The 288358-nt window shown below is 42.6% G+C and overlaps 2 long non-coding RNA genes across 3 annotated transcripts; both read left to right on the top strand.

The window, feature by feature from the left end:
- Nucleotides 1-11648: 11648 nt before the first annotated feature.
- On the top strand, nucleotides 11649-175796 carry LOC110205679 (uncharacterized). 2 transcript variants are annotated; one of them, XR_013483043.1, is made up of 4 exons: nucleotides 11649-11854; nucleotides 25532-25585; nucleotides 170986-171075; nucleotides 175092-175796. It is a non-coding gene; the product is annotated as an uncharacterized LOC110205679 (long non-coding RNA). The 2 variants fall into 2 exon arrangements; XR_002323647.2 differs by lacking the exons at nucleotides 170986-171075; nucleotides 175092-175796 and adding an exon at nucleotides 37747-41863.
- Nucleotides 46040-71466, top strand: LOC110205682 (uncharacterized). Its single transcript, XR_002323650.2, has 2 exons — nucleotides 46040-46914; nucleotides 70945-71466. It is a non-coding gene; the product is annotated as an uncharacterized LOC110205682 (long non-coding RNA).
- Nucleotides 175797-288358: the final 112562 nt, after the last annotated feature.

Here is a 288358-nt window from a genome sequence, read left to right on the forward strand (position 1 = left end):
GAGAAATTAGTCTGGGATGTGATGGGGGTGAGTGGGTATGGTTATACAACTGGGGTAGGGAGGATGAAAGCAGTTTGTCCCAAGTCTGACCCAGTGCCCTTGGCAGGGGTAGGAATTTGAATTACCTCTTTTCCTGTGGAGAGAATGGGATGGTCAGAGATGATGTGGCAGGGCAGAACATTAGTCAGGATAGGTTTCTTGGATGGTATGAGGTTTTAGTGAAATAGGAAACTGGAAAAAGACTGGGAAAGGGAAGGAAAGGAGAGTTCAAGAGAGGCCCAAAGACCTCAGATAAAGGCACCACTCATTAGCAAGATTAGACCTCACCAAGTCATTTCACTTCATTTTATCTCCCAAAGTCCTATAGCTCTGAGAACATGAGGATGCCCTTCCTCACCCTCCACCCCCCCCATGGCCATTTTCCAGTTTTTCAGCTTTTAATCATTTCCAGAAATTCTTCTTGCATTGACCTGGAGAGTGAATGTTTCTTAATCCAATTGTGACATCTGAACCATTTCAATTTCTGTAAATAATCCTATTTTTTTTTTCTCTTTTTCAAATCCAAGAGTTTCTTCTTCCCCTCTTGGATTCCATCCTGTACTATGTGTTTAAAGGAAGTTTCAAGTGGCATTGGGAATATTCTCTCAGAATCTAAACTCATACTGGCTGAGCTCCCAAGGGCTATGTGGGACAGTGTGAGGTCCCGGGGGATTTCCAAATTGATTAAGTATGGTTCTTGCCTTCAAGGAGCTGAAAATAAAAAATGGGGAAAAAAAAGATGATTCCTAAGCTGCTGTTGGTGATCTTTGAAAAATCATGGAGAACCAAAACAGTGCCACAGGACTGGAGATGGGGCAAATGTTGCCTTGATTTCTGTAAAGAGGTAAAGGGTAGACTCTTCAGACTGGGGAGCTTGACTTTGATTCTTGGCAAAAATATACCAAAGACCTAAAAATGTGGCCTAGAGGCTGCCCTCTGAGACAGGATGACCTTCATTTAAGCCCCACCTCTACCTTCTGCTGGCCATGCGACTCTGGGCAAGTCCTTGAACCTTCCAGGACATCAGGAAACTCTCAAGACTCTTAAACTGAAGAACAGTAGCTGATCACAAATTCTAATCTCTCCAATTCCTGCCATCCCCCCAAAATGACTAAAGCCATACTTTTTGAGCGTGTAGAAAGATGAGTGCATGGCTGAATCAAGAATGGATTAGATCCAAGGAACCCTATATTCTATTCTGATAGAACCAGGGGAAATGCCCCCAAATGTGCCTGGATTCTAGCAAAGCATTTGACAAAGTCTCCTTTGTGGACAAGGAGAAACATGAGCTGGAGCTTAGATGTCGCATGTGATTGAATTAGGAACTAGTTAAATGTCTAGACTGAAACACAGGGCATAACATGTAGTTGATGCTTAATAAATGCTCGGTCAATTTAATTTAATTTAATTAATTTATGAATTATGCTTCTGACACAAACTGGCTTTGTGACCCTGGGGAAATTGCCTGACCTCTCAGTGCTCATTGGTGTCAAACTCAACTAGAAACAATCCCTGTGAGTTGCATATTGACTTAGAAAACCACAAATTAACATTATCTGTGTTGTGCTGTATTTTTATTTATTTTGCCAAACACTTCCCAGTTATGATTCCTATGGCATTTGATCTGGGAGTTTTGTGGGCTCCGTGCAGCCCATGGGCTGTGAGTTTGACACTTCTTAATTAGTCAACTCTCTAAGATTATAAGTTGTCCATTGGTGGAGGGAGTTTCCTGACCTAGGAATTCCTCATGACAAATCACAGGCCTAGCCCCTACCCCTAATTTGTGCCAACATGAAGGGAAACTTCTATAGGAGTGCCCCAGGGGTCTCTCCTCAGCCCTGTGTCATTCAACATTTTTATCAGTGGCTTTGTTGAGTCATTTTTCAGTTGTATCAGACTCTTTAAGACCCCATTTGGGGTTTTCTTGGCAGAGATACCAAGGCGGTTTGCTATTTCCTTCTCCAGCTCATTTTACAGATGAAGACATTGAGGCAAACAGGGTTAAGTGACTTGCCTAGGGTCACACAGCTAGTGAGTTTCTGAGGCCATATTTGAACTCAGGAAGATGAATCTTCTATCCACTGTGCCACTATGAAAGAATAGATATCATGCCTTTTAAATTTACAACTAAAATAAAACTGGGATGGATAGCTGACAATTTGGTCAACAGAAGTTGCATGTCCAAAGCTCTTAATAGGTCTCAGGTGAAAGGGACAGATGAAATTTAAAGGGGATTCAATGGAATCCTATATTTGGTTTTTTAAAAAGGCTGCAAAAAGTAGAGGCTAGACTGAATAATTAATTTGAAAAAGATCTTGAGTTCTTAGTGGATCGCAAGATTAATGTGAGTCAATGTTTGTGGCATTGCCGGAAAGAAGAGCTAGGTCTACCTTAATAAAGTGTAGAATATAGGATGAATAGACATCCAACGGTAATCAGCTGAGATGCAAGCACATGAAGAATATCACATTCAGGAAGAGGCATCCCGTACTGGGAAGGACGTTGATACATAGAATGGATTCTGATGAGGGCAACCAGAAGGGTGACTGGATTTGGACACCATGTCATTTGAGGATACCTGAGGGAACTGGAGATGGTTAGCCCGCAGAAGAGAATATTGAAGGAGCACATGCTAGCTATTTTCAAGTATCTGAGGAGCTTCCATGTGATGGAGGGATGAGATTTGTTCTGTTTGACTTCAGATGGAAGAACTAGGGACCTTCCTAAGAGACACAACAGAGATGACCAACCATTTTTGTGTCCTGGACTCCTTTGATAGTCTGGTGAAGCCTACGGCCCTTAAATAATTGAAGGAATTCTAAATTTCAGTTAGAGGTTAGTGAAAATTAAGATGTAACTTTCCCCCATCTAAGTTTACAGACCAACTCTCTGAAAGCTATGTAAGGATTGCTTGGGGGTTTGTGAAACGCAGCTTAAAAACCCTTGAATTAGAGCACTCCACTGGTCAAGTATGAGCTATTTGGGGAGGGGGAGGGGGCTACTCTAGGGGGAGATTTTCAAATGTAGTGATAGGGCTGGACTTACTAGCCTCTAAAGTCCCTTCCAGATCTAAATCTATGATCCTATAAGAGTACGACTTTGTTTGCTAGATATCTTCTGAGGTCTTTTCCAACCCTGAGATCCCGTGATTCTGCAACAGAATTTCCAAGAGAGGTATAAGTAATGTGCCATGGAGGAAGGTATTGCAGAGGAGGAAGAAATAATGGGCTAGAATTGTACAGGAAGGTTTCATCAAACAAGTGACTTTGAAGAATGAGTAAGATTTGGACAGGCAGAGATAAGAAATGAAGGTGTTTCATTCACCATTTACTTGTCCATCCATCTCCCATCTGTCCATCCACCCATTTATACATCTATCTGTCCATCCATCCATCTAACCATTTACTTACTCACCCAGATCTTTTGATTCCAAAGCCCATGTTCTTTCCAGTATCCTTCTTGCTCTTCAGAAGCTTTTACTCTACTCATACTCACTAATCAATCCATTCATTTACCCATCCACCCACTTATCATCTCTCTATCCATCCATCTATCTATCCACCCAGCCAGCCACCCAGAATTTCTTTTGCTCCTATTATGAACAAAGCACTATGTTAAAAACTTCTTGGAACTTTAAAAAGATGTTTAATGGGATAAGCAAAAGCATAGAGTTGGAAATGTGCAAGAGGACAGTGAGGAGACCTGTCTGGGTTGATAGAGAGACAAGGAATGTGTGATAATCACATTATGAAAATAGTATGGGAAAAGACTAGATAGTTTAGGATATATTGAGCAAGCCCTAAATGCTAGACTATGGAATTTACATTTTAATTCGTGGGCAATAGGAGCCATTGAATTGATTTGACCTGATAAAAGTGGAGGTCAGAAAGATATGTTAGCTCCCATTCACACTTTGGTTTCCATATACCATAAAATCCAGAATATAAGCTGCCCTTTCCCTTCCAGAGAAGCTTGTATCAAATGTGAAGGGAGCAGAACAATTGTCTAAATATGACAGATGCGACGAAGAGAATCCTTCCCTGGGCTCTCCCACTGCCTCAGATACAGTAGCTGCAGCTTCCCTGAATGGTCACACAGAGAGAAGGGCGGCTGGGCCAGATTTCCTTGCTGCTGCTGCTACCAGGCAAGAGAGCCTGGCTACAAAGCCCACAGCTCTGTCCACTTAGGTGCTTAATAAGTGTTTGCAGAATGACTGGTTGATCTGAGTGTAGAAGGTTTGGTCAGCAGACAATAACTAGATCAATGATTAGATGAGCTGGACATTGAGGATGTGAATAATAATAATATTAAGTAGCATTTCTGTAGCTTTTTAAGATTTGTAAAGCACTTTACAATATTAATTCATTTGGTCCTCAACCACCCTGGAAAGTAGGTGGTGTTATTCCCATTTACAGTTGAAGAAACTGAGGCAGACAGAACTTAAGTGACTACCACATAAGTATCTGAGGCTGGATTTGAACTCAAGTTTTCCTGACTTGAGGTTCAGCATTCTGTGCATTGCACCACCTAGCTACCTCTGTGAAGATAGAAATGAAATAGTTCCTGCCCTCTGGGAGCTTACATTCTAGATAAGGGGTGGGGGGAACCACATGCAGACACACAGTGTGGCATGTAAATAGATATCCAATAAATACAAAGTGGTTGCAAGGCACGCCCTGGGAGCTGGGGGATCCTCAAGGACTTCACTTGGGAGGTAAGGTTTGAACTGAGCATTGAAAGAAACAGGAGGAGATGAGGAGGGAGGGCATTCCAAGCATGGGGGAAATGTGTACAAAGGCATGGAGGTGGGAGATTGTAAACTATAAGTGAGGGACAGCAAGGACAGTTTGGCTGGACTGCAGAACATATCAAAGAGAAGAATGTGTAAAAAGCCCAGAAAGTGAGGCTGCAGTCAATTGTGGAGGCTTTAAAATGCCAAAAAGGGTCTGCATTTGATGCTCCGGGTCATGGGTAGCCAGCCCCTGGGGCTTATTGAGCAGGGGGTGGTGACATAGTCAGAACTGACCATCATGATATTACCCTGACAGCTTGTTGGATGGGATTGGGTCCCTCTGATCTGACAGGGATAATGGATCTATTCTTTCTCTCAAAAATTAATACAGCAAAGAGCATTAAAAATCCGCAGCCACTTAGAGTAAGGGATTTGAGCCAATGGAGTACATCCTTCATGATTCTTTGGGAGACATTTCACTGAGATTAAGGATATTAGTACAATTGCCTTCTTTCCAGCAGACGAGGTCATTGGAGCTTTCACAGCTTCCTGGAGGATATAAGATACAGGGGGAAAAACCCACACATTTCCTCAGATAGCCATTTAATCATTGAAATTGGCCTCCATTATGTTATCTTTTGGATGATTCAAAATCCATGTGATGGCTTGTATTTCTGACTAGTGAGCTCTCTTGGCGTGTCTCAGGCTCCGAATCTGTTTTGGAACGCCAGATTTTCAACATGTCACCATTCTGCTATAAGATATCCTCATTTTGTCAGAGCCATTATAACCTTTTACAAAGACCATGCCTGATTAGGAATCTCAGTTGCTACAGAAATCTGAGTGTGGCCCCTCTCTTCATTTGACTAATCGTCTTTTTTGTTTTGGAGATGTCAGGATAGAGGGGAAAACACCCGTGGAGACAGCAGATTCTTTCTCGTATGACTGACTTTAAGACCAGAGCAAAGCGAGGGAGGAAGAGGGGGAGGATAATTTGCAGAAGGTGATGAGAAAGCACCCTTCTAATCTGTTTCTGAAGAATATCTATTCCCAAAGGGAATGAAAGAAATGGAGCCCTTAATAGCGGGGATTTATATAGCTTTCCTCCCAAGGAGCTCAAAGCATTCTTGGGGTCCTCCAGGAGGGAACTCCCCGTTCCCCCCACTATTCAATGCCTGTGAGTCATTTCGATGGACAACATGGTTGGGAGACTAGAAGTGCCTCTCTGAGGTAAAAGCATACAGGCTTCTTAAATCAATCCATCAACAGAAAAGTTATGGAGGACTGGTTTCACAAGGCACTGTGCTAAGGACCAGGGATGATGAGAGAGATGAAAGATAAATAAGGCAGGAAGAAAGGGCAGTTTGGGGCATGAAACAAAGAGGCCAAGAGTCAATGACAAAGGTCATTTTAAGAGTCTCTTCAAAATAACTTATCTCAGAACCACACTCAAGAATGTTACCAACCTGATATTAAGGTGACGTGGAATGCTACAATTCAAACCAATAACAATAAGCAATGATAATGATGATAACTAGAGTCGTATCAAGAGTGTTCTCTTGGAACCTACAGAAGATGAGTTTACATTCCAATTTTTTTGTTGTTGTTTAGTTATTTTTCAGTCAGATCCAACCCCAATGGGGGTTTTCCTGGCAGAGATACAGGAGTGGTTTGCCTTTTCCAACTCATTTTACAGATGAGGAAACTGAGGCAAATAGAGTTAAGTGACTTGCCCAGGGTCATATAGCTAGTAAGTGTCTGAAAATGGATTTGAACTCATGAAGATGAGTCTTCTTGACTCCAGGCCCGGCACTCTATCCACTGTGTCACCCACCTGCCCCAATGGACACATATCTGGTGCTTAATAAATGTTTGCTGATGGATTGATCTGAATGTCAAAGGCTTGTTCAGAAGACAATGACTAGATCAGTGATTAGACAAGCTGAAAGCTGAAGAAGATAATAAAAATAATATTAATAATAGCATTTATATAGTGCTTTTAAGGTTTGCAGAGTACCTTACAAATATTTCATTTGATCCCTATGGCAATCATGGGTTGATGGGGAATGGGTGCTATTGTTATTCCCACTTTGTGGATGAGGAAACTGAAGCAAACAGAGTTTAAGTGACTTACCCAGCTAGCAGTAGTACATCCATGTAGACAATCTACCTGACATTCCTAAAGACTCTGCTGAGGTCAGGGCCACCTCCATCACAGCCACTGCTACTACTGAGAGGCGCAGCATCCACGGCAGCCGAGGAAGAGGAAGAAGACCAGTTGTTGTAACAAAGGCAAAGCCTTCAACTATTGCAGCATCTATTCTCCATCCACAGGGTGCCATCTTTTGGGAGAAACCAACATTTGGGGAAACCGAGGCTCATACCACAACAAATCTTTACTATTTGGAGATTTTCTTGGAGTAACTCCAGGTGGGCACACGAAGCCAAAAGGGTGAGGGGTGAGGGAAGGGGAATGATCTTTTAGAATCACAGAATTACAGAATATCAGGCTGGCCATGGGTTATATACCTAGATTTTCTTATGTGGGCCTCACAACAGCTCTATGAGGCTGATGCTGCAGATATGGGTAAAGCCCTGGACTTGGGAGTCAGGAAGAGCTGGATTCAAACTCCACCTAAGCCACTTACTAAATGCATGACCCTGGGCAAGTCACTAAAAATCTGCCTGCCATAGTTTCTTCATTTGTAAAATGAGGAGGTTGGACTTCTGGGTCTTTCTTACTTTAAGTACAAGGCTCTATCTACTAGGCCTTACTGCCTCTCTAATAACAATAATAATAATAACAATAATTCACACTTCTAGCATGCTTAAAGGGTTACATCACACTTTGAGGGGCTGTAGTTAAGCAGACATTCTAAGCAATATCCAAGAAAAATGAAAGTTCATCTTGGCCAATGACTCATCTTTGTAAAAGGGCAGCGAGGGAGGTGGCCTCCAAGCCAGGGAGTCCAAGGTTCAAGTCTTACCTTCATTGTGTGTTGGCTAGATGATCTTGGGAAATCCATTTATTTCTCAGTGTCCTTGTCAACTCTCTAAGACTATAAGCAGACGAGCAAACGTGCATTGGGAGAAAGAGATTCCTTACTTGAGACTTCTTGATATCAATGAATTCCCAGGTGCAGTCTCCCTTCCCATCTTCATAGAAGGGCACCAGTAAGAGGCAGCCTCATGTTGAATTGACCATCGACAAAATAGACATTGTATGCTTTGGTATAGGAGGGTCAGCTTACTATGGGCTAGAGGAGTCAGGGAAGACTTTGTGAAGGAGATAAGTCTTGAAGGGGGCATTGAAAGATGGAGGAGACATGACTATTTGATCACTGATAAGCCTATCAGAAACACCATAGAAACTTCCGTGGAGCCAGGGATCCTTAGAGCTGAATACACTTTAGAAACCATATTAGATCCCTCACTCAGAGATCGAGACCTGGAAGGATCCACAGATGCCATGGGGTTTAGCCCCTTCATTTTACAGATGAAGAAACTGAGGCCCATAACAGTTAAGGGACTTGCTTAAAGGTCACACAGACTAGAATCCAGATTGCTTTATTCTGCATCCTGTGTACTTTTTCCTGCCCCTTTACCCCCTCAAGGACCGCACACTGTTAAAAACACAACATCGCCATCCCTGAGGAAAAGACCCAAAACACAATGTCTCTCATTCACAGAGAGGGAATGAGCAAACTGAAGTGTGTGCTCTGCAAAAATAACCAGACAGAAGACATGCCTTTCGCAAATAGTTCCTGGAAATTTCTCGTTTTATCAAGGAATTTGGTCTCTCCAGTTCAGTGCCTAGCAAAAATAGCTGCGGCTTAATCAGGCCCAGATGCGGACATATTCCCTCACCTTCCTTGACTGCATGGATGCATTTCATACTGAATTTCACCTAAGGAATTTTAGACTTTAAAGATAATAATCAAAAACACTTTAAGCTTCCCTTTGAGATCATGGCTGATTTGGGAGATCAAAGATGTCCCATCACTGTGATGAGTTTTGATGGAAAGCTGTGATTTTTTTTAAAACATCCTAACGAAAAGATGAAGCTGGTGCAGGGGGAGCTGCTGCAGCACCCCTTGATCCCCTGCCCTGTTTCTCTCAGGACTTCATCTTCACATATTTTTGCAATTTTTTTTCCCCTCCATCTTCCTTCTTGGTCCCATATTTTCAGCAGCCAGGGCCTTATCCTAACAAAGTTAGGATTCTATTTCAAATACAAGGAAATGGGTGTCCTTGCTGGGTAATTCTTAGCATACCTTGTACATACTTCCTTCGCATATATGGAAAGTATGCAATGTTTCAGTTTTAAACAATGAAGAGTTCCCATAGACGGACTGGTGGCCATTTCATGGGATGGGATGGGCGTCTAGCCCAGTGGAAATTTGTCATCTGTGGTGGCCCCTTTTATTTTTCTGGAGCAGCCAGATTTGGCCTCACTCTGAGGGGCTGAGAAATACCATCACTCTTGACCTTGCTAAGAGTCATGTCTCCCAGGGACTCCATGCTCTTTGGACCCAGGAATAGAGACCAGGCTTCCGGCTTGGGGTCCTGGGCTCTTGTCAAAGGATGGCCTGTTTTTACTCCATGGAATGCTTGGGATCGTCGGCAGGTCACTAGGGATTCTGAAAACCAAAAGAATCCGGAATGGCAGAAATTAGGCCATTGGAATCTCCGCCATTCTTCAGCCTGTCTTTATGTCGTCATTTTTTTTTTTAAAGAAACTAGTCCCTGGAGGAATCTTGAACTCGGAGCCACCACTTTACTGGGAAAAGAGCTAGAGCTCTGCCGTCTGAGGCTGAGGGGTCCAATTCTGACCCCGCCACTTGTTACCTGTGGGACCTTGAGCCCCTCTGGGCCCCTCACCTTCTTCATCAGTAAAATGAGGGCAGTTAGACCCGACAGGGTTTTTTTTAATCTGTAGTCCATGAAAAATTTTAAATATATTTTGATAATTATGTCAGTGTAATTGGTTTCCCTTTGTAAGTCTATGTATTTAATTTCATGCATTTGAGAACTCTGATCCCAGGAGGAGTTCATAGGCTTCACCAGATTGCCAGAGGGAGCCATGATACAAAAAAGGGGAAGAACCCTTGGACCAGACAATTTCTAAGGCTCTTTCCAGCTCCAGATCCCAAGTGATAGAAACATCCCTCAGAGTAGCAACGGGGCATTGGATTTAGAGTGGTGGACACGGAGTCAGCAAGACCTGGGCTCAAATTCCTCCTCAGACCATTACTACGTGACCCTGGGCAAGTTCCTTAAGTTCTCTCAGGCTCAGTTTCGTCATCTGTAAAATGGGGATAGTAAAAGTACCTACCTCCTGGGATTGTTCATCAGATAATTTACATAATTATTTAATAATATAATCATTTATATAATTTAAATAATCATTGATATGATAATATAATCATTTATATAAAGCAGTTTGTAAACCTCGAAGTGGTATATATATATAGGTCAGCTATTATTATTATCATTATTATTCATTATTATTATCTATCTCAGGGAGGTATGTTTGTTGCCATTCAGTCGTATGTGACTCTTTGAGACCCAATTTGGGCTTTTCTTGGCAAAGATACTGGAATGGTTCACATTTCCTTCTCCAGCTCATTCACTGAGGCAAACCGGGTGAAGTGACTTACCCAGGGTCACACAGCTAGTAAGTGTCAGAGGCCAGATTTGAACTCATGAAGTTGAGTCTTCTAGACTCCAGTCCCAGTGCTCTATGGCGCCACCTAGCTGCCTGTCATTGAGATATGAGAACTATTATTTCTCTAGGTAACTAAGAAGTCATTACCCATTTGCTTCAAGACAGCCACTTTTCCCATTACGAAACTATGGTGTTTAAATTATTTTGCTTACATAATCAGAAAGCCTCGAAAGCTTGACCTAGTTAATAATAGTCAACATTTAGAGAGGTTCATAGATTTAGGGGGCAGAATGGATAAAGCTCCAGGCCTGGAGTCAGGAACACCTGAGTTCAAATCTGGCCCTAGACACTTACTAGCTTTGTGACCCTGGGCAAGTCACTTGACCCTGTTTGCCTCAGTTTCCTCATCTGTAAAATGGAATAATAATAATAGCGCCTACCTCTCAAGTGCGATGATCAAATGGGATAATAATTGTAAAGCACTTAGCACAGGTCCTGGCACGTGGTAAGCATTACATAAATGTTAGCTATTACTATTTTTTAAAGCTGAAAGGGATTGTAGAGGTCAGTGAGTCCAACCCTCTCATCTTACAGGTGGAGAAACTGAGGCCCAGAGAGGTTATATGGGTTGCCTGGGAAAGCACAGCCAGGATTAAAATTCAGGTCTTCCTGACTCCATGCTTAGCGGTTTGGCCTTACTTTGGACAAACCTCTTAACTTTGGGTCTCACAGAAGTCCTTTTTTTCTCCTCTCACCACTTCCTCGAAGTCTTTTGCATTTATTTCATATATATGTTGTCCTTACTCCTCTCTGTCCATGTCTCCCTTCCTCCCCTGTTAGAATGGAAGCTTCGTAAGGACAAGGATTGTTTCACTTTTTGTCTCTGTGCCTAATAACATCTGTTGAGTTTTTCTGGTTGAACTGAATTGGATTAAGCCTTCTGTGTAAAAAGGGCTTAGGGTTCATGACCCATTAGGTCCCTTCCCATTAAAAATAATGTAAAGTTTCAATGTCTGTGTACACATTTAGAACAGATGCCCAAAGCCAGCCTGAGTTACTTCAGCTGGTGGGGCAGCTGCAGGCTCGTAAAGATCAGAAGGCCTTAAAAGGCTGAAAAATGCTGCCTGGCTCTGGGCTCTCCAGATAAGGGGCTAAAGGCCAGGCTCTTGTCTTCCCTAAGCAGCCCGCACTTAGCTGATTACAGTGGAAACCGTGCTGTGTTGGGAAATACGGGACCAGGTCTGGGCTCCCTGTAATGGTCCTTAGTCACTGAATCGATGAAAATTACTACATGCTAGACCATGGTGGAACTTGAGTCTCAAAGAATTAGGACAAAGATGAAACAGTTCCTGCCCTCAAGGGGTTTCCATTCTATCAGGGAAAACAACACATACACATATTAAGGATATAAAAAGGTATTGTTTTTGGTTTTGTGGGGAAGGGGATTGGTGGGGAAGAGGAGCGCTGGCCACTGTGGAATTCAAGAAAGGTTGCAAATAGATGGTGGAACTTCAGGGAAGTCTTCAGGAGTCAAGATTCTCAGGTAGAGGTGTGGAGTGAGAACGTTCTAGGTATAGGGGACAGAGAGATGGACAGAGACACAGAGATAGAGTTAGATAGAGACAGACAGACAGACAGAAGAGAGGAGAGATAGGCAGAGGCAGAGAGACCGAGAAGGACAGAGAGGGACAAAGGCAGAGACAGAGGGAAAACAGAGGAGACAGAGACAGAGACAGAGAGAGAGGAAGTGGAGAAGAGAGAGAGAGAGAGGAGAGACAGGGACAGATAGATAGATATAGATAGATAGATAGATAGATAGATAGATAGATAGATAGATAGATATAGATATGGATAGAGAGAGGGAGAAGAGACAAAGAGAAAGGAAGTGGAGAAGAGAGAGAGACAGAGAGGAGAGAGAGAGAGAGAGAGAGAGAGAGAGAGAGAGAGAGAGAGAGAGAGAGAGACAGAGACAGAGACAGAGAGACAGAGGTATTGTGTTTGAGAAACTGCAGAATGGGCAATTTGACTGGACCCTAGAGGGTGGGAGGGAGTGGGATATATAAAAATGCTGGAAAGGTAAGCTTCGGCTGGGTTATAAAGGAATTTAAAGATGAGAAAAGAGTTTAAATTCAATCCTAGAGGCAACAGGAACCAGTGAAGTTGACTGAGTAGAGAAGCAATATAGTCATACCTACTTAATGCCTTTATGACTCCCTCCTAGGAACTGCTATGAGGTGGGGGACAGACACTGCACAGGCATTTATTAAGTACCTACTGTGTACCAGACACTTTGCTAAGCGCTTTACAAATTTTATCTCACATCATCCTTGCAACAAGCTTGTGAGGTTGGTACTATTATTATCCCCATTTTACAGTTAAGGCAAATGGAGGTTAAGTAATGCCTAGGGTCACACAGCTAGTAAGGGTCTGAGTCTGGATTGGAACTCAGTTCTTCCTGACTCCAGGCCCAGCATTCTGTCCACTGTGATGCCACCTCATTTCCTCCAGTTAAATGAGATTGCTCCCTCGGGGAGGGAGTTAAAAGCCAAATCTTTTCGGAGGTTTGGGGAAGAGAAAATCTGAAATCTTGCAGCTGTGTGCAATTCCGAGGTGCTGAGAGATTTTAAGACCTGGGCTCCTGCCCTGCCACGGCCACGTATTGGCTGTGGGATCCTGTGACTGTTATTTATCCTCTACTGAGCATCAGATGATTCTCTGAGACTGTAAATGACAGGAAAGGTGCCAATCTGTATTGGTAGAAGATGTTTCCTCATGTGGAAGTTCTTTATACCACTAGAATCACAGATTGAATCCCTAATCCCATCCCAAATCCAGTATTTGCTTATCAGATCTTTGGATCAGAAGTCAGGAGACCTGGGTTCAAATCCTGAATCAGAGACTTGTTAGCTATGTGACACTGGGCAAGTCACTTACCCTCTCAGTGCCTCAGTTTCCTCACCTGTACAAAGAAGGTGTTGACTTGATGACCTCTGAGTTTCCTTCTTATCCTTAAATCAATGATCCTGTATCTACCCAGAGGCCAGGGAGGGTTTCACTTTTGACTTGGTATCCTTAGAACCCAACACAATGCCTGGCACATCGTAGGCACTTAACTAACATTAATCACAGTTAGCATCTTTAAGGTTTGCAAAGGGCTTTATCTAACCCATATTATCTCATTTCATCCTCTCAAGGAAAAGTTAAGTGACTTGTCTAGGGTCACACAGCTGGTAAATGTCAGACGTGGGATTTGAACTCCCATCATGCTACCAAGTACTAAGTAGTTTAACTATTCACTGATTGATTTCGATGGCTGATTCTCCCTTTCCTCATTCATTAGACTGGCAACTTCACACACTGAGGGCTGACTTCCTTAGGGCTGCTCAATCCTATCAGGAGAGTGCTTTGATATTTCTAATACTCCAGAAGAATTAATTAACAGCTGGGAGGAGCTGTGTAGTACTTGGCTTCCCAGCTGTTCCTGGACACCCCCCTCCAACCTTGTCAACATCAGGGTCTAATAACTGGGTGGTTGTAGGGAGGAAAGGGAATTAATCACTTCTCCATTCAGAGGGATTAAGATGTTTAACCCCCTTTTACATTAATCCCTGAAAATCCCTGCAAATAGAGAATTAGAAATTCCCCATATGGGAGGGAAGAATAGGAGCTGGTTATCTCATGCCTTCATAATTTTAAAAAGCCCAATACTACAGTAGCCATTATGATAGGAAGAAGAGGGGTAGACACCACACATACTGTCTCCTCATTCTATTTGCAGTTCTTTCTTTAAAAAAGTTTGCAATCTTTGGAGGAATCTTTGAGTATATATGAAATTAACACGTAACTTCATATTCATACTTTTAAAGAATTAAAGTGATAATTAACATAATTTCTTAGGGAAATGCATACACTTTTTTTTTTTTGGTGGGAGGAAACCCTCTTCTGTGTAGGGAACTATCAGTGTAAAAATTCTTCCCTTGGTGCAGATGGACAACTGGTCTGTAATTTATATCTTAAAAGCAGCAATTCTTAACTTTTTTTCTTCTTTTTTTAATCCTGCCCCGTTGGCAGTTTGGTGGGATTTATGGACATCTTCTCACAATCATATTTATTGCCATGTTGTTACTTTTCTCCATCCAAGTTCACAGATTCCTTGAAATTTCTCTATAGTTGAGTGCAGGTTAAGAATCCATGCTTTAGAGCATTATCTGGGGCATCGTGAAGTCAAATCAGCTAGTCGGTCAGTAAACATTTATTAAATGCCTACTATGTGCCAGGAACTGTGCTAAGCACTGGAGATAGAAAGAAAGGTAGAGGACAGTCCCTGCCCTCAAGGAGCTTACAGTCTAAAGTGGGAGACAACATGCAGACAACTATGTAGAAATAAGTTGTATAAAGGATACGTCAGAGATAATGAACAGACGGAAGGGGCTAGAGCTGAGAAGGATTGGGAAAGGTTTCCTGTAGAAGGTGAGATCTTAGCTGGACTTGAAGGAAGTCAGGGAAGCCAGGAGGCACTGATGAGGAGGGGGAACACCCTTTTCACATGATCTACTCCATATCAGTATCAGTAGGACTTGTGGGGCAACCAGGTGGCACAGTGGATAGACCACCAGCCCTAAAGTCAGGAGGACTTGAGTTCAAAATCCAGTCTCAGACCAAACACTTGACACTTACTAGCTGTGTGACCCTGGACAAGTCACTTAACCCCAATTGCCTAAAAAAAAAGAGTTCAAATCCAGCATCAGACACTTACTAGCTGTGTGACCCTGAGTAAGTCATTTCACCTTGTTTGCCTCAGTTTCCTCATCTGTAAAATGGGCTGGAGAAGGAAATAGCAAACCCCTCCAGTATCTTTGCCAAGAAAACCCCAAATGAGGTCACAAAGAGTCTGAAACAACTTAACAACTATCTATCATTTTTATCATCTATCTATAGCGGTGTCATCTATAGATACACACACATGCATTTATGTACAGGTGTGTATATTCATATTTATACTACATAACCCTGAGACCAAGACAGCTGATTTCCATGGGCTGGGCCAGCTGACTCATGTGGGACCAGAATGAAAGCTAGGCATGCTGCAAGCAGAAGTGTGAATGATGGAGGGAAGGAGGAGAGAGGGAGAAGGCTAGGGAAGAGAAAAGAAGGGAAGAGAAGAGAAGAGAAGAGAAGAGAAGAGAAGAGAAGAGAAGAGAAGAGAAGAGAAGAGAAGAGAAGAGAAGAGAAGAGAAGAGAGGAGGAGGAGAGGAGAGAGAAAGAGAGTGAGAGAGAGAGAGAGAGAGAGAGAGAGAGAGAGAGGGAGAGACAGAGAGACGGAGAGACAGAGAGACAGAGAGACAGAGAAAGACACGGGGGGGGGGGTTTCCTGTAATCCAGACAACTTCCTATTAAAAAGTAGCCTTGGCTCCAAAGAATAACTGGTCCTAAGCCAACTCAAGGTGCCCTTTTGGTCTCTGGCATCTATGCGGAATCCTGATTTTAGCATCAATCCTCACTGGCAAAGAAAGCATTTTCCTAAGAGATGGCTTCTGCATTCTGTTCATTGCATTGGCATTCTCCACCCCCGAGGCGCTAGGCGGTGGAGTGAAAAGAGTGTTGGACCTGGAGTCTAGAGAGACTTGACCTTAAATCCTTCCCCAAATACTAGCTCTGTAATTATGGAAAAGTTGTTTGATTTCTCTAAATCTCAGTTTGCTTATCTGTAAAATGGGGATAATAAAACCTGTGGAAGGTATTTCTAGGAGTTAGGGAGGATCCAATGAGATGGTTCAATTCAATTAAATAAACATTCATTAAACACTTATGTGCTAGAAGTACAAAGAAGAAAAAAAGTGAGCATTTATTCTACCGGGACAGCTACAACTTGTCCTTAGGTAAATAAATACCAGGCAATTTTGAGAGAGAGCATTAATCTCTAGGGAGATCTGGGAATGGTTCATAGAGCTCCCAAGCCCTGAGCAGAGCCTTGAAGGAGTCAGACTCTGAGGGGCTGAGATGGGCAGAGAGAGCATTCCAGGACTGGGTGAGGGCGGCAGCTCATCCAGATGGCCAGAGGGTAGGCAGCGACCCACGCGTCAGGGGAGATGAGTCCACTCTGGCCCGAAGATACAACGTGTGAAGGGATTAATGAAAAGCTCTGTACAGATGTTCACTGTTATTGTTGTTTCTAAGTAGTACAATTCAGTGGAAATGATAATAATTCCATCGTAAATGAATGGATCATATTTTTATAGTGCTGGAAAGGTTTACAAACTGTTTTCCTCACTATGGCCCTTTGAGGTAGGGAGTACAAGTTTTATCATTGTCATCATCATCATCACCATCATCCTCATCCTCATCCTCATCCTCCTCATCCTCCTCATCACCATCACCATCATCATCATCACAAGATTATTGCAAGTAAAGCACTTTATAAGCAGTAAAAGTGCCCTCCTTCTAGTTCTATATCTATGACTGATTTGGTGGTTTTAAGCCTCACGTACATATGAGCTGCCTACACACATGCGCGCGCACACACACACACACGAATATATGTGTGCACATATACACACGTATGTTTATATACATCTATACACACAATGCATACGTATGTATGTGTGTTTGTGTGTACATGTACATATGTGTATAAACACATATATGTACATACCTACACACATATACACACACTTATACAATAGTATCTCTTCCAAATGAGTGTGAACTCCTTGAAGGCAGAAAACGATTTCATTTTTGTCTGTGACTCCCCAGTGCCTGGCAACAGAGCAGGCATTTAATGAAGGTTTGTTAATTGATCGATTGGACCCATTACTTAGTGAGTGAAAGCTAACAGGCAGCCTGATGCTGTACCACATTCACAACATATTAACCCAAGTGATAGTGTCTTCTCCTGTCAGGTGACTACCTATCGAGTCCGCATATATCTTATTTGTGCTTAGATTGTCTCCATCGTTAGAATCTAAGCTTCTTGAGGACAGGCGCTGTATTTTTGTCTTTGTGTGGGGCACATATTAAGCATTTTAAAAAATGCCTGTTGGGGCAGCTAGGTGGCACAGTGGGTTACAGCACTGGTCCTGGAGTCAGGAGGACCTGAGTTCAAATCCAGCCTCAGACACATAACGCTCACTAGCTGTGTGACTCTGGGCAAGTCACTTAATCGATTGCCTCACAAAAAAGCAATAAATAAATAGATAGATAAAAAATAAAATAAAAATGCCTGTTGACTACCCTGATTGTTCCATTCCTTAAAGCCCAACTCAAACCTCTCTGAGACTCGGTTTACTCATCTGTATGATGAGGGCATTGGCTGACATGCTTTCTAGGGTCTCTTTTAGGTGGAGATGTCCTGAGAGGTCTTGAGAGGCAGCTTGACATGGTGGGTAGAACCTTGAATCCAAGAGTCAGCAAGGACCGGATGCCAGATACTTACTGGGATAAATCACTTAACTTCTCTGTGGGCCTTAGTTTCCTCACCTGTAAAATGAAAGGCTTAGACTAAATGGCCTTTAAGATCCCTTCCATCTCTAAATAGATTGTCCTATGAGCCATAAAATAGAAGTCTGGGTTTGATCTGAAAAGGACGGTTAAGTAGTTTGTGGTCTGACTGTCCAGTGATTGTTTTCGTGCATGTATAAATCCAGCCCCTGAGATATGTGAGATTCCTTTTATTTTTCTTTTAAAAGAAACACATCTTTTATCCCGGAGCAGCAAAGGATAAACACATCTGTATGGCATTGATTTTCTCTTCTCCTTTTCTTTCTGGGTTGGGTGGGGAGTAGTGGAAATGTGGGTAGGAGGGGAAAGTAGTGGAATATTTGAAACACTTTACATTGAGTTTGAGTGACTGGAGGGGAGAGGGGAAATGAAAGGTGAAATGCCAAATTTAGTTTGGCCCTCTGTCCTCTCTGGAGCTGTTTTCCCTTCTGTCAGACACGCACGGCTGTGTTCTTCCCATCCAGGGCGAGGTGGGGGGTGGATAATATAACATTCCTACTTAGCACTTACATAGTACTGCTTGTCTTGAGAGCAGTGTCAACATTGACAAAGGAATCCTCACAACACCCCTGGGTAGGAGGTTGGTCTGGAGTGTTGATTTTGGGTATGGCTTAATGGATGGAACCTCAACCAGGCTCCTTGACCCACAATGGAACATTGAATTGGAGGCTTTGTCCGGTGGGCTAATGGTCTGTACTGGAAACCCAAAGGCCTCCCTAGATAAGGGCAGGGATGAGGACTGGACCTGTGAATGAATTCATTGGTGTAGGGAGCTTCCAGGTAAGGAAATTCCTTCTCTCAATGCAGGTTGGTATCCTCTCTGCAACTTACAGTGTTAGAAGGTTGCTTAGAACACTGAAGCAATCATTATAAAATAAATAATCATATATAATATTATATTAATATAATATTAATGATTACATCCATTAATCATCACAGCAGCTAGGCAACCTGGTGGCTCCTTACTCCCAGGAGGGCTCGCCATAGTAATGCTGAGTCTAGCACAGACACTTAATTGACTTAGCCCACTGGAGCTTAGAATTCCAGGGCTGAAGCAATCCTCCTTCATCAATTTCCCCATAATAGGATTACAGGCATGCACTACCATGCCTTGTTAGAGGTGAGGCTTGAACGTAAGGCTCCTTGACCCTAAGGCCCAGCTCTCTAACCATAATGCCATGCTTCCTTTGAAATAAGTATACAATTAAAAAAATAAGAACCATTTAGAAGGAAAATCTGCCCATCAAAAGGAATATGTATATGTGCCTACTATGTGCCATGCACTTTGCTAGGAGCTGGGGCTGCAGAGACAAAGAGAAACGCTACAGACCAGTGTTGGACTGTGAATGTCTTCTCTGATGACCAGCTTAGCTAGGCTGGCAGAAGCTCAACACAAGGCTTGCCACAGAGCAATTAATTCTTCACCCCCAGGGGACTTTGTAAGATCATCTGCCAAAGTGTCGAGAGGCTGTGGTCAGGGTCCAGTGAAAGGAAAACAGATACTGATGAAACTAGCAAGTTCTGAATAGGCTTTCTTTTTCTTTTTATAGTTCTTCCTTTCCCTCCTTCTTTCCCTCCTTTCCTTCCTCTCTTTTCTTTCTTTCTTTCTTTCTTTCTTTCTTTCTTTCTTTCTTTCTTTCTTTCTTTCTTTCTTTCTTTCTTTCTTTCTTTCTCTCTCTCTCTCTCTCTCTCTCTCTCTCTCTCTCTCTCTCTCTCTCTCTCTCTCTCCCTCTTCCTTCCTTTCTCTCTCTCTCTCTCTCTCTCTCTCTCTCTCTCTCTCTCTCTCTCTCTCTCCCTCTTTCATTCTTTCCTCCCCTATCTCACTCAGGGACAAAAATTGCAGTGGTCACACATGGACTTGACCTCACTTCCAATCAGTCTAAGAACTTTGACCTACTCTGTCTGTGCTCTGTGTCTGCTCACCCCTCCTTAGGCAGCCTGGTGGTCTCCTGCTCCCAGGGCTTACCACATTGGCGCCAGACAGCACTTGTCCAATTGGCTTTAATCTATTGTAGCTCAGAATTCCCAAGAAATTCTGCAGCCTCAGCCTCCTCCTTAGCAGGGATTACAGGTGTGCATCACCATGCTGGGCTCAAGGATTGAACATCAAAATATTATAGCATTAGGGGAAAATCTGTTTGTCCATCTGGGAGTAGATTTCATCATCTCAGATTGCCCCAGTCCACACTGGTCTCCCCTTACCACAAATCACCATAACATTGAATGTCCATCTGCAGGGAGGTTTCATCTACTCAACTGCTGAATAGTTTTATTGGATCTAGTTAGCCAACTGTATCCTGTCAACTTTGATTCTGGTGAAAGCCAGGGCCGCTCAAGCTCCTCTGATGGTCTACCAGCCTTGGGCACCTAAAGTCTCCAATAATTGTTAAATGATCATTGTGTCAATGAGAAATCAAAAGTTGTCCATTGTATGAAAACATGGTATTGACCCACGGCCTATGAAACATGTATTCTGAAGGCATTTTTCTAGCACTGGGTATGGCCTTGCATTGAACCATCTATACTCTCCAGCCCTTTCTGCAAATGGCACACATTTACAAGGTGATTGGCCAGGGCCAATGATCATAGCTAATACCTTGCCCTCTGAAGCTTCCTTCCATTTACTCTGTATGCTTCATGTGCACACTGAAATACATCTATATCTATATCTATATCTATATCTATATCTATATCTATATCTATATCTATATCTATATCTATATCTATATCTATATCTATATCTATATCTATATCTATATCTATATCTATACCTATACCTATACCTATACCTATACCTATATCTATACCTATATCTATATCTATATCTATATCTATATCTATATCTATATCTATATCTATATCTATATCTATATCTATATCTATATCTATATCTATACCTATACCTGTATCTATATCTATATCTATATCTATATCTATATCTATATCTATATCTATATCTATACCTATACCTATATCTATATCTATATCTATATCTATATCTATATCTATATCTATATCTATATCTATACCTATACCTATACCTATACCTATACCTATACCTGTATCTATATCTATATCATCTATATCTATATCTATATCTATATCTATATCTATATCTATATCTATATCTATATCTATATCTATATCTATATCTATCTATATATCTATATCTATACCTATACCTATACCTATACCTATACCTATACCTATACCTATACCTATATCTATATCTATATCTATATCTATATCTATATCTATATCTATATCTATATCTATATCTATATCTATATCTATATCTATATCTATATCTATACCTATATCTATATCTATACCTATACCTATACCTATACCTATACCTATACCTATACCTATACCTATATCTATATCTATATCTATATCTATATCTATATCTATATCTATATCTATATCTATATCTATATCTATATCTATATCTATATCTATATATATATCTATATCTATATATATATCTATATCTATATCTATATCTATACCTATACCTGTATCTATATCTATATCATCTATATCTATATCTATATCTATATCTATATCTATATCTATATCTATATCTATATCTATATCTATATCTATATCTATATCTATATCTATATCTATATCTATACCTATACCTATACCTATACCTATACCTATACCTATACCTATACCTATACCTATACCTATATCTATACCTATACCTATATCTATATCTATATCTATATCTATATCTATATCTATATCTATATCTATATCTATATCTATATCTATATCTATATCTATATCTATATCTATATCTATATCTATATCTATATCTATATCTATAGCTATATCTATATCTATAGCTATATCTATAGCTATAGCTATAGCTATATCTATATCTATATCTATATCTATATCTATATCTATATCTATATCTATATCTATATCTATACCTATACCTATACCTATACCTCTATCTCTATCTCTATCTCTATCTCTATCTCTATCTCTATCTCTATCTCTATCTCTATCTCTAAAATATTTGATAGAATATGTACTAAGACATGTAATATATGATATGATATGATATAATGTTACATTATGTTATGTTATGTTATGTTATGTTATGTTATGTTATGTTATGTTATGTTATGTTATGTTGTTATGCTATGTTATGTTATTGTCTCTTCCATTAAAATTTATGATCCTTGAAGGTAGGGGTTGTTTCTGCCTCTTTGAATTCACAGAGCATAGCACAGCACATACTAAATACTTAATAGATGGCTTCTAAGGTCTCAAGATCTAAGTCTATCATTCTGTGATTCTGTTTCCCAATCACAAAACTTAATACAGATAAACTTAGTGTTCTCCATTTGGGTTTTACAAAATTAATGTAAGTGTAAGAGTGGGAAGGCATGGTTCAGATCAGTTTGTGTGAACAAAGAACATCTAGGCGTTTTAAGGGGACCACCAGCTCAATATGATGTAGCAGTTCAATATGGAGACCAAAAACTAATATGATACTGGGTTACAGATGAAGAAACTGAGGCCAAGAGTGGTTAAGTGAGTCACCTGGGGGTCACATAGCTAGTAAGTGTGAAATGTGGGATTTGAATTCAGGTCTTCTTGACTTACACTCAAATGCAAGGACAATCTTGGCATTCCATCTGGATAAATGGTAGCCAGGGATGTGGGCTAAACATTGAAGGAGATAGGTTGAAGGGAGATGGAGACCCCACTTTGTTGTAAGTTCTGCCCCACTTCAATGAAGGAAGGACAGTCATCCTTTTGACATATTTGCTTGGAAATCCAGAATTTAAACACGGGCCCTTGTCGACAAATGGAGAGACTCACTGTGCTGTTCTCTTAGGCTTTGAGTGAGGACAGTAACCAGAGAGGGAAGGGCCTGGGGTAGAGACAAGAAAGACTAATGGGTAGGGACATTCATGTACCAACCCCTCTTGCTGTCTGTCTCTCTGAAGGGAGCTTAGCCCTGACAGGAATGGAGCGTCAAGAGAGGAAGCATGAATGAACCAGTTTGTGACCTGGCAGCAAGAGAGGTATCTCAGAAAAGGTCACTAGACTTAGACAGAGGACACATGACATGCCTCTTTGTAGCTAGAAGCAGGAAATAAAGTTCTCAAGGTCAGATTTGTGAGGATGGGATGGGGAAGAGGTAAGCTGGCCATCAGAATAAGGGAGAGGTTCTTTCCATGTCTGGCCCACCTTTGCCGTGTACCCCTCAACATGACAAGCAATGAAGTACTCTTAGGAGAAGTGTTCCAAGGACCCTGAAAGAAAAAAAAAAACATTAACAACACTCAAAAGAGTTTCTGTTTCTTTCAACTCCACCACAAATATTGATATTATTATTATTGTTGTTGTTATTGGACTTCTTTCAAGTCCAAAATAAATGTTTGATGAATGAATGAATGAAACCTAAACTCCTTAGCACATCATTCAAGGCTCTCTACAATTTGATTTAAAACCTAATGTCTGTCCCCAAATTTCCCCATCAAAAATGTTCCACTCCCCTGTGTACATTCTCTCCACTAGACCTTTGCTCATACCACTTCTGTCATCTCCGATGCCCTCCTGTGCATTCTCTGACTATTTGAATCCTTCCTGTCCTTTAAGGCCTAGCTTCAGCCCCATCTCTTTCCTCCGTGATACTAGACCACTCCAGTCCACACCAGCCTCCCCTTGCCATAAATCACCATAACACTTAATGTCTATCTCATCCCCTTAGCACTTTTCATGGGATCAGACAATTTAGAGCTGAAATAGACCCTGGTGACCATCTGGTTCTCATTTTACACATAAGGAAACTGAGGCCCAGGGAGATGTGTTTAGTGGCTCTCTACTCTTCCCTGTTCATACTGTATTTGGAGGACTGTGTTCCAATCTGGGTGCTATGGTTTAGAAAGTGCAATGATAACTGAAGTATGACCCAAGGAGGACAACAAGAACAGTGAAGAGCATTGAGTCTATGACAAACGAAGATGAATTGAAAGAACTGTCGTTGTTTAAGCTGGAAAAGACTAAAGGAGGTGGGGGGAAGGAAATAATGACTTTTGTTGTTTATTTTTTGGAGGCAGTTGGGGTGAAGTGACTTGTCCAGGGTCACACAGCTAGTAAGCGTCTGAGGTTTGATTTGAACTCAGGTCCCTGTGACACCAGGACCAGTGCTCTGTGCACCATGACGCCACTTAGCTGCCACGAATGACAACTTTTTTGCAGGCTGTTTCCCTTTGTAAAACGGCGGCTCCTGAAGAAAAGGACCAAGTTTCTGCCTTTGTTAGTATCCTAGTGCTTAGCACATTATGCAGCAAGCATACAGTAAGTGCTCAATAAATGTTTGTTACTGACTGACTGTCGTATAGAAAAAAGGATTAGATTTGCTCTGCTAGGTCCCAGAGGGCAAAACCAGAAGCAATAGGGGAAATTGTAAAGAGGGAAATTTAGACACACTGTCTGGAAATATTTCCTAACGATGACTTTTCCAAAAGTTTAATAGGCTACCTCCTCCTAAGTGGAGGCTGGCAGACAGAGTCCAGTTGTCCACTTGTTGGATTTTTTTTTCTGGTATGTGTTGAACCAGATGGCCATTGAAGACCCTTCCAATTCTAAAACTTCCATCCTTTTGTGAAGTGACCGCCCCGACATCTTTCCATGCCCTAAAAAGGTCTGAATTGTCTTCCTGGTGCTTTTAATTACTTTCTTATTTTAAATGTTTTTTCTTATTCTCACTCCTCAGAGCATTATGTTCCAATGGTTCCCATTTCTGGGGTCTTTTCTGGTGACAAAGCTCTATGCTCTTTATCTGATTGGATCATCCCTATGACTTTACAAGTCCAGTTGTGAAAGCAAGACTGGTATCACTTCTCTATTGCAGATGAGGAAACTGAGCCTGAGATAGATTAAAAGGATTGTCCAAGGTCAGTCACACAGCCAGGTTCCATCTGTGTTAAGACTCTGCCTTTACCACTTACTAGCTATGTGACCTTGGGGGAATGACTTTATTTCCCCAAGCTTGGACTCTGTAAAATGAGGGGGTGGACTTGGGGTCACAGTAACTAACATTTATCTTGTACTTCAAAGGCTTTACCCACAATTACCTCATTTGATTCTCTTCCCTTCAGTCATTTTTAGTCAAGACCAACTCTTCATACGACCCCATTTGGGGTTTTCTTGGCAAAAATACTGGAGGGATTTCCTATTTCCTTCTCCAGCTTATTTTACATCAGAGGAAACTGAGACAAACAGGGTTAAGTGACTTACCCAGGATCATACAGCTAGTAAGTGTCTGAGGCAGGATTTGAACTCACAAAGATGGGTCTTCCTGATTTTAAGTCCAACACTTGATCCACTTTACCACCTAGAATTTACTCTCACAACAACGCTATTGGTGAGTACTATTGGTAGGTGGGGGATATTATTATCCCCATCTTACTGATAAAGAAACTAAGACTGAGAGAGGTTAAAGGTCACACAGTTAATTAAGTATCTGAAGTAGGATTTGAACTCAGGTATTTCTTACTCCAAGTCCAGAGTTGGAAGGGATCTCAGAAGCCGTTTTGTCCATTTCATTTATTTTACAGATGAGGAAACAGAGACCCAAGGAAGTTCAGTGATAGCACAGTACGTGGCACAAAGTAAGTAAGTGCTTAATAAATATTTGTTGACTGACTTACACTGGCAGGATTTGACCCCAGGAACTTGATGACTGCCATCTTTTCTTCTAACTCCAGGAATGATGATGATAATGATGATGATGATGATGATGATGATGGTGATAATGACAGGGAAGGCAAATACCACTAACTTATTGACTTTGGGCTGACCCAGTGCTGGTGACTTGAACTGGAGAGGTTGTTTGGTGAAGACTGTAACTAGCTGTCTGGTGAATGGCAACTCTTTGGAGAGGAATAAAGGAGAGAGAGCAGAACTAATATTGGTCCAGCTCGAGTAAAATGGAATACCATTCAGCTCACTCTTAATTCAAAACAGCTGTCGACTGGCCTCGGCTTCTGATATAGCAGGCGGAATTCTTGGACACTGAGTTATTCTTAGAAGTATGTGCACAGACACTGGCAAGGTCTGCGGTAGACTGGTTCTTGCCAATCCCCTGTCAGGCCCCTGGGCCAGCAGATCCAAGAGCTATTGTTCTAACTTATGAAAAATAACTCAGAGTTTTTATTTTCAAATTACCAGCATGGCAGGGAAAGGGGGCGGCTGGGGGGGGGGCGGGGGAAGGATGTAGAAATTAAGCCTGTTTGCCTCCTTTTCCAGTTAACATAAGATCAGTGCTAGAAGGGGTCTTAGCAAGCATTGAGTTTAATTGGTTTAGTTTATTTGTGAATAGCTGTTTGCTTCTTATCTCCCCAGTTAGACTGTAAGTGTCTTGAGAATAGGAAGTACCTTTTGCCTTTTTTTTTTAAATCTCCAGCACTTGGTGCACTTTCTGGCGCTTAATAAATGGTTATTGACTGATTGACTCATTTTACAGAGAAGGAAACTAAGAGGGGATGTGATAGAATGTAAACTCTTTGAGGACAGGGACTATTTTGTTTTTGACTGTTTCTCCAACACCCAGCACTACCTGGTACAGAGTAAATCCTTAACAAAAACCTTGTTAGAATAGAAGCTCCATGAGGGCAGGCAGTATTTCATTTTTGTTTTTATCTAACCAGTGTTTAGCACATAGCAGGTGCTTAATAAATGTTTGTTGGAGGAAGGAAGAAGGGAGAGAATAAGGAAAGAAAGAGGGAGGGAAGGAGGAAGGAAGAAGGAAGTAAGAAAGGAGGAAAGAAGGAAGGACAGAAGGAAGGAAGGAGGGAGGAAGGAAGGAAGAAGGGAGGAAGAAAGAAAGGAGGAAAGAAGGAAGGAAAGAAGGAAGGAAGGAGGGAGGAAGGAAGGAAGAAGGGAGGAAGAAAGAAAGGAGGAAAGAAGGAAGGACAGAAGGAAAGAAGGAAAGAAGGAAGGAAGGAAGGGAGGAAGGAAGAAAGGAAAGAAGGAAGGAAGGAGGAATGGAGGGAGGAAGGAAGAAAGAAAGGAGGAAAGAAGGAAGGACAGAAGGAAGGAAGGAAGGATAATTTCAATAGAATGTAAACTTCTTGAGGGCAGGCACTATTTCATTTTTGTCTTTGTCCACTCAGTGCCTATCACAGTGCCTGGCATGTAGTAGGTGCTTCATAAATGCTTGCTGAATAAACGAAGGAAAGAAGGAAAGAAAGAATGGTAACCTAAATGGAACATAAGCTTCTTGAGGGCAGACACTATTTGCTTTTTATCTTTGTCTTTGTTGTTCAGTCATTTTTCAGTCGCAGCTGACTCTTTGTGACCCCATCTGGGGTTTTCTTGGCAAAGACACTTGGAGTGGTTTGCCATTTCCTTCTCCATCTCATTTCACAGATGAAGAGACTGAGGCAGCCTTTGTCTACCCAGTACCTGTCACAGTGTTTGGCACACAGCAGGCACTCAGTAAATGCTTATTGATTGGTTGATGTCCAAAGTCAGGCAGAATCTTGATCCCAACCCACATCCTGTCTCCAAATCCAATGCTCTTGCATGAGAACATGGCGCCTCTGAATTAGAGTGGTTGATAGAAGAGTGTCTGTTCTAGCTACTAAACGAGGGAGTCAGAGAACCTCAGAGTTGGAAGGAACCATGCTAGCGAGTAGCCAGCCAGTCCGATTTATCAGGAATCTCCGCTGCAACACATGTGATGAGTGGGTGTCAAGCCAATGCTTGAATTCATTCACTGACCGGAAGAAAGAGGCAGCCCATTATACGTGTGGGCTGCTCTTATCATCTGGGAATTTTCATCATCCATTGACCCTAAATCTGTCTTTGAAGCACACTGAGGTGGGTTCTGCCTCCTGGGACCAAGCAGAATAAGTCACATCCCCCTTTCACATCACAGACACTGAGCATGTTTCTCCCTGAAGCCTTCTGGGTTTGCTGGAGAACTGTCCTTGTTTGGGGCAGCTCCTCATGACCAGACCAAAAGAAATGATAGATGTGAGACAATTTATTAGCGATGAAGAGAGTTGTGACGTCCCTCATTTTACAAATGGAGAAAATAAGGCTGAGGGAGGTGGAAGGTCACAAAGCTGATCTGTGATGGCGCCAGGTTTTCTGATCCTTAGTTCAAGCTTCTTTCCTCTCCTCTATCCTGCATACCGCCCAAAGTCCCAGTTGCCGTGTTGTTATAAAATTCTATATTCAACTGAAGAGGTCTTCTCTCTCTCTTCTTCCCTTCAAAGATCTACTCGATCATTGTTGCCAGTAAACATATAAGTAAGTGGAAGGCACATTTTGAATAGGATTTGGTAGAAGGCTCAAGCATCGCAAAAACTTCAGGGGCTGCCAACTGATGAAAATCCAAACTCCTTAACTCGCCATTTGAGGCCCTCTGAGATTTGGCTCCAACCTGTCTTTCTGGACTTATCTCCTCATGTGTTCCATATTCCAAATCCTTGCCCCTCAAATATGCCTCGCCTTGGTATCCTTACTCAAGCTATTGCCTCAGCCTGGATTGTCTTCTCATCTACCTTTAACTGTTAACCTCCCACCCTTTCTGTAGTAGTCTGATTCACATGCTACCTCCTCATTCATTTCAGAATCAATTTAATTCAATTTGATCCAACCCAATTCCGTTTGACTAAATCCAAGAAGCATTTATTAAGCACCTGTTGTATACAAGGCAATGGGGATACAATGACATCACCTTCCCTTGTCTCTGCCCCTTAAGCTAGAAATGATCCTGGGATCATATCTGTAGAGCTAGAGGGAATCATTCATTTTGTAGCTGAATGAATTAGACCTACAACATTGTAGATTTAGGGGTGAAAGGCATCTAATTGACGATTTGGTCACAGGAGGATTGATTTAAAGACAGAACAGATCCTAGAGATCACCTCATCCAACCCCCTCACTTACAAAGGAAGAAACTGAGGTCCACAGAAGTTCATACAGTCAATCAATCCAAAAGCATTTATTAAGCTCCTACTGTGTGCCAGGTACCATGCTGGCATCTCAGAGTTAGAGCTGAAAGGGGTTTTGAAGGTCATCTAGGCCAACCCCTTCATTATTTCACTCGTTCTTGCCCTGGACTGCTAATAAGCCCTTGTCTGTGGTGTCTGGGGCTGCATGTGCTGGTGCACTGACGTCATGAGACGTGCTGAGGCCCAGGCTTCATGCTGACGGTCTGACACTGCCGCGCTCAAGCAACCACACATTCTTAGACGGTTTATGTCATGGAAACAAAAGGGGGAGTGGACCAGTTGACTTTTCCTGAACACACAGCAAAGAAAGCAGCAAAGAGAACGTGCAGTTAGGAGGGAATTGGGAGGTTGGGAAGAAGGCTTATTTATCTATCCATCCATTCATCTGTTCATTCTTTCATTTGTTTATTTTTCTATCTCTCCATTTGTTTATTCATTCATTCATTCACTCACTTATTCATCCATTTATCTATTCACTTATTCATTTGTTTATTTGTTTGTTAATTTGGAGTCCCTTCAAGTTCCAAGTTCCTTAGTGATTCTAGAATTGAGGAATTTTGCAAATCCCTACCATCCTCAAGCATCCATTAAATGACACTGTGCAAAGCTTTCCCATGTTGACAGGTACACAGGATAATAACTGACCTCACTCTCTCTCTCCCTCCCTCTCCCTCTCCCTCCCTTTCCCTCTCCCTCTGTCTCTCCCTCTCTGTCTCTCTGTCCCTCCCTCTCTCTCTCTTTCTCCCTCTCTCCCTCTCCTTCTCCCTCTCCCTCTCCGTCTCCCTTCCCCCCTCCTCCTTTCTTCCCCTTGTTCTGCTCTCCTTCATTTTTTTCTCTCTCTCTCTCCCTTCTATTCTTCCTTCCTTTGATTCTTTCATCTTTACCTCCTTCACCTCCCCCTTTCTTTCTTGGTCAGGGTGATGGCGTGGGATGGGGAGGGGTTGAAGGGTTGGGACTAATCCTAAGCCACAGAGCTGCCAGTTCAGGAGAAGTTGCTACAGCTCTTTGTCCCTCTTATCTCTTCTTTCCGTTTTCCTTGGCTATAAAGACACATACACTGACATCTCTCTCCCACATTCTTCAACATTGGACTATTTCCAACCAGAAATGCTGGGGGAAATTCCCATCATGCCAAGGCACTAGGTGGTCTGCATTGGGTAGAATGAGCTGGGCTGGCAGAATTTTTAAGAAATCAGCTCAGAAAGTCAAGATTCAATTCAAGGACCTTTTTAGTCACATAAGAGTCAATTGAACTGAACATCTAATGTGTTCCAGTCACTGTACCAGGTGCTCCATAGAAACTGACAAAAATGACAAAAATGACCCATTCCCTGCCCTCCAGGAATGTACATCCTACCATAGGAAAGTCAAGCATTGATAAAGAAGTCAATGGAAGATGTGCTCAGATGGAGCCAAGATTTCATAGAGTTCCATGTTCCTTGCAGTGATAGAGGTAGCAATGTATCTAAGTCTGTTTATCCTGTGTGACTCTTGAACATACTTTAATAAGTTTACCATAAGGGATATGCTAAAGCTAAATGTTCTTACTCTCTCTCCCTCTCCCTCCCTCCCTCCCTCCCTCTCTTCTCTCTCTCTCTCTCTCTCTCTCTCTCTCTCTCTCTCTCTCTCTCTCTCTTTCTCTCTCTCTCCCCCTCCCTCCCTCCCTCCCTCTCTTCTCTCTCTCTCTCTCTCTCTCTCTCTCTCTCTCTCTCTCTCTCTCTCTCTCTCTCTCTCTCATCCCTTTCTTCTTCTCTGTCTTCTCTGTCTCTGTCTGTCTGTTTCTTTCTGTCTCTGTCTCTCTGTCTCTATGTTTGTGTCTGTCTGTCTCTCTCTTTCTCAGTAAAATATGGGGACAGGGTATATTTATGATTTAATTTGTATAGACAACTTTCAGATGCAGACCGATGCATTCTCTTAAACTCATAGTCTTAGACAGTGGCTTAAAGCACTGGGAGTTTAAATGACTTGTCCAGGGTCAAACAACCCACAGGTATCTGAGGTAGGACTTGAACCCAGGTCTTTCTGTCTCCAAGACTGGCTTCCCATCCACTTTGGCCCCCTGCCTCTGCATCATCACAACTTGTGTTCTTGGCTAAGTCTCATGTGTCGAATGAAGGGCTTAGACAAGATGGCACCGGAGGTCCCCTCCCCCTCTGACATACTGTGAGCTAGAAAGGTGTGTTAAAAGAAGGACAGCAGCCACTTAGACTTAGCTCTGAAGGCCCCTTGAAGGGCTCCAAGGGGCAGAGCTGAGGAGGGAGAGCGCTCCAGGTGCAGGAGACCAGGGCAAGAACAAAGACAGGAGACAGAATGTCACTTGTGGGGAATATTGAGCAAGCTGGTTTGGCCTGACCTTAGCCAGTGGTGTCCCGGTGAATGTTTAGCAACTGGCTGCCCAGAAAGAAAAATGTGTGTGTGTGTGTGTGTGTGTGTGTGTGTGTGTGTGTGTATGTAAAACACTTTCAAGTTTAATACACATTGTTAACATTTTTAGTCTAGAAAGAATCAAGAAAACAGTAAGTCACACTCTGATTTGTAGCATTCCCCAATTTCCAAGGTGCAAATGTTCACACTGAAAGTTCACAGCTGGCTCTGGAGAGGCCAGTTTGATCTCTGGCACACCCCACTTACAGTTGGAGTCGATCACCATAAGCCTGGAAAGCTTGGCTGGGCCCCAGTGGGGAAGGGCTTTCAGAGTTCAGCAGAGGATTGTGTATTTTATCTTAGAGGCATAGGGAGCCACCCAACCTTCTCAAGCAAGGGAGTGACCATCACTAGTCCTATGCTTTGTGAATATTAACTGATAATTGTGTGGAAGATTGAGCGGAGATGAGACAGGAAGACCAATTAGTAGAGACTGGACTAGGTGGTCTCTGAGGTTCCCCGTCTATACCCAGCAAGTCCCTACTTGCACAAGTTGATTCTTTAGTCAGTGACGGACACCGTGAACATTCTCAGCTTAGAGAAACAGAAATGCTCCAACTCCTTTAGTCAGCTGTGTCACTGGGGACCAAGGTACTGACCAGGTAGCCCCAGGGCCAGGAGGTGGTGGGTGGGTATTCTTCTCTCTTCAGTCATACATGATATTCTTTTGCTGCCATATCCATCCCCAGGGATCCCCCTGACCCACATCCCTCAGGAGACCATCTCGTGACATCATCTCCCAGTAACCCCTCTAGCAAATGACACATCTTCCATTATACCCCTTTGATGAATGCCTTTGAAACCTCATCAGTTTTGTGAAGGAAGAACTATTGCGATGACATTTAAAGCATTTTGTGAACCATTCTATAAGGAGGGAAAACCCCACGGACAGCTGTACCACTGATACTCATTTTTCTAACACAACTTTCCCTAAAATAAAAGGGCAGGGCTGGGGGATGGCTATTCCCCTATAATTCTCCTGCAGCTGCAAGGAGAGTAGATCTGCCAAGATCCTGGGGTTTAGAAGGGGGAGGAACCTCAGAAGTTATCTAGGTCAACCTCAGGATCCAGAAGAGGAAACTGAGACAAGAGAAGTTAAATGACCTGCTCATGGTTACACAGCCATTAAATGTTTAAGGTGGGATTTGAATCCTAGTTTTTCCTGACTCCAAGTCCTGTGACCTACCCACTACAGTATGATGTTCTCTGATTCTCATAATAACTGACACATATATAATGCTTTAAAGCTCACAGAACACTTTACATACATTATCTCACAACTCTGCGAGTTCAAGTTGTATGCGTGTGTGTTTGCGTGTGTGGTGTATGTTTGCGTGCGCTTGTGTTTGCGTGTTTTAAACCAGCCCCATGATTTCACTGATCTTCAATTAAATAAATAGATAAATATGGTGGCCACTAAAACCATACACAAGGATCCCTGTGGGCTGCATAGTAACTATTTTAAAATGTAATATTATCTAGTTTTATTGTATTTTACTTTTTTGTGTTTTTGTATATTTTATATTTTTATTTATTATATTTGTATTTTTGCTTATTTTGTTCATATTTCCCAGTTACATTTTAATCTGTCTCAAGCAGCCCTTGAGAATGTGGGTGTTATGGGTAACTGGGGCTCATGCTTAATACCTCAGGGTGGACACTCTCTGAACCAGTGAAGACTAGAATTTTATTTGCCGCTTGGAGTCCGGGAGAGCTGAAATCTTCTCCATGGAGATCATAGAATCATGAGATTTTACAGCTGGAGGGGGTTTTGGAGATGAGGATGACTTCTCTCTGTGTATTCAGCTGGACCCTTTTGCGAGGGGAATGCTGGGGTGGGACAGGGAGAATCACCCAACACCTGCTTTGTAGATGAACCTTGTGGTGTTGAGCTGTTCTGGTGTGGAGTTGTGACATTCTGGGGAATTTGGTTTCCGCCCAGCTCTCTCTGACTGTGGTTCACACCAAGCTGGGTTAGAACAGGGTTCTCTCGTGCCTGATTTCTCACCTGTGATTTCCCTGTCAGAGTGAATGCTGACTCCCTTGAAGGCTTCTGAATGCTTGGTGAAAATGGATGTAGAATGGTTCTTGGGTGAAGTCATCAGCCCCTAACCACAGCTGTGAACTTCTCACTGATGGACCAGGTCCTATCCTTGCCTTTCCAGGGGAAAGGCACAGAGCTGCAGCCTCGGTTACTCATTAATCAACTCATACTTCAGTGTTCCTAGGAGCACCCTACTGGCTTGGAAAAATTAAAGATGTTCTTAGACAAAACAATCAGGGAAAATATCCATGGTTCCAAGGAACAGGGCAGAAATTTCTGCCAGCAGTGGGGTAATTGCTTCTCCTTCCTCATGGAAAGATGTAGATTACTATCCAAGCCACTGAGAAAATGCTCAATTTCCCTCTTGCAGTTCTATAATTCAACAAATATTTCTTTTTTTTAAATTTTTAAATAATGTTTTGTTTTAATTTTTGTTTTTATATCACCTATATTTTCCATTTTTGTTGTTCAGTCATGTCCAACTCATCATGACCCCACTTGGGGTTTTCTTGGCAGAGATACTGGAGTTGTTTGCCATTCCCTTCTCCAGCTCATTTGACAGAGGAGGAAACTGAGGCAAATAGGGTTAGGTGACTTGCCCAGGGTCACACAGCTAGTAAGTGTCTGAGGCCAGATTTGAACTTAGGAAGATTTGGCACTCTATGCACCATGGTGCCACCTAGCTGCCCTTATCCTTCCCCCTGTTACCTCCTAACAAGCCTTCTCTTATAGTAAAGAATTTTTTTACAAGTGGAAGAAAAAAAAGCCAACATGTTGAAAAGAGTTTAATGTTGCATGCAGAGTTCCACACCCACACCTTTACAAAGAAGTAGAGGGAGGAGCCTTCTCCCATCTCTTCTCCAGGCAAGGCTTGGCCTAATAATTTCACAGCAATTAGTTTCATTTGTTTGATGGTGATTCTTTCCAGTTACTCTGTCCTAGTCACTGTGTGTATTATCTTCTTGGCTCTGCTTGAGTTGCTGTGCATCAGTTCATAGAAATCTTCCTGTGCTTCTCTGAGTCATCATGCTCATCCTTTCTTAAAGCCCAGTAACATTTCATTGTGTTCATGTCCCACAACTTTCCTAGCTTTTTCTCATCTGCTGATCAAGAAGCATTTATTGAGCACCAACTGTATATCAAGTCTTGCTCTAGGTATTACAAAGACAAAAATGAAAATGGCCCCTACATTTTAGGAGTGTTTGAGGGTGGGGATAACATGTGAACAGAGAAGTAAATACGCAGTAGATGATGGGGATTGGACTTGTGATTTCACCAGTGTAGGGAACTCCCAGGTGAAGGATGTCCCTCTTCCAGTGCAGATTGGAAACTTCTTTGTACTTTACAATCTTAGAGAACTGCTTAGGGTATTTTGAGGTGACTTGCCCAGGGACACCCAGACAGCATGTGTCAGATCTTCTTGATCCTGTGGCCAGTTCTCGGTCCAATACTATATTTAAACAATCGCAGTAAAGTAAACGCAGAGTGATTCAGGGGTGGGAAAGCACTCATGACTGCAGGGGAGGATGGGAAAAGACCCTCTGCGGGAGGTGACCTTGAAGACCAAATAGAATGTCAGTGGGCGTCTGCCATTGTATTGGGATCGTGCACTCCAAGTACCAGAAATTGTACCATGCAAAGACATGGTGGCTGGAAAATGGGCAATGTGTTCAGGGGGTGGCAAGTACACCAGTTTCAGGCAAAAGTGTTTTTTTGATTGATTGCTTCCAGTCTCTTTGTGGATATAGACCAGCCTTAGCTTGAGGGGGCAGGGCACAGAAATGGGGCTGGCTAAAGTCAAAGGCAAATTTGCCCATGACTAAATGAGTGTTTGGAAGCTTAGTTATCTTGGAAAACTAACTTTTAAAATAAGTTTTTATTGACATTTTTTGGTTTGGTTTCATGGGTGTTGCCCACTTACCGTGGCCTGGTGGGTCTTCCCACTCTATCCCAATTACCATGTCCCAGTGGGTCTTCCTGTGTAATTTTGAAAACTACTTAATGATTGAATGCTCTTAAGTGTAACTATCCCAGAGCTGTGCAGCCTCGGGGGCCTGAAATTAAAATCTGAGCACAGTTGGAGCTCAGATGTCTGCCCGGAGATGAAAGTCCAAGACACACATTCTTAGAAGTCCAGAGTAGCCAGCTTCCTGGCTAGCTGACCTGGCTTCCTTGCAAATGGGACAGATATTGCAGGCCAACGAAGGACCTTTCAAAAGGCCCTTCCAATAAAGGGGATAGAGAAGAAGGGATCAGAAGCACTCCCCTGAGGACAAGCCCCCTGCCCCCCCCATCTCTGGGAGAATTACCTTGACCTAGAGGTGACCTGATGAATGGAATGATGAATCATTGCCCAATCTCTTGCCATCTTAGCATCTCTCTGTTCCTTGTCATTATTCTCCAGGCTCTCACCCTCTTCCCCTGACCACCAAAGCAGCCCAGGGTTGTCTGAACTCAGCAAAGGTGGACTGGCCCCCAAAGCTCACACAAAAAGCCACATGAAGGGATTCCTGTGCTGTGACAGGAGATGGATAAGGCTCTGGGGCCTAGCAGGGAAGAACTATGTGAATCATGAAAGTTGTTAACCAGGGTTTGTGAAAAAAGGTGGGGGGAGTGAATGGGCAATGATCCCTAATTCTGTGGTTAATGTAAGGAAGGTGGGACTTTCTGGCAGAGATCAGCGGAGCTCCATTCCCTAGGACCCAGAGACTGGAAGGCTAGGTTTCTACCCCGAGGAGGTCAATTGCCAAAAGAAAGGATCCAGAGACGTAAGAATATTTATGGCAGCCTTTTTAGTAGGAACAAAGAGCTGGAAACAAAGCGGATGTCCACTGGCTGAGGAATGGTTAAGCAGACCGTGCTACCTAAATGCACTGGAATATTGTAGTTTCAGGAACAAAGGGTATGATACATGTGGAGGAGCTTGGGAAAACTTATATGAACCGATTCGTTCACCTTCTTCACTGTCTTCCTGGCTCAAACCTCTGCTCAAATCCCACCTTCTGCAGAAAGCCTTTCTTAGTCCCTCAACCTGCTAGTGCCTCCCCCACCACCCAGATCACCTCTCATTTACACTAAATATAACTTCTGTATAGATGTCGACTCTCACCTTAGAATGTAAGCTCCTAGAGGGCAGGGAACTTTTTTTGGGTTTTGTTTTTCACCTTTGTATTTTCAGCATTTGTACAGTACCTGGTACCTAGTAGGAGCTTAATAAATGTTTGTTGACCAGCTAGCTAAGTAGAACGAGGGATATGATATTTATAACAGTTCTGTAAATGGAGTGAACAACAACCCCAAACTCAAAACCAAATGCCATGAAATTATAACAGAGATAATGAGAAAGTACCTCCCCCTGCTTCTTTGCAGAGATAGGGTGCTATGGATGTGGAACACTGCACACCGCCAGAGGTTTTTGATGTGTGGATTGGTTTCAATTAGCCGCTTTATTTTCCTCTTTTATGATTCTTTTTGCTATAAGGGATTGCCCTCTGGGTAGAGAGAGGGGAAGGATAGCTAGAGAAATGTAGGCATTTTCAAAAAATATCCACAAAATAGATTTTTAATAAAAAGGAAAAAAAAAGGGAGTGTTCCAGTGTCTTGTGCAATGATAGGTCATAAAATTGTAGATTTAGAGCTGAAAGGAATCTCAGAAGCCAGCCTCAGACTATGTGATCTTGGGCAAGTCATTTAACTTCTGTTTGCCTCAGTTTCTTCAAATGTAAAATGGGATAATGATAGCATATACCACCCAGGGCTGTTGTGAAGATCAAATGAGGTATTTGTGAATTGCTTAGCACAATACCTAGTACACAGGAGGCACTTAATAAATATGTGTTCTCTCATTTGGGTTTCTGCTCTCTCTCTCTCTCTCTCTCTCTCTGTGTGTGTGTGTATGTGTGTTTCTGTCTCTCTGTCTCTCTCTCTGTCTCTGTCTCTCTCTCTCACCAAAACATTTTCAGAAATTCCTCTCACCTCTACATGCTTCAGTTCTTATCAGATGGATCTATAATCTCATCAAGGGGAGGATGCCATTCCCTCCAACAGTGTAGATTGCGATCCTTCCTGCCCTCTGCTCTTGTGGGAGTTTCCCTGTGCTGCACTCTTGATGCACATGGGCTCTTTATTGGTCAGACCTTATTCTCACTCCATGATGGTACCATCACCATTTTTGATCCTACATCTTTTAGATAAAATCCTACACCCTGTTTTCCTCAAGAAATTATTTTTTTAAAAGATGTTGCAGCCTATTCACAATCTACAGATGTCTCTCTGCAAAATTGTAAAAAGAAAAAATAAGAGAAATGCTTCTGATCCCTGGCTTTCTTCTTACCTGTAGGTAGAAGCTGTGCTCTTAATGGAAGACCACTTAGATATGGAGTCAGACAGTCTTGCTCGAAATCTCACCTCAGCCCTTATGAGCTATGTGACCTTGGACAGGTCAACTTACTTCTCTGAGAAGATTTCCTCACCTGCAAAATGGGGACAATGCTACCTGTTGTACCAACCTCACGGGGTTGGTGCGAGGACAAAATGAGATAGTGTGGAAAATGCATTGTAAACTAAAAAGCCGCATATAAATGTTAACTATTATTATTAACACCTTGTAATTTATTCCTTCATCAACTGTGTGACTATGGTTCCTTTGATCACCATTTTCCTCTCCTCAGATGACTTTTCTCTTTCCCTCCTGTTGGATTTCATTTTATCTCCATCAGCCCTGTTGTCTCTGAGATACTTCATTAACTCTTCCTTCCCTGGACTCTTTCTTTGACTTCTGATGTCTCAGATTCTTCCTCAGGCAGTGTAGTTAGTAAGAACTGGACTGGAATCTTACGTCCATCACTTACTGGCAGTCTGACCCTGGGCAAGTCACTTAATGTCCCCAGGCCTCAGTTTCCTTATCTGTAAAATGCTGAGCTAATTCTCAGGTCCCTTTCATCTCTAAATCTATGATTCCCTTGGCCAATTCCATTGCTTCCACTTTTTCTAGTTTATCTGGGCTCCTTCTTCATTAAAACTTTCCATTCAAAGATGTTGCATTTTCTGCTTCCTCATTTAGCCAGGTGTTTCCTAGTTATTAAAAGGGTAGCGAGGAGCCAGTCATTTCAAAGTCCACTTCTGACACATATTGGCTGTGTTACCTTGGATAAGTAACTTGATCTCTCCAAGTTAATCCTCTAAGACAATAAATGACCGAGAAAGTGAAGACCTGCATTGGTAGTAATAATGAAAATGCTGATAGCTAGCATTTATATAGTACTTTAAGGTTTGTGAAACTCTCTACATGTTTGATCTTCATAATAACCTTGTGAGATAGATGCTTTTATTAGCACCATTTTATAGTTGAAGAAACTGGGACTGAAAAGACAACATGACTTGCCCAGGGTCACACAGCTTAGTAAACATCTACAGCAGGATTTGAACTCAGGTTTTTCTGACTCCCAATTCAGTATCCACTCTACCACCCAGCTGACTCTTGTAGGGGGGATTTCTCATCTGAAAGTTCCCTATTTCTATGAAAGCACAAGGTCCAATCCCTACTGCCATGTCTATAATATCATAGTGTATACCAGCTTGCTATATTTCCTAATCAATTTCACAAATATTTGTTAGGCACTTACAAGTTAGGTACTGTGCTGATGGTTAGGGATTAAAAATTAACACCACTCCCCCTCCAACATTCCTCATCTTCAGGAAGCTTGTATTCTATTAGGTAGGAAGCTACCACAGAAGTAAAGACTACGTAATCTCAGTAGGGAGGGAATGCTAATTACTGGGTAGATCAGGGAGTGGTACCTGAGCTGTGCTTAGAGGGAAGTCAAGGAGTCTACAAGATGGAGGTGAGGAGAGACGAAGGATGCTTTGAGATGTAGGTGATTCCAGACGTGGTGCCAGCCTGCACGAAGGAAGGCAGATGGGGCATGGGATGTCATGTGTGGAGAATAGAAAGGAGGCCAGATGGCTTGGAACATAGAGTGTGTGCCTGGTACAAAGTGGTGCAGACTAAATGCTTCTTGAATGAATGCATGCATGCATGATCTAATGGCTGATTGAGCTGGGGCACAAACTTTGGGTTTATAGTCAAAAAATTACAAGCCCTGAAAGTTATCATGCCATTTCTTAAGGAGAGTCTCTCTCTGTCTCTCTTTCTCTCTCTCTCTCTCTCTCTCTCTCTCTCTCTCTCTCTCTCTCTTTCTCTCTCTCTCTCTCCTCTCTAACTCTCTCTCTCTGTCTCTCTCTTTCTCTGTCTCACTCTCTCTCTCTTCTCTTTGTCTCTGTCTGACTCTCAGTCTCTCTGCCTCCCTTTCCCCCTCTCTCTTTCCCTTTCTCTTTTGTTTTTTTTCTTCTGTATCACCAACAGTAGCATGAGACATCAAGTTCAGTTGCTGGTGAACATACTCCACCCTCTGTTCTTTTTGTCATTCCCTAAATTGGACTCTGTCGGATTACCTGGATAAGGAATACAAAAATGGATCGGGGAGGCAAAAGTAATTTGTCCCAAGTCTGACCCAATGTCCTTGGCAGAGCTAGGAATTCAAGTCACCTGACTCTTTCCTATGCTCCTAATAGAAAGACCATGTGGGTGGGAGCAGATCACTTGGACCTATCCTTTTTCAGGCGTCTTCTTCAGTGGACACATTTCACTCATGCTCAGCTGTCTACAGAGGTTACACAGTTGCTTCTGAAGACATTTCAAAGCCATCTTTGGTTTGGATTCTAGCTATCTGGTTATAGATATCCTTGAGATGATTTCTCTTCCAGTTCAGTCAGTGGAATTTGACATCTGCCAGAGAGAAACTATGTGCCCTTGCCATGTGGGTTTCTGTGGATACCTTTCACAATGTATGTTTTCCATGTGTATTTCCCAGTCATGTATGTTCTTTACATGTGTGCCCTTTCCTACTTGTATTGTGGAAAGAGTATGCCCCATTTGTGAATCTTTTCTGTCACTCAGTTTGCTATGTTGTTTGACTAGCTGTCTTTCTCATTGAACTAATGTGTCTTTTGGACTAATGAGGCTGAACGCATTGGTCGGGGCTTATGAGCTATGCTTTTAAGAGGACGCTGAGCAAAGAATCTTGAACCTGGGCATCTTCCTGGGGACCTACTTATGAGGGCAGCCTCAGGTGCTGTCTTACCCTGAACAATGTATATTCCCTATCCACTTGGTTATCAATGTATGCATTGTTATGATTATGGATCTCACTGAGGAAGCCCTGGAGGAGGAGGAGCTCAGTGCAATACATATAATCCATAACTAGGAGCTTCTGGAGATCCTCATGGTGTGCAGACAGTCCTTCTTCCATCTGGATTGTCTGCAGAACCTTCTTCATGACTGGTCAGTACAGCCCGGTGTAGTGGATAAGAATGCTGGACTTGGAATTAGGAAGACCTGGGTTCAAATCCTGCCTCAGACATTTATTTACTAATTGCTTAAGTCATTTAACGTCTTTGAGCCTCAGTTTCTTCATCTGTAAATTGAAGGGGTTGGGCTCAATGACTTGTAAAGTTTCTTCTGGTTCTAAACGGATCATTTAGAGACCATAGGTCTCACCTCTTCATGCCCCTCATCACAAATTGCCTGAACTACTGGGATCTTCTCCTAATTGTTCTCCCCTCTCCAGTCCCCCCTCCACGCAGCTGCCAGTAATACTGGTTAAGCACAGCTCTGACCACATTACTCTCCTGCTCAAATTCTGTAATGGCTCCCTCATGCTTTTTGGATAAAGGAAGGAAAGAAAAACACATTTATTAAGCGCCCGCTACGTGCCAGCCACCATAGTAAGCGCTTTATTGTCTCATTTGATCCTCACAACAATCCTGCCAGGTAGGTGCTATTATTATCCCCATTTTATGGATGAGGAAACTGAGGCAAACAGTAACGTGCTTAGAGTCACACCTCCATGAAGTGTCTGAAGGTGGATTTGAATTCAAGTTTTCCTGACTCTAGGTTCAGCTCTCTGTCCGTTGTGCCATCTAGTTGTCTATAAATGCCTTTGCTTGGCATTTAAAATCCTTTTCAGTGGGGCTCCCCCTTTCCTTTCCAGGCTTAGCATGAATTATTCCCATTCATGTACTCTATGAACCAGCCAGAATGGCCTACGACCTGTTCCTTGGACGCGGCATTCCATCTCCTACCTATGCGGGACATGGCTGTTTCCTGGGCCTGGAATATGCTCCCTTCTCAGTTCCATCTTGCAGAGTCCCTATATTCCCTGTCTAAACTAGTTCAAACATCACTTTTCCTGACCCCCCCCCCCTCCAGGCTTCCAACATTTCCTTGGAAATTATTTTATTTTTCTTTATATGTATATATCTTGTTTTCCTTGACAGAATGTAAGCCCCTTGAGGACAGGAACTGTTTTGTCTGTGTTTTTTGGTATCCCCAGCACCTGACATAGAGCCTGGCACATTAATAAATGTGGCTCTTAATAAACACTTATTGAATGCTGGGTATTGATACTCAGAATATATTTTTTTTTCAGCCAAAGACAAGGTTTATTAGAACATCCATCATATTGGGCAGACTCTTAAGGAGTCTGAACATTAGTAAGCTATTGGGTAGATTTTAAGAATCTGAGCAGTGGCTAGGTTCTAAGACTCTGAGCAGTGGCTAGGTTCTAAGACTCTGAGCAGTGGCTAGGTTCTAAGACTCTGAGCAGTGGCTAGGTTCTAAGACTCTGAGCAATGGCTAGGTTCTAAGAATCTGAGCAGTGGCTAGATTATAAGAATCCCAGCATCTTAATGGAGACAAAATGGACCTTATATACAGAAAGGCTGTGGGAGGGATCTAGGAGTAGATCTGATACTCAGAATATAATTGAACAGAATAATCTCTATGACAAGAAGCACATCAATTTATCTCTCTAGTTTCTCTCAAATGCCGTGAAGTAAAATCATCTCTTTGATTTCTATAAGTAGGATCCAAACCAAAGATGGTTTTGAAATCAAGGACTCTTGTATGGAGATGTATGTGTGTGTGTGTGTTTATGGAGAGAGAGAGAGAGAGAGAGAGAGAGAGAGAGAGAGAGAGAGAGAGAGAGAGAGAGAGAGAGAGAGAATGAGTGAGCTGGAAAAGACGTTAGAGGCCACCTAATCTAATGCCTTCATTTAAAGTCGGATTAGGAAACTAAGACCCAGCAAGGTTACATTATTTGCCCAAGGTCACGAAGGTGGTTTGAGGCACTTTGCTAAGGCTTTTTAACCCCGACTTTTGCTGGACCACATCAAACACTTTCTTGTGAACAGTCAAGGGAACAGGGCAGATCTCAGATCCCTGAGGCCTCTCAGGCCCTTGCGTGACCAAACACGAGGTCTGCTACAAGGGATGTTCTCGACAGCTTGCCTTTCCATTCTCATGTCTTCATCATGAACACCTTTGATGCATACATGTTTCTCTCAGGAAAGATTTCATAGAGATGAGAGAGCTGGCATATAATGTCTTCCTAGTCCCCCTCATTGGGGTAGCCTCTCCATTCTCTTGGAATTTCCCCTTTTTGGGCTACCCTGCTAATCGCTCCCCCTTGTGCCTTTAATGTTGTGCTTCTTCTGAAAGGACCTATTTGTACAAAAATATTTCTAGCAGTTCTTTTTGTGGTGGCTAGGAATTGGACATCAAAGGGATGCCCATCAATTGGGGAATGGCTAAACGAGCTATGGTATATGATTTAATGGAATATTATTGTGCTATAAGAAATGACAAGCAGGATGATTTCAGAAACACCTGGAAAGACTTACATGAATTGATGCAAAGTGAAGCAAGCAGAACCAGGAGAACATTGCACATGGTAATAGCAACATTGTCTGATGAAGAATTGTGAATGACTTCCCTATTCTCAGAAATACAATCATCCCAGAAAATCCCAAAGGACTCATGATAAAGCATGCTATCCGCCTCCAGAGAAAGAACTGATATTGTCTGAATACAGACTGAAGCATGCTATTTTTCACTTTCTCTCTTTCACTCTTTTTCTTTTATTTGAGTCTTCTTGTACAAAATGACTAACATGGAAATGTTTTACATGATTGTACATGTCTAACCTATATCTGATTGCTTACTGTCTCAGGGAGGAGGAGGGAGGGATAGAATTTGGAACTCAAAACTTTAAAAAAAAAACATCAAATGTTAAAAAAAATTGTTTTAACATGTAATTGGGAGAAAAAATAAAATATGTTTTAAAAAATCATTGTGCCCTTTCTATTCTAGGCAAACCAGCCCTTTCGTTACCAGCCAAAATTAGGTCATTGTTCCAAGACTGGATCCTGTCCACCAGCTATATTATTGTAAAACCATGAGCTCATCGCCGGGCCAGCCTACCCATGACAATGGAAGGCCAGGCTCTGAATGTTCATTGTGTTCTGGCTGATGGAACCTTGAATGGCACATTCACTAACTCAGCGGAACCGAGGTGGCCTGGCACACTTTGCCCATAACCAAAGAGGCTGTTTTTCTTTCCTTCCTGCTGAGAATGCTGTATGTGGCTGACACTCCAGTAGCCCAGATGAGTCACAGCTGTAAAATCTGCCAAGCCCCGGCAGACAGGAAGGTGTTACAGAAATATAAATTATTGTTATTGTCTCCCAGCCAGCGTCGCTCCTGCTACTTATGCCACTTTCGCCGGCTCATTTGTGCCTTTATCAACACTCAACCCGAAGGGATGGTTTTATCATCCCCAGTCAGAGACAAGCTGTGACCACATTCTCGGGTCTTAGCAGGAAAAGCTGAGTGTGGGTGCCACAGAGGGAGCTAAGAGCAGGTTTGGGAAGTGTAAAGTCCGGAGGCTGTTTAACCTGGACTACAAAACCCAGGATGGGTGGATGGTGCAGCACTCGGTTTCTCCGTTCATTTGCATTTGTAGCTGCTGTCATCCTGTTGACCCATCAAACTTAAAGTCAACAGAAACACACCAGTCATAAGTGCTTAATAAATGAAATAAAATTAATTGAAAAATGAATGTGAAGAATGTGGCAAAAAAGGGGAAATTACTAGTTATTTTTTTTTCCATGACCTGCTCTCTAGCTATGTCTCCTCCATTTTGTGCTTGGCCGTTTTGTTTTTCAATGGTATGCTTCTGTTGGCTAAATTTCCTCTTGCTCATGTTGTCTCAGTCTTCATCTCTGTATCCTTTTGGACGCTGGCTCTGTCATACGATGCATTAGCTATCCTTGACCACTTTGTGTCAATAAGAGGTGGGCATGCACGCAGTCTCTGACTTCATCAAAGTCATTGATAAAAATATTGGATGGAGACCTCCTCTCATAGCATCATAGACCCTAGAAGGGACCTTAGATACCATCTAGTTCAACTCTCTTGTTTTATAGATGAGGAGACTGAGGCACAGACAGGTGAGGTGACTTGGCTTAGGTCATACGAGATAGTAAGACAGTGTGAGGGTGTCTAGTTCAGTAATTTCAGTGTGTCTGACTCTTCCTGACAAAAATATTGAAGTGGTTTGTTGTTCCCGTCTCCAGTTCATTTTGCAGATGAGGAAATTGATGCAAACACGGTTGAATGACATACCCAGGGACACACAGCTGTTACATGTCTGAGGCTGGATTTGAACTTAGGACTTTCTGACTCTAGACCCAGCGCTCTATCCACTGAGCCACCTAGCTGCCCTGTGGCTTATAGGATCATAGATTTAGAACAAGAAAGCACCTTAAGAGTCAACTGCTTCAGTTTACAAATGAGGAAATCAAAGCCTAGTTAAGTGACTTGCCCAAGGTCATATAGTTTGTCAGTGGTAGAGCTCAGATTTAATCCCATCCAGTGTATCACATCATGTCTTGAGGAGTAATGTTTCAGGGCCTCAAGATCTGGATAATTGCTTGGCTCCATTTCACTGGTGGGAATGGTCCCCAACCTGAACCCTGGTCCTATTTCCTGCCCGACTTGTCAGATTCTGAGAAAGGATAGAGAAGTCTCCTACTGCCCTGGTAGGTCACTCTATTTCTACCTTGACTTGTTGAAAAAAGAAAGGAAAGAGCTCAGGTATGGTGGTCCTCTATCACTTATTGGCTGTATGGTCATGGCCAAGTCATATAGACTCTCTAAGCCTGAGTTTCCTCATTCATAAAATGGGTCACTTATCCTTTAACTGCCTATCTCATGGGAAAGTTCTCCATAAATCTATATCCCCCAAATGTTCATGAATTGGAAGCTGTGACTGTTCTACTCTTGTACAGTGCCCAGCACAGAGTAGGCCTCTTATTTATTTCCTTGTCTTCTACCTTCCACCTGACATAGGACCATGGATTTAAAGCTGGAAGGGACCTTAGAGGCCACTGGATCAGACCCCCCCCATTTTACAGGGGAGGAGTGTAAATGACTTGTCCAGGGCTGCATGTCTTGTAAATGTCTGAGGTAGGATTTGAATCCAGGCCTTCCCACGTGGCTCTGTTTTCACAGGATAGTCACAGCTTCTAAGAGTGACTCCTAAAGACTCTTGTCTCCCTCTCTCCCTTGCTGCCTGCTCCATTTCCTGAGTTTGCTGGACACAGGAGCTCTGTAGGATCACATGGGCAAGGGCTGACCTAACCCAGTGGAAGCTGGGCTCCCTTGGAAGGCTCTGGAGGAAGCCTGACCTTGAGAGATTTCCAGTCCAATTTCTGTAGACTCTGAAGGATCAGATAACCCCAGGTTAAGCAATTAGAGGCTTACCCAGATGGAGACTCTGAACTGTGCAACTCTTCATTCATCTGCATTTTCCTCTCCTTGGCATTATGTCTCAGTTGGGTGGATTAACTGAATTCATTAAAAAAAAATGTAGCTATAATAATGGAGAGAATAACGTTCTTCATACTAATTCCCGAACTGCAAATTCAGACTCAAAATATTTCTGAGAATTCCACAAATTAACCGTATTGGAGCTGGATTACCCTCACGGACTAAGCTATTGGCCACCACTGCCTGGACATGACCTTGATCCATAAAGCTTCGAGAATGGCATTTTCACTAGGTGTTGCCATGCCAGAGACTCATAAACTCCAAACGGTATGGAATGAGAAACATTCAAAACATAGAGACCCAGCCGAGGAAATCAAATACATGTGGCAGCAGGCATCTCATCCGAAGGCATCCCCTCCCTCTAGTCGCCTACTGAACTCATCCCGAAGGTGGCTTCAGTGAGTCTGCGGAAGAGGGGCTGACATCCCAGTGCTCTTATTCAGGTCCCAAAAGAAGACATTTTATCCGTCAACTACAAAAGGATAGCACACTCATGATAACTAGCATTTATATAGGGCTTTAAGGTTAGTAACTCATTTGAGCCTCACAGCAATCCTGGGAGACAGATGCGATTATTATCCCCCTTTTGCAGATGAGGAAATGGAAGAAAGAGGAAGTGACTTGCCCAAAGTTACCTCACAAAGGACAAAGAGAAGAGTTAAGCTGGGTAAGACTGGTTGTATCCGAGAAGCACAGCTGAGATGTTCTTGGTTTTCAAAGGGTCTTCCCTTGTCTTTGTGTTTGGGTACTCTGCAAGTGCAGCCAGATGCACACACGGTACGTATCTATTCCTTCCCTCCTCCCAAAGTTGGTTCTTGCATCTATAGCCACACTAACATGGGGGCTAGAAAGGGGACTGTTAGAACCAGTGTGGTACAGTGAAAAGAACAAGGACTTTGGGGCTGGAGATCCTGGATTCAGATCCCACTTCTGATATTGCTACTTGTGTAACCTTCGGTTAAGTCATTTCATCTCTCTGTGCCTCAGTTTCCCCATCTGTAAAATGAGGGACTGAGATTAGATGGCTTTTAAGATCCCTTTCAGCTTTAGTTCTATGATCCTTCGAACCATCTATGACTTCTCCCTCTTTTAGGGTGTGCTCAGGGAACACGGTAAAGGGAAATTAGGGAGGTCCCTTCTTCCTGCTCTGCCCTTTTCCCATTTGTGTCTGCCATGCTAGGATGCTGCCTTCAGTGGGCCATTCTCCTCAATTTCTGTGGGGAACCATCTTGACTGGTGAGCAAGTGAGTGAAAACTAACCTAACCCTCTATAACAACAACCCCAGACTTGGCTTCCATCCATCTGTCCCAGCTATCTTGCCATATGCCCCATTGCCCCACATACTCTTCTTCCCACCCCTCCCCACCTTGCTCTGGGAACAATAATCTAATTAATACCGCCATCACTACTAGAAAAGGTTGTGGGGCTCATCTCGCCACTCCTACGACTCCCCTCCCAGTCTATCCCAGCTCTATGTGAATCATCCTCCTGTATTAGAATTAGAATTAGAAGCTTCCTGAAGGCAGAGGCTTTCTCACTTCTGTCTGTGTCCAGTTGCCAAGCACAGCACCTGGAATTTAATAGGCACTGTAGAAATGCTTTTACATTCATTCATTTATCCATCCATCCATCCCTCCATCCCTCCACCCCTCCATCTGTCCATCCATCCATCCATCCATCCATTCATCTACCCATCCATTCATGGTCCAGCCTATAACAGGGGAAAAGGCTAGATAGGAAGCTGTGAGTTGTCATTTGCCTGTTCTAATAGAATTTCCACTGCTTTGTTTCAGATTTTGGTGTAGGAGGCCTAGAGTCTAGGAATGCCAAGATACATTTCTCCCCCTCCCATCCACCCTAAAGACACTGTCCAGTTGGTGAATCATCTTAGTGCTCATCTCAGAGAGGCAACAGAGATAGAGAGCTGTCCTCAGAGTCAGGAAGACCTGGGTCCAAGTCCCAAACTCTGACACATACTGGTTGTGTGGCCCTGGATAAGTCACTCAAGCCCTTGGAGCCCCAGATAATTCTGTAAGAGCATGCAGATCAATCTGCATTGGCAGATGGAGCTTCCTCACCCAGTCCAGACCGAAAAACAAAAACTCAGACCTAATCAATTCTGGTCAACAAACATTAACTGCCTACTGTGTGCAATGCTTCACAGCCTGCGTGCTTAATCCAGCCTGCCATCTACCTTTGTATGAGTCCTTATTTTAAAATGTAAGACTTATTCTCCTTTGCTGTCAGGCTGAAAAGAAGTGGTGGGTTAGAGATAGCTGACCCCTGGAAGAGATGATTTTGAAGGAAATTTTCCAGGGCAGAATTCCTCTCTGTCTATTTTGAACTGGGCCTAGCACCTAGTGAGATCATAACTCTGGAGGTGGAAGGGCCCTTGAAGTTCATCTGGTCCAACCTCCTCATTTCACAGATGAGGAAACTGAGGCACAGAGAGCTCATAGGATCTCAGATTTAGAGACCATTTGCTCCAACCCTGCACATATCAGAGTGCCCATTACTGAGCAAACCTGGCAAGCAGAGACCTTATTATATCTGTACAGATCACCCAATCAGTCAATCGATAAACATTTATTAAGCACCTACTATGTGCCAGGCACTCATGCCTTAGATGGTGCCAGTGGTATTTATATTGGGTCTACACTGCTCTACTCGGAAGCAGCAATTTGAAGCAATTATCTGGATAAATCCTCTCTTCTGCTCTGAGTGTTTCAGATAAAAGTTTGGTTCGACAGACAGAATGTTCCAGTTCCTGGAAATACACTTTTCTCTGTGTCTATAGAAACATATGCAGGTGTAAGACAGGACTCTGTGGGCCACTCAGAGAGGGGGATGGTGGTAATAGACATGAAAAAGTTATCATAATCTTAATCATTGAACTTAAGTGATCGAACTGTACATTGTAACTGATAATAATAATGATAATAGCTAACCCTTATATGCCACTTGCTAAGTGCTAACACTATTCTAAGAGCTTTATAATTATTATCTCATTGGATTCTCACAACAATTTTGGGAGCTAGGTGCTGTTATTGTCTCCATTTTACAGATGAGGAAACTGAGGCAGACTGAGGTTAAATGAGTTGCCCACACCACTAGTAAATGTATGAGGCCAGATTTGAATTTAGGTCTTCCTGACTCTAGAACCAGTGCTTTGTCCACTGCTCCACCCAATTAAATAAATTGAAGTATGATACTATTTTCAATAAAACATTTTAGGTTGTTTTTTTAAATTGGGTTGGGTGGATCATAGGATTATAAAGCTAACCCTCCCAGCCCTGACATCCCCTGTTCTCAGGCCCCTCCCAACTCTGACATTAACATTCCAAATTCTAAGGATCCTTCCAGCCAGAGGTGTGTTGGGAAATGTTTAACAACCAGCTTTCTGAAAAGCAGGACATGCTGTTACATTTAATCTGCATTATTATTACAACATTTTCCTTATCACTTTCTAGACAACTGGCAACATTTAATCTGCATTATTATTACAACATTTTCCTTATCACTTTCTAGACAACTGGCAAAACAGTAATCACAGTAATCAAGCCCTTTTGAGTAGCATTTGCAGATTTTTGTGGTATAAATGCTCACAAGGGAAATTTTAAAAATTCCCCAAAGCCTGTAGAAGCTTCCTCCAGCACACCTTGACAGTCCCTGTTTGTTCTAAAGTCTCCCCCTGCTATTTCATGTTCTAAGAACCCTTCCAGATTCCAACAAAAGAAAGCCATTTGGAACAGCGGGATGGCACCAGTGTTCTAAGTCTGAGGAGCTGGGTTCGAGTCTCAGCTCTGTCATTTCCTGTTTGTGTGACCTTGGGTGAGTCTTTTAACCTCTCCACATCTGTTTCCTCATATATAAAATGAGGTGATTGGACCCTTTCCAGTTCTATATGTAAGAACTCATGAAAAGACTCCTGAATCCTTTTCTCCAGTCTCCATTTCCTTTGTGAACTTGACCTGAAACGGAAATCCCCGAGTAGGGGGGCCAGCTGCTTTCAGCCCCTTCCCCTAGGGGCCGGCCACCTTGTCAATGCTCTGGCCCAGCCTGCTGGCGCCACCAGGTCCCTCCATAAAAACAGCTGGGGAAGAATTAACATGATAAACCAAAGGGGCAGGGAAAGTCAGCCCGGCGTTATCTCCCTCCTGCTCCCTCTCTCCCAGGGAGCCTCTCCCTCGGCCCCTGCCCCCTCCCCAGCTCCCCCAGACTGGCTCTCCCTCTCTTTCATGGCTCAGAGGCTTGTTCCCAATGGCCCCTTTTGTTTCCCCCCATCGTGGCCTTTTTAATGGCCTGGAGAGCCATGGCAGCCAGCGGCAGTGGAGAGGCCGGCCCAGGACTGCAGGCTTTCTCATTAAAAAGCCCTGGTGGTAAGAGGCCTGCAGGCCGAGGCATGGGGGCCCTGTGTTCAGTTCATTAGAGTGAGGGGAGACGGCCAAGTTCATGGCTGACCCAGGCTTTAGGACCAGCTCTTCCCCAGCAGCCTGGACCTCTCCCCTGCTACGGGAGCCAGCGGCCAAGTCCCTCATTAGACTCTTAAGGGGAATGCTGACAGTAATACCATCTCTTAGGCTTTTGCTTATGAAGCAACCTTGTGAAGTAGATGCCATTTTAATTAGCTCATTTACAATTACAATCTGTTCATAATTAATTTTAATTAATTGCTTGATTGATTAATTGATTTGGCTTGGTGTCTGCCCCTGTGATCTCATCCGGGTGGAGAACTCCTGTTGGGGGAATTCCTTCCACTCAAGGAGACCATCAACTCATCTGTAACTTAGGGTCATGGGATCAGAGATCTAGAACAGGAAGGGACCCCAGAGGTCATTGGGACCAACCTCCTCATTTTACAGATGAGGAAACTGTGGCACGTAGAGAGAATGTGACTTAGAATCATCATTCTAGAGCTGGAAGGGACCTCAGAGGGCACTTAACCCAATCCTCCTAATTTTACAGATGAGAAAACTGAGGCCCACACAGGGGAAGGGATTTCTTTAGGTTTGTGGTCATAGATAATTGGGGAGGGGTGGGAGGAGAAGCAGCTCTGAGAAATTAGCTAAGTCACCCGTGGTCGCACAGCTAGTGTTTTTAGAGGCAGGGATTAAACTCGGGTGTTCTTAGATCTGAGGCCAGCCCTCTATGCCATGCTGCCTCCCAAGACAGTTACTAGAGGTATTACTATCCCCATTTGACAGATAAGAAAACTGAGGGTTATGGAGGTAAATCGACTACTTGCTCATGTCACACAATTGGGCTAGCTCATGATCCCCGACCTTTCCTTTCTATATGATCAGATACAAACTCTTCTGTTTGGCATTTAAAGTTCTTCACAACCTACTCTTCTCCTCTTTCTCGTGTTCCTACTCTTGACTCTCTCCCACACTCTCTCTGATCTAGCCACACTGGCTTTACTTGCCAGTCCATGGACACAGCACTTCATCTCCAGCCTCCTTGGCACAGAGTCAGCTCTTCACTCGCCCCACCTGCCTACCCAATCCATTGCCAAGTCTCATCCTGCCTTCCCAAGGTCTCCTTCTATCCAGTCTCACAGACTCCACCCTAATTCATGCCCTCATCACCTCTCACCTACACTATTGTGATAACTTTCTGATGGGTCTCCCGCCTCACGTCCAACCTCTATTCATCTGCCAAGGTGACTATGTCACCCTCTGCTCAATGCACTCAATGACTCCTTTCCATCTTCCTCTTCTCCCTCTCCCCTCTCTCAATCTCTCCTCCTCTCTCTCCCTTTCTCTGTCTCTCTCTCTCTCTCTCTCTCTTTATCTCTCTCCCTCTCTCTGTCTGTCTCTCTTTGTCTCTGTCTCTCTGTCTGACAGCTCCAACCATTACAACAGATTCCACAACACCTGCCCATTACCCTTACCTCTGCCCTCCAAGCCTCTTCCCCTTTAGAACCCTCCACGTACAGGAAGGCAGACTCATGTTCCCTGTGTCTTCTCTGGGCGAAATATCCTCAGCTTCTTTTCCATCAGTGAAGCTCTTTGAGGGCCAGAACAATTTCACAGTATTTGTGTCTTCCATGTGTGGCACGATGCCCAGCCTATTGTGGGTGCTTCCCACCTGCTGGATGATTGACATGCTCATTGAATCCATTCTTGCACTGCTTAGGAGCAGAGCCCTAAGCTCTGCTGTGAGAAGGTGTGAAGGGCGACTATCTGTACCAATGAAGGGAGTGCCCAGATAGCAAAGGGAGAGGGTGATCTCCAAAGTCTTTTCCAGCTCTTAATTCTAGGATTCTGAATAAATGGGACTGAAATTTCAGGGCAATTCAACTCAACAAACACTTATGAAATGCTATTATTGTTCAGTCATGCTTGACTCTTAGTGACCCCATTTAGGGTTTTCTTGGCAAAGATACTGAAAGGGTTGGTCATTTTCCTTCTCCAACTCCTTTTACAGATGGGGAAACTGAGGCAGACAGTGTGAAGTGACTTGCCCAGGGTCACACAGCTAGTGTTTGAGGCCAGATTTGAACTCAGGAAGAGGAGTCCTCCCGATTCCAAGCCCAGTGCTCCATCAAACAAAACAAACAGAACAGTCCCTGCCCTCAAGGAGCTTCCATTTGACTTGCTGTCTAGCTGTCTTGTGAATGGCTGTGGGAAGAATTCCCTGGCCCTCCAGTAAAAGGCCCTTGGTGGGATGAGTTCTCTCTCACATTGTAAGATTTTTCTCTCCAGGAGTTCTTAACTTGGGGTCATGAAGTTGTTTTTTCTAACATTTCAATAACTATTTCAACATAATTGGTTTCCATTGTAATCCTATGTATTTATTTTATGCACTGAAAGATGGTGATCATAAGAAGGGGTCCCTAGATTTCAGAAGATTGTCAAAAGAGCACAGGACACAGAAAAAGTAGAAAACTCCCATTTTATACTGAAACAAAGTTTAAAATGGTTGATTTCTGGCTTCTTGGAGTTAAGGTCAGGGAATGTCCAGATTCTACTCTCAGAAGTCTGGGGGCCCTGAAGCCACCAAAGTAACTGGTCGTCATGCCCAGCCCCAGCCGCCCCAGCTCCATAACACACGCTAGACCACCAGTGTGCTATCCCTGGAGTGTTTATTTGCAGGAGAAAAGAGGACTTCCAGAAATGCCAGTGTTAAAAGCCTCAGGCAGTGAAAAGTATGTCTAAGAGACTTGTACCCAGCTGAGGCTGGAGAGCTGCCAAGCTTCTGAAACCCTCCCAACTAGCTCAGAGTTCTCCAGGGGGATTGTCCGGCCAAAACTGCCAGGGTTCTGGAGTGCAACAAAGAAGTCTGACATTATCCTCAAGGGAAATGCTTCTTTCATTCAGGCTACCAACCTGAGATCAATCATAGACGTTAAGGTTGGAGAGGATCTTAGAAACAATTTCATTCAGCCCTTTTTATTTTACAGATGAGGAAACTGAGGCCCAGAAAAAAGTGATACGCCCAAGCTCACACGGAGTAGGAAGGGGGAGAGTCAGGTTTTCAATACAGGACTCCCAACAGATAGGCAGTTTGGGACAATGTTGGACTGCTGAATTTAAAATTCTGGATCGAATTTACGATTAAATACTTGTGTGACTTTTGACAAATATTTAACCTTTGTGGGATTCAGTGTCTTCATTTGTAAAATGAGGGGTTGGACCAAATCACATCTAAGATGCCTAGTTCTAAATGCATGATTCTATGAATCACAAATCTATGATTCTATGAATCCAAATTCAATTTTTTTCTTCTACTATTTTGCAGTTTTATCCAAAGGGCAGCTAACTGGTGTACTGGATATTGGGTCTGGAATCAGAAAGACCCAAGTTCAAACCTGGCCTCAGACATCTACTAGCTGTAGAAACCCGGGAAAGTCACATAACAGCTGCCTACCTCAGTTTTCTCAGTGATAAAATGGGGATCATAACAGCGCTCACCTCCCAGGGTTGTTATGAGAATCAAATGAAACGGTATTTATAAAGTGCTTAGCACAGTTCCTGACACATAGTAGACCCTTAACAGATGTTTATTTCCTTCCTTCTCATAGTATGTGTAGGGGTAGACAGAGGGGTCTTTGCTTCCCTTCTCTTTTTCCTAACTTTAAGATGGGAAGCCAGGTTGGACTCTGTCTCTGAGGCCCCTTCCAGCTATAACATCATAGGATTCTTGGTCCAAAGTTGTAAAGAAATGCTCTTTCTCTGACCCTTCTCCCTTCCCCCCTTCCCTTTCTCCTCTGGCTGCAATTCTGTGGATGATAAGGGTGAGAGACATTCGCCTTGTCTCCTCCAGCTACCAGCAGAGCCGACTGAATGTTATCACCATCAATCAGCCTCAGCTAAGAGGACAGGAAGAAACCATTGTTAAACAGAGGTCTGACAGCTTCTTAGATTCCCATCCCAGTGGGAGCTGGTGTTGAAAAAGGGGAGGGAGGACGTTTGTTAATTTTGTTTTGGAAAGCGGGCAGGGTCTCTCCATCTTTGGGATTATACACTGTCTACTCCTGTCATGCTCTGTCCTTGGGTGATGTGATGGGAAGAGCGCTGGCCCTGGAGGGAAGAGACCCAACTGCAGGAAATCAGGACTTTATATTTGTAGGGCAGGTGGGGGGTAAGTTTGAGCCTCAGTTTCCACATCTGTCAAAAGAGGGGCTTAGATTTAATGCCCTCTAAGATCCCTTTCAGCTCTAGATCTCATTCTATCAAAATCACCCAATCTCTCTGAGCCTCAGTTTTCTCATCAGTAAATTAGGGCTGATCAGTGCTGTGTGCTTGGCATAACCACAGACCAAGAAGCTTTCTAATTGGCTGAAGGGATTCTGGGGTTGTATCATGGTTATTTGTCCTCGTGCTCCTTGCTGGATTGTAAACTCCATGTGAGTAGCGACCACACAGGCAAACGCAGTGTCGTGGAAAGCATATTGGTTTGGAGTTGGAAGACTGGGGTCTGAGCAGGTCTTTAAAGATGTTTATTAACTTCCTGAGCCACAGATGGGGTGCAGGCTTGTTGTCCGTACCCCATCTTCACTTGCAGGGATATTTAGCAATAAGATGTCATCACATACTGAAAGTGGACAGGAACAGAGGGATTGATTCATTGATTGCTCCGCTTCCAATTTTACAGATAAGAAAACTGAGGCCATAGAGGTGGAGTGACTTGTCCACTGACACACACGTGGTGTGGGTCAAACCCAAATCTTCCTGCATTTTGCACCATATCTTTCTTCTTCTCCTGGGAATGAATGAGATTATGAGTAAGACACTTCAGCCAGCAAAAGCTTTGGCAGCCTTTTCAAAAACCGACCCAAGCAAGCCCTGGCTCGAGACAGTTGAACAATGAGGAGTCATGAGTGATTTATGATGGGTTCTGCAAATCCTGTAAATGACCATAACACCGTATTCCCAAAAGGAGAAGTTGAGGGTTAGGCTGAGTGTGGGGGAGTGAAGCGGAGGAGTGGGTCACGGCAGGAAGACAAGGGTTGGAAGACAGACAAGAAGGCATTCGGAGGACATTTCCTTGTGGTCTGAAGATCCTGCTCTGACTGAGCAATTAGGAATGGGAATTACAAGCTTCTTCCATATTTGTAAATTTGCCTTAGACCCATCAGGACGTGGAAAACCAGCATCTCTCATTCTGTCTGCAATAGGGACATGAGATAGAACATTAGAAAATATGATTCTTTCTGAAAGACCACTGTCCACCAACTTAAGATTAGGAGGTTATTAGAGTACTGTGATATGAGTTAGGAAGCCAGAGTTGCCCACTGGCCATCTGTATGACCAAAGCCAGGGATTTTCCTTCTCTGGTGCTCCAAGGTGCCACATTCGTAAAAGGAAGGGAAGAGAAAGATGATGTATGACTTCCCATACTTCTTGCTTTGATTCATTTTCATCATTTTCCCTTTGTCTTTATCACTTTCACTCTATTCTCTTTTTCCTTATTTTTTTCTTTCTTTAAATTATTTTTTATTAATTTATTTTTAGTTTTCAACAATCACTTCCATAAGCTTTTGAGTTTTAAATTTTCTCCTTTCCCTCCCCGCCTCCCTCCCCAAGATGGCCATGTAATCTGATATGGGCTGTAGATATACATTCCTATTAAGCATATTTTCACATTAGCCATGTTGTAAAGAAGAATTAGAACCAATAGGAGGAACCACAGGAAAGAAGAAAGAAAACAAAACAGAAGAAAAAAAAGAGCAAATAGAATGCTTCAATCTGCATTCAGACTCCATATTCTTTCTGCAGATGTGGATACCATTTTTTATTATGAGACTTTCGGAGTTGTCTTAGATCCTTGCATTGCTGAGAAGAGCTAAGTCTATCAAAGTTAGTTATCATAAAATGTGGCTGTTACTATGTACAACGCTCTCCTGGTTCTGCTTACTTCACTCAGCATCAGTTCATATTTCCTCACTTTTCTATCAGCTTCTTAACCACCATCATCCATGGAAAGCACAAATATAAACTTTACTCTGAATTTATAACAGGTAATTGTTGAGGGGGAGGGAGAGAAAGGGGAGGTAGAGCCTATATTTGACCAGTATGACAATGCTATTCCCTAGAATCATAAGTAGGAGCCTACTTGAAGTGTGTGTGTGTGTGTGTGTGTGTGTGTGTGTGTGTGTGTGTGTGTGTGTGTGTGTGTGTGTGTGTGTGTGTGTGAGGGTGGAAGGTGAGACTGTGCCCAGAGGACAGTCTGTTCTAGCCAGGTGCAGTAGCAATGGTACCCTTAGAGAGTCTGGCCCAACCTCGGGGAGGGCTCTGAGGAGAAGCTAATGGTACCATGATGGACCTAGGGAGAGGGACGATGGCAAGGGATTTGTGAGGTTGCAGCCTGACCTGGGGAGAAGGAAAGGGAATGCCTGTGAAGATGGCTCACCCTAGTCATTCTTCTATAGCTCTTAACTTTAAAGACTTTTCACAGGTGTTATCTCCTTTTGGCCTCACGGCAGGGAGATAAAATAGAAAGTCAGTAAGACCTGGGTTTAAGTCCTTTCTCTGACCCTTACTGGCTCTGCGACCTCAAGGAAGTCTTTTTCATCTGGCCCCTGGGCATTCTGTAAGACTAGAAGTTAATGCTTTGATTTGCTTTGATGGAGGGAATTTTCATACTAGGACCCAAAGGTATTATAGGTCTGGATAAAAAAAAAAAAATGAAGACCCAAGCATCTTCAGCATAATCTTTTGGAGGCTCAGAGAATGGCTTTCCTGAGGTCACCCAGAGAGTTAGTGGCAGAGGAGAGATGAGAACCCAGGTCTTGCTGAAATACAATCAAACTATCCATTCCTGGGCTCCTTTCTGCATTTCAGGCCCCTATGCTGTTTAGGCGCAGGAAGCAACCACCCGCTTCTGAGGCCAGTGAGGTTGCCCCGTGAGCCTCTTGGGGACCCCTGAGAAAAATAACCAAGGAGGAAAAAACCCCACCTAGCCAGCAACTGCCCCGTGACACCTCTGAGTGGGACTCTGTTCAGCCCGGTCTTTGTCTCGCTCATTAGCTGCCCCACCCTCTCCTCTGGCCTTTTCCAGGGGGCTTCCTGCCCAAGGCCATTGTCCCAAGCTCTCCACTCCCCATGGATTAGACAAGGAGATAAACTGTTGGCACCTTTAGAAAAATATTCTCTTAGGAAATCATTAGTGTGATTTTGGTTTCCTACTCTTTGGAGGGAACTCATCCAAGGCATAATGATCAGATTAGTTGTATGATGGTTTTCTGGGGCTGTGCTCTTAGTGGGTTACTTTTCCCCCAGTGCCTGGGGGCTCTGAGAGGCTGTGAGGCATACATAGTAAGAGCCTGCCTCCAAGTCAGGAAGCCCTGGGTTGAAGTCCTGCTTCAGACACATACTGGGTGTGTGTGACCCTAGGCAAGTCACTTAACCTCCCAAAGCACGTCCTGTGGTTCTAGTAGCCCTATAATTTCTGTGTTATAAAGAACTTCTCCCATAAGCAGGCTTCCCTCGTTCTGTCAGGTCAGCATCTTCTCAGCAATTTACTGTTCTAAAGAATTGACCAGCACTGACTGGTCCACTGCCTTGGCCAGAGTATTGTAGCCATTTTGTGCTAGAGGTGAGACTTGAATCCCAATCTTCCTGGCTTGGATGCCAGTTCTCACTAGGCCTCACTGCTTCTCAGAGAACCTGGGTTCAAATCCTGACATTGACGTCCAACGTGCAAAACACAAATTCCCTAGACCTCAGTTTCCTCAAGTGGTTGAACTGGGTGCCCTCTGAGATCCCTGGGTGCTCCTGCTTCTGGTACACACTCGCTGTGTGACCTTGGGCAAGTCACTGAGTCTCCCTGGGCCTCAGTTTCCTCATCTGTAAAATTAGGGGATTAGATTCCTCCAAGCTCTATCTGGGGTCCTAGGACTTGGGGAAATACTCCAGACAAGATACTAAGCTGCATTGATGGAGAAAATCACTTAGACCCACATAGAGAAAATATCAGGTCTGGACAAAATCAAAACACACCAAGAAAGCTGAAGTCACACTAATCCCGACTCCTCCCGGGAGCCTCCCAAAGCGATTCTCTGTCATCCCTCGCAAACATAGTCATAATCATAATTAGAATTCATTTTTGGGTTGCTAGCTCCCTTCTCTTGTCCCAAGCTTGCCCCCATTTCATCCACAGCACTGACTGCTCATTCATGGCCTCTTGCAAAGCATGGGTAATGGGATGCTGGTCCAGTATCCTCTCATAATTCTGCTTGATTTTTCTTTAAATGGACTGCTTGCTGGGCATGCCTTAGCATGTACAATATTGGAAGAAGTCAGGGAAACCCTGGAGGGCTTCTGACCTTGTGCTCAGGCCATGGCCTTGAGGAATGGGAAGATGGCTGTCTCTGGAGCTGGTGGACCTGGAATTGTGTGTGTGTGTGTGTGTGTGTGTGTGTGTGTGTGTGTGTTTGGGGTGGGGTGGGGGGGAGACAATCCCAACATTTCCCAACTGCTGGCTGAGCAATACATTCCAGTCCACAGATATTTTCCCAGTGGCCTGCCATCTACCATGAAGGGCACTCAAATAATTCAGTGGAGGAAATGAGTATTACAATTTTATTTTCTATTGAACTATATTCAATTGTTTAAATGTCGGGTTGTACAAGGGACAGAGAATAGGATGGTAGATCCTGGCAGCCATGAGATCTTTGGGGAGAATCAACCAATCAAGCAACACTTACTAAGTGCATACTATGAGGGACATTGTGCTACGTGCTGGGAGTACAAAAATCAGCCCCCAAAAAGTACCTTCCTTCCAGGGGCTTACAATCGAATAGGAAGATCCGGGCTTTGCATAAGCTAATTGACTCTTCCTATTGTCAAGTCTAGAATCACAGATCACAGATCTTACTCCAAGGGAGCACTGAGGCCAACCCTTTCATTTTATAGGTGAGTTAACTGAGGCACAGAGAGCTAGCTTTCTTGAAGGTTGAGCAAAGACGTTCCATTTTACTCTAAGCCTTAGTGCACCTCTCCTTTCTCAAATCATCCTGCATTGATGTAACCCTGTGGCTCGGCATACCAGCTATTGGCTCAGCCTTAGGAGCTGGCTCTTGTCTCGGACACTCGATAGCTGAGTGACCCCACTCATGTCCCTTAACTCCTTAGGTGTCCCCGCCCCAGGCACCTAAGGCTATCAGCTGTTGAACACTAGGGATCTGAGTTGTAGAGAGAGTCCCTATGGGAGTTCCTCATGCTACTAAGTTCACAAGTGACTGGACCAATTCATATTTAGTCACTTACACGATGTATAGCTACTACAGAATATAAACCTCTTGAAGGCAAGGACCATTTATTCTTTCTTGTCTTTGTAGCAGGATCATAGAATCATAGATTTAGAGCTGGAAGAGACCTTGGAAGCCATCTAGTCCAATTCCCCCCTGATTTTACAGATGAGGAAACTGAGGCCCAGGGAGATTAAGTGATTTAGGATCATCAGTCTGGGACTGAAAGGGATCTTAGAGGCCATCGTCCAACTCCCCTCATTTTACAGATGGGTAAACTAGCCCAGGGAGAAGTGCTTTGTAAACCCTAGTCCTCAGATTCCAAATCCACCTTTCTTTTCATTTTACCTCAAAATAAACTCTTATTGAGTGGGATTGGCTCACGGGACTTGCCCAAGGTCACACATAAGTGATAGAGGCAAGAGACATTCCAAAGGGTTTTGAACTTCCAATGGAAAGGCAAAAACCTTTATGCCTAAGAAGAATGTTCTCTTCCCTCTCTCATCCTTAAAGCAGACACCGAGATGGTATCTGTTCCGTCTTCTTCCCTGGGGTTTTTGTGGTGACCAAATATGGTAATCTATGTGAAAATCCATTGGTAAACTTTAAGCACCATGTCAGCTATTCCATGAAATCCTAGAGCTGGAAAGGACCTCAGACGGCATCTAATCCAAACTCCTCATTTTACAAATGAGGAAACTGAGGCTGAGAAAGGTGAAGTAACAGAAAGTAATTAGGAGAGCTGGGATGTGAACCCAGGTCAAATCTAGTGCTCTATCCTCTACCTGCTATAGCATTGTATCACTCTACTTTTTAATTTTCCTCTCTCTAATTCTGGGGACTCCTATTCCTTAAAATAAGGCATGAGAGTTGAGGAAAAGCCCTGAAGCAGATGTTTCTGGGAGGTTTCCTTTATCCTTAACCAAGAAGCAGAAGTTTATTCTGTATATGTGTGTATATATTAAAGAGAGAGAGAAAGAGAGAGAGAGAGAGAGAGAGAGAGAGAGAGAGAGAGAGAATCTCGCAATTGTGAGATTCCTTTGCATATGTGCATTTGCATATTGTTTTCCTCCATTAGATTGTAAGCTCCTTGAGGGCAAGGATTTAGCATAGTGTCTGGCACATAGATTAATAAACATTAGTTGAATTGAAAATTATTGAACTGGTGTCATGCATAAAGAATCAGACTTAGAGTTAAAAAGACCTCAGTTCAAATTCTGCCTAAGTAGAGATTTTCCAGCTATCTGACCCTGGGCAAGTCACTTAGCATCTATCAGCTTTGGTTTCCTCATCTGTAAAATGGGGATAATAAGAACACCCGTCTCACAGCATTATTGAGTGGGTCAAATAAAATAACATCAAGATGAACACACAAAAAAGAGAATGCATATAAAGTGATTTGCACACCTTAAAACACAATCTAAATGTTCAGCTCTCTGGTCCTCAGTTGCCTCATCTGTAAGACAAAGAAAGGGTCGGATTAAATAACTTTCTTGTTCCCTTTCAACTCCCTGAAGAGGTTTGAATTTTACCAGTTAGAAGCAGCCCTGCTCACAATTGGTGATTTAGGTGTTGACCTGTCTTGGATTTTAGCTGAAGTCTCTCAGCAAAGATTTTGGGATTCTTTTTATGGATTCCTAGTTGCCCCCCATCTAAGGACCCTCCCCCTCCTCCCTCTCCCTCACCCCACCAATGCACCCAAAATAAAAGATTACCTGGCACCAAATGCCAACAGAGCCATTAGTCATAATGCTCACAATAACGTATCGGGGCCATGGCACACTGGGAGGAAGTCTGATAAAGAAAACACTACCTAAGATGACTTTTAATTGGCAGCCAAAGCAACAGCGTGACGGTGCCAATTCCCTGCACACTTCTCCATAATTCAAAACCTCCTCCCCATCCGGAGTGGAGAGCGGACCCCTCCCCTCCAGAATCCCAGGCATCTTGCTTCCTTCATGATTCCATTCAAATGTCACCTCCTCCAAGCTTATCAGACCATCACAGTATCTCAGGGTTGGGAGGGATCTCTGAGGTCAACTAGTCTAATCTTTCCTGGAAAAAGAATTCCCCAGAGACTATTCCTTTCCTTCCCCCTCTCCCACCCCTCCCCAAGATCATCTAGCCAACACGAAAAGACTTCTGCTGCCTGAGGCAGCTCATTCCACTTTGGGCTGGCTCTAATTGTTAGAATGCTTTTCTTTACTATAAATCTGTCTTTCTGCACTTAATAACTATGTGATTTTGGGTGAGTCATTTAATAAAAAAGACTGCATTTAATTTCTCTGGGTCTCACTTTCCTTATCTGTCTACAATAGGTGTTTCCACTTTCTCTCTTCTCACTTTTTTCTTTACCTCTTAAAATCTGGCTTCTGACCTCATCATTCCATCTACACTACCCTCCTCAAAATTACTGATGACCTTTGGGACCAAATCCAATAACCTTTTCTCAGTCTTCATTCTCCTTGACCTCTCGCTGCCTTTGACACTTATAAAAGGGAGAGAATAATAAGAACTGGGAGGTGGAGAGTAGGGGTGGAGTAGAGAGCCTGTGTTCTCTGTGATACTTTCTTCTCTCTAGGTTCTTGGGACATTTCTTTCTCCTGGTTCTCATCCTACCACTCTGACTGCTCCTCTGTCTCCTTTGCTGTATCCTCCTCCAGATCACACCCTTTAACCCCAGGAATCTCTCAGGATTCTGCCGTTGAACTTTACTCGGTGATCTCATTAGCACCCATAGATTTAATTACCATCTCTACGCTGATGATTCTCTACCTATCTACCTGTCCTGCCCCAATCTCTCTTCTGACCTCCAACTGCCTTTCAGATATCTCAAACTGGATGTCTTGTAAACATCTTAAACTCAGTATTTCTAAAATAGAACTTATTATGTTTAGTTGTTTTAGTAGTGTCTGGCTCTTGGTGACCCCACTTGGGTTTTCTTGGCAAAGATTCTGGAGTGGTTTGCCATCTCCTTCTCTAATTCATTTTATGGATGAGGAAACTGAGGCAAGTAGCATTAAAGTGACTTGCTCAGAGTCATACAGCTAGTAAGGGTCTGAGGCTGAATTTGAACTCAGGTCTTCCTGACTCTAGGCTCAGTGCTCTATCTACTTTACCACTAGTTGTCCCCCTGTAGAGGACACTGTCCTCCCAATCCTTCAGGCTCACAACCTAGGAGTCATCCTGAACTTCTCACTATCTCTCATTCTCCATACCCAAGCTATTGCCGAGGCTTGTGATTTCACCTTTGTAACATCTCTGGAATATGCCCCCTTCTTTCCTCGGACACTGTCACCATCATGGCGTAGACCCTGATCACCTCCCACCTGGACTATCTCAATAACTCCTGACTGCCTCAAGTCTCTCCCTGATCCAATCTATTCTCCATCCAGTCACTAAAGTGGTTTACTCTTAAGTGAAGGTCTAATCATGCTACCCACTAACCAATCAATGCCAGTGGTTTCTTATCGCATCAAGATGAAATGCAAAATGCTCCATATGGCATTCAAAGCCCTTCATCACCTAGCCTCCTACCCCTCCTGTCTTCTTATACTTATTTCTTGGCATGTACTCTTCAATCCGGTGACATTGGCCTCCTGGCTGTTCTGTAATCAAGACATTCCATCTCTCAGCTGGAGGCTTTTTCTTTGGTCACCTCCCATGGCTGGGATGCTCTTTCTCCTCCCCTCCAACTACTGACGTCCCTGGCTTCCTTTAAGTCCCATCTAAAATCCCACCTTCTACGAAAAGCCTTCCCTACCCTAGCCCCTCCTAATTTTAGTGCCCTTTCTCTGTTAAATACACACACACACACACACACACACACACACACACACACACACTGATTGTAAAATAAGGAGGTTGCACTAGATCAGGGATTCTTAACCTGGAATCCATACATTTTCTAAAAAAATTCTAGATAATTATATTTTAATGTAATTGATTTCCTTTGCAATCCAATGAAGTTTATTTTTGCTGAAAAACAATAGGTATTCATAGGTTTCACTAGACTGTAGAAGGGTCCATAACACAAAAAACCCTGGACTAGGTGAAGGATACTGCTGTTACCAAGATGGATTTTTGTTTCAGGGAGAAGTTTGAGGCCATTTAAAGTCAGTCAGTCAATAAGTATTTATTAAACACCTACTATGTGTCCTGCATAACGTTAAGCACTGGAAATGCAGAGAAAGGTAAAAACAATCCCTGCCCACAAAGGAGCTCACTTTCTAATGACAGAGATAACACAGAAATAACCAGGTATGCTTACGTGTTGTTGAGCCATTTTTCAGTCGTATCCAACTCTTCATGACTCCATTTGGGGTTTTCTTGGTGAAGATAATGGAGCTGTTTGCTACACTCCATAGCAAATGGAAGGGAACCCTAGAGGAGAAGGCACTAGCAGTCAGGGGAAGTGGGTGCTGGGAAATTCCTCCTGCAGAAGGTGGGCTTTGAGCTGAATCTGGGGAAGCTGGAAGTCAGAGGCGAGAGAGAGCATTGCAGGCATGGAGGTGGGACTGGGGAATGGGGACAGCCAGTAAAAAGGAGTGGCGCCTGGAGATGGAGGCCTAACCAATTTCTCAAATGCTATCCTTCCTAATTCTCTTCCTCTTATTTAGTCCTCAACCACTATAATGTTTAAATTAGACTTACGTGTGAATGATTGCTTTCCTAGACACTTAGGTAGGGATACACTAGCTGAGATTGACTCTTACTTGCTTAATCCTTAGTGCTCCCATCTTTAAAACAGATATCATCAAATCTGTTTTCCCTTCCTCCTGGATCTGTCACAAGGATCGAACACAATGATCTTTCTGAAAATGCTTTTGTAACCTCTCAATGACATGTCAATGTAAGAAATTACATGGGATACCACTCATAGAGACACATCTTCCCAGGCACACTTAACAGGATCCCCTTTGCAGGAGCCAGGACCTCCTCATCCTCCACAGCCCGTTTGTAAGGAATCAGAAGGTGAGGGAACATGCCTCTGGAAGGGATCAAGGCTTCTCTGGGTAAAGGAGCCAATTCCATTGTCATGGGATGGAGACGTTTCTCCTCCCTCCCGGCCCGTGGCCTATGACTGACAAGTAACAGCAGGCCATCAGACACAGAGCCTGTTTCCCATTTGCCTGTCACTGCCTCTCCTGTTCACCTCGGTCACAGGAAGAACACCAGATGCCTGAGAAGAGGCAGGGGGAGTCCTCCCCCCACCCCCTGCCCCACCATTGCTGATGAATCCATGGGATTTGGAAATAGTTGATGAAGGCAACAGATGCAAGCGGAGAAAAAAAAGAAAGGAAGGAGAGGGCATGGTGGGGTCAGAAATAGGAACTCAAATTATAGGCTCCCCCAAAGAATGGCTACTTGGGCCAACCCCCTTTAGAGAAGTTGTAGCTGCAAAGGACCATGGTGATCTCTGAGGAAGAATAACTTTGTAAGATCAACCAGCCCACAGGAAGTCAAGGGGCACCCCACTTTATAGGACAGCAAGGCTCCTGGAAAATCGCGTTAGTTGAATTTTTATGAATCACATCGTAGCATTCTTTAGAACAATAGTTCATGTTTACAAGAGCTCTTTGCAGTTTATAAAGCACATTCCTCATGGAAATCCTTCAGGCATTATTATTCCCATCTTACAGATAATAATGTCATGTTTACATAGCATGCACTGATTTTCCCATAACTTTTCTGTAAGGTAGGAAGGGCAAGAATTTTTTTCTGAGTGTCCGGATCTATAATTGCACAGGTGCAGACTCCCTCCCCAATGCTGATTGGTGATTCATCTGTAACTTACAGTCTCAGAGCAAAGGTTCTTAACCTGGGATCTGTGAATTTTATAAAGAAAAATATTTGGATAGTCATATTTCAATATAATTGGTTTGTAATCCCATGTATTTTGGTTTATGAATTAAAAATATGATTCTGAGAAGGGGTCCCTAAACTTTACCAGACTGCCCAAGGGTCTAGATTAAGAATCTCTGGCAGAGAGAGTTGCCTTGGGGCACAGAGAGTGCTAAGTGGTTTTGTATGTGTCAGAGGAATTACTTGAACTCAGGTCCTTCTGATTGAAAGTCCAGTTCTCTCTCCAAAACGTCACAGTGATCCTAGGATTTAGAGCTGGAAGGGACCTTAGAGGTCATCAAACACAACCCCCATCTGCATTGTGCAGATGAAGAAACTGAGGCACAGAAAAGTTGTGACTCACTCAGGGCCACATGGTAAGGGCCATAGGCAAGATTTGAATCTAGATCTTTCCAACTCCACATCCAGCTCTCTATCCACTTCCACACACAGACTCAGGGAAAGGATTATTACCACGTACAATATTCCATTTCTTATCTCTGCCTTTACCTAGAATACAGCCTTGTATACAAGTCCTCTGCCTCTTAGAATTTCTAGTCTCCTTCAAAACTCAGTTCAATGGCTTCCTCTTACAAGAGGCCTTTCCTAATTGCTAGTGTCTCTCTTTCTCCCAGATTAACTTGCATTTGCAAGACAGAAACATAGATAGAGAGATAGATCTATGAGAGAGAGAGAGAGAAAGAGGAAACAGACAGAAACAGAGACAGAGAGAGACAGAAAGGCAGAAGGATAGAGAGGAAGAAAGAGAGGCAAGGAGGGAGGGAGAGAAGGAGGAGGAGGACAGAGATGAGGATGAGGACGAGGATGAGGATGAGGAGGATGAAGAAGAGGAGGAGGAAGAGGAGGAGGAAAAGAAGAAAAATAAGAGGGAGGAGGAGGAGGAGGAAGAGAAGGAGAAGGAGAAGAAGGAGAAGAAGAAGAAAGAAGAGGAGGAGGAAAAGAAGAAAAAGAAGAGGGAGGAGGAGGAGGAGGAAGAGGAGAAGAAGAAGAAGAAGAAGAAGAAGAAGAAGAAGAAGAAGGAGAAGAAGAAGAAGAAGAAGAAGGAGAAGAAGAAGAAGGAGAAGGAGAAGAAGAAGGAGAAGGAGAAGAAGAAGAAGGAGAAGAAGAAGAAGGAGAAGGAGAAGAAGAAGAAGGAGAAGAAGAAGGAGAAGGAGAAGAAGAAGAAGAAGAAGAAGAAGAAGAAGAAGAAGAAGAAGGAGAAGAAGAAGAAGAAGAAGGAGAAGAAGAAGAAGAAGGAGAAGAAGAAGAAGAAGAAGGAGAAGAAGAAGAAGAAGAAGAAGAAGAAGAAGAAGAAGAAGAAGAAGAAGAAGAAGGAGAAGGAGAAGAAGAAGAAGGAGAAGAAGAAGAAGGAGAAGGAGAAGAAGAAGAAGGAGAAGAAGAAGAAGGAGAAGGAGAAGAAGAAGAAGAAGAAGAAGAAGAAGAAGAAGAAGGAGAAGAAGAAGAAGAAGAAGGAGAAGAAGAAGAAGAAGGAGAAGAAGAAGGAGAAGAAGAAGAAGAAGAAGAAGGAGAAGAAGAAGAAGAAGAAGGAGAAGAAGAAGAAGGAGAAGAAGGAGAAGAAGAAGAAGAAGAAGGAGAAGAACAAGGAGGAGGGGGAGGAGGGGGAAGAGGGAGATCTGATTCTGCTGTTGTGTCCCCAGTGCCTACTACACAGTAAATGCTTAATAAATGATCGGTTGCTATTGTTGAGGAAACCGAACCTCTGAGAGCTAGTAACCATGTCAGGATTTGAACCCAGGTCTCCTCCCTGCAAGTTCAATGTTCTTTTTCTTGCTGAATGGTACCAGAGGTTCCTGTGAGGTAGGTAATGCCTATACCATCACCCCATTTTACAGATGAAAAAGTGGAGGCTCGGATAGCTCAAAGATTTGTCCGCATTTACACAGCAGATGAACATTTGAGTGGACATCTGTCTCAGTTTTGTTTTCCGTGCCTTTCCTCCTCTGCTAACTTTTTCCTCCTGGTCATCAGAGCCCTCTTCCTTCAGGAGACAAATTCTCAGCCAGGCATCTCTCCTTTCCTAGCGTTCCTTAATCCTCATCAAAGTCTTCTGCTATTATCACAAGAGAACAATAGCTGACATTCTTACAGCACTTTAGTGACGACTTTACGGCAGCTAGGTGGCGCCATAGTGCGCAGAGCTCCCTGCCTGGAGTCAGGGAGAGTCATCTTCCTGAGTTCAAATCCAGCCTCAGACAATTATTAGTTGTGTGACCCTGTGACACAATCCTGTTTACCTCAGTTTCCTCATTTATAAAATAACCTGGAGAAGGAGATGGCAAACCACCCCAGTATCTTTGCAAAGAAAACCCCAAATGGGGTCATGAAGAGTCAGACACAGCAGAAGAGCCTCAACAATGATTCATAAGACAAATAACAGCTCACCTTATGCCAATCATAGTTTAGATTTTAAGGTTCTCTAAGATCCTTGATAAAATCTGGAAGACTCACTGTCTCATTGATCGTATTCACAAGTCATTCCATGGGTCATCATTATTCCCATTTTACAGACAATAAAGTCACACATACACATACACACACACACACATATCATACAGTGAATTTCACATAAGGACATTTATAAATCATCCTCAGGGGAAAATTATTTCTTGATTTTTCACTCCTTCCGGAAGCCCGCATTTTGCTTCCAGTATCATCACAGTATCTAAAGGATCTCTTTTGTGGTGAATGCTTGGGTAAAGTGAAAAATATTCTATCAAGTTGTAATATTTAGGCACTATCTTTGACATCCAGATCTTTCCATTTTCATCACACTTTGTGCCTGACCCTCAGAATACTTACTTCATGGCTTTACCAGCTCTCATTTCACCCAGAAGAATCTTCCTCTCCTGGTATAACTGCCAAATAGTGTAACCATTATTTTCTTTTAAAAATTTATTGTTTTAAGTGAGTAGAACCAGGAGGACATTGTACACAGTAACAGCCACATCATGTGATGACTAACATTGATAGACTTAACCCTTCTCAGCAATGCAAGGGTCTAAGACATCTCCAAAGGCCTCATGATGGAAAATGATATCCACATACAAAGAAAGAACTATGGAGTTTGAATGCAGATCGAAGCATACTATTTGCTACTTTTTTTCTTCTGTTGTGTTTTGTATCCTCTTTCTAGTGGTTCCTCCTATCAGTTCTAATTCTTGCTTACAACATCACCAATGTGAAAATATGTTTAATAGGAATGTATATGTATACCGTCTTGGGGAGGAAGGGAGAGAAAAATTTAAAACTCAAAAGCTTATGGAAATGATTGTTGATAGTTCAAAATAAATTAATAAAAAAAGAAAAAATATTCAAAAAATATTTCCCAATTACATGTAAAAAAATTTAACATTCATTTTTTTAAATTCTGAGTTCCAAATTTTCTTCCTCTCTCCCACCTTTCACAATCCATTAGAAGGTAAGCAATATACTGATTATGTATGTGGAAGTCATGCAAAACATATTTTCATATTAGCCATGGTACAAAAGAAAAAAAACCATACAAAAAAGCAAGGAAAAATTTTTTTTTAAGTATTCCTCAATTTACATTCATTCATCAGTTCTCTCTCTGGAGGCGGATAGCATTTTTCGTCATGGGTCCTTTGGAATTTTCTTGGATCATTTTCTTGATCAGAGTAGCTAAGTCTTTCACAGCTGATCATTCTTACAATATTGCTGTTACTATGTACAATATTCTCCTGGTTCTGCTCACTTCACTTTGTATCAGTTCATATAAGTCTTTCCAGGTTATTCTGAAACCATCCTGCTTTATAAGGTCTTATATCGCAAGTGTGACCATTATTTCAAAAAAAGTTCTAGACATGCTTCTTTTTACTTTCATCTCTCTGGCCATCTCTATAGTTCCTCCTAGTTTGTCTTCTTCCTCCTGTCTTCTCCTCTACTCTTCCAGTCCTCTCCCCCAGTTTTGGAACCATGAACCATGATCAAATCAATACTGTCATTGTTCCTGGATGGGGAGTACCAATCCACTCAACCATCCCTGTACTTTTCTAGACCTGGCTATTACTCCCCTTTGTGCCTCATTTCCTCCATTAGAATGTAAGCCCTTGAAGGGAGCAGCTGTCTTTGTTTTCTGTACAGGTACAGTATACTCAGTGCTTGGATTATTATAAGTGATTGATAGATGCTTTCCCATCCATCCATCCATCCATCCATCCATCCATCCATCCATCCATCCATTGTTCACTGACATTAAGGAACATCTAGTTTAGCCTTTTACTCAAAAGGAACAATGAATAGAAGGGGTAGATACTCAGATGTAGACTCGATATAAAGGGGAAACTTCCTAGTATTTCAAGCATTCACCAAGGGGTCTATATGTCTCTTTCATTCTCTCTGTAGTTCTCATTTTCACATACTCTTTTGCATTCCCCTTCACTGGAATCTTTGAGTGAGGGCTAAATGACTTCTCAAGGATTTTGCAGAAGATCCCGCAGAGGGTGCGTTCATAGGGTCACAGTTTGAAAGCTGGAGCAGACCTTGATCTTGGGGGCTACCTAGTCCAATCCCCTCATTTTACAGATAAGGACACACAAGTCCCATGAGTTGTCCAAGGTCACACAGGTAATTAGCATAAGAGTTGGGTTGTAAACCTAGTATTCTTGCTCCCAAAGGCTCTCTGAGGTCCCTTCCACCTCTGAAATTCTATCTATTTCCCATAATCCTGGATGAAATCTCAAGGCAGCCTGACACAGCAGAGAGAACAGTAGACTAAAAAGTCAAAAGACATGAGTTCAAGTCCTGACTGATGCTGAGTAACTGGAATGACCTTAAGACTCCTCTGAACCTCACTGAGTCTCAGTTTCCTTCCCTATAAGATGGGGCAGTGGTAGAAACCTGGGACAGTGGAAAAAATCCTGAACCTTCAGGCCAAGAACCTAAATTCTAATCCTGTTTCTGTCACTTGTCACCCACGTGGTTTTAGGCAGGTCACTTAACTGCCCTAGGCCTCAGTTTCCCCATCTGTAAAATGAGGGAGTTGTACTATATGGCCTCCGGAATCCCATCTCTAGAGCTATAATCCCATGATATCATGCCCAAGAATCCTTTCAGCCCTGAAAAGCTCTGAATCCAACTCAGAAGCTCCTTTCTTCCCACTGGCTGCCCTTCTCTCCATGGCATGCTATTCACCATCTGCCATTTTCCCCTAGAAGGTGGGCCACTCTCCAGCTCTGGCCTTTCTAGGGCGGCCAGGGTGTTCACAGTGTTTCTCTTCCATCAACAGTTTCGTGCTATCAGCTCCAGATGTCGATGGAGAATCCATCAAGTTAAGCCCAACGAAGTCCCACCTGTCAAGCCAGGAGCTGGTTAGCAGCAGCATTCTTCCTCGAGGAGCGCAAACCAGGGAATATCCATTTTCCTTGCTGACACCCTGAGGTTGTAAGGCAGCCCGAGTGCTCGGGCCGTTTACATGAAGCCCATCCTAATTGCATAGCACTGCTCCGTAAAAAGAAGATTAGGCCTCATTATCCAGGAACGCATTTGGCATTTTTCTCCTCTGACTGAAACTGTTTAAAGTGCTGGACACTATCTCTCTCCCTGTCTATACATCAATTCCTCTGCTGTCAAAATGCCCCAGCCACATCCTGCCTTTTCTCAGGGTTGAAAATGTTCAAATTGGGTCAACTAAGAGGGGAAAAAATGTTATCATTTCACCAGTTCCCCCCCCCACCTTAGGAAAGGTTCCCCAGCTTTTCTGTCTTTGCTTTTCTTATTCTGAGTTATAGTAAAACCTCTGCTAACGAGATGGTATGGTTCTGGGTAATTTGATTTCTTGTCTTTTGTCTACCTCAAGGCCAAGAGGAAAAATCCTTTTAGCCCTACTTCAAAATCTTTCTAAAATATGTTTGGCTACTTTTCTGCCTTAATAATAAAAGCTAATATGATATATATGTATGTATGTATGCATGTATGTGTATGTGTATGTGTGTATATATGTATAAACACATACACATGTGTTTATATATGTATTTGTACTCACACCATACATATATGTAAAATGTACATATTCACCTATATTAACACATATATATGTATGGACTTTAATATATACACATACAATGTATACATATACACTGCACATATAAAGACACACATGTAGATCTGCACATAAATGTATACATAAGCATACATTCACGTGTGTTAACACACAATGTTTAGAAAACACATGTTTGATTAATATATGTGTTTACATACACATGTGTATATGTATGGAGAGAGAGAGAGAGAGAGAGAGAGAGAGAGAGAGAGAGAGAGAGAGAGAGAGAGAGAGAACAAGCATTTATTAATTAGTTTCTATGTGCAACTAAGTAGCTCAGTGGATAGAGCACCAGACCTGGAGTCAGGAAGACCTGAGGTCAAATCTGGCCTCAGATACTTACTAGCTATATGACCCTAGGCAAGTCATTTAACCCTGTTTGCTTCAGTGTCCTCATCTGTTAAGTGATCTGGAGAAGGCAATGGCAAACCACTCCAGTATCTCTGCCAAGAAAACCCCAAATGGGGTCATGGAGAGTCATACATGACTGAAAGTACTCTACAACAACAGCTTTGGGGCCACAAAGGCAAAAGATAATCCCTGTGGGCAGCTAGGTGGCACAGTGGATAGAGCTCCTGCCTTGGAGTTGAGAGGATCTGAGTTCAAATGCAGCCTCAGATACTTGACACTTACTAGCCATGTGACCCTGGGCAAATCACTTAATCCCAATCACCTCACCAAAAAGAAAAAAAAAAGATAATCCCTGCTCTCCAGCTGCTTATTGTCTAATGAGAGTGACAGCATACAGCAACCAAATACTAACAAAATATAGACAGGATAATTGGAGAAAATCAACAGAGGGAATACACCAGCATTAAGGGACATTGGGAAAGGCTTCCCATGGAAGGCGGGACCTTAGCTGACACTTGAATGAAGCCAGGAGGTGGAGAAATGGGGGAGAGAATCAGGAGAGGGAGTGTCTTGTTCGGGTAACAGCCCCAGGCCAGCTTCACTGATCTGTAAAGTCCATGGAGGGGGAATAAGGTATAGGAAGACTGGAAAGACAGGAAGGGGACAGGTTGTGGAGGACTTTACAAGCCAAACAGGATTTTCTATTAGATCCTGGAGGTGATGCAAAGCCACTGGAGTTGAGGACAAGGATGACATAGTTAGACTTATGATTTAGGAAGATCACTGGGGGGTGGACTGAATGGGGACCAAGAGCAGTCTATTGCAATGGTCCAGGCATGAGGAGATGAGGGCTTATATCAGGGTGGTGGAAGTGCCAGAAGAAAAAAAAGGGAGATGTGATACATTCAGCAGAAGATTAAATGGAGCAGCGAGGTTGTACAGTAGATAGAGCGTTGGACCTGCAGCCAGAAAAACCCGAGTCCAAATCCAGTCTCAGATGCTTCCTAACTGTGTGACCGTGGACAAGTCACTCCATTTGCCTCAGTTTCCTTATCTGTAAAATGGAGCTAAGAATAGCACCTTCCTCCCAGGGTTACTGTAAGGGTCAAATGAGATAAATATTTGTAAATCACTTAGCACACAGTAGGTACTATATAAATGTTAGTTATTATTCTTATATGGTGGGATGAGGAAAAAGGAGAAGTCAATGACATTTAGGATTTGAGCCTGGGGGACTAGGAGGATGGTGGTACCCTTGACAGTAATATGGAAGTTTGGAAGGAGAGATGCTTGGAGGGAAAGACATTGGATGAAGGGAATACTGAAGGTGATACTTGTCACAGTAAAGAGCCATCTAAGTTTGAGTCTTGTAAGAAGGTAGAAGTTCAAAACAGATTAAAAAAATAAAAAATTTTTAAAAATTTAAAAAAGAAGGTTGAAGTTCTAAGAGATGGGGGTAATGGGAGAATACCTTCCAGACGTGGGGCACAGTTAGTGCATCTGTGAAAATGAAATGCCAAGTGTGGGAAATGTGGGTTGTATAGAAAGGCATAGGGTGACATAACATCGAAGAAGTGGGTGCTCTCCATGAAAGGTTGGATTTGGTAATGGAAATAAAGCTAATAGTGATAACGGACAGTTCCATACATTACATTGTTATTGTTCAGTCATTTCAGACTCATCACGACCCCATTTGGAGTTTTCTTGGCAAAGCTACTGGAGTGGTTTGCCATTTCCTTCTCCAGTTCATTTTACTGAGGCAAACAAGGTTAAGTGACTTGCCCAGAGTAACAGGTAATAAGTGTCTGAGGCCAGATTCGAACTCAGAAAGATGAGTATTACTGACTCCAAGCCCGTCACTCTGTGCACTATGGCGCCACCTAGAGGCACCATCAAGAGGCACTCACTAAAGGGCTGAGTTGGAAAGTCACTTAATCATTTCTGTGCCTTAGGAAGATAACTTTGGCAGCTGATCTGAGGGTGGATCTGAGAAAGGGGAGACTGCGCAGGAGAAGAAGCAGCCTGCATAGTAATGGAAAATGTCTGCAGGAGAGGTGGTAATGAGACCTTCAACTAGATTGTGGCTGTAAGAGCAGAGAGAAGGGGACATGGACAAGCTATATTGAGGAGAGGTACTGTCTGGTTCTGTTTGTCTCAAGGCCAAGGTGAAGAAGTCCTGGCATAGTGGCTAGAGAGCCTGCCGGAAACAGTGGAAGTCCTGGGTTCAGGTCCTGCCTGTTACATTGCATATACTTGCCCAGAGCTGCTGTCAATTTGCATTAACAGGAGTTCACTGATTCAAGAATTCCTGATACCAATTATCACTAATTATCTCTTAATAAATATTTAGGTGCTTAATAAATGTTTATTGATTATTGGTGGGGTAGAACTGATGAGAAATACATTATTTGTAGTATTCAGTCTTAAAATAATCTAAATTCCTTTAACTTTTCCCCAGGAGACCTAAGTAAATTAGATTTGAATTTTATCTCCACCATTAGAAGGTGAGCTCCTTGAGGGCAGACTGGCTTGTTTTTGCTTTTCTTTGTATCTTCAGGCTTAACACCATTCCTGGCACACAATAAATACTAAATAAATGCTTATTTATTGATTGGCTCAAGAAAACCAGGCTGGCGTGATTTGGAGATGACCTTATAGCTGACCCTTTACTGAGTAATAGAGTCTGTGGTCTCTACTGTGGCAAGCCAAGAATATCCCTGGGATTAGGTAAACCCATTACATATCCCTTTCCCAAAACTGGCTCTGGTGAATCTACGGAAGCCCTTGAAATAAAACCATGTGAGCCTGGGGCTTTTGAGAGGTCAAGGACTGCATACATCACTTGTTCTGGTACATTCTTTTGGCTGCGTCTGGGCTGCTGAGATGGTGGGAAGCAGCCAGGAGGAAAGATAGGGGGCTACATCTGCTGGACACGCAACATTATCTCAAGCTCAACTTGCCTTCTATCGGCACTTCAAAGATCTATGACATCCATCTGTGTGGGGGCTCCCTCCACTGTAGACTCCCCCCCTCCCCATAGTAGATAGTCAGTCTTAGTTTCTACAGATGAAAAATTCACCACCAGCTGCCAGTCTGAGCGAGCCAGACTGGACCTTTGATAACACACAGACAGCCTATTCCTCGGGGACTTAGAAGCCCTTAATGCAGGTTCATCTGCTTGGGAAGCCTTCCAGAATGCCGAATCAGATGCACACCACAATGTGCATCAGACTGGGACTTGAGTGGACAGAAATGAGGAAGAGCTTGTCTAGAAAGATCAATGAGCATGTGCCATATTTTTAATAAAATCAGCCAAGTTAATGGCCATCAGTGATTTTTGTTAAATGAGCAGGCTGTGTGTGTGTGTGTGTGTGTGTGTGTGTGTGTGTGTGTGTGTTTGATAATTTAGTTGCTAAGTCAACAATTTGTTTACTGAACTGAACTGTCTCCATTAGAAGCACTGCTAGAACTGATGCATGGGGTGAAGGGGAAGATTGTGTTTTTGTCTGCTCTTAAGTTCCCAAGGCTGTTTTATTTTTAAATTATATTTTCTGCATGTGGTATTACCTTCTAAAGAGAATATTTACACATATAAGCCATCAGACTGAGAATACATGATTGAATAATAGATTGATTATTAATGGATATGACAGTTCAGGAGTGCTCTTTCCAAAGTTACCAATGGCCTCTTAAAGGACTTTTCTTAATCTTCATCCCACTTAACTTCCCTGAAGCCTTTGATACTGTCAATCATCCTCTTCTTGGGGCAGTTAGGTGGTGAAGTGAATAGAGCTCTGGCCTTGGAGTCAAGAGGACCTGAGTTCAAATCTAGCCTCAGACACTTAACATTTACTAGCTGTGTGACCCTGGGCAAGTCACTTAACTCCGATGGCCTCACCAAAAAGCAAAAAAAAAAATCATCTCTTCTCTTTGATACTCTTCTTTCTCTAGGTTTTTGTGACTTTACTGTCTTCTGATTCTCCTCTACCTGTCTGCCCACTCCTCAGCTCCGTCTCCTTTACTGGATGGTTAGGGTTAGGGTTCCAACTCGGACTCTAACACTAACCCTCCAACCCTAACCCTAAATGCCTCTGACTCTAACTCTACATGCTGCTGACTCTATCATGTCCAGCTCTTGCCTGCTAACCATTGGTGTCCTCCAAAGCTTTGTGCCCTCTTCTCTTGTCTTCTGTGCCATTTTATTTGTGATCTCATCAGCCCCCATGGATGCAATTATCATCTATGCAGACAATTCTTAGATTTATTTGACCAGCCCTAACCTCTCACCTCTCCTCCAGTCACATCTCTAGCTGTCTATTGGACATCTCAAACTGGATGTCTCATACATCTTAACCCAGTATGTCAAAAACTAAGTTCCATCTCTTCCCCATCTCCAAACTTATCTATTAGTCTTTAGGGAGCCACCATCTTTCCAGTCCCCCAAGGATTGCAACCTAAGTGTCATCCTTGACTCCTTACTCTCTCACCATCCCCCCTATACCCAATCAATTGCCTGTTATTTCTCCCTTTGCAAAACTCTTAAATATGACCCCTTCAATCAACCAATAAACATGTATTAAACACCTACTATGTGCCAGGCACTGTACTTCTCTCCTCTGGCACTGACATCACCCTGGTGCAGACCCTCATCACCTCATATGTAGATATTGCAATAGCCTACTGGTGGGTCTCTTTACTCTCCACTCCAAGCTATCCTCCACTCACCTGTCAAATGAATCTTATTAAATGTTGTGTTTAACCATGTCATCTCCCCCCAGTTCAATAATAAAATCTCCTATTTGTCTTTTAAAACTCTTCATAGCTTGGCCTCTTCCTCCTTTTGTGTGTGTGTGTGTGGGGGGGTGAGGGATGAGGACCAGCTGTTGGTAATAGCTGCATGGTAATTGGTGATAGCATCAGCACAGCCAATCACCAAGTTTCCTCAGAGAGCTCCAGAGTGCAGGTAAATCTGGCTCCTTGGGGTAACGTTGGTGGCAGCTTAGACCCCTAGCCTCTGAACTACAGGGGGATGTTTGGGAATCAGAGTCAGGTATAATGAAATGCATCCAGTGCTTTGTCAGGAGGCTGAAATGCAAGGGGGTGGGGAGTCAGTAATTATTCATGAAAAACCCCAAGATGAAGGCAGGTTATTTGGATTTTAAACTTGAAAAGGCCTCTCCAGGTTAGTTGACTGGGAGCCCAGACATAAAGCTGGTTCTTGTAGAAGCTGATTGGGAAAATATGCCTGGCCTCTGTCTCTACTCTCCCCTCCAGGTCCAGCCAGGAGGGGGCTTTATCAAAATGGTGCTCCTTTCCAAAAGGCATTTATCATCATCTTTGAGGCTTCATCCTGGTACTCTGAAATGAAGTCTGGCTTCAGGCAGATTAAGTGAGTGGCATTCCAAAAGGGGAAAAGAAATCAAAAAATCTCCTTCTGATGGCCAAGGATCTGTCACCATGATTGATTAGCTCCAGGCAGACCCAAGTGGGTGATAAGAAATTAAAGCCTTCTCACCTACTGTTTTTAGTTAGCATGGAGAGGCAGAGCTGTCACTGGCCAGAACTCTGTGCACCTGGAGCAAATTCCATTCAGGGAAGGAGGCTGGAGGCTGAGTGGACAGTCCTACTGGGGGAGTGGGGTGTGGTGGCCCAGAGAGTATCTATGATGCTTTGTGCTAGGGGGCAGCAGACCATTCCCAGAGGTGAGGCACTCTCTGATTGTGGGTGGAAGCAGGTAGATGCCTTCCTGGGCAGGATGCAGGCTCAGTCTGCCCTTGCCACATGTCAGCACCTGGGGCAAAGGCCCAGTCTCACACCACTTATGGTCCAGCTTAGTGGTTGCCATTGACTGTGAGGAGGAAGGACTGAAGACACGGAGTGGTGTAGTGGAGAGAGCCCAGGCTTGGATACTGTTCTCCTCACACCAAGGCCAGGGTTTTTCATTTTACACACAATGCTACCTCTTCTATCCTGGCAACTAGCTGCTGCTACCTTGGACAGGTCACAAACCTCCCAATGCCTCGGTTTCTCTATCTTTCAAATGAAGGGAATGGACTGAATGACTTCTAAAGTTCTCTTCTGGCTCTAACATTCTATGATCTAAATTCTCTCCCAGTTCTGACATTCCCTGTTCAAGGTCCCTCCCACTTCTGACATTCCCTGTTCTAAGGCCCCTCACAGCTCTGACATTCCCTGTTCTAAGGTCCCTCCTAGCTCTGACATTCTCAGTTCTAAGGCCCCTCCCAGTTCTGACATTCTCTGTTCTAAGGTCCATCCCAGTTCTGACATTCCCTGTTCTAAGGGCCCTCCCAGCTCTGATATTCTCTGTTCTGAGTTCCCTCTCAACTCTGACATTCCCTGTTCTAAAATTCTACTTGCTTTTTGACCTTAGTAACCCTTGCAGAACAGGAGGTGGGCTCTCTGGCTTGGACTTTGGGAAACAGGAATTTTAGAGGACCATCCTTGCACAGGCTGATGGGTTTTCCCTTTTCAATAACATCACGTGATTTTCTACACTTGTCTTGGAGGGAAGAGAACGCCCTCCCCTGCTCTGTGTTAGCAATGTGCCTATGGTACCTTTGGCCTTGAAAGGACTCTGGGTATTTTCATTGGAATAGCAGGAGAAGGGCAGCTTAAAACATGTAGCAGGGCCTTTCACTGTCAGCCCCCCATTTGCTGTGATTCCTATGGGAGGGCTGTTCATGTCACAGGCAAATCTTGGCTTGTCCAAGATTCTGAACTAGGTGTTAGCTCTTCTAATGACACCTCATGCCTCCTGGGGTGACTGGAAGCCAAGCTGCCCCACTTAGGGTCTCTGCAGGCACAGGCTGGCCTCTATTTCTCTCCAGAAGGAAACATTCTGAGCCAGCCCATTGAGACATTTTGGGTCAGGGGTAAGGGACAGAGGGCAGGGACTGCAGGTGAGAATCCTGGGCCTGCAGTAGTCACCAGCTGTGCCTGAGGTTCAAGGAGCCAGGTCTCTGATGGAATGTTGCAGTCTCTGCTGGCTTTGCCCATGGCCTCTGACCCCAGGCATGGCCTTCTGTTTCCTTCTTCAGACTTCCCAGGGGAGCTGTGTGTCTGGCAGCCCAGGCAACGAGAAGCAAGAGGTCAAGCCGCATTTCCCCAATGATTGCAAAAGCTTAAAGCAAAAGTAGAAAATGGAATTCTTCCTCCTCTCTTGAAAGCAATGTTCTAAGGGTTTTCTTTCGAATTCTCTAGACACAGAAACACTTCACCTTCTATCTTCCTGGCACATAATGAGTGCTTGATAAATGCTTACTGATTGATCTCAGCTGCCTGGAATATATCAAACAGTTCATTATTTATTTACTTTTATTATTATTATTGCTAATAATAATAATAATAACAGTTAATACAAGTGCTTTACATATATCATCTCACTTGGTCACAAAAACCTGGTGAAGTTGGTGCTAGCATCACCCTCTTTTTATAGAGAGGGCAAGTGACTTACTTAGGGTCACTAGCGACTTCCTCACTCTAAGGCCAGCTCTCTATGACTCTCAAATATTATTTCCCCCATTTTAAAAACAATGCAACCAAGGCACCAAAGAATAGCCCATAGTCAGTTACTTCTGTGCCTCAAGAACCCATGACTTTAAAAAAATAGCCATATTTCTTTCTCTTAAGCCTCCCTATCATACAGATTAGGAAAACAGAGGTTTAAATAGGTTAATTGATGTGCCCAGACTTACACAGTGAATCAAGCCTTGAACCCAGGGTCATAGATCTAGAGCTGAAGGAGGTCTCCAAGACCGCCTTGTCCTGCACTTAGGAACTTGGGATCCCATGAACACTCAGTGGAGGCAGCATGTGGCCTTCCTAGTGCATGCCTACATCACCTCCAAGAATGGCACCACAGCCTTCATACCACACCTATGTTTGGTCTGGAGCCACAGCTGTCTCCTGCCTATACTTTGGAGTGTCTGAAGATGGGGGGTGGGGGGGATATGACTCATGAAGAAGCTGGTCACTTACCTGAGAGAGCAGTTGAAGTAGGTCAATTATCCCAGCTATGGCCTCTGCTTAGCTGGTCACACAGAAGGGCATAATGGTCAGGAACTCTAACCAGTGAGCAAAGTTCTGCTACCAAGTCTTAGTATCCCCAGAAAATTCTTTTTTTTTTTAAATTTTTATTTTTTTCCCTAGAAAATTCTTGATGGAAGACTGTTGGCTAGCCATCTCTTACCAACAAGACATGGTAATCTGTTGGTTTATAAGTTAGTTCCAAAGAATAGCTGAGATCTTGCAGAGACCATGCATCCTGACCACCTTTTGCACATAGGAGATGTAGGTGGACTCCCCAGTGTACAGCCCTAAGCAGGAGCTGTCCAACACTTTCAGATAAATGGTAGGGTTCTTAATCTTGTTTGTGTCCCAGACTTCTTTGTCAGTCTGACACTTTTCTCAGAATGTTGTTTTTAAATGCATAAAATAAAACACGCAGGATTACAATTGAAACTAATTCTACTGAAATATAATTTCCAAAAAAATGTTTTTGAGATCATGGATGCTAAGAATCCCTCCTCCAGAGAACAGCCCATATGGGGAAGACCCGTATCAAGAATAGGCAAAATTTGAGGCAGTTCAGTGGTGCATTGGATAGAGGCCCCACCCTGGAATCAGGAGGACCTGAGTTCAAATATGGCCTCAGACACTTGACACTTACTAGCTGTGTGACTCACAGAGGTAAACGTGATGATTATCCCCATTGTACAGATATTAAAACTAAGGCTGAAAGGACTGAAGTGGTTTATTTAGAGTCACACAGGATGCAGACTCAAGACTTCCTGATTTCAAATCAAGTCACCCCCGTGACTTTTTTATAGAATGCCGTCCTGTTGTTGTTGTTGAATCATTCAGTTGTGTCTGACTCTTCATGACCCCATGGACCATGGTACACCAGGCCTTTCTATCCTCTACTATCTCCCAAAGTCTGTTCACGCTTCCATGATATTATCTGTCCATCTCATCCTCTGCTGTCCCCTTCTGCTTTTGCCATGCCTTCTTGAGAAGCTACAAAGGAAGATCAAAAGGAAAGGCAAACCCAATCATCTTTTCCTCCGCATCCCTGACCCCTGAGATGACTATTTCTGGTGGGCAGAAATGGTCTTCGTCTCCTTGACAGAGAAGGTCAATTTTTCCTTCAAGGTCCTGCAAATGATTAAATGATTACATTCAGCCTTTCTCTGTCTCTCTCTCTCTGTCTCTCTCTGTCTCTCTCTCTGTCTCTGTCTCTCTGTCTCTCTTTGTCTCTGTCTCTGTCTTTCTCTCTGTCTCTCTGTCTCTCTGTCTCTGTCTCTCTCTCTCTCATGCCTCCAGCCCCTGAATATCTGATCCAGAAATTGGGTTCCATTAAACAGTGGAAGATGTCAATCTGATAAGAGGAAAAGAATTAAAACCTAGAAAGAGCAGTGCCCGGCTAATTGGCATTTCCAACGGATTTTCTATTTGTAACTAGCCCAAGGAAATTTCATACAAGAGAGCCAGGGTTTGTATTCCCCATTCTCTCCTAAGTGTGTCTGTAGGCAGGCCTCTCCAAACACCATTTTGGGGCTGACTTCACCGGTTCTTAGTTCTGAACACATCTACGTATTTAATGCAACCTGGGTGTCTGGTCCTGGAGTAGCCCATATTCTTCATTATATTTCACTTGGACTTAAGCCGATACAGGCTGAGCTCCAGTATTCATGGATTAAAAAAAAGGTCATTTCCAGAAGGGGAATTTAATAAAGTTGAGCGTGAAAGTGGATTTTTCATAAAACACTTTTGACGAATTCTCCTCAGGGGCCACATACCACAGCACTGGGGTGCAGGTGCATCGGTCTCAGAACCCAATTTGTCTTTTCACCTCCAGTCCTTCCTTGTGAATTATTGGGGAATTCACCAGCGTTTTCTAAAGAAGGATTAATTTAGCAGCTGGGTGAGGTGGTTGATAGAGCTTTGGGCCCTTGAGTTCAAATGTGGTCTCAGACCCTGACTAGCTGTGTGACCCTGGGCAAATCATTTACCTTCTGTTTGCCTCAATTTCCCCCACTGTCCAATAGTGTTAATAATAGTTGCTACCTCCCATTGGTTGTTGGAAGGATCAAATGACGTAATATTCATCTATTTATATATTTATATAAGTCATATTTTCATCTATATTAATATCTAGTATGTCTGGCACATCCTAGATACTTAATATATGCTTTTTTCCCTTCCTCTATGGTATGGCTTAATGGGGATGAGGAGAGAAATACTAAACTAGATCTTTGGTTTTGGTGATACTCCCTATAAGGTTCTGTGATAGGTAATAATTAGGCAGGATTTGGTGGCAGTTAATTAAGGTCTTTGAATCAATTGTATTCCATTTCTGAGCTTAGTCTGGATTGGGGAGTAGAACAAGGAGAGGAGGAGAAGAAAATGAGGGGAAAAACACGAGCTCCTCATCATTCATTCAGTCAACAAACCTTTATCAAGGATCTGGTGCTGGGGAAATAAATACCAAATGTGACCGTGTAATCCAGTGGGACGAATGGTGCATTTGGAGTCAGGCGACTTGATCTCACATCCTTCTGCTGTGTACTCCCTGTGTGGCCTTGGGGAAGTTCCTGTACATTTCTGGGCCTCGATTTCTTCATGTGTAAAATGGGACATTTGGACTAGCATGTGTCTGATGTTCCTTCCGGCTCTAGATCTATGATTCTACAACCTTCAAGGATGCCTGTGAGCTAATGTGCTGTCAGAAAAGCTGCAGGGTGGGTGACCACTTAGTTGAACTCAGTGATTTCAAGTCACCATGCCTAGAGGTGCTACTATGCAGGTTGCTGAAAGAATGGACAGATGGGATTGTTAAATTAGAGAATAGGAATGGTACCACAGGATTGGAAATGAACAATGGTACAGTGGAAACACCACTGGCTTTGGACTCAGAAAAGCTGGGTTCATTTCTGATACTACCTATGTGAACTTGGGCAAGTCATTTGCCCTTGGGGCCTCAGTTCTTTCATCTGTAAACTGAAGGGGTTGTACTTGTGACCTATAAGGACCCCTCCAGTTTTAGATCTATGATCCTCCAGTAGATGGCATTTGAGTATCAACTAATTAATTAATTAATTAATTAATTAATTATTTTTTGGTGAGGCAATCAGGGTTAAGTGACTTGCCCAGAGTCACACAACTAGTAAGTGTCAAGTGTCTGAGGCTGAATTTGAACTCAGGTCCTCCTGACTCCAGGGCTGGAGCTCTATCCACTGTGCCACCTAGCTGCCCCATGAGTACTGTCTTAAAGGATACTAAAGATTCTCTGAGATAGAGGTGAGAAAGGAGCATGTCCCAAGCATGGGGCCAGGCAGATGGGCCATGGAATATTGTGTTTAGAGAATAGCAAGGCCAGTTTGCCTAGAATGTAGAATGTCTACCTGGTACAAAATGGTGCATGTTCAATGTTTCTCTAATGAATGGGTTGGGACAACCTCATGTCTTTGGGTTTGTAAACAATCCGAAGACCACCAATCCTGGAAGCCATCATATCATTCCTTAAGGAGCTGACAATCCAGATGGAGAAGACTTGTAGACCACATAGTAAGAGCCATTGGTTGAAGGATATTGAGGGAATTAAATAAGAAAAAAAACAAAGTCCTAGGTATGGATTGTTTCTGTTTCGAGAGATAGATAAGGAGGAAGAGAAGGAAGAGCGAGAGGAATATGATAACGTAGACAGGAGGAAGGGGGCTGGACTTGCATTTCTCATAATTGAGCTGTGAGCCAAGAATATCCAAATGCAGAGGAAAGGACATTAGGAGAGGCTCCTTCTTCTCTGACATGGATAAAAGAGGATTGAAAGCACACACAAACATGCATTAACATCAAACTCTACAGAGAAACAAATGGTCATAGCAGCAGAGTGGTAAGAGAGAGGATAATACCTAAGAGGACAAAACACATTTCCTAATCTGTAGGGAGGGTTAAAATGGCGGTGGGAGTGGGGAAGTGACTGGCTTCCTTTGATTACGTCCTTAAAAACCAGGAAAATCACTGAGCACATTGTGGCCTGTGAATGTAATAGAATATTATTGCTCTATAAGCAATGACAAAAGAACAATTCCAGAGAATCCTGGGTAGTTTGAACAGAGGTAGAGTGAAGTAAGTCAAACTAGGAGAAAAATTCATACAAGGACAGTAACATCAAGAAAGAAAACAAGTTAAGAAAAGCAACTTTGTGGAGCAGCTAGGTGGCAAAGTGAATAGAACTCTGGGTGTGGAGTCAGGAGGAGCTGAGTTCAAATCCAGCCTCAGACACTTAACACTTACTACTGTGTTAACCTTGGACATCTCAGTTAACCTTGATTGCCTCAGCAAAAAAAAAAAAAAAAGGAAAAAAAAAGAGCAACTTTGAAAGACTTCAGAATTCTGATCAGTGCAGTCAAATGACCAGCTGTGTCTGTGGAGGACCTGTGATCTTGTTCCCTTCTAGAGAGAGAAGTGATAGGCACCGGGTGCAGAAAGAGACAGATGTTTTTAAACATGGACACTGGATGGATTCATTTTGCTTCTCCGTGTTTATTTGTTACAAGAGTTTTTTCCCCCTTTCTTTACCTGAATTTTTAATTGGAGGAAAATGGAAGGAAGTTAGCAATCATGATACCAAAAGAAAAGTGCCATTGAAACATTTTTTTAAACGCACAGGAAAGGAGAGAAGGGAGTTCAGAAGGAAACACAGAGAAGCAAGATAGTTCTGAAAGTAACATATAGAATATCTTCCTTTCTGGCTTCTACTCTATATTCTCTGGACTTTCTCCACCATACTACAGCAGCCTTTTCATCCTACACACTTCACTCTGCCCCTGTGGACTCCTCCTCACCCTAGAAATACACTTTGTTCCTAGACTTCTCACACTGGAAATTCATTCTACCCCTTTTTTCCCCCATCCCATCCTGAGCTTCCTTTTAAGTGCTGTCTTCCTCAGTCATTTTCAGTAGTATCTGACCCTATTTGGGGTTTTCTTGGCAGAGATACTGGAATGGTTTTCCATTTCCTTCTCCAGCTCATTTGACAGATGAGGAAACTGAGGCAAAAAGGATTAAGTAACTTGCCCAGGCTCACATAGCTAGTAAGTTTGAATTCAGATCCTCCTAACTCCAGGCCTGGAGCTCTATCCACTGCACTGCATAGCTGTCTGCTCTCTTCCTACATTAGAATTTAAGCTTCTTGAGGGCAGGATCTGTCTTTCTTTGTGCTTGTATTTTTGTTCCCAAGGTTAGCACATTGCCTGGCATATTAAACACTTACTAAATGCTCATGGACTTGATATAAATGTTTTTAAAAACAGCAATACAAAATGTAGATTCATGAGAATCTTCTTGTGTTCTGCTGTGTTATGGAAATGTTCTTTTCTGATGTTTAAGTTCAGAATAAAGAATATTCAAAAAAAGAATGGTTGAAAAGCCATAAAATTATTCCAACTTTTGCATTTCCTTCAGTGTGAGGGAGAACTGAGGCCATCTGACATAGGGGTTGGGGGACAATCTGTTCGGAATAACTGTACCTCAAGGGACTGCACATTCCTATTGAAATTAAATTGAGACCTGTGGGGAAAGCAGTCTTATTTTAGTTTAAAAGATAAAAATCAGCTCCCTCTGGGGCAAAGCTGACCTGGACTGACTCACCTGGGAGAATAACCTCCAAGAGACCTTCATTCTAAACAGATGTTCTCATTAATGCAGCTGCCTTTTTCTGTTTTAATATGAACCTTCCCTGCTGCTGAATAACAATTAATAATAACAATAATGTCATCTCTACAGCACACACACTCTTTTGAGCCTCCCAATAACCCTGTGAGATGGATACTAGTGTTACTCCAATTTTTACAGATGAAGAAATTGAGGCTGAGAGGTTATTAAGTGACTTGTCCAGGGTCACACAACTAGTGTTGGGTGCAGGATTTGATCACAAGTCTTCCTGGCTTTACATCTATCTCTTTATCTAGTATGCCATTCTGCAACACAGGAAACATTCTAGTGTTTGGGATTTTACTCATTCATTCAACAAATGTATAGTAAAATGCCTACTATGTGCAAAGTGCTGGGCTGTATAACAAGGTCACAGAGATGGAAAACAATGTAGCTTCTGCCGTCAAAGTGCAGTTGAAGAAGAACTGACTCTATAATCAGAGGCGCTGGATTAAAATCTTACTTTTGCAACCTTAGGCGGAATATTAACTTTGGTGGACTCAGTTTTCTCAGCCATAATTTGATTATAGATTATAGATGGATATAGATTCTTTCTCATTTTATACCTATGATTTGATGATCCTAAGTCACTAACTTCTGGGCCTCAGTTTCCCCATCTGTAAAATGAAGAGGTTGTACAAGATGGCCACTGGGGTCCCTTCCAGCCCTAGTTCTATGATTCTACCTTGGGCAAATTACTTAATTTTACTGAGCCTCAGTTTCTTCATGCATACAATGATGGCATGGGGCTACGTGGCTTCAGAGGTCCCTTCTACATCTAAGATCTCTGATCTCTCCACAGCCTTGTTTTCAGGGCTATAAAGAAGAAGGCGGACCATTCTTGATCCTTTTCCCCAAGAGAGATCAGTTTACATCTGAGCAAACAAGATATAATGTGCTAGGGACAAAAGAGAGAAGAGATCCAGACTAAGGAAGTGTTCTCAAAAAAAGTGTGGAAGGAGTGATAATTTGGAGGATGGAGTAGTGGTAAATGAGATCAGGGCAGACTTCACACAGGAGGTGGGCCCTGAGCTGGACCTTGAAAGACAAGAGAGATTTTATTCAGGGTCATACGCTATTTGTCTTATCGAGCAGATTGCAAATCCTTGGGGAAAGTGACCACATTATATTTTGTTTGAATACTCCCCATAGTGCCTCGCATATCCTGCTTCTGACACTCACCAGGTAGGTGACTACAAGCAAGACATTTCCATTTTTTGAGCCTAGAATTTCTCCTCCACAAAATGGGGAGAATGATAGCAATAATACCAACTTTACAGGGTTGTAATGATGATCACATGAAATAATTCTTTTTGGATTGGATTGGATTGAAATAGATAAGGTTTTGCTTTAAAAATTATTAAAATTGTTTTTTAACATGCAATTGAAAAAAATTATTTAAAAAAAACCTGGGAATACTTATATGAACTGATGCAAAACACTTAAAGTGCTATGCTGCCTCAGACTTGGCATATTATTGGCATGAGAATTCCAGGCATGTAAACTCTCTTCACAAATGTAGATTGGCAGCCCGTCTGTAACTTATACTTGGGTGCTCAGGGGACTGAGAGGCAGTTATTTGCCTAAGGTCACTTTTCATGTGTGTGGAATACAACTGTCTCACTTTTGTATTTGAATCCCTAGATCCCATTACAGTGCCTGCCCTTGCCCACCCCACTCCCATCTTTTTTTGATCTAGACCCATGATTTCAGAATTGCTTTTCTTTTTTTCACTTACACATGTGAAGTCATGCAAAACATATTTCCCTGTTAACCACATTGCAAAAAAAAAGCGAGAAAAATGAAGAAAGTTTTAAAAACTATGCTTCAATCTGTACTCAGAGTTCATCAGTTCTCTCTCTGAAGGTGGATAGCATTTTTCTTCATGAATCCTTCTGAATTGTCTTGAATCATTGTCTTGACCAGAGTAGCTGAGTCTTTCACAGTTGATCATTGTTACAATGTTGCTGTTACTCTGTACAATGTTCTCCTGGTTCTGCTCACTTGACTCCGCATCAGTTCATGTAAGTCTTTCCAGGTTTTTCTGAGAGCATCCTGCTCATCATTTCTTACAGAATAATAGGATTCTATCACAATCATATATCACAACTTGTTCAGTCATTCCCCAATGATGGGCATCCCTTTCATTTCCAGTTCTTTGTCACCCATTGCAAAAAGAACCAGCGCTGCCTTTCAATGTGCTCTATTAATATCTCATCCTCTTCCTCATGTTTCTCTGCATTTTTCATATTCATCCACATGAGAAACATGTAAAGACCTTCCTTTTCCTTCTTTTCCTTTTCCTCTTTTTCCTTATTTTCTTCCTTCTCCTCTCCCTTTCCTTTCTCTTCTTCTCCCCCCCCCTTCTGCTCCTTCTTTTTCTCTCCATCTTATCATCAACCTTGTTTTCTTTGTCCTCCTTGCCCTCTTCCTGCTTCTTCTTTGGTGATTGCTTTGGGAAGATGGAATCAGGGTGCCCCATAGAGGCCCTGATTAAAAATAAAGTGACTGAATGAAGTATTTAAAAGCAATCCACAGGAGAGATCAGGAGGTTCAGGAAAGCAAGGCAGCTTTGAAACTTAGGCATGGACTTGAAATCTACTTCAAAAATTATACAAAATAGAAACATGTAGTTTTACACACAATTCTTTTCTCTTCTCTTTGTATATGGAAATGTTAGTGTTTGTTGGTGCTTGTAGAGTTCAGAATGTATATGTATATGTATGTGTGTATGCACGTGTATACACACATGCACACACTTGCACACACACATCCATACATATCAAGGAAACCCAGCCCAGATTCTATAAAAGAAAATAATGTTTCTTGAAACTCTCTTTACCCTTTGTTCCCTTCATCCTCAGCACATGTACGTATCTCCTTAATTTCAGTGTGAAAACTGAGGCAAAACTGGAGTTGCTACTGGGGGGAGTAAGAATCAGAGAGAGGGAAGAAAGGAAATACAAACTGCTTTTAAAGGACACTAGACCAGGCCAGGAGACCCCAGCTCCAAAATCACAGTTCTGCAAACATAAGAGAGTTTATTGGTCTGGGCAGGATTTCAAAAATCCCTCAATTTCCCTGTAGAGATTTTAAAGTCTCCTACCTCAGAGCCTGGGAGTCTGGAGGTTTTAAGCGGAAAGACTGTCACTGTGAAGGCTGGAAGGGGGAATCAAATTTAGTCTTACAAGATGTAGATAATGGTTTTTAAGATGTTATTTTTATGCTGGGCATGTCCCGGGAATGTCATTACCTCAAAATGTCATCCCCACCCCCAACTTCTTCAACTCCCTCACTGCTACTGGAGAAAAATGTGTATGTATTTGTGTATGCGTGTGCATGTGCATGTGCGTGTGTGTGTGTGTGTGTGCATGTATAATTTCTACACATTTACAAATGTGCATATATATAAACCTACACACATCTATTCATACATATATTACACATATATATCGTACAACAATGCACATCTCTCTACATCTATATATACATATATAATATACACATATCTATTAATGCGTGATATATAGGCACATATACACATCTACACATCTGTCTATTAGTGTTGATACACATGCATTCACATGGATTATATGCATGCATAAAACATCTATGTGCAATCTACATCTATATGTGTATATGTACATTTATGTATATTTATATAAATCTGCAAGGCACTGGCACCTGCCAGTTATTCAATGGGACTGGCAAACATGCTGTGTTACAAAGGAAAAGTCAATAGGACAGATATAAACATCTGAAGCTCAGAACCTGCGATGGAAGGATTGATGCCATCAGACTTGATCAAAGATGACAGCACATTCTTTTTCCATTAGGCAGGCAGCTGCTTTCTCCCTGACAGAGCAAGACTTTCTGGACTGGTTACATACCCTACCACCCCTCCACTCTGCAGGCCAAAATATACTATTTCATTCGAGGCCCTCGGGCCGGCTTGGGAGGCAAGGTTCTGATTAGGAGGGGGCAGCCCATCTTGTGTTTTTGTTCCTCTGCTCATTCTCAGTTTGGTGCCAGGCCATGGGATGAAGGCCAAAGTCAAATGGAGTCACACTGATTGTTTCCTAGAACACAGAACAAATCTGACTCCCTTCCTTTGCCATGGCGGAAGGACCATCTGGTTCAGATGGTGCAGGAGTCTGTCTGTGCTTATAGGAAGAGGGAGTGGGTAGTGGCTGGCTTTGGGAATTTAGTGGGAGAGGAATAGGAGTAGGGAAACAAAGAGAAGGAATCTTAGGAAGATAGAAACAAGAAGACAGGACAATAGCTTGAATATGTGGGGTGAGCGGGAAGGAGGAGTTGAGGTTGACACTGAGATTGATCTATCCTCATCGCTTTGTGAAAGCACACTGGTGAGACTAGCTATAGACTTGATGCTACTGACCATCTCATTCTCTCTAACACATCATCCTGACTCAATTTCTGTAATACTGCTTCTTCCTGGTAATGGTCCCATAGTATACACCTTAATGTGTGTGTCCTTCAAGGCTCTGCTTTCCCTTCCCTTCCCTTCCCTTCCTTTCCCTTCCCTTGTTGTCTCTCGAAGTAACTGACTAAACAATGGATATATGGAAGTTTCATACACAAATTTTACCTAAATTCTTATTCTATTAAAGCCATGGTTTGTTGTTAAATTGTATGTACCACTGTTTGGATGCAGTATTAACAGAGGTGATTGGGGAAATCAACAAGGGAAGGAGATTTAAACGACTTTTGTTTTTTGTTTGTTTGCTTTTTTGTCTTTTTTTTTGACAGCATCTTCTGGCTGGGGCCTCATATCTAAGAGAGGAGAGAATTTATTGATGTTATTGTAACCCTAGGGGTTGCTACATTATACTCACGGTCTGATGAAGCAAATTTTAAAGGCTCCAAATTGGTAATAATTCTGCTCTTGGAGGTGTAGTTATAAAATATATGAATGGCTCATGATTATGCCCCCAGTTACAAAGAGAAAATTCTAACATTAGAAGCACAGCTCGGAATGCCCCACTTTGTGGTCCCGAAGCTGTCCCATAACGTCAGGCCATGAGCAAAGGGAAGCAAGAAAACGCAACAACAGCATCAACTGAGTGTGTTAATGAGTGATAATATTAGGTCAGGTATGATCTTTGAAAAAACGATGTTCTGATTGATTATTTATTTATTTTTAACATTCTTTTCTTTTTAAACTGACTTCCAAATTCTCTTCCTCCCTTCCATTCCTCCCCCACTCACTGCGAATGCAAGCAAAATGGTATCTATTATACATGTGAAATCATGCAAAAACATATTTCCATTTTAGCCATATTGTAAAAATACAAAATAAAAGAAGAAAAGAAGGAAGGAAGGAAAGAAGAAAGGAAAGAAGAAAGAAAGAAAGAAAGAAAGAAAGAAAGAAAGAAAGAAAAGAAAGAAAGAAAGAAAGAAAGAAAGAAAAAGGAAGGAAGGAAGGAAGGAAGGAAGGAAGGAAGGAAGGAAGGAAGGAAGGAAGGAAGGAAGGAAAATTTTACTTCATTTTGCATCAAGAGTTTATCAGTTCTCTCTTGGGAGGTGGATAACATTTTTTCATCATGAATCCTTTGGAGTTGTCTTGGATCATTGTCTTTCACCATTGATCATCATTACTGTGCACAATGATCTCCTGGCTCATCTCACTTCACTTTCTATCCATTCATGTAAGTCTTTCCAGGTTTCTCTGAAAGCATCCTGCTTTTCACTTCTTAGCACAAAAGTTTTCCATCACAATCATATACCATAACTTGTTCATCCAGTCCCCAATTTATGGGTATCCCCTCAATTTCTAATTTTTTGTCATCACAAAAAGAGCTGATACACACACACACACACACACACACACACGTATATATATATGGGTCCTTTTCCTTATTCTTTGATGTCTTTGTAGTGCAGACCTAGTGGTGGTCAAAGGATATTCACAGTTTTATAGCCCTTTGAGCATAGTTCCAAATTGTTCTCCAGAATGGTAGGACCAGTTCATTACTCCACCAATTCATTAGTGTACCTGTTTTTCACTCATCCCCTCCAGCATCTGTCCTTTTTGATAGATGTGAAGTGGTAGCTCAGAGCTGTTTTAATTTTTTGCTGCTATTCTGAAGGGTCTGTAAGTTTTGGGTGCTTTTAAGATGCTATGGTTGGATGAAAGATGTGGTCATTTCTCTACTGGGCTGCATTCTGTCTTTCCCCAGGAAGTCATGGGTATATAAGCACAGAAATGGGAAATGGGACAACTAAGGGTAGCAGCAATTAGAAGGGCATTTATAGAATGTGTTAAAATTTGTGAAGTGCTTTATATACATTATTTCAAGAGAAGAGAAGCCTGGGGTAGTTCTGTCCTCAGGGCATGAGTTTCTGTCCAACCTCTCCGTCACCTTCTCCCTTCTGGGGACATGGTTCCCATACCACCCTGGTCATGGGGCAAAGAGATAATGATGTCGCCTATTTCACTCACCCAGCCATGGCAGTGACTTCTGGCTTGCTCTAATCCCAGAGGCATTTCCCCACTGGGGAATATAGTCCCTCTGTTCTGGGAAGTTGTTGTGTAACTCTCTCTCTGGCAGTGCTTGGACTAGCTGTTTTGTGAGGGACCCTAAGTCTTCCCAAATCCTGGGAGCCATATTTCATCCCAGTGTGGGCAGAGAGGAAGCTAAATGAAAATCGGGACTGGAGGGCGGAGCCACTGCTCTCCTACAGGTGCAAGTGATGGTGCTTCTCTTGGCCCTGAAACTGTAACCTAGAACTGTGCATGAGCCACAGAGCTGCCAATCTGCACCAGCTTTACCCAGTGCTAGCAGACAGTCCTCTGTGATCTCTTTCTCACAGGTTGTCTGACCCCCTTACCATCTCTGGGCTGAGAGTTCTCCAAGCTGCTGCTGCTCCTGCCAGGCTCCGATTCTGTGCTTACCCTGATGTCACAGACCTGTCAATCTTCTAAGTTGTTTTAGGCTAGAAGAATGTGTCCCTCTGACCTTCTGTTGGCTCTGCCGTGCCACGATTTGATTTGAGGCATTATATTAAAATTATTTAGAGGGGAATCCAGATGTGATCCTTAAAAGAGTAAAAAGACACATTCAGAAAGGATACTAGTTGTACCCAAATGAAGCAAAGGCAAGGGGAGGTGGTCAGGACTGCCCACTCTCCCAAGTCTGGCTATTTTTTTTAAGTACTCTGGCCACCTGAGTGGAATGCCCATGATTTACAACACACTGTTATACTTCCCTGTCTACTTTATTGCCTTTGCCTCTCTGAGGCACCATTGGAGCCCTGAGTTTGAGGAGGGAAACTAGAGAGAATTGATGTCCCCATCCACCATTTCAGTGCTACTTCATGTCCTTACAGTCTTCTTTCTTCCTCAGTCTTTCCTCCTGGCTCTGTTCTGGGCTCTAAGGAAGAAACTCTACCTTCCAGTCTTGATTTTCATTTAGCCTCCTCTCTACCCACACAGGGATGAAATATGGCTCCCAGGGTCTCGGGTGATTTAGGGTCCCTAGCAAAACAGCCAGTCCAAGAACCACCAGAAAGAAAGTTACACAACAACTTCCCAGAACAGAAGGACTGTATTCCTCAGTGTGAAAATGCCTCTGGGATTAAAGTAAGTCAGGAGTCATTGCCATAGCTGGGTGAGTGAAATAGGTGACATTATTATCCCTTTTCCCCATGACCAGGATGGAATGGAAACCGTGCCCCCAGAAGGGAGGGGGTGATGGAGAGGTTGGAGAGAAATTCATGCCCCAAAGATAGAACTCTTTTCCCTTGAAATACATACATACATACATACATACATACATACACACATACATATATACTTTATATAAGTACTTTGCAAATTTTAACACATTCTATAAATGCCCTCCCAATTGCTGCTACCCGTAGTTGTCCTATTTTCCATTTCTGTGCTTATAATCAGGTTGTCTTAAATACCTAGAATGCTGAGGCTCATCACCTCCACCTGTTAGAATCCATAATTCCCCTAAAGGCTCAGTTCAAGGATCAGCTCCTACCCAAGACCTTTCTAATCCTTGTTAATGTTCTCCACCCCACCCCGAAATTACTTTACATTTTTTGAAGGTAATTGGGGTTAAGTGAATTGCCCAGGTCACACAGGTAATAAGTGTCTGAGGCTGAATTTGAACTCAGGTCTTACTGACTCCAGAGTTGGTGCTCTATCCACTGCTCCACACATTTATTTTTTAAATATTCTATATTGACTTGTCTGGGCACGTGTTATTCTCCCTAACAAAATATAACCTGCCTGAGGGCAGGGACTGTTTCATTTTTGTCTTCATAGCCCCAGCCCCTAGTGCAGAAAACTGGAATATAATAGAGACTTAATAAATGCTCATCAAATCTAATGTCAGTGATGAAGATGACATAATAGAAGCTACTATACCTATATGTCTATATCTATATATACTGATATAATTCACCGGGCCAACAAGTATTTTCCTTCCCCGCCAACGCTTCTGAGTCAATGCCTGCTGTTAATGGAACTAAAAGTGGATTACACTCAGGGGTGTGCTAGTAAATGTTTAACAATCAACTTTCTGGTAAAAAAAATTATTTTAAGCTTTCAAATTTAAAAATTTAATCTGTATTATTAACATTTTCCCCTTCATTTTCTTAAATAACAAAACAATAAATTAAGCCCTGATTTAAAATGTTTACTAGTTTCCCAGGTGTAAATGCACACACTGAAAATTCGGCTCTTGTGAGCTGGCATTAGCACAGTCCTAATTACCATTGAAAAAGAACAGAGGAGTAGTTTACAGAAGACCAGAGTTCTAGTCCCGCTTCTGCCAATAACTAGCTGAATGGTTTGAGGCAGATCAGGTAACCTAGCCTCTCTGGAACCCAATTTCCTCATGGGTAAATTGAGGACACTGGACTGAGTAATCTCTAAAGCCCCTTCAACTATAAACTTTGATGAGTTGAAATGTTTTTGTTTGTTTTTTCGATATGAAACAGTACAACAAATTTCCATTTCACACAGAGGTCAGGATCATAAAACTGAAAGGGATTAGTTAGCATAAGTCCCTCATTTTAGAAATGAATAAATTGAGGACAGGAGCGGGCCCAATGCCCTGAGCAATGTCATACAGCTAAGTCAGACTGACCCAGAAAGTGAAGATGAGCGTTTGTATTTCCTGGCTGGTACTCATGTAATAAATAATATGTAACCAGTTCATTAAATGCATTTTCATCCAGCTCTCTGATTGCATTGGCGCAGTCAGTCAAAAAGCCAGCAAGCATTTATTAAGCTCCTACTGTGTGTCAAGCACTGTGCTAGGCACTAGGAATACAAATAAAGACCCAGAAAATACAGTCCCTGCTTTTTAGGCACTCACTGCCTAGTGAGGTAAGGGGACATTGGTGTGTTGGGGCTACCTCATACCGCTCACGAGAGTCGCTGGTTAAATTTTCAGTGTGAACATTTACACCTTGGAAATCAGCCAATACTGCAGTTCAGGGTTTGATTTATTATCCTGTTGTCTAGACTTAAGAAAGTGATGGAGAAAACATTATACATGCAGATTAAACTTTAAAATGTGTCATGTAGACTTTTTTTCTGAGCTGTTTTAATCAAACATTTTCCAGCATACCCCATATGACATTGTCAGCATCATAGTAGTTGTATAATGCCTTAAGGTTTGAAAAACACTTTACCAATGTTATTTCACATTATCCTCACAGAAACCCTAGGAGGTAGGTGCTAGCATTAAGTGACTAGCCCAGGGTCACACAGCCTTGAGTCTCAGAGAAGGATTTTTTTTTTTGAGTGAGGCAATTGGGATTAAGTGACTTGCCCAGGGTTACATAACTAGTGAGTATCATGTGTCTGAGGCCAGATTTGAACTCAGGTCCTCCTGACCTCAGGGCCAGTGCTCTATCCACTGTGCCACCTAGCTGCCCCATCAGAGGTGGATCTTGAACCCAGATGGACTTGACTTAGGGGTCAGCTCTCTATGATGACTCCATACCACTTCTCAGATCCTGACTTTGACACTCACTACCTGTGCAACCCTGGCCAAATCTCTTCTCTCTGAGACACAGTTTCCTCATCTGTAAAATAAAAAGAGTCAAACAAGATGACCTCTTAGGCACTTTCTAGCTCTAAATATGGGCTTCAAGAAGTCATGCCCTCAAAGTATTAGTCTTACAGGGAAATCAATAATCATGTACAAATATTATAAGAAAAAAGAAAACTGGAAAGAAATGAGTACAGTTTGTAAAAAGGTAAATTTAGGCTTGGTGTAAGACAAAAGAATTCCTAATGATTATAGTTATCTAAGAGGAGAGTGGGCATCTTGGGAAAGTAGTGACTGCCCCTCCCTGGATGTCTTCAGGCAGAGGTTGGGTGATTCATTGGAGGGGAGGAGGGGGTGTTGGAGATGGGGTGTCTTAGTCAGGTATGAGCTGGATTAGACAGATGCTAAGGTCTTTTCCAAGCATGAGATTCTGTAATTCTGCTAAATGTGAGCAAGGTACTCCAATCAGTGCAATAAGCAGTCTACTGAGCAAAGCACTTTCAGGCTTACATTCCTCCCTGCCCCCTTTCCCCCCTTAATAGTATTTTATTTTTTCCAATTACATGTAAAGATAGTTTTCGACATTCACTTTTATAAGATTCTGAGTTTCAAATATTTCTCCTTCCCTCCCCCCTGCCCTTCACCCTCTCCATCCCCTCCCCCCTCCCCAAGCCAGCATTCAATCTGATATAGGCTATACATGTATAATCATATTAAACGTATTTCTACCTTAGTCATGTTGTGAAAGAAGAATCAGAACAAAAGGGAAAAACACAAGAAAAACGAAGAGAGAAAACAGTGTGCTTCAATCTGCATTCAGACTCCATAGTTCTTTCTCTGGATGTGGATAGCATTTTCCATCAGGAGTCTTTTGGAATTGTCTTAGCTTCTTGCATTGCTGAGAAGAGCTAAGTCTATCAAAGTCAGTTATCGCACAACGTGGCTGTTATTGTGTACAACATTCTCCCAGTTCTGCTCACTTCACTCAGCATCAGTCCATACAAGTCTCTCCAGGTTTTTCTGAAGTCTGCCTGCTCATCATTTCTTATAGCACAATAATATGCCATTACATTCATATACCACAACTTGTTCAGCCATTTCCCAATTGATGGGCATCCCCTCAATTTCCAATTTTTTCAGGCTTGAACTCCTAAAGTAGAACTAAATTCAGCCCTAGAAACAAAGCGTATTAGGATTTGGTAAGTCGATTGCAGATGGGGGAAATCCACTCCCTTCCGCATGTTTTTTATGGAAATAAAAAGTATAATATGGACATAAAGGTATAATAAAAATTAAGATAGGGATCAATAAAAATCGAGATCATATGAAAGAGTGGAGGGCATGTAGAGCCCCTCTAGTGTAGGACTTCTTAGCTTTTTGTGTCCTGGACCTCTTAGTCAGTCTAGGGAAACCTATGGACCCCTTGTCTCAGAATAATGCTTTTACATGCATAAAAGAAAACACATAGGATCACAAAGGAAACCAATGCTATCGCAATACTAGTATCAAAATATTAAATAAAAACAAGTTCCTAGATTCCAGGTTAAGAAGCCCTCCTCTAGCCAATCCCCACCATGCTACAGAGGGGGTTAAGTTATCCCCACAGTCAAACATGTACCAAGTGTCAGAGGCAGGATTCGAACCCCAAGTCTTCCCAGCTCCACGCCCAGTATTCTAGCCACTGTACCATATTGTCTCCCTAGTACTTCAAAGTCTTTAGTGTTTTCCTCATAACATCTATGAAACAGAGAGGATTAACTCGTTATCTTTTATTTTTGACATTTCAGAGTGACTACCCATGGTTATACAATAAGTGAGAGTCAGGATGAGAAACTGTATGGCCTTATGTCCTTAGTCATTCTGTGTCTTAGTTTTCTCATCTGGAAAATAGGGGAATGGATGGAGGGGTCTCAATTTCCCTAACTGTAAAAACAAGATTTTCTCTGAATTCCCTTCCAGCTCTATGTTCATTCTATTTTCTTGAGGATGCCAGTTAATTACTGGAAGCACCAGATGCTGAAGAAAACCTCAACTATGGGCTGGTCTATGGGTAATGAGTTCCCCTAGACCAGCCTATTCTCCTAATTTGGGCAAATAGATGAGGTACGTGCAATTAAAACAGCAAAAATAACAAGCCCTGAGCCAAGTTCTACCCTGATCTAACCAAGCGTGACTCCCTGGGTTGATTTCAAGGGGGGGAGTGGCGGATGTGTCTAACCCAGGGTGGAATTTGGCGTGATGTGTGAAATGTTTCTGGTTTCCTAATGATGTCAGTGTACTTTTTTGGGAAGACTGTGAAAGTGCTGAGCTTCGGGTATTCACCTTCCTGGCAAAACTGCTGGGGCAGAGCCCATGTTAACCAAAGCTATAAAGCTGAGAATATTCCAGGCAGGCCGAGCAGTTTAGGGAAAGATTCTACTCAATTAGTCTCCGGGGAATGGCCGTGACCTTACTGTCTACCTGATAGCTCTGTCTAGAATGGAAGACGCCAGCATCCTCATCACCTAGCCCTGAGATGATAAACCCGCTCAGAGGTTTCCTTGCCAAATTCGTGGATCCCAGAACTTACTGATGTAAAAGAAATCAACATGGCGGCTATAGGAGAGTCAAAGATCTAGGGGCCCTTGATGAGGCCTGCGCCTCTCAGTAATCAAAGTGATACAAGCATTGAATTTAAGTAAAATGAACACTGGGGTCCAGGTTTCCAGATAATTGTTGGCATTTAATTGTGGCTTTGGAGACCTGGCCTTTCATTCACTTTTAAAGCTAAATGTGGCAGGGAGGGGGAAGGGAATGGAGGAAGGGATAGAATTTGAAACTCAAAACTTAAAAAAAAAATCAACAAATTTTAAAAATTGTTTTTACATGTAATTGGGAAATTTTTTTTTTAAAGCTAAAAGTGAACGGTTAAGTGATGTTTGGGGCAGCTACGTGGCACAGCAGATAGAGCCCTGGGCCTGGTGTCAGGGAGACATCTTCTTGAGTTCAAATCTGGACTCAGACACTTACTAGCTGCATGACCCTAGGCAAGTCACTTAACCTCATTTGCCTCAGTTTCCTCATCTGTCAAAGGAGCTGGAGAAGGAAATGGCAAACCACTCCAGTGTCTTTGCCAAGAAAACCCTAAATGAGGTCATGAAGGGTCAGACACCACTACTGTAAGGGCTGAGCAACAAAAAGTGATGCTTATCATTATTTTAAGTGGCCAGCTTCCATTTCCTTCTGCTTAGTTCCACTCAAGTTACCTAATTTTAATTCAATTCAACTCAAGTCCACAAACTCAGCTCATTTCAACTCAATTCACTTCACTTCATCTCAATTCAATTTAACTCAACTCAATTAATTAAATTCAACTCAACCTAATTTAATTTAGTTCAACTCAATTAAATTCAGTTTGATTCAATTCACAGAATGTCACAGTTGGAAGAAACCTCAGAGACCATCCAGTCAAACTCCTTCCTGACCAAAAAATGTTCCCTACAATATCCCCCAGGTAAACACCCAGTTTCAGCTTGAAAACCTCTAATGAGGGACAACATAGTGCCTCACAGGGGTGACCATTTTACTTTTGGACAGCTCTGATTGTTAGGAATTTGGGGGGCACACCATTCCTAAAACTATCTCTCTGTGATGTCCACTGGTGCCTCTAGTTCTCTCTGAGGGCACACAGAACAGGCTTCATCCCTCTTTCATGAGATAGATGTAGAAAAAGCTGAAGGCAACTCTCACGGTTTCCCAACTCTTTTCTTCTCAAGGATAAGCACAGCTTGTTTTTTGACCTGGTCCTCATAGGCTGTGCTTCAGGTGGTACCATCCTTGACAAATTCTTTGGATGCTCTCCAGCTTTTCGTGATCCTTCCTAAAATGTGTCCCCCCTCTCTGCCCATGTTAAACAGAAGATTCAAGACTCTAACCAAAGCAGAGTCAAATGGGACCGTCACTCTCTGAATGGAGGCTCTGATTGTGTTCACTGTTCTGGCTGCCATCTTGCATCATGGACCTTTATTTTATAGTTTCTTCCATAGATATTGTTCAGGTTATTCATGGCCTTTCTCAAATGTAGCACATTTGCTGACACCGAACATGATATTCCGCAAACAGTCCGACTAGGGAAGAATACAAATGAATTCTCACTAGGCACCATTCCTTTCTTAATGTGATCTAAGGGTACATTAGCTTTTTTAAAAAATATATCATACCCCACTGTTGACTCATATTAAACTTATAGTTCACTAAAATCACTAGATATTAAAAAAGAAATTTCTATCCAACCACATCTTCATCTTGTGAAGTTGACTTTCTGACCATAAGTTAAGACTTTGCATTTATTCCAATTAAATTTCATTGTATTAAGTCCAACCCAACATTCTAGCTTGTTGTCACCTTTTTGTCTTCATTGACATAGCAGCTATTTCTCCTAGCTTTTTGCCACCAGCAGACCTGAGACAACTGCCATCTGTGTAAATAAATGAGCCTCTACTAAGTACCAGTTAGGGTCAGGGAACCCTACTTGAGACAGAGACATTTTTTTGGTTTTTTATTTTTGTTTTTAGAAACCCAAAGAGAACTTTAAAGTAAATGGTGTAGTGGAATGGGCACTGAATTGACAGTCAAGAGCCCTGGTTTTAAATCCCAGTTCTGCTCTTAACTTTCCATGTGACAATGGGCAATTCAGGTTTCTTCTACGGATCTCTATTTCCACACTTGTAAAAATTATAGTAATATGTAAACTTCTTGGGGACAGGGATTGATTTAGTTTGTATCTCAAGAGCCTAGCACACAGCCTAGTGTATGGTAGGTACTTAAAAAAAATCTTTGTTGAAGGAACCAAGGAGCAAATGAATGAACAAATGAATGAATGAATAAAATCAGGGCCTGAATAGAATGTAACTCCTTGAGGGCAAGGACTCTTTCATTTTTGTCTTTGTGTCTCCAGAGCCTAGCACAGTGCTCTGAGTTTAGGGAGGGCTCAATAATTTTTTTGTTGAATGTAAAGGAGTTAGAATTGATGACCAGTAAGATTTCTGGAGTGGTAAAATTAAAATTCTACCACTCTGTGAATCCAATCCCATCGCCAGCCTTTATTAAATACCTGCTCTTCGCCTCCGAATGTCCTCATGCATTTTCCCCACCTGGAAAGGGAGGAAGTTGAGTTTGATGGTCTCTGAGGTTCCTTTCAGTGATCCCCATCCTATTGTCCTATAATTCTATAACTCATAACGCTCTGAGGGCAACAAAACACTTTCTCCAAAACAACCCCATGACTATGAAACACAATTAACCCCATTTTCCAGACAAGGAAATTAGGGTTCTATTTGTTGATCCAGAACAAGCTGGAGACGTTAATGATTTAGTGGAGAAAATGTTGGTCTTTAGAGTACCGGGGTCTAGACTTGGTTCTGTCAACTAAATTAGTTGAATGTGGGAATCCCTGCCTTTCACTGTCTCCTTATAGTTTCTATGCACTTAAAGAATCATTGTGTAAATCAAGAGTTCACAAGGGTCAAAGTGCTGAAATCGATATCAATGCAAGGGATACTACTGGAACACAGGCAAAAATTAAATAAATAAATACAAATAAAAACCTACCTACAATCAGCCCTGCTCTTAAGGGGAATGCAGAAACCTTTTCCCTCAATATAGATAAAAATCTCAAAAATGACTGTAGGAATCCATTTCATCTAACTCATGGAGACAGCCTCAGGGTGAGTGAGTCCCCACACTAATGGCCACTTAACTGAGCTATTTTGGACAAGAGCTTTTTAAAGAAATGTGCTTTTTTTTTAATCTCTTCTGAAGAAAGACCACACACCTCCACTGCCCTCTGAGTACAAACGATAACATTAGCCCCCAGCCTTTATGGCTTGCAAAGTGCTCTCTGGACTACAGCCATGTGAAGAAGGGAGTGCAAATGTCATTATATCTTTTTTGCAGATGAGCAAGCAAGCTTGAGAGAGAAGGGAGTTCAGTTCAATTAAAAAAAAATTATTAGAGGCCTACTATGTGTTAGGTAGTAGGATAGGTTCCTGGGGATTTAAAAAAAAGAGTCCCTGTCCTCAGGGAATTTATATTCTACTGGTCAGATTAGAGCAGGTACAGGTAAATGTAAGGGAATTTGAGGTGGGTCACATCAGAGCTGAGCATGGAACGAGACAAAGAATTTGAAAGGTGGATGAGATAAGGAAGGTATCTTCTATATACTGGGCAGCTCGGTGGCACCATAATACATAGAGTGCCAGGCCTGGAGTCAGGAAGACTCATCTTCATGAGTTCAAATCTGGCCTCACACACTTACTAGCTGGATGACCTTGGGCAAGTCATTTAACACTGTTTGCCTCAGTTTCTTCACCTGTAAAATGAGCTAGAAAAGGACATGACAAACCACTCCAGTATCTTTGCCAAGAAAACCACAAATGGAGTCATGAAGAGCTGAACATGACTGAACAACAACCTTCTATAGGCATGAAGAAACAGATACATAGAATAAACGAATATATAAATGAATGAAAAGTGTTTATTAAGCACTTACACATAAAAAAGTGAACACATACACTGTTGGTGGAGTTGAGCATTAGTTCAACCATTCTGGAAAGCAATATGGAATTATGTTAAGAAAGTGACTAAAATGTCCAAATCCTTTGACTTAGAGACCGCATTTCTAGGTCAAAGATAGAAAGGAAGGTCCCATGTACACCAAAGTATTTACAATAGCGATTTTTGTGGTAGTAAATAACTGGAAATAAAGCAGATGACCATCAAATGACCAATGACCAGACAAACTGGTTCATGAATGTGATAGAGTGTTACTATGCTGTAAGAAATGGCGAATGTGTGGAATAGAGAGAATCAGGGGAAGACTTTTGAACTAATGCAGGATGAACCAAGTAGAACTAGGAAAACAATATACCCAGTGATTACAACAAATGTAAATAGAAAGAACAAAAATCGATGAAATTCAATGGTGCATAATCACAATTTTAAAAAAATCTTTTTCAGTCATGTCCAATTCTTCATGACCTTATTTGGGGTTTTCTTGGCAGAGATACTGGAATAGTTTGCCATTTCCTTCTCCAGCTCATTTTACAGATGAGGAAACTGAGGCAAATGGTGTGAAGTGACTTGTCTGGGGTCACATAGCTAGTAAGTGTCTGAGGCCAGATTTGGACTCAGGAAGATGAGTGTTCCTGACTTCAGGCCCAGCGCTCTATCCACCATGTTGCCTACCTACTCACCATCTTAGTAAATGCCTTTGCTAAAAGCTAACAAAGTTTACTGATTGATTGTGAAAGGGAAGGACAGCAGTGGGGGCTTGCTACTACAGTGGTGGGAGTAAACACCTTCAAGATTACCCTTAGAATTCTGGGAATGGTTGCTCCTTATGGACCTAAGTCATGACTTCAAGAGCAGTTTTGAGGAGGAGCCCATGAAAGGTGCTCTGAACAAAATGTGGTGCATTCCTGTGATGTAACCAGTGTGTTAGAGCCAGCTCCTACAGGCTTGCAAGCAGATTATTAAATTTTCAGTGCAACCATTTACATTTCAGTAATCAGCAAATGCTTCAAATCAAGGCTTCATTTATTGTTTTATTGATTGTAAAGACTTAAGAAAGTGACAGAGAAAATGTTAATAATGAAGATTAAACTTTAAAATGTGTCATGCATATACGTTATATTTCTGGAGCAGCAGCTGAACATTTACCAGCACACCCATTATACCGTAATGCAATTAAGATGGACAAGTCTAAAGATTAAAGAGAAATGCAGAAAGGTCTTTGGGAAATAATGCCATGGGAAAAGGCATAACCAGGAGAAGGGCGCACACGCTAATTATAACAATAAAAAGCAAAGTAAGAGATGAAATGAACAAAGAATCCTGATGGAGTCTCAGAGGTAGAGAATGAAATAATGTCATGATACTTTATACTTTGGAATGAACATAAATGTAAATAGTCACTAAGAAAGACTTACTCATTGTTGCTTAGTATTAAATTTTTAATAAAATATTTTTTCATGGGTCAGAAAAAAAATATAGGATACCTTTCCTGATATCCACATAGTACCCAGAAGCCTCAAACTTGATGAAATCCTTATTAAGAATTATACATTTCTCATCAGTAACTTTCATTTGTTGTTTTTTCCCCCTAATATTCAGTGTTTGGTCTGAGGCCGAATTTGAACTCAAGTCCTCCTGACTTCAGGGCCAGTGCTCTATCTACTGTGCCACCTAGCTGCCCCTGGAATTTTCTAAAAATTAGAGATGCCCCAAAATGGAATGAGCTTCCTCACAAGGTATGAGCTCTCCATCACTGGTGGTCTTTCAATGCAGGCTAGATAATCACTTCACACAGATATTGTAGTAGACAGGATTCTAGTATCTTAATCCCTCTCCTTCAAAAAAAATTAACTTGTATTTGTTTTGTATCCATCTATCCATCTATCCATCCATCCATCCATCCATCCATCCATCCATCCATCCATCCATCCACCCATACACATATCTATCCATCTATCCATCTATCTATCCATCCATCTATCTATCTATCTATCTATCTATCTATCTATCTATCTATCTATCTATCTATCCATCTGTCATCTCCGATATAATCTTCTTTAGGGCAGGAAAACTGCTTCACTTTTGTCTTTTTATCCAAACACCAACCATCATGTTTGCCACATAGTAGGTGCCTAATATTCGTTGATCAAACGATCAATTATATGAATGAAATATATAGACTGTACTGAGATCCTATGATTCTGTGGTGATCAAATCAGAATAGGTTTGACTATAGGTTTTGAGGAAAGACCAGTGTGTGTGTGTGTGTGTGTGTGTGTGTGTGTGTGTGTTGCTGGCAGGGGCTATTGCAGTTTCTAGAAGGGGAATGGGAGGGGCAGCTAGGTAGTACAGTGGATAGAGGAGGACCTAGGTTCAAATCCAGCCTCAGACACATTACACTCACTAGCTGTGTGACTCTGGGCAAGTCACTTAGCCCCAATTGCCTCACATAGTAAAAATAAAAATATTAATAATAATAATAGAAGGGGAATGGGAGAGGCTAATTTTCCCTAATTATTTTCCCACTGGATCTTCCCTACTACCTCTTCATTGATAAGCAGTGAGATCATTGCATCATAGGTATACAGAAAAAGGAACCTCAAAGACCCCCTCACTTTCACCCCCGCAATTTATAAGTGAGGAAATTGAGACCCAGAGTTAGGTGAAGTGAAGTTAGGTCAAGTCCAAGTTCACACAAGTGGGAAGAGTCAGAGGCAGAATTTGAACCCCGATACAAACTGACTCCAGCATCAGCCTTTTATACACTGGTCCATACTTCTGGTAAGTTAGCAAGATGCAAGCCTTCTCCCTCCCCTCCCCCCACGCCAAAGGTGAGTCACTTTTTCAGTAAGATTAAAGTCACTTCAGGAAATTTTAAGTCTTTGGGGGACAGGGGGGCAGGGGAAGGAAACAGTTTCTTTTTCTTCTTTCTCTGAAGTATTGTGGTGTTTTGTTGTTGTCATGGGGGGGCTGTAAGCAAAGTGTTCCAGAAAGGAAGAGGAAATGCGCTTCCTGTACAAATAAGATGGGGGGGGGAGAGAAGGGGACATGGGAGAGACAGGAAGGAAGTCATGAGGATGTTGTGGGGACTACTTGGATGTATGTACATCTCCTCCGGGACAAACTGCTTTAAAAACAATAACACAAAAATGTGATCGAGTAATGTAGGTGAGATGTTTGGTAGGTCCCTTAGGGGAACCTCTAGGCTTTTCTCAGGCTTCAACATGGACTCGTAGACTGCTCGGGATAGAAAGGCTAGAGATGGCCTTGTCCAATCCATTTTACAGAGGACAAAACTGAGACTCAGAGAGGCCAAGCCTGGGCAGCCAACAGTGGCTGTATCAGCCTCAGGAAGGCTTTCCTGTGGGTCCTCTCCATTCTGGAACAGACAGAATGGTGGGAAAGGGTATCCTTCCACCTAGTCAATGTTCAAATCTCACTTCTGGTATTTATTAGCTGTGCGATTCCGGACAAGTCTTTTTTTTTTTAAGTCATTTCTGAGCCTCAGTTTCCAAACCTTTAAAATGGAGCTAATGATGCTTGCATTTATCTACATAATGGAATTATTGTGAGGAGATTCTTTGGTCAGCCTTGAAGTGCTCCATTCTTCAATGGGCCTGGAAGCTCACTGATGTGGGTATTTCCTCCACCAGTTCAGGTCTCCACTCATCTCAGCCTTCCCCCTCATGGGATTGTCCTCCATGTCCTTCTTTATAGAGATTTCATCCCAATGTATTGGAGGCCTTTGTCTTTGCCTTTTTAACATCCTGTGCGCCTCGGGTCTGCACTTGGGCTCTCCTTTCTCTTTGGTTAGGTTTTCAAAATCTTTGCTTTGTTTTTGTTTTTTGGTCTAGACCCATGATTTTTTTTTTTTAGTACAGTGGACATCCAGGGTGGAAATTCTTTCCCGTGATGCCCATCTCATCAGTAACTGACTCATCTGTAACTTAGAATCTTGGAGAAGGGTTTGGGGGACCTGCAGATTAAGTGACTCACTCAGCATCACTCAGCTAATAAGTGTCAGAGGCAGGATTTGAACTCATATTTTCCTGATGTCAAGGCTAACCCTCTGTCCAATGCCCTGTATTGTCTCTCACGGGATCACAGGAGCAAAAATGTAGAGCCACACAAGGGGCTTCAAGAGGTCTTCTACTCCAACCCTCTCATTTTACAGATGAGGAAACTGAGGCCCAGAGAAGTCATAAGATCCTTGAGCTACAACTGGAAGGGGCCTCAGAAGCCATCTAGTCCAATCCTCTTGTTTTACAGGTGGAGAAACTGAGTCACAGAGAAGGGACATGATCTGATGTGAAGTCACAGAGCCTAGCAAGAGTAAGATTTGAACTTGGATCTTCCAACTTCAGATCTACAATTCTCTTCATTCTGTAATCATGCCTCACTTTAACCTCACATTACCCCTTGTCTTGCTTTCTGGGGCTAGGTAGAAGAAGGGATCCCAAGGGTGTTGTGGAAAATAAACTGACTCTGAAAGCAGAGGACTTGTCTGTGATGCTTACTGTGCCAGCCTTGGCCAAGTCACTCAACCTCTCTTGGTCTCAGTCTCCCCTTCTGTAAAATGGGAGGGGTGGGCTGCATGACCTCTGAGGGCCCCCTCCAGCTCCATGACCAAGGTCCTCCATATCTGGCGATCTGTTATTGTTCTCATAGACTCTTTTCAAGTTTCTTGAGGGCAGAGACCAAGTTTTCCTTTTCTTTTCTATTCCATAGACTTTTCCTTGCATGACTAGAAGGAACAGCTGAGAGGTAGCATGATACAGAGGGGAAAGAATGAGTGTTGAAGTCAGGACATGTGGATTCAGGAGGCTGCATCACTTGCCCAAGGTCACATGGGTAGGATTGTAGCTTGGAGGATAGTTCAGCTCCAAAGATCCAGCCTTTCACAGAGACTTCCAGGCCACGTGAGCTCTTCCAGGAGATCCATTCAGCATCCAAGCTTTCCCTCCTACCACGTGCCTGCTCGTGACCCCCCACCCCCACCCCATTCATTCCCTGGCCACACGGTAGCTCACACCTGACTTTCCATTTCTCCATGGCCCAAACCACAGATCCAGGTGTACAATCTGGATGAGTCATATTTGGCTCTGCTTCTGAATATGAGGGGAGAAACAAAGCCCCCACCTCCCACCCCTTGGGATGCTGCTCAATCCACTGAACGTCCCATCAGGGACCAATTCCAAGGTCAACTTGTCTGGTCTATGAAGTTCCTGCATGTAGAAGGCACTTCAGAGAGTACATTATCTGTTCTCTCCAACCCCGGCCCCCTCCAAGCTGCTGTTAGCTTGTCACTATCTGGATGCTTTATTATTTCATGCCTAAAAATATAAGACGAGTTCCTAGAATTTCCCTGAGAGATGAATTATTCTATTTAGGAGATGCTGAATAGATTTATTTTTCTATAGCATGTTTCCTTCTAGGTTTTCATTACTAGCCAAGTTCTTGTCAGAGATAGAGAGCTGGAAAGGAGCTCAGAGGGGGACCTCTTCTTTTATAGATGAGGAAACTGAGGCCCAAGGAAGGAAAGTGACTTGCCTAAGGTCACACAGGTGGAAAGGACAGAGGCAGGGTTCAAACCCAGGACTTCTGACTCCAGAGCCTCAGCTCTATCCATTGTCCCACCCTACTTCCTGAGGACCAGTGGAGGTGGCTGCTCCCTGGCTGGACACTGAGGACCCAATGGAGGAAGATGAGAATGACCTCACCGTTCTAGTGTGTGTTTTTGACGGCTTTCTTTGACGATGCTTTACCTCATACTTAGTCTGGTTGGAGTCATTTCCTGACAGCCCTGGGCCCTGGGCATTCATGCCAGGGCAGCTTCAGTCCCTCTGAAGAAGCTGAGCTCATAACTTCTCCTGATACCCAAGGATTTGCATCAGGTGAAGGCAGTGAGAAAGCTTCGTGCATCCCAGCTGGGGGCCCCAGGATGGAATCCTGAGTTTGGGGGCTTATCCTTTTGTATTTGCTGGTAGAAGAAACTGAGATCATATATATTTAAGCCGAGACAACTTACCTGACCCCTAGGTGTGTCTGTTTAAAAGTAAACCTTTAATTCCTTCTACTTTAGAAACAGAAATCTAACCCCTGGGCCTCCTCGTCCACCGCAATATCTTGTAGTCATTTTTAAATATACCTGTCTAGGTACCTGTTATCTCTTCCTATAGAAAGTAATCTGCTCGGGGCAGATTGTTTTATTTTTATCTCCAGGATCTGTAACCATGCCAGAAACTTAAAAAAAGAAAAAGGACTTCATCCACATAGGGAATTTGGAGGTAAGGAAACTCCCCTCTACTAATAACAGGTCCAGGAAAGGAGAGATCAAGTGATTTGCCCAGGGTCACACAACTGATATGTGTATAGATAAGACTTGAAGGGGGCAGCTAGGAGTCAGGAAGACCTGAGTTCAAATTTGACCTCAGACACTTACTAGATGTGTGACCCTGGACAAGTCACTTAACCCTGCTTGCCTCAGCTTCCTCATCTATAAAAGGAGCTGGAGGAGGGAATGGTAAACTACTATCTCTGCGAAGAAAACCCCAAAATGGGATTCCAGAGAGTCAGACATGACTGAAACGACTGAATAATAAGACTTGAACTCAGGTCCTTCTTATTTTGTGGTTAGCTCTCTATCTTTGCTATACTGCCTCTTAGGGGGTGACAGGATAAATACAAAGGCAAGATAATCTCTTTAACTGGATTTGACGCTCAAGTGGTATACGGTCCCTGCCACTCTACCATTAGGGCTCCATGACTTTGTGGTATACGTTGCCTTCTTCCAGTGGGTGGTGTCCTTAGAAAAGGTATATGCCCTGGGAGACAAAGAAGGGGGAATAACCATTCAATAAGTTTTATTAAGTGTGATAGGTACATTGTGCTAAGTGCTAGGGATACAGAACGAGGCAAAAGGCAGTCCTTGCCCTCAAGGAGCTTATGACATGCAAACAAATATATGCAAAGTGTAACTATGTGCCAGATAAACAGAGAATAATTAACAGGGGGAAGGTGCTGGAATTAAGAGGGGCTAGGGAAGGCTTCCTGTAGAAAGCGGCATTTTAGTTGGGACCTAAAGGAAGCCAGGGAGGTCAGTGGTCAGAACAGAGGAGGGAGAAGGGTGGACAGTCTGCATTAAGTAGAACCACTGTGGTGTCCTGGCTAGAGAGGAAGCCAGGAAGACCTTGGCTCGAATCTGACGCATACGTGTGATCCCACGAGCAAGTCTCTAAGTCTGTAAATTGGTAAAGGTTGGCTTTAACTGACAAGAGAATTCTCTGTATCAGTGAAATAGGGACAGCTCCAGTCCTTATCACTTTAGTGTGAATGAGTCAGGGCCATTTTCTTCTCTACCTCAAAGACTAAATTTTTTCTCTCACTCTTATCAACAGCAGTTATAGAGGGAGGGCTGTGGGAATTTTTTCATCCCTTCCTCTCATGACTTAAAAAAAAAAACCTATCGGATCCATAATTTTATTGCTAGACAGTATTCCCAGTGAGGGGATATCTTCTACCAAAGCACATAAACACTGTCTCAGCAATCCTCCTCTCAGAGACTCTCCAAGGGCTCTGACAGATTAAGTTATTTGTCCAGAATCTCCCAGCCTGGAAGTAGAAAACTTACCTTGTATGTAGCCTATTTGTATGTATTCATTTGCTTTTCAGATTGCCTGTTAGATTGTAAGCTCCTTGAGGGCAGGGACTGTCTTTTGTCTTTTTTTTTTGTATTCCCAGGGCTGAGCCAGGCACATCGTAGGAGTTTAATAAAAGGTGAAGGATTAATAGACTTGAACCCTGTTCTTCCTGCCTCTGTTAGCAGCAAACCCTTCACAATGCCTGTTAAATATTTATTGATTGTTCCATGAGGCAAATAGTGCAGCCACAGGAATTTCTACCACATAGCTGCAAGACAACAGACAGCTCGGTCACAGAACAAAGAATATTAAAAACCACAGAGAATGTTAGGCTTGAAATAGATGGCAGAGACAGAGTCCAAACTTTTCATTCTGCTAGTAAGGACCTACAGGGGCTAAAGGAAAAGTAAGTGGAAAAGGACAGGATGGCATAGGAGACAGAGTAGGGGACCTGGAGCCCGAGGATCTGGATTCAAATCCTGTCTGTTACTTCTTCTGTGACCTTTGACTCCAAAGCCAGTGACCTTTCTATTGTACCAAACAAACTTAGAAGTGATTTCAGATGCCAGCTAGTTTAACCTCTTCATTTTAAAGATGAGGAAACCGAGGCTCAGGAAGATTAAGTGACTTTCCCAAGGTCACACGGTAGTAAACATCAGCGGTAGGGTTTGAACCCAGCTCTACGGACCTCCATGCCAAGTCTCCTTTCCACTGTATTTGAAGGCAAGAAAACCTAAGTTCAAATTCTGTCTCAGATACTAGCTGTGTGACCTTGGGCCAGTCAAGCTGAACCTCCGGGTCTTTGCCTGGAAACTAGACTCTCTATAATAGTGCCCCCTTCTTGGGGTTGTGTGAGGCTCAAATGGGACCATGGATGTAAACTGCACACATGAAATCACATGTATAAACACACATGAAACATGAGTCACAAGCACAAGATCACGCCTGTAAGTGATGTGTGTAAAGTGTGAGTTGCATGGTGACATCATGCCTGCCAACTGCGTGCATGTGGACCTCAAAGTTCCATACCTGTGTGCTATAAGGTGGTAAGGGGCCCCTCTGCCAAATTTATGAGCCGATGCTTTTTCCACTTTCCCCCTGTAATAGAGTATTCTCCACGATTATTTCTTGCTCTTTTCTCCTTAACTAAAATTTAACGCTGATTGGGGAAGGTGTTACCCCTATTTATGCCCAGTCATTTCCTCTCCACGCCTCACTTTCACTTGCTTCAGAAGTTCTCAGCATGTTCTGGTCTGTTTTGTGTCCAAAATCACGAGATTCAACCATCCCCATTTCTCAGCATCCTTCTGATCCCCCATCCCCCGCCCCCTTGTTCGAAGTCCTTTCTCCTGGCCAGGACCCAGACACATTATCTCGATTCCCGATTCCCGGCATGCTTTTGAATGCAATCATATATTAAGTTACCATACATTACCCAGGAACCCCAGGGCTCTCATACTTACTGTGGATTTACAGTACTTCAGACTTTTTCCAAAACCCAGCCTCTCTTTTGATGTTTTTTTTTTAATGAAAATATCACATATCTAATATAAAGCACAGACATATCCACTGCCCACGTTCTTTTAATTAAAAAGGCCTCTGCAGACAGTTAACACCAAGGCTTTTAGGCTGTGCTTTATTATTGATTTATGCGGTGCCTACTTATGGAAAATTAGGGAATAAATCATTGCTGACGTTGATTTGCTTACCAGCTATCCAATAAATGAGGATAATTAATTGCCAGCCTGCTACCTGTCTCTGTAATTGCCATACATTTGCAGGGTTCGTGGGCCTCTTCTTGCTGGTATCATTTTACAAGCCTGTACTTCATTGAAAAGGATTAGAGGCATAAAGTAACAGCAGTGTCTTAGGGGTACACGCGGGAGCTGAAGTGATCAATACATTTGATACTAGGTCTGTGAGTTGGGAAAGAGGAATTTTAAATACTGCACCATGGTTGAAGGCTCTCTAGGGGTAGAAATTTCTGCATGATTAATGCAGTTAATGAACTTTGGAACAAAGCACCCAAAATGGAGAAGACACTTAAGGGCACTTACATGTCTTTCAGCAGTCTAGAAACAATTTCAGTTTAGACAGGGCTGGATCAGTCGGGGGAGGTGCGCTGGTGGGCTGGTGGGCAGTGATCAACATGGAAAAATGCATCAATAAAATATATACATACATACATACATATATACATACGTACATACATATACATACATATATACATATATATATTTTTTTTCTAAGCTAGGCAATGGGGTTAATGACTTGCCCACGATCACACAGCTAGTATCAAGTGTCTGAGGCTGGATTTGAACTCAGGTCCTCCTGACTCCAAGGCTGGAGCTTTACCCATTACACCATCGAGCTGTCCCCAATAAAATATTTTTAAAAGGTGCACAGAGAAAAGGGTAGGAAGGTGAAGAAAGGGATACAAATAGAGCTAATTGTCATTACATTGTTAAGTTTATGTTCATATAAATTTATATATATAGTGATACATATATGCATATGTGTGTATATATGTATATATATATATTATATCACTATATGTGCAAGTTCATAGTTTCTTATAAGGCCTTTCTTGTTAATCTTTTGTGTCTTGAAATGTTTATAATGTTTATGATTTTTCATGATTGTAGAATTCACTGCTTTTAAAAAGGGCATTGAATTTGGAGTCAGGGGACCTGACTTTGAAACCTAGCATTGCTACCTCCTGACTGTTTAACCTTGGCCAGGACATTTCCCCTCTCTGAGCCTTAGCTTCCTCATCTATAAAATGAGGGCTTGGGACTAGATGCCTCTGAGGTCCCTTCCACTTCTAGGTCTATGATCCTTTCATCCTCCATGACCTCAGTTTCCCCATCTGTAAAATGGGAGGGTTGCACTAGACGCCTCTGAGGTCCCTTCCAACTTTAGATCTAAGATCTGATGGTTCTATGACTTGTCCAAGGTCACTCAGGCTGTGGAGCCAGAATCAGAACCTGGATCCTCAGACTCCAGCACTCTAACATGGTTCCAAAGCATGTGTGGCACTGCCTATCCAGGAACTATTTTGTCAAGCTTCTCCTGAGCTGCCAAGATGGCTAGTTATGGCTTCAAATGTCTGTTACTTCTATGAAAAGGATGAAAAGAGCCTTCGTCTATGGTCTAGCCATAGGTGGTTAGCCCAGTTTCCCCTTTCTCAGCCACCTAGAAGCCTTTGAATTTACAATTCAAGTCACAGCCTTGCCTGATTGAGAGCTGAAAGACCCCTTATCTTCAGAATGCAATTATAAATCGCGCAAAGGCAATCGCTTTCCCATACATCTTGTCTGTTTCGAGAGTGCTGGGCACTAAGTTAGCACAGACCTCAGTTTCAGAGACAGGTCGGAGGAAGTCCTGGGTTTTAATTCCACTCTGGTGCACCAGCCAGGAGACAAATCAGGGAAGGCATACTGCTTCTGGATCACACTTTCCTCACCTGTAAAATGAGGGGGTCCGACCAGGTACCTCTGAAGTTCCTTTGCTGTCTAGATCTGTGATCCTACCTGTGTGACCTTTCTTCATCTCTAAAGACCCACCTTCTGTAGGAAGCCTTTCCCAATGCCCCTTAATGCTGGAGCCTCCTCCTGAGATCATCCCCAGTGTATCCTGTTTATATCTCCTTTACACATAGTTGTTTACAGATTGTTCTCCCCACTAGACTGTGAGCTCCTTAAGAACAGGGACGGCTTTTGCCTTTCTTTGAATCCCCAGTGATTAGCACAGTGCCTGCCTCAGTCTCTGGTTCCGCTTCTCTGAGATAAGGGACTAAGTCTGGATGATCTCTAGGTTCCCTTAAGGTTTGACATCTTTGATCTGAAGCCATTTAGAATTTCTTATTCAGTTGCAGATGCCACATTTAAGGAAGGAAATGGTAAGCTGGAGGGTGTGTGGGGGGGGTGACTAGGATGGTCAATGGCTTATGATTGTAAAATACATGTAAGAATCAGATGAAAGAACTGAAGACGTTTAGTCTGGAGAAGACAAAGAAGACACAGGGGTAGGCATAATAAGTGTCTTCTAGTATTTAGAGGCAGATAGTATGGACAGAGTGGGCTTTTCCTGCTAGGACCAATGGGTGGGGTTTGCAGAGAAACAAATTTAGGTGTAATATAAAGGGAAAATTTCTAACAAATCTATCTAGAAGGTAATAATAACAATAATGATAACGATAATGATGATGATGATAATGAAATGACAATGACAATGACAATGATGATGATGACAATGATAATAAATAGCAACAACAAAGAAAAAAACATTCATGCGGCACTTTCAAGTTTGCAAGCATTTTACATATATTGTTTTAGTGGATCCTCACAATAGCTCTGAAAGGTAGGTGCTATTATTGTTGTTCCCATTTTACAGATGAGGAATCTGGAGCACAGAGATAGGAAGTGACCTGCCCAGAGTTACACAGCCAGTAAATGTCTGAGGCTGCATTTGAACGCAGGTCTTTCTGGTTCCAGGTCCAGCACTCTATCGCCTATGCCACCTAGTGGCTTTGGGAAGTAGTGAATTCTCCTTCACTGGAAACATCCAATCATGGTAGATGGATAGGATGTCGATATGGCATTGGCAGGATTTGGAAGACCCTTTTAGCTCTAAGGTTGTGATTCTGTAAGATTCTGAAGGCACCACTGTGTAAGGAAAGACTGAAAAATTAGTCTGAAAAATCTAGAAAGATGTTTGCTATATTTTCCATAAAAAGTGTTGGATAAGGTAATGAATGATCGGACCATAGTATTTTGCTAAGAGAAGTTAGGCTATATCTGGGGACATCCCTAGCCCATTGAAGAAGCCCAACCTCGATTTCCTGCTGTCTCTTGGTGATGCTATCTAAAACAGACTCCTTCCTCAGCTTACTGGACATGCTGTAGGGCTGATCAGATGTGGAAATTTTGATGTCCCTAATCTCACAGTGTAGTAAAAGAACAACAAATTTGGTGTCTCTGCCATTCAATACCTGTGCTACCTGGGGCAAGTCATGATACCAGCTGGGGCCTCAGTCTCCTTATCTGTAAAATGATCCCAAATGTTCCATCTGCCTCCAAATCTGTGACCTATCAGACAGCAAATTTTTCCTTATTGTCAATCTAAATGCTGCAGCCCCTTAAGTTGGCCTTTCTCCTGACTTTTCATCCTGGCTACTGTTACCTACCTATTTCTAGGATATTCTTCCAGCATCCTCATGACTTTCCCTTCTAGCTGAGATTGTTCCCCCCTAGCCTGTCCCCTACGAACAACAGCCACTTGTCGAGTTAAACCACAGTCGTGTCAGTATTTACATCAACGACCTTTGCACTGGTCTGACCTCCTAATTTATCAGCCTTCTCCATGCTCATCAACTCTACTGTAGCTGCTTGAAGGGACTGTGAAAGCTTAGACTGCACTGCAACCTTTACCTTCAAGATCCTGAGCTCTGAAATTCCTCCTTTTGATCACCATTTCCTCTTCCCCTTATTTCTCCTCAGTCTGTTCTTTGCCTTCATGGTGATCTCCAGCTCTTTGGTCCTTCCCTGTTCTTCCCATCTTCACCCTGTAGTCAGTGATTTCAAAAAGCTACCTACCTCGCCAGGGAGTTGTGAAGATCAAACGGGAAAACATACATCAAGTGCTTTGTCAACCTAGTGGAGTCGGTATTGCTATGATTATTAACAGTAGTAGTGGTGGTGGAGTGGTAGTAGTAACAGTGGTAATGGTGGTGGTGGTAGTAGTAGTGATGATGGTGGTGGTGGTAATAGTAATAGTGGTAGCAGCGGTGGTAGTGGTAGTAGTAGTAATAGTAGTAGTAGTAGTAGTGGTGGTGATGGTAGTAGGAATGGTAATAGTAGCGGTAGTGGTGGTGGTGGTGGTGGTGGTAGTGATAGTGGTAATGGTGGTGGTAGTAGTGGTAATGGTGGTGGTGGTGGTAGTAGTGATAGTGGTAGTGGTGGTGGTAGTGGTAGTGGTAGTAGTAGCAATAGTAGTAGTAGTAGTGGTGGTGGTGATGGTAGTAGGAGTGATGGTGGTGGTAGTAGTAGTAATAGTGATAGTAGTAGTGTTAGTAGTAGTAGAGTAGTAGTAGTAGTAGTAGTAGTCCCTTTCTCCTTAGGCAGCAAGATGGTACAGTGGATAGAGTGCTGTACCTGGAGTCAGAACACCTGAGTTCAAATCCAACTTCAGATATTTAGTAGCTGAGTGACCTTATGAAAGTCAATTAACCCCTCTTTGCCTCAGTTTCCTCCACTGTAAAATAGGAATAATAACAGTACCTACCTCACAGGATTGTTGTGAGAATCAAATGAGACAGTTGTAAAGTACTTAGCACAGCACCTGGTATGTAGTAGGTGCTGTGGAAATGCTTATTGGGGCAGCTAGGTGGCATAGTGGCTGGAGTACCAGTCAGGAAGACCTGAGATCAAATCTGACTCAGACATTTAATAGTTGTGTGACTCTGGGCAAGTCACTTCACCCTGTTTTCCTCAGTTTCCTCATTTGTAAAATGAGCTGGAGAAAGAAATGACAAACCCCTCCTGTATCTTTGCCAAGAAAACCCCACGTGGGGTCACGTAGAGTCAGATATGACCGAAACGACTGAACAGCGACAGAAATGAGTATTCCCTTCTTTCCTACCACATGTTGCTTCCTTGTACTTCTCTTGATCCTGCCTTGCTGTGCATGATCTGGACCCAGCTCTGTTGCCCTCCTCCCCACCCCTTTCCCCCATCTTTCTCTGTTCCTACTCCCAAGTCACCAGACTCCACCGAAGGAAATCATGAAACGAGGTTCACAACGAGTTCATGCTATTTAACCTCAAGTGGACCCTTGTGGCTGCATAACAATCCTTTTATTCACTTCTGATTTATCGCTCTCCTCCACATAGATGTTCCAAAACTTCTCCTCTTTCCTCAAGCCCCCAACTCCACCCTCAACCCCTTTCTCTCAACATATGACCTCATTTCTCTTTACTGAAAAGATTGAGGCCATCTGTCATGAGGTCCCTTCTCTCCCTGCTTCCACATCCCCAAACCTCTCTACATCATCACCCATTCTCTTCTCCTTCTCTCAGTCTCTGAGGATGAGGTAGTCCATTGTTTTGCTGAGCTCACCATTCCATTTGTGCTGTTAATCCTATCCCTTTCCCATTTTCTCTGTGACCTGGTTACATTGGTAATTTTCTCTTTTCTTTTCTCTTCTCTTCTGACTTTCACCCTTCATTCTATCATTACATTCACATCCCTTGTCTTTAAAAACCAACCAAAAAAGCCCACCCTTTCCCCCCTGAACCTCCAATACACCACCACCTCCTTATACTCATAATTTACCTTGAATTCACTTATTTACTTATTTATGTATCTGTACGCTAATTCCCCAGCTATCAATCAATCAACCAGCATTTATTAAATTTCTATGTATATGCAAGCACTAGTAAAACATTCCCTATCTTCAAGGAGCTTACATTCTAGTGAGGGAGGCCACATGAATACAGAGGAGGTACTTTGGGGAGGGACTGTGCAAGCAGGGGATCAAGAAAGGCTTCACATAGAGAGTGGCACTGTGAATAGCACACAGTAGATGCTTAACAAAGGGCAACTAGGTGGCACAGGGGATAGAGCACCAGGCCTGGAGGCAGAAAGACCTGAGTTCAAATCCAGCCTAAGACACTCAACCTTGTTTGCCTCGGTTTCCTCATCTGTAAATTGAGCTAGAGAAGGACATGGTAAACCACTCCAGTATCTTTGCCAAGAAAACCCCAAATGGGGTCAGACAGGACTGAAAAGGACTGAACAACACATTCTTAATAAATGATTGAGGGTTCAATGATTCCACAACATCAGGCTATTCTCCTATATCTTTACTCCCTTTTCACAGTGAATTTTCTAGAAAGAGTAGCCCCCACCCACTTCCTCATCACCCACTCCCTTCTAAATCCCCAGACAATCTGTCAGACTATTGGCTTCCTCACTCCAGTGAGATGACTCTTTCCCAGTTTGCCACAAACCTTCCAATTAATCAGTCCATTGGCTTTCTCAGTGTCCTTCAGCTTCATCGACCTCTCTGCAGCTTTTTCCAGCTCTCTCTCCTTCATCCTCCCTTTTTCATTGGGTTCCATAAGATTGATCTCTTCTGATTCTCCTCTTTCTTGTCTGATCATTCCTTCTTGGTATCTTTTGTTCGTCTCTCTCTTCCTCCCGTCCCCTAAGTGCCCTTCCAGATTCTGTCCTGAATCATCCTCTCTTTTGCCTCTGCCTTCCCTCTTTTGAGGAATTCCTCCACTCCCATGACTTTCATTGTCAAGTCTATTTAGATGACACCCAAACAGATTTCATTCGTACTTTTTTCCCCTTAGCTCCAGTTTTACATTACCCACTGGACATCCACCTCCATGATGGTTTCCTGTCATACTTCCAAATTAACTTGTCTAAAACTCAATAACTCATCACTCCCTTCTTCCACAACGTCTCCTTCCTTCAATCAATTAACACACTTTTATTTGTGTTTCCCCAAGTCCTAGGCACTGTACTCAGCACTGGGGATAGAAAGAAGGGTAAAAATTAGCCCCTGCCCTCAAGGAGCTTACATTCTAACAGACGTCCTTCTCCCTGTCTCAAGAACCTAAATACTCAGTTGTCTTTGACCCTTCCTTCTCCGGCATTCATGACATTCAAGTCCCGCCAGTTCTTCTTCTCCAATTATTGTATCTTGTCTATTATTTACCCTCCACTCACACTGCTTTCACCAAAATTCAGGCCCTAATCACTTTTGCTGGATGGTTATCTTAGCTTCCAGTTGCTCAACTTGTATCTACCAGGAACCTGGATTTATAAATCTGATTTTTGTTTTTTTAAATATTTCTGTAGAAAATTTGAATATGAGTTCCTTGTGAGTAGGGACTAGCTTTATGCTTTTATTTGTACTTCCCATGTTTACACAGAGCCTGCCCACAGAAAGTGTGTGAATTACATACCTGCCTATCATGAAACTGATTTCCTTTGTAATCCTCTGTATTTTGTCTCATGCATTTAAAAACATTCTACTGAGGGTTTTATCAAAGTAGTCTACGACACATGAAAAAATTAAGAATTCCTGTTCTAGCGTCTTCCTCGTCCGGTCCTCCTTTGCACCACTGGGGAAATAATTTTCCTAAAGCCCAGGACTGACCGTATCACTCCACCTCCCCACCCTCACCTCCAACTACAACTTTCAACAGTTCTCTGCTGCTAATGAGGCACTGCTTAGCCTGGCATTTCAGGACATCTGGTTCTGTCTTCTCAGATTTATCTCATTCTTCTTCCCTTTAGTTAACGGGTTGTTCTAGCCAAGCCCGTTACTGGTGTTTCCCTGACCTTGTCCTACCCACTTCTCCCTCCATGCCTGAAAAGTACTTCTCGGTCATCAGCAGCTATTTGGAAGCAATGTGGTGCTGTGAGGTCATGAATTTCTGTGCAGAAAGCCTGGCTTTAAATTCTGTACAATCTTAGGCAAGTTACTTGTAACACATGTAAGGCCTTGGGCCTCGGTTTCCTAAGTAGTAAAATCATTGCAGTGAGACTAGATGACCTGAAGGGTCCTTTCCCACCCTAAATCATGACTCTGTAAAATTCTGCTTGTCCTTTAAAGCCTATTTTAGGAGACCACCTCTAGGCAGCCTTCCTTGATTTCCCTCATAGTTGCAAATGGTCACTGTCTTAAAATTTTTCCCTTTTTTCTCACCTTTGCCTTGTTCTGGGGTAGTTGGCCTAAAATGTCTCATTCATTGGGTGGGTCACTGGGAATCCATTTGTGTGTGGATTGGACTAGAAGCATGGTGAGTTCCCTTGCATCTCAAATTCTGTGTGTCTTGATTAATATCAATCATTCTATGACTCTATTGCCTCTTTAAAAAAAAGTCTTCACGTCTTTCGGTTTTGTATCACCTACATTTCCCACTGTATTCCTTCCCCTATCTCCTCCTAGAGAGCCATCCCTTAACCTCCAGGGGTTCTTAGCCTGGGGTCTATGAACTTATTTAAAATTTTTTTTGATGACCGTATTTCACTAGAAATCATTTCCTTGGTATTCCTATATATCTTATTTTATGCACTGAAAAGCATGATTCTAAGAACAGTCCACAGGCTTCACTGGACTGCCTAAGGGTAGCGTGATACAAAAAGGGGAGAGAATCCCTGATCTCCAGACTACTGTCTCTGTGGGAGAGGTCACTGAAGCTGATATTAAGCAACTTGAAGGGAGGAACTATTTTGTAACTGTTTAGTCATTTCAGTTGTGTGCGACTCTTCGTGACCCCACTTGGGATTTTCTTGGCAAAGATACTGGAGTGGTTTGCCGTTGCCTTTTCCAGCTCATTTTACAGATAAAGAAACTGAGGCAAACAGGGTGAAGTGACTTGCCCAGTGTCACACAGCTACTAAGTGTCAAAGGCTAGATTTGAACTCTGGTCTTTCTGCCTGCGGGCCTGGTGCTCTATCCACTGCACTTTTATGCCATTTTTTATATTTGTACCTTACCTAAAATGGCAAACTCACTTGAAAGACAGCATTTGTGTATACATTTGTTTTCTTGGGCCTACACACACAATCCAACACCCAGTAGGTGCTCAATAGGCCTTTCTTAGATGGAATTTCATTGGGTCCCCTTGAATTCCAGAATGTTCATTTCCCATTGGAAGGGGTGATCAATGTGACCTAGTCAAGCTCCTCCAAGTCCAAGGTCACACATCTGCATTTTTTGAATCTCATTGGTATCACTGATCTCCACTCATATTGTCTCTCAGATGGACTGTAAGCTTCCTGAGGGCATGGACTGCTTCATTCCTGTTCGTATACCCAGTCACAGTACTTGACCCACAGTCAAGGTTTAACAAATGGGTATTGATTTGAAGCGAGTCCTCCCTGTCCCCTGCCTTCCTCCCCGACTTTGGGTCTTGGGTCTTGGCTGTGCTTCTAGAAGTGGAAATGCCTTCTAAGGAATGTGGAGAGAACAGCTCAATTACAAGCAGATGCCCATAACCACCATCAGGTCTTGTATCTATTTTTAATCTCTTTAAGCTGGGCCTCGGCATCCTCAGAACTCAGAGGAACCAAGGATACAGGAAGGCCCTGGTGAGTGACGTAGGGTCTTGACAGAGCAGCGATGAATTTTAGGCATTTTTTTTTCCGGTCTGGATGGGTGAATCCACAACAGCTCAAATGAGAGCCAGATTGCTTCGAGCCATCAAGGGCTTGGACTGGCTCAGAGCAAACGACTTCCAGAGGGTTTGAATGGGAACTTGGACCAGCTCTGGCCTGGATGCTCTGGAAGAGGCTGCCAAATAACGTATCATTAGCTAAACACAACAGCAATAACACAAGTCCTGTTTTATGGCCTCATGCTCAGAAATGTAGGATAAAAATTGGAATTCAATGGCGTTCAAAGAATGGAAAACATAGGGGCCCTGCTGTCTTGTTCATGCAAAGGAGAATTCCCAAACTGAGAAACACACAGCCTGTTTGGGGGACTTGCTTCAGCGACCGTGAGAGGAAAATCCTCTGTTGTCAGATCTGCAAAGGAAGCAGGTCATCACTGAGTCCAGTCCCAGGTTGGAATGAGGAAACAGTCTGGAGAGTGGGGCCGTCATTGCAGGACACCTCCTCCCTAAAATGGCTAAATTATTTTTTGCAGTCAAAATCTATTATATATAGATATATATGTATGTATGTGTGTATATATATGCATATATATATACATACATACATATATACACACACACATATATGTATGTGTATATGTATACACATGTATATAATATATTTTTATATTACATATAGTATATATTATGATACATAACATATATTTCTATATAATATATACTGAGTATTTTGTCTTCTTATAATTTTTGATACAGAACCTAACATCTGAGGGCTGGGGAGGGAAGGAACAAGTTGGGAACTCAGCTGTCTCCTATTTGAATCAAATTTGAACTTTCCTTAAAGTCTGCAAAAGTGCAGCTGATGACATCTGCCTGACCCCCTGGGAAATGGAAGAGGGGTGTGTTTTTCCTCCCTTCCTCAATTCCTTCCTCCTTCCCTCACTTCCTCCAGCCCTCGCTCCCACCTCCTGGGCCCCTGACAGTTGTCAGTGGCTTCCTTCCAGCAGGACCAAACCCTCTCTTTATCATCGTCTCACCCTTTGTATTATCCCCTGCTTCCAGGCTCCCAGCATCCTTCGGGCTGCATGCCTTAGAGTATGGATAGGGACTTTTTTCTCCCCCCAGGATGAAGAAGGTATTCTCAAAGGTTCACCCCGATGCAGGGGAGAGGAGGTGAGGGGCTCCATGCTCGCTCACTGTGGAGTTTCTGGTGAGAATTTAGGATATCATTTCTGAAGACTATTCTCCTTAAGAACTACTCCCTTAGAGTTCAAGATGAGTTGGGGATGGGGACAGATCTAGCTTTTGGTTCCTCATTGTTCATAGGAGATCTAGTCAAAGACCAGCTAGTCTCCCCATCCCCATTTTACAGATGAGGAAACTGAAGCACACATACATAGAATGACCTGCCCACAGTCACTCATCTTGTGTCAGAGGAGGAATCCAGACTCAGGTCTCTCTGAATCCAGGTGCAACACTTTGACCCACTCCCTCCGGGAGATGGGGGTGGGGGGCTCAGTAATCCAGAGGGCAGGCACTGAAATAGTTTTGCATTTTACCCTGACAGCGAGACAAAGCCAGTGGGCTTCCTCCTGGCTCCTTCCTCACCTTCTCTGCTCCCTGTACCGTTGTGTGTCTTCTACTTCTCTTCACCTGGAGTCCACAGACCACTGTGTGCCAAGATTTCAAGGAGTCTGTGAATTTGTTTTTTTTAATTACTTTGATAACTTCTTTCAATATAACTAGCATTTATATAACACTTTAAGGTTTGCAAAGCACTTGACAAATATTATCTCATTTTATCCTCACCACAACTCTGAGAAGAGATGCTATTATTGCTCTCATTTTACAGATGAGGAAACTGAGGCTGAGAGGTTAAGAATTACGCAGCTAACAAGTGTCCAAGGCCAGATTTGAACTCAGTTCTTCCTGACTCTCGGTCCAGCACTCTATAATTGGCTTCCCTTGTAATCCTCTGTATTCTGTTTTGTGCATTTAAAAACATGATTCTGAGAAGAGATCCCTAGGCTGCCAAAGAGATCTAGAACACAAAAAAATGTTAAGGACTGTTCTAGACTTGCATGAAGAGCATTTCACTTTCATGACAATTTAGAGAAGTATGTCAGAGGTGTGTGGGCCCACAGAATGTCATTTGAACTCTGAGATCATGCAATTTCACTCAACATGCCAAATCCTTCACTGAGACAGTCTTCTTCCACATTTATCAAGTGCCTGCTATGTCCAGACATTCAGGCAGGCATCAGCAAAGCAAAGACCAAAATTGGGGGGCAGCTGGGTGGTGTAATGGATAGAGCACCGACCCTGGAGTCAGGAGGACCTGAGTTCAAATCCAGCCTCAGACATTTACTAGCTGTGTGACCCTGGACAAATCACTTAACCCTGATTGCCTCAAAAAAATTTTTTTAATTAAATTAAATTTTAAAAAGAACAAAATGAAATTTAATCCCTGCCCTCAAGGACCTTACATTCTTGGGGGGGGGATAATATCTACATACATCAGGAAATATGATAACATACCAAGGAGAGTTATATATAGTTAATATTTCCCTGAGTTGACATGGAAGTAAAATGTCTTCATGCAAAGTCTAGAACTGTCCCTAACCTTTTTTTGTGTTCTGGATCCCTTTGGCAGTCTGGGGAAGCCTAGGGATCCCTTCTCAGAATCATATTTTTAAGTGCATAAAATAAAATACAGAGGATTACAAAGGCAGCCAATTATAGAGTGTTGGATGTGGGGTCAGGAAGAACTGAGTACAAAACTGGCCTTGGACACTTACTAGCTGTGTAACTCTTAACCTCTCTCAGCCTCAGTTTCCTCATCTATAAAATGGGAGTGATAATAACACCCACCTCTCAGAGTTGTTGTGAGGATAAAATGAAATAACCGAGCTGAAACTTGACAGATAAGAAGGATTTGAGCAAGTTGAGATGTAAATGGAGAGAGCTTCAGACGTGGAGTTCAACCCTCTCCCCTCCTATTTCCATGTAGGGGCAGTCTTGGCTTCCCTCTTGATGGCCAGCCTCTTCGAAGTATCTGCTAAATAAGAGTGAAGTTATACTTAGTAAATATTTTGTACTTATCCAATAGAATGTAAACCTCTTGAGGGAAGGAATGATTTCTTTTTTGATCTTTTTTTTCTCCCAGTGCCTGACATGTCATCTTTCTCATTTGTTCCAGTCGTGTCCAACTCTCCATGACCCCATTTGGGGTTTTCCTGGCAAAGATACTGGAGTGGTCTGCCATTTCCTTCTCCAGCTCATTTTACAGATGAGGAAACTGAGGCAAACAGGGTGAAGTGACTTTCCCAGGGTTACTCATCTAGTGAGTGTCTGAAGCCACATTTGAACTCAGAAAGATGACTCTTCCTGACTCCACATCCAGTCCTCTCTTCACTATGGCGCCACTCTGTTACTTTTCTGTCATTATCACAGCTAACATTTATACGGCACTTGCTATGCACCAGGCACTGTAGTAAACACTTCACAATCATCTCCTGTGATCCTCACAGCAACTCTGGGAGGGAGATGCTAATATTATCCCTCTTTTACAGATGAGGAAACTGAGGCAAACAGAAGTTAAGTGAATTGCCCAGAACTGTCAATAAGCATTTATCAAATGCCTACCTATTATGCTCCAGGCACTGTGGACTGAACTGAGGGATGGTGGAAGTCCTAAGCATCTAAGTTTCTTCTTTTTGTATTTGTATTGCCAGCTCTTAGCAGAAATGCCTGGCACACAGAAGGAGCTTAATAAATGCTGGGTAATTGATTGAATCACTCAGCTGTGTAAGCAAGATACAGATTGTCGGTTTGAGTCCAGATCTATGCCCATTGTCTGTTGTCCATGTGCTGTCCTCATGAGAAACAATCAGGGATTTGGACTTGAAACTTTTCAAAGATTTCAAATATCTGCCCAAAGAGTTCCCATATGTTTCCAAACATCCTTGATTTATATGGTTTGGGGACTTCGCTTGTTATTGATGGTGGTGGCAGTTGTCTTCTCCATGGAACCCAGTAGGGAAACAGATTGGGATGGAATGAAAACATCTATTTTTCAAATGTAAACAGAGAGCAAATGAAAGGAAACTGAATAAATTGTGTGAAAGAAACAAGGAGAAAGGAAAGGGGGCATACTGAGCAAATGAGAAGGTCCCTCCTCCCCATTCCCCAAAGAGCATAACCATAGGAAGGAGGCAGAGGGCTGGGAGAAAGATCCTAGGATCATCAGGGCTGGAAGGGGTCTCAAAGGCTATCTAGTCCAATCCCCTCCATTTACAGACGAGAAAGTTGCCAAGCTGTTGTTCTCTCCACTGGCCTGTACATGTGCATGTGTGCCCCCCTATTTACAGGGGTAGCCTCATGGATGGGCAGATGTTGGTGTGTTATGATTGTAGGAACTCTAGGATGGTCACTTGCCCCATTCATGAACCTTTCTGAATGTCTTCTACCCATTGAGATCTAAGCAGATTCCCCAAGGATGGTATTCCTAGTCATTCCATGAGCCAAGTGAGGACCTCTTCAAGGCTTCTGAACCTCTTTTGTGTTTTGGACTCCTTGGCAGTCAGTCTAGTGAAACCCACAGACTCCTTCTCAGAATCCTGTTTTTAAATGAATGAAAGAAAATACAGAGGATTAGAAAGGAAACCAATTACATTGAAACACAGAATCCAAATATGGAGGCCAAGTCAAGAACTTCTGCTAGATGGTGTAATGAACATGTGTTTAAATGTGACCCTTCCCTTTGGTTAGAAAGAGAGAATGTTAATGAGAAAGTCACCTTCAGGTCATTAAGGTCTACCCCCTCATTTTATGGTTCACAGACCAGTGTGACTTGCCTGATAGCATTCAGCTAATTAGTGGGAGACCTGAAGCGAGAACCCAAGCCTCCTGTCCAAAAACCAAGTACTTTTCTTGCTAGTTCACATTGGGGAAAGTCGTAGAGGGGAGAGAGGTTGCTTGTACATCTCTGGCTGGTCAGTCTCTCTTAATGCTACCAGGCAAAGGCAGGCTTTGTTTCAAAGTCAGCTTAGCCAAGGTCCTCTCGGCCAACAAGAGTGGTTTCTGTGGGAATAACTGGGCTACCCTATTTGTGACCATCTTTGCTGTCACAAGTACAATGTAATAATAATGATGATAATTAGCATTTCTATAGCATTTTAGAGTTTGTGAAGCACTTTACAAATATTATCTCTTCATATCCTTATAACCACCTTCTGAGAGAGGTGCTATTATCCCTATTTTACAGATGAGAAACCTGAGGCCAACTGAGGTTGTGACTTGGAGGTGGGGTGGGGGAGGGTTACAAAGCTAATAAATTTCTGAGGTGGGATTTGAGCTAAGGTTTTCCTAACTCCAATGTGTCCCAGGACACTGAGAAGCAGAACCACCTGGTTAGTCCGTGAGAGAGGTTGGTCTCTCTCTCCCTGACTCAGAGGTGGCTTTCTGTTCACTCTGCCAAGCTAGCTCTCATGATAATAGTGACAGAAGACGTTGATAGAAGTATTTAAGGTTTATGAAGTGCCCTATCGCATTAACTCATTTTATTCCTCCCCCACCCCAACCCCAGCTAGGTGGCGCCATAGTGCACAAAGTGCTGGACCTACAGTCAAGAAGACTCATCTTCCTGAGTTCAAATCTGGCCTCAGACACTTATTACCTGTGTGACCCTGGGCAAGTCACTTAACCCTGTTCAGTTCAGTTTCCTCATCTGTAAAATGAGATGGAGAAGGAAATGGCAAACCACTCCAGTAAGAAAACTCCAAATGAGGGTCATGAAGAGTCAGACACGACTGAAAATGACTCATCAACAACAGTAATCCTAAAAAAGTCTAATAATAATGTTATTATTTCCCTTTTACAGGTAACTGGGAATTGAACCCAGGTGCCTCTTGATCCCAGATCCAGTGCCTGTGATTCAAAGAATCAGCTCTAGGCTGGATCTAACCATGGCTTCATCATGACTTAGACCTCTAATTCAGGAGTGAGGGGTCAGGTGGAGCTCTTTATATCTCGGAAGAAGGCTCTGATCTAGGAGAGCCAACTCTACATTGGTACTACATAATACTTCGCACAGACTAAGCACTGAATGGTTTTTTTCATTCACTCATTCATTCATTCATTCATTCATTCACTAAGTACTTTAAAAATATTATCTCTTTTGGTCCTTACAACAACCTTGTGAAGGAGGTGCTATTAGCACCACAGGATGGCAAAATCATGCATTTAGAGCTGGAAGGGTAACAGTATAAATTTTACAGATTTGGAAATTGAGGCCCAGAGAGGTTAAAGTCACACAGGTAGTTAGTGGAAGAGGTGGGATTTAAACCTTGGTTCTTTAACTCAAAAGACCATTAAAATCAGGTCTTAAAATATGGTGAATTCTAAGATGGTGCCATCATAGAGTGCTGGGCTTAGAGTCAGGAAGACTTGGGTTCTGATGCTGATTTCTATACCTGCCAGCTGTGTGAGCTCAAGCAAATCACTCAAAGTCTCTGCCATGGTTTCCTCATAGGCGAAATGGGGACCAGTCAGTCAGTCATTAAACTTTTATTTTACTTACTATGTGCCAGGCACTGTATTAAGTGCTGGAAATGCAAAGAGAGTCCCTGCCCTTGAGGAGCTTACAATGCAATGGAAAACAATAAATGTATTATTATTATTTTTAGGACTAATATGGGGCTCAAATGACAATATAGAATGTCCCCCAAGTCTTAGTTCAGTTTTAAGCTTTAATAACTTAAAACTATTATATATTATAGGGGCAGCTAGGTGGTACAGTGGATAGAGTAGTGTAGAATAAAAATGTATTGTGCATACTATTACATATGCAATATATGTATTTTACATGTATATATTGCATGGTATAATATTTGGAATTGATTGTGTGACATGGGAGACATTGACACGGGACCGCCCACCATGGCGTGCCCTCATCAGAGAAGGAGCTGTGCTCTATGAGCAAAGCAGAATTGAAGTAGCTCGAAAGAAGCATGAGATGCACAAATTTAGAGAACCCAACCCAAATGTTCACATGGATGATTTGTGCCCAACCTGTGGTAGACCATTCCGAGCTCGTATTGGTCTGATCAGCCACAGTCAGATGCACAGTAACTTTATTCTATTGTAGTGATGCCATGTTGGTCCTCTTTTGGTCCTCTTTGAGAACAAAGGATAACAACCACCCAACCAACAAATATAACATATTATTTTATTATGTCATGTAGTTCATATTAAATGAATATATTCTATGCATTATATATAATACAGACATTTATACAAATATAGACACTTACTGTATGTGTATATGTCAATATAAATTGACCATTTCCACTATAACTAACCCTTCCTAGAGTTTCTTTCACACAGAGAATTAAGGTTTCTTGAATATAATGTAGACATTAATGTACATAAGAGATAAAAAATGAATGGGTGGAAGGCACTCCCTTCCCCTTTCCCCACTCCTGCCATTTTTGCTCACCTTGACTCTCTATTCCTCAGTGTACATGAGGGATCTTAAAAGGCTTGGGCAGGGAAGAGGGGCCCAGAGTTGTTTGGATACCTGGAAAAATGTTTGCCCTTTCCTCCCATGGTTTCAGATGTTTTCTAATTCCCTCCTAATCCCATACCTCCATTGCCCTCAGGCCTTTTCCATTTGGATTTCATTCCCCAGCTTCTTTCTCCTCTTCTCTCCCAGCAGCCCTATCTGTCTACTTGACAGGCAAACACCTGCAGCTGAGAGAAATAATCCCCCTGCATGCTGGGTGTTACCACCGGGAACAGGGTGTGGTGGAAGAAAGCAAGGGCTTCCTGCCAAGACCCCAGATTCCTCTCCTTGTGAGAAGAGAGGAAGAGCCTGGAAGGTGGTTGCTGAGGACCAGGGTGGGGAGAAGGGGCAGATGTGAGAGGGAAGACTTGCCTGGTGGGCAGACATTCCGAAGGCAGCTGCCCAAGGACCAGGAAAGGGGAGATGTAGAGGTGGCGGGAAACTGTGAGAAGAGTTGACAATAGAAAAGGGAGAAAGGGATGGATAGACTAGCAGGGGAGGGATGGGGGCACTATGGGAAGGGGAAGGAATCAGCATCATGTAGTCTCTTTTGGGATCCAGCGGGACATTTACACAAAGTAAAAGGCTCTTGAGAAATTGAGGCAGCATGCTGTGGTAAGTAGGGTGATAGAGTCAGGATGATGTGGATTCAAATCCTGCCTCAGCTGCTACTTATGGGACCTTGGGCACATCACGGAACCTCTATGGACCTTAGTTTCCTCATCTGTAAAAATGAGGGGCTGGACTAGATGCCTTTTGAAACAACATTCTGCATACATTAGGTGCTTAGAATACATTTATTGAATGGATTGCCAGAAGAAGGCTCTATTCCTTCCTTAGAAGAAAGGTACTGACCCAATTTGAAAATATAAGTATAAGCAAAAATAAGAAATTGCATACCTTAAAGTACTAAACCTTTCCCCGTATCCCACAAAAAGCGATCTGTTTTTATGTTCTCCATCGGACATTTTCATTGAAAAGACATGATTCGGGTTAAGCTTTCTTGGGTAGTAAGCTAATTTAAGATAAAAATATAACTTAATTACAAATGTATAAATATGGGAACTGATATTTACAGAGAAGAGGAGAGCTCATTACTATAGAGAAGTTAACTGGATGGTATGTTTATTTTCCCCACAATCGTCTGAACTGGTTTGAAGTGAGCCAACTTCTAAGGGTCTTACATGTAAACGATATATTTAAGGCATCCTAGGCAACGCTTGCATTCCAGAGACTTATGGTTGGGAGATGTGGGTGCGTGTCTGTACCTAGGTTTCAGAAACATGATGGAATCTGGTGACCCCCTGCCACCCTTTTTCCTCCTTTGGCCTGAAACCTTATACTCAATTTGGCTCCTAAAAAGGAAAACGATATTCCATAGCTCAATTCCAAAGCCATCATTTTTTTCACTTTACATTCCTTTAAGAGAAGACTCCCAAGGAGGATTGCTTTATGTTCCGGGGTGGGGCCAGGAGGTGAGATGTGCTGACTGTACCAGGGATTGACCCTGAAACCCAAGAGAGAGAGTAATGATTTCTCTGCATATGTCTCTCTCCATCTGTAAAGTAGAGGGCCTTTGATCTCTACATTCATTTATTCATTTGTTCATTTAATATGTTGGAAGAGCATGGTATCATGGAAAGAACACTCATTTTTTTAAGTCAGAAGAGCTGTGTTTAAAACCCAGTTTTTCCACATATTGATATGTGACCTTAGTTTCTTTATGCCTCTGCAAGTAGTGAGTTTCCTATCACTTAAGGTCTTTAAGCAGAGTCTGATAGACTGTTCAGGATGAATTAGAAAGATTCCCACCCTTCTCCCTCCCCTTTCTCTTCTTTTTCTTGTTCTTCTTTTTCTCTCTCTCATTTTTAGATTTTCAAAAATTCATTTTTGCATTAATGACACAATTGTTTACTATCCCATCCCACACCTAAGGCTACCTTCACTTGTGACCAAGAAAAGCAAGAAAAGAAAAGAAAAAACATGCAGAAACAATGTCTAACAGTGTATGCGATATTCTATCCTAGCAATCCTCTGCCTTTCTGCTGTGAAGGAAGAAGCATGTTTCGGTCTTATTCCCTCTTCTCTAGCACCTTCATTCATTTGACCAGTCAGTAAATAAAAACACCTTAAGTGCCTACTGTGTACGAGGCACCATGCAAAGCACCAGGGAAACAAATATGAAAAAGAAAGACAGTCTCCTTCTTCAAGGAGCTTACAATCTAATGGGCAAAGTCAACACACAAAAGGAAGCTGAAAATGGGGGAAAGAGAGGATCGGAAGGTACCCAACTTGGGGGCATGTTGGAAAATTCCAAAGGAGTACAGCCAGGTGGGAAATAAAGAGATGACCATTTCTCAAACTGCCTCAACTTTCTTCTAAATTACATTGCTTTAGTCATTGGGTGTATATTGTTCCCTTCATTCTGCTGATTTAGCTCTGCATCAGTTCATACAAATCTTACCATGATTCTCTGAATCCATCGTGTTCATCATTTCTTCCTGCATATTCTATCCTCTACTTTTCCTTCTGGTCATCTCTTATAAGAAAATAATTTTTTGAAGAGTAGGAAAAGGGAAATCATCAAAACTGGTCAATATTCCATCCCTATGTCCTCTGACCTCTGCAAAGGAGGTGTGTTGGGGAAGGGGAGAAGTGCCAACCTCCTTCTTTATAATTTGGTAGCAATTGTTTCATTCATCTTATTGTATTTATTCTTGCAATTTACATTGCTGTAGTGATCATGTAAATTGTTTTCCTCTCTCTGCTTCCTTTACTCTGCATCAGTTCATATAAGTCTTCCCATTTTTCTCTATTCAGGATATTCATTGTTTCTTATAGCAGAGTAAGATTTCATTACATTCATGCGACACACACTCAGTTTAGCCATTCCTTACTGAATAGACATATACTTTGTTTCTACTTCTTTGCTATCTAGAATGTGGTGCTTATGGGACCTTTCTTTTTATCAGTAACCTTCTTTGGGTATCTGCCTAAGTTCATAGGAAGAATGAAGAAGGGAGATCACAGGCTTGTCTCTTTTCTGTCTCCTTTGATATTTCTTGGAACGCTGGGTCAGAGTTCACCAAAGAAAAAGACAACTATCTCTCTCCAGGACAGAGTCACTAATTTCTGGTATTAGAGACATGAACCAGACCCACTACAGTTGGAATTAAAGACACAACTAATAGGACAAGAGAAATCAGGAGGAAGTAGCAGAATTTCTGGGTCAGAGGACATGGCCATTTTTAGTTACGTTAATTGAGTAATCCCCAGTTGCTTTCTAGAAGGGGTGGACCAATTCACAGTTCTTCTAACAATGCAGTAATGCCCTTGTCTTTCCACAACTCCTCCAACAATGACTGTTTTCCACTTTCTTCTTCTTCTTCTTCTTCTTCTTCTTCTTCTTCTTCTTCTTCTTCTTCTTCTTCTTCTTCTTCTTCTTCTTCTTTTTCTCTTCTTCTTCTTCTTCTTTTTCTTTTTCTTCTTCTTCTTCTTCTTCTTTCTTCTTCTTCTTTCTTCTTCTTCTTCTTCTTCTCCTCTCCTCTCCTCCTCCTCCTCCTCTTTTCTCTTCTCCTTCTTTGTTATTGCTGGGTTTGTAGCTTACATCATCTCTTAATGGATAATGACCATTACAGCAAACTCCAGTCCACAATGTGCAAAGTACTTTCCTCACAAATGCCGCCAGCAAGATAAGAAGTGAAAGTATTATTCATAGGCTCATATATTTGGAGCTGGAAAGGACCTGGCCCAACCCCTTTCCTTTTAGTCATCCAGCCCACAAGCATTTATTAAGTGCCTACTATGTGCCAGACATGGCTTAAAGCCCTGGGGATACAAAGAAAGGCAAAAGACATTCCCTGCCCTCAAGTAGCTCACAGTCTATCAGAGTAGACAGCATGCCAACAACTACGTACAAACAAAATAAAGAATGGAGACAATAACCAAAAGAAGGGAGTCACTAGCATTAAGGCGGGATCAGGAAAGGCTTCTTTTTCAGATGAGGAAACTGAGACCCAAGCGACTAAGGGGCAGAGTGGGGGATTCAGACCCGGGTCCTCTGACTCCAAATCCAGTGGATACTTTCCCAAAATGCCTCTACGTTATCTCTACTGTTCCCAGTTCCTTACTTTACAGATGAGGAAACAGAGTCTCAGAGAGCTGAAAGTGGATTTTCCACAGACAAACATCTAAGCAATTGAGCCAGGACTTAAAGCCAGGTCTTTGAGGCCAGTACTACTTCTGCTGGGGCCAAGTTGCCTCTCAAGCATCAAGAGATCAGACCTCAGAGCCCAGGTCTCCTAATTCTCAATCCAGTGTTCGATCTACTACAATCCCATTGTTTGAAGTGTTTCTTTAATCTAGTACCAATTAGCCCCCAGGGAAGCCCCCACAGAAAGAATCCCTCAGCACTCAGAGTGTAAGCCCCTGAAAGCCTTTATATCTACAAATTCCAGGGGAAGTAATGACTGGCAATGGGAAAGAGGAAAGTGGGATTAGTTTTCCTGTAGCAAGAATGGACTAGATTAAGGTTTATCAACAGGGAAGTGATGTTGGCTTCTGGAGCAGGGGTAACTCCTCTGTTCTTAGGGCCAGAAACACAAAGAAACTACTACAGTTGGAGGGGCAAGGAACCTTAGAGCTGGTAGGATTGGGAAAGTATAGATTTAGACCTGGAGGGGAACTTCAAGGACAGTGAGGGACCTTCTGGTCTCATTATTTTATAAATCAAGGAATCAGAGACCAGACAGGAGTCAAAGGACCATTGGGTGCTAGATCTAGAGAGCTGAAAGGGACCTTGGAGGTCATGGAGCCCAATCGCCTCATTTAACCAGGAAAGTAGAGTATTGCACAGGTAATATCAGTTAGTCTTGTGCAAGCCATTAAATTTACATATGAGGAAACTGAGACCCCACGATGTGATGTGACTTGGTGAATGACAAAAATTCAGGCCTGCAGGCCCTCAGTTCCATACTCAAAATCTACTGAACCACACAACCTCTTTCATCTTTTCCAAGGAATCAAAATTATCCCAAAGGTCAATGAAGAGATGTCATGGGACATAAATAGGCAAGATCACATGATGAAGGAGGAATCTCAGGCGTGAAGCATCAGTACAGAATCAGAGGAGAACAGACCTGAAGTCAGAAGGGACCTGAGAGGTCACTGAGTCCAATGCCCTCATTTTAGGTGTTCGGGGTGGGGTGGCAGAGAGAATGAGGCCCAGAGAGGTTAGTGACTTTCTCAAGGTCACACATGGAGCAACGAGAAGAGACTATTTTTGAAACTTGGGTTTTCTAACTTCTTCTAATCTAGTCTCCTTTACATTTTACCAGAAAGCCTCTACAAACTAACCTTCCTTCCTCCCTTCCTTCTTTCCTTCCATTCTTCCTTTCTTCCATTATCTTCCTTCCTTCCTTTCTTCCTTCCTTCCTTCCTTCCTTCCTTCCTTCCTTCCTTCCTTCCTTCCTTCTCTTTCTTTCCTTCCTTCTTTCTTTCCATCCTCTTCCTCCCTCCCTCCCTTCCTTCTCTTTCCTTCCTTCCTTCTTTCTTTCCATCCTCTTCCTCCCTCCCTCCCTTCCTCCCTCCCTTCTTTCCTTCTTTTCTCCCTTCCTATCTCCCTCCCTCCCATTCTTCCTTCCTTTCTTCTTTCATTCCATCATCTTCCTCCCTCCCTCCCTCCCTTCCTTCCTTCCTTCCTCCCTCCCTCTCTTTAAGCAACTTGCCCAAGAGTCTGTGCTAGAGCTGAGATGAAAACCCATGTCTCCTGATGCCCTACTATGCCAGTGCCCCTTTCCTTCTACTAGGCCCCACCTCTGAACCCGATGTTTCTTTGCCAATCAGCTTTATTAGACTAGAAGTACAGCAAGGCCTGAACAGGATCCTTTGGGAGCCACATAAAATGACTCAGGAAGGACACGTTTGTCATTGCCTTCAAAATAACCTGGCTATGTCACTCAAGCACACAACAGGCCTTTTATGCTTTGTCCTCTAAAGGAACAGGGTGGATGCTTGGAATGTAAAGCCAGACCAGATCTACTTTCCTCCCAACTATCAAGATGGCGGCTCATCTATTCAGTCTATCATCAGCCTTGTTGTCAGGCCCTGAACAGTCCTTGGCACCCCAGGCTTCCAAAGCTTTCTCTAGTGCAGCGATTGGGTTTGGGGGATGCTATTAGTCCAATATCAGTCCTGAACTGGGGAGTGTGTGTATATGAAGGGGGAGGTAGGGGGGAATGGAAGCCAAAAACTGGAAGCCCTGGAATGCAGCTTTGATCCACATCTTTCACTAGTCACTAAAACAGCTTGTAACTAGCAAAGCACTTGAAGCAATGTCACCCGATCCTCCTGATGCCCCCCACCCCCCTCTCTTTCAGAAGGCCAAATAGCTTTACAATGAGGGCATTCCTCTAGCTCTAAGGAGGCCACAGTGGCTAATTTGCTGTCATTCCATAGGGGGGTCATGGCCTTCAGGAGTGGATGTCATGACAGGGTAACAAGAGGTCCCTCCAGCCCAGCAGGGGACAGCTCCTCCCCCCTCCCCCATGTTCTTTCCCAAGTGGGATCCTGGGCACGTGTGAAATAGAATTTCCCTTTCTTTCTGTTCATGGTTTTCATCATGGGCCTGTCATGCTGAGAGGCCTCAGAGAAGGGGATAGGGTAGCAGAATGACCAATTAAAGTCTTATATTGAAACATGCTAAGAAGAGGGGTGAGGAAGGGAGGAAGGGAAAAAGGGGGAGATAAAGGGGAGCTCAACAGAAATGCCCAGTTATAGTATCTGACTCTATGACAGAGACTGAAGTCATTGGTCAGTAATTAACTGGACAAACCTTAGTCTAATCTTTCTGAGCCTCAGTTTCCTCATCTGAAAAATGAGAGGGTTGTACTGGATGGCTTTGGAAGTCCCTTCCAACTCCAGATCTATGACTGCTTACTTGGGCTCTTGAAGGAAGGGGTCTTGTCCATGGGCCTCCTTTTGATCAATGTTATTTTTATGACATAGACACCCTGTAACTAAGCCCAATTTTTCTGAGGCTTGTGCCTGGGAGAACAGCAGAAAGATAATGTGGCCTCGTGAATGTAGTCAGCCTGGGAGGCCTGGAGGGGAGTCAGGAGGCCTGGGAGACAAATACTGCTTGTGTGGGTTGGGGGAGGGGGAGCGGCCCACCTGCCCTGCCAAATTCCCCAGCATTCCCTGGAAGTTCTCTCCTTTTCCTATTGCGGGGTTTTCTCTTCATTTCTCCTTTAAAAGTCATAGCAGAGCAGGGATCCAGTCTGATTCTTATGCTGTCCCACCCTCTGCTGCCCCTTCAGCCTCTTCAATACATCAGCCCTCCCAACACACACACACACATACACACACACACACACACACACATACTCACATTACTCACATTTACATATCCACATACCCTCGTAACATATACATATTCAAACACACATACACATGTACATGTGTACTCACACTTACATATGCTCAAAAACTCATGCATTCACATACCCTTGTACACACACACACACACACTCCTACTCACATACACATATATACACATTCACACACACTCACGCATACACATGCTCTCACACACTTAACACATACATTCACATGCACTCATACGTGTACAAACATATACCCATATACATAAACACTCCCCACTCACACACCCTCATACACATATACACACTCATCCATACACATGCTCACACACACTCACATATACCCACACATTCATTCTCACAGACATTCATACATATATATATATGTATATGTATATATATATACATACACATATATAACATGTACTCAAACACACTAACCATACTTATGCACAAACACACCACACACACACACACACACACACACACACACACACACACCCCATCCAGAAGTTAATAGAAGATCTTAGATCTGGAAGGGACCTCAGAGGCCATCTAATTCATCTTCTCTCACTTTACAGATGAGGAAACTGAGGCCCAGAGAGGCTATTAAATGACTTGCCCAAGGCCTCACAACTAGAAAGTATTCTTTGGTTCCCTGGGGCTCCTTGGACCTCAACATGTTTATTCCTCCTGGAGTTTTAACTGGAATATAAGGTTGACCTCCTCAGGAATCAGCCCAGGACATGGATCACTGGCAGGAAATATGGGAAGCATTTGAGTATTTGAGAAGGTTGTTAATTTTCTTTCATTCTTCCCCCCCACCCCTCGCTTCTGACAGCTTTGCTCTCCAATAATTAGGAGCTGATTCTGGTTTTCTTCTCTCACACTTTAGTTTACAGGCTAGGTATGAAGGGCAGGCTCCCAGCACAGTCTGCCCTTATTTTTCTCTATGAAATTGTGAAATTTCTCTTCTTTGCTAAGTTGACCAGCCCTTGGTGCCTTTTTAAAAAATGTGATAAAGGAGAAGAGAGGTTAGCAGTCACCCAACAAAATTCTTTTACATTTATGATACCCTTTGGCCCCCTGGGCTCCAAGTTCTCATAAGTTCATTCTATCTAGGTGCCAGAAAGTGGCACAAGGGAAGGCAATACCCCATGGAGGTGGAGCGCTGGAAGGCATGCCAAACGTGGGGTAATTTGGGTCTCATGTTTCATGCAACACACTTAGCAATGTTGATAATCACAAGAGAAAGCCAAAACTTAGTGAAAAGTCAAGGACAGCACAGATGATAGTATATGGAGGAGCAACATGGAAGAGGCAGGCTGGGACTCCCAGAGTTTCAGATTTTTAATTCCCTGGTTCTTGAAGGCTCTCAGACTTTGTCTTGGGGTTGAACAAACATAGAAGGGTTTGGCATTTCATTTTCATCCTTGTTTTCTTCATTGTATGTCAGAGAGACAGAGAGATGGAGGCAGAAACAGAGACAGAGAGACATATTCAGAGACAAGGTTAAAGGGAGAGGGAGGCAAAGATAGACATAGGTTAAAGAGGGAAGAAAGAAGAGAGATGAAAAAGAGAGAAGAGAGTGAAAGGGGACGAAAAAGGAAGAAGAACAAAAAAAGAGATGGAGAGAGAAGAGTAGAAGAGATTAGAAGAGACAGAGGAGAGAGAAATGGAAAAAGAGAGGAGCGAGTGGGTCAAACAAGAGAGACGAGATGGGGAAAGAAGTAAAGAGAAGAGAGACAGAGTCCAGAGGAAGGGGAAGTGAGGGAGAGACAGAGACAGAAACCAGAGGGGTAGGGAGGAAAGGAAGGAATAACAAAAAGGAATTTTGTTTTCCTAAAACAAACATCTACCTATTGACCTAACATGTGCCTAAAATTAAAACTCCATTTAGCCCTAGTTGTGGATTTCATTATTTCACTTCATTTTATTTTCTTGCTGGTGGTAGAACTTGGTACTGATTTCAGGGATTCTCACCTCACTTAGCATTTGGAGGCCTGGCTTAGTTCTATTAATGATGACATGTTTTTATTTAGCACCTGGAAGCCCCTTCAGAACTTAGAAGGAAAGGTCTCTAAAACATTTACCTACGTACATCTCCCACTTCTATGCATTCGTACGCATGATCTTGCATGTCTGGAATGTACTCATCTCCAGAGGAGAAAATTCCTAGTTTCTTTTAAAGCACAGGTCACAGCTCAGTTGCTACTTCCTGCCTTTCTGATCTCCTGCTTACCACCACCACTCCACCTCCTTGTCATTCCCAAGTTACTAGCACTGTCTTCTCTTGAAATCATTTTGGTATTCATTTCTACATTATTTTATATCTGCTTAGCTGTGTGCTTGTTGTATTATTTTATGTCCCCAGAACACAAACTCCCTGAGGGCAAGGGCTGCTCTCTCTCTCTCCCTCTCTCTCTCTCTCTCTCTCTCTCTCTCTCTCTCTCTCTCTCTCTCAATTTCCTCATCTGTAAAATGGGGGAAGGGGCTAGATTAGATGATTTCTGAAATGACTTCCAACCTTAGACCCATTTTTCCTCTAAACAGGAGTTCTTAACCTTTTTTGTGTGTCATATTCTCCTTTCATAGTCTGGTGAACCCTGTTGACTCCTTCTTTGAATGTTTTTAAACATATAAAATATAATCCATAGAGTCAAAAAGGAAACCAAATATTGAAATACAGTTATCAAAATATATATTTTTTAAAAACCAAGTTCACAAACCTGAAGTTAAAGAAGCCCTATTCTAGAGCCATACCAGACTACACTCTCTTTCCTCTTCTCTTTCATAAACTCTAGGAAGAAGTAATAATTTGCCCCATGGTTCCAATTATTTCCACCATGGCAACCAATTTTTCCCTCTTAGTAAAAATTACTTCCATAGTAGCATTTCCCCTTCTTACTTTCCCCACCTTTTGAATAATGAAATTATCACTAAGACAAGTGAAGAAGCTTTTCTGCTTCTGAAAGAGAGAATATTCCAATGAACTTCTGGATAGTTGAAATTCCCTGCTGTTACTATATCATGCCTCTGTTCAAGGATCATTATCCTCTCCCCAAATTCCTCATCTAATTCCTCTTTCTTTCTAGGTGATTTATATCACACTTCAATGGCAGAATCACTTTTGTTTCTCCCTCCATAAACATCCTCTATCATTCTTTCCCTTTCTGCAAATTGTATTTACTCAGATGAATATGCCTTCTTAATATACAATGCTATTCACCCTCTTTTACCAAACTTGTTTCTTTTGAATAAGATAATCCCATTCAGAGTTATAGTCTAGTCTTGGGTTTTGTCTCACTCATAGTGATACCTATGAAGTCACATTTGACCCCTTGTGATAGGACTTCTATTTCTCCTTTATTGTTACCTAAACTCTGTGCAGAAAAAAAAAAGGTTATACGAGACCACCAGCTCTTTTCTTGGGTTTTGTCTTTTGTGAACTTCTAGGTATCTCACTTGCTATTCTTCATAGTCCTTTGCGTCTTTTCTTTATAGTTTCTAACATGGAGGATATACATAAGCAGTCTTTCCCTTTCTTCATCCATTTTTTTTTGAAATTTTTAAGCTTGCTTGAATGGATTTTGCAAGATACCTGGCAAATGTATTTTGACCAGCCTTTGTTAGGTATACTTCATCCCTGGCCAGGGATCTGTAATCCCCATATGGTAAGCCATGGTCCAGAAATGCAAATCCCATTCTCAGACACCAGCTCCTTAGCCAGCTCTTCCCTTTCCTTCAATATCTCTTTCTTTCAATGTAGCCATAAGGAAAGCATCACCTATATTCCTATGATACTCAGTTTCTTTTCCAGACTTCATAAGTTTTCTTCTGGCATTATCATTTGTATCCACATGAATCACCAAAAGTGGGTAGCCATTTTCTATTTTGATAAGTCTTAAAGGGTTCTCTGTTATGGCATATACATACAATGCATACATGTATATGCATATACATACATATACACACACACAGACACACACATATATATATGTCATGAGAAGACAATAGACCTCTCTGTTGTTGTTATCAGGTCAACAAATAGCTAATTAACAAGACTGTGACACTCATTCATTTTCTGTTTCCCAGCCCTTTTTTCTTCCATTTTCAGTCAGTCAATAAAAATTTATTAAGTGCCAACCCTGTTCCAGGCACTGTTCTGAGCACTAGGGATACAAATATGAAAAAAAGACAGCCCTTGCCCTCAAGGAGCTTACGATCTAATTCAGAAGACAACAGAAAAAAGGAAACTGAAAAGTAGTGTGGAAGGGAAGATAGTCAGTGTAGAGAAAGGGTACAGAAGTCCCAAAATAGTGTAACCAGATGGGAAATGAGATGTTTTGGGTTGAGCTCCATCTTTAAATGAAGTCTTTGGAGTTCATGGCTCTACCCTCCAATCAGAGGGACAGAGGGTAGTAATAAGGTGGAATACCAAGGTTGATGGGATGGATCTTGCAGAGTGATGAAGTCTTCCCCATAGTGAACTTCCTGGGTCATGGAGTAAAAGTGAGAGAAATCTCAGAGGAGGGCAGCCAGGTGACAGATGAGTACACTTCTTTAAAAAATCTAACGTGTTTGTTTAACTCCCTGTATGTCCACATCAGTATGCCTATTGGGTATCACTGGGCAAACTTGAACAGGGAATCAGCAACTATTACAACATTTCTCTTCTTCTGACCTCACTGAGTCATTGCACCTGATAGCTTCTGTGTCTCTACTATTTCCTTCTTTGGAAGACACATAGCTTCTTCCATCTTGGAGCAGCCAGTTCTCTCTCCTCTGTAGGAAGAATCTTACACCTGTTTTCAAACTCTGATTTTAAATGTTCCCTTTTCTTTCCCTTCTATATGTAATGATTTGCCAGCATCCTGAACAGGACCGAGCATCCCCTCTTTCACCTCAAATCTCTTCTCCCCCATTAAAGCCAAGGATCTGTTTCCTTTTGGAATGCACCGTTATCCCTCACAGCTTGGAGGGTAGACAGGCAGCACTTTGAGTCCTTGCATCTTCTTTCAATGAGGGAGATCAACCCATGACTGCCACTTAGCTGCAGCTGAAACATAAGCAGCCTATTCAATGCAAATCTCGGCACCATTTTGCTTACTCTCCACAACCATATGCATGACAGATATTTATTCGGCCATTTTGAAGATCAGCATAACAGTAGAGCACACACCAACCAATTAGGGGAAAACATCCTCAAGTTATTCAGACACCCACAGCTGTGGTCCTACTGTGCCCCTGCATCCTGTCTGCGCCTGTCTCCCTCTTACTCTTAGCAAGGCAATGCCTCAAAGCAGCAAGACTCGTTGGCCAGTCAATGATACTTAAGTAAAAGTAATCATTTTCCTCCTTTTCTTATCTACCTTAGCTGACTGCCACTTCAAAACTTTAAAAATGGTGGTAAAAATTTATTTTATAATATCAACCCATATCTGTGTAGGGGCCTAGGTTCACCAAGCACTTTCCCTATAACTCTATAAGATAAAAATTTATGTTTTCAATAAAATATTTTAATACTTTACACTTGCTAGCTGTGTGACACTGGGCAAGTCACTTAACCCTGTTTGCCTCAGTTTCCTCATCTACAAAATGAGCCAGAGAAGGAAATGGCAAACTACTCTAGTATCTTTGCCAAGAAAACCCCAAAATAAGGTCACAAAGAGTCAGACACAAATGAAAATGATTGAAAAACAACCACAGAATTGTAATATTTTAATATTATTATTAGCCAAGTTTTATGGAAAAGAAAACTGAAGGCATAGAACAGTTAAGTGATTTGCCCATGGTCACATAGCCTAGAAGAGCCAATATTCGAAGTCTCCACACTCCAAGAACAATGGTTCCCCACCCCCCAACTATTCTATAATGTCTCCCCAAGAAGCAGCCACACCTGCTCTCTTCTTTTGAGCCAGCTCTGGGTTGCCCTGGTTACCGTCCTAACAACTCTATAGGGTTTGAGAGGTAGATTACTTTTTCCATTGTACCTTCATTCCTTAGAACTTAGGTCTATGGGACCAGATATAGCATTGTTCCCATTTCTTGAAACTGAAGAAGGGGATTTAAAGTTGGCACAATCCTGGACATTACACAATTAGAACGTTTCCATGAGAGGGCAGGGTCATTCTTAGGGTATGGAGAATTGTGACTGTTAACCTAGGTCTTATGCATCAAGGGTCTCTGAATTGTTGGCCCTGGGCAGAGTGACTTAGAGAGGCAGCTTGAAGAGAAGAAGGTAATAGCTTTGCAACTTAATATTTAAGAAAAGGGGGCAGCTAGGTGTCACAGTGGACAGAGCACCGGCCCTGAAGTCAGGAGGACCTGAGTTCAAATCTGGCCTCAGACCAAACACTTGACACTTGCTAGCTGTGTGACCCTGGGCAAGTCACTTAACCCCAATTGCCTAAAAAAAAATATTTAAGAAAAGACCCAAGGCTCAAAGATCAGTCCATAGTCAATCCACAATCCTACCACCATCACTATCACCAAGGTGCAGTTAGTAGTACTATCCATGCCTACTTCCATTATCCCCTTTCCACTTCCTTTAATATAATTCCTTTTCCCCATCAAGGTTCCCACTGAGAGTAAATGTTCGTATTTCTATATCACTTTAAGATTTGAAAAGCACCTTCCCCACGACAACCTTGCAAGGTAGGTGAGGTGACTATTATCATTCTCATTTCATAGATGATGAAACTGAGGATCAGAGAAATAAATGATTTATGCATGGTCACACAGATCATTAAGTTTTAGAGCAAAGATTCAAACTCAGGTTTCCCAACTCCAAGGACAGTGTTCTATTCATTAATATACCATGGTATTGGGGGGCAGCTAGTACAGTGCATAAAGTGCTAGTCCTAGAGTCAGGAGGACCTGAGTTCAAATCTGGCCTCATACATTTACTAGTTGTGTGGCCCTGGGCAAGTCACTTAACCCAGTTTGCCTCAGTTTCCTCATCTGCAAAATGAGCTGGAGAAGGAAATGGCAAACTACTCCAGTATCTTTGCCAAGAAAATCCCAAAAGGGGTCATGAATAGTCATAACTGAAAAACTACTAAACACCATGGAGTCATTTTGACTTGATCTTATCTGAATAAACATGTTAAAGAGGTCAGGAAAAGAGATCTACATGGGTTCCTAAGAAGGTCCCCCCTATTAGAACAGAACCATAGAGAGGTAACATGTTTGGAGGACATAGGTCTGTCATACTTTCTACACATCTACTCCAATTCTAGGAGAATTGGCACGAGGCAGTTTTGTGTCATGGAAAGATCCCTGGATTTAGAACCAGAGGGTCTGGGTTCAAACCTTAGCTCTGCCGTTTATGCCTCGTATGACCTTAGGCCAATCAGTTTCCTTCCATATAAAATGAAGGGAGCTGGACTAGATGGTCTATATAATTACTTCTCGCTCTCAGTTGATGATTCCATGATCTAGCAGGGCTTCTTATGCCTTTTCCACTTGCCACCCCTTTAGTGCTTCTTAAACTGTGGGTTGTGACCCCATAATATGGAACCTACCTCAGAAATTTTGGTTTCTCTGATCTGCCTTTGCCCAGTGCCTTGGCACTGAACCACCCCACCCCAACTCCATAGTGTCATAGAAGAAAAAGAACCATTCCTGGGAGTCAGTTGTTCACTGGAGGATTTCAAGATACTCAGTGCTGACAATTCTAGGAGACATGGCAAATTGGCATCCTCTGCTCCAATCAGAGCCAAATTGCAATTAGAGGCCCAGCATATGAGGTGAGCAATAAGAGCTTTCAACTACAGTGTGGCCCAGGATAAAACCCAGGTAGGGTAAGGCAGAGGTTTTATGTCCTAATACTAATTGACCATCATCATCCCAAAGAGGGATAATTGAGAATCAGTCCCGGGAAGGGATGTCAGTGAGGTAATGTGAAAGTAACAGATTGACTCAGTCCAGTTACTAATAGGATCGGCATGTGGGAGCACTCCTAGGTGGTTAGTATCTCAGACAGTTAGACTGAGGACGGATTGCCCCTACATTCCTTGGAGAGCCCAAGCTGAAAAGAACTGAAAAGGATAATGCTGATACTTAATCTCAGGGAAGTGGCCACCATGGGCCAGATCCCATGCTGAACACTTCAAAGACCCAGGCTAATATTTCAGTGTCTTAAATCCCAAAGAGATAAGATAAGTCATTGTAAGTGGACATGAATTAATATTATAAATTACTCTGCCCTTCCCCATGGGTGCAGTTGGTTTTAATATGTGTGGCTCACCTTTTCCCAGGGTTGTGCATTCTGTTAACCAGAGCAGAGGAATTTCAGTGGAAACTATCTGATTCTCATGGGCTTTCATTTTCATTCACTCATCCATTTATCTTCCTTGCTTTCATTCTTTCCTTATTTCATTCATTTGCCCAATAGCTTGTTTATAGATTCCTTGAACAAACATTTGGGAAGCTTTGTGGTATGGTAGAAAGAATGCTGAATTTGGACCTGCAAGAGTTAGAGTCTGATGCCTACTAACCCAATGTATAAGGCAAGAGACCCCTCTTCAGCCTCACCTTCTCAGAGGCAGGAGGGTATAATGGAATGAGTAGACATTTTGGGAGGCAGTAAGATGACATGGTGGATAGAGGGCTGGGCCAGGCCTGGAGTCAGGAAGACTCATCTTTGCAAGTTCAAATCCAGCCTCAGACACTCACTAACTGTGTGACCTTGGGCAAGTCACTTCACTCTATTTGCCTCAGTTTCCTCCTCTGTAAAATGAGCTGGAGAGGAAATGGCAAACCACTTCAGTATCTCTGCCAAGAAAACCCCAAATGGGGTCACAAAGAGTCAGACATGACTAAACAATAAGAAGGTGTTTTGGAGCCAGAAAACCTGAGTTTTGAGTCCCAGCCTTCCTACTTCCCACTTGTATGACCTTGGGCAAGTCCCCTCTCCTCTCTGAGCCTCAGTTTCCTCATCCTTAAAATGAGGGGATAGGACCAGGTGACTTCTCAGGTCCCTTTCATCTCTAAATCTATAGTCTTGTGGAATACCTATTATTTCTTTTTTTAGAATCTATTTTTTTTTGTTTTCATATCACCTAGACTTCCCACTGTATCTCTGTCCCTTTCCTCCCCCAGAGAATCATTCTTTACAATAAAGGATTTTTTTTAAAGAGGAAGGAGAGAGAAATTGTTAGAACCAATGAACACATGGAAAATAATCTAATGTAATATGCAACATCCCATACTTATGGACCCCAGGAGGTTGCATTCTAACAGAGGAGTCAACATGTATAAGAGAGGAATGGCCAGAGAAGTTGTTTTGATCTGAGGAGTCTCTGGGATGCTGACAGTCACTTTACAAGTCAGTACCAATAATAATGGTAGCATCGATTTGCTTACTGTGCCCAGAGAAAGAAAGAGATATAAAATAGAATTAAGAGGGAGGAGTCCATACATAGTTGTAGACATGATGGGAAGATGATGGTAAGAGTAGCCATGCCAAATAAATCCAAGATGGAAGTCCATTGTGGAAGTGTTCACTCAGCTAGAATCTCAATGAATTTGGGAATCATTCCAAGAGAGTCTTGCTGGGCCACTCAAGAAGATTGGGTCAACATCAATTTCTGCACAATTGTCTCAGTATCAATGGTTTGCATGGATCCTCTGGATTTGTAGAATGGAAAAAGTTGTGGAAAATCTCTCATTTCTGAGATGTGTGAAATTCCCTAATTAACAGAGCCAGCCAAAGTGCTGACTGAGCTGGTCAGAAGGGCCAGAAGTCTCCAGCATCTCCCACCATAGGAGTTCTTCATGGTGTCTTGTACATTTCTTTGTTCCTCTATGTATATCTTCAAAATTTTCTCTGGGATTGTGTCTCAGAGCAAATGTCCTTCTGTTTCTCCATGTCCCATTTTCTGGCATCAGAAACGTGTAAATAGGTTAAGGTGGACTTGTTTTAATTGCATCTCATTGTCTTTTTCTTAGAGATGGGATGGTATACTGGATAGTGAGCTAGTCTCAGAATCAAGATGATTCAGGTTCAAGTCTTCTCTCAGATCCATACCAGTCATATGACTCTGGGCAATCACAGCATTTCAGTGCCTCAAACCATTCTCTCTGACCATAATAAGCCTCAAGGAAGGTACCAATCTGCATTGGCATAGGGAATTCCTTACTTAGAAATTGGAACTTGATGCTGAAATCATGGGTTCCATCTCCTCCCCACTTCAAAAAAAAAAAAGTCATCCTTCCAGTTCCATAATACTTTGATCAACTTAAATACACAATAAGAAAAGAAAAATAAACGTATTATAAACTTAAATATTGAAACTTAAATGCATAATGAGAAAGAAAAAAGTATCACGTGCACAGCAAAATAATGTATTTCTATCTTGTCTCCAGTGTTTTGCTACCACAAAAAGTGAAGCTATAAATATTTTGGTTTATACTGGGCCATTCTTCCTATTTTTTACTCCCTTAAAGCATATGTGAAGAAGTCCAATCACTGGATTAGAAGTCATAGAGTCTATTACTTTTTTTTTTTAAGTATAATTCTAAATTGTTTTCCAGAATGGCTGGACCAATCCACAGTTCCACAAATAGGTATTTATAGCGTCTGTCTTGGGGCAGCTAGGTGGTGCCATAGTGGATAGAGTGCTGGGCCTGGAGTCAGGAAGACCTAAGTTCAAATCTGGTCTCAGACACTTAGTAGATGTGACCCTGGGCAAGTCACTTAATCCTTTTTGTCTCAGTTTCCTCATCTGTAAAATGAGCTGGAAAAGGAAATGCTAAACTCCTTCAGAATCTTTGCCAAGAAAACCAATGAGGTCACAAAGAGTTGGACATGACTGAAATGATTTAACAACAGCAACAGAAGTGTCTGTCTTCCCACAGTCCCTCCAACATCAACTGTTTCTATTTACTTTTGTCACCTGTACCTACTGGCAACTCCTTCATTTTGCAAATGGGGCAAGGGAACTCCCAAGAGATCAATCTTAATTATTTAAAAACAAAACATGTAGCATCAGAGGCCAACACTGGAATTAGTCAGTATTACAATAGCTGGAAATAGTTTAGTATAGTAATAGCCTAACAGTGGATAAAGTCAAAACATACCATATGCTGCTTACATTATTGAAGGAAAGCTTGAAGTATTTAAATGGAATTCTCTCTAATTGCACTTGGACATTAACTTTCAGCACCGAAGCAGGTGATCGCCCACTAGGCAGGGGAGCTCAAAGGGCCTCTTCTATGCAAAGTCTTAATCAACCAGTAATAGGATGCAGAAAAAAAATGCACACTAAGAAAATGAAATTAAAATGCCATCTTCACCTAAGTGAGACCCTCAATATCTTCTTGAGTGGGCTAGGGGATGTCATTGTTTGCCTTTTTCCATGGGATGTTCCTTTACTCTTTTAGCCACAGCATGGTAGATCATGGAGACATTTTCATATTTTCAAAGACCTCAGAGTGGGAGGTCAGCTTTGGTCTATGTGCTAATCCTTTTTCTTGGACTTTGCAACCAGAGTGTCTTTCAATAAATAACATGAGGGATGGCCTAGTTATTGCTACCAACAAATGCGACCTGCTGGAAGGTGATATCAAGCATCTTCTAATCCAGTGTTTCTAACCCAAACTATACTATGGGGCAGTAATTTTTTTTCGAGGCAATCAGGGTTAAGTGACTTGCTGGTAAGTGTCAAATATTTGAGGCCGGATTTTAACTCAGGTCTTCTTGACTTCAGGGCCGGTGCTCTATCCACTGTGCCACCTAGCTGCCCTGCCAGTAATATTTAATGATACAATTCAACAAATATTTACAAAATGTGGCATAGTGAATAAATATGGCATTAGAGCCAGAAAGACCAGGGTTTGTATTCTGCCTCATGCACTTACTAACTGTGTGATCCTGGACAAGTCACTTAAACCTCTTTCAATATCACTTTTCTCATCTGCAAAGTGGGGATAATAATAGCACCTATCTGGAAAGGTTGCTATGAGGATTAAATGGGATAATATATATAAAACATTTTGCAATCCTTAATCACTATATAAATATTAACTATAATTAGGGAGAAAGGAAGGAAACAGCTTACCACAGCCCTACCTCTAGTAGCTTCCTAGTTTAAGGAAATTATTCTAGATAAGCAAGTGCTAAGCACAGCTGTTTCTAACCCGTGAAGGATCGTAAGTGCTGCAAATACCCTCTAAATTGGGTGCCCTGTGGTAAAGCTCTCATTGCTGAGTCCCCTCATTATGGGTCTGGTGTAAAAGACTTTTCATAAAAGCTGTTTAAAAAGAAATTTAAGCCAAAATCTTCCCAGATGATTGTTTTTACTTAATTCATTTTCTAATTCATAATATTTTGTCTTCAATTAAAAAAAACAGTTTTTCTGTTTCCTGGTATTCATTTAAGAAAGTGGCTGCTCACTAGCACCATCTGGTTTTAACAGATGCTTCTATGATCTAGACCAAATAATGAACCCGATTTTTAAATAATCAGCCTTAATATAACTACGGACAAAACTTCATTTTGTTTTATTGTCAGGCACACAAATACACGTTGTTTTATGATTAGCATCAAGCATAAGCATGCAGGAAAGAAGCATGTGCGTGTGTGTGTGTGTGTGTGTGTGTGTGTGTGTGTGTGTGTGTGTGTGTAGGGGATGATGAAAGGGAGATAAGGCTGGGCTTGTAAAAGAACTTGTTTCTGTACCTACCATGTGTGGGAGACAGAGTCCCAATTGTATTATTTGGACTCAAGCTCTGGCCCCATTGAGCAAAATAGCGAATTTGAAAGCTGAGAGGGTCCTTAGAATATGGAAAGTCAGAGCTGGAGGGACCTTAGGACATGGAATGTTGGAGATAGAAGGAGCCTTAGAACAGGAAATGTCCTAGTTGGAGGGGTCTTAGAACAGGGAATGTTAGAGCTGGGAGAGGCCTTGGAAGTCATTTTGCCTAACACTTTTATTTTTGAAATTAGGAAATTGTGACCCAGAGAATGGAAAGCTACTGAAGAGAAGGGATTATCTTTCCTATTTTTTTTAATATCCCCAGTACTTGGAACAGCAGCTGCCATGCAGTAGGTGCTTAATAAATATTGATTGGATTTATTGCTCAACACAGCCAGAAAGTACCAGAGCTGGGACCAGAACTCAGGTCTCCTGACTCTCCATTTTATGATGCTACATCTCATAACACCAAACAAATTGAGATCTATGAAAGGCTCTTTGTAATTCCCAGGCAATGTCCCTTACCAGGATTTGGTGGAAAACCCATTTGCTTTGGAGCCCGAAGACTCAGGTTCAAATCCCATCTCTGACATTTACTTCGTATATGACCTTGGACAATCATTTAATCTTCATGGATCTTGGTTTCTTCCTTGTAAAATACTGGGGGAGGAGGTTTGTATTGAACTAGATGACTTTTTCTTTTGGGTTCCTCTCCATCGCTAGATTTATGATCTTACAATATTTCAACATATGTGTATATACATATGTATGTGTGTATATATATATATGCATACCTATGTAAATATATAATATACACATATATACATGTACGCACACATACATAAAATATCCTTAAAGATTTATATTTACATAAGATCATCGAATCACCGCTAGAAGGAACATAAGATAGCATTGAGTCTAACATCCCTCATTTTACAGATGAGGACATTAAAGCCCACAGAGGACAGGTGACTTGCCCAGGGTTGCACAGCTCCCAAGAGTCTGAGGTAGGCTTGAACTCAGATTTGCCTGACTTTGAATCCCACCCCCTAACCATGATACCACCTATATCCCTTTACTCTCAATCCTCAGGCAGGTAAAATCAATGGTCTCCCTAAAACTGCCCATCCTGACTTAACATATGGGATGTAGCCAACAAGCATTTACTAAATGCCTGCTCTGTGCTGGGCACTATGCTAAGCATTGGGAATTCAAATAAAAGCAGAAAGAAAGATGACCCTTGCTTTCATTCTAATTTAGGAAGATGATATTTTATTTTATTTTTTTTAAGCAATTGGGGTTAAGTGACTTGCCCAGGGTCACACAGCTAGTAAGTGTCAAGTATTTGGTCTGAGGCCGGATTTGAGCTCAGGTCTTCATGACTTCAGGACTGCTGCTCTATCCACTGCACCACCTAGCTGCCCTGGAAGATGATACATTATTTTTGTTTTGTTTGTTTGTTTTTGTTTTAGGCAATGGGGTTAAGTGACTTGCCCAGGGTCACACAGATAGTAAGTGTTATGTGTCTGAGGCCAGATTTGAACCCAGGTCCTCCCAAATCCAGGGCTGGTGCTCTATCCACTGTGCCACGTAGCTACCCCTGGAAGATGATATTTTAAAGGGATCTGAAAAGGGAAAAGAGAAAGTTGGGAAAGTGAGGAAAGGAAGCCTGGAAAGGAATGAAGACATGATAGGCCTGGGCATTTTTCTTAAAATGGAGGTTCTGGGACTAACCAGCAAATTGGAGGAAGGGGATACAGGGAGGAGGGCACAATAACCCTGGGAGGTAGGTGCTATTTACTCCTGTTACACAGATGAGGAAGCTGAGGTTAAGTGACTTGCCCAGGGTCACATAGCTAGTGAGTGTCAGGCTGGATTTGAATTCAGATCTTCCTGATTCCAGGTCCAGCACTCTGTCCACTATGGTGCCACCTAGCTGCTAAAGATCATGGGAACTGCAGCCAGAAAACCTGAGTCTGGAGGAGTCTCATTTCTATGATTTGTTCCATAACTCTGGTTGGAGAGAGGAAGAGGAGAAGAATGAATTCAGTCTCTGAGCCTCAGTTACCTCTTCTGCAAAATGAGAACATTTACCCCTGCACAGCCCAACTCATAAGGGGTGTGCGTGTATCAAATGAAATAAACCAGGTATGGCTTTGTAATCATAAGGTTTGAGGCAGCTAGGTTGTACAGCAGGTAAGTGAACTTGGAATCAGGAAGATGTGAGTTCAAATTCAAACTCTGATACTCCCTGGAAGGAAACTCAGATGTCATAAAAGATACTCCATCACATTTTACAGATGAGAAAATTGGGGTACAGAGAAATTAAGTGACCTGCTCAGGGTCAGACACTTAGCCTCTGCCTGCCTCAATTTCACGATCTGTAAAATGGGGATCATAATAGCCCCTATCAAGATCAAATGAGACAACCTATGTAAAGTATTTGCCAGCTCTAAAGCACTGTCTAAATGCTAGCTCTTATTATAAAGTTCTCTATAAATGCAAGGATTATTAACAACAGTTCTACCAGGCTCTATGCACTTAACATATATCATGTCATCTGATTTTCATGCTAGCCTTGGAAGGTAGGTGTAATTCTTACTGTTGTGATTTTGTAGATGAGCAAATAGAGCCTCAGAAAAGGGTTTAACTGACTTGCCTAAGGTCACACAGCTGCTAGGTGTCTGAGGCTGGATTTGAACTCAGACCTTCCAGCACAGTATGTCAGATAAGGCTCAAACCCAAATCTTTCTGAAGTCTGGGCTAGGGCTGCAGCTACATCAGGCTTGCTGTCTCTTGCTGAAGCTACTCTAAAGCTAGGTGTGGTTCTCGGGTGGGCTTCCTGCCAGGGAGACCCCAGTGGGTTGCAAGTTAAATGATTTAAATGGCCTTTTACCAAGAGACGGGATTTCTGCTCTGGCTGCCTAATGTTCCCACTTGTCTGCAGCCAGCTCAGGGACAGAGGAGGCCTACAAAGAGCTCATTCATCATTGATGGACCTCATTATGCACGGCTTACCCAAGCCAGGGCTTTCTAGGAACTGGGAAATGTAGCACAAATAAATCCAGGGCTTTTTAGAAACCCAGGACACAGAGGGCTGAATTCAGTGGCAAGAAGTTGGGCATTTATCTGAGCAAGGTTCTGGCAGCTGTTACCGATAGTGCGGGAAGAAGCCCTCCAGTGCCTTGGGGGCTGGGCGATGGCAGATGCCAAGGATCACACCCAGGAGACATTTCTAAGTCTGGAGTCAGTTTCCTTTGCTCTAACTCCCTTCCACCTGCATGTCTAATGCACCGTCCCAGGCCTCTTTCAGGAATTACGGAACTGGAGGTCAGACCTGAGGGAGGCAGTATGGGTCATCGGACAGAACACTGCTTCTGGAGGCAGGGGATCTAGCTGGTTTCATTTGTCACCTCTCAAGACTTAGGCAATTGATCAATCAACACTGATTAAGCACTACTATGTGCCAGGCACTATGCTTCACTTTTCTTGGTCTCAGGTTTCTCACCTTTAAAACAAAGGGGTTAGGTTAGGTCACCCTGAGGTCCCTTCCAGCCCTGAATCTACACTCTTATGGCACTTGATATATACCTCTATGTCCATGGGCAAGCAGAGTGAGGTCAGGCACCTCTCTAGGACTTAGTTTCCTCATCTGTAAAATGAGGGGTTTGGATAAAATAGTTTCCAAGGTTCCTTCTAGCTTTAGATAGTAGACTTTAAGCTAGAAGAAACCTTTAACACCATCAAGGCCACCCTCTCATTTTACAGATGAGAAGATTGGGGCACAGAGAAATTAAGTGCGTTGCCCAGGGTCACAGAGCTAAGAAGTGTCAGAGATGAGATTCAAACTCAAGTCCTTCTGAAATCTAGGTGTGTGCTGTAGCAGCAACATTGGGCTCACTCTCTCTTGCCTTCTATCTGTCTGTCTATCTCTATCTATCTATCTATCTATCTATCTATCTATCTATCTATTCACCCATCCATCCATCCATCCATCCATCCATCCATCCATCCATCCATCCATCTAGCTATCCATCTATCTATCCATCCATATATATCTCTCTGTCTGTCTGTCTATCCATCCATCCATCCATCCATCCATCCCGCTATCCATCTATCTATCCATCCATCTCTCTCTCTCTCTCTGTCTGTCTGTCTCTACCCTGTATCTACCTATCATATCTCTATGTCTGTCTGTCTATATATCTATCTCTTTCTATTTAGATATACGTCTATGTATCTAAACAGAAAGATAGAGATAGATATACAGATATTGGCAGATCTACCAGAAATTGGCTTTGAAGATCAGAAAAGCCAACCGCCATAGATCTGGAAGCTAGAGTCCATGTGGACAGTGGCTTCCACTGTTCTGTTCATCACCCTCCCCCAGTTACCAGGCAGGCAAGCAAGAAAACAAGCATTTACCAAGCCATTACTATGTTCCAGGAACTGTGCTGCGCTGGGGATACAGATATAAACAAAAAGACAGATAGGTCTCATCCCCAAGGAAATTACATTCTCACTGGGGAAGACACAACACAAAAGAGAGCTGAAAAGTGTGTGGGGCAGGGAGGGGAAGAGAGACCCACAGACAGACGTAGGACTGAAGTCAGGGAAAGTCAGAAGCACAACCAAGAGGCAAATGAAGCAGTTTGCTGATATGGGCCTCTCCTCAAAGTGGAAGCCCTGGATAAACCAGGATGTGCAGACTTCCTCTTGACCCTGTAGAAGCTGGGAGTGCAATAAGGAGGGTCTAAACAGATTCGTGACTCATTCTCTTCTCTCTGTAGACCTTCCCCCAAATAAGAGGCAGATCTTTGGAGGTCCCAACTGGTAGCAAGACAGGAAATGAGTCAAGGCATCCCAAAGAGAACCGAATCTACATTCACCTCCTCCCCACTCTGGATTTCTCTATCTGGTGAGGCTTCACAGTGAGCCATTAACCTGAGCTGACAGAGTGGCTGGATCTGTTTGCCATTTCAGTTAATCCACATCAAGATAGCATTCTACAGACAGCACCTGGTTTGTGCCGCTCCACCATTCATCTGTCTGGTCGCATCATAATCAGTTACAAGACAGGGCTGAATTGTTTTATCATGCATTTCTCAGGAGGGAGAAGGGAGTATCTATTGTTTATGGCACTTTATGGGTAGAGTTGATAGCTGAACCTTAGAAGGAGCTCTCTCACACATTACGAATCAGATGCCTAGTTCATTCCAAGGATAGTTACATTAATCTTTTTTTGTTTGATCATTGACATTTTGGGTCAATCTTGAGAAAATTTGTGGAGCAGGTGAAGTGTGTCTTCACCATTCCCCCACCTCCTTTTTTCTTCTTTCCCCCTTCCCGAGGAACCCAGTACTTCTGAATTCTCCATTGGATTCTCAGGGCATCTCCCCACTCTTCCATCACACAAACACAGTTGCAGCAACTTTTGCGTTAGAAGGAAGGGGCAATGAAAAACTCCTAGGCTTGGAGTGAAGAAACACAAAGTTTTGAATCTTCCCTCTGATGCTGTATGACTTCATTTAGCCACTTCGGGTATCCACTTCATAATTTGTAGAATGAAGATAATAGTACCTGTAATACCTGCTTCACAGTGTGTTTGTGAGTATCAACTTATATAATCACAGTTACATAGTGCTTTACATAAGGGCTCTGGTTTGGTCCCCACTACTACCCAGGTAGTACAAGTATTATTAGCCCCATTTTGCAGATGAGGAAGCTGAGAATCTGAGAAGTTAAGGGATTTGCCCATTGTCATACAAGTAATGAGTATCAGAGATAAGATTCAAACCCAGATTTGCTGTTTTCAACCCCAGTATGCTAAATGCTTTGAAAGAATTTTATAAACCTTTAATATCAGCTATTAGAATTTCTAATGATCCTTACTTTTCTTCAAATAGTCCCCACCCCTTTTCAGCCCCTGCTATCTCACTAAGCCTCAGTTTCCTCACCTGTAAAATGAGAGGGTTGTATACTAGATCATCGCTAGTAGATGGCCTTCTAACTTTACTATCTGCTTTGGTTTTTCCATTTAAGAGCAATTGCAGTGAAACACTTGGCATTATGGTGCTGATAGCTGAAAATGGTTCACTTTACTTATCGCATTTGAGCAACACTGCATTTAAGCCCGTGCTCTTGGAGCAAGCTTGAACCATGTCCTTTACCAGTACTGTGAGTCATGTGGACTGTGCAGGTCCTGAGAGAAAACTCTCCAGTGATTCTGTCTTCCCTTTTTTGAGGAGCCACAACCTTAGGATAGCATTATAAGACTGGAGGACTTTATAGGTCCCTGGAAGAAGTGGGACTCCCTTGAGGAAGGCAGTTGCTTGGTGTCTACAATCTAAGAGATTTTGCCTTGTGGAGAGGCTTTAAATAGAGGCTAGTACTACATGTCTGAAGACCTTTATAGGTCCCTGGGGAAGGTGGGGGGACCATCTGAGGTAGAAGGAAAGTTATTTTGACTGTCCATGGATTCAGATGCAAGTCCTTTCCATTAAAAAAAACACTAATTTATTTTTTTTTGTTACATTTTATGTTGAGTTATCTCCCTCCTTCCCTCCTCCACATTAGAGAAGCCTAACATTGCACACTCATACACACACACACACACACACACACACACACACGTATATATGTGGAACCATACCATACATATGTCCATATATCAGTTCTTTCTCTGGAGGTGGATAGCATCTTCCTTTATGAGTCCTTTGTAGTTGATTTGAATACTCATATTACTCAGAATAGCTTAGTTATTCAGTTACCTGTTGAAAAATATTGCTGTTACTATATACAATGTTCTCTTGGTTTCTCTCTGCATTATTTTGGACAAGTCTTTCCATGTTTTTCCAAAATCAACCTGCTCATTAAGTCCTTTCCATTTTTCTGTTTTTTTTTAAAGTTGCTTTAAATCAAGCCTTACCTATTTTATTAAGATAATAATATACAGTGAACCTTGGTGCCTTATCCTTAAATCTTCAATGCGGTATCAAGGCCAGGTCAACGTGGAGATACTCTTGTCAGGAATGTTTCTAAAATCGTTCCAAGTGGACAAGACTTACATGCAGGGGTGTGCTGGAGCCAGCTTGAACCAGCCAGCAGAACCAACTGTTAAATTTTCAATGTGAGTATTAACACTTTGTAAATCAGCAAATGCTACAAGCCAGACTTGATTTAGTGTTTTATTAATTGTCTAGACTTAAGAAAATGTTAATAATTCAGATTAACCTTAAGCGTGTCCTGGTTTTTGGAGAACCAGTTGTTAAACATTTACCAGCCCACCCCTGCTTAGGTATAAAACTACCTCTGTCTTATTAGGCAGGAAAAGCTTTGCCAGAGCCACGCACTGAAACATTTTTTAAGTGTCTGTTTTTGTGAGTACTTTTAGCAATGTGGCTGCATTTCAGTTCAAGTCAATTTAACAAACATTGATTAAGAGCCTGCCATATGTAAGTGGCCATACCAGGTCCTGGGCAGGCAAAGAGAACAACTAAACAATTGTAGTCACCACGGAGTTTATAATCTCCTTGGGGGTATGTGTGGCTACAACATATATACAGACAAGTAAATGGAAAGTAATTTGAGGAGGAGAAAACCCCAAACTGAGCCATCCAGAAAGGTTGCCTGGGCTGGGAGTGGAAGATGAACTGGAGAGAGGAGAGGATGAAAATGGGAGGACCTTTTTAAGAGGACGTTATAATGCACATAAAAGTCAGACTCAGAGTGGTAGCTGCTCAGGAGAGGAAATGAATTTGAAAAAAAGAGAATGGACCATATTGGGCAACTACCTTGACTGAAGGTGAGGCAAGGCAGAAGGAAGAATTGGGGATGCTTTTGAGTTTCTGAATCTGGATGACTGACTAGGAAGTGGATGGTGCCCTCACTGGATATAGGCAAGATTCAGGAAGGCACGGATTGAGGGAGGGGGTCTGGGGGAGACAATGAGCTCCATTTTAGGCACGTTGCATTTGAGGTCTAGGCAGGACAGCCTGGTGGTGGGAATGTCCAATGGGCCACTGGCCAAGCAGAATGGGAGTTCAGTAGAGAGATTAAGGCTGGAAATATAAATTCGGGTGTGATCTGCACAGAAATGATAATTGAACTGATGAGAGCTGATGAGACCACCATGGGGAAAATATGGAGACAGATTAGCTGGTTCAGGAGAGGCCTTCAGGAACACCCATGTTAAGGAGGGAGAGATGGAGTCCTCCCACACAGGGAGAAACAGGCTCCCTCTGTTCTTAGCAGCAACTACAAAAGCCCTGCTCCAGGGCTTTTCAATGTTCTTGCCTTGAGATTCCAGCATCCTGTCTTCAATTCAAAAGCTCCATCTTCTTCCCTTTGCCCCTTCCCCCACCCCCAGGCTCACCCCTCTCATTTCCTCTGTCACCTCTTCTGGAGCCTGCCCAGGTGCACCCCCTCACTAGCCCCTTTGTTCCTTGTCACTGCCCCCATTGATGATCCCTTCCTGTGTACACCCTCCTCCTGAGAAAGGTCAGAGAGGCAGCCATCTCTGCCTTTTATATCTCTTCTCAAAATCCATTTGTACTGGGAAGCATCTGTGACTATAATCTGGGGGTCAGAGAGATGAAAAGAAGCCAGATAAGGGCAGGTGCCAATTAGAGCCCACCAGTTTGCTTTTATGGTGATCCTTTTGTGGTCTGTCTTAGGGAGGCAGTGTGGTGCAATGGGCAGAGCATTGACTCTGGAGTCAGAGGTGCTGGCTGCAAATCCCACCCCTGATCATCCATCTGTAAAGTGAGGCTTCTGGGGTCCCTTCTAGCTCCAGATCTAAGTTCTATAAACAGCACATTTAACTTCCCTGGGCCTTAGTTTTCTCACTTGTAAAATGAGAAAGTATGGGGCAGCGAGGTGGTGCAATGGATAGAGCACCGGCCCTGGATTCAGGAGGCCCTGAATTCAAATCTGGCCTCAGACACGTAACACTTACTAGCTGTGTGACCCTGGGCAAGTCACTTAACCCCATCGTCTAACCCATCCTCCCCCCAAAAAAATGAGAAAGTATGGTACAAAAGGCCTCTGCGGTTCCTTCCAGCTTGATCCTTCTGATCCTATGACCCTTGTACAAATCCCTCTCCTTCCCTGCTCCTCACTTTCCTTATCTGTGAAATAAGGGAATTGTACTCATTGACTTCTGAAGTCTCTGCTAGTGCTAGGTGCACCATACTTCTGCAACGTCCATTGCTATGATCAGTACCCCTCCCCCATAGGAGTATATTTCACATATATCATATTCCTTTAAGGGAAAGTTTCATTCATCTACATTAGAATTTGGAGATAGAGACAGATCAACTTCTTTGGCTAATAAGCAACTCTAAGGTGTCCTAGTGATAAATTAGACTAAGTGGGGATGAGCCACAAGACAGAGATTCATCATCCTCATCCTCATCATCATCATTGGGTTGGTATTCAGTCATTTAGGTTGGAGCTGCCTCTTCCTGACCCTCTGTGGGGTTTTCTTGGCAAAGATACTGTAGTGCTTTGCCATTTCCTTCTCTAGCTCACTTTATAGATGGGGAAACTGAGGTAAACAGGGTAAAGTGACTTCCCGCAGGGTCACACAGCTAGTAAGTGTCAGAAGTTAGATTAGAACTCAGGAAGATAAGTCTTCCTGATTCCAGGCCTGGCACTCTATCTACTACACCATCTAACTGCCAATGTTCTTTCCGTATCAAAAGCAGCATCTTTTTAAAAAATTAATTTTTTTTTGGCTTTTAGGCAATTGGGGTTAAGTGACTTGCCCAAGGTCACACAGCTAGTAAGTGTCAAGTGTTGGGTCTGAGGCTGGATTTGAACTCAGGTCCTCCTGCCTTCAGGGCCGTGCTCTATCCACTGTGCCACCTAGCTGCCCTGAAAAAATTAATTTTAAATGACCAAACATGTATGTTCTCTCCCTTCCCCTTATTTCCAATTCAAAAGAAAAAGAAAAAAAGAAAAATAAAACCCCTGCAACAAACATGCATAGTCTAGCAAAACAAATCCCTACATTGGCCATGTCCAAAAATGGAGGTCACATTCAGCCTCTCTGTCAAGAGGTGAGTAGATTACTACAACATTGGTCCTCTGGAATCATGGCTGGTCATGAAAGCATCATCTTTTCATTAAAATCAAATGATCAGATGGAAGGAGATGCATGGAAGTCCACTGGCTACTAGGGCTCCATCTGAGGTGATATGCTTCCTAACTTTCATGGAGATCAATTAGTAGCATTTCTTAAATACTTATGATATACCAGGCACAATGTTAGGAGTTGGGTATACAAAAGCAAAAGGAATTGAATGTTACCTCTATGGGCAAACCCTAGAAAGGCCCAGACCCTTGTCTAGCAAAAAGCTTTATCTGACATACCATCAACCTATGCATAACATGCACCCATGGGAACCCTTCCTACTACCATATCAAACCCAGGTCTAGGAGGGCTGGCGCCCAGACAGGACGAAAAAAATGCAACAGTCTGCTCCAGCATTCCATCCCAGACAGAATGTTATGGCCGTGGTGCCCAGGGACAGCTGGTGGCATGGGAAGCTTGTTAGAGCTCCAGCGTTCTGGCACCAGTAAGTTAAAGCATCCTTGTGCCAATTCAAGAGCCTGATTGGGGGAGTTGTAGAGGGAGGAGGGAGGGCAGCAAAGGAAACAGATATCTTATTAAGACAGCCACTCTGTGATCATGAAGTTTTCTCCATGGGTATGAGCTGTCCCATTTGGTTTTCTGTTCTTGGTGGCAGTGATTGGGCTCAGAGAATCTGGATTCTAATCTGTTTTTGACTTTGGGCAAGTCATTTTAAATATCTGATCCTCATTTTCCTCATCTGTAAAGTGAAGGGGTTGGATTAGATAGGGCCAGATGAACATTCCATCCTGAGTCAGACTCATTTCCTACTCACGGGGTTTATGGAAGGTGAAGAGGAGTATATTCCATTCAGGGAGAGTTTGATGCCTGGAGGTTGGGGGAGGGGGAGGGAGTAATATACAGTTCTGCATAGCTTAGCCATGTAACAGATCAATGATCTGGGTCTGGAAGAAACCTCAGATGTTATCTAGCCCAATCTCTTCATCTTACAGGTAAAATGAAACCTGGCCTCTAACCCTAACCCTAAAGTCCCACAGGTAGCAGGATTCAAATGTAAGACCCTGACCTCCAAATTCAGTGGGGTTTTTTTGTGTGTGTCAAGCTTCCTTGTTTGAAAATACAGAGGACAGAGATTTTTAAAAATAAATTTTCTCACTTTTTCAAGTTATACTAATTGTTGCCTGTAATCGTGTCTGATATAAATTCCATGACATAGCAGAGAAAGGGACCACATGGATCTGAGGGCCATTATATATTCCTTAGTCATAAAGTGAACCCATTATGGTAACAGAGTATAAGTGATAAGTCTCCAGGACTCAGTGTGTGGAAGGAAGAAGGGCAGGGTGGAGGAAGGCAAGGACTGGGGAAGATTTAGCTCTGTCCTTTCTAAAAGGGAGGAGGTAGTAGAAAGGAGCTGGTATCTTTCACAGTGCCACCTACCTGTTTTCCAACATCGTAGCATCTGAGAGCTGAGAGGGACTCCCCATATCATCTAGCCCAATGGGTATGTGATCGGGGCTCTCTTCTACAATACCCCTGGCAAGTAGTTTTCTGGCTTCTACTTGAAAATCCCTAGCAAAGGGGAACTCACTATCTGTCAAGGCTGCCTACTTCAGTTTGAATTAGGAAGCTTTCCCTTTTGCACAGCTGGAACAGACCCTCTGTTACATCCACATTTTGTACTCAGTTCTGCTGTTTGGATCTCAGGAGACCCAGTCTGGCATCTCGTTCAACATTGTCTTCTTTCATCCAAGCCAAACTTCTGGTGCATCGCCATATGGAAGGGCTTTGAGTCTGCTCACCCACCTTGTGGTCCTCTCTAGATGCTCTCAACTCATCAATATCCTTCCTAAAGTGTGGGGTACACAACAGAGCAAAGTGCTCTGGATAGGGTCTGACTAAGGTAGAGGAAAGTCAGGCTCTCTATCATCTTCCCCTTGATCCTGGGAATGATGCTGGTATTAATGCAGCCCAAGACTGCATGAGTTTTTTCTGGCTGCCAAGGGCTCACAATTGACACATATTGAACCTTTGGTCCACTAAGTTCTCTAGATCTTCCTCCCTCCACACACACATATACACCATCTGCTATTTAGCCACACCTCCCCAAACCTGTATTTGGCCATGTAACATATTTTAAACCCAGGCAATTTATTATTATTTTAATTTGTTATTTTTATTTATTATTTTATATATTCCATACTTTATATATTATATTTCATATTTTTATTAATATTTAAATTTATTATTATTAGTTTATTTAATTAAATTTTATTTTGTTTGTACTATTGTTCTAGCCTGTTCAGATCTTCTTGGATAATGATATTTAATTTATGTCAATATTCAAAATAAAAATAAAATCTAAAATTATAATATGCAAATTAAATTATATATTTATATATTTATATAATATGTCATTACACAATATATCATAAAATATAGCTTATGTATTTATAAAAATATTGGACATATAAATATAGAATATATTTATAAAATTTTAATTATATAAATTAATATTTATATTGTAATATAATTATATTTATTTATATTATATATTATAACAAAATATAATATAATTATAGGTATATATAAACATAATATAATTATAAAATAGTAATTATCTAATCATTTAATCATTAACTGATCATTTAATCAATAATCATTAACTGATGATTTTTGATAACTTAAATTAATGATTATTTAAATTATAAACATAAATATAAGTCTGTATGATATATAATATAACATATATTATATATTAAAACACATAATATAACAGATATATTACATATTGTAATATATAATATAACATATTATATACTATATTATATATAATCGATCTAATTATAATATGTAATATATTTGTATAAATATAATATAAATTTAAATTATTAAATAATGATTATTATAAATAATTTAATTATTATTGATCAAATGATCGGTTAATGATTAAATCATTTCATATAATATTGGCAGCTAGGTGGTTCAGTGGATAGTGCTGGGTCTGAAGTCAGGAAGTTACTGCTGAGTCATGCCAGTCATGTCCAACTCATTGTGGCCCCATGGATTTTACTGTCGGTGGGGTTTTCTTGGCAACTGAGGCAAACAGGGTTCTTTTACGTAGAGGTTTCAGTGGACTACAAGATTATGAGAACCTGAAAAGCTAATGTGATTTTAGGCTGAGTTAGAAGTGGCATATTCCAGGACTATGAATTAGGAATATTCCCTCATTGGATTGTAAGCTCCTAGAGGGCAAGGGCTGTCTTTTGCCTCTTTTTATATCCCAGCACTTGGCACAGTGCCTGACACATAGCTGGTGCTTAATTTTTTTGATTGACTGATTAAAAAGATAGAAAAGAATGAGGAATAAAGAGGTCTCCCCTGGTCAGGCCACATCTGGGCTGTTGTGTTCCATCCTGGCTGCTCCAACCTAAGAAGGGCACTGATGAACTGGAGAATGTCTATAGGAGAGTAACCCAGAAAGAAGGCAGCTTAAAAGTTATGGATTGATCTGGGTACATGTTTTAAAAGAAAAGCAAAGTGTGTACAATGGGGACCTGTAGCTTGATGCCCAATGCTCTTTTTTTCTGTTCTCCCATGTCTATTTAAAAAATGCCCGTTGTGTTGGGTGATTGCTGCATTCAAAGCAAACAAACATGAGAAGGAGGGCACCCAGGACAGTGAAAGGCCTGGGGTCCAAGCCATACGAGGATAATTTAGAAGAATCGGGAAAGAAAATGTTTATTCTGGAGAGTAGAATGGAAAAGCATCCTTAATAGCCTTATGCCAAGCACTGTGCTGAGCCCTGGGGTTACAACTAGACTGGCAAGATAGTCCCTGCTCTCACAGAGCTTCCATTCTAATTAGGGAAGGCAACCTGCATAAAGGGTGCAGAGATTTCAGATAGAAATGCCAGTGGCAGCATGGATGAAAACAAACAAACAAACAAACAAGGAATCCTTAGAGTCCCATGGCAGAACGGAAGTCAATGCCCATAACCCTGGAGGGCATAGAAGCAAGACAAATGGTAAAGCCCAGTGGACTTCTGGAAGCAATGGCAAGGTAAATGCTAAGTACTGTTAGTATTTTCATTTTACAAATGAATGAGCTAGAAGGAGAAAATGAAATTAATTATTCCATACAGATTCAAGTAGGTAGTACAGTGGATTCGATGCTGGTCTTGGAGTCAGGAAGACCCAAGTTCAAATCCAGCCTCACACACTCACCACCTGTGGGACCCTGGGAAAGTCACTTCACCCTGTTTGCCTCAGTTTCCTCATCTGTGTAAAGTGAGCTGGAGAAGGAGATGGCAAACCACTCCAGTGTCTTTGCCAAGAAAACCCCAAATGAGGTCATGAAGAGTCAGATACAACTAAAATGACTGAACAACAAAAATAGATTCATAGGGCAGAACTATGAGCAATGAATAGAAGTTACAGGCATATGGATTTTGAAAAGATGGGAAGTGAATATCTGGTTAAGAAAACAGCATTAGAGAATGGGATTGGGATTTTAAGGCAAGTGAAATGAACTCCATTTTACCTGAAACATTGTCATTAGTGACTCCCTGCTTGTCTAACAGAGTGAGCTGGTATTTCTCTAATCAACTGTAATGTTGGGAAGGAGATTCATGCTCTGGGATACCTTGAGGAGGGATGGAGGTGATAGAAGCCAGTATCCAGCCAGTAGAGGATGTCCAGCACAAAGAGGGAAGTGGGCAATGACGGCAAGAGCAGGAAGAGGAAGGATCCCTCTCCCTCCTGCCCAAAGCCTATTCTTCATTAGAATCTGTGCAGCTGTGGACCGGATGGAATGGGAAAATGGGAGATGGGATTCTTTTTGAAGTATGTGAAGGGCTGTCATATGGGAAAGGGCCTAGGTTTATTCTGTTAACCCTCGAAGGATGACTCTGGGAGAAGCTGTGAGGCTGAGGACTCTGCACAGCTCTGCCTCACTTAAATCCAATTCACTTGCAAGTCAAGATATCACCCTCGTGACATCATTGTCCTCTTTGACAGAAGGATGAACAATAGTCCTTGAAGGCAGAACTAGGATGCACAGGATAGAAGTTGCAGAAAGGTAGATCTGGGCCTGATGTCTGCAGTCCAAAAGTGGGAGGGGCTTCCCAGAGAAGTGCTAGGCTCCGCCTCCCTGAAGGTCTTAAAGCAGAGGTCCGACAATCACTTCTTGGCTACGTAATAGTACGGTTTCTTTTCAGATATGAGTTAAACTAGACAGTTACTGAAGTCTCGTACATCTCTAGACTCATGTTACTCTAGGAGGAGTCTGAAATAAACTTACAAAGACAAGCTAGAACCAGAACTCAAATGACTTTAATGATCAAGGATGAGTTTGAATATATCCTACAGGCGATAGGGAGCTCCTGAAGATCCTTGAGCAGTAGAGTAGCCTGGTTATACCAATGACTCAAGATGATTTTGACAGCTATGTGGCCATTAGTTTAAAGAGCAGAGAAGACTGGAAATAGACAGCCCAGCTAGGAAGTTATAGAGACGGTCCAGGTAAGAGGTTATGGGGGCCTGAAGTAGGATGGTGGCCATGGGAGTGAAGAAAGGGGAGGGCACACACAAGTGATGTAGAAGTGGAATTGGCTGCCAATAGTCTGGGTTAAGAGGAAGGAGGGAGGGAGGGACAATGATTTAGTTTTCTCTTTAAAGTTGCTTTTTTTAAAAAATCCTGGTTTTTGGAAGAAAGCCGAGTTCCCACTACTTAGAATTCTATGCATTGTATTCATTCATTTTTACACTTTTTAAGTTGAGTACTTTTAAGTGTGGCTTTACAAATCACTAATTCCTTGATAAAGAGGCTAGAAAAACACGGAGGTAAAGTTCTGGCAGAATTATTAGCCCCCAGGAAGGCTGAAAGAAAATCCTTCTACTATATCTCAGACCCCCAATAATCATTTGGTCCAAATCAAGAAGTTCCTCCATAGCATCATGCTACCTCTGCTTGGATATCCCAGTGAGAGAGAACTCATTACCTCACAAGGTAGCCATTGAACTGTTGACAAGTAATGTGATCATAGATTCAGGATTCTAAGGACCTTTTAACTTCATAGGATCACAGATTTAAGGTTGGAAGGGACCTTAGTGAGGTCTAGTCCAACCAAATGGGAAGTGACTTACCCAAGGTCACACAAGCTGTAATCAACAGAGCTGGCAGCATTAATTTCTGGGAAGTTCAATTAAACCAATTAATACCGAGTGAAAATCTAACTTCTTGCAACTTCTATAAATTGTTCATAGTTCTGCCCTGTGAAGCAATATTTTATCATTCTCTATCCTCCTTCTAGCATAACATTATTCTGTAAAATTGGGGAAATGATATCATGTATCTCACAGGGATTTTATAAGGATCAAATGCAGTTACATTTATGAAGAACTTTGCCAACTTCAAGCACCACATAAATGTCAGCTGTTATTATTAATAGTTGTTTGAATACTTTCAGTAACAAAGAACTCATTGCCTTATGAGGCAGTGCCTTCCATTTCTGGATAGGACTTCTCAGAAAGTACCTCACGGGTTCATAGGATAATAGACCCAGAGCCCTTCAAGGGTTAGAGATGGTGTAGTCTAACCCTGCCATTTTTAGGAAACAGAAACTCGGTAAGTCAGGGTCACATATTCAGTTTCTGAGGCAGGATTCAAACCCAGGTCTTCTTGACTGCAAAGCCAGGACCCTGAATCCTTCTTACACTGAAGCCAAGTCTGCCTTCCCGGACCTTCCCGGCACTGGTCTTGCTTCTGCTGCTTGGGACCTAGCGGCATGTGTCTTCTCTCAGCCTCAAAAATCTCGGAGCGACATCTCTAATCTAAGCACCCCAAAGAAGTGCTTTGAATCCATTTCTAATCTGCTTAACCTACATTTTTTAAATTTTCACATTACTCCTTTGAACTTGGTTTCAAAGGATTAAAGACAAATGAGTATGTCTTTGAGAAATTGGTTCCAGTTTGGGGCTCACATCTGCCTCTCAGGGATGGGGAATAATCTCCCCAACACACACGGATTTTCTGGATAACATCCTGCATTTTTTTCAGGCATCCTCAAAAACCCGAGGCAGGCTTCTATACACCCATCAACGGGGAAACAAAAACAAGGTCAAGTTCCTTCCCTCTCTTGGGTCTCCCGAAATTGATTATTTCTCTGCAGAAGAAGCTGCCATCGTGAACAACGGAACACCTCAACCACCCCCGACAGACGCTGCTGGGGTTATTTGTGGGCAGCAGAACACAAAAGATCGCAGGCGCTCAAGATTCCAAACATGCTTGCTGAATGATCACTTGACGAAAATTCTACAGATAATTAACAAGAGGGATTCTTCCCTCTGACATCCCGCCCCCGCAATATCCCGCAGCTCACGACTTATCCCCAACATAGCAGAAACTTCAGAGCACTGCACCTGGCAATAATCTCTTCTAACAGAGCTAATCACTATTTTGTAGTGGTATGATTGGGGGCGGGAGAGGGGAAAGTCGGGGAAAGGCTCCTCTGGCTAATAATGCTGGGGCCAACCACACGATGATTTCAGACAGTTGGTTATTTCATTCCAGGATGAGGCCACATCTTACATTTATTTTCAGCTACAGGTACAAGTGTTTCAGAAAGATAATGTGATTCCGTAATTCTGAGAAAATAGATTCTAAACAAGCTATCGGAACAGGGTTCCAGAAATCTCTGGATGTAAAAGCAGTTCAAAGACATCGAGTCATTTCTCAGTTTTGGAAGTTGTCTCTCTGTTGGCTTTGTGTTGTTATTACACTAGTTCATATTTATAAGCATTTGAGTTTTTATAAAATATTTTCTTCTCAATAGGTCAATATGTTCTCTGCCTCCAGGGGAAGGAAGGAAAGCAGGGAGGGAGGGAGGAAGGAAGGAAGGAAGGAAGGAAGGAAGGAAGGAAGGAAGGAAGGAAGGAAGGAAGGAAGGAAGGAAGGGACAGAGGGAGGAAGGGAGGAAGAGAGGGAAGGAAGAAGGAAGGAAGAAGAAGAAAGGAAAGAGGGAGAAGAGGAAGGAGGGAGGAAGGAAGAAAGGAAGGAAAGGAAGGAAAAGAAAGGAAATAAGAAAGAGAGGGATAAAGAGAGGGAACAATCATTTATTAAGTACCTACTATATGCCTGCCAGGCATTGTGCTAAGTGCTATACAGATATTATCTCATTTGAGCCTTACAATGATTCTGGAACATGGGTACTATTATTATCTCCATTTTAATGTGGAGAAAAACCAGGAATGTACAGACCAAAGTTATGTGACTTGCCCAGTGTCTCATAGCTATGTGTCTGAGGCCAGATTTGAACTCATGTCTTCCTGACTCCAAAGCCAGGGTGCTTTCCATTGTAGTCTACTGTTGCTCTATCACAAAGCCATTGAAGTATGAGTGTCATCTAATGTGTAATAGTTTTTATCATCTTTTACTGACAATCACTTGCTCTTTACATTGCTAACTGACCCCTTTCAATGTATGTTTTCTCTTCAGTTGGTTTTGAAGAGCCTACATGTTGGCTTATATTGGGTGGTGTTTTGAAGGTTGAATTAGGAGTCGGAGGACCTGGATTCAAATTCCACTCTGCCATTTACTCCCTATGTGAGCTGGCACAACTTCACCCCTCTGTGCCTCAGTTTCCTTCTCTATAAAATGAAGGGGTTGGAGTAGATGGCCTCTGAGGTTCCTTCCACTTGAAGGAGTTTTTAGAGATGGGCCTCACTATTGACATATTCCCATGTTTCAACATATGGCTATAATAGACATTGGTCTTATACATAGTTTTCCAAAAATCACTCCTTTAAAAGTTTATTTTGACTCACAAGCTTTTCAAGGATGGCACACATATTCTGGGGGTAACCTCTGCCTCTCCTGGCCACAGTCAATCAAGTCTTTCTATTGTTTCCCTTACCAAGAGGTTAAGGATTATAGGACTTTAGAGGAGACCTTAGAAACAGCAAATCCCAGCCAATCACTTGAAATATCACAGACTCATAGACTCTGGAAGGGGCATTAGAGATCATCTAGCTCAATGCTTTCATTTCACAGATGGAGAAACTGAGGTCCAGAGGGCTTTAATGACTAGTCTCCAAGTGACACAGGTAATCAGTGACAGATGTGGAATCCAAACCCTCTGGATCTAAAACTAATGATCTTTCAGCTGCACCAGATGAGAAAACTGAGGTGCAGGATAAATGGATGACTTGTCCAAGGTCACACAACCAGACAGTGCCAGAACCTGGAACAGAAACAAAACCTATCATGAAGACCCTGAATGTCTAACTCCCTTATCAGGTTTTTTTTTTGGGGGGGCAATTGGGGTTAAGTGACTTGCCCAGGGTCTCACAACTAGTAAGTGTCTGAGGCCAGATTTAAACTCAGGTCCTCCTGACTTGAGGGCCCGTCCTCTCTCCACTAGATATTCTTCCCCTACAAGTTTTTCAGGAACACCAGAGCAAGAACTTTATGAAGGAGAAGTAGAATAAAGTCAGTGTCAACTTTCTTTTAAGCTTTGGACTCATGATAAGTATGTATGTCTGTATTTGGATGGATATACCATGGCAATAGACAAGGTCATTCATTCTTCCGCGAGACCTCCTATGTATCTCATTGAAGGAGCTGCCCTCATCACCCGTGCCTAGGTCACATATGATACCTATAAAATTTACTTATCTACTCATAACTTCTATGTGTATCCATTTCCTCTACTGATGCTGAGTATATTTGTGAGAGTGTACGCAGATACAGGAAATAAGGTACAGAAATCTATCCTGCCCTACAGGAAAATAGAAAGGGAAGGAGATAAGAGAAGGGTGGGGGGAGATAGAAGGGAGGGCAGACTAGGGGAAGGGGTATTCAAAATGCATGCCATCTTGGGGTGGGGGGAGGGGCAAGATGGGGTAAAAATATGGAATTCAAAATCTTGTGGAAGTAAATGTTGAAAACTAAAAATAAATAAATTCATATAAAAAAAGAATAGAGAAGTAAGAACAAAGAGCCAATTTTGGAGAAAAGATGACAGAGACTCAGTTTGGAACATACTGAGTTTGATATACAGCTGGGAGATCTGGGTAGGTGTTGGCCTGTCTCCTATGGGCAGTTGGCAATGGGGCTTCATCAGTGATGAGGATATGCCTCGGGAGTCATCTCATGAAGGAGAAAATTGAGCTGCCACGAATGAATGAAACTACCACAGGAGAAAACATAAAGAGAAAATGGGAAAGGGTCCAAGATGGAAGAATGCTGTCAAACAGCAACATCAAACAGTGGGGAAGAGGAAGAGAAGTTATTGCTGGAAATAGAAAAGGAACAGTTTAAGGGTTATGAAGAGAACTAGAACAACGTAGTGCCTTGGAAATCAGGGAGCTAGAGGAGAGAGTCCAGGAGGAGGAGGCTGTCAACAGTGTCAGATGTTACAGAGAAGTCAGTGAAAAGAAGGACTGAAAAATACCGTTGGATTTGGTAACAAGGAGTTCATTGGTGCACTCTGGAAGAGCAATTTCAGTACAATGGTGGGAACAGAAGTCAGATGACAAGGACTTGATCACTGAATAGTCACTTAACCTCCCTCAATCTGCTTTCTCATCTGTAAAATGGGAGAATTGGATTGAATGTCCCAACTCTCAGTCTGTGATCTTATGACTTTTTTTTCAAAAGTGTTTATTAAGTAGTTACTATGTGCTAGGCACTGTGCTAAGCCAAACTTTTTAATATTATCTCATATGATCCTCATAACAACCTTCCAACCCTGGGAGGTAGGTGCTATTATTATCCTCATTTAACAGATAAGGAAACTGAGACAGATAAAGGTTAAGCAACCTGCCCAGGGTCACACAGGGAGTCAATGCATGAGTTTTGAACTCAAGTCTTCTTGACTCCAAGTCCAGGGATATAATCACTGTGCAATCTAACTAATATCTAATTCTATGACTGAATAGATGGTGAGGAAAAGAAAGAGCCTGGTCATAGAATACTTTGAAAACATTTTTCTTTTTTCTTATTATGAATTTGACAACCATCCACAAATAATCACTTCCATATATAAAGAACAAGAGAGGATTGTATATAAAAACTGTAAATCTCTAATACATGAAGCTTGTTGTGTTTTTTTTGAAAGATATAGAATACATTTGACACAGCAGTTCCAAATGGTTCTGCTTGTCTGTGTCTTTTTTGGAACTTTCTTTTGCTTTCCAGTATTAAAAAAAAAAAAAGAGTGTACCCAGATTTATGGGGAAAGATTTTTTTGATACTATTCTTAATTATACCATTTTAGTCAGTGGTTTTGTTTTGAGTTATTTGTGTCCTCTGGCTGACTGTTGAAAGGGAAACACATCTATGGGGGCTCATGAGCTATAGTTTCAGAATTACACACCTATCAAGTACCTTGAACCTGTAGTAGCCATCCTCCAGGGGACCTGTCCTATGAGTTGCAGAGTTGCAGAGGGTTCCCCTAAGCATTCAACCATAGGTCCAATTACGGGAGGCAGAGTGGTACGATGAAAGTGTACCGTTGCTGAAGTCAGCACAGGAAGTGCCCAACACACTTAGGCAACTTACTTAATATCCCTGGGCCTCAGTTTCCTCACCTGTAAAATTAGAAGGTTCAACTAGATGGTCTTTGAAGTTTTTCCTAGTTCTAAATCTATGATCGTATATTTATAACTGTCTTCTCAGAAAGGTTTTATAGACTCACTATTTTCAACTTTCTAGCTCTAAATCTATGATTATATTCTATAACTTTTATTATAAGAAAGGTTTTATAGACTCACCATTTTCATCTATGAAAGCTCTGGTAAGATAGTGAATGCCCACTTTTCTTCTATGACTCATCACACCATGTGTATTGGGAGGACCCTGACCACAGCTGTATGGGAAGTTCCAGAAGGAAACCATGATGGATGTTTTCACAGATTACCTTTTCTGGGTTTGGGATTTCCTAGCCAATGGGAATGTCAGATCCACTTCCTTGAGGCTTGGCTGTAAGTACCCCAATTGTGCTTTGCCCAAACTGAGGTCTGATTTGTCGTTTCAGGTGGAAAGAATGCTCTCACCCCAGGAGTGGTTGGAGTGTGTGTGTGTCTGTATGTGGGTGCGTGCGGCCATTTTCCACAGGAAACCAAGGGTAAGTGTTGGCAGATCAATAATATTCCTAGGTAGGAGGAGTGTTTCAAAGAGGGATCCATTCTGTGAAACCATTTGAACCAAACAGAAAGATAATGCTTTATTCCCGATTCCAGGGCATCCTCCCCAAACCTACTCAGAAGAAATTTTCCTTTGGGACAAATTTTCCCAGATAAAGTCACCTGGGTGTGTAGTACTGGTTACTGTTTCAGTGGTTTGTAGTCAAATTAGACCTCAAAGTAACCCTCAAAAGTCATAAACATGTTGTTGTTTGACCTTGTTCTCGAAGAGGACCCTCAGGGAGGTGATGCCATGACTTGCAAGTGAATTGGATTTAAGCGAGGCAGGGCTGCGCAAAGTCACCAGCCTCACTTTCTCCTCCAGAGCCATCTGAGATCAGGACTACCAGAGATGACCATAAATATTTTTCCTATTCAATCCATGAAATTTATATTTTCACTCCTTCCCTCCCCATATCAAGTTAGTCTACAACATGCATTTCTCCTCCACCTCCTAAAACTGTGGCTTCCCTAGGGAAGTAGAGGAGGCCCATTCCATGAAGATTACCCTGAAAAGAACAGGTCTTATTACTCCTCTGCTCAAAGCCCTTCAGCACCTTCTTTTGTTCCCCTTACCAAGAGGCATCCATTTCTAGAGTCCTAAAAGCCGTCTAGGGCCTAAGGATCAGTGAGATCATTTAGTCCTGGAACCTCATTTTATAAATGAGGGAACTTCTCAGTTTGACATCCAAGGCCCCCACAAGCAGCTGTGTGTCATACTATTTCCCTCTGCGTTTGGTATGTTCCAACCAAACTGGATGATTCACTGTTATTGAAATACCTTCCATGTTGCCTTGCCTTCATCCCTTCGATCATGCAGTTCGCTATACCTGGAATACCTTTTCTCCCTCTTGGAATGTTAAAATCTCACTTGTCCTTTGAAGCTTAGCTCGAATGCTAATTCCTCCAGGAAGCTTTCCATGATTACTCCCCACCCCCCTACCCAGTTGTTGCCAATACTTCCACCTCCAGACCTTGTAGACTAGTTATTTTTGGATCCCCTCTACTAAACTGACAAATCCGTGAATATCCAGCACTGTCTTCTACAAGCAGTAGGTCTGCCTTGGATGTTTGGTAAAGTTGGTGAGCCCCTAATTTCACAGGTAAGGGACCTCTATGTCCCAGAGACATCAAATTCTTGCTAAAAATCACACAGCAAATTAATAGCAAAGTAGAATTTCTAAGTCAGTTTACTGTACTCTCTCCTCTTCCCTGGGCCCTCTCCCATCTTCTCTCATTGACACTCATAAAGCCACCCCTATATACATAGAAGCCCTACAAAGGTCACCTCCATAACCAAATGAGGCTTAGGAGAGGTTTCTCTCTACTAGAGAGGACAATTGATAAAGCCAAAAAAAACCTGTCATGAATCGGAAAGGTAGGGAAAAAGAGAAGAGAAAAAGCATTTTTAAAGCTCCTACTATGTGCTAGGAACTATGCCAAGTACTTAACTAATTGACAAAAGCAGATCCTCACAACAACCCAGGGAAATAGGTGCTATTATTATCATTGTTTTATGTTTGAAGAAAGTGAGGAAGACAGAGGTTAAGTGACTTGCCCAGGATCATATAACTAGTGAGTGCCTGAGGTTGGATTTGAACACAAGTCTTAATGACTCCAATCCCAGCATTCTGTCCACTGCAACACCTTGCTACACAGAGGCCATGTGATACCATAAGGTGTTGTAATCTAGTAGGAGTCAGAGACATTTGAATTTAAATCCCATGCAATTTGAGTTTAAATTCCTTAAGAACTTTCAGAGCTAAAGAAATGTGTGTTGCTGTTATCACTTTATGGCAGTGCCTTCCTGCAGATCCTCTATATAACGGAACAAATTGTGTATCCTAAAATTTTCCGGGCCCATCAGTATGCAGTCTCTTCAGCCCTAGGACCCCCAAGAAGCACAATACCTTCCACTGCCATGAACTCTGGGCCTGTTTCTGACCCCTCCTGGCTTCCTTTCTGAAAGCCAGGGTTAAATAAACAGGCAGAGATCATGAAAAGTTGAGAGCAGAAGATGTCTTCACCAGGCTTCTTGATACAAGAATGAGCAATGCCTAAGTAATTGTACCTGCGTTGTATCCACTAGGTCCTTAGGGCCTGAGAACATTTTTATATTGGATGGAGACCAAGGACTAGCATTCTCATTAAGGCTCTTGGAAAGACAGTCTAGGACTGAAATCTGGGGCCATTTCTTTCCAGCCTATAGAGACTCTGAGGGTAATAGTTAGATAGGTATCTTTCAAGGACACTGGAGAGTTTTTATTTCTTGGGTTTGAAACTGTGCAGTCCTAAGTACCTCCTATCATTATTCTTCATAGGACCAAGGAATGACAACAACCAGGTCCTTTGCTGTTGTGCGAGCAGGTGGGATGGTCAAGTAGTAAAAAATAAATATAATAATTATAATAGCTACCCTTACAGCTATTATAATTAGGTAGAGGATGTGTGTATTGCCTTAGGCTATGTATACCTGCATAGGTCTGTTTAAATGTAGCTTGAAAAAGAAGCATGAATAGATACCTCTAGTCTCCTCTGCCCACCCTTCTCCAAGTGAGACTTTGATTCCTGCAAGGAGGGGCAGCAAGAGATTGGCTCCAGAGGCTGACCACTCTGCTCTTCTCAGAAAGAGGGTATCAGCCTAGACTTATACGTCTGCCTCCTTCAATATTGTCAGTCTAGGAAATAATTTTTTAGTTCAGGATGTACTCCTGATTGCTGTCCTTTTACAGGAAAGGAGTGCCCCAAGCTACATCTAAGGTTTGTTTCCCCTTCTTACCAAGTGCTAGTTCCACAAAGACCACATATATCAAGCAGCAAATGAACCCATTTATCCAAGGCAGGGAAAGGGCTCAACCCAGCCCATCACCTTACAGCTTTCTTATCTTAACTAATTACTCTGTCAAATAGGTGCTGAACTGTGTGGTTTCTATGATCCCAAAGAAACACAGATGCTCAGGCCATTCTAAACTTAGCACTCGTGCAGCAAAATCATTCAGCCCACCTCAGTTATGATTCTAGCATTACCTCCTAGACACAATCTCTCCCCCATCCCATTTGTTTATCTCTCTGTGTATCTATTTACCTAGCAATTTCTGTGTATCTATTTCTTTGTGGGTGTATTTCTCTCTGTTTCTGTGTCTATTTCTTTATGTGTATTTCTCTCTATTTCTTTGCAGGTGTCTTTATCTGTTTCTGTGTGTATTTCTCTCTGTGTCTATTTCTTTGTGTGTATTTCTCTCTATTTCTTTGTAAGTATCTTTCTGTAATTATTTCTATGTCTATTTCTTTGCTCCTCTTTCTGTATCTATCTATTCCTGTGTCTGTTTCTTTGTATGTATTTGTCTGTTTCTTTGCATGGGGTTTTCAGTATCTATTTCTGTGTCTATTTCTTTGTGTGCATTTCTCTGTATGTGTATTTCTTTGTATGTGTCTTTCTATATCTGTTTATTTCTTCATGTCTATTTCTTTGCCTGTGTCGTTTTGTATTTCTACTTCTCTGTATATGTCTTTCTGTATCTATCTATTTCTGAATCTATTTCTTCATGTGTATTTCTCTCTGTTTCTTTGCTCCTCTTTCTGTACTATCTATTCCTGTTTCTGCTTCTTTGTATGTACTTCTGTCTATTTCTTTGCATGTGTTTTTCTGTATCTATTTTTGTGTCTATTTCCTTGTGTGCATTTCCCTGTATGTGTATCTCTTTGCATGTGCTTTTCTATATCTATTTGTTTCTTTGTGTCTATTTCTTTGCCTATGTCTTTCTGTAGCTATCTATTTCTGTGTATATTTCTCTCTGTATCTACTTATCTAGTAATTGCTTGTGAGTCTCTTTGTGTCTATTTCTTTGCATGTGCTTTTTTGTTTCTCTGTACATCTGTTTCTCTCTGTACTGTCTACTTCTCTCTAGACAAGATTGAAGATAGAAGACTCTCTTCTCTTTCTCTGTGTCTATTTCAGTGCATCACACCACTGGTCCTGCTTCCAGCCCAGCCCTCACAGTCATCATCTTGGGAAGCAACTCTTGTGGAAAAGGGGCCAGTCATCCCCACCAGTTGCAACCAACTGCCACCCACAGAATAGGCAAGCCAGCTTAGCTGAGGAAACAAGGAACCTTGGGGAGGGGGGAAGAAGAGAGGCAGCATGCATCAGGAAAGTCAAGCCACCATCACTATCTTCAGCCACAATCTTTCCTCAGACCCTGATAGAGACAGCCTAGAACCCTGATTCCACAAACTTTGGGAATAGTGATATTTCTAGCTCAGTTGACCTCAGCCATCATCTTGGTGTGTAATCTCTGTGGAGATGAAGTCTGAGGACTACTCCTCCTAGGGCTGTACCACAGCTGCTGAAGACAGAGAAAAGAAACTTCTTTCCGCCAAAGTCCTTGGTACTGTCAGACGGCTCTGCATCAGAAATGGATATAATTTAATCAGGTGAAATGACACTAAAGAAGAGGCAAGCTTATTTATTTTGCTGATGTACCCTGAGGACTGTAGGACTTCTCCATTGGACTTGAGGCTGAAACCTTCCATCTATGTTGTCTCTCACCTTAGAATGTGAGCTCTTTCAGAGCAGGGACTGCCTGGCTTTTCTGGCTGTATCCCCAATGCTTAGCACAATGATTTGCGCATAGCAAAGATTAATAAATGCTTAATTCATTCATTCATTCTATTTATCTCTTTACTTTCTGTGTCTATTGATTACAAATTTTTCTCCATTTCTGTCTACTTCTTTCTATACATCTGTTTCTGTTTCTCTAACAATTTCTCTTTTTGCATCAATTCCTCTCTATATCTCTCTGTAATCTGTTTCTCTGTGTTTCTGTTTCTTTCTCTGTATCTATTCTCTGTGTGTCTTTCTGGCTCTTTCTGTCTCTGTTTCTTGGTCTCTGTCATTCTCTTTCTATGGGTATGCATTTTGGACAGCTGTAATTGTTAGGAAATTTTTCCTTCCATTAAGCCTAAATTTTCCTCTTTTGTGACTTCCACAGATCTCTCCTGATTCTTCTCTCTATGGCCAAGTTGAATAAAGCTCATCCTTCTTCCCCCTGACAGCTCTTCAAATACTACAAGACAACCTCTTCTGGGTTTCCATTGCCCCTTCCCACCCTCAGTCTTCTCTTCTCCATGCTGAATATCCTCAGTTTCTAAAACCGATCCTCCTAAGACATGATCTCAAGGCCCTTCCGCATCCTGGTCACTCTCCTCTCTACACACAGTCCCCTTTTTAAACTGTTGCACCCCAAACTGAACACCAAACTCCAGATGTGATCCAACCAGGGCAGACAACAACAGGGCCAATTATTCATCCTGAAACCATTTCTTTTCTGTCTCATTTGTAAATGAAGAGTTCTTTTTTTCCTTCCCTGCTCCCTCCCAAATCTCACTTCCTTAGCAAAATATTAGAAATCCATCCCTCAGTTGGTTAGTTTCACCTCAAGTAGCACTGAATGGAAATCTGAGACTGCGTTATAGCAGCACAGGGGACTTCTTTTCTCCTTTGGTCCATGGTGGTGGAGGAGGGGAGCCAAGCTATGCTTGGCCTAGGGAAATGAGGAGACCAGATGGTTAGAAAGAATGGAATGTCAGCCCGACTTTAGGAGGAGGGGAACTGGGAGCCAAGCTCCTGCATACTTTTCTTCAAGGAGATCAAAACAAATAGCGCCAGAGCACTGCTGGATGCTAGGGTTCCCCAGGCATTGATTTCTAAGACATGAGTTCTGTTTTGCATCCATTTCCCCAGGCTGGCGGGTGAAATTCCCAGACCTTCTTGTTGGACTAGGTTTTCAGCTATTGGTGGGTATCAGTTTCTGGGGAGAGGAGCGATCCTTTTGCTTTGAAACAAACAGAACAGGGTAAACTCCTCTTCAGGGAGGGGCATAAAGAGAAACAATTAGAACAAGAATAGATGAATCAGGCAACAAAAGCTGGTCATAAAGAGATAGCATTGAAGGCATAGGAGCATAGATAGAGAACTGAAAGGGACCTTAGAGGACGACCAATTTAATGAACTCTTTTATGAAGGAGGAAACTGAGGCCCAGAGAGGTTAGGTGACTTGTCAGATTTCACACAGGTAGTCATAAATCTAAATCTGGAAGGGACCTTAGAGGTGCTCTAGTTCAACTTCCTCCTTTTACAAAGGAGGAAATGGAGTCCCAGAGAGGTTAATTTATTTTTTTAGTCACACAGCCAATAAGCACCAGAGCGTCTTAGATTAGGGCAGTGAGGCAGTGGAGTGGATAGAGTGCCAGGACTGGAGTCAGGAAGTCTTGTCTTCCTGAGTTCAAATCTGGCCTCAGACACTCACAAGCTGCGTGACCCTAGGCAAGTCTCTTAATTGTCTTTGTCTCAGTTTCCTCATCTGTAAAATGAACTGGAAAAGGCAATGGCAAACCATTCCAGTATCTTTGCCAAGAAAACCCCCAATGGGGTCAAAGAGAGTCAGACACGCCTGAAACAACTCACCGACAAAATCTTAGATTAAGATCTAAAGGTTCCTGGAGTCCAACCTTCTTATTTTACAGAGGAGGAAACTAAGGCACAGAAAGGTCAAGTAACTTGCCCCAAGGTCATGCAAATAGTAGGTGGCAGATCCAGGATTCAAACTCAGGTCCTCAGAGTCTAAATACAGCTCTCTTTGTACTGCACCCCATGATTATAACAGTAGCACTAACTGTTGAGTAGTGCACATATACGGTGCTATGAGATTGGCATAACACATAGATGATCTCATTTGATCCTCTCAATAACCTTCTTTTTATATATAATTTTTTTTTAGGCAATTGGGGTTAAGTGACTTGCCCAGGGTCACACAGCCAGTAAGTGTCAAGTGTTTGGTGTGAGGCCAGATTTGAACTCAGGTCCTCCTGACTTCAGGGCTGGTGCTCTATCCACTGCGCTACCTAGCTGCCTCTCTCAATAACCTTCTGAGGCAAATGTAGCAGTATTAGCCTTATTTTACAGATGAAGAAACTGAGGCTGAAAGACACCCAGAGTGAATCTAATAGGGCTCTGAGGCAGAATGTGAACCCAGGTCTTCTTGACTCCATTCCTAACACCCTGTCCAATATACTACGTTGTGTTTTATGTGGATTTAAGGAAAATCCAACCTGTGATTTTCCTACTTAGAAAAACCAAAATGATGTAGAAATGGATGAAGGGGGCTGAAGGGATCTGAAAGTAGGAAAGATATCAGGAAATCAGGAGCAAGTTTCTGGCTGGGCCAGAGGTAAAGCAGAGGAAGGAGCGGAAGAGATGACATCCAGACCATAGGAGGTGGCAGTCATCCAGGCAGAGAATAAACAGAGTGTGAACAGGTGCCTTAGAGATGGGGACAGATGGGGAAAAAATGAGACAGTACAGAAATGCTGCTGAGAAAGATGGTGTCAGGTTTGGGGTTGTCCTCAGATAAAGCCTTGTCCCCTGCTTGGCATTGAGAGGAAGGGATGTGGTCTACCCTCACAGCTGAGCCCAAAGGAGAGTGATTCACGATGGCTGCCACAGAGCCTTGCATGAGTGGGATAGAAAGGAGGGTCTGTGTCGTGCAAATGTCATAGGATGGTAGAACAAGGGCTAGAAGGAATCTCAGATGCCACCTGGTCCAAGCCCTTCATTTTACAGGGGAGGAAATTGAGGCCCAAGGAAGCTGAGTGAACTGTCCAAGGTCACACAGATAAGATTATAGTCCTAGAGCTGTTGGGTCATTTCAGTCATGTCTGATTCCTCGTGACCCCATTTGGGGTTTTCTTGGCAAAGATACTGGAGTGGTTTGAAATTTCCTTCTCCAGCTCATTTTACAGATGAGGAAGCTGAGGCAAATAGGAGTAAGAGATTTGCCCAGGGTCACACAGCAAGGAAGTGTCTGAGGCTGGATTTGAACTCAGAAAGATGAGTCTTCCTGACTCCAAGCCCAGTGCTTTATGACACCCCCTAGCTGCCCAGACCAGCTGGAAGGGACGTTGAAGGCCATCTAGTCCAAACCCCTTGTTTTACAGGGGAGGAAACTGAGGCCCAGAGAAAATGAAGGGACTTCATAGAATCATAAAATCATAGATCTGGGTGTAGAAGAGACCTCAGAGCCAGTCTGGTCCATTTTTTAAAAAATTTTGCTTTTTTTTTTTTGGTGAGGAAATCAGGGTTAAGTGACTTGCCCAGAGTCACACAGCTAGTGTTAAGTATCTGAGGCTGGATTTGAACTCAGGTCCTCGACTCCAAGGCCAGCACTCTATTCACTGTGCCAACTAGCTGCCCCTCTCTAGTCCATTTTTATAGATGAGGAAACTGAGGTCTAAGAGATGGAGTGACTTGTCCAGACAAATGGTAGGATTTGAACCCAGATGTGTTCATCCCATTGTAGCACTCAATTCACTCCAAGGAGACAGGGAAGCTCATGCTGATTGGCTTAACTACCATGAGACCCAAACACGCCCAGCCAGGCTTACAGGCATACATCTGCAGGTCCTAATGGGGGTAATTAGTAGCTCTGGGAAAGTGAATCCTGAGGGATTAAAGTGGCTAAAGAAGCCAGCCCATTGTCCAGCCAGGGGTGGGGAACCTGGACGCTGTTTCAGAGAAAAGGAGCTATATGAAGGAAGACAGGCAGGGGGAGGGGGACCAGGGACTGGGAATTCTGGGACCCTAGCCCCAGCCAAAAGAAGCATTTGAGTGGGATGAAAAGGTTTGTGCTGGGGGAGTCCATTTGCTTCTTAAAAATGGAACAGCTCAGGAAGGCCCCTCTGGGAGACTTTTATGATCAGCTCGCATATAGGACATAACAAACTCTGCCAAATCCTTCCAAATTACCAGTTCATTTCCTTTTTCAAATCTTTGTCCATATTGTATATGTATCATTTCAACTAGAGGCAAAAATCAGTCATCCAAACATTCACATAACTAAAATCTGTGCTGAGGGATGTGCTCGGTGTCTTCCGAGGTCCCTGCCGACTCTGAGAGTCAGTGATTTTTGATGATGATTCCTTTCTGCATTAGGAAGTAGCAGTGACTATGCTGTTCAATTAATCAATCAGTAAACATTCATTCAGTACCTACTATGTGCTAAGCACTGAAGAAGCTTCAATGGCTCCCCATTGCCTCTAGGATAAATTGATCCATCAACATGCATTTATTATGCACCTAGTATGTGCCAAGTACTGTTAGGAACTAGAGATAGGAAGACAAAAATGAGACAATGGCTACCCTCAAGGGACTTTACATGACTGGCACATAGTAGGCACTTAATAAATGTTTATTGAGAACAAGGAGATATTGGTATGATTGTGCTAAGTTTAATATTTTAAAAAATCAACTGGTGTGTAGCAGATTCAGGTTTCCATATACAGTTCTTTTTCTGTTTTGTTTTGGTTTTTTGTATATCAGTTGTTTATTTTTTTTAAATTTACAATAAAAATACAATTTAAAATATTTCTTGATTGATTCTAAAACACAAAGTCCTCTGTTTGGCATTTAAAGCCCTTCACACTCTGGCTCCAGTCTTCCCTTCCAGGCTTAATGCACATTGCACTTCTTCACTCACATGACATTGCAGTCAATCTGGCCCATTTCATGTTTTTCCTCCTATAAACCATTTCATCTCCAACCTCACATCTTCAAACAGCCTGGGTCCCATCTCCTTACCCCCAAAGCCCGGAATGCCCAATCCCCTCAATCCTTCACGTTGGCATGCTCAGGGACCACCTCCTATATGAAGCCTGCCGTGATTTCTTCTTGTTGCTTCTCTGCTTCCAATACCTTTTCATATTCTATTTAAAAATAGAATATTAAAACTTATTTATTTTCATCAAGTCCACCCCCTCATTTGACAGATGAGGAAACAGAGGCCCAGAGATGGGAAATGGCTTGTCCAGTGTCACATAGATAAATAGCAGAGCTGGAATAGAATAATAATAATAATTATAATAACTAGCATTTATGTAGCACTTTCAAGTTTGCAAAGAACTTTAAATAGGGAGACAAGGAGGAGGAAGAAAGAAGAGAAGAAGAAAGGAAGGAAGGAGGGAGAGAGGAAGGGAAGGAAAGAAGAAGGGAGGGAGGAAAAGAAGGAAGGAAAGAAGGAAGGATGGAAGGAGGGAAGGAAGAAGAAAAGGAAGGAAGGAGGGAGGGAGGGAGGGAAGGAAGAAAGAAAAGAAGGGAGAGGGAAGGAAGGAAGGAAAGAAGGAAGGAAGGAAGGAAGGAAGGAAGGAAGGAAGGAAGGAAGGAAGGAAGGAAGGAAGGAAGGAAGGAAGGAAGGAAGGAAAGGGCAGAAATCATAGAATATTAGATTTGAACAACCCCTGTCCACACCTTTCACCTCCCTCTGACCTCTGTTAGCATTTCCCATCTGTCCTACTCAGTACTTAGCAGGGGATTCAGAGCAATCTAGGACTGTAAGGGACCTTGCGTCTTTTTTTTTTTTTGGCTAGGCAATGGCGTTAAGTGACTTGCCCAGATTCACACAGCTAGTAAGTGTTATGTATCTGAGGCCGGATTTGAACTCAGGTCCTCCTGACTCCAGAGCCTGTGCTCTATCCACTGCGCCACCTAGCTGCCCTTTTCTTTTCATTTCTTTCCTTTTGGGGGGGGGGGGAGGGAAGACCTTAGGTCTTATCCAAAGTCACTCAGGCAGTTAATGACAGAGTGGAGGGTGGGGGGAAGCTGCTGAGACTCAAGTATAGTTATCCCAATCCAGGGCTCTTGCTATTGTATACACCCTGTTTTATTCCAAAATTGGATCATGCCTCTCTACATTCTGGGGCTCCAGTTTCCATCAGATCCCTGTGACTCCCTTGCAGTCAGTCCAGTCCTCTCCAAACACATGCCAGAGGGCTATCCATTGCACCACAAGCTCCATATGTCCAATGGGCCTCTTTTCTACTCTGGGGCTTCTCAGATCCCAAAGCTCTGCTTTGTGTTATGTGCTACAGTGGATGCTCTGGTATAAAACAGAGTTCCTGTCCTCCAGAACTTCCAATCTAGCCACTTAGTTAGTCAATAAACACTTATTAAGCAACCACTTTGTGCCAGGCATTGTGTTAAACCCTAGGAATACAAATATGAAAAAGACAGATAGTTCCCCCTCAAGGAGCTTCCAATCTGATGGGAGAAGCCAAAAGGAAGCTGAAAGCAGGGAGGAGGTGGGGAGGGAAGAAGATAACTGGAGCATGATGGAAAAGGCCACAGGAGTGCAGCCAGGTGGGAAATGAAGAGAAGCTTTCCTGAGCCCTCCTTTTAAATGGAGGTTTTAGAGCTAATGGCTTTGCCCCCAATCTGAGGGGCAAAAGCTACTGATGAGATGAGAGTATTAAAGTTGATTCAATCTTACAAGAAGGTGAGATTCTGACCTCAGATACTTTCTAGCTGTGTGACTCTGGACAAGTCACTTAACCTCTGTTTGCCTCAATTTCCTCATCTGTAAAATGGGGTTAATAATAATACCTACTTCCCAGGGTTGTTGTGAAGATGAAATGAGCTAATAATTGCAAAGCACCTAATACAGTGCCTGGCACATAGTAGGTGCTTAATAAATGTTCCCTATTATTATTAGCTACTATTTCCCAGTGATAGGTTCCCAGAGGCATGATAAAGTCTGAATGAGTATAGCTAGGTGGGAAATGAGCAAAACGCAGGACACATGCTCGTAGGAGTTAAAAATCAAGGCTATATGGCATGGATAGACAGTTGTCATTTGTCCTTCATGTCCGAAGAGGACCAATGACATCACAGAGTCAGGTTTCGACTTGTGTGTGAACTGGATTTAAGGGAGGCAGAGTTACACAAAGTCGTCATCTTCAATCTCTCTTTCTGAGTCACCGAAGTCCAGTGGCAAGACAGTCGAAATGCCTGGCAATGGCCTGGGAGGCAGTGGATGACCTTGGCATCTTTGATGTTTGACCAAGCTCCAAGCACTCCACACAGCCTGCTTGAGCTGCCCTCATGGATGGCTGTTGGAACAAATTGTTCTCATCTACCCACCAGGGGATGTCTTCACATGCTTGGGGTAGACACCCCTTAACTCCCTAACTAATGACAGGTTCGAGGCCTCTCATTTACCCTTAACTTGGGTTAGACTGTTGGCCACGCTGCCATGGTGTGACCACTGTGGAAGTTATGCTTCTTGGAGCCACAGGTGAGTTGAATGAGAGGTGGCCACCAAAGGTGGATGAGCATCCCTGAAAAGGGCTCGGTGTTAGTCCTCCTTGAACACCCCATACACCTCTAGTATGTGGCACAGCAGAGACAGCAATGAATTTTAGAGCCAGGAGGGCTGCAAATCCTGTGTTCAATATAATTTGGTGGCCCAACAGGTGGATTCCCTTTGTGCCACATCTCCTTGTGTCCCTGGTCCCCTTCTCTAGTTCTGAGGCTTCTCAGGTCCCAAAGGTCCTGACCAGCCAGATTTCTCTGGAACATGAGGATGGGATCCCATGTAGATGCTCCTGCTTATAAAGAATTTCATTTACAAGAATGGAAAGGGGAAAAAAGCAAGATGCCATTTCTCCAAGAAGGCAGCCCTTCCAGAGGTGATTATATCATTGTGGCTTCCTCTCCTTGACCTGAAGTTCACTACAGCATATGCTTGTTGTGGGCCTAAGACTCTAGTTTCTAGTTTGAAATCTCATGAAAAAATTAATACGGGAGACCTGTGTTTGTGAGCGATGAGATCATATCATAACCGGGAGACCTGCACTGATGCGTCTTCATGGAAACATGAAATCACTCCCTCCCAAAGAGAGCTCACGGACACTGAGCAGTCGTTATTTCCATCTCTTTTAAGAGGCTCACAATCATATGCAAACCAAAATTATAGAAATGGAATTGGACAAACGGGAAGAAAATGCCAGTCAAGAGTAAAAATCGGGGCAGGGGGAGAGAGAGAGAGAGACAGACAGAGAGAAAGAATCAGAGAGACAGAGACAGACACAGAGAGACAGAGAGAGAGGAAAGGGGGTGGAGAGAGAGATAAGGAGAGATAGAGAGAAAGAGAGAGAGACAGAGACAGAGACACAGAGAGAGACAAGGAGAGACAGACAGACAGAGAGAAAGGGAGAGAAAGAGAGACAGGGGGAGGGAAGGGGGAGAGAGACACAGAGAGAGAGACATAGAGACAGAGACATAGAAAAAGAGACAGGGAGAGAAAGTGACAGGGGGAGGGAGGGAGGGAGGGACAGAGAGAGAGAGAGAGAGAGAGAGAGAGAGAGAGAGAGAGAGAGAGAGAGAGAGAGAGAGAGAGGAGAGAGAGAGAAAGGTTGCATTGGCAGGGTCCAAACCAATAAATCAGAATAAATCAGGGGAGACTTGAATCAAAATACGGGCTGTGCATAGTTTCCATTGGTTTTGTGTTGCTGAGGTTAGATTCAGGCTGAGTTCAGTAGGGAGGAAGTATGAAATGCCCCCGACATCTCTCCTCTGACGGCTTTGGGTTTGTTGTTTTGCCCAGAGTGGCTATCTGGGGCTCCGCAGACAGCAGCCTGAGTGAACTTCAAGGAAAGATTAGGAAATATTGTTGGGAAGAAATAAGATGTAAAGGGCAAGGGGTGGGGAGGGAGGTGGGGAGTAGCTAGAACATCCTCCCTGCTCCCTGGGCTGACTTGACCCCTTCTCTCCTTCTGCCCAGTGTAACATTCAAAATAGCCGCTACTGTTGAACACGTCAAGGATGGAAATCATTAACGCATAACAATGATGACTCAGAGTTATGGAAACTCACCCCTTTGCCCGTCAGAGGGAAGGAGGGCAGTTTTATAACCCCCTTCCCCCAAAGAACCCAATCCTTTGAGTCTAGGACCTGCCCAGTGTAGGATTATAGGATCCTCGTTTAGAGGTGGAAGATGGCTCTGCGCCCATCTAGTCCTTCCCATGACAGTAACAGGTTCTTGGTTTTGTTTTCCAGCAGTAATTTTTTTTTCAGCAGCAACATCTTTATAATAATTTTTGTTGTTGTTGAGTCATTTCAGTTATAGCCAATCCTTTGTGACCCAGTTGGGGGGTTTCTTGGCAAAGATTCTGAAGTGGTTTGCCTTTTCCTTTTCTAGCTCATTTTACAGATGAGGAAACTGAGGCAAACATGGTTAAGTGACTTGCCCAGGGTCACACAGCTAGGAAGTGTGTCTGAGGCTGGATTTGAACTCAGGTCTTCCTGACCTCAGGCCCAGCACTCTACCCACCCCATTCCCTCAGTGCCCTTTTGATAATAATGAATAATATTCAAATTATAAGAGCCTGATTTCAAAGCAGCATGGCATAATGGAGTCAGAGAACCTGCATTCAAATCTTGCCTCTGCTACTCACTAACTGTGACTCTGGGCATGTCGCCTGACTGCTCTTGGCCTCAATTTCTCCAGATTGTAATTTCTTAATTGTCAAATCTGATGGTCTTTTCTCATTCCTCGCCCTTCTTGATCTCTCTGTAGCATTTGTCATTGTCCATCACCTTCTTCTACTGGTTATTCTCATTTCTCTGGGTTTTCATCACCCTGCTTTTCTCCTATGTCTGACCACTTCTTCTCAGTCATCTTTCTTCACTCATCACCTATAGAATGTGCACTAATTAGAGGTATTCCCCAAGGCTCTGTCCTAGGGCCTCTTCTCCAAGCTCTATCACTTAATGACTTCATTATTCCTTGGTTTTTTTTAATCATCTCTAGACAGATGACTTCCTGATCAATATATCCAGCCCCAGTCTCTCTCCTGATCTCCAGTCCCATATAACCGATTGTCTTTTGGATACTTCAAACTGCATGCTTCATAAGCACCTAAAACTCAGCATATTTAAAACAGAGGTTATTGTATTCCCTTCCAAAACCTACCAGTCTTCTAAGCCTCCCTCTTACCTTTGAGGACACCACTGTACTTCTAGTCACCTAGGTTGGCAACCTCCATTCTTCACTCTGAGCTAGCCATACAGTCCGGAAGTTGACAAATCTCCTCATTTCCACCTCCACGTCTCTCCTGTTCATCTTTATCCAAACAGTTGCCACCCTTATTCAGGTCCTCATCACTTCTCATCTTTGCAATGACCTCCTAGATGGTTTTCCTGTTTCCAATTTGTCTCCTCTTCCATCCCTTTCCCTGCATTTTGCATATTTGCAAGCCTGTCTATGCTAAACCAAAAAATAAAAGTGTGTGTGTGTGTGTGTGCGCGCGTGCATGCGTGTGTGCGTGAGTGCATGCGTGTGTATGTTTCAAGATTAGGGGGAGGGATGGTTGACCAAAAATGACATGGAAGCAATGTTGTACATAGCAGGAAACGTATTAGATTTGTAATCTAAGAATCAAATGTCTCTGATATTTCCAACCTAGGTGACCTTGGAGAAGTTGTTAAATCTAATCTCATGCAAAGTAACCAGAACTATTAAAACACCTGTGAATGTGCCAATTCAGGCTATATGTTGGGAACCCCAAAACAACAGTGAGGCAGTCCCTGTCCCCAAGGAGTTATAGTGCAATAGAAAGCTCCAACCTGTAATCAAAAAGATATATGTGAGAGAGTATTAACAATTGGGGATGGCTGGGCAGGGGAGATGGGGAGAACTTGAATTTCTTTAGGTTTCAGTTTCCTTGTCTATAAATGTCAGGGTTGTGTTAGATGATCTCATAGGTCCCTTCTGGTTATAAATTCAGTATTTCAAAAAGTCAAATTCTATTTTATCCACCATCTAAAGGAACCCAATGATGGGTTCTTTCAACATACAGGTAATGGATTTTGAGTCAGAGGACCTGAGTCCAAATTATGGCCACTTACTGCTGCTTGTGTGACTTTGGACAAAGCCTTTGCCCTTTTTGTGCCTCTGTTTCCCCATCTGTAAAAAGAGAGGCATGGACTGGATGGCCTTTGCAGCCCCTCCCAGATCTGTAATGCCATGATCCCAGTCCTGTCACTTACTATCTGTGTGACCTTGGAGAAGACAATTAGCCTCCCTGTGTCTTCACTTCCACATCTTTAAAATGAGAGGTTTTGACTAACGGACCTTTGAGGTCCCTTCCAGCACTAAATATGTAATCCTAAATCAAGGCTGTCTAGACAGGTAGTCCGGGCAAAATCAGATTGGGGAACTGTGGGAGGGTGGAATTATTTGGACTGGCTTCTTTGAGTCCTGGATCCATTCCAATATCCTCCTGGCCCCACATCCCGTTGGCCCTTGGAACCATGTTTCCTCCAGGGGAAGTGGTTCATGAGTTTCTGGAGTCAGACTCTGATTGAGGAGACTTTGCTTTTACCCCTGCCCCAGATTGCCTGGGGAGGCACAACCAGCAGCTTCCCGCCTACCCACAGCCCCCTGCTCAGATGGGATCTGTTGGCTCAGTGGCATGAGTTAACCTACAACTGCAGATCAAACTCTCCACATCTCTGGAATTCCTTCTATTTCCAAAGGCTAGACCTCAGGAAAGAAATGCCGGCATACTTGAATGTGAGGGAGCAGGTCGTCACCACCTCCAAAACCAAACAGCAAATCTACTCTCGGCCAATAATTCAATCCCAGCCCATGAGTTACTTGCTGGACTCAGCGTACTCCGGAGCCAGAGGGATCCATGCTTGAGCTGGTCATTAGCAGTGGTGAGAAATCTCCTGGGATGGCCAGAGAAGAGTGTTAAACCAATCAGAATATGGTGAAGCAGGTTTAATAACACCAATGTTATTCCTCCAGTCTAGACCCACTGTAGATAGGAAGAAGGCAGAAGAGTGATGAAGTGAGGGACTTTTAGCATCTGACTTTCCCGCTGCATTTTGTCAAGTGCCAATAGAAGCTGAATGACTAACAGAGAAACCTTACTTCATTGCCTAGAGTCATGGTCTGGCCCAAACCGACCTTCCTGCCTTTAACTTGCATGACTCCCCCTCACTTCATCCATGCTGCAACCAGACCTGACTAATTGTCCTCCTCAGAAGACAGAATTTTCCTCTTTCTGCACCTTTGCTCAAATAGGTCCCTATGCCTGGAATTCCTTCCCCAATACCATCCCCCTTCCATCCCGCTATCTCCACATTTTAACATTCTACATCTTCTCCAAGGCCCAGAAGAAATGTAGCCTCCTTGATGAAATGCCCCTGAACCCTTCATGACAATTCAATCCTTTCTCCTGAGCATTTCTGGACTCCTCTTATTGACTTAGCCTGATCTTATTTTGCCTGAGTTATCTGCATAAATAAACAGGAGGAGAGAGAGAGAGAGAGAGAGAGAGAGAGAGAGAGAGAGAGAGAGACAGAGAGACAGAGAGAGACAGAGAGAGACAGAGAAAGAGAGACAGGGACAGAGAGGTAAAGAGAGAAGGGGAGGGAGAGAGGGGGAAGGGCGGAGAGAGAGTTAGAGGCAGAGGCAGGGAGAGAGAGAGAGAGAGAGAAGAGAGAGAGAGAGAGAGAGAGAGAGAGAAGGGGAGTGAATGAGGGGGAGGTGGGAAGAGAGAGGAAGAGGGAGAGACAGAGACAGAGACAGAGAGCGCTGACCTCAGAACTGAAAAGGACTGGGTTCAAGTTCCTCTTGCCACTGACACATTTGGCTGTGCGGCCCTGGCCAAGTCCCTCTTAGTGCTCCCCAAGCAACTCTCGAAATCTACAAGTCACAGACAGGGTGTTGACCTGCATTGATAGGGGAGTTCCTTAACTCTGTAGTTCCCAGTGAAATCACAGGACCAGTCCTTACCCTTATTGGCATACTGCATGAGGTGGAAAAAGCCCTGGGTTCAGAATCATTCGAGAAGAATCCATGCCCTTCCTGGGCTATTTATGGCATGACCTGTATTCCAGGTAAATGAATATGGGTTTGGGACCTGAAGTGTTCAGCAGCTGACTCACTTCAATTCAATAAAAAATGTATTAAACTCCTACTATATGCCAGACAATGAGTGACAGTGTGGAACAGGGAATAAAGAGTTGGACTTGGAATCCAGAAGTACCATCTCTGGCTGTGTGATCCTGCTAAAATCATTTAGCCTCTCAGTTCTTTAGGCAACTCTTTAAGATTATAACTTGCAAAGCAGGTGTCAGTCTGCATTGATAGAGGGAATTTCCTCATCTGGGAGTTCCTAGTTAAAAAAAAATTAGAAGTCCATTAAAAAAAAAACCACTAGGGCAGGATGACCTCATTTTGCCCATGGGCACCAAAACTTAAAGGATGCAAAAATATAACACCTACATTCCTTCCGAAGTACTATATTAACTAATTCCTCCATCTGCTCAGTTGAATTTGTCTTTAGTATTTTATCACTTTCAGATTATCAATTACAAAGTCAATTTGAGGGAGAAGTCACAGTGCTTACCCTGGTGGAACAAATTGTCAATGATGGCTCTGCAGGTGAAGCATCATATGGTTGCTGAAAAGAATTCTGTCTTGGGGTTGGGTTTAACAAGGAATTTTGAATGATCTTCCTACATGAGTGAGAGACCCTTAATGGGAAAAGAGCCTTCAATGTCATATTTTGTTCTACCAAGACAAACGCTGTTTTTGTAATCAGACAACAATAAACAGAGGAGTGTGTTGTATCTCCTTTCTTCTCAATCAGTTGTGTTCCTATCGAGATGTTACTTGCCGTAGGAAAACATTTGAGAAAAGTTATCTGTTTCCTTCTCATGCTTTCATCAAGGCCACCATCAATATATGAATGTAGATCATTCTCATAAAGATTTTATTGCTGTTGAGTTGTTTCAGTCATGTCCAACTCTCCACGACCCCATTTGGGTTTGTTCGTTTTGGCAAAGACACGAGTTGTTTGTCATTTCCTTCTCCAGCTCATTTTACAGATGAAGAAACTGAGGCAAACATGGTTAAGTGACTTGCCCAAGGTCACACAACTAGTGAGTGTCTGAGGCCCAATTTGAACTCAGGTCCTCCTGACTCCAGGACTGATGCTCTATCCACTATGCCACCTAGCAGCTCTTAAAGATTTTATAAAGACAAGAAAATTGTCTTGTGTGTTGGTAGCTGTGCCTATCTTTAGGAAAGTCCTTGGTGAAAAGAAGCAGAAAAAGGAGAAGGAAGAAAAGAGATAGAAAAAAAGAAGAGGAGAGGAGGAAAAGGGGGGATTTCTTAGCAAATAACTTTTTTTACAGTTTGATCAAAGTTCAAAAAGAAGTTTTTAAGGCAAATTTATCCAATATCAGATTTAGAAATAGTTGACCAAGTCACCATGGACTACATTTTAAAATGGTCCCACAGTTTCATGCTAGAAAATATATCTTTAAAAAAATAAGGTAATCATTTGAGAAGCATATAAGGCAAAATGACATAGTAAATAGAGATCTGGCTTTGGAAACAAGAGGACCTTGTTCAAGTCCTTCCACACATGACCCTGGCCAAGTCACTAAACCGATCAAGTCTCTCCAGGGGTGGGGACCCTGCAGCCTCAAGGCCACATGTGGCCCTCTAGGTCCTCAAGGGCAGCCCTTTGACTGAATCTAAACTTCACAGAACAAATGTTTTTATTAAGGAGATTTGTTCTATGAGGTTTGTATTCAAAGGGCCATCCTTGAGGACCTAGAGGGCCACATGTGACCTCAAGGCTACAGGTTCCCCATCTGTGTGACAATTCTCTACGACTCTAAGTTGTGAGAAGGTCTGAACCTTCTTCTAGAGGTTTCCCATCTGGGACTACTAGCATACCAGTGAAATTACAAGTCAACTCAACACCTTACACCATATACCAAGATAAGGTCAAAATGGGTATATGATTTAGACATAAATGGTGATACCGTAAGTAAATTAGGAGAGAAAGGGATAGTTTACCTGTGAGATCTATGGAGAAGGGAAGAATTTATGACCAAACAAGAGACAGAGAACAGGGATAGCTAGGTGGCAAAGTGGATAGAACACCGGCTCTGAAATCAAGAGGACCTGAGTTCAGATCCAGTCTCAGACTAGCTGTGTGACCCCGGGCAAGTCACTTAATCCCATTGCTTAGCCAAAAAAAACCCAACAACAACAAAAAACAAGAGATAGAGAACATTATGAAATGCAAAATGGGTAATTTTGGTTACATTAAACTTAGAAAGGTTTTGTACAAACAAAGGCAATGCAACCAAAATTAGAAGGAAAGCAGAAAGCTGGGAAACAATTTTTACAGGCAGTGTCTTTGATAAGGCCTCATTTCTAAAATATAGAGAGAACTGAGTCAAATTTATAAGAGTACAAGTCATTCCCCAATTGACAAATGGTGAAAGGATATGAACAGGAAGTTTTCAGATGAAGAAATTAAAGCTATCTATGGTTATATGAAAAAACGCTCTAAATCACTACTGATTAGAGAAATGCAAATTAAAACAACTCTGAGGCATCATCTCATACTATCAGATTGGATAATACGACAGAAAAGGAAAATGATGGGTGTTGGAGAAGATAAGGAAATTGGAACACTAATGCATTTTTGGTGGAGTTGTGAACTGTTGCAACCATCCTGGAGAGCAATTTGGAACTATACCCAAAAAGCTAAAAAATTGTGTACACCCTTTGACCCAGCAATACCACTTCTAGGTCTGTATCCCAAAGAGATCATAATGTAAAAATTATTTATAGCAACTCTTTCTGTGGGAACAAAGAAGTGAAAATTTAGGGGGATGCCCATCAGTTGGGGAATAGTTGAATAAGATGTACTATATGAAATGTAATGGAATACTATTGTGCTATAAGAAATAATGAGCAGGCATATTGCAGAAAAACCTGGAAAGACCTATATGAACTGATGCTGAGTGAAGTGAGTAGAACCAGGAGAACATTGTACACAGTAACAGTAATATTGTGAAATGATCAACTATGATAGACTTAACTCTTCTCAGCGATACAAGGATCTAAGACAATTCCAAAAGACTCAAGATGGAAAATATTGTCCACATCCAGAGACAGAACTGTGGAGTCTGAATGCAGATCAAAGCATACTATTTTCACCTTTTTTGTTTGTTTTTTTCTTTCTCTTGTTATTTTCTCTTTCATTCTGATTCTTCTTTCACAACATGACTAATGTGGAAATATGTTAATACATGTATAGCCTATATCAGATTGCTTGCCGTCTTGGGGAAGGGGGAGGGGAAAGAGGAAGAAAAATGTTTGAAACTCAAAATCTTATAAAAGTGAACATTGAAGACTTTCTTTACATGTAATTGGGAAAAATACTATTAAAAAAAAGAAATTACAGGTCATCTTTATCCCTATCACTTTATTCCCATGTTCCCTCCTGCTCCTTTTGCACCTCTGAATCTCAGTACCTGAATGAGACCTGAACAAGATGGCCAGAACTGATCCAACTCCTAAAAAGCTGTCCTTGCCTAATGCAAAGAGTCCTGTGGGTGAATAATGAGTTCCCTGTAGGAAAATAAGCTTCCAGCCTCCTTTAAATTGAAAACCAGCAATGGCACGTGTTCAACAGAGGGACTGTTTTCAGGGCTCTGAGATTTACTCTTTGGAATCTTCTTTCACTTACCACGTCCAGGGAATGAAGTGTCACACCCGGTTCAGTTGCCTAGACACTGCTCTGATGACGTGTGGAACATAGGAAATTGAAAGTGGCCAACAAAGGTCTTATTATGTCTATTTGCATAATCCACATACTGTTGGTTTCCACTGGGTTGGTTTGGGGGGTTTTTTTGGTAACAGTCATGGAGTCTCTGTTTCCAGGTCTGAGGTCTTGGCACCTTCTACACCTCAATTTCTTTCATTAAATTGTTAACTATTTAACATTGTGGCTATAGTAATAATAACAATAACAACATTAAGAATGGTAACAATAAGGTGAATGTTTATATAATGTTTTAAGGTTTTCACGGTGTAGTGCATAGAGAGCCAGCCCAAGAGACCTGGGTTCCAGTTCTACCTTTGACACATGGGGATGTGATGCAAGCTGTTAGAACTCTAAATCAGAGGTGTCAGACATATGGCTGACTGCACTCCCCAATACAGTCCAAAGCAGATTAAATGGTAATTGGGAAATATTTAACACAATAACTAAAAATACAATAAAACAAAGCTAATAATACATTTTAAAACTAAGTCAATATGTGGTCCAAAGGGAGGCTTATGTAAGGTTTAATGGCCCTAACTCTATATGAGGTTGACACCATTGCTCTAAATAATTCTCTGAAGTTACGGAGAAGGAGTTGACCTATTTTGGTAGAGGGATTTTTTGGTAGAAGGTTGAAGAGAAAGGAGGGAGTTTTCCTTAGACATTTAGGTGGCTTCGTGTATAGAGGCCCTGAGCTTAGAGCAGGGGTGAGGAACCTGAGTCCTGGAGGCCACATGTGTCCCTCTAGGTCCTCAAGTGCAGCCCTTTGACCAAATCCAGATTTCACAGAACAAATCCCCTTCATAAAAGGATTTGTTCTGTAAAACTTGGACTCAGTTAAAAGGCCACAGGCTCCCCATTCCTGGCTTAGAGTGTTATTCAGTCAATTTTCAGTCTGACTCTTAGTGACCCCGTTTGGGGTTTTCTTGGCAGAGATACCACAGTGGTTTGTCATTTCCTTCTCCAGCTCATTTTACAGATGGGGAAACCAAGGCAAACAGGGTTAAGTGACTTGCCCAGCGTCACACAGCTAGTAAGAATCTGAGGCCAGATTTGAACTCACATCTTTCTGTCTCCAAATCTCAATTTCTGTCCACTGTGCCACTTACCTGTCTCATCACTTAGAATGACAGAGCTTGAAACAGATGATAGACTTTAGCCTAATAATAATAATAAGAAATACTTTAAAGCTTTGTGAAGCACCTTTACAAACATTATCTCATTTGATCCTCACGACAACTCCTCAAGGAGGTGGGGAGTTAGGTGGTGTAGGGGGTCAAGGGTCAACTCATCTTCTTGAGTTCAAATCTGGCCTCAGACACTTCCTAGCTGAGTTACCCTGAACAGGTCACTTGACCTTGTTTGCCTCAGTTTCCTCATCTGTAAAATGAGCTGAAGAAGGAAATGGCAAACCACTCCAGTATCTCTGCCAAAAAAAACCAAACCAAAACAAAAAACCCAACTGAGGTCATGAAGAGTTGGACAAGACTGAAAAATAATTAAAGTAACTAAACCTCCCAGGGTTGTCACAAGGATTAAATGAGATAATGTTTGTAAAGAACTTAGCAGAGTAACTGGCACATAGTAGGTGCTTTTTAAAAAATATAAATTTATTTATTTGTAGTTTTCAACATTCACTTCCACAAGATTTTGAATTCCAAATTTTCACCCCATCTCCCCCCCCACAAGATGGCATGCATTCTGAATACCCTTCCCCTAGTCTGTCCTCTCTTCTATCTCTCCCCCTTCTCTTATCCCTTCCCCTTCTATTTTCCTGTAGGGCAGGATAGACTTCTGTACCCCATTTCCTGTATTTCTTATTTCCCAGTAGCATGTGAAAACTTTTTTTTAAACGTATGTTTTTAAAACTTTAGGTTTCAAATTTTCTCTCCTCCTCCCCACCCACCCTCATTGAAAAGGCAAGCAACTCAATATAGGTTATGCATGTGCAGTTATGCAAAACACGTCCATAGTAGACATGTTGTGAAAAACTAACTCTATTTCCCTTAATCCTATCCTGCCCTCCCATTTATTCTGTTCTTTCTTTTGACCCTGTCCCTCCTCAGAAGTATTTACTTCTGATTACCCCTTTCCCAATCTGCCCTCCTCTCTATCATCCCCTGCTCTCTTGTCCCCTTCTCCCCTATTTTCCTGTAGGGTAAGACAGATTTCCATACCCAATTGAATGTGTATGTTATTCCCTCCTTAAGCCAAATCCTATGAGAATAAGATTCACTCATTCCCTCTCACCTTCCCCTTTCCCCTCCACTGTAAGACTTTTCTTTTCTGTTTTTTTTGTGAGATAATTTACCCCATTCTACCTCTCCCTTTCTTCTTCTCTGAGTATAATCCTCTCTCATCCCTTAATTTTATTCTCCAGATATGACCCCTTAATCTTCAACTCACCCTGTGCCCTCTATCTATCTATCTACATATACATACATATAATTTTTTTCCTCCAACTACCCTAATACTGACAAAGGTCTCATGAGTTATAAATATCATCTTTCCATGCAGGAATGTAAACAGTTCAATCTTAATAAGTCTCTTATGATTTCTCTTTCCTGTTTACCTCTTCATGTTCCACTTGAGTCCTGTATTTGAAAGTCAAATTTTCTATTCAGCTCTGGTCTTTTCATCAGAATGCTTGAAAGTCCTCTATTTCACTGAATGACCATTTTTTCCCCTGAAGGATTATACTCAGTTTTGCTGGGTAGGTGATTCTTGGTTGTAATCCTATCTCCTTTGCCCTCCAGAATATTATATTCCATGCCCTGCGGTCCTTTAATGTAGAAGCTGCTAAATCTTGTGTTATCCTGATTGTGTTTCCACAGTACTTGAATTGTTTCCTTCTGGCAGCTTGTAATATTTTCTCCTTGACCTGGGAACTCTGGAATTTGGCTACAATATTCCTAGGAGTTTTTTTGGGGATCTCTTTCAGGAGGAGATCTGTGGATTCTTTCAATTTCTATTTTGCCCTCTGGTTCTACTATATCAGGGCAGTTTTCCTTGATAATTTCTTGAAAGATGATGTCTAGGCTCTTTTTTTGATCATGGCTTTCAGATAGTCCAATAATTTTTAAATTCTCTCTCCTGGATCTATTTTCCAGGTCAGTTGTTTTTCCAATGAGATATTTCACATTGTTTTCTAATTTTTCATTCTTTTGGATTTGTTTACTGTGTCTTGATTTCTCATAAAGTCACTAGCTTCCAATTGCTCTATTCTAATTTTTAAGGAAGTATTTTCTTCAGTAAGCTTTTGGACTTCCTTTTCCATTTGGCCAATTTTTCTTTTTAGGGCATTTTTCTCCTCATTGGCTTTTTGGACCTCTTTTGCCATTTGGGTTAGGCTATTTTTTAAGGTGTTATTTTCTTCAGTATTTTTTGGGTCTCCTTTAGCAAGCTGTTGACTTGTTTTTCATGATTTTCTTGCATCACTCTCATTTCTCTTCCCAGTTTTTCCTCTACTTCCCTTACTTGCTTCTCAAATCCCTTTTGAGCTCTTCCAAGGCCTGGGACTGATTCATATTTTTCTTGGAGGCTTTGGATGTAGGAGCTTTGACTTTGTTGTCTTCTTCTGGTTGTATATTTTGATCTTCTTTCACCAAAGTAAGATAATATATCTGACTCTTTTTGCGCTGCTTGCTCATGATCCCAGCCAATTACTTGAGTTTTAAACTCTTTGTTAAGGTAAGAGTCTGCTTCCAATGTGGAGAATGTACTGTCCCAAGCTTCAGGGGTTTGTACAGCTGTTTTCAGAGATACTTGTAGGGACCTGTAAATTTTCAGTTCTTCCAAGGTGGTATGATAAGGGGCGAGGTGTTTACTCCTTTCCTGGCCTGTGACACAAGTATTCCTTTCTGTCCTGTAACTGTGAGGAGGGGTTCTCTCTCACAGCCACTACAAGCTCCACCACGCCAGTGCTCCTTCACCCCAGCACTGCCACCCAGAACTGTGACCCAGATCCAAACACGGGCAAAGCAAGAGATTCCTGCCTCAGCACTGGCAAAGAGATCCCTGCAATCCCTCCCTGATCAGCCACTGGATTCCCCCTCAGTCTGTGGGCCGGAAGCTCGGGAAGCAGCTGCCACCCCCCAGGACACGCTTTGGGGAATGGAGCTGAACCCCTTCCTTTCTCAGCACGACAGAAACAGACTTTTCCCACTGACCTTCTAAGTTGTCTTTGGCATTAGTGGGTTGAGGAGTCTGGAAACCTCCACAGCTGCCTGTGATTCGGTCCTCTGAGGCCTGCTTCAGGTTCGCTGAGGCCTGCGCTCCCATGTTGCACTGCGCTGAGCTCCCAGCCCGGCACGATACACCTTTCTGATCAATCATCCAGGTTGTCTTGGGCTGGAAATTTGTTTCACTCTGTCTTTTTGTGGGTTCTGCTGCTTCAGAATTTGTTTAAAGCCATTTTTTATGAGTATTTGGAGGGGTTTGGAGGAGAGCTCAAGCAAGTCACTGCTTTCACTCCACCATCTTCTAGTAGGTGCTTTTAAAATGTCCATTTCTTTCCTTCCCAAGCATTTCTAGATAAATGCAAATAGCCCAATACCAGCTAATGAGTCTTTTCTCAAATACTCTCCTCTTTTTCTAGTTCTAGGTTGTAAGAAAGAACTCTAAAACTTCTTGAAGGATGATTTCAACGGCAGGTCATGGGGGGGAAATCACAAAGATGATTTCTGTAAGCTAACTTACCCATAACCACACATGGGAAGTTGCTACAAGGGTTTTGTAGGTGAGCTGACCTGAAGCCTGATAGCTGTGTATATTTTACAAACAGGACTTTTGACTCTAAGTTTAAAAATACATACTGACTTAGTTTTAATCAAGCTTGAGGACAAAAATCAAGATCAGACTTAATAGTGATTGATAAAATTAAGGATTAATGAGAAAGGTACTAAATTATATATGATGTAAAATAAAGGTACTAAATTATAGTTCTATTTTTAATCCCCTCCCTCCCCTTTATTTCTTGCACTTTAAGATCATTTTTATGGCCAGTTGAGTCACCTTTTTATGTTTAGCTGCTATAATAAGAAGTTGCTTTTCTATTATTATTTTTAAGAGTAATTGAGTGGAAAAATATGCCAGTGTCTACCAGTTAGCCATACCCACAGGAATCCTGGCTGATTGGACCATGAAGCTATAAAAACTAAGCCACCAAGAAGAAACCAGTTCCTTCTCAAGTGCTGGACTTGCAAACCTAACCCGAGAAAATGACAGAAATGTCACCCACAGCCACACGAAGAAACCCACCCACCCAGAGAAAAGATCCTTATAAGGAATGAGGAATTGCCCAATTGTCTATTTTTCCATATGGAGCAATCAGTTGGAAGGGCTATAAATAGCCTATGCTATCAGAGTAACTAAGATTGGGGGGAAGTAATTAATGAGAATGAGCTTTTAAAGCAATTCAATTTTATTTCAATTCCAAAATTCAATAAAGGTTTAGTATTTACTGTGTGGAGGCACTAGGGATGCAAAGGCTAAAGCAAAATAGCCCCAGCCCTCAAGGAGATTACAATCTGCCCTCAGGGAATAGTTTATTACTGGTACCACAAGACAGTTTGAAGGGAGGCAAGAAGAAAGATGGGAAGAGGGAAAGGGAAAGGAAAGGAAGGAAAGGAAAAAGGGAAGGGAAGAGAAAGAGGGAAGAAAAAAGGAGGGAAGGAAGGAAGAAGAAAAGAAGGAAGGAATGTATAAAGACAAAGAAAGCTAATCTGTATGAATCAAGGTTGTAAACCTTGGTACTTGAGTCAAAGAACCAGTGGAAATTTCCTTCCAACTTGAAGACTCTATTTATCTAGATTCCAGCAGAATGCAAGCCCCTGGAGGGCAGGGTCTGGTTCATTTTTGTCTTTGTATAAGTAAGCCTTTGGAAGTCCCCAACTTTCCCCACACCAGGCATGTTTGAGCATAGGATTAATGTTTGAAATCCTCTTCCTTCCACTTCATTTTCTTATAAGAATTTGATGGTGATCTGTCACCATTTACCCAGGCCAATGAAATTACTCTCTCAGCCTAAACAAAATCCTCATATTGTGATGCACATCTCTATTCTATCTCTGAGGTGCTGAATGGGGTACATTCTTTTCCCAACAGCTTTCTTACTATCTCTTCTCCTCCTCCCTGACCGCACTCCCAGAATCAACATGGCGGCTCATCGGTTCCTTTTTCTTATCTGGTCTTTGTTCCTTTCTCCTCCAGGTTCTTATTATAGAAATCGTCTCCTAAATGTTCTTTGGGCCTCCAGCCTTTCTCCATAGACCCTGTCTTATGCCACAAAAGCTAGTCTATTCCCCTCTGGCTTATGAGTTTGATGGTATTAAGGCCCTCAAGAATGTGGGTTTATGTGTGTGTAGGTGGGGTGGATTTTCTGCTAAGTCTGCCTCACATGGTTCAGGCCCCCATCCTAGGACAAATTCAAACTCTCAAGTCAGTTTGGGTCCAGGTAGTCACTATTCCCATCTCAATAGAAACCTAAGCAGGCAACAGTACAGAGTCACCAAAAGCATTTCATTGGAGGAGTAAAAGAAAGAGAGGGAAAAAAAGAGAGAAAAAAAATTTGAAATATATAAGATCCTTCACAATGTAGGCCTAATTTACTGTTCTGACCTTTCCCCCCTCATTGTTCCCATCTCTTTCATGCAGACTGCTCTAGTCACACTGTTCCCTGAACACATCTTACACGTGTCCACACTTGCAGCCTGAGTGAAATGTTCTCCCTTCTCTCTCCTACCTTTGCTAATTCTAAGCATCCTTCAAGATTGAGCTCAAAGGTCACCTCTTCCATTCCAGTGGTCTTCTTCCATTCTACTTCACAATAGTCTCTCCCTATCCTGACCTTCTGTCCCTTTTTCTCTAATGCTGATGTAGAACTTAATAACCACCTGTCTTGTATTGTCATCTAACGTTGCCTGTTTGGAAGTCTCATTTCCTGGCACTTCTACTCTCCTTCCAAACCTTCCCCTCTTCAAAACTGACCTAGTATTATTGAGGGCACTGCCATTCTCCCAGTCAACCGAGCTCCCATGGCCATGTCCTACTCTATTCCTTGTTACACACCCAATCAGTCCCCAAATCTTTTTGGTTTTTACCTTTAAAGTTTCTTGCATGTGCCCCTTCTTCCACTCATATAACCACAGACACAGTTCAGGGCTGGTCAAGACAAAAAGCATTTATTAATTATGTTTCAGGTATTGTGCTAAATGCTCAAGATGAAGAGAAAGGCAATATATGGTCTATACTCTCTCTCTCTCTCTCTTTTTTTTTTTTGGCTAGGCAATGGGATTAAGTGACTTGCCTAGGGTCACACAGCTAGTAAGTGTTATGTGTCTGAGGTTAGATTTGAACTCAAGTCCTCCTGACTCTAGGGCCAGTGCTCTATCCACTACGCCACCTAGCTGCCACTTAGCTGCCCCCATACTCTTGGTATAATGGAGAGATAACTTGCAAACAACTACGTGCAAACAAGTCATATTCAGGATGAATTGGTGGTGATCCCAGAGGGCAGGACTGGGAATGGCTTCCTCCAGAAGACAGGATTTCAGTTGAGAATTAAAGGATGCCAGAGGATTCAGGAAGCAGAAGTGAAGAAGGAAGGAATTCTAGGTATGGACAACAGCTGGTGAAAATATCCAGAGTTGGGAGATGGAGTGTCATGTATAAGGAAGAGAAAGGAGTCCATATTACTGGATGACACAGTATGTGGGGGTGAGGGGGTAGGGAAGTAGAGTAGAATATAAGAAGGCTGAAAAAGTAGGAAGGGTATAGTTTAGACTGGTTTTCTATGAATAAATATTCGTTAAGAAGGGGAGGAAGAAGAAGAAGAAGAAGAAGAAGAAGAAGAAGAAGAAGAAGAAGAGAAGAAGAAGAAGAAGAAGAAGAAGAAGAAAAGAGATAGAGAAGTCAAATAGAAGATTTTATATTTAATCCTAGAGGTACTACTAGGGAGTTACTGAAGATTATTGAATGGGGCGGGGAAGGAAACATGGTTAGTCTTTTATTTTAGGAAGATTAATTTGCTAGCTAATTGGAGGATGGACTGGAGTGGGGAGAGTCTTGAAGCAGGGAGGCCAATCAATGGGCTATTGCAATTGTCCAGGCATGAGGTGATAATTGGTTTCCCTGCCCCTTTCTTCCATCCTTCCACAGGTCTTACCATGTCATTCGTCTCAACTCCATATTCAATAAACTCCAGTGGTTCCCTTATTACCTCCAGAATCAAACTGCTCTTCCTTTTCTCTTTCTCCTTTTCCTCTTCCTTCTTCTCTCCCCCTCTTTCTCTTTCTTTTCCTTTTTTCCCTTCTCCTCTGCTTCTTCTTTCTCCTTTTCTTCTTTCCTCCTCTACTTTCTCCTTCCCATTATCCTATTACTTCTCCATCTTTTTCTCTATCTCTTTCCTTCTCCTCCTTCTCCTCCTCCCTTCCTCCTCTTCCTCCCCTCCCCCTCCTCCTCCTCCTTCTTCTTCCCCCCTCTCAGAAGATGACCTTTTTTTCTTTTTTTGACTGCTGCAACTCACGGAACTGTCTATTAGGGAAGCACTTCCAGTAGAGGGAATGCCTACATTCAGGAGACAACAGAGCTTTTAAAGATTTTAATTTTTGACAGGAAGCTTGGAATAGTGGATAGAAAGTCAGCCTTGGAATTAGGAAGACCTGATTCAAGTCCTGCTTTTGAATATTCACTAGCTTTAGGACATCTGGGTCGTGCAGTGAACAGCATACTGGACTTGCAATCAAAAAAGACTCAAGCCTGAATCTTGCCTCAGACACTAGGTAGATGTCCATGGACAAGCCATCAACCTCTCTGGGTCTCAGTTTCTTCATCTGTCAAATCTACTAATCACGATGTACCCAGGCACCTGCATGCCCTCCGTCATTGAACTTGATTGAGAGAATAAGAAGAGGAAGAAGAGACAGAGAAAAAGGATGAAATCTATTAAGCTGAGAAAGCCTTTGGGGGGAGTTAAAAGGGTTTTACAGATGTAAGAGATTATTGTTACAATGGAGATTTCTCTTGTGCCCTGGGATTTCTGGACCATATCCACCAATGCACAGGATACTGAGTTCAGCCATCTTTCATTCCTGGGGTGAGGAAGGGGCTGCTATGCTAAGAAGTTCCAGCTGTCCGTCACTGGGCCAAAGCCCACTGGAGAATTGGTGGTGTGGGCCACAGGGTTCCAGAGAAACTGAGCTCACATTGCTTGTAAAGTACAGACGTTTCTCAAACAGAAAAGAACTCCCCATTCCCCACTCCTCATTTTCTACTTCCCCATCCTGGGATAAGATTTTTCCATCTAGATTTGAAACCACATGGTCCTTTGCCAAACAGTTTTCCCCGGGTTGTCAAGCTTACACAACTCATTATCAGCCCCTTGTTTAGTATGTGCTGGGTTTGATTAACATGCCTCCAGGATCAGGGAGTGGTTGGTCTGGGGTGTGGGCGTTCACTTGGGTACATGCAGTGCGGCTTTTCTTTCATCCAGAAAAAAGTGCCAACCCATCAGTCTCTAAGTCTGAGCAAGATGCTGGGAAGATAGAAACTTTCCTGAATGCCGGCGCCATCGTTTCCTCTTTGGAGAAACAATGGGTAGAGATTTCCAACTTTTCAATTAGTAAGGCATTCTTTAGGGGCAAAAAAAAAAAAGGGGAGAGGGAAGGATCAGTTTGCTAGAGAGCCCTGGTGACTAATACCTATCTGTAGAGTTCTTATAGAAAAATATTCATCCCCACTCCCTTACCCCCAAACACCACCATCCCCAAGAAGTCTAGTGTTGTGAAATTAAGGACTAGATTTGTAGAGATTCATGGTATGGCTCCAAATCTGTGGTTGACCTTGGGACTAATAATAATAGTTGACATAATAAGGGGTTTTAAAGCTTTCAAAGCACAAAATATCTCATTTAATCCTTGAAACAGTCCTGGGAAATTGGTATGACAGGTATTTTTATATCCATTTTGCAAATGAGGGAACTGAGAGGCTGACCTTTCTGAAAATGATTTGCCCATTGGTATCCAACTAGTAAGTGCAGGAGGCAATATTTGAACCCTAGGTCTTTCAGATTCCAAATCTAGGGGACTATCTGCCTTTTAAGAACCTTGAAAGTAAGGACCACCTCTGAGATTTCACCTCACATCCAATAAATCAGCAAAGATGATGAAAAATAGACTCTATTTTGGAGGGGATACACTAATACATTGTTGGGAGAGCTGCGAGAGGATTTCACCATTCTGAAAATATCCATGCCCTTTAACATTCAAACCCCCTGCCAGGAATGCCCCAAAGAGATCACTGATAAAAAGAAAGGACCCATACACACGAAAATATTCATAGCAGCCCATTTCATGGCAGCAAAGAACTGGAAACAAAGTGATATTCATTGATTCTGGAATGGCCAACCTGTGGTACATGAATGTAATGGAATATTGCTTTGCTCTAAGAAATGTCAGATATGAATGGAAAGTTTGAATAATTTGGAGGATCATGGGAAGACTTAAACGAAATACAGAGTAAGTAAGAGAACTAGGAAAACGGGAAGATAGAATAATGGAAAATGGAAAGGACAAAACAGGAACTCTGTGGGGTTACAATGACCAAGCTTGGTCCAAGAGAAGAGTTGAGAAAATCCATCTGTCTTGCCTCTTTGCAGATTGGGAAACTATGAGTATGGAGTATCACATGCTTTGTCAGATATGGTTACCATATTTAATTGATTTTGCTAAATTGATAGGATTGCCTTTCTGTTTTATTCTTTGTTATAAGAGATGATGCATTGAATAGATGAGAGGAAAGGAATGAAAGTGATGTAAAAGCAAAAGATACCAGTATTTTTCTTCAGTGTACATCGGACTTACAATTGGTAAAACCCGAGCCCAACTCTTAACAGAACCAGGTCCCAATTACTGGATGTTGAGCAAGTCTTATTGGTGGTTTCAAACTAATTACCTGATAGGGTTTTTACCAGACTGAGATAACATCAGTAAAACAGTTTCTAACCATAAAATCCAAATGCCAGCTATTATCATTGTTACTAATATGATTGCGTGGCTTTTGGGGTCACTCTATTCTGCATGTGCTGCTCTGTCAGGTTTCAACTCTACAGAACAAGATGGTCTCCCAGGTTAAGCTCCTCACTTCTAATCTCATCACCTGCTGCAAAGTCAAGCCTTGATGGACACCACCTGCCTCAGCCTCTTCTCCCTTCTGATTGGAGGGTTAGAGGGTGGAGTACCAAGCTCCTCCCTCTGCCTTCCTTTTTATAGAGAATGGAAAAGGGATTCTCTCTACTCCATATCCGTTACTCTGCCTGGTTTTGACTCCATGGAACAAGACACACCTCCCTTCCTTTCAGGTACACCCTGGTCTCTCTCCACCCTTCCTGCCTCCTTGTATGTGTCATCTCCTCCAGTTAGATTCTAAGCTCATTGAGGGTAGGCACTGTCTTTCTTTTTATTAATTGTATCCCTAGTGGTTAGCACAGTGCCTTACACAGAGTAGGTGCTTTATAAATGTTTCTTGGATATTGGATATAACCAGAGGTGCTCCCAGAGAAACTCAGTCATAATGGTCTTCTGTCCAAGATCACACAAGAAGGCACTCGAAAATTCTAAAGCCAGTATTTGAATCCAGGTCCTGTGACTCCAAATTTATCGCTCTCTCCATTGTACCATGAAGCAGGGAAAAGAGGTCTAGGTGTGGAGACAGGAGGTGGAGGAAATTTTGATGCAGTGGCAAGCACTTTCAGGAGGAGCTTGGACTCAAATTCCTTTCCCTCCAAAAAAAAATTGCAAGGGGACTTGCAAGGGCTTCTTTACCTTCTTTGTCAGAGACTCCTTTAGCAGGGTGGTGAAGCCTGTGGATCCCTTCTGTGAATCATGTTGTTAAGTACATAAAATCAAATATGTAGGAAAACAAATACAACCAATTATATTGGAATACAAAAACCAAAATTCTAAAAAAAAATTGTTCATAGACCCTAGATTAAGAACTCCTAGACTAGATGATCCCTAAGGTCCCATTAGTGGCAAGAATTTTAGACTTGAAGTCAGAAAGACCTGGATTCAGGTCCTGTTTTTGACTGTGTGACTAGGCAAGTTGTCTCTCTGTCTCTCTGGCTATCTCTGACTCTGGCTCTCTCTCTCTGTCTCTCTGTCTCTCTCTCTGTCTCTCTCTCCTCTTCTTATCTCTCTCTCTCCTCTCACTCACTTTTTCTCCTCTTTCTTGTCTCCCTCTCCTCATCTACAAAATAGTCAATAGTCCCTGTGGAACCTACAGACCCCCATCCCCCTTCCCAAAGCAGTCATGGGAATCAAATGAGATAACATATGTAAAACGTTATGTAAATGCCAAAGTTCTATACAAATGTCAGCTACCAGTATGATAATGATCCATGAATCCCATTTGTCATTTACTTGTGTATTTTTTTAAGGCCTGGATTTTTTCCCCTCCTACAAACAGTATTTATGTTTCCATCATGATACAAGCCAGGAGAGATACCCTGGCCTCAGGTTCAAAACTCCCAACACCCTGGCACCACTGATTTCAGATTAGCTCTGAAAATGGAATAAAAAAGAGGGGTCCAGTGATGTTTGGAAGAGAGCAAGGGAAAATATGGCAAAGAAAGTAACTGTTGTTCTACCAAATTCCAGATGATGGAAATTGGTTGGGTACATCGTCCATAATGGGAATATTGCAAAAAATATGCCTTATGACTGATGGAATGATAGGGATGGGGACTGGGCAGGTGATGTTGCTGGTGGTAGAATCTCTACTATGAGAAACACCCTCCCCCAATGAAGGCTGACACAAGGCGTGTGCTGGCAAATATCTAACAAACTTCTCTCCAAATATGTGTGTGACTTTAGACAAGTTGTTCTCTCTCTCTTTCTATATATGCATTTATATACACATGCAGATATATACCCAGACACACATGTATGTATATATGCATGTATATATGTGTACATGTATGCATATGTGTATATATGTGTGTATGTACACACACATATATAGGACACACTTTGAAGTTTAATTGGTACCATTAACACTTTCTTATGTCTAGACAATCAATAAAACAATGAATAACTCCTCGATTTTAGTATTTGCTAGCTGAGGTATACATGCTCACATTGAAAATGTCACCATTGGCTGGGTTTGAGCTAGCTCCAGGACACCCCTGCTTGGCACTTTCTTGGTGATTTGGAGAGCTGCCTGGGGCACTGACAGGTTATGTGATTTGCCCAGGGTCATTTCACCAGTGGGTGTCAGAGACTGGGCTGCAGCTGAGCTAGGAGTGGTTTTCCAAGCTGGCTCCGTTAGACTGTGTCTCTGCCAGAGCAAAACTCACATGGGTGCCGAGAACTTTGCATGAATTATCTCATTTGTTCTGCACAAGGAGCTAGCAATCAATCCATCAATAGTCAATGAAGCATTTATCAAGTGCCTCCCTCCCCTGTGAGGCAGATGCACAATCATCACCTTATCGATGAGATTCATGAAAGACAGTTTCTTTCTGATTTAGAGGAAGGGGGAAAAAAAGAATAACAATGAGGAAAATACCAGGTTAGAAGGCAAAAGAGCTGGGTTCTCATTCCAGCTGTGCCCCAACTGGCTGTGAGGCCTTGGGCAAGTACTTTTCCCAGGCTGGAACTCAGTTTCCCCCTCTATGAAGGAAAGGCTGAGGCCCAGGGACTTGCACTGACCTGTCCGAGGTCACACAAGGAGAGATTTTTAAATTCGAAGATGTCAAGGTTCTGGCCATTACTTATCTATTGTGGGAATTTGGGAAGAAAGGAAAAAGGAAAGACAAGAAGGGAAGGGAAGTGAGGGGAAAGGAGGAAAAAGCCCTTCAGGGTAGTCTACACGTCAAAAGTAATGGAGTAGAATGAAGGGCCCCAGAAGAAACCCGGTAATCGCAGCATAATACATTAAAATGGTACCTGGAGCAGATTTATTGGAGGGGGTGGGAGAGCTTGAGAGCAGGATCTGTAGTGGGGGACCAGAGAAGCACAGTCCCTTGAAAAGAGCACCCTGGCATCAGGACCCTAGAGGTACCAGCCCCTCCATAGGGATACCAGGTGAGGCAGTCCCATGTTAAGGAAGCGGTCCCTCATCTCCTGTCAGCAACAGGTCAGTGGGTCAAAGCTCCAGTCCCCTTGTGCTATCTATTACTACTCCCTTTCCCAAATCCCCCCACCTATAATCCTCATCCTGAATTCAAATTTCTGCACATAAAATGACAAAGCAGACCATTTGCAAAACACTTGGTGTACCCTGGAGGAAGGACAAAGTAGAAACATTAAGCAACAATAGTTTTGCCTTTGTACTGGGCGCTTAAAAGTACAGTGGAAAGAATATTGGTTTTGAATCGAAGGACCTGGGTTCAAATCCTGATTCTATTACTTTCTCCCTTTGTTTTTTGTTTGTTTGCTAGGCAATGGGGTTAAGTGACCTGCCCAGGGTCACACAGCTGATGAGTGTTATGTGTCTGAGGTCGGATTTGAACTCAGGTCCTCATAACTCAGGGCCGGCGCTCTATCCATTGCGCCACCTAGCTGCCCCTACTTTCTCCCTTTGTGACCTTGGACAAATAACTTTATTGTCCTGTGCCTCAGTTTCCTAAACTATGAAATGATAGGGCTGGAATAGACTGCCTTTGTCCCTTCTTGCTCTAACTCTGTGATTCTCTGAAGTATATCCAGGTGTTGGCAGAACAAGTCAGCTATAGGGTAGAAACCTTCCCTCCCATCAAATAAAGGAGTACTTTATTTTAAAAATGCCAGGTCTCTGGAATTTCAGCAGTCCAGATGTTCAATCACCTGGCCCCCCCGACCCTAGCTTTCAACTGAGACCTGCAAATTCATTTCATGTAAGACCTTAAGCTAGTTTCAAGCTTCAGTCTCAGAGGCAACATTGAGGACTATAAAAATTACCCCCCTTTCCCCCACCCCGGCCCTACTCTCCCCAGCTAGCAAACAGATGCTGGCTGTCTAACCTACTTTCACAGTTGAAGCTTCTGGTGCCCCAAGGGGCGAGCCAGAACTTCAGCAAAGCCTGAGAGGAGGCTGGGAGACTGGGAGCAGTTTGTAAAATTCCCTTTCCCTCTAATTTAAGCTGACCAGTGAGGATGCCCCCTTCAGGGGTAGCTGTTGGCCCGACTGTAGTTTCAGAATGTCCATTATAATGGACCCAGTGGCTCAGGATTATCATCCAACAGGTCTGGCTCTGCCAGAAAACCAGTGAGCCATTGGGGTGGGCTGGGATAACCAAGCCCTGGAACCCAGCAGGCACACATGTGCAGCTGAGGAAGGAAACAGACTTGGGTGTTTCCATGGAACTCAGAGCGACCGATCTGCATTTCCTGTGTGCAGCTGTAATTAGCAACTGCGTCAAGAGTTGGGGGGGGGGCGGAGAGGTGGTAGAGAAAACAAGAAAGGTCTGTCGGTCCAAGAACCTTTTGTCCCATTACTTGTCCATCCATCCTTGTTCCTGTGGCGAAAACCGAATGCTTAGGGCACCACCCCTCTCCGTAGCCCACCTGGTGATTCTTTCCTTTCCTTTTTGGAAATGAAATTCCCTGGAAAAGTACTGGATTGGCTCCTAAAGGCAAAAGTCTGTTCTGATGTCATGGGAAGAGCACTGACCTTGGGCTAGGCAGATGCCAGACTTTGTCTTCCACCACTGACATCCCCCGGATGCATGAATGTCCACAGCAATCATAGCCTCAGTTTCCTCATCTATAAAAGAAGGAAAAGCATTCCTCAGTGCCTCAAACAACTCTCTGAGACTCTAAGGGACAGAACTATTTGAGGTCTGCAGCAGTAACAATAGTAGCATTTCTATAATGCTTTAAGGATTTCAAAGCATTGTGATCTCCTCCCAACTCTAGAAGTGCCAGACTTGTAGCAATGCTCTCAAGCACAGCCCATACTGGATGTTAACATGGAATTGGTAAATATGTGACAAAATACAGAAAAATACAATAGAACATAGATAATGTTAACAGGTAGTGTTTAATGCCAATATAATCTCCACAGGGATTCTTATGTACAGTTGAATGTCCCCAATTTCTATTTATCTGATACCATTGCTCTAGGCAATAAAATCACCTGTCTTCTCTAATAAGAACAAGAATAGCAGTAATAATACCCTGCACGGTACACAGAAGAAAAGTATTTTGTAAACTTTGAAGTGAGATGTAGATCAATGGATGGATAGAGAGATGCATGGATGGAGGGAGGGATGGAGGGAGAGATGGATGGATGGAAAGAGAGATAGATAGGAGGAGGGAGGGAGAGATGGAGAGGGAGAAAAAGAGAGATGATGGATAGATAAGAATAAGAGGGATGAATAGATAGAGAAAAAGAAGGATGAATAGATAGAGAAGAACAGGGATGAGTGGATAGATAGAGAAAAATAGGGATGAATGGATAGATAGATAGATGGAAAAATAAGAGTTAGATGCAAAAGGACCTATGATCTCTTCGGTGTGCAGAACTCCTTGTACCGATACAAGTTAGATCCTTCTATGATAACAATACTAATAGCCAGCTTTTGAATAGCCCTTTAAGTTTTATAATGTACTTTAATATGACTTTTTATGTCATATAGTTAGACCTGGAAAGGAATTAGAAGATGACCCAATCCAGTCCCCTCGTCCTCACCATCATGCTGCTTCATATGTTATTTCCTTCACTAGGATGCAAGCTCCCTAAAGGCAGGGATTGATCAAATTCCTGAGATCAAATCATGCCTCAGGCTCTTATTAGCTGTGTGACCCTGGGTAAGTCATTTCATCGCTCTTGGCCTCAGTTTCCTCATTGGTAAAATGGACTCAGTGACCTCTAAGGAACCTTCCAGCTCTAAATCAATGTTCCTATGACCCTCTTTTGCTAATACAGGATGTCCCCACAGTCTTAGACCGATTTCTACACTAAGGCTTTGGGATACTGCCCTCCCCAGTACTGACCAGAATGGAAATACCTCCTGAAAGGAAGACAGTTGCTGTTGTTGTTCAGTCCTTTCAGTCGTGTCCAACTCTTCCGGACCCCATCTGGGGTTCTCTTGTCAAAGACACTAGAGTGGTTTGCCATTTCCTTCTCCAGCTCATTTTACAGATGAGGAAACTGAGGCAAACAGGGTGAAATGACTTGCCCAGGGTCACACCGCTACTAAATGTCTGAGACTGGATTTGAACTCGCGTCTTCCCGATTCCAGGCCCAGTGCCCTATCCACTGCACCACCCAGCTGTAAGCCCATCTCAGTACCAAGTGCCCAGGAGCCAAGCATTGTGAAAATATCTTGATGACGTGTTCAGATTAGTGCGTTTTCTGCCGTTGGCTGTACCTCCTCCTTAGCAGTATTAACAGGCCAGAATCACTTAGCAAATACAGATCAGCTAGATGTAGAATCAAAGGGGTCCTTCAGCTTGCAAGGCACCTCCTTCCCTCCTTCCTTTCAAAATATAATCATGGAACCTCGGATTGGGGAGACCGTCTAAGGATCCCTCTGCAGCACCCTCAATGAATGGACAGCCAGCATCCTCTTGGAGACTTCCGCTGATGACAAGCTTACTACCCAACTAAGTGGCACATTGCTGTCCGGCATGTAAAGCTCTTCCCAATGTGGCTGTAGCTTAACTTTCTCACCTTATTATGTACCTTGCTCCCCATCCATTACTGGGCTTGTCTTACAGTTGGACTGGTCTTCTTAATGTTCTTTAGCATGCAATGTTCCATCCCCTCTCTAGACAACTTTGTGCAGACTGCCTCCAGTACCTGGACTTGACTTCCTCCTCCCCTCTACCTCTTGAAGAGCTCAGCTCCAGCTCTGCCTCCTACATAAGCCTTTCCCAACTTCCCAAGCTTCAAGTACCACACACCCACACACACACATTACTTTCTATATACTCATATACTTGGGATCACAAATAGTCATATATTTAGACAGAAGGCACTTTAGAGGCTATCAAATCCAATCCCCATATTTTACAGATGGGGAAACTGAGGCTTAGAGTGACTTGCCCAAGGTCACTTATCTAGTAAGCAGCAAAAGCTGGATTTGAACTCATCTCTTCCTTAACTCAGGGTCAAGTGTACTAAGCCCACCATGATACTGTTTCATATGTCTTCTCCCTCTCTTCCCCCACCCAGCAGGATATAAACCCCTTGAGGGCAGGGATTGATCCATCTTAGTCTTTTTATCCTAGTGCCTAGCACAGTGCCCAGAACATAGCAAGCACTTAATAAATACCTTTGATTGATTGATTTTACTTTCACCAGCTCCAACAGCCCAGTGATTGGGGTAGCCAAGGAGGGTGCTTTGTTTTGGCCCCTCAGAGGTTGAAGGCTACAACTTACTCCCGGGCTACTTTTCTGCTCTTCCTCCCCTTAAACCCATTCTTGTGCTCAGTAGACCCATATAAACCAAATCCCTGGTGTTTTGTTGATGGGTGAGTTGGATGGTACAGAATTCGCCATTCTGCTTACCTTCCTGGGGGCACAGTGGATAGAAGCCTGGACTTGGAGCCAGGAAGACAAGAGCAAAGTTCTGCCTCACTTACTCGGTGTATGGTCCTGAGGAAGTCACTTAACCCCCGTCCCCTTCCCGCCTCAATTTCTTCATCTGTAAAATGGAAATATTAAGAGCACCTACTTTCAAGGCTGTTAAGAGGATCAAATGAAATAATAGACAAAAACACAATGCAAACCTCAAGCACTATATAAATGCAACTTATTATGAGTTATTACTCCTATGCTGAGGTTCAGCAACACCTCACTTACCTGAATGTAAGGAAAACATTGGAGTCTAATATTGGACCTGAAGACAAGGAAGACTTGAGTCCAAATCCTGCCTCCATCATTTACTGTTCCTGTGACCATGGGAAATCACCTCACTTTCCTGGGCCTCAGTTTCCCCATCCACAAAATGAGCGCTAGATCCTCTGAGGTCCTGTCTAGATCTAGAGCGATGGTCCTGTGATCCCCCTGGGAGAGGCGTGGTGAGCTATGGATGAAGAATGTTGTATGCACTGTCAGACTGAGTTGCTGCAACTGTTTGTTTTACTTAATTGTGCTTCTTTCTTAACAGAGAAGGTTCTGTGTTCTGGAACAGGGAGTAGAGATGGGCTGTTAGGAAGAGTCAGGGGTGTCAAAAACACAAACACAGAGAAGCATCCCTAAAGTCATCTTTGGAAGGACAGGGTGTGCACACCTCCCTCTGCTTCCTGACCAGCCACTCTCTGAACATTTGTCAGCACCTCCACCAAAGGGAAGGAAACCGAAACTCCAAGGGGGACTTGTCCCAGAGCAGCCCAGTGGATGCTCCGGTGGCTGTAAGCTTATACAGCAGTGGGCAAAGAAAACCCTTGAAGAATAAACAGGAAAAGATTGGATGTTTATTTCTGAACAAATCTCATTTCCTTCAGCGACAACCCTACGTCGATGTTATAAAAACTTTCATAGGACTCGGAACCGGGAGGAGCTTTAGATGATCTAGCCCAACACCCCCATTCAAATGAGGAGGGAACTAAAGCTTAGAGGTGGCTCATGGGATCACTTGACCAGTTGATACATCCCTAATATTATTAACCATCTCTCCACACTTCCCCAGATAAACAGTGTGAATCCAGAAACACTACCCCTTGAAGTCAATTATTAGAATCTAGAAACCTACCCCCTCCCCATTATAGAGTTTGAATCCAGAAATAGAAACCAAGAACTGATATTCTTGAAAGGAGGTACTGTCCTTATTTCATTTCCTTGCATTAGGACACCATAGGTAGCATAGGTACCATCAGGAGGTCTAGAGGTATTGAGGAGAGGAGGTGGGGGGGGGGAATCTCTAACATCCAGGTTATAATGTCAAAAAAATAAACTGAAGATGGGAGTTTTAGCAGCTACAGAGCCTACTGATTTTTCTCTTGTCCAGTCAAGTCTGCTAAAGGCTTTGAAGTACTGTCTCATTTTGTCCTCCCATCCCTTCCTATAATGGACCCATTGATGTTGTCCATCACTGGGGAAGGCAAGCTATGAATCACAGTTCTGAAGCATCACTAGAGCAGAGTTGAGGTCTAATCCCTTTTCACATGGGGAGCATGGGGGCAGAGAGTTCTCAAGTGGTCAGCAATGTGAACTTTTCACTGACCTGTTGCCCAGTAGGATGCCCATCCTTTCAGCCCTAAAAGCATTCAGGTCTTCAAAGGTTTGGGAACATCTGTGCCCAGTGACCTGTAGGCTCACCCAATATGTCTGTGTCCCAGGAGGGGGGGAATGAACTCTTGAAAGGAGGAGGCCCCCTCACAATGGAAACACAACCAATCAACTCCATTTCCTGAGCTATGAGCCAGAGCATGGCTGTGGTGCTAACACTGAGATCCACAAATAACCCTCATTCCAATGGCCACTTTCCGGGGCCCATTCATTCACTCATCTGTTTAATGAATGTTTAGCTCCTCACTAGGGCAAAAGACACATTTTTAGGCAGACAATGCATAATGACCTGGGTGACAGAATCACAGGATTAAGAGTTGGTGGGGGCATCTGACCCACTTTGCCATTCTCCACACACCACATTCAACCTGTCACATCCTTGCCTTTTCACTGGTGTCCCGACCCAAGCCCTCCTCACCTCTGCCTCTTAAAATTTCTGACTTCCTTCAAAAACAGTGGCAGATGCTTTCTCCTCCATGAAGTCTCTCCTAATTCCCCCCACCCACCCAACTGTTGATGTTTTCTCTCTCTCTGAAATTATTTTTATAACTATGTATATTCTTTGGATTTTCTTATGTGGAACAGTGCATTTGAGTCCTAAATCCTGAATTCTAATCCCAGCTCTGTCTGTATAACCATTGACAAGTCCCTTAATCTCCGTGGGGTTTGGTTTTCTCATCATCTTCCTGATGTCATTGTCCTCTTAGAGAATGAAGGACAAACTCAACAACCTGTAAGATGAGGGGGTTGGCCTAGATAACCATTAGGGCTCTGTCCAGAAATTAGTCTCTGATATTTATGTGTGCATTATTGGGAATGTGAGCTCCTAGAAGTAAGGAATCTTTCACATTTTTGTTTGTATATTTCTAATGCTTACCACATTGGGGGTGCAGAGTATTGATGTGGATGGAACCCGCAATTTCATTGATATGCAATTTCATTGATAACTCCCAGATGAAGAAACTCTCTACCAACATAGGTTGGCAACTTCTCCTTATCAGTCTGCATTGTCTGGGGCACAGACAAGTGACTTGTCCAGGATCAAACAGCCAGGATCCAAGGTGGGAATTGAATCCAGGTCTTCCTGATTCCAAGACCTACCCTTTCCCCACTATTCCACAATGTCTCTCACTGTCTAGCTAGCACGTGGTAGGTGCTTGCTAATATATCTCTATTGAATTGATTTTAAGTGATTAGGTTGCTGAACACTTCAGATCCCAAATCCACATTAAATTGCCTGGAGTATAATAGTTCGTTTGGAAGTTGGATAACACAAAATTCGCCTTGGGTTTGGGGTTGAATGAGTGAGAAGATTTCCCCAGTCCTCTACTCCACTCTCATTGTTAGTTGGCTGAGAATGCCCGATTGGTTGTCAGAGAGGCAGCAGAATCATGGAGTTCCCCAGCCAGTCATTCAGAGAATGACGTCAGTCTTCAGCAGATGTTTCCAGGCCCACAAAACTTGTCCTAAGAGCTCCTGGGCCTTGCCAAGTGCCCTGCACCTCAGTCAGAACATGACCTCCAATGCACTGGGAGAAAGGGAAAGGGAGGGGGTAAATTATCTCACATAAAAGAGGCAAGAAAAAGCTTTTACATTGGAGGGGAAGAGAGGAGAGTTGAGGGGGAGTGAATGGACCTTACTCTCATCAGAAATGACTCAGAGAGCAAATAGCATACACACTCAACTGGGTAAAGAAATCTGTCTTACCCTGCATAAAAGTAGGAGGGGAAAGATATAAGAGAAGGGAGATGATAAAAGGGAGGACAGATTGGGGGAGGTGGTAGTCAGAAGCAAAACACTTTTGGGGAGGGACAGGGTAAAAGGAGAGAGAGAGTAGAATCAATGGGGAGGGGGCAATAGGATGGAGGGAAATACATTTAGCCATCGTAACTGTGAAAAAAATTTTGAAGCAAGTTTCTCTGATAAAGGTCTCATTTCTCAAATATATAGGAGAACTGAATCAAATTTATGAAAAATAGGAGCCATTCCCCAACTGAGAAATAATCAAAAGATATAAACAGTTTTCAGATGAAATAATCAAAGCTATTTATAGCCACATGAGAAGTTGGTCTAAATAGCTGTTGGTTGGAGGAATGCAAATTGAAACAATTCTGAGGCACTACCTCATACTCATTAAATTGGTTAATAGGACAGAAAAGGAGAATGACAAATGTTGGAGGGGATGTAGGGAAAATGAGACAATGCATTGTTGGTGGAGTAGTGAGCTGATTCAACCATTCTGTAGAGCAATTTGGAATTATACCCAAAGGGCTATAAAACCATGCATACCTTTTGACATAGCAATACCATTCCTAGGTCTGTATCCAAAAAGAGATTAAAAAAAAGGAAAAAGACCTATATGTATGGAAATATTTACAGCAGCTCTTTTCTGGTGACAGGGAGTTGGAAATTGGGAGGATATCTATCAATTGAGGAATGGCTGAACAAATTGTGTTATGTGGTTGTGATGGAATACTATTGTGCTATAAGAAATGATGAGCAGGATGCTCTCAGAAAAATCTGAAAAGACTTGCATGAGCTAATGCAAAGTGACATGTACTAAAGTAACAGCAATATTGTAAGATGATCAGCTGTGAATAACTTAGCTATTCTAAGCAATACAATGATCTCAGACAACTCTGAAGGACGTATGATGAAAAATGTTATTCATCCCCAGACAAAGAACTGATGGTGTCTGCATACAAATTGAAGCAGACTTTTTTTACTTTATTTTTCTTGAGGGTTTTTTTTTTTGGTCTATGTTTTCTTTCACAACATGACTAATATGGAAATATGTTTTGCACGACTACACATGTATAACCTCTATCGAATTGCTTGTCTTCTCAATGAGGAGGGTGAGGAAAGAGGAAAGGACAGAATTTGGAAGTCAAAGTTTTAAAAAGGAATGTTAAAAATTGTTTTTATATGTAATTGGGAAAAAATAAAATATTATATATATTTTAAAATAAGAACACATGAAAACCTCCTTAAAAAAAAGAAAAGAACATGATCTCCTCCTAGAGAGCAAGGACTGTTTTTTGCTGTTTATATCCTCAGTACTCAGCACAGTGCTTGGCATATAGTAAGTGCTTAATATATGCTTTTACATTCATTTGTTCAATCAAGGGATCTTACTTTTTTTTTTGAAACTTGCAAACTTGGGGGCAAATGACTCCTTCTTCCTTTCCTTCCTATTCTTGCTCATATTGTATTCATTCACTAGAATGTAAGCTCTTTGAGGGCAGGGGCCATTTTATTTTTGTCCTTGTGTCTGGGATACCCAGGACCCTACCTGGCACTTAGGAGGTACTTAATAAACAATTTTTAAATTGTATTGGGTTTCCTCAACTATAGAAAGTGACTTCTAAATTCCCTCCTATATCTAAATCCATGATTATGTGAATTCTCCCTGTGCTTACACTCAGTTCTTCTCCACCACCATTAGCCATCTCCTTCTCTGTTACTCCTGGTCTCTGCCCCCCAGTTACCAATAGCTGCATGAGGTGGAGACCCTAAACACTTTCCCTGGGTGTTGGAGTTTGAGTTGGCAGGTACTGGTCTGTAGGAGGGAGCACAGGGCTGGGAATTCAGAAGATTGGGGATAGCCTCCGTTTTGTAGCTGCTTGACCTTAGGGCTGGTCACTTGAGATGCCTAAGCCTTATTCCCCTCTCTCCCATAAAATATAGTGGGCTGAATAAAATCATAGCTCAGTAGAGCCACTAGCATGTTGATTCTAAGAAGGCCAAACCTTTTCACTGGCTTTCCCCCATGCTAGAATTGCTTTCTCTCCTGATCTCACTCAGCCTCTTGGCTTCCTTGGTCTCAAATTCCACCTTCTGCAGGAGGTCTTTCCAGATCCCCTAGCTGCCCTACCTTCCCTCTAAGACTACCTCCCATCTATTGTATATGTATCTTGTATATATCTTGATGAAAGCTGGTTCTTCCTCTTTAAAATACCTGCTAGACTTTCTGTATAAGAGAAAGGAGAGGTTAGGTGGGATTCTGCATCTCGAAACCACCCACTTACAGCACAAATTCAGAATTGGCCCTTACAATTTAAAACTTTTTTCTGATAATTGGATTCTTTTTTTCTGCACTCAACAGACTTAAGGAAAGGTGTATTTCCCCCCCTTTTTAATTCTTCTGAGTCATTTAGATGTTGGCCTCAAATTCCCCACCTTCCTCTAGCTCTGTTTACTTGGCTCTAAGATTTCTATGAAAACCACAGGGAACTCGGCAACTTCCATTAACACGGAGGTGATAACAGTTTATGGGATAGAATGATGGGGAGGGAACAGGCCAGATCAGAGGGAACCAGTGGAGAGAGAGAACTAGGTTCCTTCCTTTTGAGACTGGAATTTTAATAGACCCAGCAGTGCAGAACCGTCTTTCATCAGATCTAGATATCTGATCCAAGCCCTTTGCTTCTTTCTCAGACTGTGTCTTCTGGGCATGGCACTAACATATCAGCTGATGACAACTAGCCTTCTTAGAAACCTGGCCAAGTACTTGAACTGCCTCTTCAGTGGGTCAGCAGAAGATAAAACTTATCAGCTACATGCACAAGATTTCAGGAAAGGAAATGGCACCTTGCCTTGAAGAATGCAGAGGAGAAGGCATCTGTTCTTTGCCTCCTAAGTGTTTGGGGCTGGGAGAGTAGAAAAAGGAGGAGGCTGTGTGAGCCGAGTGAGTGATCCTGGTATCAAGTGTTAGCTGGTAGTTGGGTATGGAGGAGGGGTTAGAGTAGGATAGGTCCAGACATCAATCAATCGCACACATTGGTCAAGTACCTAATATGTGCCAGGTGTTTTTATTGTTTACTCATTTTCAGTTGTGCCTGACTCTCCATGACCCCATTTGGAGTTTTCTTGGCAAAGATATCAGAGTAGCTTCACATTTCCTTCTCCAGCTCATTTTACTGATGAGGAAACTGAGGCAAGCAGAGTTATATGATTTGTTCAGGGTCACATAGCTAGTAAGTGTCTGAGGTCATATTTGAACTCAGGAAAATGAGTCTTCCTGACTCCAGGCCTGGCACTCTATCCACTGTGCCACCTAACTGCCCCATGTGCCAGGTGTGTGCCAGTTGTTGTGACAGAAATAAAGAGCAAAAATAATACCTGCCTTCAGGGAATTGACATTCTACTAGAAGACATAACTCAAATACTCAGCTGTAATCTCGGCTCAGTAACTCATCCATGCCTACCCATCCTTGACATTGATGCCTGGCAAACTTCTAGAGGGTATGATTAAAAGGATGGTTTGCTAATATTTAGAAAAGAAAGCAGTGATTATTACAATTCGACATGAATTCACCTTGCCAGACTAACTTTGTTTTCTATTCCAACAGTTACTAGACTTTTTAAGAGACATTTTGTTTTTGATGGTAACTAGACATTTACGTTAGTAAGGCAGATCAAGGGACCATAAATCGTTAAACTTGTGGCATATTTGTCTTTCAACGAAGTATCTGATGATCTCTAAGGTCCCTTCCAGCTACAAATGAATAGTCTTATGATTCAATTTGACTAAGTCTTTCATCCTATCCTTGTGGACAACAGAGAGAGATATAGACAGTGAAATAGATACAGAATTGGTCAAATGCCCAAATTCAAAGAAAGAGTAATCATCAATGGGCTCATGTTAATTTTAATAGAATGCCCTAGGGAACTTTCCATGACCTTATACTTTCTACTTAATATTTTTATCAATGACTTGGGTGAAGACACAAATGACTTATTTGTCAAATTGGTAGATGAGACAAAGTTAGGAGAGAAAACTAAGACTAGATAAAAATGTCTGGATCCAAAAAAGTCTAGAAGTGGAGAAGAAAAGATTGAGTTTAATGTGACCAAATTTAATGGGGATAAATATAAAGATCTATCCACATTCAAACAATTAATATCGTAAGGTGAGGCACGGTGAGACAATGGTTTGTAGAAAATATAACTGTGGTTTTCGTTGGACAGCAGACTTACCATCTCAATAGGATGGCAAAACTAAATGATAACAGGATCTGAGGCTTCATTATGTGAGCCATAGTCTCAAGAATGAAGGGGGTAAGACTCTTACTGTACCCTAGTATCATTGCATTAGATCTGTGACACCATGTTCAGTTGGTAAGCATATGGTCATACTGAAGCATAATGGGTACATCTACATTATAGGTGTCAATTTATCAAGACAAGCAGAAATTTTTTTTTGTCTAGACAGAGAAGTTAATTGAATTGCCTATGGTCTCTTAGCTAGTAAAATAAAGGTAGGATTTGAACCCAGGTCCTCCAGACTCCAACATCCTCCCCTGGAAAGTGTAGGAGACACTCTGATGCATCTTAGTCTTTGGCTTTCTCCCTAGACTCTCTTACGATAAGGTTTCTTATCCTTGGCGTCCACCAAGTTGTTATTTATTTTTAAATTTTGATAATTGCTTTTCAATATAATTAGTTTCCTTTGTAATGCTAGGGATTTTATTTTATGCCTTTAAAAACATTGTTCCAAGAAGGAGTCCATACAGAGACTTTAATAGACTAACAAAGGAGTCCATGACGCAAAAAAAAGTTAAGAACCTTTATCCTATGACATCACCTAGCAGAGACAAAGGGCTATAGCAAAAAGAGTATATGACCTAGAGTAAAAGGGACCTGGCTTTGAATCCTACCTGTGTGACAATGGGCAAATTATTCCAACTCACCAATTCTCAGTTTCTCTATGTGTTAAGTGGGAATAATTATATTTGTATTACCTATTTATAGAAACTAATGGAAGGAGTGTGTGTGTGTGTGTGTGTGTGTGTGTGTGTGTGTGTGTGTGTGTGTGCCTGACTTGTAGCTATGGGGAGCTCCTAGAGGTGAGAAACTCCTTCTACGAAGCAGGTAGAACCTTCTCTGTAACCTAGAGTCTTATAAACTTGCTTAGGGTGCTGAGAAGTACGTTATCCAAGGTCTCACAATTGGTGTATGTCAGATTCAGGATTAGCTCTCTAGAGGCAGCTAGGTGACACAGATAAAGGGCTGGATCTGGAGTTAGGAAGGCATGAGTTCAAATCCAGCCTCGCATATTTGACTAGCTACGTGTCCCTTGGCAACTCATTTAAACCTCTGTCTGCTTCAGTTTTCACAACTGCAAGACCAGGATAGCAATGGCACATCCCTCCTAGGGTTGTTATAAGAATCAAATGAGATATTTGTAAAGAGTGACTACAGTGCCTGGCACACAGTAGGCGCTTAATAAATGTTCATTTCATTCATTCTATCCACAATCCACCCTGTTTCTCTTGTTATAGAAATGTGAGCTCTTATTGCCTTGATCTTTTAAAGTTAATTAGCTCACAATTTTTCTTAATGTGGCTTTCAGATTGATGTGTCCTCAAGGGGATTTCCAGAGATGCTCTATTCCCTCAATGATTTGGGACAAAGCCTGGGGTCCTACTAACTTAAGAGATGCTTGAGTCTCCTTTGTTGCGTGTGGGAGATAGCCTAGTCTTTGACAACCCACTCGTCTACCATCTGCTAGGGTGAGTCAGTTCTGCAGCTAGAAATCCTTATGCATTTATTTAGCCTCAATTTCAGGGATGACATTTTCTGACCTTGCCTCCTAATCCTCCGGGCATTCTCTGTTTGGCCCTGGCAGACTTCCATGGATTGACTCCAGACAGCATAGAAGCATAGCCTGAGATCTGGAAGGGCCCTTAAAAGTCTTTGAATCTAAAGACCATTTACTCCAAGATCCTCATTTGATATATGGGAAAAGGTGGGGAAATGGGGAGTTGGGTTTTTTTAAGTGAACTTTAAAGGTAAGCTGCATGGGATGTCAGGCTGAATTATTTCTTTTTATTGGCTAGGGGAGGGAGGAGGGCAGTATGATAAATAGTATATTGTGCTTGGAGGCCAAAGGACCTGGGTTTAAATCTCGCTCATGATACTTACTAGCTGTGTGACCATGGACAGCTAACTTGCTTAACCTCCTCATCTGTAAAATGGGGATAATAATAATGACATTGCATAGCCCACAAGGTTGTTGTGAGGTTCAAATGAAATGGCATATGGAAAATATGATAGAAATGTCAGTCTTCTTTTTATTCTCATTGTTGATACCATCTATGATTTCATCAGTACAGTAGGGGCCAGCAGAAGGAGGAGGGGAAGGGAAAGGAAATGGAAGGGAAGGGAAAGGGAATTAGGTGACCTCTGAGATCCCTTCCAACTCTAGACCTATGACCTTTCTGTGCCTCAGTTTCCTCATCTGTAAAATAAGGTGATCAGACTAAATGGTCTCTGAGGTCCCTTTCCAGCTGCAGATCTCCGACCTATATTTATGACCTCATCCAGGCTGACCCTCTCATTTTACAGCAGAGGAATTTAAAGCTCAGGAATATTCAATGACATCTCCAAATCACACAACTAGTAAAAAGCAGAGACAGGATTGGAACCCACTTGCTCTGACACCGATACCACTCTTCTTGCAAGAAGAATAATCTTCCTGAAGGAAGTCCGTATGTGCCAAGTGACCAAGAAGTTAAGGTGACTTGGTATCCTGTGATGGGATCTAAAGATCACTGAAGGGAATGGAAATTCTTGGGGGCAGGGATGTTTTTGATTTTTGTCTTTTTTTTTTATCAGCGTTCTGAAAGAGTACAGTGTACCCTAAAGCTGGCCTTGTAACCAGGAAGACCTGGGTTCAAGTTCTGACTACTTCCCAGAATCCAGTGCAAATCTCCAAAATGGTAAATTGCAGGTGCCAATCTGCACTGGTGAGGGAGTTTCCACACCTGCGAGTGCCCTATACCAATGAAATTGCAGGCCCTGCCCTTATTGCTATGAGTGCCCAACACAGGACCTGGCACATAGTAGACCCCTAATAAATGCTTGTTGAATTTAATTAAATTAGCATAGAACCAAAAAAAAGCCTTTAGATGAATGGAAAGGGTCTTTGGGATCAGGTAAGGAGGACCCCACGCTTCTCCTTTGGAGAAGCTGCCATAAATTCTGAGACCCAGTGTGTTGAGGGATGTCCCTCAAAGGAACGATGGACCCCTCTACCTTCCTGCTGAGTGTCTCCACCTGAATTTGCCTCAATGTGGCCAAACCCAAACGCATCACTTTCCCCCGAAACCTGCCCCCACCGCCCCATTTCTGTTCATGTCAGACCTTCGGCCCAGTCTCCCAGGCTTGTAGCCTCAACATCATCCTCAATTCTTCTCTCTTCCCAATGCACCTCCCCCATATATGACCCGTTAGTGGGATAGCCAGGGGCACCAAGAGTAGAGGGCTGAAACTAGAGTCAGGAAGACTTACATTCAAATACCACCTTCGGCACTGACTAACTAACTGTGTGACCTTGGGCAAGTCACTTGACCTCTGTCTTCCTCATCTGTAGAATGGGGATAATAATAGCACTGACCTCACCAGATTATTATGAGGAGCAAATAAGGTAACATATACAAAACACTTTGCAAACTTTAAAGTGCTATATAAATGTTATCTTTCATTATTTTTAATTAATATAATTATCATCAATAGTTGCCAAATTCTACAATTCCTTTCTCTGCTATACCTCTTGGACCCCCCCCTCCACTCCCCTTGGAATCTCCCCCACTTCAGGCGCTCATCTTGTCTATAAGAACCATCTGCTCTCTCTGCCTCTAGTCCAATCCCTCTACAATTCATCCTTCCTATCAGTGCCTTAGGAATATCCCTAGGCATTGCTCTGATAATAATCCTTTCTTCAATCAAAAATTTTCAATCAAAAAAGAACAATTCCTGACCCTGGCATTCAAGGCCTTCTGAAACCGGGCCCTGATCCTATTGCATGTCACTCCCCTTAAGGTTTTTATATTCCAGTCCAACTGGGCTCCATCCCACATAGCCATGCTGTCTTCTTTTTCTCTTTGCTCACATTCTTCCCCATCACCAAAAAATGTCTCCTTCCTCTCATATCTGTCTCCTGAAATCTTTCCCTTCCTTCATTGCTCAACTCACACACAACCCCTTCCATGAAGCATCCTTCCCCCAGGAAATGGTCTCTCCCTTCTCTAATTTCTCACAAATTTTTGTCCACACCTGTTTGTTATAGCCATCTCCTTCTCCTTTGCATCGCTGATTTTTTGCTCTTGTCTGTCCATCCAATTAGATGGAAAGATTAGACTTGTCTGCAGGTTGGTATCTTTTTTTGTCATTATATCCCTAGGACTCGCTTTAAGTTCTTATATATATAGTAGGTGCCTAATTAATGTTTATTGCATAGATATATATTTTTTCTTCATATCTGCATTATATGTGTACTTGTCGCTTTAAGGGCAAGCATGGGTCATTTTTGTCTCTCTATCCTCACACCTAACACAAGGGTTGGCACACTGTAGGCTTCTTGATTAACTGAAATTAAATTAAGTTAAATGAAACTCAGAGATGACTAAGTGACTGCTCCAAAATCTCATAGCTAAGTAATGGCAGAACTGGGAATAGAACCTGCCAGTAGGGCGGAAACATAGAAGAGATTGGGCCACGTCTGGATTTAGAAGACCTAGAACCTTAGCTCTGCTGCTGACAGCCTGTGTGACACCAGCCAGTCACTTAACCTTTTTGAGCTTTCTCCTCTATTAGGCTAGGTGACCTCTGAGGTTCCTTCCATAATAGAAGTTCCAGTTCTGTGATTTCATGACACCCCTTGTCATTCAATTAATTTAGGAAACATCCAGTAAGCCCCTCTTCTACATCCCAGCCAATTAGCCTATGCCAAAACATTCTATTCCGAAGGCTAGACCTTTCCTGGCACTGTTGATCTTATGTCTCTGGTTTCAGCACCGTCTCTCATCTGTTGACCTGTCTGGCTGGTTCTTGATACCGGCTGAGTAAGTCTAGTCCTTGACTTCTGCCACTGAAGGGACTTCCCTGCTATCCCTTTCCTGACTCCCCAAGCAGGGGAGTGCTCAATCAGCACCATGGGCTTTGCCCAGCCCTAGCCTGGGCTAAAGGGAACAGTATGAGAAATGGCACTAATGGAGTTTGGGTTTTATTTGCATAAATTATGGCTGGCATTTGACAGGAAAGCCATCTGAGGGAGCATCTGTGCCTTTTATTTCAAAAGTGTTCATTGAAGGAGGAAAATATGCTTTCTTTGACTTTATTATGGGAGACTAACAGATGTGTACATACCACTGCCAGATTAATGTCTCTAATGTACAGTTCTGATAGAAAAATCCTGCTCAGAACTTCAGAAACTCTCAATAAAATATAGGACAAATGCATAAGCATGAGACAGAAACTAGAGACCTGAGAGAAGTCCCTGAAGGTGAAGCCAACATATCATGGCAGCCCCTCCCCACACCACTCCTTCAGCCTCAGAAAAGACGGCTTCGGAGAGGCTGCACCAAAACCTGTCAGGCCCAAGAGTGGCGGCAACCAGAGGTAGTCCTCTCTATAATTTTGCATTTTCTGTAAGGTGCACAAAGACTGTCCTCTATGAGATATACATGGTTACCTTGAGTGCTTGCACAGAAGTGGCAGGAACTTCTGGGTCCCCAAGTTTCTGGTTTTGTTTTTGGAGAGGCAGGGGGGAGCTCCTCAGCCGGAGAGAGAGACAGACAGACAGACAGAGACAGAGACAGAGAGATGAATTACAGGACTGGGTGGTAGGAATTTCAAACAGCTTTCTGGAAGAATATCAAGAGTTACTGGATCAAGGACTCTACGTGTCATCTCAGATCTCACAGGTTGTTGCTTGTCCTTCCTTGAGGGTTGTCTTTCTAGCAATTTCAAGTACATTTGTGGGGGGGGGGTTAGGCAATGGAGTTAAGAGACTTGCCCAGGGTCACACAGCTAGTAAGTGTTATATGTCTGAGGCCAGATTTGAACTCAGGTCCTCCTGAATCCAGGGCCGGTGCTCTATCCACTGCGCCACCTAGCTGCCCCTCAAGTACATTTGTCTTAAAAAGGCAATCCAAACTCTTGGAATAGTACTATAAGGTTAGGAGCCAGTTTAGGTCCCTGGGATAGACAGCAGATTCAGTAGAGCATGAATGGTTGAATATCTATCTAGCAACCCAAAGTTTGACTCCCTTCTTTGGGGATTCCAAAGCCTTAGAATAGTATTATAAGCCTACAGGATGATATAGGTCCCAGAGGAACTTGGTGGGACTCATGAGAAAAGGCATATGAATTATATTTTCTGTTTGTCAGCTATCGTGAATCCTTTGTGTATATGCTGTTTTGCATTGGGGGGGGGCAGAGGGTGAAATAAAAGCTGTCCTGTGTCTGATATACATTGTTTCCTTGAGTGCTTTCATGGAAAATGAGGCCTTTTTACCCACAACTGTGGAGGACTGGACATTTGAGGTGCCCAGAAGAAACTCTGGATAGGGGGAGAATGAACCAAAGAGGTGCAATATGGAGCCCAGGCCTATGGCTGATTGATCTTCACGTAAATCCTGAACTTGGGGTCTTTGACCGTGGGCTCCACATATAAAATGGAGATAATAATCTCTTAAACTTAGCACAATGCCTGACACGTAGTAGGCACTTAATAAATGTTTGCTGACTGACTGGCACTCCCCACCCCACAGAGTTATGAGGAAAATGCTTGGTAAACCTTCAAGCATTAGAGAAATGTGAACTGCCATTCGAGAGAGGACAGGATGGAACAGCATTCTCCTGAGCCAGAAGTCGAAGCCCGAACCACCTGTGCCAATTCCCCCCCTCCTCCATCCCCCTTGTAAATTAAATCTTGAAGAAACAGTCTCTCCTTCCCAACTGAAGGAGACAGTTGCCAAGGCTCGGGATCTCTGGCCAATTCTTTCCAGGAGCCCTTTCTTCAGGCCTGGATTTCAGGGAGTCTGGTTTCTGCCATCCCTAACATCAGATGGTCCATGCTGAAGCTGGTATCAGTTAGTCAGCAAGAGGCTGAAAAACACACAGAACTTGGACCCGGAGACAGGCAGTGGCTGAAGCTGGAACCCGTCAATTTCCCTTCTGCCTGACACTCTTACACGAATCTTGGTCCAAAAGGGAAATAGACATTTTCAGAGGGACTGTTGTTTTGCAGGAAAAAAAAGGGAACATTTTGCTAATTTTAGGGAGATGGCTTCAGTTAAGGAACAGGAAGTCTGGAGAGGGGAGGGGGGCGATTCTGAGTTGAATTTTTCGAAGTGTATTCTTTCTTTTTTTTCAGGAAAAGGAAAGGTAATATAATTAGCAAACCCTTGCTGTCTTTGGGGATCTGAAAAACCCTGGCTGAAAGGAGAGTCAGAGACAGAGAAAGACAGAGAAAGGAGAGAGAAACAGACACAGAGACAGAAAGGAGAGACAGAGACAAAGAGGGGGGAGGGAGGGAAAGAGAGAAGAGAGAGAGAGAGAGAGAGAGAGAGAGAGAGAGAGAGAGAGAGAGAGAGAGAGAGAGAGAGAGAGAGAGAGAGAGAGAGAAAGGAGAGGAGGGAGGGAGAGGGGAGGCAGAGAGACAGAGACAGACAAAGAGAGACAGAGAAAAAGAAAAAGACAGAGAGAAGCAGGAACACAGAGAGCAAAGACAGAGAAAGAGAGTGACACAGAGGGAGGAAGAGACAGAGAGACAGAAAGAGGGAGATAAAGAAACAGGAACAGAGAAACAGAGAGGAGAGAGATAAAGGGACAGACAGAGAGGGGGAGAGACATAGATGACAGAGACAGAGAAAGGCAGAGAGAGATAGAGACAGAAAGAGAGACAAAGATAAAGAGAATGGAGATGGGGGAGAGAGAAGAGAGAGAGAGAGAGAGAGAGAGAGAGAGGAGAGAGAGAGAGACAGGGACAGAGACAGGGACAGAGACAGGGACAGAGACAAAGAGGTGGAGATGGTATTTACAGGTACCAGGGTCTCCATTTGCCAAACAACCCCAGGGTTGCTATTTGACATGGAGAGAAGTTGTCCTAGGAATGTATTTTCAGTAATCCAGGGAGTGGGGCAAAGAACACAGGGAGAGGGAAAAGAAAGCCTGGCTCCTTCTAGAACCTGGACTCACCCCAGTGATCCTGGGGCAAGCCCCACATCCAAACCCATATTCTGCTGCTTGGGGTTTTACTCAGCAGATTGGCCTACTTAAAAGCTCACCCCATTTAAATCCACATGACATTAAGTGGGCTCCATTTTAAGTAAGCCATCTGGTAGCTATTATGGTCTCCAGTTCCACCTCCACCTCCCAAACCTGAGAAACTGTAAAGGAGCAGGTTGGCTGAAACCCAATTTAACCTAATCCTAGGGCCTGAAGAGGAGGCTGTGATTGTGCAGGATCTCAGATCCGGAAACCCCCAGCCCCATTTTTTTAAAGACTACCCAATCCAGCCAACCCTCTGGAATAAATATGTATGGTATTTAAAGCTCTTTGAGACCTGGCCCCAATCTGCCTTCCCATCCTTATCATATATTGTAGAAACTGTCTCGCTTTTTTCTCTCCATCTCTAGTGCCCGGTACATAGTAGACACTTAATATATGCTTAGTGATTGATTAGTTGATTGAAGGAATGGAGCTGAGGATGAAGATGGAGGTGGAGGGCCTATGCTGGGGAGGTCTGAATTCCCACTTTCTCTCCCAGTACAACTGGCCCATACCCCGAACTCAGGAAGAATTCCTTCATAATTAGAACTGATGGAATGAAATGCTTATAATTTTGTGGTGGCAAAAGACAAGAAACTAAGTCGATGCCGATTGATGCAGAAAGGCTACACAAGTGGTGGTATCTAAATAGAATCATAGTGCTTTAAGAAATGGTGAATATACAGAACTCAAAGAAGCATGAGAAGACTTAGATGAACTGATGCAGAGTGAAATAAGCAGAACTGGGAAAATATTAAGTTCAATTCTTACAATGCTGTAAATGGGGGATGGAGTGAAGGGGCAGGGGTGAGAAAACTGAATCCTGTGTAATAATAACTACCAAGCATCTCTTCCCACTGGGAGGAGATGAGAAAATAAGCTTCTTCCCCTTCTTTGCAGAGGTGAGGGATTATGACTGGAGAAAATTGCAGATACTGTTGATTGTGCTGAAATGTTTTTCCTAATTTTTAAATGCAACTTTGATATGAGGGATAGTTCGTTAATTAAAAAAGAGGGGAGGAACATATTTGGAAATGGAGGTGATGGGGTTTTTTTTAAAGGATATGAATAAAAGAACATTTTAAAAAAGAATGAATGGAATGCATTGTCTCTATATAGAGTGAGGTCCTTGAAAATGAGAATATTCAATAAAATATTATTTGAGCATTTGTTAAGGATCCTGCCTCCTCTCTCCATCCTTCCTTCTCTCTCTCTCTCTCTCTCTCTCTCTCTCTCTCTCTCTCTCTCTCTCTTTTCTCTCTCTCTCTCTCTCTCTCTCTCTGTCTCTGACTCCTTTTATCCAGGGTTTTTCAGATTCCCCAAAGCATATATTAAGTGTCTACTATGTACCAGGCACTACAAAGAGGAGAAGTCCTACCACAGAAGTAGGTTGGAATAGATGAACTCAAGATATCTCTTCCAACTTTAAGGTTCCTTGATGACAAGTTCTGGGTGTAATTTTTCTCTGGCCCCTTTGGGCATCAAACTTAACACATTAAAAAACACAGCAATTAAACTTCTTTCTTTTCTTCTTGTTTAAAGAAACAATTCCAAGTGCCATAGTAGATACTCATTAGTATTTGTTGAATGACACCCCAGTACTCATAGATTGAGTGCCTACTGTATGCAGCATGTGGTTATCCATTGGATATGCAAAGAGGGGGTAATATAAAGAGGATCCCTGCCCTCACAGAGCTCACACTTTAGAAGAGGAAATAGGATTTAGACACAGAATGACAGAGAAGTGCCAAGACAGGGGAGATCCCAAGAGGATTTCTTGATATGATGAAATGAATAGCATGAGAGAAGATGTTGGCCCGGGAGTTGGAAGACCCGGACTTGAATTCTCCTTATTAGTTCTGTGAGTATGGGCAAATTATTCTGCTCTACGGACCTCAGTTCCTCAACCACAGAAGGAGAAGACTGAACTCAAATGACTAACCTCCAAGATCCTCGCCAGCACTAACATTCTATGGTGAATGAATAAGCGTTTACTAAATGCTTAATGTATGCTAGGCACTGGGCTAAGCACAAGTAAGCAAAGACATTCCTGCTCTCAAGAAGCTTATTTTTTTTTAAATTTTTTTTATTCTGACCTTAAACACCAAGAAAAGAGAGAATATTTCCATTCACACAGCATAGAACAAAAAAGATTGTATATGAAATTGCGAATCTCTATTTAAAACTGTTGACTTTTTTAAAAGTACATAATCAATTCTAAAAGTCACTTTCAAAACTGTCCTACTTATCTATACTTCCTTCTGAACTTTCTTCTGTTCCCTACTGCACATTTAAAAAGTTTTTTTCAATGGCCCTGTTTGAGGCATCATTATTACCAACCTTCTCCTTCCCTTTCTTCCCCCTCCCCCATCACTGAAAATGGAAGAAGCTTGCATTCTTTTCTTTAAAAATAAATAAATGTATTTATTTTTAACATTCACTTTTAAATAAAAATTTTGAGTTCCCAATTATCTCCCCCCCCATACAAGCTTACATTCTAATGAGGGGAGGTGTATCATAGGTACGTCTTGGCCAGGAAGGAACGATTTGAATGAAGAAGTTAAACAGTCAACAAGTGGAATCACAGGACAAATAATTGCTTCATCTATTCCAAGAATGGCTTCTTTTTGTTTGGTCATTACAGTTGTGTCCAATTCTTCCTGACCCTATTTGGGATTTTCTTGGCAGAGATGCTGGAGTGGTTTGCCATTTTCTCCTCCGGCTTATTTTACAGATGAGGAAACTGAGGCAAATAGGGCTAAGTGACTTGCTCAGGGTCACACAGCTAATAAGTGTCTGAGGTCACATTTGAACTCAGATCTTTCTGATTCCAAGCCCAGCGCTCCATCCTCTGCACCACCTTGTTCCAGGAATGGCAGGGTTGATATAATAATTACTGTTCTCAGAGCTACGAGAACAAGGGGAGGAGAGTCTGAATATGCCCAGGAAGTAGTAGCTCATTGGGTCTGAAGCAGAGAACAAGGGCTTGAGGAATCTGAAAAAGTCAGCCACAGGATGTGAGAAACTGAGATTCTTTCCTCTAAACATCTGCCCCCATCCCTATTTTCTGCCCTAGAGAATAGGATTATCCTTTACGTCAAACTCTGAAAGGACCCCGAGGATTTTCTCTTATTCCTGCCCATATCATAAAATTATGTAGAATTAAGTTAGAGCTAGAGGCTAACCCAACCTCTCCATTTTACAGATGAAGAAACTGAGGCCCAGAGAGTTGAAGGGACTTGTCCAAGGTTACACAGCTACCTGAGTGGCAGAGTCAGGACAAGACCCAGATCTATTGACTCCCAGCCCAGGCTTTTTCCCTTGATACCATGTTGCCCATCAGGTCAAACCAGTCTCATAGGTGAGTTTGAAATAAAAATGATTTAATAGATGTGCCTCCCAAAGCCCACACCTTCGACAAGCCATGTTGAGCCAACCCAACCCGTTGGGCCTCCCTACAGAGAAAAATCTGACCCCAGTGGATCTGTGTTTAGTTCTGTTAAACTGTCTTCCTTTGACTTCCTGTTGGGTCTGACCCACATTCATTGGAGTTCTGAGTGAAGAAGACAAAATGGTAGGTTTATACACAAACAGATCACATATTTGTCTCCGTCCAGCATGGCTTAGTGCAAAGGCTGTTGGATGTGGGGTCAAAGGAACCAAGTTCAAATCCTGCCTTACATACTTGCTCCCTGTCTGACTTTGGGTGATTCACTTCCCTTCTCATCTATAAAAAGAAGCAGCTGGATTTGACAGCTGCTGAGATCTCTCCCAGCTTTAAATCTATGATGGTAAGTGACTTAACCTCTCCATGCCTCAGTTTCCTTGTCTGGAAAAGGTGGGATTAGATTAGATGGACTCTGAGGTGCCTTTCAGTTCTAGAATTATCATACTTTGTATCCCATACTCCTCCCATCTCACACTCCCACAAATAACAATGTGAATAATAATGAGAGGTAGAATATTAGACAAAGAGCTGATCCCAGAGTCAGGAAGGTTTAAGTTCAAGTTCTGCCTGGGACACCTCCTGGCTCTGTGACCCTGAGTGAGTTACTTACTCTCCCAATGCCCCCAGGCAGCGCTCTCAGATTTTAAATTACAAAGAGGTTGGTAATCTGCATTGGTGGAAGGAGTTTCCATACTGGGAGTCCCCCATTCAGGTGAACTCTGGCCTGAACCACAACAACAAACAATGATAATGAGGATGATGGGAAAAAGCTTGGAGTAGAAGTTGGGGAGTGCAATGACAAGGTCCTCCTGCCTTGTGAACCCCATCCTAAGAAGGCAAATCCCCAATTTCCCAAGGACAACTTTACTCTTCCATAAGCCAACTTTCCCAAAGTGCACAGCACCTTCTACACATCTGTGAGGTGGGTAGCACAAGAAGTACAATCCCCATTTTACGGATGAGGAGACTGAGTGTGCAAGAAGTGATTGTCTAGTTAAATGTCAGAGTCAGGACTGGAATCCAAGGTCAGGTTCTGAATCCACTCCACCACATTGTACTCAAGAAGAAATGAGATTAAAGGTGGAGTCACAGGAAGGATAAGCTTAGGGTAGAACTCTGTTTCCAAGCTTACCACTGACCATGTATTCTTTTGGGGTAGGGCAAGTTGGAGAAAAGAAAAGGATAATAAAGAAAGAAGAAACGAAAGTGAGAGGGGGCGTTCCAAAGGAACCCCAGACCCTTAGTCTCTCTACAACCCTCCCCAATTCTACCCCTTACCCCCTACCAAGCACTTAGCCAAGAACTGTGCTCCATGTAATAACCTGCTGCTTCTGTTGCTCAATTGTGTTCAACTCTTCATATCCAACCCCATTTTGGGGTTTTCTTGGCAAAGATACTGGAGTGGTTTGCCATTTCCTTCTCCATTCATTCTTACAGACGAGGAAACTGAGGCAAACAGGGTGAAGTGGCTTGCCCAGGGTCACACAGCTAGTGTTTGGGGTCTGGATTTGAACTCAGATCTTCCTGACTCGAGGCCTGGTGCTCTATCCACTAAACCAAGTCATTCCCCTGCTCAAGAAGCTTCCACGGTTTCCTCTTGCTACCATAATAAAATACAAATTCCTGTTTGTCATTTAAAGCCCTTCCCAGTCTTTCCAACCTGATTTTACATGACTTTCCCTCAAACACTCAAACACCATATATGTAGTTTTGCACACTTTATATCTCCCCTCCCACCTTTGCATGTGCCTAGAATGCTCTACCCTCTTACCCCGGCCCACCATCACCCCTTAGAATCCTTCATTTTCTTCACAACTCAACTTGTGTTCCACCTTTACCTAGCCTTCAGCACTGAATGGGTGTTGCCTCAGACAAACTGAAACCTGGGAAAGACCTTAATTTTAAAAGGCCAAGGTCTCCCATTACATGCAGGGCCATCTCCAGTCATCCTGATTTATATCTTGCCACTGGACCCCAAGGACTCTGGAGGAGAGGGTGAGGCTGATGCCTTTGTACAGCCCCACCTCACTTAAATCCAATTCACTTGCAAGTCAAGACATCACCTTTGTGATGTCATCGGTCCTCCTGGAGAACGAATGGATAAACAACAATGCATCCCTCCTATGAACATCCTTTCCTGATGCCGATGAGTTACTCAGTCATTAAACATTTAATAATGATTTCTCTCATTAGTGCTCTCTCTTCCAAATTACCAGGTAAATACCGGTTTACATGCTATGTCCTCTCTTAGCTTATAAGAGGGCAGGGGCATTTTTTGGTTTGCCTGGTTCACAGTTAAAATCTTCCTTCTGAGGTTTACTTCCTGTGTGACCTTGGGCAAATTACTTAACCTCTCTGGGCCTCAGTTTCCTCATCTGTAAAATGAAGATATTGGACCAGGTGAGGTCCCTCCCAGCTTTAGAGCTATAATCCTACAGTCTTACTCAGTCTGGATGGGGAGCTCTGAGTGATTCAGAGACTAAAATACCAGCTGCAGAATGAGAGGCATAAAGGTTTCCATGCTGAGGCTGTAACCTTCCTTCCCTGGTGCCTCTGAGTGCTCTGAGGCTGGCAAAGGGTGCCTGCCAAGTCTGGAAGGAGACTTAGAGCCTCCTCCGCTTAAATGCTTTTCCAGGGTGGCGTCCCTACTGCTGCCTAGGAGTTTAAAAGAATCTGCTATTGATGACTTTCCATAAACCTCCCGGATGACTTTACCCTGGTTAAAAATTGGCAGCCTGTCCCAGGGACGGCTAAGAAGCAGTAAAAATTGACATCACGTGAAAGATCTCAGGCGGTGATCGGGGAACACAGAGAAATAGAAGTAACGATGGGCCAGATGTCAAGGAACCTGGGTTCATTCGACACACTTGATCAAGCAGCTACTTTGTGCAGAACACTGAGGAGATACAAAATTTCCATAGCATGGGGTCCTGGCCTCCTGGTGCTTATAGTCTAGTAAGGGGTAAGAAATTAACCCAGATTCAATTCAATCCAAGAAACATTCATGAGTCACCTACTGTGTGCCTGGGACTGTGAGGAGGTGTTGGGGATAAAAAGGCAGATATAAAACCATGTCTGCCTTCAGAGAGCTTACCTTCTCTCAGGGTAATACAACATGTACACAGCTAACTATATAGAACTATATACCTAGTAATTATAATTGGAGGGTAGGCACTCACAATTTTGTAGGAGTGGTACCTGAGCTGGGCTTTGGAGGAAGTGAGAGCTTTTGTGAGGTGAGGAGGGGGAACATTCCCGGCGTGAGGATCAGCCTGTTCATGGACATAGCATAGGGCATAATGTCGTGTATAGGTAACAACAAATAAGCCAATATAGAGTGTGTGTGTGTGTGTGTGTGTGTGTGTGTGTGTGTGTGTGTGTGTGTGTGTGGTGGGGGTCATGGATCATCAGCCTACAAAAGTTGGGAAGGGCTTGAAATATCAAACAGAGAACTGGTATTTAATGATAGGGGTGAGAAGGAGCCACTGAAGGTTCTTGAGCTGGAGAGTGATTTGGTCAGATTCATTCTTTAAGAACAGTCTATTTGGCAGCTGTTTGGAGGAAGGGTGTAGAGGAGAGAGATGGGAAGCAGGGAGTAAATGACAATGGTGGCAAATGGTACAGTGGGGCTACCTGGAATGTGACTCTTGGGTAGTGGTCGATAGGGGGTGAAGGGTGGAGACAAGGGAGAGGAGAGTCAGGGGAGAGTCATGAACTGAAAACAACTGAATGACAAAAATAAAAAGCCGCCTTTTTGCCACAGCTTAAGACTGACCAAGTGTTCTCCAATACCCCTATGAACCAGGGAATTATAAGCATTCTCACGCCCATTTTACAGATGAGGAAGCAGACCCTCTGCCCTGTTGCTCTCTAGAGAGGTCAGTGCTTGCCTGAGGCCACATAACTACTAAGTTTGGAGCCATTATCTGAACTCAAGTCCCTTGAGGCTCCAAGGCCAGTGGATTTCTACCATGTCACATGACCTCTCTCTACCATGGTCCCATCTAAAATGGTTATATTGGTAGCTAGGTGCATAGTGTCTAAAATACTCGACCCAGGATCAGGAAGACTTGAATTCAAATCCTGCCTTAGACACTACTATCTGGGTGACTCTGGGCAAGTGATTTAGCCTTTGTCTTGCCTCAGTTTCCTCATCGGCAAAATGAGGATAATCATAGCACCCACCTCCCAAGGTTGTTGTGAGGATCAAAGGAGATAATATTTATAAAGTGCTTTGTAAATCTTAGAGTGTTTTGTGTATCTAGATCTGGTTCTTTGCCCGAATGAGAACTTGACTTTGGTCAGCCCTAGGGACGTATTGCCTTTCCAGGTCCCACTTCATCAGTCATGCAGCAAAGGGCATGCTTTGGGGCCTGCCAGGGCTGAGGCTTCTTTCCTCCCTCTGGATTCTTGGAGGATAGAGCTCTTGTATACCTGGGGTCAATGCCAGGGTCAGAGGTCCTGGGAGATAAGCCAATGGATCTTCTTGGCCAGTGAACACCAGTCATGCATGAACAGATTCAAGAATGCTGGTGTTGCTGGAGGTAGGTTGCAATGAGGAGAGCTTTCTGGGAGCTGATGCAAGGAACGACTTCTCCGGCGCCTTCCCATTTCCAGGTGGCTGCGTTAACATGCCTCCACCAAAGACACCTTTGATTAGTCAACAAGCCGGCTGCAGTAAACTCCCAAAGCTGCTTGTAAACCCAAAGTCAACGCCTTCCACAGAGCCTTCAGGCACCAGCCGCCTGGGCAGGACCATGGAGGCAGGCGCTGGGCTGTGGGAGGAGACAGGCAGAAGAGGGGGACAGCAGCACGTGCCTGAACAAGGTATTTGGGAGTTTCTGCTCCTGCAGCCCCAAGACCACAGGGAGGATGGGTGTGCAGGCAGAAGAAGGTTTGGCCTCTCAGGAGGTAGACAATCTGCTACCAACACTCTGGATCTTAGCTTTGCCCTCTCAGGTCCCTGAGACTCCTCTTTTTTTTATCTCTAAAAGAGATGTCTTGAGATGAGTGAGTCAGCCATCTGGTCCAAGCCCCTCATTTTACATGGGAAAACTGGCTCCTAGGGAGGTTAAGTGACTTGTCCAATATCACACAGTAAGTTGAAGAATTAAGATTTGAACCCAGGTCATAAGATCTAGAGCTGGAAGGGACCTCAGAGGTCATCTGGTCCAATGCCCTTCTTTCAGAGGTGGGGAAACTGAGGCTCAGAGAAATGATGTGACTGATCCAAGGTCACAGAGGTAATAATCAGCAGAGGTCAGATTTGATCTATCATCTTCTAACTCCAGACCCAATATTCTTCCCACAGCACCAGCAGCCTCAGAACAACAATACATATGTATATTTGTATATGTATATAATATAAAATGGATACACATACATACACATATGTATATACACAGATGTGTATATGTATGTATATTTATATGCATACATATGTGTGTATATCTATAGTTGTGTCATTTCAGTGGTGTCTGACTCTTTGTGACCCCATTTGGGGTTTTCTTGGCAAAGATAGGAGAGCAGTTTGTCATTTCCTTTTCCAGATTATTTTACAGATGAGGAAACTGAGGCAAACAGGGTTAAGTGACTTGCTCAGAGTCACACAGCTAATAAATGTCTGAGGCTGGATTTGCCCTCAAGTCTTCCTAACTCCAGGCCCAGCACTGTATCCATTGTGCCACCTACCTGCCTGTACACACCGACATACATATGTGTATATGTAATAACATGGACATTCATATAATATATTTATTATCATATATTTATATAATGCATAATATATTATATATTTATTATTACATATACAGTTAATCCTCAACTTTCATAGGGGTAACATACCTAGAAAACAATGTGAAAGTGAAAAATGTAAATTTTTTTAATACATTGAACCTATGAGAAATAGGGAGTTAGATTCCCACAACCACCAAAAACTTCAATCTTTCACTAGGGATTGCTGAAAATAAACTTTTCTGCATACAAGTCTTTATAACAAAACATTAATTCTGATAATATGCACTTCTCCTAACACAGTAATTATGAAATAACCCATAAAACGCAGTACATAAAATTGTCAACATATAAAACATTCTTCTTGCTGGTGATTCCCTAGAATTTGTGCTAACATCTCAACTAAAAAACACAACAAAACACTGATTTCAGACAATTCACTCTTCATAACACATGAAATCTACAGCACCATAAATGCTTTCTTCTTGTTTGCAGATATAACAAATTCATTCACACCAAACTCCCACCTGGTGGCTGCAGGCATTTATCGAACATCTGTATTTTCTCACCACACTCTTCATTGCCTTTGCGGAGAGCCCAAACACCTTGCACTATGCTTGGGGGGCAAGGAGAGGGCATCATTGCCACACAAAACTTGAATTTTAAAATCAAACAACGAGAATATGTGCTGAATGCATGGGGAGCCCTTTAATTTGCAATGATAGGATGAATAAGACCAGAGAAGCACCTCGTAGGAGACCACCCATTCCACATATTGACACGTATCATGTTTCTCATTTTTTTTCTCTACTGCATGCAGTCATGAATGTATGTAGGTTGATGAAAGTAAAAATGAGGTTACTAATAAAATCACGGGAATGCTTAATGTCAGGAAAGTTGAACTCAGAAATGCTAAAGATCGGCTGTATATCTAGGGAGCTTCTTTGATCTCCACGTGCCTGTAGCACAGAAGTATTAAGCTCAAATAGAAACAGGGACCACTAAACCCTACATAAGGAGGGTTTATATTGACTTAGAAAACCACAAATGAACATTATCTACATTGTATTGTATTTTTATTTATTTTGTTAAATATTTCCAATTATGTCTTAATCTGGTTCTGACCACACTGGGGAATATTATGGGTCTCAGAGGTGTGTGTTTGACACCTCTGATGTAGAAGATGGTATCTGAGCTGAGGTTTTGAATGTAACTAAGGATTCCAAGAGGCAGAGGTAAAGAAGGAGGGCCTTCCAGGCATGGTGGACAGCCAGTACAAAGACATGGAGATGGGAGATGATGAGTCTTGTAAAATTAAAGGGCTGGACTAAATACCCTCTGAGGTCATCCCCTCCATCTCTAGATTAGTGAGGAAGAGTAAATAGACCAGCAGGTGAGAAAGAAGGTGGAATCAAGGATGACACTTTGGTTGAGAACCCCAGAGACTGAATTCTAAATGGCAGAGGTGATACTTAAACCAGCTGAGCAGATTCTCAATCCATAACTCTTTCCAATACACCAGGATAATGAGGAACTAGAAGGTTGAAGAGGAGAAGGGAAGGAACAGGGAAATTGCTAATGGAGAAAACACATGAGTTGGATAACATAAAGGGTGGGGATTCTAGAGAAGAGAGCTCATGGTAGGTCTCCGATGTCAGATGCTTTGGGGGACTGCTGGGGAGAGAAGGGAAGGTAAATGTGTATGTTGGTACTTAAGGACGATAGCAGGGGATGGTTCAAAAGGGGAGGAGGTTTGGTCTGAGTTGGCACCTGAGAAACTGAACAAAGTCCACCCTGTATCAAGCCAAGAATGATCCATAGTAAAGCTCCAAGTAGTCATTCCGGCACTAGAAGCAACAAAACAAATTTATTTGGAGGCTTAGGGGAGCTTAAGCCTCAGAAAAACAAGGTCCTGAGAGGGGAGATGTCCCGGGACACTTGCCCATAGGGAGTTCAGGGCATGCGGAGACAAGGACCCTGGCATTCCTGCCCTGGTTCACTGGGAAGCCACCAACAGCAAAAGGGGCAGAGCCAGACCAGGGTTATGAGGAGCTCACCTTGGGCCCAGCTGAAGGGGAAGAAACCATACCACCTGGCAGTTTCATGTACTGACTAATAATTCTTGCTAACTAGGTGCTGACCTGAGCTGTTTCTACCTGCTGAAGGGGTGCCCATGTTGTCAGCACCCTCTAAATTGCTATGCCCTTGGGCAAGGCCCATTAGCTTCCTCCTAGTTCTGGCTCTGGTCCAGAATTGCAAATATTTAAGGGCAAGACAGGAGGAGGAAACCTGAGTAATAGGTAGTGGTTCCAAAGCAGGAAATGAGCATGGAGTATATTGGGCTGAAGCCCCTACACACAAGGGATGGGTAGGCACTGGTGGGCTGATTGGTTTATATAGCCATACGACCATCCTTAAAATGATGACATTTTTGTCCACTGGTACCTTCAAAGGCCATCTGCTAAGATACAGAGGGGTTGTAATACTCATCAGTGAAAGGAATAATCAGGGCATTAACATCATGGTCCTTGGGAAGGTGATAGAGGGTTACAGATTTAGAGCTGGAAGGGACCATTGAATCCAACCACCTCATTTTTTACAAATGAGGAAACTTAGATCCAGATAGGTTAAGTGACTTGCCCAGAGTCACACAGCTAATAAGTATCTGAGGTCAGATTTGAACCCAGTTCTTCATGACTCCAGACCAGGCCTCTCTCCACTGCAATGCCACCTAGAAGTCCCCCATCATCTTCTTCTCTCAGCAACTCCACCCAACTTGCAGTCCAACCAGCCAGCTTTCCTTCTCTCTTCCCCTCCTCTTACTGTAACTTCAGCCCAATTCTTCTCCATGATTTTTTCTGTTTCAAGGATGAAGAAATGGCTCCCATCTTCCCCTGAACAATGATTCCTCTGTGCTTGAAAGCTGTCATGTAGTCTATTCTTCAGCTTTTTCTTCCTCAAGGCAAATCATTTATTTCACCTTTTCCCCAAATGGTAAGGCGGTAAGTATTTAGAATCTATCTATCCATATCTCTCTCTCTCTCTCTCTGTGTCTCTCTGTGTCTCTGTTTCTCTGTCTCTCCCCATCTCTGTCTATATGCATGCATATGTGTACATGTGTATATATTCATGAATGCATACACGTGCACGTGTGTTGTGTATACACATGTGTACATACGTGTTTGTGCATGTGTGTTTACATATACATGTGTGTTTGTATACACACAGAGTTTTGCAGTGATACTTCACTTGAACCTATTCTTATTTCAAAAGCTCCTTCACCTAAGGCATTGGAGGTCTCAACCAGAGGGACATTTGAATGACTTGTAACTCTTGTTCCAAGGACGAGGGCGATGTCTCCTCTGACCTCTGCTCTAAGAGCTGGGTGACTTCTCTAAAAACCCTGAAGTTGGGCCAGGAAGCCCCAGTCAGAGGGATCAGTGTGGCATAAGGGACAGTACTAAAATTGGGGCCAGCAACCCTGGGTTGAAACCTAGTTCTGAAATGTGTGAGCTGCTGAGCAAAACTGAGCATTTCTGCTGCATGTGATGTAGGACACAGACACGCTGAGCTCCTTGCCAGTTCCTGTACATGAGCCGCATTTTCCTGTCTCTATGTCTTTGCTTAAGCTGTTCCCATGCTTGGAGTGCCATTCTTCTCCATCTCCCAGTGGGTGAATTCCTACCCCATTTTGAAAGCCAATTAAAATATTATATTCTCAAGGAAGCTTCTCATCTCCCCAAACCCCCAAGTTCTCCCTTGGATCTCATAGAGTATTTTTTAAAAAAACTTTTGGCATAGTGGATGGTGAACTGGCCTAAAATTCTAGAAGACATGAGGTCAAGTCACCCCTCTGACACATTCTAGTGACTTTCTAAGACTATTAAGTTGTAGAGATGGTCTAGTCCAATCATTTAGAACACTCACTCAGAATGCCATAAAAGTCAGCTTATGTTTATCTGGACACAAAACCCATTAAAGGTTCAGACAGCAAATAAGATTTAAAGAGAGCAGGAAACTTGGAACCTGGTGGCATTTTGCCAGGTAACAGTGAGGCAGTGGAGGGGGAGGAAGTGGAAAGAAAGGGGGACCAGCACATCAGCAAATTCTGTCCAGGAAGATCATTCCTTAAGTGGAACAGCAAACAAGACAGGGCATCAGCTGCTCCTGATAACATTCAGCTCGGGGGAGTATGCCCATCTCTTGAAATAAGCTGGTTGCTGACCTAAAATGTGTATTCGCCCTGGGACTCCAAAGCTTTCAGGCTTCTCCCTTTCTCTCACCAGCCTTGATCTCCCATGACCCTTCAGTCTCTCCTTTCAAATGGAAAAAACTACATTTCTCATAAGCACACTTGCCAGTAAGGGACTACATAGTCAATATATTCTTAGCTCTAATTCTATTTTATCCCCTGCCATTAGAGGTCTGTCTTATCTAAACTCTATAGCTTCCTAACAGAAAAATAGAAATCACTCAATAAATGTGTCTTTGGAGGAAGGAAGGAAGGAAAGAAGGAAGGAACAAAAAAGGGGAAAAGGGAGGGAGAGAAAGAAGGAAGGAAAAAGGAAGAAGGGAATGAAAGAAGAAAGAAAGGAGAGAGGAAGGAAGGAATGAAGGAAGGAAAAGAGGAAAGAGGGAAGGAAGGAGGGAAAGAGTGAGGGAGGAAGGAAGGAAGGAGGAAAAGAGGGAAAGTGGGAGAGAAGAAGGGAAGAAAAGAGGGAGTGAGAGAGATGGAGGAATGGAAGGAAGCAAGGGAAATATCTACCCTGCTAATTCAGCAAAAAGTAAGGAGGTCAGTCTAGCTAGAAAATCAGTTTTGAGTAGGAAAGTTGGAAAGAGGGTTCTGGTGTCAAAGAACCTGGGTTCAAATCTTGCCTCTTATACATGACCTTGGACAAGTGCCATAATTTTTGTGGGTCTTAATTTCCTCATCTATAAAATAATAGGATTGGGCTAGATGACCTTAGTGGCCCCTTCTAGCTCAAAATCTGTGATCACATGATCTTTAGTTTCCTCCAGCTGTAAGTGAGGGGGTTTGGACTAAATGGCTTTTGAGGTCTCTTCAGCTGTAGATCTATGAGTCTTTGATCCTATGAGTAAATTGAAGCCCTATTGTGGAAAACTTGAAAGCTAGCTTGACTATAAAGCTTGAACTTCATCCTTTACATCAATGAGGGCTGTTGAAGATTTGAGAGTCTGAGGGTGACATGATGAAAGGGATGCTTGAGAAAGCACCATTATGAGACATCCCAAGTCTTATCAATAGAGTGATCAGTTCTTACTCCAGAGGATTGGCTGGCAATGAAGCATTCCTATTGTCCAGTGGTTGAGAAGTGGTGGACTAGGGGTACAAAATGGGGAATTTTTTAATGCATTGTCAAGCACAGCTAAAATTTGTTTTGCTTTGCTTAATAGTATTCCTTTTGTTATAAGGGATAATTCTATGAGGGAAAGGAAGGAATCATTGGGAAGTGATAATTGATTTTTTAAGGCATAAACATGTACATTGTAAAGTGATGCTTCAGAAATATTCAAATGCAGTTAATGTATACACATATTCAAGAGACCCTGAGGAATGCTTTAGTGGTAGAGGCTTTAGGAAAGCATTTGGGTCCAGATAGTCTTTTTACAGTCTTCAGAACAATTCTACAGGCAGCTACTATCTCCATCAGCTCTGGCTTTTCAGGACAATAAGCTTTGTATAGAGAAAAGCCCAATCTGCTCCAGGTTAAGGAAATACCTTGGCCTTAGATGAGTGACCTAAGGAGCTGCCTTTGGCTACCCACACAGAAAGTATCAAGGCAGAATGCTTGGCTTAGATCTCTTACAGCACTCTACTCTGTATATTATATGCTTTGTCTTTCGTTCTCAAAGAGGACCACAACATCAGGGAGATGATGACATGACTTGCAATTGACTCTGATTTGAATGAGGGAGGGCTGTGCAAAGTCACCAGCCTCACTTTTTCTTCCAGAGCCATCAGGGCCCAGTGGCCAGATATATAAGCTCTTAGGAAAAGGTTGATCAAATTGTGCTTGTATGAGTTATAAGATCCTAGATTTAGAACTCAAAGGGACAGATCTCAAAACCAGCTAGCCTCATTCCCACATTTTACAGATGAAGAAGCTGAAGCCAAGAATAATTAAGAGACTTGCCCAGGAATGTACAGTTTGGAAGTATCTAAGGCAAGATTTGAACCCTGGTCTTTGTGATTCTGCATTCAGGGCTCTACTTACTATTGCACATTGTCTCTTCCATTTCACCTCATTTCAAATATACAGTATGACCTCGTGTCCCTGGAGTTATTGGGACTGTGGAAAATCTGGGCGCATCAATTCAATTCCATGTAATTTGAGAATCATTTATAAAGTGCCTACTTGGTAAAGAACATTGTGCTAGGTACCAGGTCCTTGCAGAGGCCTCTTCTGGTATGCCCCACTTGTCTGAGTGTCTCCCACCCCTCCTGAAATTACTTGGAATTTCTAGCATATTAACTTATCTTTGGACATGTCCTTGTCCCCCTAGTCCAGGCACTTTGTTTTGTCATGGCTTTTCACCAGGCTGCTGAAGTCTATTGACCTCTTCTTACAATCATGTTGTTAAATACATAAAATAAAATATAGAAAATTATGAAGGAAATCAATTATATTGAAATGGAGTGATCAAATTAAAAAAAGTTTACAGAACCCCTCAGGCAAAGAATCTCTGCCCCAGCAAAATATGTAAGCTCTTTGAAGACACGGACTGTTTCATTTTTGTCTTGGTTTCCTCAGTGTCTGGCACATAGCAGGTGTTTAATCAATGCTTGTTGTTTGGGTTATTGTTGGTTAGAGGGTGTTTAAGGTCCACTCTAGCTCTAAAACCTGGAATTTTTTTTTTATTTGATGTCTTTAATTCTTTCTCAAGAGCTATTTGTGTACCCTCCACTGCACTTTTTTACCTGGTTGTCTCTCATCCTATTAAAGACTATGAAAGTCTTTCTCCAAGACCCCATCATGGTATGGAGGTGGTCCTGTGTTAGTGGAGGTTAAGCTCTGACAGCCAGCCTTGGAAAAGATTTCTGGAGTGGACCCAGCAATTGAGATTCATGCCCGTCATCCAAGGACCTACCTGGTTAATGTTTGAAGGGGCTTTTCATCTGAAATGTGGTAACCAGCTGATGAATTTTTGTTAATCATCAGTGCTGTCCCACTCCCACCCCTCAAACCACCTTGTATTTACTTACCCATTTATAGATAGCATCATACCCACCATACCTCTGGTAGACTGTATAGTGAATGCAATGCTGGACTCAGAGTAAAGAAGACCTGGGCTTCACTCTTGTCTCTGACAGGATAAGCCTGACAGGGTGAGCCTGGCCAAGTCACTTTCCACAGTGACTCACACATGTAAACTCTTAATAAATGCTTTTTGACTTGATTTGACCATCTGGGCTTCATCCCTTTATCTATAAAATGGGGATAATAGCACCAACAGCACAGGGTTGTAAGGACCATAGGAAAGAATGTGTGTAAAGCTTAACCCTAAATAGTTGTAGAAATGACAAGTATTGTCATTATTAAGAAGCAAAATGCTATAGTGAAGTGAACACTGGACTGAAGGTAGGAAGAACTGGGTTCAAATACCACTTCATATGACTTATTAAGTGTGTGATCTTGGGCAAGTAAACCACTCTTTGCCTCACTTTCCACATCTGTAAAATGAGAAGTTGGACTCTGTGTCTTTCAATTCTCCTTCCAGCTCTAACTCTGTGATCCTATGATTCCTTGAGGGCAGAGACTTCATTTTTTCCCCCTTTATAACCCCATACAGTATATATGAGCTCATAGCAGTTGAATAAACAAATGAGAAAACATTGTGTTTACTATTTGTCAGGAATTCTATGTAAGAGATAAAGTTACCCAAAAGGAAGACCATACAGGACCCATTCTTAAGAAGCTTGTGTTCTACAGAAGACAAATAAAGGAATGATGAGTAGGAAGGTGTGTTTTGATTTGAGAATTCGCAGGGATGTTAAGTTGTGCCATGTGGGAGTTGACTGACATGAACTTTCTAGCAGCAAAGATAGTATCAATTTGATTACAATTACAGAGCTGGAAAGCAGAGTTTGGAGAAGAGGGTAGGGTTAGAAGACAGAGCAGATGGCCAGAAGGTGGCCAGAGTGGAATGTGAAGCATGGCTGGGTCTGGTTAGATATTGTAGGTCATGAGCCACATTCACCAATGAAGAAAGCCCAGGCCCAAGGGTAGGCATTCCAGAGCTAAGAAGATCTACTGGTTCAGAGAGTATAACAGCAGGCAGGGGGAAAAAATGGTAAGAAAATGGCTGGAATACTTAATGATTATTGTATTGTACTAGATCAGATCAGGTTGCTTTAGATGGGATTGAGTGGGTCTGAGTTGGATTGGTTGGAGGGGGATGGGATGGAATAAGATGGGATGAGGATGAATCCAGTTGGATTGAATTAGTTTGACTAAGATGTCAAACTGGGCTAGGCTAAAGTAGGATTATTTTAGGTTAGATTGGGTTGGCTGAAATGGGATGCCTGAGATGGAATTGACTGGTGTGGGATGAAGTAGGATTAGTTTAAGTTGGGTTGGATTGGCTTGGGTGAGGTGGGGTGGAGCTGGGTTCAATTGTATTGACCACAGAAATTTGGGAAGACCATCCTCTCTGGCATGAAGATGTTGCGGTCTACATTGGTACAAGGCATATCCATACTGATTAAATTACAAATCTTTTGCAATATTAAAGAATATTTTTTCACTCCTGTTTCATGTGTATAAATTATATCTTCCCCCTTCAACAAATTCAACTTAATAAGCATTTATTAAGCTCCCACTGTGTGCAAAGCAATTGGTGATACAATCAGACACAGTCCATGCCATCATAACTCAAGTTATAAATTCATTCGAGGTCAGAGACACGTTATTGGACATCCCTTTATGCCCCACAGCACCAAACCCAGAACTTGGTCTTTAATGGACTCTCAAAAAATGCTAGCTGATGGGCTAAAAATTGTCTTTCTCAGGGTACCCCAACAGGACTGCATTTATGAAGCAGACAAACATAACAGTCAAAACTTCTCTTGAGTCTGGAGTGCTTTAAACCTTTCACAGAGCCAGCCAGATAGTGAAAGCAGGTGGTTCCTATCTTATTTTTTATTTCAGGCTCTTCCAGGCAGTGCCAAACCTTTTCCATCTTCTTCCAAGCCAATGTCCCTGCCTGACTTCTGGCCTGTGGAAGAGAGCAACTTCGATTTGCCCCCATCTGGGAGTAACATTTCATAGGCTGTCTTCAACACCTGGAATTACCATGTGGGTTTCCCCAGAGCTTCCTTTGTTCATTAAGGCTCTCTTATGAGTGGAAACCAGGCATGCTTCAGTTTCTGTGAATCACGTTTCTTGGAGGGAGCCTGCATATTGCCAATTGTGTGATGTGGGCTTTGCTTCAATCTTTGAGGTGTTGAGCTGTGGTTTTCCATTACAGCACCAAGGACATTCCTGTTCACCTTGTCGCTGTTCAGGTTTATTCTATCTGCAACCTGTTCTGTCCTCTTGGTCAAGATTGTTGCAAAAGTAACTAGAGGAGACACCTGTCAAAGCCCTTACTGAGAGATGACCTGAGAGAGAAGGTAGGATATCAGATTTGGGGTCAGGAGATGTGCTTCTGAAGTCTAGCTGTTCTACTTGCCAACAGTGTGACTTAGGATCACCTAAATAACCCACAGATACCTCCAGTTCCTGTAATGTGTTGGTTTGTGTCTTCTGCCCTTTATTGATAATTATAGCTAACATTCATATAGTTACAGGACCTCTGAATCTGGGCTTCCTTCAAGCTCCATCTAAAATCCTAGTCTCTATAGGAAGCCCTTCCTGTTCTCCCTTAATGCCAGGGCCATCCAACTCTCTGGGAATATCTCCAATTTATCCTGCATGTATCTTGCTCATACATAACTGCCTAGCTTTTGTCTCCCCTTTAGGCTGTGGACTTCTTGGGAGCAGGGATTGTCTTTTGCCTTTCTGTGTATCCTCAGCACTTAATATAGCGCCTGGTAGGTAACAGGCGCTTTAATAACTGCTTGTTTACTGACTGACCCTAGAGCTGGAGGTCACCTCAGAGGCTATGTGGTCCAAACTCTTCATTTTACAGACGAGGAATTGGAAGCCCACCATGAACGGAATCGGAGTCTTGCCAATGCCCAAATCCACAGTTATTTCCACTGCTCCACACTACAGGTCACATAACACGAATATCCTGCCTTTTGAGACCATGTCATGGTCTAAGAAGCTCATCCTTCACAATCCAAGTATCATTTCTCCCATCTTATTCAGATCCCTTGACTTGACCTGAGGTAGCTAATGGTGCAGAACACTGGACCTGGAGTCAGGAAGACCTGAGTTTAAATCCAGTTTAAATCCATCTTCTCAAGTGTGTGTGTGTGTGTTGTGTGTGTATGTGCATGTTCATATGTGTATGTGTATGTATGTGTGTGTGTGTTTGTGATCCTGGTCAAGTCAATTAACTTGGCTTCAGTTTCCTCAGTTGCAAAATGGCACTAATAACAGCACCCACCTCACAAGGTTGTTGTTAGGATCAAATGAGATAATATTTGGGAAACTGCTTAGCACGGTGCTTGGCACGTATTGCTCAGTCATTTCAGTCATGTCCAACTCTTTGTAACCCAATTTGGTTTTTTTTGTTTGTTTTTCATTTTTGTTTTGGCAAAGACACTAAAGTGGTTTGCCATTTCCTTCTCCGGCTCATTTTACAGATGAAGAAATAAGGCAAACGGGGTCAAGGTAAGTTCCTGGCACATAGTAAGTACTGTATAAAAATGACACATAATGGGGGCTATATAAATGCTTATCCTCCCACCCAAATCTCCATTTCTTCATCTGAGTCAATCAGTAAACATTCATTAAGTTCCCACTATGTGCCTAGCACTGTGCTAAGTACTGGGGATACAAAAAAGAGGCAAAAGATAATCACTGCCCTCAAGGAGCTTACAATCTAATGAGGGACAGTGTGCCCCTAGAAAATGGGATGATACCCTTGAGTATTTAGTTCACAGGATTATAGTGAGACTCCAATAAGGTAAGGTGTAGATTGGTTTTGTAACCATGAAGTATCATAGAACCATTAGCAATGGCAAGAATGATGAGTACAATGACTATTGAGTCATATGTAAATATGCCTCTAATGCATCATGGTTTGGATTCTTTGCACTTTGTGACTATAATGGAGGCTAAACAGTGTCAAAGTAGCTCAGCTTCTTGGGAGGCATGGCCAAGATCATAGCATTCTAACTTAATTGACAGAAATCTCATTGAATGGCCAACTCTTCATTGCAAAAATTCTCCTAGCCTGGTACTTTTGAAAGAGTTCCAGCAGGTTAAATTTAGGCCCTACACAAATGTCCAGGCTAAGAATATTTTCTGGCCCCATGCCCATTACATTTGCATCAGATTGTGAATCGGCTCCACGTTCATTCATTTGGATCTCTAGCCTCATGATATTTATTCTGAAGGAGGCAAATGCAGCTGTCCACCAGGCTGGTGGCAGGAGTGTTGTGTTTCAACAGATGTGCTCCTCACTTGAAAAGGAGGTCCCATGCCTGATGACCCATTGTTACATAGAGTCTATGCCAGGAGGGACCCTGCTTGGCTACAATGTTTGGCTTTGGCCATTGCAGGCATTGCCAGATTGCCCTTTGACTTCTCTCCTTTTAAGTCAAACCCTTCTCTCCTTCTAATGGCATTTGAAAAAGAGAGGTCATCCCAAACGTCTTGGTTCTTTCTTCTGAATCTTGCTGGTCATTTGGAATTTTCTCAACCCAGGTAGATTGAGGTCACAGGATATTTTTCAGGGCAAATTTTCTCAACCCAGGTAGATTGAGGTCACAGGATATTTTTCAGGGCATATTGTTGATTAGCAATGACAGACACACTCCTCTGTTAGTCATTTAAAGTTTCTCAAAGACCTATCCTCTTCCTACCTTTCCAGTCTTATTCTTCTTGACTCCCTTCCATCGTATGATTAAACTACAATGGCTTTTTTTGTTTTCCCTCATAGACACCACTCCATCTCCCAACATGCCTTCATCCAAGCTATCCCCATGCCTACCATGCTGTTCTTTCTTACTTCCTGGATTCCTGGGCTTCTTTCATGACTCAGCTCCAACAATAATCTTCTACAGGAAGTCTTTCCTATTTGTTCCCAATCCTAGTTTCATCTCTCTGAGGAAGGTCTAGCCCATCTTCCATTTACCTTGTATATATTTGGGATGTACATAGGTAATTTGCATGTTGTCTCTTCAATTAGAATGTAAGCTCCTTGAGGGCATGGACCTGTCAATCAGTCAGTCAACTAGAATGTATTAAATGGCTACTATGTGCACAGAGAAGTGGTTTTCCCAGGACCGCACAGCTAGTAAGTGTCTGAGGCAGTACTGAAATCCAGGTCTCCTAGACTTCAAGTCCAATGCTCTATCCACTGTACTGCCTCACTGTTACTTCAGATATCACCTAGTTTAACCTCTTCTGCACCGCCATTTTATAGAGGCCCAATGAAGTTGTAAGACTTGAATGAGTTTACATTTTAGATTGTAAGCTCTTTGAGGGCAGAGATTATCTTTAGCCTTTCTTTGTATCCCCAGCACTTAGCACAGCAGCTAGCACATAGCAGGCACTTCATAAATGTTTACTGAACTAATTAGTATATTTATGGAGGAGCTGGAACTTGAACTTTGATCTTCAAACCACCATTTTGGGACTCTTCCCACTAATCCATGCAGCCTTCCTCTTTGCCCAGCGCCCTGTGCCCTTTTATATGTCTCTTTCCAAGTATCCTATGTTTGGGCAAAGCAAGGATGTCCATTCTTAGAACTATCATTTGACACAGTTCTAGAAATGCTAGGTATAGCAATACGACCAAAAAAAGAAAGAGTATGAGGAAGTAAGCATAGGTAAATAGGAAATAAAACTCACTTTTTGCAGATAATAGGATAGTCTCCCTAGAGAACTAAAAGTAGTCCATTAAAACTAATTGAAATAATAACCAACAAAGTTGTGGCATATCAAATAAATCCACATAGTTCATCAGCATGTTTGTATTATAAAAAAATTCCAGCGGAACAACCTAGGCAGAAAAATTCCACTCAAAATAATTATAGAATATATAAAAATATCTGGGAGTCAGACACACAGGAACTCTATGAATACAACTATGAATGTGGCAACAACACTTTCTAAAAAAATGAAGATAGACTTAAATAATTAAAACAGTGTTAATTGCTCATAGGGAAGCTGTGCCACTATAATAAAAATGATAATGCTAACTAAATTAATTGACTTAGTATTAAACCAATCAAACTACCAGAGAATTTATATATGGGGATGGAAAATTTTAATATATTATTAAAATATATTTATACAGCTGTAAAAAATAATAATTAAATTCACCGAGAAGAACAAAAGGTCAAAGATTTCAAAGAGAAATAATGGGAGGGGGGGAAGTGGGAGCAAGGGACCCTCGTAGTACCCGATCTCAACTTATGCTACAAAGTGGTAATCCTTGGAATCACTTGTTAAAATGTAGAGAAGTCAAAAAGTAGAACAGATTAGGCACACAGCAGAGAGGAGCAAACAGACATTGACAGTAGTACCATAGTATTTGATAAGCCCAAGGACTTTAGCTACTGCAGTAAGGACTCATTATTCAATAAAAATCTATTGGGCACATTGGAAAGCAGTTTGTCAGAAACTAGGTATAGACCAATATTTTACACCATGTACCAAGATAAGCTCCAAATGGATACAGGACTTCAATATAAAAAGACACATCATAGACAAATTAGAGGAGCAAGGAAGAAAAATGTCACAACTATGTGTAGAGAAGAGTTCTTGACTAAGGGATAGAAAGGATCACAGAAGATAAAATGGACGGTTATGATTATATGAAATTCAAAAGGGAAGCAGGTAATGGGCAGAATCACTGCATCAAGTTTCTCCAATAAAGCTTGTTTTCTCTCTCTCTCTCCCTCCCTCCCTCCTCCCCTCTCTCACTCTCTCTCCCCCCCTTCTTCTGTCTCTCCCTCTCTCTCTCTCCACATACATATAATATATATGTACACATGTGCATATACATATATATAGATTGATTCAAATTCAAATGGATTCAAATGTATCAGAACAAGAGCCATTCCCCAACAGATAAATAGCCAAAGGATATGAACAAGCACTTTTTTTTTTTGCTTTTTTTTGTTAAGCAATTGGGGTTAAGCAAGCACTTTTCAAAGGAAGAAATCAAAGCTATCAACAATCATATGAAAAAAAGTTCCAGGGGCAGCTAGGTGGTGCAGTGGATAGAGCACCAGCCCTGGAGTCAGGAGGACCTGAGTTCAAATCTGGCCTCAGACGTATAACACTCACTAGTGTGACCCTGGGCAAGTCACTTAACCCCATTGCCAAGCCAAAAAACAAACAAACACAAAAGTTCCAAATCAATGATAATTAGAGAAATGCAAATTAAATCAACTCCGAGTTACTAGCTTATACTCATTAGATTGGCAAAGATAACCAAAAAAGGAAAAATTGCCACCAGTATAATAATAATTATTATTATAATTATAATGCACATTTATATAATACTTTGATATTTCCAAGGTGCTTTCCATTTGTTATCTCATTTGATTTCACAACAACCCTATGAGACAGATGTTGTCATTATCTTCATTCTACAGATGAAGAAACCTGAAACTAAAAGGTTAAGTGATTTTGCCAAGGTCACACAGCTAATAAATATCTGAAGCAAGATTTGAACCCCAGATCCTTCTAACTCCATATCTGGCTCTCTACCCACTCCACCACCCACCTGCCTAGGATAGCCAAGGGTCTCAAGTTTGTGGCATATGAGGATAAATTGAAAGGACTAAGCATGTTTTATCTGTAGAAGAGAAAATATATATAGACAGGATAACTGTCTTCAAGTATTTGAAGGATATTGAGGGGGAAGGGTGATAAGTTGTTGGCTGATAACTCAGAGTTGATTTAATCTGCATTTCTTTAATTATCACTGATTCAAAACATCTTTTCACATGATTGTTGATAGCTTAGATTTCTTCCTTTGAAAACTGCCTGTTCATATCCTTAGGCTGTTTATCTATTGGGGAATGGCTCCTGTTCTCATATATTTGAATCAATACACATATATGATGTATATGTATATGTATATGTATATGTATATGTATATGTATATGTATATGTATATGTATATGTATATGTATATGTATATGTATATGTATATGTATATGTATATGTGTATGTATAAGTATGTGTATGTGTATGTGTATACATATATGTATATGTATATGTATATGTATATGTGTTATGTGTGTGTATATGTATATGTGTGTATGTGTATGTGTGTATGTATATGTATGCATGTATGTATGTATGCCTGCTATGTGCCAGGACAGAGTCAGGATCATTGCAAAGAGATAATCCCAGGCTCAATGTCAGGAAACCTTTCCTAATGATTAGCTCTATTCCCAAGTGGGGATGAGCTTCCTTAGGCTGATCTCACTTGTGGTCTTCAAACAAAAAGCTGGATGATCACATGTTAACTCTGCTGCAAATTCTTTTCCAGGTACAGTTGGACTAGCTGCCCTTTGCTGTCCTGAGATTCTGTGTTTCAGTAATAGAATTAAAGTAAGGCTGGACAGAAAGCCTGTCATCTTCTGTTCTACCCTAATCTCCCAAGACATTATGGTATGGTAGAAAGTAGTAGAATTGGAGTTGGAGGACGTGTTTTGTTCTACCAGTTACTGTGTGACTCTAGGCAAGTCATTGATCTTGGACCTCAGTTTTCCCATCTGTAAAATGTGGGGTTCAGACTTGATAACCTCTATGGCTCCTTCCAGCTCTGAATCCATGGTGAGACATGACACCAGTAGCCTAGCCCTCAGCCTCCTGACCATTTCCTGAAATCCTACCACTCCTGAAAGTTAACAGCCCTACAGACCATGCTATTAGTCCTCCTGGGTCAAAGGCAAGAGTATTCCTAGAAAACAGATCAAGTTTAGCCAGATGAACCAAATGGCATTTCTTCACCAATTACATGAAAGCTTCCAAGTCAGTGTATCGTAAAAATCTCTGGACCATTCTATTAGGAATGGGGCTTCCTGCCACTGGTTGGAACCCTCCAAGCTCAACAGCAGGCTTTGGAAATTAAGAGATGGCGATTAGCCAATAATCCTTCTAGATGGCTGAGTCACCAAATACTTGACACACGCCTTTCCTCTCTCAAGGAGAATAAAAGGCGAGTCTACTCAGACTGCCCCACATCTGAAATTTGCTCTGGAGAGATAAAAATAAAGTATGGAGCCTCACATATTTGATCAATTTCCCTTTATCCTTTAATCGAATAAACCCCAGTGCTACAATCAGCAAGAAAAACATTTTGTTTAAGTATTTCATGTCTCCCATGATTCATCTAGCAGCAGCCTCACATCTGACATGATGGGAATGAGGTAAGTAATGCCAGAATCATTTTTAGGACCACATCACAGGAGGCTGGAATGGCTTTTAAGGTACATCGTATTTTAACGACATGCACACAGAAAGCAGAAAACTTGGGAGAAGGCTGAATGGGGAGGCCGGGATTATAATACCATTAGCAAGAAGAAAGAGGGTGGATTTATTTCCCTAGAGTCTTAACTCCCTCAAAGCCGTGTGTTAAGTAGACAGCTTTGGAAAGAAGAGTTTTTAGCAGGAAATCCTTTGTGAGGGAAGTAACATCAAATCCATGCAGCCCCAGAAGTTTCTAGTACTCCATACTAGATTAGAACTAGGTGAGTCTATAATTCTTTTCTTACCCTGAGTCTCAGTTTGTTTCTCTGTAAAATGGATAAGTCAGATGAGACAATCCCTGAGGTCCCTTTGTCCTTCATTCAGGGAGGGGATGCCATGACATGTGAGTGAATTGGATTTAAGTGAGGCAGGGCCATGCAAGGTCACCAGCCTCACTTTCTCCTCCGGAGCCATCTGGGTCCAGTGGCCAGATACACATCAGGATGAGTGGAGATGCCCACCTGCCCCCCTCACTGCCCTAGGAATCTATGGTTCTATGATTTCCGAGAGATTGATTTTTGGTTTCACAGATTTAGATCCAAAAGGGATCTCAGAGGTCATCTACCTTACTCAGCTCTTTCATTTTACAGATGAGGAAAATGAGGGCTGGAGAAGTCACGTTACCTGCATAAGATTATCCAAGTAAGATTGATAAGAGCATAAAATTGGGGCAGCTAGGGGGCCCAGTGGATAGAGCACTGAAGTCAGGAGGATCTGAATTTAAATCTGGCCTTAGACATGTAACACTCACTAGTGTGACCCTGGGCAAGTCACTTAACCCCAACTGCCTAAAAAATAATAATAATAAGAGCATAAAATTTCGGGACTGGTAGAGGCAAGGGGAGAGGGAATTAAATATTTATACAGCGTCTACTATGTGCCAGGCCCTGTGTTAAGCTCTTTGCAAATATTATCTCATTTGGTCCTCACCACAACCCTAGGAGGTAAATGCTGTTATTATGCCCATTTTACAGATGAAGAAACTGAAACAGAGATTAAATGACTTACCCAGATTAAAACTCCTCTGCCTGATTCCAGGTCCAGGGTTCTATCCGCTTCACCACCTAGCTGCTCATGGAGCCAGACCTGAAAGGACCTTATGAGGTCATCTTAATCAAAAGCAGTCATTTTACAGATTAGGAAATTGAGGCACAGAGAGATTAAGCAAATTCTCCAAAGTTAGACAGTTAGAGGAAAACTGTTAGATAGTTAGAGGGAAGGCTTGGGTGGAAGCCCAGGTGCTTGGAGTCCAAGTCCAGGGCGCTCTTGAATAGGGTAGGAGGTCCCCTTTGAGGCAAAAGAGACCAAATCCCAGAGCTCCTTGAGAGTAAGGCTTGCCTCATTCATAGATATCTCCAGTGCTGAGCAGAGTGCTCATCACACATAACAGGCGCTTGGTAAATGTTTGTTGACTGATTCATTCATCGAAAGTCAAGTTACCAGAATGTGATTTCAAAGTCAGACCACCAGAATTACCATTTCCCCTAGAATCATTCCCTAGAGAAGTATCTGAAATTTCGTTCAACCCTAGAACTTGAGGTAAGGAAACAAAACATTGGAATATTTCTAACCATTATCTCATTTTTCTTAGTCATATGTCATTGGGGAAGAAAAATAAAACAAGAAGAGAAAAGGAGGAAGAGGAGGAGGAGGAAGAGGAGGAAGAGAAGAGGAAGAAGAAAGAGGAGGAGGAGGAAGAAGAGGTGGAGAAGGAGAAGATGGAGGAGGAAGAGGAAGAGATGATGATGAAGATGATGAAGAAAAAGAAGAAGAAGATGATGGTGGGGGCAGCTGGGTGGCTCAGTGGATAGAGCACCGGCCCTGAAGTGAGGAAGACCTGAGCTCAAATCTGGCCTCAGACCAAGCACTTGTCCTTGTGTGACCCTGGGCAAGTCACTTAACCCCAATTGCCTGAAAAAAAAAAAAGATGATGGTGGTGCCGGTGGTAACAGAAGGTCAGAATCTGGAAGAGATATCAGAGATATGTTAACCAACACCCTTGTTTTGTAGAGAAGATAGAAGCTAAGAGAAGTAATATGACGTACTCCAGGTCACAATCTGCTAAATGGAAGAGATAAAACTTGATTCCACGTCTGTCTGCGACTCCTTCTACTACACCAGGCTGCTCTATATCCAATTGCTTCATTTTGTAAATGAGGAAACCTTGGACAACTCCAATGATTTGCCCGAAGTCACTCTACCAGTCAGCAACAGAACCAAGATTCAACCTCAGCTCTCATAATTTCTAGGCCAATGCTCTTTTCCCTACACTTTGCCCTCTTGGGTAGAATTAGCCTGTTTTTGTCTTGTCCTCCTGAACCATAATTCAACTCTCACCTTGTCTTAAAACTGAATTCCAACGCCAGTTCTGTCATTTAATATATGTGTGATATTAATTGACTCGAGTCATCTCTCTAGACCTCAGTTTCCACATCTGTAAAATAAGGGAGTTGGCCCACATAACTTCTGAAGACCTTTCCAATGCTAGATCTACCATCCTATGACTCACAACAAAATGTCTGGAAAGAGAAAGCCCCACCCCTGCCAATGTATATTGGCAATGTAGCCCCAGTTGTCTCTGCCATCTTTTCTCTTTGATGGGGATAGGGTTTGGCATCCCTTCTGCTTCCCTAAAAGGAATCCCCTTTTTAAAAAAAAAAGCTCAAATGGGAGGGGTAAGTGTCCACAACACTCTAATGAGGAAATTGTTTCCTTATTCAAAGTCATCATGGGCATTGCCAGAGCTATTCCCAGATCACCGGAGTCTCAACAACAAGAGACAATGGAAAATAGAGCGTTGACGGCTCTGCCTTACCTGGCAACAGGACAACTTTCCATGAGCACAGATAGCAGACGTCCCTGTTTACTGTACTTTGGGAGATGGGCAAGATTGGAAACAATAAAAGATAATTCAATAACAGGTAATCCGTTAGTCAGTCAACAGACATTTCTTAAGTAGTTATTATGTGCCAGGCATTGTGCTAAGTCCTGGGGTTAGAAATAAAGGCAAAGACATGATTCCTGCCTTCATGGAACTTATATTCTAAGGCTAGACATGACATGTTAATACCTCTGTACATACAAGATATATGCAGGGAAGATAATGGTAATTTCAGAGAGAAGGCATTGAAGAGCTAAGGAGAAAAGAGATGAGAGCAGAGCGGGCCAGGGAAAACTTCCTTCAGAACGTGGGATTGAATCTGAAGTTGGAGCTGGGATGGACCTTAGAAGAGAAAATGTCAGACCCAGGAGGGACCTCAGAACACAGAGGGGAATGGCTGTTACAAGAGGGAAGAGTCCTCAATACAGAATCATAAAACATGTCATGTTAGAACAGGAAGAGACTTTAGAGTCCAACCTTCTCCTTTTACCAATAACAAAACTGTTATGTTCACTACCTATGTGAACCTGGGGAAGTAATTTTACCTCTCTAGGACTCAGTTTCCTCATCTATTCAATGAGGAGGCTGAGCCTCCAGTGGCAAGGGCAGTCTGCAGGAGACCTAGTCCTAGTGTGAGCAGAGGAGTCCAAGACACTGGTCCCAAGGGCAGAAGAATTCATGGGTCCCAGCAGAAAGGGGCAAAGGTGAGCCCACAGGAGCCCTTTGTTTAATGTAATTTAGAGCTGATTGACCCTTTCACATCACCTAGCTGTGCAACACCTACCCCATGGTCATTGGACAGCGGCTCCCCAGAGGGGGCTTGGAGGACCAAGAGGAGCCATTCTTGAGATAGGGTCAAGGGGAAGGGTGGTAGGCATGTCTACCCAACCCTCATAGACGAAGAGGACAATCCCTCAGAGATTTCCAAGGGGAAAAAAGAAATTGGTGCTCCCCATCCCCTCCAGGGGACTCTCAGGAAGGTGGAGGTACTGGCTGAGGGATTAGGGAGTACTAAGTGGGCAGTAATACATTAATAACCTATGGTGAGGGTCACTGATGAGGCAGGAAGCACCATCGTCTTTACTACGGCCCTGATGGTCCTGGTACTGCTCCTGTACTCAGGAGCCTCTTTACATCAAAGAAGCTCTGGCCAGTCCCTGGTATATAATAAGCTATTTATAAATGCTTGGGGACTGATTGCCTGATTAACTAAAGGACACACTTCTCCCACCTACTGGTCGCCAGCCTCGTCCAATTCTACTCCATCATCTCTCACTCTTTTTTCTCCCACTGTGAGTTGGAAAAATCTCCACTCTCGACAGCAAAGGGGGCTGGGTGGCTTGGTGACCCTTCATTCCACAGTTCCCTGCAACAAACTTTACAAGTCAAATGAAAACCAGGAACCACTTAGCGACCCGTGATTGGGGAAAATTGGAGCCAAGGCCAAGCATTTGCGTTCTTCCTCTCCCCGGCATTTTTGATCTATCTCCAATTTGCTCAAATCTCTTTAGACCTGAAGGCTTCGACTGAAGCCTAATGTGAACCATTCCAAGCAGGCCGGTATGCCTCCTGGGTGATTTATGGAGATCACGCCAGGAGCCCCAGTGGCAGTCACTGCCGGATTGCAGAGACCTGACGTCATGGGAAAGTTTTACGAGGAGCCCAGGTTGGGCTGCTCCAAGGATCATTTCTCAAAGTGTTTCGAATGATGTTTTTTCCTAAGAAAGTCCCAGCCCCTCTCTCTCCATCTCTGTGTCAGTGAGGTAGCTCTTGGACTGCACTGAGCCGATATTGTCTGTGGTACGTCATCCATTCTTTCTAAAGGCTCCCCCTTCCCCAGGGAAAATATACGAGGATCCAGGAGCGTGCAGAGCCAGCTCAAACCAGCTCACAAGAGCCAATTGTTAAATGTTCAATGTGAGCATTTATACCTTTGAAATGGACAAATATTACAAATCAATGTGTGATTTATTGTTCTGTTGATTGTCTAGACTGAAGAAGGCATAGAAAAAATTTTATCGAGATCAGATTAAGTTTAAAAGTATGCCAAGTGTATATTTCCCCCTCCAGAGAGCTGATTGTTAAACATTTACCAGCACCCCACTGATTAGATAATCATTGTCAAAGTTTATGGTGTATGGAAAGGCTGGCCTCAGAGCTGAGAATATCCAGATTCAAGTCCCTTCTCAGGTACATACTAGCTTAATTATCTCGGGCAAGTCAACCTGAAGGCTGGAGGTCACAGAGCAGCATTGGCAAAAGGAGTTTTCTTCCCAGAAGTTCTCTCTGACTATGGAATCACAGGTCTGCACTAATAATCATTAGGTTTGTGTTTCTGCCTTTTTTTGTACCCCCAGAGCTTAGCACAGTACCCAGAATGTAATAGGCTCTAAATAAGTGACTGCTTAGTAAAATGATAATATTAATAACTTATGTGATTATAGGGCTTTACAGTATAGGAAACATTTTTTGTTCACTATCTCATTTCATCCTCATTAAAACACTTCCAAACAGGTATTATTCTCATTTCATAGATAAGGAAGCGAGGGTCATAGTGGCTAAATGAGTCTTCCAGGGTTACATGGCTCAGAAGGGTCACAGTGAGGTCTATGAGCCACGAGGTTGCTGTCTTTCTGTTATATCAGGCTGCCTCTGATGGTCAATGTCCTCTCTTGCAAAGTGAAGAATTTCGATCAGTTTATCACTAAATCCCCTTTTAGACTAAAATTCTCTGACCCTCTGAACCAAGATCTCTGCTTCCTGATCTAATGGCTTTCCATGACACCACAAACTTGGTTTGAAAAAAAGTTACAAAAATGGATGAATGAATTAAAAAGCATTTTTTTAAAAAGCTTACTCTATGCCAAGCACTGTGGAATGATTGATGGTTCTATGTTGGTAGCATAACTCATGCGCCATTAGAAAACTCTGTCACTTAGAAATATGTTCATAGAACCCATAAAAACTGATTGGGACAGGGAAGGGGGCAGGGCACGGATTGTCATCAGGAAAAAGGTGGAGTCGGGGATGAAACTGAGAATGTTAAATCTATTTTTGAATTGAAAATTTGCCATACCTAATGTCACATGTGGACAAGTATTTATCCAGCACCTGTCAGGTGCCAGGCCATACCAAGTGTGGGAGATGTAAAGAAAGGCAGAAATAGCTCCTGCCCTCGAGGAGTTCACAATCTGATGAGGGGAGATAACATGTACAATATTGATTGTACAGACAAAATATATATTGGATAAATTGGAAGTCATTGGCAGAGGAAAAGCACTAATATTAAGAGGGAATCAGGATGGGCTTTTTGCAGAAGGTGAGATTTTAACTGAGATTTGAAGGAAGCCACGGAAGCCAGGAGGAGGCAGAGATGAGGAGGAAGAGCATTCTAGGCTAGGGAGATAGTCAGAAAATGTATGGGGTTGGGAGCAAAGAGGATAAAGAATTTTAAAAGGCCATTGGATTTGGGTAGGTAATTTGGTAGGAGGTAATGAGTGACTTTCGAAAGAGCAGTTTTGGTATTGTGGTGGGGATAGGGAACACCTGCCTGACAAAGGATGTGCTAGGAATGGCATTGATCAGCTTTTTTAAAAAAAATCAATTATGTGGATGATACATATATAATTTTGTATTTTAGAAGGGAAAATATCCTTAACAGATATTTTCTCCTAGAGCCCTTTTCCTCGCTGTGTTGAATCCCAGGATTCTAGGGAACATGGTTCGGGAAACACACCACATGTATAAATCTAATGGTTTTAGGACAATGTAGCACCCCTTGCCTCCCCCACTTTCCAATTTGCACTGGCATTGGAAGGACAAGCCCCTTGAGGGCAACTAACTCTTATCCTAAGGGTTCTAGGGGTAACCTGAAAAGGTTGAGATTCTAATATTGCCATCCAGGAGCCCCCACCAGTAGACTTCCCATTTCAATCAAGCAGTAAACATCAATTAGTTTTTTAGCAGAAGGCATTTCCTAAAATAGGCAATTTAATTTTGTACATTTTAGAACCTAATAATGTTTGTTGATTTAGGTGGGGTGTCAAATCCCTTTCTTCATAACAGTCAAATATCAGCAAGGGGAAGAAAGCATCAACTCACCAGACCTGCAATCCGGATGCTATCAGGGAACTTTCAGATTCGACTCAGTCTTGCCTCTGATATTTACTCCCTGTGTGACCTTGGGGCAGTCATTTAGCTTTTCCAGGTCTCCATTGCCTCATCTCTAAAATCAGGGGATGGACGAGATGACCTTTGAGTTCACTTCCAGCTGTCAATCTGTGATCCTAGGAACTCCCAAGTGCTGTGTAAATGTAAGTTATAATTATTCCAGAAATATGGAGGCAGGGAGAAAATAGAAACATCCATCATTTTCTGTACAACTAAGTGAGGGCAGCATAGAATACAGGGAGCGGTAAGAGTGATTACCAAGAGGGGAAGCGGCAAGCCAAGTCCTAGTTAGATGTATTGGGAAGTGTCCTACTAACGTCAAAAGACCCAAGGTCAAATCCTGGTTGAGATCTGATTACCTCTGTGAGCAGCCTATGTACCTATGTATCATTCACTGTACTAGGAACTGGTGAAATGAATGTGAAATTCAGACTCTCCTTGCCCTCAAGAGGTTTTTGTTCTACTAAATCAAGTCACTTAATCTAAGCCAATTTAATCCACCAAAAATCTATGAAGCCCTTAGCCTATGGAAGGCACTGTGCTAGGCAATGGGGAAACAAAGATAAAACACGTGCTTGTGTTCTACTGGGATACACAACATATAGACAGTGAAGACATACGTGGTCATTTTAAAGAGCAGGAGAGAGCCCTAACAGTTAAGGAGAATGAGAAAGATTTCCCATGAGAGATGCCTAGGAGCCGTAGCCTCTCCAAGCCTCAGTTTGCTCATCTGTAAATTGGGGGGTGATAATATTTGTACCATTTACTTCACAAAAAGGTAGAATATCATTATCATGGAGCAGTAGATTTGGATTCGAAATGTGATTCCTGATTCTGCCAAGTCTCTACCTGAGTGACTTTGGACAAGTCACTTAACCTGTCTGAGGCCTCAGTTTCCTCATTTGTAAAATGGAGGGGTTGGACTAGATGACCAATGGGGTCCTTTCCAGCTCTAAATCTGAGCTCCTACGTGGATGACCCTTGGCAGTCATTGGTTTCTTCATCTGTAAAATAGGGGTGCAGGAGGAAAGTTAGGCCAAATGAAGACAGATATCCTTTCCAGATAAGGCAAGGCAAGGCTAAAAGTATTCATTAAACACTTACTACATACATGCCAGGCACTGTGCTAAGTGATAGGGATGCAAATAAAGGCAAAGACAGTTCCTGTCCTCAGAGAACTTATGTTCTAAAGTGGGAAGACAACGCATAAAAGGTTGCTGGAATGCTGTCTGCGAGGTGAGGAAGGAAGGGAGGGATGGAGTGGAAGTCTGGAAAGTTAAGGCATACCTGGGAAGAGCTTGGGCACCTGCACAAAATGGAGGCCCCGAGAGGAACTCGCCAAAGGGAAAAGAGGACCAGCATGGCGGAGGACTGTCCCTAGGTGGGAAAGTCACAGGGATTAATGGATGTTTCAGGGTGCAGACACCCCAGGCTCTAAGAGAAATTCCAAGGTGGGATAGTGGCTGAAGCATGGTGGACACAGTCAAAAGCAGAACCAGAAAGGGAGAGGGGAATTAGGGGCACCCTAAGCCCAGCTCTAGACCAATAATCCTATGATCGAAAAATCCTAACCTGGAGACTTTAGGCAAATTACTTAAACTCTGGGACTCTTTTGACAGGGTTTGGACTTTAGGGCTCCTTCTAGCTCTACAATCCTATGATTCCCAAGTCACTTAACCTCACTGAGACTCAGTTTCCTCATCTGTAAAATGGAAAGATTGGACTCAATCACCTTTATGGTCCCTTGAAACTCTAAATATATGAAGAGAAAAACTCTCCTAGCAATCCAGAAATGTGAGTTATTATTACTATTATTACCCAAGTCTGAGAAGACTGAGAGCCATAGGACCCCTCCCCTAAATGACATCAGTTTCCCTCCAGACTGAGCATTCTTCATTTCATAATACCAAGACAACCGGCCAATTCACTGAGTAGAAAAATACATCGAACTATCTGAATAAGAGGAGAGGGGGAAAGAGAGAGGAGAAAAAGAATCCTAATAGTTAATCAGGAGAGAATTTTGCTTTTTGCTTGGGAGGTCTCACCGAGGCCCAGGCTGAGAGAGAATAATGCTGCCCGTGCTGAGCTAAGTGAAAACCAGAAGCAAAAGGGAATGAAAAGACAATGTCGGATGCAGAAACCGGCAGAACAAAGGTAGCCCAGCAGATCACTCACTAACTCCTGCCTGGGGACTTCTCTGTCCCTAAGAAGGAAGTGGCTGGTTGCCATGAGGTGGTGAATCCCAGAAAAGCCAACCCCAGAAATGTGTGCATTTGTGTTGACTATCAAGGGTGAGGGGGAAATTCCTATTTCAACCCCTTTGCCCCACCTCTGCCTTTTTTTATGGGAAAGCAGAACACCGCCTTGAGGGAGACGGGAGTCCCTGAGGAGGAAGAGCAACTTGGGAAGCTTGAGATGCTGTAAATCATGGGCAGCAATGAGATTCATTGGAGAACCCTGAAGGAAACAAAATGCGAAGTAGAGTCCGTGCTAAATGAGGAGACACAATACATCCTTCTGACACAATGCCTCACTTTCTGAGCTGGGGACAGGCCTGCACGCATCAGCTGCTGTTGGCAGCACAGGTCCCAGAACATAACAGAGGAGACGTTGCTGGGACTTGGGGAAGCAGCTCCTGGGAATGAAGGAGAGTCTGGCAAAGCAGCTGGATAAATTTAACCTGCTAACATCAGCATGGGCGCTGTTTGGGAGGGAGGCCTCTGCCAGCTTTCAAAGAGAGCTCTTAAAAGAAATGTTGGTGAGATGAGGAATCACATGTTGGACAAGGCCCTTAATGAAAGAGCTGAGAAAAGGAGACGCATGATTAAATGCACAGGATTTTAACCAAACTGGCCCCAAGCATCACCTTGTATGGCCCTTGCTTAAGCAGGATTCCTGACCTAAAGCCCTAAATGGGGCAGCAAGGTGGCACAAAGTACCGGCCTTTGAGTCAGGAAGACCTGAGTTCAAATCTGGCTTTAGACACTTAATCGTTGTGTGACCCTGGGCAAGTCACTTCACCCTGTTTGCCTCAGTTTCCTCATTTGTAAAATGAGCTGGAGAAGGAAATGGCAAACCACTCTAGTATTTCTGCCAAGAAAACCCCAAATGGGGCCATTAAGAGTCAAGAACAAAAGGTCTAAATACATCAGGATCACAGAACCATGGAATTAAAAGGGGAAGGGACCTCAGAGGCCATTCAGTCCCACTTCACAGTCAATCAATAAGCATTTATTAAGCACCTACTATGTGCCGGGCACTGTGCTACATACTGGGAAGTACAAAAAAGGTAAAAGACAATCCCTGCCCTCCAGGAGCTCACAATCTAATGGGGAAAGTAACACACAAACAACTATACAAACAAGATACAGACAGAATACATTGGACAGCAGATGGAAGACGCTAAGATTAAAGATGAGATGACTGAGACCCGAAGTTAAGTGACCTGCTCAAGATCACACAGGTAGTCTCACAGGTGGATTTGAACTCAGGTCTTCTGCTTACTGATGATGAATGAAAAATCATTTAAGCAATTTTTTTCAAAGCAATTGGGGTTAAGTGACTTGGCCAGGGTCACACAGCTAGTTAGGTGTCTGAAGCCAGATTTGAACTCAGATCTTCCTCTAACCACCGCACCCTAGCTGCCCTGTAGCACAAATTACTTCCATGAAAAAGAAAAGGTGAGGGAAATTTTGGATTGAAATTGAAAGCGTGAATGAATGAAAAGTATTTGAGTATTTACTATATACCAAGCACTGCAGATACAGGTACAAAAGGACTGGAGAGGAGGGAGGGAGGGGTTTGTCATCATGAAAGCTGAAATTAGCCAAGACCAAGGGTTTCGGTCATTTGTTCACTTCCAGTCCACTAAATAAAGATATTTAGATAATATCTTTATGTGCAGGAATCTGGAAACCATGCAGGCTGCTGCCTTCAGGCCCACGACCCTTCTGGGATCTCTGGCTCTCCCCTTCTCTTATAATTCTCTTAAATATACACAACTGGAGTGCTGCAGATGAGGTTAGGGTGACCTCTCAGCAAAGATGATGTGCAGATCTAGTGCTGCAGTCAACTTTAGAGTTCATTGAGAACAGACTTGTTCTGAGAGGCCTCAGACAGCAGAATGGGGACCAAGGTGGAAAAGAATATGGTGCAGGAGAGAAAGGGGCTGACCTTGGTTGATGCAGAAGCTGAGGGATAAATTTTACTTGGCCATTTATTTACTCCCTGAGTTGGCTCAGGGAAGTTGCTTCAGCTCAATGGGTCTCAGTTTCCCCATCTGTAAAATAAGACAGGCTATGTGACTCTTCAGCTCTTGGATGGGTGATCCCACTGTGTGATCTTATAAGATGCAGAAAAGCAGATTTAGGCCTGATATAAGGAAGAACTTCCTAATGATTGTTGTTCAGACATTTCAGTTGTGTCTGACTCTCTGTGATCCCATTTGGGGTTTTCTTGGCAAAGATACTGGAGTGGTTTTCTATTTCCTTCTCAAGCTCATTTTACAGATGAGGAACTGAGGCAAACCAGGTTAAGTGACTTGCCCAGGGTCACACAGATAGTAAGTGTCTAAGATCAGATTTGAACTCAGGTCTTATCTACTCAACTACCTAGCTGCCTCATGAAAAGCAGGAAATGCAGCCTGTAAGGAAATGTTGTGGTCCATGTTGAGGCCCATTGGGCAAGGGGAGAATGGTCCTCAACATTGGAGGAAGGAAGGTACTGTGGAGCCTCTCCTAGAGGAGGAGAAATCAGGAGAGGTATGGGGTGCATTGAGAAAAGATAAAAAAGGGAAGGTTGAGGGGGAAAGAGAGATCCCTGAGGCCTCTCTGGGACCTGCTCTGCTGTCTCTTCCAGATTCCAAGGAAAGGGAATTCCCCATCCCTGGAGGTCTTCCCTGAAAGGCGAGAAGAACATTGTAAAAGTGCAGCTTTGGACTACATTAAATGACTTCTGAAGTTCCTCTGACTTTGAGATTCTAAGCTGTTTTTATAAATTTGGAAACTGAGTCCCAGAGAGATGAAGGAGCTTGCCCAGGGTCCCATCAATAAGCAGTGTGGGTCAGGGGAAAGCATGCCAGCCATGGAGTCAGAGGACGTGATGTAGATTCTCGCTCTATCATTACTACCAGTGTGAGCCTTGAGTCTGTTTGCCTCCTCTGTAAAATGGAAGGGTTGGTGAAGATCATCTCCTAAGGTCCCTTCCAGCTGTAAATCTAGGACCCCAAGTTCCAGGCGCAATGAATGCTGAGCCCAGGTCTCTGACTCAAACCCTAGTGTTCTTTCTGGAATTTCCCCAGGCTTCATTCCCTCTTCTGACCCCTTGTAGCTTCTATCCTCAGTCCCTTCCATTTGGCACCTGGAACTGATGATAGAAGCTACAAGGGGCCATGGGGCAGGTGGCTTCCAAGTCACCCAAGCAATGGCCCTTTACTGTTTTGTCCCAAGTTCTATAACTAGGAGAATGTATCCACTATGACGTGTCTGTCCACTCCACCTTTATCAACCAGCCACTCACGGTCCTTCCAAAGTCATTATTGTGTCAGTCAGGTTGGGTGGGTGGGTGATTGATTGACTGATTAGTTGATCCTCAAGAGGCATACATTCTTCTTTGGAAAATAAGACAATAAGACACAAAACCTTTAAATAGCAATGCAAGACCATACCTGTATGATGGAGGCTACTTGAGGGTGGGGATTGTTTCATTTTTGTCTTGGGTCCTCTATTGACTAGCATAGTGCCTAGCACATAGTAGGTGCTTATTTATTCAGTTGAATGGATGAATCCCTGGATATATGGATAGATGGATGGATGGATGATGGATGGATGGATGGATGGATGGATGAATGAATGGAAAGATGGGCACATGCATGAATAAATAAATGGATGGATAGATGGATGGATGGACAGATGAATGGATGGATGGATGGATGGATGGATGGATGGATGGATGGATGGATGGATGGATGGAAGAATGGATGGATGGATGGACAGATGAATGGATGGATGGATGGGTGGGTAGATAGGCATATGCATGAATAAATAAATGGATGGATAGATGGATGGATGGATGGATGGATGGATGGATGGATGGATGGATGAATGGATGGATAAGGGTTTGAAAAGAATATAAGTTCCTTGATGGAAGAGACTGTTTGGCAGAGAGCTCTTTTTGTCTTTGAATTGCCAACATCTCATGTGATGCCTGGAACATAGTAGGTACTTGATAGATACCTGTTGATTGGTTTGAGGAGTAGGGGGCTACAAGAATAGAATAAGAGACAAATCCGGGAGACACGGAAAGGGAAAAATTGGCAGAACCTGATAATTGAAAAAACTCCAGAACCACAGAGAACCTCCATCTGCAAGAAACCAGCTGTCCCCATCCCATCTATGAGCAGAAACTGTCCCTAGCCAAATAGACCATGATGCCTCTTCATCAGCCTGTTCTTATTTTTGTTTAGTTTTTTCAGTCGTATCTGACTCTTCATGACCCCATTTGGGGTTTTCTTGGCAAAGATACTGGAGGGGTTTGCCATTTCCTTTTCCAGCTCATTTTACAGATAAGGAAACTGAGGCAAACTTAAGTGACTTGCCCAGAGTCACGCAGCTGTTAAGTGTCTGAGGCCAGGTTTGACTTCAGGCCCAGCACTCAGCCCCTCTTCCCAGAAAAGTTCTTCTGCCACATAAGCCCACTCAGGGAGGTGCCCTCTGCCCCTGGTCCTTGAATATTTGCACCCTTTAAGTTCTTACAAAGGCAAAAGGAAGCCGCAATATAGAAATACTACAAGAAATGCAAGCTGTTGAACATTTTTTCCCATCTCTGTCTATAAACAGTAGGAGCCTGAATGGCTTGGATAAACACCCTATAAACATCTGAAGCTTTCATGGCTTAGAGCAAAGGGTTTGACATTTGGTTGGTTGAGGTCTTGGGGCAGGGAGGGAGGAAGAGGGGGTGTTGAGGGGTGGGGGAAGGGATAGCGGTAGCTTCCCTTTGGAGTTCTATTTAGGAGTAATTTCTGGAGAAAACGGGATGGTGGTAGAGTTCTAAAAGCAGTTGTTTCCAGATGTATGTTGCATTTTCTGACAATTTCCAAGGAATCTAGTTTTTGAACTGTCCTTTTTTTTTTAAATTAGGCAATTAGGATTAAGTGACTTGCCCAGTGTCACACAGCTAGTAAGTGTCAAGTGTTTGGTCTGAGGCCAGATATGAACTCAGGTCCTCCTGACTTCAGGGCCGGTGCTCTGTCCACTGGGCCACCTAGCTGCCCCTGAACTGTCCTTCTTAAAAAAAAAATGAACAAACAAAAAATTTTATTTCTCCTTTCAACATGCAGAGAGCTAGCCCTTAGAACAATCCAGGGCAGCTAGGTAGTGCAGTGAATAGAGCACCAGCCCTGGAGTCAGGAGGACCTGAGTTCACATCTGGCCTCAGACCAAACACTTGACACTTATCAGCTGTGTGACCCTGGGCAAGTCACTTAACCCCAATTGCCTAAAAAAGAAAAAAAAGAAAAAGAAAAGAAAAAGAAGAAAAGAAAGGGGAGGGGGAGGCAGTTCAGTAAAACTGACCAAATATACCAATCGAGTCTGACATCATCTGCAGCATTCCATCCTCCAAAGTTTTCCCACCTTTGTTGAGCTGGGAGAGAGGCGCATTCTCTTATCTCTTCTACATGACCAAGATTCAATTGGATGCAATGCTGCGTATGTTGCTGGCCGACTTTTATCCAGCTGTCCTTCCCGATAGTTCTCCATAAAACCAGAGGACTCCTCTTTCTTTTCTCTACCATCCCCCAGAGCAGCATCTTCCTCTCCTTCCTCCCCAGCCCCCATCCTGCTTTTGTCCTCCTTTTTCCAGTTGGAAGGACGGTAGCAGGAATGCAGGAGCCCATCTCCAGGGCGAGGCCTGGCAGGGAAGAAAAGACATTTTACCAGAAGAACCAGATGCTATTTTTGAGCTCTGTGGCTTAGCTTCGATTGTTATTTTTGTAAGAGACTCTGTTTTTCTGTATTACAGTCTTCACTTTCCGGCTGTAGGGCTGGATGGCCAAGCTTCAAGCCTGATTCCATGTTGTTTTGGTCCATAATGATGCGCCTGGAAGGGAGATCAAATGGGCTGGGGAGGATTTCCTTCAGCCTCCCTCCCAGGGAAAGCTCCCTCTTATTTATTTCCCCATGGCCATTTTCAGAAAATTCTAAAATTAAAAAGAGAAGGAGGGACAGGAGGATGACCCAGTGTGGATCCCAGCTGATGATGGCACTATTGCAGGGGTGTGTGTGCTCCAGTTCATCTCAAACCATAGGACCCACCTGCATAATGGGGCTACTGATGTATTCAGACCACTTGCCTACGCAACATAGGCTCCGATGTCTGGGGAGTTCCAGAGCCCCATTGCCTCCTGGGTATTTCAACTTGAGCTCCCTTCCCACCTCACCCCGGCTTCCTCTCAAGCCTGTCAAGTCTTTAGACTTGCATCCCCAAAGGGAAAGAAGAGATATTTTGTCCAAGGAAGGAATCTGTAATAAATGTTGAGTAAATGTTGAGCTGTCCAGGAGAGAATCCCGGTCTTTTATTGGCTGAAATAGGACCCGGAGAGCATACCCAGCTGGCTGCTGGAGGCAAGGCCCTGCTGACTTGGGGTCCTCTTCCAGGGAAGCCAAGCATTGAAAGATAGAGCCTTAAACACATGCAAACTTGGGCAGCCCACATGCCTGGGAGTCTCACCAGGCAGAAGACATCCATCCTGTAGCTAGATCAGTGGCTGGGAAGCCTGCTTTAAAGAGACAGGCTACATTTCCATCTCTGTAGGGGACTCTGTGGCCCACTGCTAGAGGAATAGACTTTCCAATTAGGGGAGACAGAAGCCGTCTCAGCTGACAGGCCATGCGTCAGACCCTATAGAGGCAAATGTTACCCAAATGGAAAGGGGGAAGTGAGTTATTGCTAAGCTAGCCCTTTGGATATCTGGACAATGAAGTAGGGCATTACCTACCCATCATCTGAGTTGGCCCTTTGAATTGCAAAAACCTGTGCTAAGGCTTCAGGAAGAAATGAAACCCACATGGGTGGTAGCACCCCACCCAACTGTGTCTCCATAATATGTTTTGTATTCACCACCTCGCCTCCCCTATCATAGTCCCCATCCTACCCTGGGCTTCTAACTGAACTTCAATTGGATGCCTAAGTTTAGTATCTCCCCTCTCCAACCTGGCCTCTGCTCAGCTGCCAAAATCATTTTAAAGCATAATCTTGACCGTAGGATTCATATGCTCAAGAGCTTAGTCTGACATTTCAATACATCTGGCTTCAACCAGCCCTTCTAAACATATTTAATATTATTCCCCTTCGCATATTCTGCATTCAATCAATCAACTCTACATCAGTCAATCAAAGAGCCTTTATTAAGCACCTGCTATGTCCCTGGCGCCATATGGGGCACCCTACCAGGGTCATAAGCAAGAAGAATAAAATAAGCCCTGCTTCTAATGAGGGCGACTAAGTCATTTTGACTATTATAAATGGTCAAATTAACTACAAAGGGCGTATGAAGGAAGATGTTATCTGCATCCAGAGAAAGAACTGATAAATAGAAGTATGTAGAGAATGATTTTATGTGTGTGTGTGTGTGTATGTGTGTGTGTATACACACACATACATATACACACTTGTGTCCAATGGTAGCCATCTCTAGGGCAGGGAGGGGAGGAGAGGAAAGGAAAAAAAGGTGGGAAAAGAAGAAATTTCCATGATAACTTTATTATATATTTGAAAGGAATAGCACGTTGTACAGAATAGATTTGCAATTTCACGTGAAATCTTTTTTTATTCTACTGTGTTATGGAAATGCTTGTTTTATTTATTTCATAAATTAAAAATAAAATGAATTTTGTTTAAAACTACATAGAGCACATATGTAAAGTGAATAAATACAAGTCAATACAACAACAACAACATTAGCAACTATGATAATAACTAATGTTTATATATTGCTCAGCTTTGCAATTATTATCTCGTTTGAGCGGTAGATGCTATTATTATTCCCATTTTACAGATGAAGGAACTGAGGCAAACAGAAGTCAAGTGACTTGCCCAGGGTCACACAGCTAGTAAACATCTAAGGCTGGATTTGAACTTAGATCTTCCTGACTATGGGTCTGGTCCTCTATCCTCTGTACCGCCTAGCTGCCCCATAGTTAAATGCAAGATACTACTTTGCATTCTAGTCAAACTGGCTAAGACTTGAGTTCAAATCTCCCCTGATTTCCCAATCAGAATATGCCTTCCCTGGCTACCACTTTCCCAAATGTATTGTTTCATTCTTCAAATAGAACATAAGCTCTCTGAGGGCAAAAGCTGCCTTCACTTTTGTACTTGTATGCCTAAGCACTTAACATGGTGCTTAGCGCATAGGAAACTTGATAAATGCCTTTTCATTCATTCATTCATTCACTTGTTCATTCATTCATGACCACCACCCTGCCACTAAGGAAGGGGCTATTAACCAGGTTTTGTTGTTGTTGTTGTTGTGAAAATAAATAAACAAACAGATGCATGAATAAATAAATAAGATGGTGATCGCTATTGCAATAGAGTTGGTTTCCTTTGTAATCCTTTCTATTTTATTTTCTGCATTTAAAAACATGATTCTGAGAAGGGACCTATAAGCTTTAGCAGAATGACTGCCCAAGAGCACTGTGACACAAAAAAATGTAAAGACTCCTGCCCTAAAACCTGCATAAGGCGGATAAAGTGGGAAACGCACCCCCTGGGAACAGGAAGATATGGGTGCTAGTCCCAGACCCGATACTGACCAACTCTGAGATTTTAACTTGTCTCTCACTTTCCATTCCCTGAATCTCTAAAATGAAGGAACTATGTAACTTTGAAAGTCCTCAAAGAGTTGGTGATCTCATTGTCCATCCTTTCATCTGGTCCAGCTAGAATATTCAACCCATCCTATTCCATTTGGCAAACATTAATTAGATACCTACTGTTTTCAGAAGGCATCTAATAAAGGGCTATGTTTTAGGAAAAAGTTGACACTTAAACAAGGTATAGTCCCTGCCTTCATGGAGCTTCTATCCATCTATTAGGGAGATGGGACATATATAAAAAAAGAACTATAATGTACAAGTGCATAAGAAAGGAAAAAAAATAACTTAGAAAGTCCTAGAAGGCAAAAAAAAAATTCCAACTAAGAGTTCAGGGAAGACTTCATGGAGACAACAAAATTTCTTTAAGAGAAAAATAGTAATTAAACACGGAGAGGAACAGGAGAGGGTGCACTGAGGTGGAAAAATACACAACATGCAAGGAGTAGCCCAGTTAGAAAGAAGATTAGTATGCAATAAAATTGGGAAGGTGGCATGGTGCCAAATGTGTGGAAGGTGGTAAACAATTGGCTAAGAAGTTTGAATTTCAGAGAGTTGATAATAAGGAGCCATTGGAGGGCTTGATCAATGAGGCATGGCCCAGAATGAGCATGAGGAATGGCCTGGCACTGGTGGGAAGGCTGAATTGGAGGGATGTAAGAAGGAAGGTAGAGAGATTTGTGGGGAGTCTATAGTCATAGTCCAGGGTATCAAAGGCCAGGGCATGGGGAATGGATTCAGCAACCCTCTCTGGGACTGGAGAGTAAGGGTTGACTGTGCCTTGAGGGAAATTGCTGTAACCTTCTTTGCTAAAGTGACTTTTGTTCCATTTGGCCTTTGTGATGGTCCCAGATGAATGGAGTAAGTTGCAAAGAGAAGAATGATCTAATTTCAGCTTCTGGCCAGCCATGCCTAAGTAACTTGAAGAATTGTGGAATCTCAGAGCTAGAAAGAACCTTGAAAGGCATCTCATCCAACTGAAGTTTGAATGAAAATTTCCCCAACAATATCCCAAAAATTGTCAAGTAGCTTTGGCTGAACACCTCTAAGAACCAGGAATTCACTGTTCCTATTTGCCTTTGAAGAGGAAGAAAGAAAGAAAAAGAAAGAAAGAAAGAAAGAAAGAGAGAGAAGAGAGAGAGAGGAGAGAGAGAGAGAGAGAGAGAGAGAGAGAGAAAAGAGGGAGGGAGGGAGGAAGGAAGGAAGGAAGGAAGGAAGGAAGGAAGGAAGGAATGAAGGAAGGAAGGAAGAAAAGAGAGAGAAAGAGGGAGGAAGGAAGGGAGAGAGAAAGAAAAAGAAAGAAAAAGGAAAAAATTCACAAGATAACTATTGTGCAATCTTTTTTTATTATACTGTTATGGAAATGCTTATTTTATCCCATAAATTAAAACTCAAAATAAATAAAAAATTAAATTACATCAAAACCAAATCTATTTTGAAGTCTCTCCCTATTATTCTTAGAGGTTAAGTAAAAGAAATCTTACCCTTTCCCTGTGACAGCAGCATAATATAATTGATAGAGCAATGAACTGGGAGTCGAGGGGCCTGGGTTCTCCCCTTTTCTGGATGCTAGGCTTCTATTTATGTAGCCTGAGATTGCATTCCTTGTTTTTGGTTATTAAGACCCACTGCTAACTCATCCTGAGTTTGTCATCCACTAACCATGCCACATAAGGCAGCTAGGTGGCGCTATAGTGCAGAGAGTACCTGGCCAGAGTTAGGAAGATGTATCTTCCTGAGTTCAAATCTGGCTTCAGACACTTGCTAGTTGTATGGCCCTGGGCAAGTCACTTAACTCTGTTTACCTCAGTTTCCTCGTCTGTAAAATGAGCTGGAGAAGGAAATGGAAACTCTTATTAGCTGTGTGACCCTGGCCGAGTCACTTCACCCTGTTTGCCTCAGTTTCTCAAATATAAAATGAACTGGAGAAGGAAATGACAAACCACTCCAGGATCTCTGTCAAGGAAACCCCAAATGGGGTCATGAAGAGTCAGATCTGAATGAACAACAACAAAATCACGCCACTCCCTCAGCCGTAGATCCTTTATATAATTAGCTAGGGCCTCCTATCCCATCTTGTATTTGTACAGCTTATTGTTTGAACCCAAGTGTGACTTTACATTTATCTCCATCAAATATCATCCAGGTAATATGGTGCAGCAGATAGCTGCTTTCAAAATCAGGAAGACCTGGGTTCAAATCCTGTCTCTGCTATCCATTGTCTCTGGGACCCTGGGCAAGTCACCTCACTTTTCAGTATTCTAGGCAGTTCTTCAAGGCTGCAAGTTACACAAAGTTGTAGATACCTGCACTGATAAAGGGAGTTTCTCATCTGGGAGTTCCACATACAGATGAATTGGAATTTGGTGGTGGGGGTGGGAGGTGGGGAACAGGGCTAACAGAAGGAAGGTTAAGGAAAGATCTCTTGAAAGACTGGAACTTTAGCCTTTAACAAAACTAAGAGTTCTTAAAAACAAAAGTGAAGAGGGAGGACAATCTCAGGATGGGAGATGGAATCTCCCATATAAGATTTCATTTAATTGGCTCATGGAGTATGAGAGGGGTAGTGGTCAGGAGTGAGCCTAGGAGACAGGCTGGATCCAGACTGTAAAGGGCCTGGAATCCAAACAGAGGACCTCAAACTGAAGCTGAAAGGCAAAGGGGGAGCCATTGAAGGTTCTAGAAGAGGGAAGCGCTGAGGTCAAACCAGCTTCTCTCTTTCATTATTGAATTCCTGCATCCATGACCAGGAAAGAGCAAGGGTCCATCCTCCTTAATCCATCAAGAAGCCTGAGATGGTCTGGCCATTGTCTCCCAATATTACTATCTTCTCTACTTCACCAATCCCTTCCACCTCCCTGGCCTGCCGCAATGCAATGGAATAAGCAGTTATTAAGCGCCTAGTGTCTGCAGGGACTGTGCTAGGTATTGGGGGATTCCCAGAAAGCAAGGCCAACATTATCTTACTTTACCAATCCCCTTCTTCCTCCAAGATCTAGCAAATGAGACTCAATGAATATTTATTTAGCACCTGGAGCAGGTCAGGCACAAAAGAAAAGACAAAAGAAAGCAAAATGCTAATAAGTATTTATTGAATTACTGGTATGTGGATGGAGGTAATAAACACATACATAGGGAAATACAAAGAATACTGAAAATAATGTAAAAGAGGTGGGGGCTTGCAGGAGTGTCAAACATCACCAATATTGTCAGACCCAACTTATGTATTGGTTAGTTTTGGTAAATTTTTCCTTTTTTTTTCTTTTTTGTTACAAAGATGGTTCAGTGGTCAGAGTAGGGAAGGGGGAATATATTTAGAAATGATGGTGATGAATAAACAGAAGATATCGATATCATTTTTAAAAAGGTAAACAATGCAAAGTCCTTTTAAAATGGGGAAATCTGAAAAGGCTTCCTGTAGGAAATGACTCCTGAATTATCTCTTGGCAGAAGCTAGTGTTTCCGAGATGTGGAAGTGAGCACAATGTTCCAAATCCTAGCTATTTAATAAGGTCTGGCTGAAATGAGTTAAAGACAATGGAGTTGATCATCAGCAGGGCATCCCCCCAGTTTTCAAGCTAGAACCCGGAGCCTGGGAATGTCTTGGAAACCATATCCTTCCTACCTTTTTGCTGTCTTTGCCTCGCATTGCTGCAGAAGAGATGGGAAATAGGAGTCTCACACTAGCATCAGAAAAAAGCATCCCTGACCATTTCAGAGGCTCAGGGGATTTGGAGTTCAGATAAGCTTTGGCGTTTGGCCCTCTGGCTCTGCTCTGAAAGAAGCAGATGGAACGGTCAGGCTGAGACTGAATTCTTTCCAGCAGCATGATATGAGGGACAGTAGGGGTCAGAGGCTGTGGGTTCAAACCTTACCTCAAATACTAACTGTGACCTTGGGCAAATCACTTAAAAACCCTGGGCCTCAGTTTCTACATCTATACAAGAAAGGGTTTGGACTTGACAGACTCTGAGCTCCTTTCCAACTGTAGAGCCTCGGACCCGATGACTCTGGCCAACATATCTGAAGAGCTGTACACTGTTCTGTTCCCCTAGTCCTCCCCTCCTCCTGCCTCGACCTCACATGGACTCAGGTTTGGTGACTAGAATGTTGCAGGATGCAGAGATTTGATGTGCCTCGGCTTGCCTTTGGCTTGGGCATGGCAGGAAGGAGATAGCAACACCCCAGAGGAATTTTGGGAGGATCTCCTATTGATTCATTTATAAGGCTCTCTAAGATTCCCAACATGAAACAAGACAGCCTCCACCAGAGGCAACTGGACATTTGCCCAGTGACCTTGAGTTGGGGCTAGGAGTGGAGTGACTTATAAGTCATGGGGATTTCCAGGTGGGGTGGGAGAATCCACTTGAGCTCCATGGATCTGACTGCCTGGAATCATGCCTCTTGATCCAGCCACCTTAGTCAAGATTGTCTGATCCAGGGTACGGCCTCCGAGGCCTCTGAGCAAAGCTCCTCCTGTCTTGACCCTTCCCCAGCTCCCACAGAGTGAGAAAATAACACATTGTGTTTGCTGACCACTGGGAGGCCTTTGTCCAGGGAAGAGAAGCGTGTGTGATTCAGCGGAGCCCTCCCATTGTGGTTCTGTGGCCACTCTCTATGGACAGACACCCTTGGCTGTCTTCTGCCTTCCTTGTCTCAGGCTCATAACAGATGGAAGATGACAGCCCACGCAAGCTCTGGAGTGGGACCACCAGGGTCTGTGGCAGGGCTGGGGAGCAGGAGGCAGCCCCAGGATGGGAGAGCCAGCATACTTTCACAGGCAGTGGCCTTCTCTCCTTCCAAGGAGGTCTACAGAGACCATAATGAAAGCATCTTGGCCATGGCCACCGCTGGCTGTCCAACACTGGGCTGGGTCATCCCCCACTGGGATCTTTTCCTTGGGTTTTCACATTTTTTCAAGCCCAGCCCCTTTGTCTAAGGGTATCGCTCAGGGTTTGTTTCAGGGAGGTTCCAAGATCATACAATTCACACGTCCTGAGGTCCAGAGGCTGGGAAAGGATGGGAATCACCCATGGCAGCTGTCAGGAGCAGGGATGAAGGAGAACAGACAGAGAATCAGCAATCCTGGGGGAAATCACAGGGCCAGTCCTTGGAGGGAACACTTGGTTTTCAGGAGGGGGTCACACAGGCTCGGTTCACAGCCAAGGAAAGTGACGTGGAGGCAAGAAGGCAGAAAAAATAGATCCCAAATCTAGAGATGGAAGGGACCTCGGAGGTCACTTACTCAACAGGCCTCCTAAGTACTGAATGCTCCTTTCACAGATGAAGAAATGGAGGTCTAGAGGGTTTAAGGGACTTTGACCAGAAACAAAATGGAAAAGTCAGAATTTGAACTCAGGTCCTCTGACCCTTTCCACTATGGCAAACGGCCTAACAACCAAACGACCAGTTATTATTGCCCAAACTACAACAGCAATTAGTTCTCAAAGGCTAAGGTTTACAAAGTGCTTTCCTCCCAACCACCCTGTGACCTAGCTAGGGCAACACGTATTATCCCCATTTCACAGATGAGGAAGCTGAGGCACTGAGACCTATAAGTCCATAGTCATACAGCAAGGAAGCATCAGGGATGCCATATAAATTCACATCACCTTTTATTACCAAATCTTCGGCTACTACTCCATCCTCACTTGAGCAGCCGCCAGTATTCTGGACTGACATCTTTTGGGTTTTATGTCATCATTACTTCCCAATATATTCCTCTGTGGCTCACTCAGAGCCATCCTTTCTAATAAAGAAGAAGAAAAAGACTCAGCAAAGTCAATCAACCAAGCAGACAGTGAATGCAGCATTCCGTACCCATAGCCCCTACCTCTGCAAAGCAGGCATTGTCAAATCTCTTCTTCAGGGTCAAGTTTGATCATTAAAATCACATTATCTCCAGTTTCTTTTTTTTTTCAGCATTCTTTCCATTTATGTATTTATAGTTCTTCTTTTCCTGATTCTTCTTACTTTGCTCCATGCTTCTCTGAATTCTTTACATTTGCCTCATCAATGAAACTGCTGGGTTCTTGAAAGTAGAAACTGAGGCTTAAGTTACTTTGTATTGTATCATCCCATTCCTTTCAAGTGCCACAATTTGTTTCTGCTGTTGATTCTTTTCAGTCGTGTCTTGACTCTCTGCAATCCCATTTGGGGTCTTCTTGGCAAAGATACTAGAGAGGTTTGCCACGTCCTTCTCCAGCTCATTTTACAGAAACTGAGGCAAACAGGATTAAGTGACTTGCCCAGGGTCACACAGCTGGTAAGTAAACAATTTGTTTAGCCCTTCCCTAACTGAGGGGCATCTACTTTGTTGCCTTTTTTTTTTAATCACAAAAAGTACTGCTGTAAATAGTTTGATATATATGGGACCATTGTTTTAAAAAAAATAGCACACTAGGAGACCAGTAGCTCTGTGGCAAGACTTACACTTGGTCTGTGTATTCTTTATTAATAATTGTTAGAAGAATGGTTTTCATGTCATAAAATTTCCTTTCATTTGAAATTCTTTTCACTTAACATTTAAAGGATAAGATCGTAGACTCTTAGGGCAAGAAGGGAGCTTAGAAGTCATCTATCAACCCCATGCAGGGATCCTTCTTTCCAACTTCCTTGAAAATTGGTCATCTGAACATCGCCCTACCCTAAAGCCAGACAGCTCTAATTTGGGCAGGGTTTTCCCCCCTTTCTCTAATAGAATATAAGCTATTTGAAAGCAGGAAGTGTTTTGTTTTTTTTCTCTGTCTCTCTTACACAGAACACCATGTCCTGCATACAGTAAGCACTTAATAAATGTTACTGAATTGCATTGAGTTTTCTTGAGGCAATTTTCTCCCACTGGTTCTACGTGTGCCCTCTGGGGCCAGCCTGACCAAAGATAACCCTTTTTCCACGGGCAGGCCAAAGCTACCATGGCCCAATCTAGGTCATTTTTCCACGGGTTTCTTTGGTTATGGTTGCCTTCATTGGCGACACTAAAAACCACTAATACGATCCTACTATGGGTTAGGTTCAATTCATTTCAATTCAATAAATATATATTAAGTGCCTACTATATGCTAGGCACTGTGCTAAGCACCGGGGTCACAAAAAGAGGTACAAGATAATTCCTGCCCTCAAAGAGCTTACAATCTAATAGAAGAGACAACATGCAAATATTGACAAAGCAAACCATATTCAAGATGAATAGGAAATAATTAATTGAGAAAAGGCACTGGAATTAAGAGGGGTTCATGAAGGCCTCCCGTAGGAGGTAGAATTTTAGTCTGCATGTCGAAGAAACCACAGAGGTCAGTAGTGGGCCTGGAAAGGAAAAGCATTCCAGATATGGGGGATGGCCAGAGCCAAGAGATGGAATGTCTTGTTCGTGGAACAGCCAGGAGGCCAATGTCACCGGACTGAAGAGTGTGGTAGGTTCAGGGCATCCAAAGAAACCATATCATAGTCCCTCCTTTCAAGGACTCAGCAGTCTAATGAGTGAGACAAAATTCTTTTTCAAAAGATAACTAATGCATTGAGGAGCCTTGGCTAAGTGATTCATGATGTCCTCATGGAGAAGATGGAGCGATATGGCCCAGGGGAGAGAACACAGAGGTGGATTCAGAAGTAGTTGAGAGACAAGACCCAAAGCTTAGGCACTACTGGGCCAATGTCAACTTCCAGGGAGGTCTCTAGTCAAATACCCCAGGGGTTCTTGTCTTTGGCCTTGGACTGTTCAACATGGTGATCAACAACTTGGATGATGGCGTGAATAACACGCTGACCAACTTTGCAATGACAGGAAGCTGGAATGAAAAGCTAACATGCTGGATGACAGATTTGTGATCCAAACAGATTCAGACAGATCAGAATGATGAGCCAAATATAATAAAATAAAATACAATGAGAATAAGTGTGAAATTCTGCACTCACTTTAAAAAAAATGAACTGTAGAGGAGCAGGATGAGAGACGTACGGCTGGAAAGTAACTCATGTGAAAAAGAAGACCCAAGGTCGTATAGACTATGTATGCAAATGTGACTTAGAGGATTATAAATTGAGAGCTGGGGAGAACCTCAGAAGCCACCTAACCCAATCTCTTCTTTTTACAGAGGAGAAACAGAAGTGACTTATCCAAGGTCATATATAGGAATACGGATCTAGAGTTGGAAGAGCTATCTAATGCGATGTCCTCATCTTACAGAGGAAAACATGGAGGTCCAAGAATGTTAAGTGAATTTCTCAGAGTGACACAGATAGTATCAGACACAGGATTTTCATCCAAGTCTTCTGACTCTGGTGCCAAGGCTCTTTGCACCTCAGTTTCCTCATCTGTAAAAATGTTGATAATATTTTACTACCTTGCTCAAAGAATCACTGTAAAGGAAATTCTTTGTAAGCCTTAAAATGGTAAAAAATAAAAAACCAAACCTGTAGCTATTATGATGATTACTGTTCATTAGCATTTTTGTCTGTTTTGTTTTTCAGGCGTTTCAGTGGTGTGCAACTCTGTGATCCCACTTGGGGTTTTCTTGGCAAAGATACTGGAGTGGTTAGCCATTTCCTTCTTCAGTTCATTTTACAGATAATGAAACTGAGGCAAACAGGGTGAAGTGACTTGCCCAGGGTCACACAGCTAGGAAGTGTCTGAGGTCAGATTTGAACTCAGTGCTTCCTGACTCCAGTTCTGACAGTCTATCCACTGTACCACCTAGCTGTCGTTTTTCTGTACTTATGATTTTATTGGTGTGAAGTACTACCTCCACTGATGAAGGTAGTCAACCCCTTGGTAACTTACGTTCTGAGAGAACTGCATGCAGTATTGAAAGATTGTCTCTGCCAAGGCATAGAATCATAGATGGAAAGGATACTTCGTTCAAAGGCCACCCAGTCTGACCTCCTCATATTAGAGATGAGGAACCTGGGCTCAGAGAAAGGATCTGATTTACCCAAGGCGATGTAGATAGTAAATGAGAGAAACAGGATTTGCGTTCAGGTCTTCTGCCATCCAAACCTTTCCACCATGTATGTGTCTTCTGACTCCCAATCCATGAAGCTCTCTCCATGCAGCAAGACTGCTTTCCATTACTTTTAGCTCTGACCCTGGACCCTTACCTGCCATGTTTATATTAAGCTCAACTGATAGGCCCAGACAGTGTTAACTTGGGCAGCCAATCAAGCAGTGGACAGAATGAGACAGAATTTCTAAGCCAAATCATGTTCTACCTGGCCCATTTACATGACTCCTGGTTCTCAGGAAGGTAAACCTGGCCTTGGACCCACATGTCAATATTTGCACTGCCTCTGTTGTCCTCAAGGGAAGAAAAACCAAAAAACCTGTTCTCGCTGTCAAACACATGTTTATTCAAGGGATTTGTTGGTTTGCTCGAAGCTATGGCAACGGGGTCACTTGCTATTGACCTTTGTCCTTGGAAGGTCAGAGGGGGTGTGTGATTAGCACTCTTCCTCCAAAGTACCCCTCCACTAAGTCTGACAGTAACTTGGTTTTCAGCACAATTGTAATGAATACAAACTTTGGAGTCAAAAAACCTGCATTCATATCTGACTTTTCTTTTCTCTTTTTGGTAAGGCACTTGGGGTTAAATGACTCGCCAGGGGTCACAGCTAGTAAGTGGCAAGCATCTGGTCTGAGACCAGATTTGAACTCAGGTACTCCTGACTTCAGGGCCGGTGCTCTATCCACTGCGTCACCTAGCTACCCCATATCCAACTTTTCATGCCTTTGTGACCTCAGTCAAGTCCATTAACCTCCCTTGTGCCTCAGTTTACCCATATATAAAAGGAGTGGGACTAGATGGTCCCTGAAGATCCTTCTACCTTTAGATCTATAATCCTATGATAAACTAAAACTATACAGTACTGTGTGACTCAGGAAGGCCTGGATCGTATATGAAACCGTAAAGTAATGTATGACTCAGGAAGACCAGGGTTCAAGTCTCACCTTTGACATACACTGGCTTTGTGACACAGACAAAGTCATTTAACCTTCCTCAGACTCAGCTTTCTGAAGACCAAACAAGATAAATGTGTGTAACGTATACTGTAAACCTTAAAGTGCTGTATAACAATTACAGTGATGATGATAGATAGTATTTATAAAAAGCTGTAAGGTGCAAAACAAAGCACCGTGTGTATCTAGTCATTTAATTCTTACAACTGACCCCGTAACATAGGTGTTACCATCATGCCCCAATTTACAAGTGAGGAAACTGAGACCCAGAGAAATGAGAGAAAAAGTGATTCCATCCTAATCCCAGGAGGTCAGTTCAAAGCCAGGCTAGCCCCTTAGTACCTGTGTGACTTTGGACAAGTCATTTGACTTCTCCGGCCTCAGTTGTTTCCTCATTTGGAAAATGAGAGGGTGAGGCTAGGTAGCCTCTGAGTTTTCCCTTTCAGTTCTAATCTGTATCCCTATGAGTGCCTCCTGGTGAGGTCGGACCAAATCTTTAGTATAGCATAATCACTGTCAAATAAAAACCATTTGGATGATCCTGGAGAATCCCAGGGTGACGCAGTTTTAAGAGGGAGTCAGTGCTTCATTGAGTATGCCAACTGATTTAAGCTGCCCAGTAAAAAGCCCGATGCCTTTATAAGTTCATATTATGGACCAAGCGCTCCTGCCCTTCTGGTCACAGCTGGTGCTTAGAAAGGAAGACTGCATCAGATTGGATTTAATTAAGCCAAAGAAAGGCTCCATAAGGAAACAATGGTCAGTCATGTGAGCAGCCTCTCTTGTTGACTGCTCTGAGTTGACAAGGAAAATATTTTCATACCTGTGAAATTCTAACTGGCTTTCAACTCCTTGCTGATCAAGAAATGTGAGATGAAGCCTGTGGAGAGGCATTCGCCTTACAAAGGACCGTTTCTGTCTTCTCGACATCTCTTCTCCATGGCTCCCTGTGTCATCGTGCGAGAGTCTACCCACTCACATGGCCTCTGTCCTGGCACAGACCTTTGTTATTCATGCCTGGACTTAGGGTGGGTCTCCTTGCCTCCAGTGTCTTCCCACTCCAGTCCCTCCTCCACTCAGCTGCCAAAGCCATCTTCCTAAACTACGCCCTACCTACTCATTGAAGTCCATCGGCTCCCTATTCCTTCTGGGATCAAATACAAAATCCTGTTTGGTTTATAAAATCCTTCACAACCTAGTGCCTTTCTCTCTTTCCAGTCTTCTCACACCTTCATCTCAAATTCCATTATCCATAACTGCAAATATTCCATCGTTCAATGACATTGGCCTTCTCGCTGTTCTTAGCATAAAGAAACTCCATCTCCTGACTGAGTATGTCAATGGCGGCCCCCATTCCTGGCTTTCTCTCCCTCCTCATAGAAACCTCCTGGGTTCAGTGGCTTCCTTCAAGACTCAGCTCAAAGCCTACCTTTTTTTTTCTTTCTTTCTTTTTTCTTTTTTTGGCTAGGCAATAGGGTTAAGTGACTTGCCCAGGGTCACACAACTAGTAAGCATTATGTGTCTGAGGCCAGATTTGAACTCAGGCCCTCCTGAATCCAGGGCTGGTGCTCTATCCGCTGTGCCACCTAGCTGCCCCCAAAGCCTACCTTTTTGTAGGATGCTTTTCCCATTCTCCTCCCAATCTATGCCTTGCCTTTAATTCAATTCAATTCACTGAACACTGTAAAGTATGTACCAGGCACCATGCTATCATTTATATACACTGTGTATAACCTTTACGTACATAGTTGTTTGCATATTGTCTCCTTGAGATCAGGGACCATGTATTTGCCTTTCCTTGTATTCCTGGCACATAATAAATACTTGTAGGTTAATTGACATGTGGCATAATAGATGCAGCCCTTGACCTGGATTCAAAGAACCAGAGTTCAGTTCTTACCTCAAACAATTGCTATCTGTGTACTCATGGGCAGGTCACTTAACCAATAAGAGCCTCAGTTTCATTATCGGTAAAATAGGAATAAGTGATACCTACTCTACCTACTTCAGTAGGAATTCTTCATATGCTGTATAAATATGTTATTATTATTTAAAAAACAATGAATGATTCCAACAACCTGTTTTAGAATCTAGAGCAAGCTTCCCCATTTGATTGTCAGGTCACTGAGAGAAAAGATTGAATTATGATCCCTTTATACAATTCTCAGGTACTTCCTTGCTGTATGATCCTTATTAAGTAACTGCATCTCTCTGCCCCTGTTTCCACATCTAAAATCATTCTGGCATCGTCTACCTTACAGGGTTATTGTGAGAGAAGAGCTTTTAAAGCCTTAACAAGCTACTAAAAATGTGAATCACTGTCATCATCATCATTATTATTGAGAGGAGGGAGCTGGTCAGTAGAAGATAGATCCTTTGACAGTGCTCACATTGGCTTTTTCTAGTGGGTCATGAACATACTCAGATAATCTTAGCATGGTTCCAACCCAACACATGGGAATTTGGGAGTCAAGTGTGTAGCCATGCATGACTGAGAGGCTGGTACTGTGTGATGATGAGAAGTCTTCTAACAGGCTGTAGAGCCATAAAAATTGGTGACAGAGTTGGTGCTGAGCCAGAACTGAGTTTGTGTACCAAAAGGACAACCTGGAGCCTTGTACTCTTTTCTGGTGGTGAATGAGTCAGAACTGCTGTAAACTGCTGGGTGAGGGGTAGGGTGGCTGCCCTATCTCCTACCCAACCTATCTCTGCAAAGATATGCTCCCTGTTTCTTTTGCGTTTATTCTCTTCTGATCTTTGGTGAATGAGTATTCTGAGAGGGAAGTATCCATAAGACTCAGCAATCCATCATAGGCATCAAAGATCCTGACAGCAACCAAATTGGTAGAGTCTACCAGAATGACAGTGGCCAATGACAGAGGAAGCCCTCACAGAGAAAGGCAGAATGACAGTTTCCTGTATCGGTAGCTTCGGGGACCATGAATGCTCATGATGGAGAGAAGTCATGACTGTGTATTCTAAAAAAGCAAGGCTCCTCAGTGCCTGATCAAGAGCTATTGTACCTTCATGAGGACTCCACAAAGGGAGAAAATTATTTCCAGGCCCAGGAATCAGGAGATGCCCCTTACCCAAAGATACTCTCCATAGCTGTGCCTCACTGTCATTGTACCTAAAGACTGGACCCATTCTCCCAAGGGACCTTGGGTGTGCAAAGGAAAAGGGCATCAGCAGTGGAGGATGGGGAATGCTTTGTAACTAATGTTCTTGTTATAACTTCCCAGCAAATCCCTTTTCTAAAAGCTAACAAAGTTGATTGCTAATGGAGAACATGCCAGATGGGGGCTCAGAAGATACAATACTAAAAACCCTAGCACATCAGGGTTACCCCAGAGGAAGAAGGAGTCAGTTGCCTTTCAGGAATCCAGCTTGCCAGGGGAAATAGGAGTCAGGAGAATAAGCCCAGAAAGAATACTATCACATTATCATTATCATCATCATCATCATCATCATTTTATCCAGACCTCTGATTTTATTGGTATAAGGCATGGGTTCCCCAAAGTGGGCAATACTGCCTCCTGGGGGGCATGGGAATGATGGGGGGCAGTAGTAGCCTAGGGTACAATTAGGGGGCATTGAATAAAAACAAGGGGACAGCGCAATCATAAGGAAAGAAGAGAAGAATATTTTGAAAAAAAGTTCATACATGTTTCGTCTGTTGTGTAACAGAGTTAAAGTCGTAGTGATTACATTCTTTTCCAAATAAACACTTATGCAAGCTATAACCCATTAGTGGTCAAGTCCACTTACATGTCTGAACAAGCAAGTGTTGGCAGGCCAGGGAGTCACACATTGTTGGAAATTCCAGCATGCATTGGCAGAAATATATGTGTGTAATGACTTGTTTACAATACAATACTATATGGTTACATGATGTAATATTGCATCATCAAAATTTCAATGCAGGAAAATAACCACAAATTTACAATAAATTATTAAATTTAAGAGAAGTCATTTAAAAAATTTTATTTTTTTGAAATGATGCAAATTTCAAAAAAGCCCAAAACATTAAAGAGTTAAAGAAAATAGACTTCCAAGGGGGCACTGAGTAATTTTTTTTTAAGTGAGCAGTAGGCCAAGTAAGTTTGGGTACCTCTGGTATAAGGGATTTGGAGAGGGATTAAAGAAATAAGAAAAAAAAATCCCTCTACTGCGTAGATCAGAAACAACGATGCATCTTGGTCTTAGAAAGTTGTGTGGGGACACTGAAAGGTTAAGCGATTTGTCCAGAGTCATGCAGCCAGTATGGGTCAAAGACAGGACTTGAACATCCTGTCTTTGCCCCCGCTATCTCTCCATTGCTGTCATCCACCTCTCTATTACCACTACCACAATCATCATTATAGCTAGCATTGATAAGATGCTTTTTATGTACATTATCTTATTTGATCCTCACAGCAGCCCTGTGAAGTAGGTGCTAGTATTATTGATATCTTGCAAATGGGGGAAACTGAAATATCTACCACCATGCTATACATATATATATATATATATATATATATATATATATATATATATATATATATATATATAATATATATATATATATATATATATATATAATATATATATATATATATATAATTAGGTGCTTAATGGATGTTATTGGTTGTTGAATCTGTTGGGACCTTTGGGTTGGGCTGATAAATCCAACCTAGACTGAGAGCATGTCACATCCTGGAAAGTCCTCAGAGGACAGATCTCCTGGCTCCATGTCCTTTCAATATGCTCATCAGCACCGTATCCAAATAGCTACTTTGTACCCAGCACTGAGCGAGATACTGAGGTCCCTTCTAACCCTACCATTCTATGATCTGTGTGCTATAGGCGATTGTATTCTACAATGGTGTACATGCTCAGTGCGGTGACTTCTGTTGATTGGCCTGGGAACCTCCACAGAATGGTTAAGGCCAATTCTATGCAGAAAAGGGCCTGGAAACTTACAAAAAAACTGACTTAAGAATAAAGTTTTGGAACATGACCTGTTCTAGATCCGGAAATGCCTTTTGTTGTTTTTTTTTAAAGAAAGAGTAGTTTTATGACTTTCTATTGAATTCAGTTACATGAAAGGGGCTAAAGGTTGTTCATTCATTCATTTGATGAATATTTAATGGGGGCCTCATTGTGAAATGTGAAAAAGGAAGGGAGAGGAGAGGAGTTTAGGCTGGAAGGAAGCTCAGGAGGGAGAGTGCCCTTACTCAACAGGAATAGATGGAAAACAGTCTGGATTCTTGGGAATGTGAGACACTGGCATCTGAAAGCTGTGGAGTGAATGAAAGTTGGGAAAATTAGACAGGGTTTCTGCCCTAAAGTTGCATGCAACAGTCATTCATTCATTCATTTATTTATTCAGTTGGTTCAGGGAAACATGTTTTAGTGAATGGATTAACTTCATGTTAATGGCCTAAAATTGATATATACTTAATTAAGTGGGTGCTCCTATCATATTTGAGAGGTGCATAAGGATCACTTGTTGTATGGGAATGAGCACTGGATTTGGAGACAAAGGACCTTGTTTCAGAGTCTGACTCTGTAGCTATGTTCCCAGTGGACAGAGACTAGGCCTAGAGGCAGAAAGACCTGAGTTCAAATTTACCCTCAGACACTTACTAGCTTTGTGACCCTGGGCAGGTCACTTAACCGCTATCTGCCTCAGTTTCTTAAACTAGAAAATGGGGATAATACTAGCACCCTCTCATATAGTCAACAGCTGAGATGATATTTATGAAGAGCTTTGCAAACATAAAAGTGCTATATAAATGCTAGCTATTATTATTACTTATACTTGCACTATATAGTGTTATATATCACTTAATAGCTGCTATAAAGTGCTATATAAAGGCTAACTATTGTTATTACTTATAACTGTACAATATAGTGTTATATATTACTTATAGCTACTAGAAAGTGCTATATAAAGGCTAACTATTGTTATTACTTATAACTGTACAATATAGTGTTATATATTACTTATAGCTACTAGAAAGTGCTATATAAATTTTTATTATTATTGTTGTTAGTTATTATTGGGTAGCTAGGTGACGCAGTAGATAGAGTGCTAAGTCTAGAGTCAGGAAGACCTGAGTTTAAATCTAGCCTCAGAAACTTTCTAGCTGTGTGGATTCTGGGCAAGTCACTTAACCCTGTTTACCTCAGTTTCCTCATCTGTAAAATGAGCTGAAGAAGGAAATGGCGATCCACTCCAACATTTCTGCCAAGAAAACCCCAACACTATGTAGTTCCTATGAACTTGCTTCTTAAAAAAATGGTAATTATGTGACCCTGGGCGAGTCACTTAACCCCACTGCCTAGCCAAAAAAAAAAAAAAGTGATAATTATATCTCAATGTATTTGGTTTCTTTTGACACCCTATGTGTTTTATTTTGTGCATTAAAAAAATATGATTCTGAGGAGGGATTCACAGGCTTCAACAGACTGATTACTCCAAGGGGTCCAAGACATAGAAACCCACACCTAGAGCTTAGCTGAATTGTCTCAAGGGGCCAGATTAAGAGCTAGAGTGGACCAAAGAGGTCATCTTGTTCAACCCCCTCTTTTTAGAAGTGAAGACCTAAAGCTCGGACAAAGACTTGCTCAAGGTCATACAGAACAGCTTGTCCTCTTCCTCCAACCCCAGCCCCCGTCCTCCATACTGCGCTTCCTCACTTATTCCACATTCCAGAAGAAACAAAGTTTAACCACATATGCACCTGGGATGTGAGAGCTGTGGTTTTGTATCTCAAACACATCGGTACACAAGGGTACATATATTGAACCACCCACACGGCTCACCCCTTGCCTCCTGCTGTTAAAAAAAAAAAGTGTTCAGAGGGTTAGCCCTTGAAGATCAATCATGTCACTTATTTCAAGAATTAAAAATAAACTCAGAGATGTGATTATTTTAAAACAGCTTCCTGTGCGCAGGCAGAATTGTTCTGGTCTAAGGGGGGGCTTCTGATTACATTCTTGGCATTTAACTTAACACCAAATGAGTCTGGCCTTGGGTTCAAGAATGTTAAATATTATACAAAACCTTTGCCACACTCCCAAGCTTTGCTTTGGGCTGGCAACCCTCCTTGCACGTCATAGGAAGCCACCTGAGCTCTTTCTTCCAACACTATTCCCTCTCCCCCATCCTCACCCCCCATGCTGTTCTCCAGGATACAACAATCTTAGAATACTCAGTTTGGAAGGAACCTCAGAGGTCATCCATTGCAACCTTCTGGCCAGGGAATGAATCACCATCCTCTATAACTAATTCCCCACATTGAATTGGGTAAGGTCTTTGGGACTTGTTAAGAAAACGTGATTATTGTATTATTTTTTATTTCTTTTTAAGGCAATTGGGGTTAAGCGACTTGCCCAGGGTCACACAGCTAGTCAGTGTCAAGTGTTTGGTCTAAGGCCAGATTTGAACTCAGGTCCTCCTGACTTCAGAAGGAAACGTGATTAGAAAAGAATAAGGGGAAATCATACTGGACTTGGGGTCAGAAGGGTTTGACTTCCCGCTGGTGCAGTTACGTATCTTCAACTGACCCAGCACAATTAGGTAATCCTGAATTCTCAAAGATTATGCCCACGGAGTCATAAGATGTTGAGCTGGAAAGATCCCAACAGCCATGTTGTCCAACTGTCCCATTTTACAAAAGGGGAAACCGATGCTGCACAAGGCAAAGCGCTAAGTAGAATCGTTTGTGCTGTCCCAGGTCCCGGGGGAATTTAGGATTATAAATCTATAACTCTAAGGGACTTTTGCTGATCCTGGCAAAG

This window comes from Phascolarctos cinereus, unplaced genomic scaffold (genome assembly GCF_003287225.1).
Source record: "Phascolarctos cinereus isolate Bilbo 61053 unplaced genomic scaffold, phaCin_HiC Scaffold_1;HRSCAF=81, whole genome shotgun sequence".
NCBI classification, from domain to species: Eukaryota; Metazoa; Chordata; class Mammalia; order Diprotodontia; family Phascolarctidae; genus Phascolarctos; species Phascolarctos cinereus.